At 39.5% G+C, this 280019-nt stretch overlaps 1 protein-coding gene across 1 annotated transcript; it reads left to right on the forward strand.

Annotated features, from left to right (window-relative positions):
• The first annotated feature begins 15081 nt into the window (after positions 1-15081).
• LOC128659855 (oocyte zinc finger protein XlCOF6) lies at positions 15082-168365 on the forward strand. Its single transcript, XM_053713429.1, has 4 exons — positions 15082-15190; positions 28609-29976; positions 130156-130162; positions 167063-168365. Exons 1-4 carry the CDS (start codon positions 15172-15174, stop codon positions 167814-167816), a joined length of 2148 nt encoding a protein of 715 aa, XP_053569404.1. The 5' UTR covers positions 15082-15171; the 3' UTR covers positions 167817-168365.
• The last annotated feature ends 111654 nt before the right edge of the window (positions 168366-280019 follow it).

The following is a 280019-nucleotide window of genomic DNA, read 5'->3' on the forward strand; positions in this document are numbered from 1 at the left end:
AGGGTTTACAATGGCAGCCTGCGGTGTGTATTGCTACTGTTTCTAGTGTGGCGGCATACTGGTTTGATGCATTGTCTGATTCCATTCAGACAGACACTCCCCTTGAAGAGATCCAGGACAGGATAAAGGCTCTTAAATTGGCCAATTCTTTTATTTCTGATGCTTCCCTTCAGGTTATCAAATTGGGAGCTAAGATTTCTAGTTTTGCAATTCTGGCTCGCAGAGCCTTATGGTTGAAATCTTGGTCTACAGATGTGTCATCTAAGTCTAAGCTTTTGCACCAAACAATTCACTAACAGCACCTTTTTTCCTTCTGTTTCTTGTTGCCAGTGGAACAGAGGAGACTGCTTTCCTATCCAATATCCAAATCTTGAAAGAATCCACAGCACCAAATTTTATAAACCAAACTTAGGAGTTTATTGTAGTGGGTACAAACAAATGCAACGTTTTGGGAGCAATACCCTTAATCATGCATAGAGTTCACAGGTGTGCACTCACTTATATTTTTTATAGGTTTTGCACATTAGAATGATTTAATAATAAGGGGATGGTAACTATAGAAATAAAGCAATTTGTTTGTAATAGAATGGACTATTGTATGATGTCAGCCAGGTGGCACTATACTATTAGGAACTGTTATAAGTGTGTGAAGGGTTAAATATTTCCCTGTAAAGGTTCAGTGCACACCTGTGAACTCTATGCATGATTAGCCCCTTAATGACCACAGCACTTTTCCATTTTCTGTCCGTTTGGGACCAAGGCTATTTTAACATTTTTGCGGTGTTTATGTTTAGCTGTAATTTTCCTCTTACTCATTTACTGTACCCACACATTATATACTGTTTTTCTCGCCATTAAATGGACTTTCAAAATCTACCATTATTTTCATCATATCTTATAATTTGCTATAAAAAAATACAAAATATGATGAAAAAATGGAAAAACACACACTTTTTCTAACTTTGACCCCCAAAATCTCTTACACATCTACAACCACCAAAAAACACCCATGCTACATAGTTTCTAAATTTTGTCCTGAGTTTAGAAATACGCAATGTTTACATGTTCTTTGCTTTTTTTGCAAGTTATAGGGCAATAAATACAAGTAGCACTTTGCTATTTCCAAACCACTTTTTTTCAAAATTAGCGCTAGTTACATTGGAACACTGATATCTGTCAGGAATCCCTGAATATACCTTGACATGTATATATTTTTTTTTTTTTTTAGAAGACATCCCAAAGTATTGATCTAGACCCATTTTGGCATATTTCATGCCACCATTTCACCGCCAAATGCGATCAAATAATAAAAATGTTAACTTTTTCACAAATTTTTTCACAAACTTTAGGTTTCTCACTGAAATTATTTACAAACAACTTATGCAATTATGGCATAAATGGTTGTAAATGCTTCTCTGGGATCCCCTTTGTTCAGAAATAGCAAACATATATGGCTTTGGCTTTGCTTTTTGGTAATTCGAAGGCTGCTAAATGCCACTGCGCACCACACGTGTATTATGCCCAGCAGTGAATGGGTTAATTAGGGAGCTTGTAGGGTTAATTTTAGCTTTAATGTAGTGTAGTAGACAACCCAAAGTATTGATCTAGGCCCATTTTGGTATATTTCATGCCACCATTTCACCTCCAAAAGCGATCAAATAAAAAATGTTTTTTCACTTTTTCACAAACTTTAGGTTTCTCACTAAAATTAAAATTAGGCCGCTAAATGGGTTAATTAGGGAGCATGTAGGGAGCTTCTAGGGTTAATTTTAGCTGTAGTGTAGTAGACAACCCCAAGTATTGATCTAGGCCCATTTCATGCCACCTTTGCACCGCCAAATGCGATCAAATTAAAAAAATAACGTTACATTTTTCACAATTTTAGGTTTGTCACTGAAATTATTTACAAATAGCTTGTGCAATTATGGCACAAATGGTTGTAAATGCTTCTCCGGGATCCCCTTTCTTCAGAAATAGCAGACATGTATGGCTTTGCTGTTGCTTTTTGGTAATTAGAAGGCCGCTAAATGCCACTGCGCACCACACGTGTATTATGCCCAGCAGTGAAGGGGTTAATTAGGGAGCTTGTAGGGTTAATTTTAGCTTTAATGTAGTGTAGTAGACAACCCAAAGTATTGATCTAGGCCCATTTTGGTATATTTCATGCCCCCATTTCACCGCCAAAAGCGTTCAAATAAAAAAAATTGTTCACTTTTTCACAAACTTTAGGTTTCTCACTAAAATTATTTACAAACAGCTTGTGCAATTGTGGCACAAATGGTTGTAAATGCTTCTCTAGGATCCCCTTTGTTCAGAAATAGCAAACATATATGGCTTTGGCGTTGCTTTTTGGTAATTAGAAGGAATGCTGCTGCGCATCACACGTGTATTATGGCTAGCAGTGAAGGGGTTAAGTAGGTAGTTTGTAGGGAGCTTGAAGGGTTAATTTTAGCTTTAGTGTAGAGATCAGCCTCCCACCTGACACATCACACCCCTGATCCCTCCCAACAGCTCCCTTCCCTCCCCCACCCCACAAATGTCCCAGCCATCTTAAGTACTGGCAGAAAGTCTGCCAGTACTAAAATAAAAGGTATCTTTGAATATTTTTTATTTTTTTTAGCATCTCTCCCTGCTCCCTCCCCATGCACGCCCCCGATCCCGCCTCCCTCCGCATCACAAGGGCCATCGATGGCCGCCACCCGCCATCGATGTCTGGTGCAGAGAGGGCCACAGAGTGGCTCTCTCTGCATCGGATGGCTAAAAATGGTTATTGCAGGATGCCTCGATATTGAGGCATCACTGCAATAACCGGAAAGCAGCTGGAAGCTAGCTGGATCGTTTCCAGATCGAGGACGTGCAGGGTACGTCCTCAGGCATTAACTGTCTTTTTTTTTTTTTGAGGACGTACCCTGCATGTCCTCGGTCGTTAAGGGAATTGCTCCCAAAACGTTGTATTTGTTTCTACCCACTACAATAAACTCCTAAGTTTGGTTTATAAAATTTTGGTGCTGTGGATTCTTTCAAGATTTGGATATTGGAGAGGAAAGCAGTCTCCTCTGTTCCACTGACAACAAGAAACACAAGAAAAGGTGCGGATAATGAATTGTTTGGTGCTGTTTGCATTTTTTGGACTGCATCACATACCTGCACCTATACCTGTTGAAACTTAACAATAATGGATAAATTGCCAAAAACGGATGGTACAATAACTTTTACCTATACTGAGATGGATGCTGCAAGAATAACCACGTTAATAAGAGGGTCAAGAGAATTTCTTAAGGAAGCCCCTGTGGAGAGAAACACAAATGAATATGAAAAGCTAAGTAGGAGAAATATGACATGGGAACTCCATGCAATAACATTAGCAGAATATTTTCATGTGAAACGTATCCCAAGGGGTCTTCGGATGAATACTAAACCCACACTATTGAAGGATCACACAGAATATTGCAATAAATTTGAGGCCATATTAAATAAGTGTTCCTATGGTCTTATGGTACTCACAGTTGACATGCTGCAACAGGAGGTAGAAAAACAAGTATTAATTGACCAGGGTAAAGAGGAGTTAAAGGGACCGTTTACACCAGAATTGTTATTGTTTTAAAAGATAAATAATCCCTTTATTACCCATTCCCCAGTTTTGCATAACCAGCACAGTTATATTAATATACTTTTTACCTCCGTGATTACCTTGTATCTAAGCCTCTGCAAACTGCCCCTTTATTTCAGTTCTTTAGACAGACTTGCAGGCTAGCCAATCAGTGCCTGCTCCCAGATAACTTCACCTGCACGAGCACAGTGTTATCTATATGAAATACGTGAACTAACACCCTCTAGTGGTGAAAAAATGCATTCTGAAAAGAGGTGGCCTTCAAGGTCTAAGAAATTAGCATATGAACCTCCTAGGTTAAGCTTTCAACTAAGAATACCAAGAGAACAAAGCAAAATTGATGATAAAAGTAAATTGGAAAACTGTTTAAAATTACATGCCCTATCTGAATCATGAAAGTTTATTTTGGCCTAGATTGTGCCCTTTAAGACAAATCTTACCCGTTGAAGATTTTGAAAAGAAGATCAAAGAGGCAGATGATAAGATTGCTGCCCTAAAAAAGGAAATCCAGGATCGCAAAAGATCAAAGTTTCTTAGAGATGAACTGGATTATCAGCAAGGCAAGGTCTATAGATGGCGCTCTGAAGGCTCGGATTGGACACAGAGACCAGCTGGTTTCAGGGTTTGGAGGTATGGTTGCGGACGTGGACGTCATACACAGGTGACAAGGGAAGGAGCAAACAGCTCAGATTCCTCCAGTGGCCACAAGCACCGAAAAGGATGCGGTACGCCACAAACAACCATCGAAAGAGGCCAACGGGAAGAAAACGTTCAACAGCAAGTAAAAAATATCATTAATGTGTTTAATATACCATTGACTGAGAGTGAAAACACACTTTTAAATAAGGGATTGACTTTTTGCCCCATTAAGGACATTGATCTGTTTGAGCTGGATAAGGATATGCTTAGATTCTTTAGAACCTTAAAATTGAAAGCTTTCTTTGCACATAAAGATTTAGTAAATGTGACACACAATGTTTCTGCAAAGTCTGTTAAAGGGAAATTGAATTTAAAGGCAACTGGTTTGCATAAAAAAACACCTTTGTTCCCCCTGCCAGCAACAGCAGTGTTGAAACCTTCACAAAATTGGTTAAATTTGATTTGGATAAGTTAAAGGAAAAAGTGAAACATCAGTCCAAGAAATATAAGCCAAATTTGTCTAGGGATCAACGTACTGCTATTAGGGGTTTAAAATATAAAGAGGTTACCATCAGAAGGGCCGACAAGGGGGGTGCCACTGTACTATTGGAGAATGATCTTTATGTAGCAGAGATTTAGAGTCGGTTAAAACCATACCACCATATATAGAATCTTGAATGGAAATCCGGTATTTAAACTATAAAATGAGATCAGGAGTATTTTGGATAAGGCATTGTTAAGAAATACTATTGATAAATCTCTTTCTGATTATCTATTTATAGAATGGCCAAAGACCCCCATCTTTTATACGGTACCGAAAGTACATAAAAGATTATATAGACCCCCAGGACGCCCTATTGTGGCTGGGGTCAAATCTATGTTTACTAACATTGCCACATATTTAGATAAATTGCTGCAACCAGAAGTCCTGAAGTTAACATCCTATATTAAAGATACCAGTGACTTTTTGGGTAAACTCAAAGATCTCCCTATGCAAAATACTAAATATATTCTATTTACTCTAGATGTGTGTAGTTTGTACACAGTCATCAACCACGAAAATGGAATAGGATCTAGCATGTGTGCTTTGAAAAGCACTGGTATATATTGTGAACCTCAACTACAGTTTATAGAGGAATTGATGAGAATTGTGCTATATCATAATTATTTTCTTTTTGCAGATGACTGGTATGAACAGATAAAGGGAACAGCAATGGGCTCCAATGTCGTCCCATCATATGCCAACCTATTCATAGGACAAATTGAAGAGAAGGTTGTATATGAAAATGTACTATTTAAACTTTATGGAGCAGTCTGGTGGCGCTTCATAGATGATGTGTTTGGCGTGTGGTGGGGTGACATTGGTACCCTTCTCTCCTTTTGTTGAACAGCTTAACAATGCAGTTAATGAAGTGAAATTTACTGTTTCCTTCAGTGAGGAAAGTATTGCATTTTTAGATACTGTAATATACAGAAATTCAAAGGGTTTGTTAAATGTAGATATTCATAGGAAACCAACTGACAGAAACACATTATTAGCGTATGATAGTTATCACACTGATCGACTATAGAATTCTCTTCCACGCAGCCAGATGCTGAGAGTTAAAAGAATAGTAACTGATAATTCTTTAGCGGAACAGAGGTTGATAGAAATGGCTATGAAGTTTGAGAATAGAGGATATCCAGGCTCTATGTGGAATGAAGAGAGAAGAAGGGTTCTAGAAGAAGTACCTCATAAAAATAGATAAGAAAAACAGTCACAGAGCATAGTTTGTGTCACTCAACATAACCCCTACAGTAAGGATATCTCTAGGATCATATACAAACATTGGAACATTCTTAGGGATTGTAATCCTGACATCATAGCCTTTAAAGATCTCCATATGATGGCCTACAGGAGGGTACCTAATTTAAAGGATATGTTAGTAAAGAGTGATGTGGGCTCTAGGAAAGTACTGAGTCAAACCTATATAACATCTAAAAACACAGGCACTTTCCCTTGTTTGGGATGTGCCAGCTGCAATGCATTAATTAAAGGTAAATATTTTCTGCATCCTTTAACAGGTAGAAAGTTTAGGATTAGGGAACATTACACGTGTGACTCATCCTATGTCATCTACCTAATAAAATGTCCCTGTTCAAGAATTTACTTGGGGGAGATGACCAGAAAGGTGAGAGATAGGATGAGTCCGCCCAGGTCTAATATTCATTGTGGAGATCGAAATGCCCCAGTATCCAGTCACTTTTTAGAAGCTGGGAACAGCATAAGCCAACTTAGGTGGCAAATCATTGATTTTAGTGGCCTCTGTCCAGTATAGGTATTTTATATTTTTTTATAAGTTTTGTACATTAGAATGATTTAATAATAAGGGGATGGTATAGAAATAAAGCAATTTGTTTGTAATAGAATGTACTATTGTATGATGTCAGCCAGGTGGCGCTATACTATTAGGAACTGTTCTAAGTTTGTGAAGGGTTAAGTATTTCCCTATAAAGGTTCATTGCACATCTGTGAACTCTATGCATGATTAAGGGAATTGCTCCCGAAATGTTGCATTTGTTTGTACCCACTACAATAAACTCCAAAGTTTGGTTTATAAAATTTGGTGCTGTGAATTCTTTCAAGATTAAGTCTAAGCTTTTGGTTATTCCTTACAAGGGTAAGACCTTGTTTGCTCCAGCCTTGGCTGAGATTATTTCTGACATTACAGGAGGAAAAGGACATTTCCTCACTCAGGATTAGAGAAATAAGCAGAAGGGACATCAGAGTAATTTTCATTTCTTTTGAAACTTCAAGGGTAAACCTTCCTCTCCCACTACAAGACAGGAACAGTCCAAGCCTTCCTGGAGACACAACCAATCTTGGAATAAGGGGAAGCAATCCAAGAAGCCTGCTAATGATTTAAAGTCAGCATGAAGGGTCTGCCCCTGAACCGGGAATGGATCTTGTGGGGGCAGACTTTCCTTTTCCGCTCAGGCTTGGGTTTGGGATGTTTAGGATCCTTGGGTGATAGACATCATGTCCCAGGGATACAAACTAGAATTCAAGACCTTTCCCCCCTGGGGCAGATTTCTTCTCTCAAGATTATCTGTCGACCAGATAAAGAGAGAGGAGTTCTTAAGTTGTGTTCTGGATCTATCCAAAATGGGGGTGATAGTTCCTGTTCCAGTACAGGAGCAGGGTCTGGGATTTTACTCCAATCTGTGGTTCCTAAGAAAAAGGGAACCTTCAGACCAATCTTGGATCTCAAAAGTCTAAACAAATTCCTCAGAGTACCGTCCTTCAAAGTGGAATTTATTTGTTCCATTCTTCCTTTTGTTCAAGAGGGTCAATTTTTTTTTATTTTTTTTTCAAAATATTTTATTGAGACAAACAAGAGAAAATAAAGTAGTACAACTCCACATGAGTATGTGCACAAAAATTACAAACATAGGAAGGTAAACAATCAGTCTTAGACAGTGGTGCAATAATTTGTTCTTACACTTAACACATACATAGTTCTTCATTTGCTGAGAAGTATAGAGGTGGAGTTTCTCGGGTATAAATATAAGGTCTCATTTTACTGGTATGAGGAAAATTATGAGTATGAATTGAGATAACTATATCTCTGTTTTGTGGAGAGTTAAGCCAAGAGGGCCATTCTCTGTAAACTATAGTGAATACAGAGTGATAATATAGTAATATAGTACAACTTTGGAGTATTCAAAAGATCTGTGTCAATGAAGAGATATAATTAATAAGAGTAATGTGAGAGAAGGGCAAGATTTCAGCGGACAAGAGCCGCTTGGGTAAAGAAGAATGGGTAAAGAACCCAGTATAAAGGGGGAAATGGGGGGGGAGGCGGAGCTATAATAAATTGGACTAAATGAGATGTAGGTGGTGAAAACAGGGAGATTTGAGTCTAGTGAGTACTCTGGGTATCTGCTTGGGATATAAGGGGCTGGGAGCTTGCTAATATTCTTTCACCTCAAATATGGTGGTTTTTGCTGAGGCTTATAGGTAAGGAACAGTGTAGATATTCAGCAATAACCAGGCCTCTAGGCATATATTATAAAAGCAAACTTTAGTTAAGGACAATATTCATGTGTTGTGCAGTCAATATATCTAAATGAGACAGAGTAAGGATAAGTTAAACAAGTTTGACTCCTGAAGCCTAACATAGTATGTGACGAGCCCGTCTATGTAAAATGGCCCATAAGAATATATTTTAGTTTTAGTCAAAAACAACTGACCAATTCAAAAAAAGACAAAGCAGACAGGAAGATAACATAAGAAACTAATGATTGCTAGACCCTAGAGGCTTATGTAAAACATAAAAATAAATCTTCTAAATGAACATGAGTAACCTGCAACTATTATCTGGGCATCCATCAAATAGACTTCATAAATATAATAGTTTCATATCTTATGACATGACTTAACAGTTCCCACTATGAGTTTGAGGCGTTAGGTCTCCCTTCTGAATTATCTTACTTGCAGTTTCAAGTCCTGTAGCACGCTTACTAAAGGAAGGAGGATCAAGGCATATTAGAGGAAAATTGTCAGCAAACAGGCCTGTACCCAGTAAGCTCTATATATGTGGGTACAAACTTTCAACCTACGCCCGTTCTGGATGAGGCAGGGCAGCATATAACTAAAACATAAAGTTGGTTCCTTAATTCCCCCAGGTTATACTTATACACTGACAGGAAGGTGGGGAGTTCCTGGGTAAGCCCGTGCTCTGAACCGTACTCTGACTTTTATTGCAATGGGTCCCCTTTGAGTAACTTCTCTGAGTCTTGTCTGGAGGATGCCCGAGGGGAAGCAATATATGTCCCAGTATTAGCAGCTTTCGAGAATAACTCAGTCATAGGGCGGTAGCCAGAGAATGTCCCGGAGTTCAGAGACTCATCATGAAGTGACATACTCACTATCTCTGAGTCGTGATGTGTAGCAGGTATTTCTCTATCCCCCACATAGCTCTTTTTATTCCGGTCTAAGAGAACTTCAATGCTTCTCTGCTGTGGAATCGCCCGGGCTTGCGGCATGAATTGGGCCAGATCTATGAGTGCCGAAAGCTCTGTTGGAGATCAATGTAGTGTACGTTAGGTCTATGCTGCAGCGGTTCCTCCTTCCTGACGACCAAAGCCATGTTTCTTCCGTAGCTCTCCTCTCAGACCCCAGCGCGGGAAGAAGGGGGGGGTTCAGCAGCCCTGAGCTGCAAAGGATTCACTAGATAAGGCAAGTGCGCTTGGATTAAGAGTAGGGAGGGTCTGGTTGCAGGTCCAGCCCCCCCCCCCCCCCCCTGTTGAATTGTGTGACTGCGGCTTGCGGTATGATAGTGATGCGAATTCCTCCGTCTCAGAGTAAAAAAAGTTTATAGCCTAAAATGGCGGCTTCTTTCTTCTATGGTTCAGGGCTGCTTCATACCAGAGCCTTATATCTGAGCGTCCTCTCTAAAATCTTCACCAAGTAAGCTGGTTCAAGGGCCACTTGGCCGGGTATGTGTATGGGAGTAAAAACCAAGTATTTGTTTGAGGCATAATGGTAATTAACCGCTTAAAATAGCGTTAGTTTGAGGAGCTCTGCATGAAAGCGTCTGTTCTGCTTGGCGGTCGGCTCCGCCCCCCCAAGAGGGTCAATTTATGACAACAGTAGATTTAATGGATGCGTACCTTCATGTTCCCATCCACAGGGATCATCACAAGTTTCTAAGATTTGCCTTTGTGTACAAACACTTCCAGTTTGTGGCTCTTCCTTTCGGAATTGTTACAGCTCCCAGAATTTTTTCAGAGGTTCTGGGATCTCCGGTTACAGGGTATTGCAGTGGCGCCTTATCTGGATGACATTCTGGTTCAGACCCAGTCTTTTCAACTAGCAAACTCCCACACGTAGATGCTTTTATCCTTCCTGCGCTCTCACGGTTGGAAGGTGAATCTGGAAAAGAGTTCCTTAATTCCATCTACAAGAGTAGTCTTCTTGGGAACCATAATAGATTCCGTTCTGATGAAAATATTTCTGACATAGGTCAGAAAATCCAAGATTTTCAATTCTTGTCTTTCTCTTCAGTCCTCTCCTCAGCCATCAGTGGCTCAATATATGGAGGTAATTGGTCTGATCGTTGCCGCCATGGATATTATTCCTTTTGCTGGTTTCCATCTCAGACCTCTGCAGTTATGCATGCTCAGACAGTGGAACAGGGATTATGCGGATCTGTCTCTGTGAATTCATTTGGATCAGATGACAAGAGATTCTCTTCCTTGGTGGTTGTCATCTCTCCCAGGGAAACTGTTTTTGCAGACCTACCTGGGTGATAGTGACTACGGACGCCAGTCTGATAGGTTGGGGAGCAGTCTGAGGCCTTCTAAGGGCTATGGGGATATGGACTCGGGAAGAATCTGTTCTCCCCATAAACATTCTAGAGCTAAGAGCATCTTCAATGCTCTTCTGGCCTGGCCTCAGTTAGCTTCTGCCCGGTTTATCAGATTTCAGTCAGACAACATAACCTTAGTGGCTTACATCAACCATCAGGGTGGAACTCTGCGTTCTTTGGCCATGAAAGAGGTGTCCAAGATTATTCAGTGGGCGGAGACCACCAACTGTTGTGTATCTGCGATCCACATTCCAGGAGTGGACAATTGGGAAGCTGATTTTCTGAGCAGACAGACCTTTCACCTGGGGGAATGGGAATTACATCCGGATGTGTTCTCCAACTTCATTCTCAAATAGGGACAGCCAGATCTAGATCTCATGGCATCTCATCAGAATGCCAAACTCCCAAGGTATGGGTCAAGGTCCAGGGACCCTCAGGCGGTTATGATAGATGCTCTGGCAGTTCCTTGTAATTTCAGTCTTGCATACCCATTTCCTCCGTTCACTCTCCTTTGCTCAGATCAAGCAAGAGAGGGCGTAGCTGATTCTCATTGCTCCGGCGTGGCCTCGCAGAATTTGTTATGCAGACCTAGTGGAGATGTCCTCTCTCCCTCCTTGGAAACTTCCTCTAATAAGGGACTTTCTACTTCAAGGGCCCTTCCTTCATCCAAATCTAGTTTCTCTGAAGCTGACTGCTTGGAGATTGAACGCTTAATTTTATCTAAGCGTGGTTTTTCGGATTTGGTCATTGAGACTATGATTCAGTCTCGCAAGCCTGTTACCAGGAAAATTTACCATAAGATTTGGCGAAAATATCTGTATTGGTGTGAATCCAAATGCTACTCTTGGAGTAGAGTTCAGATTCCTAGGATTTTATCTTTTCTCCAAGAAGGTTTGGAGAAGGGTCTATCGGCAAGTTCCTGGAAAGGTCAAATTTCTGCCTTGTCTATTTTGTTACATAAACATCTGGCAGAGGTACCAGATGTTTAATCGTTCTGTTAGGCCTTGGTCAGAATCAGGCCTGTGTTCAAACCTGTTACTCCTCCCTGGAGTCTTAATCTTGTTCTTAAGGTTCTTCAGCAGGCTCCATTTGAGCCTATGCATTCCTTAGATATTAAGTTGTTATCTTGGAAGGTTTTGTTTCTTGTTGCTATTTCTTCTGCTCGTAGAGTCTCAGAGCTCTCAACTTTACAACATGAGTCTCCATATCTTATTTTTCATTCGGATAAGGTTGTTTTACGTACTAAATTAGGTTTTCTTCCTAAAGTGGTTTCACATCAGAACATTAATCAGGAGATTGTTGTTCCTTTATGTCCTAATCCTTCTTCTCATAAGGAACGTCTTCTGCACAACCTAGACGTGGTTCGTGCTCAAAAATTCTATTTTCAGGCGACTAAGGATTTTCGTCAGTCTTCTGCTCTGTTTGTAGTTTTCTCTAGCAAACGTAAGGGGCAGAAAGCTACATCTACTTCTTTCTTTGTGGCTGAAGGGTATAATTCGCTTTGCCTATGAAACTGCTGGACAGCAGTCTCCTGAGAAGGTTACGGCTCATTCTACAAGGGCATTCAAAAATGAAGCTTCTGTCGAACAGATGTGCAAGGCTGCAACCTCTCTACACACTTTTTAAAAATTCTATAAATTTGATACTTTTGCCTTGGCTGAGGCTTCCTTTGGGAGAAAAGTTCTTCAAGCAGTGGTGCCTTTCTTGTCCCTCCCTTATCATCTGTGTCCTCTAGCTTGGGTATTGATTCCCAATAGTAATTAGATGATCCGTGGACTCACCATGTCATTAGAAAGAAATCAAAATTTATGCTTACCTGATAAATTTATTTATTTCTTGACACAATGAGTCCACGGCCCGCCCTGGTTTTGATGACAGGGAAGTTTAAAACTTCAGGCACCTCTGCACCTTGTTGCTTCCTTTCTCTTCTTTACTTTGGTCAAATGACCGGGGTTGGAGGGAAGGGAGGTGATATTTAACAGCTTTGCTGTGGTGCTCTTTGCCGCCTCCTGCTGGGCAGGAGTGATATTCCCAATAGTAATTAGATGATCCGTGGACTCACCGTGTCAAGAAAGAAATAAGTTTATCAGGTAAGCATAAATTTTGTTTCCCCTTTAGGTTTATTTTTTTATATAAAATAGCTGTTTGCTGTTTAAAATTTATTTCCATTATCAAATTTCACAGTGTTTTTAAAAGACACATTATGAGGCATTAGCTTCTACTTGTTATGTGCAAGAGTTTATATTATGTACAAATATGAGTCTGTTATTGGCTGATCTCTGTCACAAGATACAGGTGCAGAACAAAATGTCATAAATAAATCTACTGCTCTTTAGAAATTCATAGTATGTTTTATTGCATTGTATTGTAACTATGCATCTGTTGATTTTGTTATTCTATACTTAATGATCCCTTTAAATGGGCTGAGCTTGATGAGAGATCATATCTCATTATGTTATCAATCGATCTAAACACAACGGCTTCCCTTTCTTATCGCTGTCCTAGATAACAATTAAAAATGAGCATTTTAGTGCCTGTCTCTCCCAAACCCCCCTTTCAGTGGGATTTATTTATATAGTATTCCTGCGTATTGATCTGTATTGTTATCATGATTTCTGTGTGGTTTTTGGTACACATTTTGGGCTATATTACAAGTGAGATGCAAATGCTTGTGCTAGTGTTATCGTGATCATTTACACCTACTTACCATTGAGCTTGTATTACAAATACGATTGCGCTATTTACGCTTCAATCTTTACCGCAATCTCAGAGCTGTGATTTACTGTTTTCTTAACAAAAAAGTTGTACAAAGCGCTTCAAAAATACATTACAAAGTACAATTACACTCATATTAACAAATAACTAATGATTATTTGTATTGCACACAAAAGTTATTAAGGAGCAAAGATAGGAGGACTTGGGTGTTAGAAAGAAAAAAAAAAGCCACAAAAGGACTTCTGTACAAACATATACATACAGTGGGTATTGAAAAGAATCACACCCCATGAAAATATTTCAGGCTGCACAAAATGTGATTAAAGACAGACAGTTTTTGTTTATCCAGTTGTAATTACTCAGTGCAACTTATAACATCCAAGTGAAAGATAAAACACCAACATATCAGGCAAAAATTAAGACAATTCAAGAACAGAATCACTGAGTTGGAAAAAGGATCACTCCCTTGTGTCAGTGGGTTTTTTTTAACCACATTTGTTTAATTACAGTCTTTAGTCTGTTGGAATTTGTCTCTACTAACTTTACACATCTAGACTGTGCAATATTTGCCCTCTCTTCTTTGCAGAACTGCTCCAGTTCCGTTACATTTAATGGTGACCGTTTGTGGACTGCAGTTTTCAAGTCATGCCACAGATATCCAATGGGGTTTAAGTCTGGGCTCTGACTAGGTCATGCAAGGACATTCACCTTTTTCTCCTTCAACCATGTTGGTGTTTATATCTTTCACTTGGATGTTATAAGTTGCACTGAGTAATTACAACTGGATAAACAAAAACTGTCTGTCTTTCAGGCTGCAAAGCAACAAAATGTAATTCATTTCAAGGGGTGATTATTTTTAGTACCCACTGTATAGACATAAATATAAGTGCATTAGATCCCTTTGCCATTATGTAGATGAAAGCAGGATAAAACATATGTATGCAATATTCATGTTTAATAAAGGTTTTAACTATGTATTTTCATTTGCTAACACGAATATGCTACATTGTTTGCACGATGGGTGTTAGGTTTTTTTTCTCTATTGACTTCTACGGGAAATGCAAAAATGGGATTACGTTTATGCAATAGTCGGGTGTTATGATTTTTTTCCCACTTTTTTATTCTCCATTAACTTCTATGGGGGAATACATGCATGCGATAATTTTTGCGCTAGTCTGGTTAATGCTTGCGCAAAATAAAACATTTTTAACTTGTAATACGAGCTCAACTCGACAAGCACAAAAAGATTAACTATAGCGAATTTTCACGATTGCAAAAATGCATTTTACAGCGCCACTTGTAATCCAGCCCTTTTTAGTGAATACAAATGTCTGACAGTGAAGATTAGTAGGAAGTACAATTCCAATACTGTAGTATTCAATTTAACTTACACTTAAACAACTCTTATTCAACATTTCTTTTTCAGCAATATTGTTGTGTAAGTGCAGCTCTTTCTTATAAATTATATTAAAAATGATTATAATATATTTGTAAAGCTGTAGTATGTCCCACTTATAAGTAGATTGTCTACTCCTGAGCTTATATTTTAAAGTTTTGGAAAGATAAATATTTAATGTGCAACTGTAACACCCACAGAGCTAACTGTACTAAATGCTTGTGCTGAATCAATAGCACATATGTAATAACCTAAACAGCTGATCTGTATCACATGATTTGTTATGCGTGCCTTTAATTATACCATACATACAGTTAATCAGAACCATTATTTATTATTATCTGTCTAAACCATTTAATATACTTTTTACAGACACTGAGAGATATCAGGTATTGATGCAACTGGAGTGAATAAGGGAACCTTCTTCCTGAGCACAGACATTGGAGCCGGTTATCAGCATGAACTCATATGTGTTAGGTGAGTAAAATAGATATTATGCTGACTTTAATTACTGGGAAAATAGAATAGATCACTCATTAAACAAATATAAACTATTATATTTATATCGGCATCTTTAAGAACATTTGTGTCAACACCAGCTCTCAGATCACCTGCAACTCCATCTTCCTCTGCCCTGACCCAGCTCATGGAACTCCCATAACTACACTTAAGCCTACCTTGTTCCTATTTGTGAGACATCCACAGCTCCCCCAGTGAGCGTTCCCCACCCCAGAACCGCCACTGATTTGTGTGTTTAATTCAACATTGAGTATTATTAAAACTAATACATTTTTTGGCTGATTCTATAAATAAAACAACTGCAACCTCAAGCTAAGAAGCATCATAAGATCACTGCTCCTTAGCCTCCTTAGCCTTTCAAAATATCTCTCACTAATTATTACTTTGTGATGATTAAGACATCATATTTTCCCCCAACTGGTTGAGCATAAGCCAGGCAGGGCTGTATGTGCAGTTGCTTGTGCAATGTTAAATGGGAATGTAGGATGCCACCTCTCTTGCCCAGAATACAGGTGTACTTATTCCCTGGCTGAGAACATTATCCACATGTACATTTTTTAATGGAGACCTATACCTTGTTTTTATCAGTAATCCGTGTTTTATTTTATTATGATGAAGAAATATTTACATTATTTGTCTTTTGTTGTTGATTTACATGTTACTCAATTAAAAAATTAACACAAAATAGTAGACATTTTATGGAGTGTAAATAAATAGGATTTCTTTCATGTAATTGGCAAGAGTCCATGAGCTAGTGACGTATGGGATATACAATCCGACCAGGAAGGGCAAAGTTTCCCAAACCTCAAAATGCCTATAAATACACCCCCCACCATACCCACAATTCAGTTTTACAAACTTTGCCTCCTATGGAGGTGGTGAAGTAAGTTTGTGCTAAGATTTCTACGTTGATATGCGCTTCTCAGCTTTTTTGAAGCCTGGTTCCTCTCAGAGTGCAGTGAATGACAGAGGGATGTGAAGGGAGTATTACCTATTGAATACAATGGTCATCCTAACGGGGATCTATTTCATAGGTTCTCTGTTATCGGTCGTAGAGATTCATCTCTTACCTCCCTTTTCAGATCGACAATATACTCTTATATACCATTACCTCTGCTGATTGCTGATTCTCGTTTCAGTACTGGTCTGGCTATCTACTTTATGTAGATGAGTGTCTTTTGGTAAGTATGTTTCCTTTATTTAAGACACTCTCAGCTATGGTTTGGCACTTTATATTTAAAGTTCTAAATATATGTTTGTACTTATATTTGCCATGATTCAGGTTTATCAGTATATTTCCTTTTTGCAGACTGTCCGTTTCATATTTGGGAAATGCATATAAAAAAAAATAAAAAATTCTTACCTGAATTTTTCAAATTGACTCTCTTTTCTAAATTGCGGGCTGTTAGGCTTGCGGGAGTGCAAAATGCTATAATTTATTGCGTCATTCTTGGCGCAAGACTTTTTTTTGCGCGAGAATTAAGTTTGTTGACGTAATTTCGTCATTTCCAGTGACTTTGTTGGCGCCAAGTTTTTTCACGTAGTTGCGTCATCTATGACGCTCGTGTTTGTTGCATACATTTTTGGCGCCAAAAAATATTTTGTCAGTTGTGGGCGTCATACTTGGCGCCAAACTTTTGACATTATTTAAGACTTCATTTCTTTTTGCTTCTGGTTTTCAGAGGCTTATTTTGTTTTGCATTTCTTTCCCATTCCTGAAACTGTCATGTAAGGAAATTGATAATTTTGCTTTATATGTTATTTTTTCTCTTACATATTGCAAGATGTCTCAAACTGACTCTGTCTCAGAATCTACTATTGGAATCGTGCTGCTTGATGTCGGTTCTACCAAAGCTAAGTGCATTTGTTGTAAACTTGTGGTAATTGTTCCTCCGGCTGTAGTTTGTGATAGTTGTCATGACAAACTTTTACATGCAGACAATATTTCCATTAGTAGTAGTCCATTAACTGTTGCTGGTCCTTCAACATCTAATGTTCAGGTTATTCCTGTTAATGTGAGAGAATTTGTTTGTAATTCCATTCGGAAGGCTTTATCTGTCATATCGCCTTCTAATAAACGTAAAAGGTCTTTTAAAACTTCTCATAAAATTGATGAATTTTTAAATGACCGACAACATTCTGATTTATCTATCTCTGATGAGGATCTATCTGGTTCAGAAGATTCTGCCTCAGATATTGACACTGACAAATCTTCATATTTGTTTAAAATGGAGTATATTCGTTCCTTATTAAAAGAGGTGTTGATTGCATTAGATATGGAGGAGACTAATCCTCTTGATATTAAAACTAGTAAACGTTTAAATTCGGTTTTTAAACCTCATGTAGTTATTCCTGAGGTTTTTCCAGTTCCTGATTCTATCTCAGATGTGATTTCTAGGGAATGGAATAGACTGGGTACTTCTTTTACTACTCCTTCAAGGTTTAAGAAACTGTATCCTTCGCTGACTGATAGATTGGAGTTTTGGAAAAAGATTCCCAAAGTTGATGGGGCCATCTCTACTCTTGCAAAGCGTACTACTATTCCTACGGCAGATAGTACTTCTTTTAAAGATCCTTTTAGATCTTTAAAAAACTTCAATCTTATCTAAGGAAGGCTTATTTATGTTCAGGTCATCTTCTTAGGCCTGCTATTTCTTTGGCTGATGTTGCAGCTGCTTCAACTTTTTGGTTGGAAACCTTAGCGCAACAAAGTACCAGATCATAATGTGTATAGCATTGTTAAGTTAATTCAACATGCTAATAATTTCATTTGTGATGCCATTTTTGATATCATTAGAATTGATGTTAGATATATGTCTTTAGCTATATTAGCTAGAAGAGCTTTATGGCTTAAATCTTGGAATGCTGATATGACTTCTAAATCAACGTTGCTATCTCTCTCTTTCCAAGGTAATAAATTATTTGGTTCTCAGTTGGATTCAATTATTTCAACTGTCACTGGGGGTGAAGGGAGCTTTTTTGCAGAAACCTGATCCTTCCCCTAAGGGAACGGTTTCCAGTTGGAAGCCTTCTTCAGTCTGGAATAAATCCAAGCCATTTAAAAGATCTAAATCAGCCCCCAAGTCCGCATGAAGGTGTGCAGCGCTCATTCCAGCTCAGCTAGTAGGGGGCAGACTAAGATTTTTCAAGGATGTTTGGATCAATTCAGTCCAAAATCATTGGATTCAGAACATTGTCTCTCAGGGGTACAGAATACGTTTCAAAGTAAGACCGCCTGTGAGAAGTTTCTTTCTCTCACGCATTCCAGTGAACCCAGAAAAAGCTCAGGCTTTCCTGAAGTGTGTTTCAGACCTGGAGTTATCTGGGGTAATTGTGCCAGTTCCTTTTCAGGAACGGGTCTGGGGTTTTATTCTAATCTGTTCATTGTCCCAAAGAAGGAGAATTCTTTCAGACCTGTTCTGGATCTAAAATTTTTGAATAGTTATGTAAGAATACCAACATTCAAAATGGTGACTATAAGGACTATTCTGCCTTTTGTTCAGCAAGGGCATTATATGTCCACAATAGACTTACAGGATGCATATCTTCATATTCCGATTCATCCAGATCACTATCAGTTCCTGAGATTCTATTTTCTAGACAAGCATTACTAATTTGTTGCTCTTCCTTTTGGCCTAACGACAGCTCCAAGGATCTTTTCAAAGGTTCTCGGTGCCCTTCTCTCTGTAATCAGAGAGTGGGGTATTGCGGTGTTTCCTTATTTGGACGATATCTTGGTACTTGCTCAGTCTTTACGTTCTGCAGAATCTCACACGAATCAACTAGTGCTGTTTCTTCAAAGACATGGTTGGAGGATCAATTTACCAAAAAGTTCTTTGATTCCTCAGACAAGGGTAACCTTTTTAGGTTTCCCAATAGATTCAGAATCCATGACTTTGTCTCTAACAGACAAGAGACGTCTGAAATTGGCTGCAGCTTGTCGGAACCTTCAGTTTCAATCATTCCAGTAGCTATGTGCATGGAGGTTTTAGGTCTCATGACTGCAGCATCGGACGCGATCCCCTTTGCTCGTTTTCACATGAGACCTCTTCAGCTTTGTATGCTGAACCAATGGTGCAGGGATTATACAAATATCACAATTAATATCCTTAAATCCCAATGTTCGACTATCTCTGACTTGGTGGTTAGATCACCATCGTTTAGTTCAAGGGGCCTCTTTTGTTTTTCCAACCTGGACTGTGATCACAACAGATGTGAGTCTTTCAGGTTGGGGAGCTGTCTGGGGATCTCTGACAGCACAGGGGGTTTGGAAATCTCAAGAGGCGAGATTACCAATCAATATTTTGGAACTCTATGCGATTCTCAGAGCTCTTCAGTTTTGTCCTCTACTGAAGAGAGAACCGTTTATTAGTTTTCAGACAGACAATGTCACAACCATGGCGTATGTCAATCATCTGGGTGGGACTCACAGTCCTCAAGCTATGAAAGAAGTATCTCAGATACTTGCTTGGGCGGAATCCAGCTCCTGTCTAATTTCTGCGGTCCATATCCCAGGTATAGACAATTGGGAAGCGAATTATCTCAGTCGTCAGACTTTACATCCGGGAGAGTGGTCTCTTCACCCAGATGTGTTTTTTTCAGATTGTTCAGATGTGGGGGCTTCCAGAAATAGATCTGATGGCTTCTCATCTAAACAGGAAACTTCCCAGGTATCTGTCCAGGGATCCTCAGGTGGATGCGTTGACACTTCCTTGGAATTATCAACCTGCTTATATTTTTCCACCTCTAGTTCTTCTTCCAAGAGTGATTTCCAAAATCATAATGGAGCGTTCGTTTGTACTGCTGGTGGCTCCAGCATGGCCACACAGGTTTTGGTATGCGGATCTTGTTTGGATGTCCAGTTGCCAACCATGGCCACTTCCGTTAAGACCAGACCTTCTATCTCAAGGCCTGTTTTTCCATCAGGATCTCAAATCCTTAAATTTGAAGGTATGGAGATTGAATGCTTAGTTCTTAGTCATAGAGGTTTCTCTGACTCAGTGATTAATACTATGTTGCAGGCTCGTAAATCTGTGTCAAGAAAGATTTATTACCGAGTTTGGAAGACTTACATTTCATGGTGCTCTTCTCATAAATTCTCTTGGCATTCTTTTAGAATTCCTAGAATTTTACAGTTTCTTCAGGATGGTTTAGATAAGTGTTTGTCTGCAAGTTCCTTGAAAGGACAAATCTCTGCTCTTTCTGTTCTTTTCCACAGAAAATTGCTAAACTTCCTGATATTCATTGTTTTGTACAGGCTTTGGTTCGTATCAAGCCTGTCATTAAATCAATCTCTCCTCCTTGGAGTCTTAATTTGGTTTTGAAAGCTTTACAGTGTCCTCCGTTTGAACCTATGTGTTACGGTTGCCTCCAGGCTGGCTGGAAGTTGGACCGTAGAAAAGGATGCTCCTAGCGCTCACCAAAGGAGCAGCAGCACCGTGGACACTATAACTACTGCGTAGCCACCATCAGTAATGCAGACTATATGAACCACCGCTGCTGGGCTGGTATCTCGCCGTCTGCTCTGCGCCCTGGACCTACGACCAGGCTCCAGTAGGCAAACCTCTTCCTTCTGTAGCAATCCCTGTAGCTAAGGGAGTATGAAGAGCATAGCAATCCCTGTAGTTATTATAAGCTGTATCCTACAAACATGAGTCAAAGCTTCAAGTTAGAGGGTCAACATAGGTCTGATGTGCTGGAGCACACAGCCTGCTTTTATTCAGGTTACATGCAAACAGGACACTCTCAGGGGGAGGCATAAAATCCCCCATCACACATTTGATATTAGATAGAGAGACACTCCCTTTGACAGGCCACAACATTTACTTCAGCAGATAACATTACACACAATAAAACAATGCAGTCCACCTTATCAATACTAGTCTGATTAGACAATGGGAAAGTTGATCACTAAACCTAATTAGAGCTAATCCCAGCAGACTTGTATTTAGAATAGGTTTCTTGAAGCTGAACAAAATTTAACTCTTAATGGCACACAATGAAACTGAACCAAGTGGGAGAAAGCCAGGGACAAGTCATTTCACAGGTCTGGGGACATAGTCTTAAAGGGGCATTGTTCATCAAAGTCACAATATGTCCCCAGATGGTTCTTAAAGGGCCACACACACCCAACAAAAGTCAATATGTCCTCAGGGGCACAATCTTCCAGGGGCCATAGTCATGTGGAAGGAGGCTGGCAAATAGGCTTCTCCAAAATCCAGGGAAGCAGGGCAATTTTTCATTTAAAGGGCCAGTTACAAACAGCAGTTTGTAACATATCTCCCCTTTTGGAGGGAGACTAACCAGGCACCTGACCTTCTGCCGGTCAGTGCCCAAGTTAGTCTCGCAACCCACCCACAAATAATCGCTAGCAGCAAAGTAGCCCCCCCACAATACGTAGTACTGGCCTGTAAGTTCCAGGTTGCAGGATGAAAGTGCAGCATCCTCGGCCTTCCTGGCGCAGCTGGGCAAATAGCTGATGGTACTTGGGGGGCAGAGGCCAGCCGCACTCTGCCCTGGTGCCAGCACTTCTGCTGGGGTGAGGGGTTTGCAGGTCAGTTCTGTAACAAGGACAAGGTCTGTAGGGCAGAGGCCAGCAGCGCTCTGTCCTGATGCCAGCTCTTCTGCTGGGGGAATTGGGGCATAGTCCTGCCCGGTGGCAAAGGGAACGTGGGGGTCAGTGGGGGCCAACATCTCCACTGTTAACCCTGGGCCCAAGTTAGGAGTTAGCTGGGGAGGGGGAGATTGGCTTACCTCCTCCTCCTGATACTCCGGCGGCCGTTGGGAAGGGAGGTCGATGCTCTCCGCTTCCTGTGGAACATGCTGCGGCTGGGGAGAGAGACCGGTTGTCTCCTCTCCCTGGAAGGCACACTCCGGCTGGGGAGGGAGGTCGATGCTCTCCCCTCCCTGTAGCTGGGTCTGTCGCTGGGGATCTGGGCCGCCTGCCCAGCATCCCTGTAGGGCCGGTAGAGAGACTGCGGTCCCATCTCCACCTGCCTGCTGGGGGTCCTCCCAGGACCAGTCTATGAGGCCTGCTGCCTCTGGTATCTCTGGTTGGGGTTGGGGAAGGAGACCGGTTGTCTCTTCCCTCTGCACAGTATACTGCCGCTGGGGAGGGAGGTCGCTGCTCTCCTCTCCCTGTGGAACATGCTGCGGCTGGGGAGAGAGACCAGGTGTCCATACCCTCAAACTCCACAGTTGGCGCTCAAAGGCTCGTGCCGCTTTGTTCTCCGTATCCAATTCCCGGATGATGCGACTGACTACCTCCTGCGCAGGGTCTGGACCATATCGGACTAGCCGCCTCTTTACCTCTGGAACGAAATCCGCGCCCTCATAGCGACGGATCCGGTTGAGGTGCTCTTCACATGGTTCTGACCAGTATCTTGTCAGCTCCATGCTGCTGTAGGTAGGGACGCTGCGCAGTGGCTAGCGTTGCCCTCAATTACTCTCCTACGATACCAGTGCTGTTGTGGTGCTGCTCCTTGCGCTAGGACGCCAATCCCACCACTGCCGCCAAATGTTACGGTTGCCTCCAGGCTGGCTGGAAGTTGGACCGTAGAAAAGGATGCTCCTAGCGCTCACCAAAGGAGCAGCAGCACCGTGGACACTATAACTACTGCGTAGCCACCATCAGTAATGCAGACTATATGAACCACCGCTGCTGGGCTGGTATCTCGCCGTCTGCTCTGCGCCCTGGACCTACGACCAGGCTCCAGTAGGCAAACCTCTTCCTTCTGTAGCAATCCCTGTAGCTAAGGGAGTATGAAGAGCATAGCAATCCCTGTAGTTATTATAAGCTGTATCCTACAAACATGAGTCAAAGCTTCAAGTTAGAGGGTCAACATAGGTCTGATGTGCTGGAGCACACAGCCTGCTTTTATTCAGGTTACATGCAAACAGGACACTCTCAGGGGGAGGCATAAAATCCCCCATCACACATTTGATATTAGATAGAGAGACACTCCCTTTGACAGGCCACAACATTTACTTCAGCAGATAACATTACACACAATAAAACAATGCAGTCCACCTTATCAATACTAGTCTGATTAGACAATGGGAAAGTTGATCACTAAACCTAATTAGAGCTAATCCCAGCAGACTTGTATTTAGAATAGGTTTCTTGAAGCTGAACAAAATTTAACTCTTAATGGCACACAATGAAACTGAACCAAGTGGGAGAAAGCCAGGGACAAGTCATTTCACAGGTCTGGGGACATAGTCTTAAAGGGGCATTGTTCATCAAAGTCACAATATGTCCCCAGATGGTTCTTAAAGGGCCACACACACCCAACAAAAGTCAATATGTCCTCAGGGGCACAATCTTCCAGGGGCCATAGTCATGTGGAAGGAGGCTGGCAAATAGGCTTCTCCAAAATCCAGGGAAGCAGGGCAATTTTTCATTTAAAGGGCCAGTTACAAACAGCAGTTTGTAACACTATGCATTCTCTGGACATTAAATTACTTTCTTGGAAAGTATTGTTCCTTTTGGCCATCTCTTCTGCTAGAAGAGTTTCTGAATTATCTGCTCTTTCTTGTGAGTCTCCTTTTCTCATTTTTCATCAGGATAAGGCGTTTTGCGGACTTCGTTTAAATTTGTACCTAAAGTTGTGAACTCCAACAACATTAGTAGAGAAATTGTTGTCCTAATCCTAAGAATTCTCAGGAGAGATCTTTACATTCTTTGGATGTGGTAAGAGCTTTGAAATATTATATGGAAGCTACTAAAGATTTCAGGAAGACTTCTAGTCTATTTGCAAGAGCACAGTAATATTCCCCAGGGTTCACAGTCACTGTAACTCAAAGTGATGGCTATGTAAGTACTCCAAAATAAGAACCTGAAGTATATATGTTATGTGTGTTATCCCCATGGAGAGCACAAGTCCATTATCTCAGCGCTGGTGGAGCTAATTCACATTCAATCGATATGAGAAGAAAAGACAGAGGGTATAAGCCTCTACACTCACCCCACTGATAGTCAGCTTCACTTGTAAGTTTCACTCTAGACGTGATGACAGCTTCCAGGTCACAGGTTTCGTCATCCCGGTGAACCGCAACTCCTGTGCGGAATTATACACTAGACGTGCCTTCCTCTAAGCGCCACCCAAGTCTTCTGGGCGTCTGACGTCATCATCGGAACATGCCGAGAGGGGGTGTGTGGGGCTTATCCAATCAGATCGCTCCGGCGCCGGTCGAATCTTCAGCTCTCACAAGGGGGAACACTGAACGGCAGGTAAAAAACCAATAGGAGTAGAGGCTCTGTGGGCTCTTGAGAGTAAACGGACTCCTTGTAGTCCGTAAATATAAGCAAAAGAAAGAGATTCAAGAGATCCAATTGTAGAAGAATCAAATGGCTTTATTAAAGGATAAAATCCTAAGGTATACCAGCACGGTAACAGAGAGACAGCTGGCCCTACTAGTTTCGGCGTTGTGCCGTAATCTAAGACCTGCTGTGTATTTACAAGTGGGTGTTTAAAAGTAACTCTCTACACAATCATTGGCTACAGGGGGGTTAGAAAATACCACTCCCCCTTAACCCTTGCCTGGGTGGAAAAGCATGGAGGGAATTATCAACATAGATGTAAACAAATGTAATATAATACATAAGTTAAAATACATACATTGATAAGAGTAAAATTAATTAGAAAAGGGGGGGGGGGGGGAAAAGTTTTAACATTAATAATCAACAGCTAGAGCTGCATGTCATATAAGAAAATAACAATAGTTTTGTTACCAGAAATGGATTAAATATATACAGATATGTACAATAGTTGAATAAATCAATAGCGAGCAAAATAAACAAATTGAAAATTTTTGAAGTATACAGTTGATGTATATACAATCCATTCAGCAAGACAAGAAAACATTATAGCATAGACAACTACAGAGCCTGGTTATGCTAGAAGACCAATACAAAAGGTGCAGTCTAGTGAAAGAAATTCCTCAAATGTAGTGGTACATCATGGGGTACTAGAGATAAACCATTGAAGTTATAAACATAAGAGAGACAAAAATAAGACTTCTCAAATATGAATATCTAGGTACCCACATATTTACCAATACAGGAACAATCAAAATACAATGCATAAACAATATATATTTAATCAAAGCTAATAACCAAAAAAGCCCTAACAGTATGAATATGGAGACATGAGATTGGACCTAAACCAACATAATGTAATGTGGTATTTATCTTGATTATAAAAAATTAGGGATTGGGTTTGTCAAAAAATGTGTGAATGCCTTAAATATTCTGAATGTTGTTTACCAGTGTAGATGTTGACTATACAATAGATGAAAAAGCAATAATGCTATATTCAGCACCAGTGATTGATCAGATCAAATTCCGAATTGAAGCCATTAGGGACCTGAGTGCGGAGTCTGAAAATCCAGAATGCTTCCTGGCGTGCTAAAATAGCATCTTTGTCCCCACCTCTAGATGGTCTCCTAATGGCCTCAATTGCCCGCCACTTGAAAGATCTGACATCTCCATGATGAATTTCAATAAAATGTCTGGCTAGTTCTGAACATGTCTTTTCGTTCCTAATATAGCCCAAGTGTTCCCGTACTCTGGTACGGATGTCTCGAGACGTCATGCCCACATACTGTAGTTTGTGACAAACACATTCAATAACATAAACTACATAATTAGTTGAGCATTTTATGCAACCCTTTGTTTCATACGTATAGTTGGTAACACAAGAGTAGAAATTTCTACCTTCTGTGATGAAATCACAGGCCTTGCATCTTGAGACCCCACACTTATAGGTCCCATTTACAGAGAGCCAAGTGGTGGGCCTAGTTTTCTGTGGTATTTGACTTGGAGATAGGATGTTTCCTAATGTGACATTTCTGGAGTAAACACATTTGAATCCTCTCTCCACTACTGTTTTTAGTTGTTTGTCCCCATATAACATGGGAAAGTATTTCTTGAGAATTCTACAGATCTCGTAGAATTCCGTTGAATACTTAGTGATAAAGAGTGTACAATTTTCAGTTTTGTGATCAGACTTTGTAAGTATGCTTTTCTGAAGGACATCACCTCTTTTAGTTTTGGTTACTTCATCCAAGACGTTATCAACCAAAAATTGGTTGTACCCTCTTTCAAGTAACCTATTTTTTATCTCTTGGCTCTCCTTTTTGTAATCGGATTCCCTATTGCAGATCCTTTTAGCCCTAAGTAGCTGCCCTTTAGTGATACCCTTAAAAACATGTTTAGGGTGGGCGCTTTTGTGATGTAAAAGGGTATTTCCTGCAATGGTTTTTCGATACAAATTGGATATGATAGTGCCAGTGTCAGTGTCTCCCCTTAGGTTAACATGCAGAAAGTGAATTTCTGATTTCTGCCATTCATGGGTGAATTTCACTCCATTGTCACTTATGTTCAGGAATTCTGTGAACTCCTCAGCCGATTTCCCATCAGAGGACCAAATAATAATCAAATTGTCAATGAAACGTTTATACAATCGTATATGGTGGATGAAGGGGTTTCTATCTGCATAGACAAAGTTGGTCTCTAGCCATCCCATAAATATGTTAGCATATGACGGGGCAAATTTTTTTATAATCAAGATAAATACCACATTACATTATGTTGGTTTAGGTCCAATCTCATGTCTCCATATTCATACTGTTAGGGCTTTTTTGGTTATTAGCTTTGATTAAATATATATTGCTTATGCATTGTATTTTGATTGTTCCTGTATTGGTAAATATGTGGGTACCTAGATATTCATATTTGAGAAGTCTTATTTTTGTCTCTCTTATGTTTATAACTTCAATGGTTTATCTCTAGTACCCCATGATGTACCACTACATTTGAGGAATTTCTTTCACTAGACTGCACCTTTTGTATTGGTCTTCTAGCATAACCAGGCTCTGTAGTTGTCTATGTTATAATGTTTTCTTGTCTTGCTGAATGAATTGTATATACATCAACTGTATACTTCAAAAATTTTCAATTTGTTTATTTTGCTCGCTATTGATTTATTCAACTATTGTACATATTTGTATATATTTAATCCATTTCTGGTAACAAAACTATTGTTATTTTCTTATATGACATGCAGCTCTAGCTGTTGATTATTAATGTTAAAACTTTTCTCCCCCCCCCTTTTCTAATTAATTTGACTCTTATCAATGTATGTATTTTAACTTATGTATTATATTACATTTGTTTACATCTATGTTGATAATTCCCTCCATGCTTTTCCACCCAGGCAAGGGTTAAGGGGGAGTGGTATTTTCTAACCCCCCTGTAGCCAATGATTGTGTAGAGAGTTACTTTTAAACACCCACTTGTAAATACATAGCAGGTCTTAGATTACGGCACACCGCCAAAACTAGTAGGGCCAGCTGTCTCTCTGTTACCGTGCTGGTATACCTTAGGATTTTATCCTTTAATAAAGCCATTTGATTCTTCTACAATTGGATCTCTTGAATCTCTTTCTTTTGCTTCTAGTCTATTTGTTATCTTTTCTGGTTCTAGGAAAGGTCAGAAGGCTTCTGACATTTCTTTGGCATCTTGGTTAAAGCTTTTGATTCATCATGCTTATTTGGTGTCGGGTAAATCCCTACCTCAGAGGATTATGGCTCATTCTACTAGGTCAGTTTCCACTTCCTGGGCTTTTAAGAATTAAGCTTCTGTTGATCAGATTTGCAAAGCAGCAACTTGGTCTTCTTTGCATACTTTTACTAAATTCTACCATTTTGATGTTTTCTCTTCTTCAGAAGCAGTTTTTGGTAGAAAAGTACTTCAAGCAGCTGTTTCAGTTTGATTCTTCTGCTTATAATTTCAGTTTTTTTCATTATAAAGATTACAATTTTTGATTTGGGTTGTGGATTAATTTTTCAGCGGAATTGGCTGTCTTTATTTTTATCCCTCCCTCTCTAGTGACTCTTGCGTGGAGTTCCACATCTTGGGTATTTGCTGTCCCAAACGTCACTAGCTCATGGACTCTTTCCAATTACATGAAAGAAAACATAATTTATGTAAGAATTTACCTGATAAATCCATTTCTTTCATATTGGCAAGAGTCCATGAGACCCACCCTTTTTATGGTGGTTATGATTTTTTGTATAAAGCCCAATTATTCCAATTCCTTGTTGATGCTTTTTGCTCCTTTCTTATCACTCCACTTCTTGGCTATTCGTTCAACTGAATTGGGGGGGGGTGTATTTATAGGCATTTTTAAGTTTGGGAAACTTTGCCCCTCCTGGTAGGATTATATATCCCATACGTCATTAGCTGATGGACTCTTGCCAATATGAAAGACATTAATTTATCAGGTAAATTCTTACATAAATTATGTTTTTTGAAAAAGATGATTCCATTATGAAAAATAAACTTTTATTTTCTTCCTTTTCTTTTTCTGTAGACAATCACTTGAATAGTTCATATCCATCCATCACTACAGGAAGCATCAGAATGATACCACAAACTCCAAATGTCTTAGACACTAATGACTATTCACAGACATTGGGGAACTCACAGCAAATATTTGTTGAATTGGCAGGAACTGGGCAGCAATCATTATGTACAAAGAATAATTTAGTCATCAAACAAGAGGAAAACATTTATGCCTTATCTAGTGAAATTATTATCCCAGAGGACAAACCACCCACATTTACTGAGAACTCAAAACATGTTAAAGAAGGTACAAGTCTACAGTCTAGCCAAATGATTCATACAAATAAGAAACCATTCATATGTACAAAATGTGACAAAAGCTTCACATTTAATTTGCATCTCCTTGAACATCACAAAGTTCACACAGTTGTGAAATCTCACACGTGTGCAGAATGTGGGAGATGTTTCACTTCCAAGGGAAACCTCACATATCATGAAAGGACCCACACAGGGGAGAAACCATTCATATGTACTGAGTGTGGGAAAGGTTTTAAAAAAAACGATGAGCTGAAAACTCATGAAAGGACTCACACAGGAGAAAAACCTTTCCCATGTACAAAATGTGGAAGCAAATTTACACATAAGAGTAATCTGAAAATTCATGAAAGGATTCACATAGGAGAAAAGCCTTTCACATGTACAGAGTGTGGAAAATGTTTTACACGAATAAGTGGTCTGAAAAGTCATGAAAGGATTCACACAGGGGAAAAATCTTTCACGTGTACAGAGTGTGGAAAATGTTTTACACACATAAATAGCCTGACAACTCATGAAAGAATTCACACAGGACAAAAACCTTTCACATGTACAACATGTGGAAACAAATTTACACATAAGAGTAATCTGAAAACTCATGAAAGGATTCACATAGGAGAAAAGCCTTTCACATGTACAGAGTGTGGAAAATGTTTTACACGAATAAGTAGTCTGAAAATTCATGAAAGGACTCACACAGGAGAAAAGCTGTATACATGTACAGAGTGTGGAAAATGTTTTGCACAAATAGATAATCTGAAAACTCATGAAAGGAGTCACACAGGAGAAAAGCCTTTCACATGTACAGAATGTGGAAAAAGTTATACACAAATAACTAGTCTGAAAACTCATGAAAGGAGTCACACAGGACAAAAGCCTTTCACATGTACAGAGTGTGGAACAAGTTTTACACAAAGAAATAGTCTGAAAGTTCATGAAAGGAGTCACACAGGAGAAAAGCCTTTCACATGTACAGAGTGTGGAAAAAGTTTTACACAAATACATAGTCTGAAAACTCATGAAATGAGTCATACAGGAGAAAAGCCTTTCACATGTACAGAGTGTGGAAAAAGTTTTAGACATAAATGTCATCTGAAAACTCATGAAATGATTCACATAGGAGAAAAACCTTTCACAATGTTTAGAAAGTGAAAAAAATGTAGCCCGTTCCAGTCAGGTATCACAAAACACCAAATATGTAGTTACAAAATTAACTTTATATGCACTGTGTGGAAACCTTTTAAAAAATTATCCTAAAGAGGACAAACTCTCTAAATTAAAGAGTAAAAAATGGATGATATTGTCAATAATACTTTCTAAATCCCAGTTACAAAATCTCCAGATTGGAAGTGCTCTCCTGTTACCATTTGTTCCTCTATATATGTGCACCTCAGTTTCTCTCATATCAATGGGATAGAATCCAAACACCACACAGGAATATACAAATCTGTCCTCATACTGACCAGTTTACACAACCATTCACCACCAAAGCACCTCCAGTGTTGTTTATTAATATTCCAGTGTTAGGAGCTGTACGTTTGATTTACATAGGGAGGAAATAATTACATTTACAGAATAAAGGAGTCTTTATATGAATAGAGTGTTAGAAATATATATAAACAAGAACATCAGTCTCAAATAATTGACATCTGGGATATATAGTTAGTGTGAGCATCATATGGATAAACCTTTTCTTATAGCAATATATGCTTAGCATTGTACATTTTATATACCAGAGGAATTACTGATGGGAAACTGATTTAATGAGACTCAATGGGCTAGATTACAAGTGTATTGTTTAATTTGCCCATTTGTGGGTGCGCTATAAATAACCAGCCATTACAAGTGGCTGATTATTGCTAACGTGAGCTTGTGGTAGTAGTTAGTGCTTATAAAATTAACCAGAGATGAGATCTCTGGTTAATTTTATAAATATCCACCAAAAGCCCCTAAATGTAAGTGTAGTTTTCTTTAAAAAACAAAAAAAAGTCACTTAACAGTTTTTGGGGGGCTAAAATGTTGTTAGAAAAGACTGCACTCAAAAGTGTCTTTACATTGCGGTCTATGGGAACTGTGTGTTCCCTGTAAATATACATGTATATGCTTATATACATATATATGTATGGTTTTTATATGTGTATATACACCTATTAACAAATATATGTGTATATAAGCATATACAGTTGTTGTGCTCAGAAGTTTACATACCCTGGCAGAATTTATGATTTCTTGGCCATTTTTCAGAGAATCTGAATGATAACACAAAAACATTTTTTCATTCATGTACTTGGCAAGAGTCCATGAGCTAGTGAAGTATGGGATATACATTCCTACCAGGAGGGGCAAAGTTTCCCAAACCTCAAAATGCCTATAAATACACCCCCCACCACACCCACAATTCAGTTTTACAAACTTTGCCTCCTATGGAGGTGGTGAAGTAAGTTTGTGCTAGATTTCTATGTTGATATGCGCTTCTCAGCTTTTTTGAAGCCCGGTTCCTCTCAGAGTGCAGTGAATGACAATGATGTTAAGGGAGTATTACCTATTGAATACAATGGTCATCCTAACAGGGATCTATTTCATAGGTTCTCTGTTATCGGTCGTAGAGATTCATCTCCTACCTCCCTTTTCAGATCGACGATATACTCTTATATACCATTACCTCTATTGATTCTCATTTCAGTGCTGGTTTAGCTATCTACTTTATGTAGATGAGTGTCTTTTGGTAAGTATGTTTTCTTTTATTTAAGACACTCTCAGCTATGGATTGGCACTTTATATGTAAAGTTCTAAATATATGTTTGTACTTATATTTGCCATGATTCAGGATAATCAGTATATTTCCTTCTTGCAGACTGTCAGTTTCATTTTGGGAAATGCATATAAAAAAAAAAATTCTTACCTGAAATTTTCAATTGACTCTCTTTTCTAAATTGCGGGCTGTTAGGCTTGCAGGAGCGCAAAATGCTCTAATTTATTGCGTCATTCTTGGCGCAAGACTTTTTTGGCGTGAGAATTACGTTTGTTGACATAATTTCATCATTTCCGGCATCTTAGTTGGCACCGAGAGTTTTCATGTAGTTGCATCATCTATGACGCTCGTGTTTGTTGCAGACGTTCTTGGCGCCAAAAAATATTTTGTCAGTTGTGGGCGTCCTACTTGGCGCCAGATTTTTGACATTATTTAAGTCTCTATTTCATTTTTCTTCTGGTTTCCAGAGGCTTATTTTGTTTGCATTTTTTCCCATTCCTGAAACTGTCATATAAGGAAATTGATAATTTTGCTTTATATGTTATTTTTTCTATTACATATTGCAAGATGTCTCAATCTGGCCCTGTCTTAGAATCTACTATTGGAATCCTGCTGCCTGATGTCGGTTCTACCAAAGCTAAGTGCATTTTTTTGTAAACTTGTGGTAACTGTTCCTCCGGCTGTAGTTTGTGTTAGTTGTCATGATAAACTTTCAAATGCAGACAATATTTCCATTAGTAGTAATCCATTACCTGTTGTTGTTCCTTCAACATCTAATGCTCAGGATATTCCTGTTAATGTGAGAGAATTTGTTTCTAATTCCATTCAGAAGGCTTTGTCTGTCATACCAGCTTCTAATAAACGTAAAAGGTCTTTTAAAACTTCTCATAAAATTGATGAATTTTTAAATGACAGACAGCATTCTGATTTATCTATCTCTGATGAGGATCTATCTGGAGGATCTATCTGGTTCAGAAGATTCTGCCTCAGATATTGACACTGACAAATCTTCATACTTATTTAAATGGAGTATATTTGTTCCTTATTAAAAGAGGTGTTGATTGCATTAGATATGGAGGAGACTAGTCCTCTTGATATTAAAACCAGTAAATGTTTAAATTCAGTTTTTAAACCTCATGTAGTTATTCCAGAGGTTATTCCAGTTCCTGATGCTATTTCAGATGTAATTTCTAGGGAATGGAATAGACTGGGTACTTCTTTTACTCCTCCTTCAAGGTTTAAGAAACTGTATTCTTTGCCGACTGATAGATTGGAGTTTTGGGAAAAGATCCCCAAAGTTGGTGGGGCCATCTCTACTCTTGCTAAACGTACTACTATTCCTACGGCAGATAGTACTTCTTTTAAAGATCCTTTAGATAGGAAACTTGAATCTTATCTAAGGAAGGCTTATTTATGTTCAGGTCATCTTCTTAGGCCTGCTATTTCTTTGGCTGATGTTGCTGCTGCTTCAACTTTTTGGTTGGAAACTTTAGCACAACAAGTACCAGATCATAATGTGCATAGCGTTGTTAAGCTAATTCAACATGCTAATAATTTCATTTGTTATGCCATTTTTGATATCATTAGAATTGATGTCAGATATATGTCTTTAGCTATATTATCTAGAAGAGCTTTATGGCTTAAATCTTGGAATGCTGATATGACTTCTAAATCAACGTTGCTATCTCTCTCTTTCCAAGGTAATAAATTATTTGGTTCTCAGTTGGATTCTATTATTTCAACTGTCACTGGGGGGGAGGGAGCTTTTTTGCCTCAGGATAAAAAATCTAAGGGTAAATTTAAGGCTGCTTACCGTCTTCGTTCCTTTCGTCAAAATAAGGAACAGAAACCTGACCCTTCCCCTAAGGGAACGGTTTCCAATTGGAAGCCTTCTCCAGTCTGGAATAAATCCAAGCCATTTAAAAGATCTAAATCAGCCCCCAAGTCCGCATGAAGGTGCGGCCCTCATTCCAGCGCAGCTGGTAGGGGGCAGACTACGATTTTACAAGGATGTTTGGATCAAGTAAATCCAAAATCATTGGATTCAGAACATTGTTTCTCAAGGGTACAGAATAGGTTTCAAAGTTAGACCGCCTGTGTGAAGTTTCTTAAACTCACGCATTCCAGTGAACCCATTAAAGGCTCAGGCTTTCCTAAAGTGTGTTTCAGACCTGGAGTTATGTGGGGTAATTGTGCCAGTTCCTTTTCAGGAACGGGGTCTGGGGTTTTATTCAAATCTGTTCATTGTTCCAAAGAAGGAGAATTCTTTCAGACCAGTTCTGGATCTAAAAATTTTGAATAGTTATGTAAGAATACCTACATTCAAAATGGTGACTATAAGGACTATTCTGCCTTTTGTTCAGCAAGGGCATTATATGTCCACAATAGACTTACAGGATGCATATCTTCATATTCCGTTTCATCCAGATCACTATCAGTTCCTGAGATTCTCTTTTCTAGACAAGCATTACCAGTTTGTTGCTCTTCCTTTTGGCCTAGCGACAGCTCCAAGGATCTTTTCAAAGGTTCTCTGTGCCCTACTCTCTGTTATCAGAGAGCGGGGTATTGCGGTGTTTCCTTATTTGGACGATATCTTGGTACTTGCTCAGTCTTTACATTCTGCAGAATCTCACACGAATCAACTAGTGCTGTTTCTTCAAAGACATGGTTGGAGGATCAATTTACCAAAAAGTTCTTTGATTCCTCAGACAAGGGTAACCTTTTTAGGTTTCCAAATAGATTCAGTATCCATGACTTTGTCTCTAACAGACAAGAGACGTCTGAAATTGGTTGCAGCTTGTCAAAACCTTCAGTCTCAATCATTCCCTTCAGTAGCTATGTGCATGGAGGTTTTAGGTCTCATGACTGCAGCATCGGACGTGATCCCCTTTGCTCGTTTTCACATGAGACCTCTTCAGCTTTGTATGCTAAACCAATGGTGCAGAGATTATACAAATATATCACAATTAATATCCTTAAATCCCAATGTTCGACTATCTCTGACTTGGTGGTTAGATCACCATCGTTTAGTTCAAGGGGCCTCTTTTGTTCATCCAGCCTGGACTGTGATCACAACAGATGTGAGTCTTTCAGGTTGGGGAGCTGTCTGGAGATCTCTGACAGCGCAGGGGGTTTGGAAATCTCAAGAGGCGAGATTACCAATCAATATTTTGGAACTCCGTGCAATTCTCAGAGCTCTTCAGTTTTTGCCTCTTCTGAAGAGAGAACCATTTATTTGTTTTCAGACAGACAATGTCACAATTGTGTTGTGTATGTCAATCATCTGGGTGGGACTCACAGTCCTCAAGCTATGAAAGAAGTATCTCGGATAATTGCATGGGCGGAATCCAGCTCCTGTCTAATTTCTGTGATCCAGAACCCAGGTATAGACAATTGGGAAGCGGATTATCTCAGTCGCTAGACTTTACATCCGGTAGAGTGGTCTCTTCACCCAGATGTGTTTTTCAGATTGTTCAGATGTGGGGACTTCCAGAATTAGATCAGATGGCTTCTCATCTAAACAGGAAACTTCCCAGGTATCTGTCTAGGTCCAGGGATCCTCAGGCGGAAGCAGTGGATGCGTTGACGCTTCCTTGGAGTTATCAACCTGCTTATATCTTTCCGCCTCTAGTTCTTCTTCCAAGAGGGATTTCCAAAATCATAATGGAGCATTCGTTTGTACTGCTGGTGGCTCCAGCATGGCCACACAGGTTTTGGTATGCGGATCTTGTTTGGATGTCCAGTTGCCAACTTTAGCCACTTCCGTTAAGACCAGACCTTCTATCTCAAGGCCTGTTTTTCCATTAGGATCTCAAATCATTAAATTTGAAGGTATGGAGAATGAACGCTTAGTGCTTAGTCATAGAGGTTTCTCTGACTCAGTGATTAATATGGTTGTTGTGACCGGGAAATGCATAGTGTATTAGGTTTTAATAAACTTAATTGTTATATTTTAACCTTGCTGTCATCACGCTTGTTCCATTTTAATTGTTTTTACTTATTGGCCGATTTTCCACATACATTCGCTAAGTGTTTGTGAGCTGTATATTTCCAACAGTGGGATTTCCAAAACAGTTCGGCTCATATCTGATTCCAGTACGTATTTGGGATTTTGAAGCAAATCTTCTGGCTCTTCATTCGTGAGGATAAGCTCGCTGGACAGCTTTGAATGGTTCAGTCTGCACCTGTGGCACTTCTCAAGTGCTTTCAATCTAGTAAGTGATTCTGTATCGTCCGTGGGGGTCTTTTTCATGTACGATCTCACACTATTGTGGCGCCTCCTTTTTTTCTTCCCTCTATCTGCGATTAATACTATGTTGCAGGCTCGTAAATCTGTGTCTAGAAAGATTTATTACCGAGTTTGGAAGACTTACATTTCATGGTGTTCTTCTCATAAATTCTCTTGGCATTCTTTTAGAATTCCTAGAATTTTACAGTTTCTTCAGGATGGTTTAGATAAGGGTTTGTCTGCAAGTTCCTTGAAAGGACAAATCTCTGCTCTTTCTGTTCTGTTCCACAGAAAAATTGCTAATCTTCCTGATATTCATTGTTTTGTACAGGCTTTGGTTTGTATCAAGCCTGTCATTAAATCAATCTCTCCTCCTTGGAGTCTTAATTTGGGTTTAAGGGCTTTACAGGCTCCTCCGTTTGAGCCTATGCGTTCTCTGGACATTAAATTACTTTCTTGGAAAGTCCTGTTCCTTTTGGCCATCTCTTCTGCTAGAAGAGTTTCTGAATTATCTGCTCTTTCTTGTCAGTCTCCTTTTCTGATTTTTCATCAGGATAAGGCGGTTTTGCGGACTTCGTTTAAATTTGTACCAAAAGTTGTGAATTCCAACAACATTAGTAGAGAAATTGTTGTCCCTTCATTGTGTCCTAATCCTAAGAATTCTCTGGAGAGATCTTTACATTCTTTGGATGTGGTAAGAGCTTTGAAGCTACTAAAGATTTCAGGAAGACTTCTAGTCTATTTTTTATCTTTTCTAGTTCTGGGAAAGGTCAGAAGGCTTCTGCCATTTCTTTGGCATCTTGGTTAAAGCTTTTGATTCATCATGCTTATTTGGAGTCGGGTAAATCCCTGCCTCAGAGGATTACGGCTCATTCTACTAGGTCAGTTTCCACTTCCTTGGCTTTTAAGAATGAAGCTTCTGTTGATCAGATTTGCAAAGCAGCAACTTGGTCTTCTTTGCATACTTTTACTAAATTCTACCATTTTGATGTTTTCTCTTCTTCAGAAGCAGTTTTTGGTAGAAAAGTACTTCAGGCAGCTGTTTCAGTTTGATTCTTCTGCTTATAAGTTCAGATTTTTTCATTATAAAGATTAATACTTTTTATCTGGGTTGTGGATTAATTTTTCAGCGGAATTGGCTGTCTTTATTTTTATCCCTCCCTCTCTAGTGACTCTTGCGTGGAGTTCCACATCTTGGGTATTTGCTATCCCATACGTCACTAGCTCATGGACTCTTGCCAATTACATGAAAGAAAACATAATTTATGTAAGAATTTACCTGATAAATTCATTTCTTTCATATTGGCAAGAGTCCATGAGGCCCACCCTTTTTGTGGTGGTTATGATTTTTTGTATAAATCCCAATTATTCCAATTCATTGTTGATGCTTTCGCTCCTTTCTTATCACCCCACTTCTTGGCTATTTGTTAAACTGAATTGTGGGTGTGGTGGGGGGTGTATTTATAGGCATTTTGAGGTTTGGGAAACTTTGCTCCTCCTGGTAGGAATGTATATCCCATATGTCACTAGCTCATGGACTCTTGCCAATATGAAAGAAATGAATTTATCAGGTAAATTCTTACATAAATTATGTTTTCTTTCATATTGGCAAGAGTCCATGAGACCCACCCTTTTTATGGTGGTTATGATCAGTGTTCCCTCTAAGAACAGTTTTGTGTGCAGCCCAGCAGTGAAACAGTTAACAGGAGAACCATACATTGCCATCTGCATTGTGCAGTGTTTGCTAATTGCAGGGTGTGGTTACCTAATTAACTGTTTCACTGCTGGGTCACACACAAAACTGGCCTTAGAGGGAACACTGGTTATGTTTCTTTTTGTATAAAGCACAATTATTCCAATTCCTTGTTGATGCTTTCGCTCCTTTCTTATCACCCCACTTCTTGGCTATTCGTTAAACTGAATTGTGGGTGTATTTATAGGCATTTTGAGGTTTGGGAAACTTTGCCCCTCCTGGTAGGAATGTATATCCCATACGCCACTAGCTCATGGACTCTTGCCAATATGAAAGAAATGAATTTATCAGGTAAATTCTTACATAAATTATGTTTTTCACTTATGGTTAGTGTTTGGCTGAAGCCATTTATTATCAATCAACTGTGTTTACTTTTTTTAAATCATCATGACAACAGAAACTACCCAAATGACCCTGATCAAAAGTTTACATACCCCAGTTCTTAATAACGTGTATTGCCCCCTTTAACATCAATGACAGCTTGAAGTCTTTTGTGGTATTTGTGGATGAGGCTCTTTATCTTCTCAGATGGTAAAGCTGCCCATTCTTCCTGGCAAAAAGCCTCCAGTTCCTGTAAATTCTTGGGCTGTCTTGCATGAACTGCACGTTTGAGATCTCCTCAGAGTGTCTCAATGATATTGAGGTTAGGAGACTGAGATGGCCACACCAGAACCTTCACTTTATTCTGCTGTAGCCAATGACAGGTTGACTTGGCTTTGTGTTTAGGATCATTGTCATGTTGGAATGTCCAAGTATGTCCCATGCAAATGTTCCTCCAGTATTTTTTGATAACATACTGCATTCATCTTGCCAGCAATTCTGACAAAATTTCCTGTGCCTTTTGTAGCTCACACATACCCAAAACATCAGCGATCCACCTCCGTGTTTCACAGTAGGAATGGTGTACCTTTCATCATAGGCCTTGTTGACTCCTCTCCAAATGTAGCATTTATGGTTGTGGCCAAAAAGCTCAATTTTGGTCTCATCACTCCAAATGACTTTGTGCCAGAAGGTTGGATGCTTGTCTCTATGCTGTTTGGCGTATTGTAAGTGGGATACTTTGTGGCATTTGCGTAGAAATGGCTTTCTTCTGGTGACTAGACCATGCAGCCCATCTTTCTTCAAGTGTTTCCTTATTGTGCATCTTGAAACGGCTACACCACATGTTTTCAGAGAGTCCTGTATTTCACCTGAAGTTATTTGTGGGTTTTTCTTTGCATCCTGAACAATTTTCCTGGCAGTTGTGGCTGAAATTTTAGTTTGTCTACCTGGTCGTGGTTTGGCTTCAACAGAATCCCTCATTTTCCACTTCTTGATTAGAGTTTGAACATTGCTGATTGGCATTCTCAATTCCTTGGATATCTTTTTATATCCCTTTCCTGTTTTATGCAGTTCAACTACCTTTTCCTGCAGATCCTTTGACAATTCTTTTGCTTTCCCCATGACTCAGAATCCAGAAACATCAGTGCAGCACTGGATGAAAGATGCAAGGGTTTTCAGGAGTCCAGAAACTCATTGACCTTTTATACACAAACAATAATTACAAGCAAACAGATCACAGGTGAGGATGGTTACCTTTAATAGCCATTCAAACCCCTTTGTGTCAAATTGTGTGCATGTTATCAGGCCAAAATCACCAGGGTATGTAAACTTTTTATCAGGGTCATTTGGGTAGTTTCTGTTGTCATTATGATTTAAAAAGAGTAAACACAGTTGACTGATAATAAATGGCTTCATCCAAACACTAACCATGAGTGAAATAAAAGTTTTTGTGTTATGATTCATATTCTCTGAAAAATGGCCAATAAATCATAAATTCTGCCAGGGTATGTAAACTTATGAGCACAACTGTACATATATATTTATATTTGCTTCCATCGCTGCGCGACTTACCCCCTGTGCTGGGCTAGTTTGAGGCTGTGTCTCACGCCATGAGAATTAAGTTCCAATTGGAGCATATTGAAGCACACTCTCGTGAGTGCAATGCTTTGTGCAATACGAATGTGAGGTCGTGTTCGCATTGCACCTCCCCTGTAATACCAGCGCACATTTGAATGCACTGGTATTACAAATAGGAGCACAAATATTGCTTAAACTAACGTGATATTTTGCACTCCATTTATAATGAGGCCCAAAATCAGTAACCGGTACATATGTGATCATAATCAGTTTAATTCAAATGGCTACTATAACCTACATGTATACTGGGTATGTAATATGTGTGTCATGTGATCATAATCAGTTTAATTCAAATGGCTACTATAACCTACATGTATACTGGGTATGTAATATGTGTGTCATGTGATCATAATCAGTTTAATGTAAATGGCTACTATAAGCTACATGTATACTGGGTATGTAATATGTATGTCATGTGATCATAATCAGTTTAATTTAAATGGCTACTATAACCTACATGTATACTGGGTATGTAATATGTATGTCATGTGATCATAATCGGTTTAATTTAAATGGCTACTATAACCTACATGTATACTGGGTATGTAATATGTGTGTCATGTTCTGTAACTTGATATTATGTCTGTTAGATGTTTTCATGTTAGTTAGAAGTCACAAGAACTGATAATAGCACATACTGTATATATAAAGGGAACATTATATGTCTGATAAATCCCTTTGTATCAAGAGCACAAGTGTTAGGTATATTTATACCATTGTGTGCATATATCATGTAATGCTGCTGTTTACTATATAATGATATACAATGTTTTTTCATGCAAATAAAAAGTGATTGTAATCCAGACCAGTATTTTGTGTTTTTTGTCTAATTAAAAACCCAATATCACAGAATAATTAGGAAAACAACATCAGACAGAAGCCAAATCTGACAGTGAAAGTTAAACGCTGATAATTCAGATAGAGCAGCAATTTTACGCAACTTTCTAATTTATTTCTATTATCTAATTTGCGTTGATCTTTCGGTATCCTTTGGTAAAGAGTAAACCTAAGCGGCCGATATGAGCTTTGTAACTATGTATGGGGGAGGGAAGAGAGGGAGGAGGGAAGAGAGCTGTTTGGGAGGGATCAGGGGGTGTGATGTTTCAGGTGGGAGGCTGATCTCTACACTAAAGCTAAAATTAACCCTGCAAGCTCCCTACAAGCTACCTAATTAACCCCTTCACTGCTGGGCAACAGTGTGGTGTGCAGTGGCATTTAGCTGCCTTCTAATTGCCAAAAAGCAATGCCAAAGCCATATGTCTATTTCTGAACAAAGGGGATCCCAGAGAAGCATTTACAACCATTTGTGCTATAATTGCACAAGTTGTTTGTAAATAATTTCAGTGAGAAACCTAAAATTGTGAAAAATTTAACTTTTTTTTTTATTTAATCGCATTTGGCGGTGAAATGGTGGCATGAAATATACCAAAATGGGCCTAGATCAATACTTTGGGTTGTCTACTACACTAAAGCTAAAATTAACCATACAAGCTCCCTAATTAACCCTTTCACTGCTGGGCATAATACACGTGTGGTGCGCAGCGACGTTTAGCGGCCTTCTAATTACCAAAAAGCAATGCCAAAGCCATATGTCTGCTATTTCTGAACAAAGGGGATCCCAGAGAAGCATTTACATCCATTTGTGCCATAATTGCACAAGCTGTTTGTAAATAATTTCAGTGAGAACCCTAAAGTTTGTGAAAAAAAATTTGAAAAAGTGAACGATTTTTTTTATTTGATCACATTTGGCAGTGAAATGGTGGCATGAAATGGGCCTAGATCAATAATTTGGGTTGTCTTCTAAAAAAATATATATACATGTCAAGGGATATTCAGGGATTCCTGACAGATATCAGTAAAAAAAATGGTTTGGTAATAGCAAAGTGCTACTTGTACTTATTGCCCTATAACTTGCAAAAAAAGCAAAGAACATGTAAACATTGGGTATTTCGAAACTCAGGATAAATTTTAGAAACTATTTAGCATGGGTGTTTTTGGTGGTTGTAGATGTGTAACAGATTTTGGGGGTCAAAGTTAGAAAAAGTGTGTTGTTTTTTTTCTCCATTTTTTCCTCATATTTTATAAAAAAAAAATTATAGTTAATTATAAGATATGATGAAAATAATGGTATCTTTAGAAAGTCCATTTAATGGCGAGAAAAACGGTATATAATATGTGTGGGTACAGTAAATGAGTAAGAGGAAAATTACAGCTAAACACAAACACTGCAGAAATGTAAAAATAGCCTTGGTCCCAAACAATCAGAAAATGGAAAAGTGCTGTGGTCCTTAAGGGGTTAACCCCCAACCTTCACCAACCCAGATTATTAATCACCAGCAAGACTTTATACACAGTCATTTTCTGTTACTTAAATCATACTTTAAGGGATAGGAAATTACACTTTCATGATTCAGATAGAATTTGTCATTTTATGACACGTTTATTTTAACTTCTGTAATCAAATTTACTTTGTTCTCTTGGTGTCCTTTGCTGGAAAGAATATGTACATGTTCTTAGCAGCATCAATACACTACAAGAAGCTAGCTAGCTGTTGATTGGTGGCTACACACATGTGCCTTTTGTCATCAGTTCACCAGATGTGCCCAGCTGGCTCAGAGTAGTGCACTGCTGCTTTAGAGCGGATTTAAAGGGACACTGAACCCAAATTTTTTCTTTCGTGATTCAGATAGAGCATGCAATTTTAAGCAACTTTCTAATTTACTTCTATTATCAATTTTTCTTCATTCTCTTGCTATCTTTATTTGAAAAAAGGGTATCTAGGCTAAGGAGCCAGACAATTTTTAGTTCAGACAATGGACAGCACTTGTTTATTGGTGGGTGAATTTATCAACCAATCAGCAAGAACAACCAGGTTGTTAACCAAGAATGGGCCGAATTCTAAACTTACAATTTTGCTTTTCAAATAAAAATACCAAGAGAATGAAGGAAATTTGATAATAGGAGTAAATTAGAAAGTGGCTTAAAATTGCATGATCTTTCTGATTCACAAAAGATAAAATGTGGGTTCAGTGTCCCTTTAAAGTATCAGTTTAATCCATTTGCAGGAGTTAAACACATAGGGCCAGATCCCGAGTGGAGCACAAACGTGATAATAGTTTTATTACGGGTGTTTGCGCTCATCTGCGTTACCACTGGTATTACGAATTTAAAGTAAACATGATTGCTTGAGCACAATGGCGATTTATGCTAAAATGATTACCACAACATCAGAGCTCTGGATAACTGTTATGCAAAAATAAAGAGTTGCACAAAATACATCAGAAATACATTACAAAGTACAGTTACACTCATAATAACACAATCTAATAAATATACCTTACACAGTACAGTTACACTTATAATAACACTGTCTAATAAATATACATTACACAGTACAGTTACACTTATAATAACACTATCTAATAAATAGTTCAAAAATACCAGGCAAGTCTTCTCTGAAAAAGGAACACAGCAACCCCAGATGATCGTTTAGGCCTTCATTGGGACTCGTCAGTAAATTGTAGCCATATTACTCTAAGCACACTGAGCAATTTATAAACTGACAATGTTAAGGAAAAATGCAAAGGGCTTGATAACACTGTGGAAACAAACACTGATGACCCTCTGCTTGGAGCATTTAAAGCTGTCTATACCCCCAAGGCGAATCTCTCACCTTAGTTGGTGAGAGATCTGACATGGAGGTATGTTGCAGCTTAGAAGCTTCAAGCAGGGGGTTATTATCTGTTTGTTTCCCATGTTGTAATCAGGCACTTTGCATTTCCATTACAATTATTACAGTTTAGATTGACCCACAGGGCACATTCAGTTATCCTTTCAGGCTTTGCCATAGGAGGATCTTTGTTACAGAGGTCTGTCTGGAGCCTGTTGAGTACATAACTGTCTGCATCCCAGTACATATGTATCTGGTGGTACCTGCAAAATATAAAAATATATTTTTTTTTATTAGCAACTGTTAGTAATGTGCCCTTAGTGGACAGCTAATCCCCTCTTCCCTCACTCTCTTGATCACAATACTAGCATTAGTAATGTTTTCTAATCGCTTCCTCCGGGTAAAAAATGTCACTTTTATATGGGAATTAAATATGGTGGGGGAGGGGCAATGGAGGTGGGAGGAGCACAGTATGAGGGGGGACAGAAGAGGTAGATAGGTGGACAAAGAGGGGGTGGGAGGCCCTTCCACACTTTTGGCCGGTGGCCCTGGTTGGTCTCAGTCTGCCCCTGCTTCTCAGTAAGGAGTGAAGCTACCTCAACCACAAAGGAATGCTAACCTGAAAATTCTGAAACATCTGAGGAGGAATTACAACAAGACAAACATCAAGAATTAGGGACCAGACCGAAAACCTACAGTGGAGATAATGTAAAGCCATCCCATAAGAGCAAGAAAAATGATACAGTATCACAGTTGTCAAAAAAGTGGAGGAAACCACAAGTCGCCAAAAAGATGTCAACTAAATACGGACAATAATTAATTTATCTTCTCATTCTCTTACTCAGGATGAACATCAGGTCCTCAGTAAGGGTTTGGGTTTTGCTCCTTCCACTGACTTTGAACAATTTCACACAATCACTGATGTGAATTGCTTTGTAAGAAAGATTGTGCTGAAGCGACACTATACCATTATCCAAGAGTTGGAAAATAAGAATAATAAAAATAAGAATGAAGACATAAATGCTCCAACTACATCAGTAGCACACACTTTTGAAAAATCCTCCTATAGAAGTGACTCGGTTCACAGATTCTCCTATACATAATAATAGCGAGTTCACAATTGAAGATTTCCAGACTGCTAATGTTTTGGAAACTCTGGGAGCCAAGTCAACTAGAGAAACCGAAAACGCACTTACACATAAAAAATATAACACCACACTTAAACAAAAGAGTACTTTCTACCCTATTCAATCGAGAAATCAATATATTGATTTATTTCAAGAAAAAACACATAGGGATTTGATAAGTCTCCATGATTCCCTTAAAGGGCAACCAACCAATAAAAAGAAGAATCAGAATCTGACTAAAAATCAGAAATTCGCTTTAGGAAATCTTCAAAGAAATGATAACATAACCATTACTCCTTCAGATAAAGGTGGTTCTATAGTTACTTCAGAATGATAGTCTTGCTTATTCTGAATATTTAAACAAATTAATGATACTAACACCTATTCTAAACTGAGAGGTGACCCGTCTATAACATATCAAAGATATTTGAGCAAATTGTTAGATTGGGGTCTCCATTTGGGTATCCTAGATAATAAATTGTGTGAATACCTCTACAATCCTACACCTATCACTGCCTTTTTTAGGATAGTCTTCAAGGTCCACAAGGACCCGGTCTCTCCCCCAGGTAGACCAATTGTGTCAGGTGTGGGCTCACTGGGAGAGAGACTGGGTGAATGGGTAGACAATCTCCTTCAGCCATATGTGTAGTCACTCCCAGGTTATCTTAAAGACACAACGCATATACTACAAATGCTCAAAGATAAACGTTGGAGTGATGGTAACATGTGGTTAACAGTGAACGTATTGTCCCTATACTCATGTATTCCACATGAGTTAGGGCTGAAAGCTGTAGAATATCACCTATTACTCAAAAGTACATTATTTACCAGAATTGATTGACTTTGTGTTAGAGGCACTAAGGTTTCTTTTAACACATAACTTTTTCCTATTTAATTTGGAATTTTTTCTTCAAACATGTGGCACGGCAATGGAGGGAGAAATTTGCCCCCTCATATGCTAATTTGTTTCTAGGATGGTTTGAGGCAACATATACTTTTGGTCAGGAGAATATATATAGCAGGCACATTGACTTCTATGCCAGATACATTGATGACCTTCTATTTGTCTGACGGGGGTCAAATGTTCTTGCAGAGGAATTTGTTGGCTTTCTTAATAGGAATGACTTGAATTTAAAATTTACTTTCCAGTTAGAAAAACTACAGGTAAACTACTTGGATATAACTCTAAGGGCAGATAATGGAAAAATCAGCATAGAATTATATAGGAAAGACATAGCGGGTAATACGATTCTAAGGGCAGATTCCTGCCTTCCATATCATACTAAAAAAGGAATACCAAAGGGTCAGTTGTTCAGAATAAGAAGGATATGCACCACTGACCAGGACTACTATTTGCACTCACTTAAGCTAGTAAATAGACTTACACAACAAGGCTATGACAAGAAAACCCTAATGTCCCTTAGAGCATAAGTATAAAAATTTAAAAGAAATTACTTATTACAAAAAAGTCCAAATAATAAAAGGAAAAAAACTACATTGGACAAACCAATTATACTAAAACACAAAGAAAATACTATGGTTTTTGTCTTCCAATATAGTAATCAATTCAACAAAATAAGAAATATTGCAAATAAAAAATTCTTAGACTAGATGACAAACTCAAGGAATGCCTTGATCAAGGTATCAAATTTGTATCCATAAAAGCCCCAACAATAGGAAATAAAGTAACACAATATGTTTATAAAAATAAACGAACATCAAAGGAAACATGGCTAGCGAAAAAAGTTTTTTTTTTTAAGTGTGCCAATACTGTTTAGCGGGAGATTCTTTTACTTCCACGACTACAGGCAAATGTTATGACATAAATTACAGGCTAGATTATTGTTCCCGATACACCATCTTTTGATTACATGTCAAATTTGTAAACAACAGTATACAGCGTGTACCAATCGATTCTTAAAAGATAGAATTCGTGAACATCTCACTTTCCTTGAACGAGATCTACTGAAAACTCCAATAGCAAAACACTACTCTAAACATGGGGATGTAATCAATAACAAAAAGGCATTTAAATTTCAAGCAATTGATTTTGTACCACAAAACAATAGAGGAGGTCACAGATGTAGGAACCTTTTAGATAGAGATGTAAACATCCTGCACTGTAACATTCACCACCAATGAACCATGTACCTAATATTCTCTTAGAAAGTAATTCACCTAATTTTTGTTTTTGCATTTGAGGATTTAGTCCAATTTATCCTATAACTTTTGCTTTGATTTATCCTAAAAAAGAAAATGTATGCTTACCTGATAAATTTATTTCTTTTTTGACATGAGTCCACGGATCATCTTAATTACTAATGGGATATTCACCTCCTGGTCAGCAGGAGGAGGCAAAGAGCACCGAAGTTAGGAAGAGAAAGGAAAAGACAAGGTGCAGAGGTGTCCGAAGTTTACAATAACCCAAAACCTGTCTATAAGAACAGGGTGGGCCGTGGACTCATTGGGGGGTAGTTATCAAGCCGTCAACCTCAAATACGCTGGAATTCCGCAGCGTATTTGTGGCGAGGCTGATTCGCCTTAGTTATCAAAGGCTCGAGACCGGCAAAAGTAGAATTTTGTGACGTAAACTTCGATCCGCCGGACTCAGTCCGACACAGATCGATGCTTACGTCACTCCAGATGTTCCGCACACAAGTGCGGCACAATCTCACTACTTTTTCTAGTTATCAAATGACTAGCAGATACGCTCGGCACTTTTACGGCCCAGCGTACCTGGTTTTCAAACCGCCACCCCTGAAGGCGGCGGATCCCATAGGAATCAATGGGAGTCTGACCATAGTGAAAGTACAAGTTCTCTGCTGACAGACATCCCATTGATTTCTATGGGAGCTGTCTGCACCTAACACCCTAACATGTACCCCGAGTCTAAACACCACTAATCTGCCCCCCCTACACCGCCACAACTAAATAAAGTTATTACCCTCTAAACCGCCGCTCCCGGAGCCCACCACAAGCTACTCTATACATATTAACCCCTAAACCGCCACTCCCGGAGCCCACCGCAACTATAATAAATGTATTAACCCCTAAACCGCCGCTCCCTGAACCCGCCGCAACCTATATTAAATGTATTAACCCCTATCCTGCCCCCCTACACCGTCACCACCTATAATAAATTTATTAACCCCTAATCTGCCCCCCTACACCATCGCCACCTATAATAAATTTATTAACCCCTAATCTGCCCCCCCTACACCGTCGCCACCTATAATAAAATTATTAACCCCTAAACCTAAGTCTAACACTAACCCTAACGCCCCCCTAACTTAAATATTAATTAAATAAATCTAAATAATATTTTTATTATTAACTAAATTAATCCTATTTAAAACTAAATACTTACCTTTAAAATAAACCCTAATATAGCTACAATATAAATAATAATTATATTCTAGCTATTTTAGGATTTATTTTTATTTTACAGGCAACTTTCAATTTATTTTAACTAGGTACAATAGCTATTAAATAGTTATTAACTATTTAATAGTTACCTAGCTAAAATAAACTGAAATTTACCTGTAAAATAAATCCTAACCTAAATTACAATTACACCTAACACTACACTATCATTAAATAAATTATTCCTATTTAAAACTAAATACTTACCTGTAAAAGAAACCCTAATATAGCTACAATATAAATAATAATTATATTGTAGCTATCTTAGGATTTATATTTATTTTACAGGTAACTTTGTATTTATTTTAGCTAGGTAGAATAGTTATTAAATAGTTATTAACTATTTAATAACTACCTAGCTAAAAGAAATACAAAATTACCTGTAAAATAAATCCTAACCTAAGTTACAATTAAACCTAATACTACACTATCATTAAATTAATTAAATAAACTACCTACAAATAACTACAATTAAATACAATTACATAAACTAACTAAAGTACAAAAAATAAAAAAAGCTAAGTTACAAAAAATAAAGAAATAAGTTACAAACATTTTAAAAATATTACAACAATTTTAAGCTACTTACACCTAATCTAAGCCCCCTAATAAAATAACAAACCCCCCCAAAATAAAAAAATGCCCTACCCTATTTTAAATTAAATAAAGTTCAAAGCTCTTGTACCGTACCAGCCCTTAAAAGGGCCATTTGTGGGGGCATGCCCCAAAAAGTTCAGCTCTTTTGCCTGTAAAAGAAAAATACAACCCCCCAAGATTAAAACCCACCACCCACATACCCCTAATCTAACCCAAACCCCCCTTACAAAAACCTAACACTAATCCCCTGATGATCATCCTACCTTGAGTCGTCTTCACTCAGCCGAGCAGCAATGGAACCGAAGTGGACATCCGGAGCAGAAGAAGTTAATCCTCCAAGCGGTGCTGAAGAAATCTTCCATCCGATTAAGTCATCATCCAGGCGGCGCTGAAGAAGTCTTCGATCCGGGCGATGTCATCTTCCAAGAGGCGCTGAAGAGGTCTTCTATCCGGGCGATATCATCTTCCAAGCCGGGTCTTGAATCTTCCTCCCGCCGACGCGGAACCTCCTTCTTCACCGACGGACTACGACGAATGAAGGCTCCTTTAAGGGACGTCATCCAAGATGGCGTCCCCTCAATTCCGATTGGCTGATAGGATTCTATCAGCCAATCGGAATTAAGGTAGGAAAAATCTGATTGGCTGATGGAATCAGCCAATCAGATTGAGCTCGCATTCTATTGGCTGATCGGAACAGCCAATAGAATGCGAGCTCAATCTGATTGGCTGATTCCATCAGCCAATCAGATTTTTCCTATCTTAATTCCGATTGGCTGATAGAATCCTATCAGCCAATCGGAATTGAGGGGACGCCATCTTGGATGACGTCCCTTAAAGGAGCCTTCATTCGTCGTAGTCCGTCGGTGAAGAAGGAGGTTCCGCGTTGGCGGGAGGAAGATTCAAGACCCGGCTTGGAAGATGACATCGCCCGGATAGAAGACCTCTTCAGCGCCTCTTTGAAGATGACATCGGCCGGATCGAAGACTTCTTCAGCGCCGCCTGGATGATGACTTCATCGGATGGAAGATTTCTTCAGCGCCGCTTGGAGGATTAACTTCTTCCGCTCCGGATGTCCACTTCGGTTCCATCGCTGCTCGGCTGAGTGAAGACGACTCAAGGTAGGATGATCTTCAGGGGATTAGTGTTAGGTTTTTGTAAGGGGGGTTTGGGTTAGATTAGGGGTATGTGGGTGGTGGGTTTTAATGTTGGGGGGGGGTTGTATTTTTCTTTTACAGGCAAAAGAGCTGAACTTTTTGGGGCATGCCCCCACAAATGGCCCTTTTAAGGGCTGGTAAGGTACAAGAGCTTTGAACTTTATTTAATTTAGAATAGGGTAGGGCATTTTTTTTTATTTTGGGGGGGTTTGTTATTTTATTAGGGGGCTTAGATTAGGTGTAAGTAGCTTAAAATTGTTGTAATATTTTTAAAATGTTTGTAACTTATTTTTTTATTTTTTTTAACTTAGCTTTTATTATTTTTTGTACTTTAGTTAGTTTATGTAATTGTATTTAATTGTATTTATTTGTAGGTAGTTTATTTAATTAATTTAATGATAGTGTAGTATTAGGTTTAATTGTAACTTAGGTTAGGATTTATTTTACAGGTAATTTTGTATTTCTTTTAGCTAGGTAGTTATTAAATAGTTAATAACTATTTAATAACTATTCTACCTAGCTAAAATAAATACAAAGTTACCTGTAAAATAAATATAAATCCTAAGATAGCTACAATATAATTATTATTTATATTGTAGCTATATTAGGGTTTATTTTACAGGTAAGTATTTAGTTTTAAATAGGAATAATTTATTAAAGTATAGTGTAGTGTTAGGTGTAATTGTAACTTAGGTTAGGATTTATTTTACAGGTAAATTTCAGTTTATTTTAGCTAGGTAAGCTATTAAATAGTTAATAACTATTTAATAGCTATTGTACCTAGTTAAAATAAATTGAAAGTTGCCTGTAAAATAAAAATAAATCCTAAGATAGCTAGAATATAATTATTATTTATATTGTAGCTATATTAGGGTTTATTTTAAAGGTAAGTATTTAGTTTTAAATAGGATTCATTTAGTTAATAATAGAAATATTATTTAGATTTATTTAATTAATATTTAAGTTAGGGGGGCGTTAGGGTTAGGGTTAGACTTAGGCTTAGGGGTTAATAATTTTATTACAGTGGCGGCGGTGTAGTGGGGGGCAGGATAGGGGTTAATAAATTTATTATAGGTGACGACGGTGTAGGGGGGGCAGGATAGGGGTTAATAGGTTTAATATAGGTTGTGGCGGGTTCAGGGAGCGGCGGTTTAGGGGTTAAGCTATTTAGTTGCGGCGAGGTGCGGGATCAGCAGGATAGGGGTTAATAACTTTATTATAGAGGGCGACGGTGTAGGGGGGGCAGGATAGGGGTTACTAGGTATAATGTAGGTGGCAGCGGTGTCCGGGAGCGGCGGTTTAGGGGTTAATACATTTATCAGAGTTGCGGCAGGGTCTAGGAGCGGCAGTTTAGGGGTTAATACATTTATAAGACTTGCGGCAGGGTCTAGGAGTGGCGGTTTAGGGGTTAGTAACTTTATTGAGTTGCAGGAGGCTCCGGGGGCGCCGGTATAGGGATAGAACAGTGTAGTTTAGTGTGGGTGCTTAGTGACAGGCTAGCAATAAAGCTGGGAAAAAGCCGAAGAGCAGCGAGATCGGATGAGTGATAACTCTCACAGTCCGCTGCTCATCGCCCGCGGCTTTTTGACAGCTTTATTTGATAACTTAAGCGAACGTATTCAAGGTCCGCGGCGGCGAAGGTAGGCAAGCTTAGGCGGGCGTATTGGGCCGGCGAAGGCAGAAAAGTAGACGGCTTGATAACTACCCCCCATTGTGTCAAAAAAGAAATACATTTATCAGGTAAGCATAAATTTTCTTTTCTTTTTTAAGACCTGATGAGTCCACGGATCATTTTAATTACTAATGGGATTCAATACTCAAACTAGAGTACACAGATGATACGGGAGGGACAAGACAGGAAACCTAAATGGAAGGCACCATTGCATGAAGAACCTTTCTCCCAAAAACAGCCTCAACCGAGGCAAAAGTGTCAAATTTGTAAAACTTTGAAAAAGTGTGAAGAAAGGACCAAGTTGCAGCCTTGCAAATCTGTTCCACAGAAGCCTCATTTTTGAATGCCCATGAGGAAGTAGCAGCCCTTGTGGAATGAGCCGTAACTATCTCAGGAGGCTGCTGTCTTGCAGTCTCATATGCAAAAATGTATGATGCTCTTCAGCCAAAAAGAAAGAGAAGTAGCCGTAGCTTTCTGTCCCTTGTGTTTTCCTGAGAAAAGCACAAACAAAGAAGAAGACTGACAAAAGTTCTTAGTCGCCTGCAGGTAAAACTTTAAAGCATGGACCACATCCAAATTGTGCAAAAGTCTTTCCTTCTTAGAAGGATTAGGAAACAAGGAAGGCACAACAATCTCCTGATTAATGTTCCAATCAGAAACAACCTTAGGAAGAAATCCTAATTTGGTACGCAAAACTACCTTATCTGCATGGAAAATAAGATAAGGAGACTCATACTGTAATGCTGAGAGTTCTGACACTCTCCGAGCAGAAGAAATAGCCACCAGAAATAAAACCTTCCAAGATAAAAACTTAATATCTAAGGAATGCATAGGCTCAAACGGAGCCCCTTGAAGAACATTGAGAACTAAATTAAGACTCCATGGAGGAGTAACTGATTTGAACACAGGCCTGATTCTGACCAAGGCCTGACAAAAAGACTGTACATCTGGGACATCCGCCAGACGTTTGTGTAACAAGATAGACAAAGCCGAGATTTGACCCTTTAGGGAACTCGTCGATAGACCTTTCTCCAAACCTTCCTGGAGAAAAGACAAAATCCTAGAAATCCTAACTCTACTCCATGAGTAACCCTTGGATTCACACCAATAACGATATTTACACAAAATCTTATGGTAAATCCTTCTAGTTACAGGTTTACGAGCCTGAATCATAATCTCTATAACCGAATCAGAAAACCCCCGCTTGGATAAAATTAAGCGTTCAATCTCCAAGCAGTCAGCTTCAGAGAAACTAGATTTGGGTGAAGGAAGGCCCTTGAACCAGAAGGCCTTTCCTCATCGGAAGTCTCCAAGGTTATAGAGGTGTCATCTCCACCAGATCTGCATACCAAATCCTGTGAGGCCAGGCTGGTGCTATGATGATCACTGAGGCCCTTTCCTGTTTGACTCGAGCAATTACTCGAGGAAGAAGAACGAACGAAGCAAACATGTATGCTAGATTGAAATTCCAAGGGGCCACCAGAGCATCTATCAGTTCCACCTGGGGATCCCTGGATCTCGACCCATGTCTCGGGAACTTGGCATTCTGCCACAATGCCATAAGATCTAACTCCGGCTGACCCCACTTGAGTATCAGGCTGGAGTACACTTCCGGATGAAGTTGTCAGGTTAGGTAATGTCCAGAAGAAGAGCCAAATGCTAGGGCGAACTAAAATAACACCCTTGCACTCTGAGTTTAATCCAGGACGTGACCCCACGACAACTACTAAAAAACAAGGTACTCACGCTATGGAGCAGTGTTGGTCTGGGTCCTCTGGAAAGAGTAAAGTAAATCTTGATTGCTGCAGGTTAAACTTCAGAATAGGGTACCATAAATAAACGGTTAATAAGGAAAGATTAGGCAACTTGAAATCAGGCAATTTGAGGGTTAAACTCAGCGTGGTAAATGAAGCAGAGTTTGGCAATTTGTAATCTGGCAGTTTGAGGGTTAAGCAATAGAGTAGTCGTGACTCGTAAATGCATAGTTTAGCAACTAGTAATCAGGCAGTTTGAGGGTTAAGCAGAAGAGTAGTCGTATATGCAGTTTGGCAACTTGTAATCAGGCAGTTTGAGGGTTAAGCAGTAGAGTAGTCGTTTATGCAGAGTTTGGCAACTTGTAATCAGGCAGTTTGAGGGTTAAGCAGTAAAGTAGTCGTTTATGCAGAGTTTGGCAACTAGTAATCAGGCAGTTTGAGGGTTAAGCAGAAGAGTAGTCGTATATGCAGAGTTTGGCAACTTTTAATCGTGCAATTTGAGGGTTAAGCAGTAGAGTAGTCGTTCAGGCAAAGGTTCAGGAACAGAGGACACATTCAAAGTATGAGTACTCACGACAGCCACAGGAGTACAAAAAACAATCAGGCACCGGAGGATAGAGAGACCGGAATAAGAAGCCGATCCTGACGTCAGCAGAGGGGGGTGGCTCAGAGAAAGGAAGATGTTGCCAGGCACGCAGGAAGAGCCGCCGGAGCCTCCCGCAGTGAGCGTGACAGTGCCCCCTCCTCAAGGACCCCTCCGGGGGACCCGACCAGGCTTGGCAGGATACTTAATATGAAATGACTTGACAAGAGCAGGAGCATGTAATAATAAAATAAAGAGGAGCGCTTGAATAGAGCAGGAGCATGCACATGAGAGGCAGGTTCCCACGAGCGTTCCGTGATAGGATAACCTTTCCAATGGACCAGGTAATACAACTGATTGCCCCATAGCTTGGAATCCAGAATCTGGCTGACCTCGAACTCTGCAGTACCCTCTACAGAAAGCGGAGGAGGAGGTTTAATCTTGATGGAGTACCGGTTGTAGATGACTGGCTTGAGAAGAGACACATGAAATACAGGATGGATCTTGAGGGACTTAGGTAAAGCCAGACGATAAGCTGAAGAACAAGGTTTGGAAACAATTCGAAAAGGTCCAATGTATTTAGGACCCAATTTTGTACAGGGCTGTTTTAGACAAATGAATCTGGTAGATAACCATACTCTGTCTCCGGTACGAAGTCTTACACCTTCTGCAATCAGCAATTTTTTTGTGCTTTATAGAAGAAGAGAGTAGATTCTGACAAATACGTTGCCAATGGTTACTGAGATTCTTTACAATACGATCTGCTCCAGGAACTTCAGAAGAACTAATAATCATAGGAAAAGTCCTAGGTTCAAAGCCATAAGCTGCCGTAAAGGGTGAGGTCTGTAAGGAGGAATTAAAGCATGAGTTATGAGCTAATTCCGCCAAAGGCAATAACTGTGACCAGTTGGAATGATGATGGTTTACATAATGTCTGAGAAAAGATTCCAAGGACTGGTTTACACGCTCAGTATGTCCGTTGGACTGAGGATGATGTGCAGTAGAAAGAGATAAGTTGATTCCAAAGTGCTTACAAAAATACCTCCAGAATTTCGAAACAAATTGTACACCACGAACAGACACAATGTCAGAAGGAAACCCATGTACATGCGAAATATGAAGGATGAAAAGATCAGAAAGTCTTTGGGCAGAAGGCAATCCAGGAAGGGGAATGAAATGAGCAGACTTGGAGAATCAGTCTACCACTACCCAAATGGTTGTATTTCCAGCAGAAACAGGAAAATCCGTAATAAAGTCCATGGATATGTGGGACCAAGGGTAATGAGGAACAGGAAGAGGGTGTAACAATCCAAAGGGTTGATGAGTGTTACGGTTACCCTTAGTCTCGCTGAGAGATGGACCGCTTAGTAGCCTGGATTCCTATTGCTGAAGAGGGGAGAAGCTGCTTTCCATAGTATTCTATATGAGTCTCGCAAATGTAGAATAATCCCCCTTAGCTGTAGTACAGCTAGGATACCCTTCTGCCCACAAAAACGAGTCAACGCTGCGATTGAGGGTCAACCAAGAACTCAGGACTGGGATGCCCAGCCTGCTTTTTATTGAGGTTACATGCACACAGGGCACTCCCAGGGGGGGAAGCTTAAAATCCCCCATCACACATTTAGATAGAGAGACAACGCCCTTTGACAGGCCACAATAGGATTACAGTACTTCAGCAGATAACAAGTTACACACAAGAAAACAATGCAGTCCATCTTATCAATTAGCAGTCTGATTCCGGAGGTGATTAGACAATGGGAATGTTTATCACTAAAATTAATTAGAGCTGATGCCAGCAAACTTGTATTTAGAAAATAGTTTCTAAAAGCTGAACAAAGTTAACTCTTTATGAAATGATACTTGTTACGGTTTTCTTGGAGCCCTTCTTAGGCGTTGGCTTGGCTGATTCAGGCATTGCTGCTGGGAAATAAGCTCTTCACAACAAAATAACTAATGCTTCTGTAACAGTGCTCCCTTTCTGTGGAACACTCTGGCAGACACGGTCTGACCCCTTTTCGGGGCAGACTAAGGCTGTCCAGACCGCTGGTTATGCGGGGCTGAGGTTGGTTTGTCTGGACAACCCGTCGGCGTTGCCATTCTGTTTCCCAGGTCTGTAAGTAATGATGAAATTGAAGGGTTGCAACGATAAACTCCAACGTAATAGCCTGCCGTTATCTCCAGAGACCCGGTTCAGCCACACCAACATGTTATGGTCGGTGACCAGAGTGAACTCCTGCCCATATAAAAAGGGAGTCAATTTCTTTAATGCCCACACCAAAGCCAAACACTCCTTTTCGACCGCTGCATAGCTGACTTCGTGGGGCAGGAGCTTCCGGCTGATGTAGGCAACTGGATGCTCCCCTCCATCTTCGCCTACTTGGCAGAGGACGGCTCCCAGCCCGAACATGGAAGCATCTGTATGGACGATAAAACGTTTGTTAAGGGCTGGGGCCGCCAAGACAGGAGCGTTAATTAGAGCATTTTTGAGAGCCTGGAAAGCCGTTTCAGAGTGGGGAGACCACAGGACCTGTCGAGGTAAGTTCTTCTTGGTCAAGTCAGTCAGGGGTTTGGCAAGTGTGCTGTAGTCTGGTACAAACCGTCTATAGTACCCTGCCGTGCCCAGGAAGGCTAGGACCTGAGTCTTAGTGATGGGGGTGGGCCAATTGGCGACAGCTTCTATCTTGGCCGGCTCTGGTCGCTGCTTTCCACACCCCACCCGGTGACCCAGGTACTGTACCTCGGCCATCCCAAAGTGGCATTTTTCTGGCTTCAGAGTCAGGCCAGCAGCCCGGATCTGATCCAGAACCATTCCTACGTGAGCTAAGTGGTCCTCCCAGGACTCACTGTGGATCGCTATGTCGTCCAGGTAGGCGCAAGCAAAACTCTGGAAGCCATCCAGGAGCCTATCCACCAAGTGCTGGAATGTAGCTGGGGCATTCTTCATCCCAAACGGCATTACCCTAAACTGATATAAGCCGAATGGGGTGACGAATGCTGACTTGGGGATAGCCTCCGGGGCCAGGGGAATCTGCCAGTAACCTTTGCAGAGGTCAATAGTGGTCAGGTAATTTCCTCTGGCTATACGATCGAGTAGCTCATCTACCCTGGGCATAGGGTAAGCGTCCGTTGCGGTCTTTTCATTGAGCCTCCGATAGTCTACGCAGAACCGGGTGGTCCCATCTTTCTTGGGCACCAAGACAACGCTGGAGGCCCAGGGACTATCGGAGGGCTCAATTACCCTGAGTTGGAGCATCTCATCGCTCTCCTTCTTCATTCCTGTCCTAACTGCTTCGGGGATTCTGTACGGAGCCTGGCGCAAGGGAGCTTGTCCCAGAGTATCTACCTGGTGGGTGGTTAAAGTAGTGTACCCTGGCTTCGGGGAGAAGGTGAGGTGTTTGGACTGTAGGAGTTGGTTGAGCTGCTCCCTTTCAGTGGGGCTAAGTCAGTCTCCTATCTGAACCTGAGCCACTATACCTGTGGGGAGACTCTTTTCTAATAGGTCTGGAATGGGTAGACTGTCGGGGTCTTCCTGAGGGGAACAACATACGGCCGTCACGTTCTCTGGTCGCTCAAAATATTCCTTGAGCATGTTTGCATGAAATGTCTTTCTAAGATTGTTGTCGTGGCAGCTAGCTATCACATAAGTGGTGTCTCCTCTTTTCTCTACGATCTGGTAGGGGCCCTGCCAGGACGCCTGCAATTTGTCTGTCTTCACCGGCTTAAGTACTAACACCTTTTGTCCTATGGTGAAGATTCTCTTTCGGGCCCCCCGATCGTACCATACTTTCTGTCTTCTCTGGGCCGACTGGAGATTAGCCTGCACGGATTTGGCTAATTGCTCCATTCGGTCCCTGAGTTCCAGCACGTATGGCACAATGGGGACACCGTCAGTCTCCATCTCTCCCTCCCAGTGCTCCCGGATCAGGTTTAGGGGTCCCCGTACCTTTCTTCCGTAGAGCAACCCGAAGGGAGAGAACTCTGTCGTTTCCTGGGGCACCTCGCGATAAGCAAATAGGAGGTGTGGCAGGAAGTGTTCCCAGTCTCGGTATTCCTGAGTGAACGTCTTGAGCATTTGCTTGAGGGTCCCATTGAACCTCTTACACAGCCCGTTCGTCTGGGGTGGTATGGGGAGCTCAGGAGGGACTTAATTTTGCAAACCTGCCAGAGTTGTTGGGTCAATTCAGCCGTAAATTGGGTGCCTCGGTCGGATAGGATTTCTTTTGGAAATCCTACCCGGGAGAACACCTGTACTAGTGCATTCGCTACCGTATCCGCTTGTATGTTGGATAGGGCGACAGCCTCTGGGTACCTGGTAGCGTAGTCCACTACGGTAAGAATGTAGAGCTTACCGGAGGGACTAGGGGTAGCCAGTGGTCCCACTAGGTCAATAGCAACCCAGCTGAAGGGTTCCTCTACAATGGGCATATTTACTAGATGGGCTTTAGGGTGATCACCTCGCCTTCCTACTCGTTGACACACATCGCAGGTGTTAAAGTAAGTTCTAACGTCAGCGTGTACCCCTGGCCAAAAGAACGTGTGAGTAATGCGGTGTAGGGTACGGGTTACGGCTAGGTGGCCTGCTAAGGGGATGTCGTGGCCTATCTTGAGGATTTCTTGATGGTATTTGTGGGGCACTACCAGCTGTCGCCTATGCTGTCCCCTTTTCTCTGTCCAGCAGTATAGTTTCCCTTTTTCCCATAAGAATGTTTCGTTATCTGCCCCGCCCCCTCCGGTCTCTGCTCGTTCCCGGTACTTTTGTAAGGTCGGGTCAGTCTTAGACTCTGTCTCGAAAGCATCTGGGGTGTCCCAGGGTATGGGGCCTAACATGTCAGGCAAGGTCGGGGTAGGTCTTACCTGTGTCTCCCGCACTGGTGAGAGCTCTCGCTCCGTCCGGGCTTGGGCCCGTGTAGTCACTGGGCCCGCCTCGTTGTTGCATACTGGAGCATAGGCAGAAGTCATGGGGCCCAAATCGTTGTAGTAGTACTTCGGCAGGTAAATTATCCATTATGCCCACGTTCACAGCCCCCTTTCCCGCTCCCCAATCAAGATGCACTTTAGCTGTTGGAATTTTGTACACATCCCCCCCGCCACTCTAACGGCCACAGTCTGTCCGGATCGCTTGTGCTCCGGCACCAAATGACTCTGTACCAGCGTGATAGTAGCCCCTGTGTCTCTCAATCCCTCGGTAGATCGCCCCTCGAGCCATACCTTCTGCCGATGGTGCTGGCGGTTATCTGAGGCAGCATATACAGGGTCCGCCTCGTGAAGCGGCCCCAAATATTCCTCCATAGGGTCCTCTTGGTTAACACAGAGGGCCCGGGCCGGACGATATGACCCAGAGGGGTAATTGTAATTCCTGGGTGTCTGGTGCATATTAAGGGGGCAGCTAGCCATGAAATGCCCTGGTTGCTTGCATCGGTGGCAAGTCGGTCTGGGACGCTCAGAGCTTTTATTGGGTGGTCCTGAGTGTCGGGCGGGCCCTGCGGGCACCGGGGCTCGGAATTCAGCACGAGGGGGTGCACGGTAAACCTCTCTGGGTTCGACCCGTGCTGGAGCTCGGTAGTTCATGGGTTCGTGAAGACGGGAGTCATAATGTTCATCGGCCAATTTGGCTGCTTCTTCTAAGGTAGAAGGCCGCCTGTCTCGCAGCCATTCCTTCCCTTGCTGTTCCATGCCATTATAAAAATGTTCTAAGAGAAACAATTGTAAAATTTCCTCACCAGTCACCGCTTTACTTCCGCTCATCCAGTGATTTGCCGCTCTCCGCATTCGGTGCGCCCATTCCATATGGGTATCGTTAGGCTTCTTTTTCGTGCCCCGAAACTGTCGGCGATATGTGTCCGGAGTTACCGCGTACCGTCGGAACAGTGTCTCCTTAACTAGCTCATACTGTGTCACTTCCTCAGCACCCAGAGTACGAAAGGCATCCAGGGCTCGCCCGGATAGTTTCCCAGACAATATCGTGGGCCACTCTCTGTTGGGAATCTGGTGCAGGGCACATTGCCTTTCGAAGTCCGCCAAATATTCATCAATCCCTGTCTCGCTCTCTAGGAAGGGTCGAAATGCCGCATAGGGTATCTTGGGCCTCCCAGCATTTTCGACAGGGATAATTACCTGCGGGGCTTCAGCATTGCGGTGTGCATTCGCTAGGTTGAGTTCGTGGGCTCGAGTCTTTCGTATATCCTCGTCCGCTTCCGCCATCAACTGCTGTACCAATTCCATGGAGGGGTTCGGTCCGTACAGTGAGAGCCTCTCCCGAACAATCCTGTTTTTTTCGTCACTAATCGTGGTCGGTGTTTCCGCCATTGTGAAGCTCTGATCCAGTTCGGTCAATTCTGCGATCAGCTCTCTCCTCGGCCGGTTGCTGGCGTACCCCCCTCTGCTTTCAAGTAATCCTTTAGGGTTGTACGCTTCAATTTTTCGTAAGCGCTCTCCATCCGTTCTGTACCTCTCCTAGGAAATCCAGGAAAATCCCACCGCTGCCGCCAAATGTTACGGTTACCCTTAGTCTCGCTGAGAGATGGACCGCTTAGTAGCCTGGATTCCTATTGCTGAAGAGGGGAGAAGCTGCTTTCCATAGTATTCTATATGAGTCTCGCAAATGTAGAATAATCCCCCTTAGCTGTAGTACAGCTAGGATACCCTTCTGCCCACAAAAACGAGTCAACGCTGCGATTGAGGGTCAACCAAGAACTCAGGACTGGGATGCCCAGCCTGCTTTTTATTGAGGTTACATGCACACAGGGCACTCCCAGGGGGGGGAAGCATAAAATCCCCCATCACACATTTAGATAGAGAGACAACGCCCTTTGACATTCCACAATAGGATTACAGTACTTCAGCAGATAACAAGTTACACACAAGAAAACAATGCAGTCCATCTTATCAATTAGCAGTCTGACTCCAGAGGTGATTAGACAATGGGAATATTTATCACTAAACTTAATTAGAGCTGATGCCAGCAAACTTGTATTTAGAAAATAGTTTCTAAAAGCTGAACAAAGTTAACTCTTTATGAAATGATACTTGTTACGGTTTTCTTGGAGCCCTTCTTAGGCGCTGGCTTGGCTGGTTCAGGCATTGCTGCTGGGAAATAAGCTCTTCACAACAGAATAACTAATGCTTCTGTAACAATGAGTAGACTGTTTATTCAATGCACAAGAGCTACAAGCGGCGATGTACTCCTTAACATCCCTCCTCATGGTGGACCACCAAACATGCTGTTTAAGTCTCCACAGAGTATTGGTTACTCCAGGATGACCTGAAGAAATGTTATCATGAGCCCAATGTAAGAGCCTTAGACATAATCCACTGGGTACATACAGGATTCCAGGAGGAAGTTTGTAAGAAGACGGTACCCGGTTTTGAGCAGACCTTAAAGCCTGTACTGGAAAAGAGGATACTTGAGCCAAAACTCTGACTGGACGTAGTATGGGTTCAGCTTCCATCGGAGAAGACTCTGTGGACTGAAATTGCCTGGATAATGCATCAGCCTTGGAGTTCTTCGAACCAGGAACATAGGAAATTACAAAATTAAACCTGGAAAACCTGGAGGGTTAAGCAGTAGAGTAGTCATTTATGCAGAGTTTGGCAACTTGTAATCAGGCAGTTTGAGGATTAAGAAGTAGAGTAGTTGTTTATGCAGAGTTTGGCAACTTGTAATCAGGCAGTTTGAGGGTTAAGCAGTAGAGTAGAGTAGTCATTTATGCAGAGTTTGGCAACTTGTAATCAGGCAGTTTGAGGGTTAAGCAGAAGAGTAGTCGTTTATGCAGAGTTTTGCAACTTGTAATCAGGCAGTTTGAGCATTAAGCAGTAGAGTAGTCGTTTATGCAGAGTTTGGCAACTTGTAATCAGGCAGTTTGAGGGTTAAGCAGTATAGTAGTCGTTTATGCAGAGTTTGGCAACTTGTAATCAGGCAGTTTGAGGGTTAAGCAGTAGAGTAGTCGTTTATGCAGAGTTTGGCAACTAGTAATCAGGCAGTTTGAGGGTTAAGCAGAAGAGTAGTCGTATATGCAGAGTTTGGCAACTTTTAATCGTGCAGTTTGAGGGTTAAGCAGTAGAGTAGTCGTTCAGGCAAAGGTTCAGGAACAGAGGACACATTCAAAGTATGAGTACTCACGACAGCCACAGGAGTACAAAAAACAATCAGGCACCGGAGGATAGAGAGACCGGAATAAGAAGCCGATCCTGACGTCAGCAGAGGGGGGTGGCTCAGAGAAAGGAAGATGTTGCCAGGCAATTAGACACGCAGGAAGAGCCGCCGGAGCCTCCCGCAGTGAGCGTGACAGTGCCCCCTCCTCAAGGACCCCTCCGGGGGACCCGACCAGGCTTGGCAGGATACTTAATATGAAATGACTTGACAAGAGCAGGAGCATGTAATAATAAAATAAAGAGGAGCGCTTGAATAGAGCAGGAGCATGCACATGAGAGGCAGGTTCCCACGAGCGTTCCGTGATAGGATAACCTTTCCAATGGACCAGGTAATACAACTGATTGCCCCATAGCTTGGAATCCAGAATCTGGCTGACCTCGAACTCTGCAGTACCCTCTACAGAAAGCGGAGGAGGAGGTTTAATCTTGATGGAGTACCGGTTGTAGATGACTGGCTTGAGAAGAGACACATGAAATACAGGATGGATCTTGAGGGACTTAGGTAAAGCCAGACGATAAGCTGAAGAACAAGGTTTGGAAACAATTCGAAAAGGTCCAATGTATTTAGGACCCAATTTTGTACAGGGCTGTTTTAGACAAATGAATCTGGTAGATAACCATACTCTGTCTCCGGTACGAAGTCTTACACCTTCTGCAATCAGCAATTTTTTTGTGCTTTATAGAAGAAGAGAGTAGATTCTGACAAATACGTTGCCAATGGTTACTGAGATTCTTTACAATACGATCTGCTCCAGGAACTTCAGAAGAACTAATAATCATAGGAAAAGTCCTAGGTTCAAAGCCATAAGCTGCCGTAAAGGGTGAGGTCTGTAAGGAGGAATTAAAGCATGAGTTATGAGCTAATTCCGCCAAAGGCAATAACTGTGACCAGTTGGAATGATGATGGTTTACATAATGTCTGAGAAAAGATTCCAAGGACTGGTTTACACGCTCAGTATGTCCGTTGGACTGAGGATGATGTGCAGTAGAAAGAGATAAGTTGATTCCAAAGTGCTTACAAAAATACCTCCAGAATTTCGAAACAAATTGTACACCACGAACAGACACAATGTCAGAAGGAAACCCATGTACATGCGAAATATGAAGGATGAAAAGATCAGAAAGTCTTTGGGCAGAAGGCAATCCAGGAAGGGGAATGAAATGAGCAGACTTGGAGAATCAGTCTACCACTACCCAAATGGTTGTATTTCCAGCAGAAACAGGAAAATCCGTAATAAAGTCCATGGATATGTGGGACCAAGGGTAATGAGGAACAGGAAGAGGGTGTAACAATCCAAAGGGTTGATGAGTGTTACGGTTACCCTTAGTCTCGCTGAGAGATGGACCGCTTAGTAGCCTGGATTCCTATTGCTGAAGAGGGGAGAAGTTGCTTTCCATAGTATTCTATATGAGTCTCGCAAATGTAGAATAATCCCCCTTAGCTGTAGTACAGCTAGGATACCCTTCTGCCCACAAAAACGAGTCAACGCTGCGATTGAGGGTCAACCAAGAACTCAGGACTGGGATGCCCAGCCTGCTTTTTATTGAGGTTACATGCACACAGGGCACTCCCAGGGGGGGAAGCTTAAAATCCCCCATCACACATTTAGATAGAGAGACAACGCCCTTTGACAGGCCACAATAGGATTACAGTACTTCAGCAGATAACAAGTTACACACAAGAAAACAATGCAGTCCATCTTATCAATTAGCAGTCTGACTCCGGAGGTGATTAGACAATGGGAATGTTTATCACTAAAATTAATTAGAGCTGATGCCAGCAAACTTGTATTTAGAAAATAGTTTCTAAAAGCTGAACAAAGTTAACTCTTTATGAAATGATACTTGTTACGGTTTTCTTGGAGCCCTTCTTAGGCGTTGGCTTGGCTGATTCAGGCATTGCTGCTGGGAAATAAGCTCTTCACAACAAAATAACTAATGCTTCTGTAACAGTGCTCCCTTTCTGTGGAACACTCTGGCAGACACGGTCTGACCCCTTTTCGGGGCAGACTAAGGCTGTCCAGACCGCTGGTTATGCGGGGCTGAGGTTGGTTTGTCTGGACAACCCGTCGGCGTTGCCATTCTGTTTCCCAGGTCTGTAAGTAATGATGAAATTGAAGGGTTGCAACGATAAACTCCAACGTAATAGCCTGCCGTTATCTCCAGAGACCCGGTTCAGCCACACCAACGGGTTATGGTCGGTGACCAGAGTGAACTCCTGCCCATATAAATAGGGAGTCAATTTCTTTAATGCCCACACCAAAGCCAAACACTCCTTTTCGACCGCTGCATAGCTGACTTCGTGGGGCAGGAGCTTCCGGCTGATGTAGGCAACTGGATGCTCCCCTCCATCTTCGCCTACTTGGCAGAGGACGGCTCCCAGCCCGAACATGGAAGCATCTGTATGGACGATAAAACGTTTGTTAAGGGCTGGGGCCGCCAAGACAGGAGCGTTAATTAGAGCATTTTTGAGAGCCTGGAAAGCCGTTTCAGAGTGGGGAGACCACAGGACCTGTCGAGGTAAGTTCTTCTTGGTCAAGTCAGTCAGGGGTTTGGCAAGTGTGCTGTAGTCTGGTACAAACCGTCTATAGTACCCTGCCGTGCCCAGGAAGGCTAGGACCTGAGTCTTAGTGATGGGGGTGGGCCAATTGGCGACAGCTTCTATCTTGGCCGGCTCTGGTCGCTGCTTTCCACACCCCACCCGGTGACCCAGGTACTGTACCTCGGCCATCCCAAAGTGGCATTTTTCTGGCTTCAGAGTCAGGCCAGCAGCCCGGATCTGATCCAGAACCATTCCTACGTGAGCTAAGTGGTCCTCCCAGGACTCACTGTGGATCGCTATGTCGTCCAGGTAGGCGCAAGCAAAACTCTGGAAGCCATCCAGGAGCCTATCCACCAAGTGCTGGAATGTAGCTGGGGCATTCTTCATCCCAAACGGCATTACCCTAAACTGATATAAGCCGAATGGGGTGACGAATGCTGACTTGGGGATAGCCTCCGGGGCCAGGGGAATCTGCCAGTAACCTTTGCAGAGGTCAATAGTGGTCAGGTAATTTCCTCTGGCTATACGATCGAGTAGCTCATCTACCCTGGGCATAGGGTAAGCGTCCGTTGCGGTCTTTTCATTGAGCCTCCGATAGTCTACGCAGAACCGGGTGGTCCCATCTTTCTTGGGCACCAAGACAACGCTGGAGGCCCAGGGACTATCAGAGGGCTCAATTACCCTGAGTTGGAGCATCTCATCGCTCTCCTTCTTCATTCCTGTCCTAACTGCTTCGGGGATTCTGTACGGAGCCTGGCGCAAGGGAGCTTGTCCCAGAGTATCTACCTGGTGGGTGGTTAAAGTAGTGTACCCTGGCTTCGGGGAGAAGGTGAGGTGTTTGGACTGTAGGAGTTGGTTGAGCTGCTCCCTTTCAGTGGGGCTAAGTCGGTCTCCTATCTGAACCTGAGCCACTATACCTGTGGGGAGACTCTTTTCTAATAGGTCTGGAATGGGTAGACTGTCGGGGTCTTCCTGAGGGGAACAACATACGGCCGTCACGTTCTCTGGTCGCTCAAAATATTCCTTGAGCATGTTTGCATGAAATGTCTTTCTAAGATTGTTGTCGTGGCAGCTAGCTATCACATAAGTGGTGTCTCCTCTTTTCTCTACGATCTGGTAGGGGCCCTGCCAGGACGCCTGCAATTTGTCTGTCTTCACCGGCTTAAGTACTAACACCTTTTGTCCTATGGTGAAGATTCTCTTTCGGGCCCCCCGATCGTACCATACTTTCTGTCTTCTCTGGGCCGACTGGAGATTAGCCTGCACGGATTTGGCTAATTGCTCCATTCGGTCCTTGAGTTCCAGCACGTATGGCACAATGGGGACACCGTCAGTCTCCATCTCTCCCTCCCAGTGCTCCCGGATCAGGTTTAGGGGTCCCCGTACCTTTCTTCCGTAGAGCAACTCGAAGGGAGAGAACCCTGTCGTTTCCTGGGGCACCTCCCGATAAGCAAATAGGAGGTGTGGCAGGAAGTGTTCCCAGTCTCGGTATTCCTGAGTGAACGTCTTGAGCATTTGCTTGAGGGTCCCATTGAACCTCTTACACAGCCCGTTCGTCTGGGGGTGGTATGGGGAGCTCAGGAGGGACTTAATTTTGCAAACCTGCCAGAGTTGTTGGGTCAATTCAGCCGTAAATTGGGTGCCTCGGTCGGATAGGATTTCTTTTGGAAATCCTACCCGGGAGAACACCTGTACTAGTGCATTCGCTACCGTATCCGCTTGTATGTTGGATAGGGCGACAGCCTCTGGGTACCTGGTAGCGTAGTCCACTACGGTAAGAATGTAGAGCTTACCGGAGGGACTAGGGGTAGCCAGTGGTCCCACTAGGTCAATAGCAACCCAGCTGAAGGGTTCCTCTACAATGGGCATATTTACTAGATGGGCTTTAGGGTGATCACCTCGCCTTCCTACTCGTTGACACACATCGCAGGTGTTACAGTAAGTTCTAACGTCAGCGTGTACCCCTGGCCAAAAGAACGTGTGAGTAATGCGGTGTAGGGTACGGGTTACGGCTAGGTGGCCTGCTAAGGGGATGTCGTGGCCTATCTTGAGGATTTCTTGATGGTATTTGTGGGGCACTACCAGCTGTCGCCTATGCTGTCCCCTTTTCTCTGTCCAGCAGTATAGTTTCCCTTTTTCCCATAAGAATGTTTCGTTATCTGCCCCGCCCCCTCCGGTCTCTGCTCGTTCCCGGTACTTTTGTAAGGTCGGGTCAGTCTTAGACTCTGTCTCGAAAGCATCTGGGGTGTCCCAGGGTATGGGGCCTAACATGTCAGGCAAGGTCGGGGTAGGTCTTACCTGTGTCTCCCGCACTGGTGAGAGCTCTCGCTCCGTCCGGGCTTGGGCCCGTGTAGTCACTGGGCCCGCCTCGTTGTTGCATACTGGAGCATAGGCAGAAGTCATGGGGCCCAAATCGTTGTAGTAGTACTTCGGCAGGTAAATTATCCATTATGCCCACGTTCACAGCCCCCTTTCCCGCTCCCCAATCAAGATGCACTTTAGCTGTTGGAATTTTGTACACATCCCCCCCGCCACTCTAACGGCCACAGTCTGTCCGGATCGCTTGTGCTCCGGCACCAAATGACTCTGTACCAGCGTGATAGTAGCCCCTGTGTCTCTCAATCCCTCGGTAGATCGCCCCTCGAGCCATACCTTCTGCCGATGGTGCTGGCGGTTATCTGAGGCAGCATATACAGGGTCCGCCTCGTGAAGCGGCCCCAAATATTCCTCCATAGGGTCCTCTTGGTTAACACAGAGGGCCCGGGCCGGACGATATGACCCAGAGGGGTAATTGTAATTCCTGGGTGTCTGGTGCATATTAAGGGGGCAGCTAGCCATGAAATGCCCTGGTTGCTTGCATCGGTGGCAAGTCGGTCTGGGACGCTCAGAGCTTTTATTGGGTGGTCCTGAGTGTCGGGCGGGCCCTGCGGGCACCGGGGCTCGGAATTCAGCACGAGGGGGTGCACGGTAAACCTCTCTGGGTTCGACCCGTGCTGGAGCTCGGTAGTTCATGGGTTCGTGAAGACGGGAGTCATAATGTTCATCGGCCAATTTGGCTGCTTCTTCTAAGGTAGAAGGCCGCCTGTCTCGCAGCCATTCCTTCCCTTGCTGTTCCATGCCATTATAAAAATGTTCTAAGAGAAACAATTGTAAAATTTCCTCACCAGTCACCGCTTTACTTCCGCTCATCCAGTGATTTGCCGCTCTCCGCATTCGGTGCGCCCATTCCATATGGGTATCGTTAGGCTTCTTTTTCGTGCCCCGAAACTGTCGGCGATATGTGTCCGGAGTTACCGCGTACCGTCGGAACAGTGTCTCCTTAACTAGCTCATACTGTGTCACTTCCTCAGCACCCAGAGTACGAAAGGCATCCAGGGCTCGCCCGGATAGTTTCCCAGACAATATCGTGGGCCACTCTCTGTTGGGAATCTGGTGCAGGGCACATTGCCTTTCGAAGTCCGCCAAATATTCATCAATCCCTGTCTCGCTCTCTAGGAAGGGTCGAAATGCCGCATAGGGTATCTTGGGCCTCCCAGCATTTTCGACAGGGATAATTACCTGCGGGGCTTCAGCATTGCAGTGTGCATTCGCTAGGTTGAGTTCGTGGGCTCGAGTCTTTCGTATATCCTCGTCCGCTTCCGCCATCAACTGCTGTACCAATTCCATGGAGGGGTTCGGTCCGTACAGTGAGAGCCTCTCCCGAACAATCCTGTTTTTTTCATCACTAATCGTGGTCGGTGTTTCCGCCATTGTGAAGCTCTGATCCAGTTCGGTCAATTCTGCGATCAGCTCTCTCCTCGGCCGGTTGCTGGCGTACCCCCCTCTGCTTTCAAGTAATCCTTTAGGGTTGTACGCTTCAATTTTTCGTAAGCGCTCTCCATCCGTTCTGTACCTCTCCTAGGAAATCCAGGAAAATCCCACCGCTGCCGCCAAATGTTACGGTTACCCTTAGTCTCGCTGAGAGATGGACCGCTTAGTAGCCTGGATTCCTATTGCTGAAGAGGGGAGAAGCTGCTTTCCATAGTATTCTATATGAGTCTCGCAAATGTAGAATAATCCCCCTTAGCTGTAGTACAGCTAGGATACCCTTCTGCCCACAAAAACGAGTCAACGCTGCGATTCAGGGTCAACCAAGAACTCAGGACTGGGATGCCCAGCCTGCTTTTTATTGAGGTTACATGCACACAGGGCACTCCCAGGGGGGGAAGCATAAAATCCCCCATCACACATTTAGATAGAGAGACAATGCCCTTTGACATTCCACAATAGGATTACAGTACTTCAGCAGATAACAAGTTACACACAAGAAAACAATGCAGTCCATCTTATCAATTAGCAGTCTGACTCCAGAGGTGATTAGACAATGGGAATATTTATCACTAAACTTAATTAGAGCTGATGCCAGCAAACTTGTATTTAGAAAATAGTTTCTAAAAGCTGAACAAAGTTAACTCTTTATGAAATGATACTTGTTACGGTTTTCTTGGAGCCCTTCTTAGGCGCTGGCTTGGCTGGTTCAGGCATTGCTGCTGGGAAATAAGCTCTTCACAACAGAATAACTAATGCTTCTGTAACAATGAGTAGACTGTTTATTCAATGCACAAGAGCTACAAGCGGCGATGTACTCCTTAACATCCCTCCTCATGGTGGACCACCAAACATGCTGTTTAAGTCTCCACAGAGTATTGGTTACTCCAGGATGACCTGAAGAAATGTTATCATGAGCCCAATGTAAGAGCCTTAGACATAATCCACTGGGTACATACAGGATTCCAGGAGGAAGTTTGTAAGAAGACGGTACCCGGTTTTGAGCAGACCATAAAGCCTGTACTGGAAAAGAGGATACTTGAGCCAAAACTCTGACTGGACGTAGTATGGGTTCAGCTTCCATCGGAGAAGACTCTGTGGACTGAAATTGCCTGGATAATGCATCAGCCTTGGAGTTCTTCGAACCAGGAACATAGGAAATTACAAAATTAAACCTGGAAAACCTGGAGGGTTAAGCAGTAGAGTAGTCATTTATGCAGAGTTTGGCAACTTGTAATCAGGCAGTTTGAGGATTAAGAAGTAGAGTAGTTGTTTATGCAGAGTTTGGCAACTTGTAATCAGGCAGTTTGAGGGTTAAGCAGTAGAGTAGAGTAGTCATTTATGCAGAGTTTGGCAACTTGTAATCAGGCAGTTTGAGGGTTAAGCAGAAGAGTAGTCGTTTATGCAGAGTTTTGCAACTTGTAATCAGGCAGTTTGAGCATTAAGCAGTAGAGTAGTCGTTTATGCAGAGTTTGGCAACTTGTAATCAGGCAGTTTGAGGGTTAAGCAGTATAGTAGTCGTTTATGCAGAGTTTGGCAACTTGTAATCAGGCAGTTTGAGGGTTAAGCAGTAGAGTAGTCGTTTATGCAGAGTTTGGCAACTAGTAATCAGGCAGTTTGAGGGTTAAGCAGAAGAGTAGTCGTATATGCAGAGTTTGGCAACTTTTAATCGTGCAGGAACAGAGGACAAATTCAAAGTATGAGTACTCACGACAGCCACAGGAATACAACAAACAATCAGGTACCGGAGGATAGAGAGACCGGAATAAGAAGCCGGTCCTGACGTCAGCAGAGGGGGACGGCTCAGAGAGAGGAAGACGTTGCCAGGTAACCAGACACGCAGGAAGAGCCGCCGGAGCCTCCGTCGGCGAGCATGACAGAAGTTCCCACTCCCCCGGATGAAAGGTCTGCATGCTCAGAAAATCCGCCTCCCAGTTGTCCACCCCTGGGATATGGATCGCCGACAGACAGTAAGCCTCCGTCCACTGAATTATTTTGGAAACCTCTGTCATCGCCAAGGAACTCCTTGTTCCTCCCTGATGATTGATGCCTCCGCCCACTGAATTATTTTGGAAACCTCTGTCATCACCAAGGAACTCCTTGTTCCTCCCTGATGATTGATGTAGGCCACTGACGTTATGTTGTCCGACTGGAACCTGATAAACTCAACCGAGGCTAACTGGGGCCAGGCCAGAAGAGCATTGTAGATTGCTCTTAGTTCCAGAATGTTAGAGAGCCCCAGACTGCCTTTAGAGAGCCCCAGACTGCTCCCCACCCTAGAAGGCTGGCATCTGTTGTCACAATCACCCAAGATGGCCTGCGAAAGCATGTTCCTTGGGAGAGATGATCCAGATACAACCACCATTGTAGAGAGTCCCTTGTCTCCTGCTCCAGAAGAAGCCAAGGGGACAAGTCCAAATAATCTCCATTCCATTGTCTCAGCATGTTCAACTGCAGAGCTCTGAGATGGAAGCGAGCAAACAGGATAATGTCCATTGCTGCCACCATCAGTCCGATTAACTCCATGCACTGAGCCACTGATGGACGAGGAGTGGACTGAAGGGCTAGACAAGTATCGATAATCTTTGATTTCCTGACTTCTGTCAGAAAAGTATTCATGGACAGAGAGTCTATTATGGTTCTTAGTAAAGTCACCCTTGTGTTTGGAACTAAGGAACTCTTTTCTAAATTCACCTTCCAGCTGTGGGATCTTAGGAAGGACAACACCAAGTCTGTGTGGGATCGTGCTAGCTGAAAGGATGGCGCTTGAACTAGAATGTCGTCCAGATAAGGCGCCACTGCAATGCCTTTTGATCGAAGAACCACCAACAGAGATCCCAGCACCTTTGTGAAGATTCTGGGGGCTGTGGCAAGACCGAAAGGAAGAGCCACAAACTGGTACTGTTTTTCTAGAAAGGCAAACCTTTAAGAACTTGTGATGATCCCTGTGAATGGGAACATGTAGATACGCGTCCTTTAAATCCACTGTTGTCATAAATTGACCCTCTTGGATCAATGGAAGAATGGAATGAATAGTTTCCATCTTAAAAGACGGTACCCTGAGGAACCTGTTTAGACTCTTGAGGTCTAGAATCTGTCTGAAGGTTCCTTATTTTTGGAAACCATGAATAGATTGGAATAAAACCCCAGTCCCTGTTCCTGAATTGGAATGGGTACAATCACTCCCAAAGCGGAGAGGTCTCCTACACAGTGTAAGAACGCCTCTCTCTTTATCAGGTCTGCAGATAATCTTGAAATTAGGAATCTGCCTCTGGGAGGAAAAACCTTGAACTCCAGTTTGTATCCCTGAGACACTATTTCTATTGCACAGGGATCCTGGACATCCTGAACCCAGGCTTGAACGAAGAAGGAAAGTCTGCCCCCTACCTGATCCGGTCCCGGATCGGGGGCATGCCCTTTTTGCTGTCTTGGAATCACTAACCGGCTTCTTGGACTGTTTTCCTTTGTTCCAAGACTGGTTGGGTCTCCATGTAGGTTTGGACTGTTCCTGCTTGGAGGAGGAAGAGTTTCCTTTGAAATTTCGAAAGGAATGAAAATTGCTTTGTTGTCCTTTTTGTTTATTTCTCTTGTCTTGTGGAAGAAGATGACCCTTACCTCCCATGATATCAGAGATAAATTCCTTCAGAATTGGTCTGAACAAAGCCTTCCCTTTGTAAGGAATGGCTAGAAGTTTAGACTTAGATGACAATCCGCAGACCAAGGCTTTAACCATAAGGCTCTGTGGGCCAAGACAGAGAAACTCGATATCTTCACTCCCAATTTGATAACTTGAAGGGAAGCGTCTGAAATAAGGGCATTTGCTAGCTTAAGAGCCTTTATCCTATCTTGGATCTCATTCAAAGAAGTCTCAGTCCTGAGGGCCTCAGACAGTGCATCAAACCAATATGCCGTCGCACTAGTGACGGTGACGATGCACACAGCCAGTTGAAACTGCAGATCCTGGTGTATATAAATCTTCTTTAGTAACCCCTCTAACTTCTTGTCCATTGGGTCCTTGAAAGCACAACTATCCTCTATGGGAATAGTAGTTCTTTTAGCAAGGGTAGAAACAGCTCCTTCTACTTTAGGAACAGTTTGCCAAGCCTCCTTAACAGAGTTGGCTATTGGAAACATTTACTTAAAAATAGGAGAGGGGGAAAAAGGGATGCCCGGTCTATCCCACTCCTTTGCAATAATCTCAGTAGCTCTCTTAGGGACTGGAAATACATCTCTATAGGAAGGAACCTCAAAATATCTGTCCAGTTTACTAGACTTCTGAGGGACAACCATCACTGTGGAGTCACTATCATCCAAGGTAATCAAAACCTCCCTGAGTAACAGATGAAGGTGAGAACAGAAAGGCAAGCATCTGAGCACTCGAGGGGCACAATAATATTAAAAAATATCTTTATTTAGGCAAAAGTTAAAAGTGCATCATAATGCAAGGAGACAAGGAGAGCAATTCTGACGCATTTCGCGTTTTTACTTTCTCTCTCTTTTTGAAGGTGTGGGCTGTGGGTTGCGGGAGCAGTCTCCATATGTGCCTTAATTCAGGGCCCTGATTGGTTGGGTGTTCTTTTAACTTACAGCAAGCACCTTGAGCATTCATTCCTATGAATAAGCGCCACTAGAGGGCGCAAATCGCGTCAGGATTGCTATCCTTGTCTCCTTGCATTATGATGCACTTTTAACTTTTGCCTAAATAAAGATATTTTTTAATATTATCCTGCCCCTCAAGTGCTCAGATACTTGCCTTTCTGTTCTTCATGGTGGTGGTTTTTTTCCTACTGCTTTTTCTGAAGCACCACACTGCTTGGTAATCAGTTGCTATCCAACTCTGTGTGGAGTCTGTACTCGTTTTTCTCTTTGACCGGTCTCTCCGTCTCCTGTCGCGGTTGCTGCTGATGACGTCACATGCCGGAACCCTCTCTCCCTTGCCAGCACGGAACGGATAACGCTGCAGCCACAAACTTCATTCCTGGAATTAACAGGGTAACGTTACTGCATACAACGGACTGTAAATATCATCCTAGTGTTCTTCGTGAATCAAGATTAAGGTACAGTGAAATTCACTTTTGGGTCATGCATTGCAATAAATAATCTTAATCACACGCTGTCAAATCTTGTAAAGGAAGCTATAACACTGATTTCATTGCCAGCAGTAACAAGTGGCTTAGAGTTTCTTAATGATTTACATACTTGATTAAAGTCTCATAACCATTACCAGCAGTGTCTTCTTTTAGGAGGGTGCTTTACAAATCCCTATAAATATTTGGATCTATCAGGATATATTTACTTAATTTTTTAGGTGTTTTATACATCTTTACACCTATTCAAATATGCAAGACAAACCATCTTGCTCAACAGGCTCCTACTTTGATTTGGAAAATAGAAGGGCTTATTTCAATACCATTTTCAATAACCAAGATATTGGAACTGAACTGCATCTAGATATAAAATCAAAGTTTACTACCCACGAAAAACTATTATCAACAGATTTGAGACTAATGTGGGATATTGTAACTTTTGATCATTATCTTGAATCCAATAGAATACCCAGAGGTTTACGCTTGCGCAAATTCCCTACTTACCAGCTGGAAGATCAGGATCTCATAGAAGAGTGGAATGACACTTTAACTAACTGTGCTAATTCTCTTATTAAAATTCTGATAAAGGATAAGCAGAGAAGAAGAGACAAACTTCAAAAAGACAAGATTTCACTTAAAAGCCATAAGGATAATGAAGCATATACTACCCTAAAGACAGGATAGATCCCCCTCCATGCCATACAATTGTTTTAAGCCTGGCCCAAATGGGTTTTTGGCACAGAAATTGATGCCAATCCTGGCATAGGTGACATAATTCTCCTTTTTGAATAAGTAACAAATATTTTCAAAGGGTTAATAACTATTGGGTTACTGATTTCACTATAAATATATACAGGGTAGACCCCCCTCCATGACATGCAATTGTTTTTAAAATATATAAAAATATAATTAGTGCGCCAACGGTCTAGATGTTGCTAACACTATAAATGTGATTATAAAGTGTATATAGAAAAAACAATCAGATAGTGATGGTTGCAATAATGTAACTAAATAAAATTAAATAAAATTAAATAAAGTGATTCCTAGGTCAAAACTCAAATGACCTAGAATGCTAGTGAGTTAATGTGATCTAAACAATATACTCCTTATCATAAAAGGGGTACTAACATTAAAATGCAAAGCAAAGGTCATTAATAGACACAATGATATAGTGTTATCGTCCCAAAAACAAAGTTCTTATAATTAAAATGTGGTGGGTGTATTATCCAAATCACAGGAGGCAAGCACTTCTTCAAACGATCCCTGTTGGTGGCCCAGGGGTGGATGCTAGATAGAAAAGGAGATAAAAGAAGGCGCCAACATAGTGCGATTACCAATGAGATGGGACACGCAGTGCAAGTAAAATCATATACTCACAGGATAACGGACACTTGAAAAGTGTCACAAGTGCAACCTGGACCCTCAGAGTCGTCCAGCTAACTCCCACTCCACTGTGGTAGTAAGAAATCGCTCGTCACTGCCAATCGAGGTAGCTACGCTGGTGGTCTCAGCTACGCTGGTGGTCTTGGCTGCAGTCAGTGTTACAAAGGGACTGACTAAAGATCCACTCGATTCAGAATGTAACAGTTCTAATCCGTATTTTCCAAAGAGGAGTTAGACAGCAAGGCAAATTAGAAATTAGTGATAAGATGGCAAAATCAGATTTTACCAATGGTAGAAAAGAAAGTTCGTGGCTACAATCTTAAAATGTATAAGACTTTAATGGCACAACGTTTCTCGGTCTGTACGTGACCGTTTCCTCAGGTGCAAAAGTGTATAATAAAACACATAAAAACCACGAACTTATAACAATCAGTACGGCGTCCTCAAATGCACACCGCGCATGTATGTAGGTGTGTCTAGATACTGGGAGTTACAATTGCGACAACTAACCAATAAGATGCTTGAACTGATACACACCTTAATGGTTGCGTAAGTAGTGTATTATTCACCACTTCGGTACTGGTAGTAAACCGCACCTTTTTATTTGAAAACAATAATATAGTAATTTGTAATATAATCATTAGCCGTGATAGGCTTGTAATCGCTAGAATTATGATATGTAGTGGAAAAAATTATTAAATAGCAAATAACTACCAGATCAGGCACACCTACTAACACTGCACACATTGATTCTGTTTCAAGCCTATATATAGCCGATAGCTGATAAAATGCTATATTAACATATATACATGAATCAAGTGTTAAAATATCACACAAAATCTTAAAATATAAAATATAAAATCCCCAATAATGGGTATATCTAAATCCTCACATAAAAATATATATTTATACATATTGCTAAAAATCGCCATAGAGTTACTATTAACAGAGGATATAATGTCCTAAAAATAAATAAAAACAAATTACTCCTCTAGGAGGGATACAGATAGATCCAACATACTAATATATAAAAATTCTGTACCGGTGCGTCTCTGTAGGGGACTCAATTTTAAGATGCTAAAATTGGTGTATGGCTATTCCAGAAATGTATATATAACCAAATAGTGTGTGCTACATATCCACTGCAATGTGTCAGTAGATACAACTAAACTAATTTATAAGGGTTAATTGACAGATGTGTTTTACTAGCTCCAATATCAGTGCATAATATATCTCTTGCAAAAATATGTGTAGTTGGAAGAGACCCAATACTGTAAAGCAGGTGGTACAAAAAAATATACAGGTTTATGTGGAGTGAACATTAATCCTGGCTATAACTAGCTTTGCGAGTAGAATGGGATTGAGATACTCAATTGTACTGAGAGAGGATAGTGGATTTGTTGCTTTCTCATTAGAGAGTATTTGAAACTATGTTACTATGCCTCTAGTTGGAGGATACACCTCCTATCATTCTAGTATAAGGCCTGCATAATAGAGTGAATACAGTCTTCATTGTTCTGACACGGGGATAAAATCGCGCAGATACAAGGGACATAAACTTCTATATTTATATTAATATTTCTAATTTTAAACAAGTCTAGTTTTGTGGTGGATCAGGAAGGGAGGCCTAGATAAGGGTTATATTGTGGGATATCAGGAGCCTATATGTGGACTATATACAGGTGGACTATATAAGGATAATTCAGTTAAAAGCAGCAATGTCAATATTTGCATTTAAGCCAGCCGGGGACAGAGTGCGCATCTTCCAGATCCAAAAAGTCTCCCTTTGTCTTAGATGCAAATATCTGTTCCTGCCCCATTTGGGGTACACTTGTTCTAAAGGGAATATACTAAATGTATTAGATGTATTAGTGTGACATAAGTTGGCATGTCTAGGGACACTATGATTGGCAATGTTTTTACTAATGTTTTTCTTTTCTACCATTGGTAAAATCTGATTTTGCCATCTTATCACTAATTTCTAATTTGCCTTGCTGTCTAACTCCTCTTTGGAAAATACGGATTAGAACTGTTACATCCTGAATCGAGTGGATCTTTAGTCAGTCCCTTTGTAACACTGACTGCAGCCAAGACCACCAGCGTAGCTGAGACCACCAGCGTAGCTACCTCGATTGGCAATTGTTTTTAGCCTGGCCCAATGGTGTTTTGGGAACAGAAATTGATGCCAACCCCCGGCATAGGTGCTCTAATTCTCATTTTTTAATAAGTAACTGATATTTTCAAATGGTTAATGACAATTGGGCCACTTATTTCACTACGAATATTTACAGGGTAGATCTCCCTCCATGACATGCAATTGTTTTTAGCCTGGCCCAATGGTGTTTTGGGCACAGAAATTGATGCCAACACTGGCATAGGTGCTCTAATTCTCATTTTTGAGAAATTAACAGATATTTTCAAAGGGTTAATGACCATTGGCCCACTTATTTCACTATGAATATATACAGGGTATATCCCCCACCATGACATGCAATTGTTTTTAGCCTGGCCCAATGGTTTTTTGGGCACAGAAATTGATGCCAACCCCGGCATAGGTGCTCTAATTCTCATTTATGAATAAGTAACAGATATTTTCAAAGGGTTAATAACCATTGGGCCACTGATTTCACTATGAATATATACAGGGTAGATCCCCCTCCATGCCATGCAATTGTTTTCAGCCTGGCCCAGTGGTGTTTTGGGCACAAAAATTGATGCCAACCCTGGCATAGGTGACATAATTCTCATTTTTGAATAAGTAACAGATATTTTCAAAGGGTTAATAACCATTGGGCCACTGATTTCACTATGAATATATACAGGGTAGATCCCCCTCCATGACATGCAATTGTTTTTAGCCTGGCCCAATGGTGTTTTGGGCACAGAATTTGATGCCAACACTGGCATTGGTGCTGTAATTACCAGTTTTTAATAAGTAACATATATTTTCAAAGGGTTAATAACCTTTGGGCCACTTATTTCACTATGAATATATACAGGGTAGATCCCCCTCCATGACATGCAATTGTTTTTAGCCTGGCCCAATGGTGTTTTGGGCACAGAAATTGATGCCAACACTGGCATAGGTGCTGTACTTCTCATTTTTGAATAAGTAACAGATACTTTCAAAGGGTTAATGACAATTGGGCCACTGATTTCACTATGAATATATACAGGGTAGATCGCCCTCCATGCCATGCAATTGTTTTTGGCCTGGCCCAATGGTGTTTTGGATTTTGAATTACAGCACCAATGAAGGTGTTGGCATCAATTTCAGTGCCCAAAACACCACTGGGCGAGGATAAAAACAATTGCATGGCATGGAGGGGGGTCTACCCTGTATATATTTATAGTTAATTTAATGGCCCAATTGTTATTAACCCTTTGAAAATATGTTACTTATTCAAAAATGAGAATTATGTCACCTATGCCAGGGTTGGCATCAGTTTCTGTGCCCAAAACACCATTGGGCCAGGCCAAAAACAACTGCATGTGATGGAGGGGTATATACCCTGTAGATATTCATAGTGAAATCAGTGGCCCAATAGTCATTAACCCTTTGAAAATATCTGTTACTTATTCAAAAATGAGAATTAGAGCACCTATGCCAGAGTTGGCATCCATTTCTGTGCCCAAAACACCATTGAGCCAGGCTAAAAACAATTGCATGGCATGGAAGGGGATCTACCCTGTAAATATTCATAGTGAAATCAGTGGCCCAATAGTCATTAACCCTTTGAAAATATCTGTTACTTATTCAAAAATGAGAATTATGTCACCTATGCCGGGGTTGGCATCAATTTCTGTGCCCAAAACACCATTGAGCCAGGCTAAAAACAATTGCATGTCATGGAGGGGGATCTACCCTGTCTATATTCATAGTGAAATCAGTGGCCCAATGGTTATTAACCATTTGAAAATATGTTACCTATTCAAAAACGAGAATTAGAGCACCTATGCCGGGGTTGGCATCAGTTTCTGTGCCCAAAACACCATTGGGCCATGCTAAAAACAATTGAATGTTATGGAGGGGATCTACCCTGTATATATTCATAGGGAAATCAGTGGCCCAATGGTTATTAGCCCTTTGAAAATATCTGTTACTTATTCAATAATGGTAATTACAGCACCAATGCCAAGATTGGTGGTATGTCACCTATGCCAGGGTTGGCATCAATTTATGTGCCCAAAACACCATTGGGCCAGGCTAAAAACAATTGCATGGCATGGAGGGGAATCTACCCATTATATATTCATAGTGAAATCAATGGCCCAATTGTTATTAACCCTTTGAAAATATCTGTTACTTAATCAAAAATGAGAATTAGAGCACCTATGCCAGGGTTGGCATCAATTTATGTGCCCAAAACACCATTGGGCCAGGGTAAAAACAATTGCATGTCATGGAGGGAGATCTACCCTGTATATATTCATAGTGAAATAAGTGGCCCAATGGTCATTAACCCTTTGAAAATATCAGTTACTTATTCAAAAATAAGAATTAGAGCACCTATGCCAGTGTTAGCATCAATTTCTGTGCCCAAAACATAATTGGGCCAGGCTAAAAACAATTGCATGTCATGGAGGGGGATCTACTTTGTATATATTCATAGTGAAATCAGTGGCCCAATGATCATTAACCCTTTGAAAATATCAGTTTCTTATTCAAAAATGAGAATTAGAGCACCTATGCCGGGGTTGGCATCAGTTTCTGTGCCCAAAACACCATTGGGCCATGCTAAAAACAATTGAATGTTATGGGTGGGATCTACCCTGTATATATTCATAGGGAAATCAGTGGCCCAATGGTTATTAACCCTTTGAAAATATCTGTTACTTATTCAATAATGGTAATTACAGCACCAATGCCAAGATTGGTGGTATAAACATGATTAAGAACCTGGTATAGGTTCGAAACGTCGTTGTTATAATGGACCCTGTAAGAAACTAATAAAGGTCTTTTAAAAATCTACTGGAGGCTGGAAAATTACCTTTTTGAAATTGATATTGGGGTTTGGCTAACCCTTTCCTGTGCCCCTGTTTGAAAAGGAGCTGTCTCTCATCACTTATTTATATTAAGATTGGTGGTATGTCACCTATGCCAGGGTTGGCATCAATTTATGTGCCCAAAACACCATTGGGCCAGGCTAAAAACAATTGCATGGCATGGAGGGGAATCTACCCTGTATATATTCATAGTGAAATCTATGGCCCAATTGTTATTAACCCTTTGAAAATATCTGTTACTTAATCAAAAATGAGAATTAGAGCACCTATGCCAGGGTTGGCATCAAGTTATGTGCCCAAAACACCATTGTGCCAGGCTAAAAACAATTGCATGTCATGGAGAAGGGATTTACCCTGTATATATTCATAGTGATATAAGTGGCCCAATGGTCATTTACCCTTTGAAAATATCAGTTACTTATTCAAAAATTAGAATTATAGCACCTCTGCCAGTGTTGGCATCAATTTCTGTACCCAAAACACAATTGGGCCAGCCTAAAAACAATTGCATGTCATTGAGCGAGATCTACCCTGTATACATTTCTCTCATGTAATTAGCAAGAGTCCATGAGCTAGTGACGTATGAGATATACATTCCTACCAGGAGGGGCAGTGGCGTCACTAGGGTTGGTGTCACCCGGGGCGGTATCTCATGGTGTCACCCCCCCAACCAATCCCTCCCGCCCACCACCACCGCACACTTAATTTTTTTTTTAATGTTACTCCTAAATCTTAACTCCCATATAACACTGAATGTAATAGCAATAGTAGTGACATACACCTTCAAATAATACATGAAAAAAATTAATTAGAAAGATAAATGTTTTTTCAAAATGTAAACTTTACTGAAATAAATTAAATAACACAAAATAAAACAGGAACAAATACACTCCCATGCCATGTGTAACTGTAACATTAAACTTTACTGAAATAAATTAAATAACACAAAAATAAAACAGGAACAAATACACTCCAATTTGTAACATTAAACTTTTCTGAAATAAATTAAATAACACAAAAATAAAACAGGAACAAATACACTCCCATTTGTAACAATAAACTTTTCTGAAATAAATTAAATAACATAAATAAAACAGGAACAAATACACAAGTGTTTAGTGAACAGCTCAACTAAATCAGAACTTTGCTTTCCTGGCCTTCAAAGCTGCGAAATTGTTAATCACTTCATGGAAATCAATGTCTTTCGCTAAATCACTTTCAATGGATAATATCGAAAGATCAGAAAGCCTTGACTGTCCCATTGTAGATCGCAGATAATTCTTAATAAGTTTAAGCTTTGAAAAGCTCCTCTCACATGAAGCCACAGACACACAGATTGTCAGAAATAATTTTAGGCTCAGTGACAGGGTTGGAAGAGATTCTATGAGGTCCCATTTAGCTATAAATGTCAAAATTTCTAATGTTGCCCAGTCTTTGACTTCTTCCAGATCAATCTGTGCTGCTTTCAGGTGCCTTCTCAGCCTTGGTATTTCAAGGAAAAGCTCACTCTCAGATACCTCATCATAGAAATTGGACAGTTTTGGAATGGACACCTTTAATTCTTCTTCAGTGGCAGATATGAGACTCTTAGCTTGAACTGCCTCAAACATGCCTGCTACTTCCATGATGGCTCTTGATCTGTTTTGGATTTCAGAATGAAAGCGATCAATGCACTCAAGCATCCCCCTCTTATTTTCTTCTTGCAGACTGAGTCCAGCATCTCTTGCGTGCTCCCTTGGCATCCTCTTCTTGAACCTGGTTCTTCTCTCTACTGCAATTCCATATTCCTCAGATTTTAAAAGAGCCTGTTCAATTGCATGTTCCATTAGGCGAATACGTTCCTCGTACAGAAAAAGTCTTAGCGTCTCTAGCTTTGTCACCACTTTGTCGAGACTTAAGCCCTTAGTCTGCAGGTACTGCTGTGCATCATTAACTTCCTGAAGTACATCAGACCAGAAGTACAGGTAGCACAGAAAAGTGAAATCAGAGAGAGCATTCAAAAGAACTTGTGCTGCTCCTCTTGTCTCCAAATTTTCATCTGGATCACAAAGATCTCCAATCGCCTCTACAAACTTATCAAATTTTTCTTTTACTGGCTTAACTGCAGCATGATGAGCACTCCAGCGTGTTGTTGATAGCCTTTTCACTGACATTCCAGTATGGTCAATTAATACATCCCATCGATGGGTGGAAACAGAAAAGAAAGAAAACATTGTCTGAAGAGTTCCAAAAAATGTCACACATGATGCATTTTCAGCAAAAGAGTGCTGCCCGCACAAGTTAAGTGAATGGTCCACACATCCATTAAAAATAGCTTTTTTGTTCTTTTCCTTAAGAATTGACTGTACACCTCCATGTTTTCCAGCCATAGTGGCAGCATTATCATAGCCCTGAGTGCGGCACATCATTATGTCCAATCCATCACTTTCCATTTTTTTGAGAATTTCAGAACTGAGGTCAGCAGCTTTTTCCCCCTTTAAAAGGAAAAATCCTAGAAATACTTCTTTTACTTCAACTTTCCTATTGCTGATTTTTACATATCTGATCACTTCTGACATCTGGTCAGTATGGGATGTCAGGTGTGCTGTCAAACATGATCCCAAAGTACTTTGCAGACTTTATCTCCATGGCAAGCTTCTCCTTCACATGATTTGCCAGGACACTTATAAACTCATTCTGAGTTTTTGGTGCAAGATATGAAACCGATACTTTAAGTTTACATGTGCTCCGCTTTAATCTAATTAGGTGCTCTTTCAGTACTGAATCATATTTTGAAAGCATCTCAACCATCTCAAGAAAGTTCCCTTTATTGAATGAAGATTCATCTTCCTTGTGGCCACGGAATGCCAGATTCTGTTTGGCAAGAAACAATGTGATGTCAAGCAATCTGTGCAAGATGTCCCTCCACTTTTTCTTCTCAATTTCCATCAAGGCAATATTTTCAGCATCAATGGTTTTGTGCATTTTCAGTCCTGCTGCCAAAGTTTTCCAATTTTCAAGGCAACGTAGGTGATCTTCAGATGTCTCGTGGTTATGTACTTTCGGGTTCAGTTTCCACCACTTCTGAAACCCAGTCACAAATTTCGATATGGTATCTGTAGCACTAATGGCAAACAGTCGGCAGCAAAAACAGTATAAATTCTCACTGACAGGTGAGTAAACCATCCAAGATCGCAGAATTTTCTCGCCATTAGGCATCATCTTGTAAAACCACTCTTTTGAAAGTTGGCGCACAGCTCCCTTTATTTCAGCTTTTGCATCTGGCCTTTTCACAACACTGAAAGGACCATCTTTATTCTGAAAAGAAGCACTTCCCTTTTTGATGATTTCAACCCGAAAATGGTCTGGAACTGGTATCTCCCAGAAAGAAACATCACTTAAAATTTGCAAATCTTTCTCCTTAATGGCAATCATCTCTTTTACAGTATCATGGCTATGGCTAGAGTCACTTTCAGCACTCTCTTCTGCTTCAGATTCTGCCATTTCTGCTCCTTGCTCTTCTACTTCAGATTCTGCCATTTCCACTTCTTGCTCTTCTGCAGAATGGATGCTAATTTGAATACAAAGAGAGAAGCGCTCTACCAGGAACGAACAACAGCTCAGTGGCTTGTTCTATGGCGATTTACCACCCGGAAGCAGCCTCTTTTAGACCAGTGTGCTTTTCACAGAAGAAAACTTTCCTGAAGTATATCAGTTTGATCCCGCCAAGTAAGGTCAGTCCAGCCCCGAAATACCAGGCAATTCTCCTCTGAACAAGGAACATGACAACCCCAGACGATCGTTTCGGCCTCCTATGGGCCTCGTCAGTGAGGTGCAGCCACATTCCTCTAAGCACACTGGGCAAGGAGTCCACGTCTGGTTTCCCCCATCACCCATAGGGAGACTTCCCCAGGGTCATAATAATTTGAATACAAAGAGAGAAGCGCTCTACCAGGAACGAACAACAGCTCAGTGGCTTGTTCTATGGCGATTTACCACCCGGAAGCAGCCTCTCGTCTGGGGTTGTCATGTTCCTTGTTCAGAGGAGAATTGCCTGGTATTTCGGGGCTGGACTGACCTTACTTGGCAGGATCAGACTGATATACTTCAGGAAACTTTTCTTCTGTGAAAAGCACACTGGTCTAAAAGAGGCTGCTTCCGGGTGGTAAATCGCCATAGAACAAGCCACTGAGCTGTTGTTCGTTCCTGGTAGAGCGCTTCTCTCTTTGTATGCAAATTATTATGACCCTGGGGAAGTCTCCCTATGGGTGATGGGGGAAACCAGACGTGGACTCCTTGCCCAGTGCTTAGAGGAATGTGGCTGCACCTCACTGACGAGGCCCATAGGAGGCCGAAACGATCGTCTGGGGTTGTCATGTTCCTTGTTCAGAGGAGAATTGCCTGGTATTTCGGGGCTGGACTGACCTTACTTGGCAGGATCAGACTGATATACTTCAGGAAACTTTTCTTCTGTGAAAAGCACACTGGTCTAAAAGAGGCTGCTTCCGGGTGGTAAATCGCCATAGAACAAGCCACTGAGCTGTTGTTCGTTCCTGGTAGAGCGCTTCTCTCTTTGTATGCAAATTATTATGACCCTGGGGAAGTCTCCCTATGGGTGATGGGGGAAACCAGACGTGGACTCCTTGCCCAGTGTGCTTAGAGGAATGTGGCTGCACCTCACTGACGAGGCCCATAGGAGGCCGAAACGATCGTCTGGGGTTGTCATGTTCCTTGTTCAGAGGAGAATTGCCTGGTATTTCGGGGCTGGACTGACCTTACTTGGCAGGATCAGACTGATATACTTCAGGAAACTTTTCTTCTGTGAAAAGCACACTGGTCTAAAAGAGGCTGCTTCCGGGTGGTAAATCGCCATAGAACAAGCCACTGAGCTGTTGTTCGTTCCTGGTAGAGCGCTTCTCTCTTTGTATGCAGAATGGATGCTAGCAATGGCATCCGAAGAATCAGCTATATCAATCGGAGACTGACAAGCAGTGTCTTTAGATGAACCCTGGCCATCATCTGGTCTTTTAACATACTGAAGCATGGATCCAGCAAGTGTTTTGATTGATTTAGTTCTTGCCTCTTTTGCTTTTCTTTGCTGGCATCCACTTGGCCTCTTTGATTTATGCACTCCATGTGGCATGATAGAATATTCCTGCAATAATAATGACATTTATCCTATTAAAGCAAACAAAATGGCTTTTTCATTGATGTTCTACAATCTTTTTAAATGTCAACTGCTTTGTGCACCAAGCCAAAGGTGAATCAAGGTGGGCTCTCAAGGCTTCAGGATAGTCTTGAGAAGTCCAAATCACTCATTGGCCTATTATTTTTTGGTATCTATCCTTCCTTTGTTGAAAGAGCAACAAAGCACTACTGAGAGCTGGAGGGATATGTGCAGCCACCAATCATCAGCTAGCTCCCAATAGTGCATTGCTGCTATTAAGCCTATCTAGGTATACTAGCGAGTAGCGATTCAATAGAAAATATGAAGACAACAAAGCAAATGACATAATAGAAGCACATGGCAAAGTTTTTTAAATTTATATACTTTATCTGAACCTTAAAAGAAAAAAAAATGGGTTTCATACTTTCATATCTCTGTCAGGGTTTGGATATAAGGACATGGTATATATGTTTTCCTAGGAATTCACCAAAACTTGGAGTCTAAACAAATGCAATAGTGATATCATGTTTACACCTATATAGACCACTGGTTAATAAAACATATCCTCAGTGCTCAGGCCTCCCTTACAGGCCAGATTTTTAGGATTACCTTGGGTGAGAGCATGTAAAATAATTGTAATCAGCTTATTATTTCACCTGTGCTCTAGTTCAGATATCCTGAAAATCTGGCTTGTTAGGGTGGCATGAGGACACGTTTGAAACCAGTACTATAGACCCATAATTATGATAATGAGCCCAATGGCCACATATAAAAGGAACATCAGTTTGTTTGTTTTTTAAACTTTATTTATAATCCAGATTCATCACATTATGGAAATCACAATATACAATGTAGCAAAATTTAACATATGTGTGATACAAAGAGGGAATTTGACAACCCCCCTCCCCCCAAAAGAGAGGGAGAGAGCCTACCCCTGAAGTTAATCTCCACACTGAGACATGAATCGGGTTCTTTTTCATTTTCTATCAAACATCAAACAACTAACACAAACCAAAAAAAAAAAAAAAGGAAACCAAAAAAAAAAAAAACAATAAGTACAAGGCCTAAACAATTCTATCAAATCCTTCCACTCTGGGGGGGGGGGGGAGACCCCCTGGCACCTTTGTCAAAGGAAGAAATAGTCTACTGCAGAGCAGGATGTGTGTGGTCAGATTGACAGGGGGGGGGGGGCAGAGAAGGAGAGGGGCACCACCCCCCCTGCAAGTTTTCCTCTAGTATAAACGTTGAGTTACGAAAGGGATAGAGTATTTTATGTCTTGCTTGTGGAGAGATATACAGTAAATATGGTTCCCATTTGTGGACATAAGATTTGATTCTCTTGTCAAGGTCTCCCTGTACGTCAGCCTGCTCCAACAGAGCCTGAGAGTGCACCGCCCCTATCAGTTTTTTGAAGGGTGGGGCCCTATCTTTTGCCCAGTATTGCATGATTAGTTTCCAAGAAAGTAAAATCATAGAGTGTAGAAATCTCTGATGCGGAGGAGTAACCCCCAAATCAGTCAGGAAAATTATATTGGAGGGAGTTAAAGCTATGTCTTCCTGCAATACTCTCTGAAGCCAAAACCTGATTTTACCCCACAGTCTCTTTAGTTTGGGACAGTCCCATATCATATGAATGAGGTCAGGTGATGCAATGGAGCATTTATTACATTTGTCTACTGCCTGAGGGACCCACCTAAGTCTTAATTTGGGGAGAATATATGCATGATGAATTAGTTTAGTATGTGCTTCTCTTGAATAAGCTGAGAGAGTGGCTGCCCTAACTCTCTGAAAGCTAGCTGCAATCTCCTGTGTGGTAATCGTTATGTCTCTGGTCTCCTGCCATTTGTTATGTATTGTTTGTAGGACAGACTGCTCCAAATGATTTGTAATTTCGTTATATATGCGAGTTATGGAGTGTGATCCCTGTTTTGTTATGCGGATTAATCTATCTATGCTAGAATTTGTGTTTGTGAGCTGGCTATCTGAAATGAGAGCCCTAACAAAGTGCCTACACTGAAAATACGCAAACATGGTGTCAGAAGGGACAGTATAGGTTTCTCTTAGCTCTTGAAAGGGGAGAACCTGAAGCGTGCTAGGATTGATGACATGCGCGATAGAGGTTAGGCCAGAGGCCTTCCATCTCTGAAAGGCTCGAGTGGTGAAACCGGGTATAAACCTAGGGTTTCCCTGTATAGGTAGGTATCTGGTCACTTTATGGTCTATGTTACAGAAACGACATAGCTTGTGCTACGCCCTCAGCGGGTCTCTAAACAGTATATTCTGAGAAATGTGACGGGGCAAAGCAGGCAAGGTAGAGTGCGGGAGATAAGCCAGGTTCAACGGTGCTACACAGTCCGACTCCACAGCGTGGCTAAAATATTCAGATCCAGTCAACCAACCAAGAACTAGTTTAGTTAGCATTGCCCAATTGTACCACTGAATGTGTGGGAACCGAAGGCCCCCCACCTCCAGTGGCATAGAAAGTTTGGTTATATTGATCCTGTGCTTCCCTTGATTCCACACAAAAGAGGCAAAAGTAGAAGAGATAACCTGTATGTCCCTGTTGTGAAGCAACAAAGGGAGCATTTGTAAAGGGTACAAGATTTGTGGCAGAATTACCATTTTCAGTAAATGAATTCTACCCTGGAGGGAGAGGGGGAGACCCCTCCACCCCCGGATGAGTTCCTGTGCACTGAGTATAGCTTTTGGAACATTGAGATGGTAAATACGTTTGGGGTCCACATGCAAGTGAATCCCAAGGTACTTAAAGGACCCATCTGTGACTTTAAGACTCGTATTACCCAGGGTAGTACCCTTCAGGTTTTGGAGCCAGGTTACCTCTGATTTGTCCTCGTTTATCTTATATCCTGTAAAGGTACCAAACTTTGACAGTAATTCTAGTATTTGAGGGACATTAAGATCAGGATCACTAATGTATAGTAAAAGCGAACAGCGATATATGTAGACACTGTGCATGGAGTCTGAGGCCAGCGCAATATTGGCGTATGTAGCATGCCAGTGGCTCAATGGCCAAGTCGAATAGGAGTGGGGACATTGGGCAACCTTGCCTCGTGCCCCTTTCTAGCCTAAATGAGGGGGAAAGACCACCATTAATAATGATGGATGCAGAGGGCGTATTATATAGTCTGCGTATAACATCTAAGAAGTGGCCTGTGATGCCAAATTTCATTAGAGTAGTGTACAGATGATCCCATTCCACCCTGTCGAATGCCTTCTCAGCGTCAACAGAGAGGAAGCAAGCATCTAGCAGTGGGGCATCAGTCTGGTTATTGTGGGCCTGATGGTAGTGCGCAATGACTGCAAGTGCTTTGCATAAATTGATGACTGATGATCGGTGCCTAACAAACCCCGTCTGGTCTGGGTGAACTAATGAAGGTAGAACTTCTGCCAGCCGATTTGCAAGGATTTTGGTCATCAACTTATAATCTCCATTTAATAGAGAAATCGGCCTATAAGACGATGGCAGAGTAGGATCCCTATCTGGCTTGGGAATGACACATATATTAGCATCAGTGAATCTAGAGTCCGGTATAGCTTTCCCCGCTAAATAGTCGGAAAAGAGCTTCACCAAAGTAGGTGCTATCTCAGTACACAAGATTTTGTAATACTCTGCGGGGAGACCATCAGGCCCCACCGCTTTTCCTAGTTTGATGCTTTTTATGGTGTTCACAATTTCCTGTGTTTGTATAGGGGCATTAAGCGTATCCAGCTGCTCTTGTGTCAAGGTGGGGATATTGACATTGCGCCAGAACGATTGCTTGTTATAATCTGATATATCTTGCTTAGTATATTACTTAGTGTAGTATGACACAAATTCTTTCATTATTTTAGGGGTGTCACTGCAAAGACCATTATCTGTAGTGATTGTTGGGATATTGGACCTAGGGGTAACCACTTTAACCATGTTTGCCATTATTTTCCCCGCCTTGTTCCCATACCTGTAGAACCTACCCTGCCTATGTAATGTATGTATATTATCCACCATTTGTATATGAGTGTCTCTCTCTTGTTTTAAGTTATAATAGTGTTGCCTAGATTGGTTTGTTGGATGCTGCAAATATGTGTTATATGCTTCTGAGAGGTTTCTTAACATCTGGTCTGTGAGTCTTTTAGTCTGTTTCTTGTGGTGCGAAGTATAGGCTGTAATTCTCCCCCTTAGCACAGCCTTTGAGGCGTGCCAAAAGAGATCTGGGTTATCAAGGTGTTGGGCGTTATCTGCGTTGTAATCTATCCAGTATGAGAGTAAATGTTGGCGAAAGTCTACGTTATTATAAAGTTAAGAAGGGAACCTCCATGTTTTGCGTAGGTCCTCAGGGGGAGTAAAATCGAGCACCAGTGTAATGGGGGCATGATCTGATATCGTGATGAGATGTATCCTACTTGAAGGTATGATAGGGGTGAGGCCAGGAGATGTGAGGAAATAATCGATCCTGGACAGGGTGTGGTGTGATTTAGACACGCAGGTATAGTCTCTAGCTTCCGGGTTACGCATTCTCCATAGATCAACTAGTCCTAGTCCTCCCTTGAGACGTAAAATAATTTTGGTTTCACTTTTCTGTCTTTGAGAGCTTAGTTTCAAAGTATAGGAGTGTGAGGGCTCTAAAAATCTATCCAGTGGGGATAGTTGGGCCATGTTAAAGTCCCCTCCCATGAGAATTTGAAAGGCATTACGTTTGGTCAAGTGTGTTTGTATCTGGGACCAGAAGTGGGGAGAAAGATTATTAGGCCCGTAAACATTGCATAGTACATAGGTTTTTGAAGATATATGTAAGTTGGTGATGATGTACCTACCCTGAACATCTATATATGTATCTGTAAACGTTATTGATAACCCCTTCCTGACCAGGATCGCCACCCCTCTCTTCCTGCCTGTCGTTGGCGTATTTATAACTTGTCCCACCCATCTAACCTTCAGCTTGTCATGTTCTTCCTGTGTCAAATGAGTCTCCTGTAACAATGCAATGTCTGTGTGGATTGAGTTGAGGTAGTGGAGTATCTTGCTCCTTTTAGCTGGGAATGTGATTCCTCCAACATTCCAGGAGACTATGTTATAACGCTGCGCCATCATCTAAATTGGATATGGAATGTTCCACCAGGCATTGCCAATACAAGGCTCCTCCTCGGGAGCAGGCGGGCTATTAAGCTAAGGTATAAGTAATATGAAGTGTAGGGGAAAGTGTGATGTGGGGACAGTGCACTGTCAGTGTGTACCAGGGAGTTGTACTCACAGTTAGGCCAGAAGGTATAGAGCCGACCAGTCACACCACAAGGATTCCATGTGTCAAAGATTACTTGGTGTGGGGGCCCCCCAGAGTGGAGGTACATCTGTTGCTGAGGGTAAAGACACACAGGCATTAATACATCACATAATACAGGTTTTAAGGACGCATCAACCACACACAATAAACACCTTACATCCCTACTCATGTATATCTCACTAGCTTGAAAGAAGGGACGAGGTCCCTGCCTTATTATAGTTGTACCTTGGCAGCACGCGAGGCGGTTAACAAAACTATTCTTAACATTTGCATAGACACCTATATGAGTTAACGTAATAACAGAGAAACTTTCAGGCAAATATAGTCTATAAACATGGCATGAGCTGTTTTCCATAGCCACTTCTCAGGGGTTGCTAATGGGAAGTGGAGGTCTATTCTGCCAGGAGGGTTATGTCTGAAAAAAAGAGCCATAGTGAACTAATATCAAGGTCTTACAGACTATGGTATCTAAAGGGCCATGTGTACAGGGACCTCTGGGCATTAAAATACAGCAGGGAGCACAGCATGGGAGTTTTACCATAGCGAGCAGTAAAGGAATGACAGGCCCTCTTATCAGGTTTTTGGCATATTGCGAAGCCCTCACACACCGGTTACCAAATGAATGTGAGTCTAAACAAGGGAAGGGGAGTTCACCAGCTATGTTGGAAGAGGGGGGTTCCACTGGTGGCTCAATTCTAAGGCTTGGAAGGAGGAGAGACGCCTCTCCTCCCCTATTGTGGGTAGAGGGCATTAGTGTCGAACACAGGAAACAAAAAGCATGAATCATCAACTTCATGTATGCATGTAAAACATAACTTTTAACACAAAATAGAAAAACACTAAGAAACCAAACCATTAACTTTCCAACGTCCATAACTTTGGCCTTCCTGGGCAGAAAGGCAGGAGAGTACATAGGCTCCCATAGCGCAGTCACTAGGAGCAGCTGCCTCTCACATGTGGACTGTCCAGGCAGTCCAGAAGTTCCGAAATCACTCCCAGAAGCTTTCCCCACCAAGGGAGATGTTGCAGCAACCCAGCCTTCCATTATACAATAGAAGGCTTGGAGAAAATTGAAAAAGGGGAATCTTCTGTGTTCAGCGTACATCCTGTTGACCATCCTTGTCGAGATACTCTTGCAGGTCCTTGGGGGTATTGAAAAACTTGGGGCCAGCAGGCGTTTGCAGCCTCAATTTAGCAGGATACAGCAGGGAAGCCTGCCTCCCCTCCTTGTGGAGACGGGAGCACAGTGGAGCAAATTCCTTCCTGAGTTTGGTGACCTCTGCAGAAAAGTCCTGGAAAATCAATATTTTCTTTCCCTCAAAGATCAAATCTCCCGAGTGAGCCCTATACGCTCGTAGTAAAGCGAGTTACTCTTGGTAGTTGAGGCATTTATAAATTACTTGGCGTGGGCGGGAATTTAAAGTCTCCAGGCCTCTATCTGGGCCTATGCGATGGGCTCGCTCTATGTCTAGAGGCAAGTGATCCGGATTCATTTTCAGCAGCTTGGGGATTGTTAAAGCGGTAAATTCAAGCAAATCTTTATTCGTTACTGTTTCTGGAACGCCAACCACTCGGATATTATTTCTCCAGCTCCGATTTTCAAGATCATCCACCTTGTCTTGCAATATTTGGTTTTGTCGGAGTAGTTGCCTTACTGAAGTGGAGGTTGAATTTTGCCTATCCTCTACATCTGAAACCCGCTGTTCTACCTGGGAAATCCTAGTAGAGAATTGCCTTATTTCACTAGTCAGTGTATCCACCCCAGCTTGGAGGGACTCCATCTTCGGTAGAAAGAATGACTTGAGTTCCTGAAGGAGAGCAGAGGAGTCTGATGTAATTACGTGTGAGGATTTAGGAGAGGGTGGAGATTCAGTATGTGATTCTGTAGCAGGCCTCTTCTTATCTGACTGCTTGTGTCTGGATGTCATCCTGTCCACCAGTGGGTTTGATATAGGTTTGAAGTATTGATCTAGCTTCATGCAAAACTTGCACTAAATTGCTTGCAGTATAAGGAAAGATTTCTTGTTATGAGTGTGAAAGCCCTGTAGATGGCAGTATCAGCCTCTGAATCAGCAATGGAAAAGGAACAAACCACCACCTAGTGATCTAAACATCTATATACATACTGTATAAAGATATGTATATAAAAAGAGAGATTGCAGCTGGGTAAAGAGTGAGTCTCTACATCAGAATAAGGCCAAAGCCCTAGTGCAGACAAATTATATGGACCCACAGTAAATGCTGTGACACTCAGCCCCAATAATTGTAAAGTGCTTCTTCTGTAATGAGCTGTGCAGTCAGGGTGTATCAATTGGACCCAATGACCCTGCAGTCAGTGTAAGTCATTATCGGTGTATACCAGGCAAGTTCAGCTGCAGGTGTCAGAGTTAAATAGTCCCATGTATAGCCTCATACCTTGCTTTCTTTCCCCTTTATGTTTGTGGTTTTTTTCCAAGCTGCGTGTGTGTGAAAAAGAAAAGTACACTTGGTAATGCAGCCAAACGGCTTGTACTTACTCCCTCTCTTATTCAGCTGCGGCGGGGAAATCTCTGCATCAGCCAGGAGACAGCCGATACCAGTGCGGGTGTAGCGTGGGCCTCAGTCCAAGATGGCGCCCGCGACTTGCGCTCTGTTGCGCACTTCTGTCCCTTCCAGGGGCAAGGGCGATAATCGGCCCTTCACACTATGGGACCAGTTGGGGCTACTATCCAGATGCTAGCCCAACAAGGATGGTGTGTGTGGGAAGTCGAGACCGGCAGCAATTTTATGCATTAATGGAGCGTATTCTGCAGAGCTCTTTCACTGTGCTGCCGGTCTGGCCGGTCTGTAGCTCCGCCCACCGGAAGTCCCAAGGAACATCAGTTTTATTGCATTCCAGAGAAGCAGGGTTTCACCACTTGGATAAGCACAAGATAAATTGAACAGAAAACATACGAGCATAACAAGAAAGCTGGAGAAACTAACAGAAAACTCTTGCTTGTATGCAACTCAATTGATCACTGGCTGATAAGGACAACTCCCAAAATTCCACAAGCATAAATAAAGCATTAAAAGTTGCTTTATTTACCACAAGAACATTCATTACCAAAATACATTCTCATATTCTTTTAAGATGCATTTAGAAAAAAAAACAACACACACTATTCAGAACATGCTGTGATCTTATCCAAGATGTCATCACAGAAAATGCAGCATGTCTGCAGAAAGAACTTGACACATGCAGGAACTAGTGCTGTTACTTTGCTGTGCTGTTTAGGAACACCTAAAAGACTGGTGTCAGTGGTGTAGTAGATTTCTCTTTAAATCACAGATGGTATTGTGTATGTATACAGATCATGTACAAGCAATCACTCAAGCACTGCAGTCAGGTCTGACTGTAATATAATAATATTGCAGGCATCTACTTCTCATACAATACAAGTAAGTGACAGCTGTGTGAAGCTAGCTAGGTTGGTAATGTGAGCAATACAGGCCTGTAATAATTTTGCACTTAGCCTCACTAAATATTTGATGACATTTTAAGAATGTTCCGACTGAGTGCAGTAATATATTACAGGCCTGTATTGCTTACATTATTTATTTCAAGTTAAAAAAACAAAAATTCACTAGTCACATATGCTGCATTTACTATGCATGTATGCCTAAGTTTGCAGCACAAAAAAGACTGCAGCACAAAAGGCCACAAAAAGTCTGAAAGTTTATATTTTGTGAATGACTGCTTGTACAGTATTTAATGATAGCCTCACTAAATATTTTAGGAAATGTTAATGTACCTGGATATCATTAACGACTGTAGAAGCATTCACAAAATATAAACTATCATTCTGACTTTTTGTGGCTTTTTTTTGTACCAGTTATAGTCAGAAAAGGAAAGAAATATAAAATACAGGTTATTAATAAGGAAAAATAATGGGGGGAACGGAAAAGAAAGAAAACAGTGATACAGGGATTAAAAAAAACAAATAATATTTTAATACTCTAAACAGAATAAAAAAGCAGATGGTAAGAATGTCATTCTGAAATCTATATTTCAAATCTCAGTGCAATGATATCCATGGTGGTAGTCTAATACATAGAACCAAACAGATTAAGATGTGAAAAATGTATGTGTTGCACTTGCAATACATGATTATATAGCCGCTGCCCTCTAATAAACCATTTCCAAATCATACACATTTTAAATGGTATGTTAGCTTCTACACTACAGACTACAGCCAAATCAAATGACAAATAAAGCCCAAGCAATTAGCAAACACCAGAAACAACACCATAATGCTTTTTGAGCATTTTGTATATTCCAGCCAGGCATTTTTGCAATACAGATTCCAGCCTTACAGCATTTGTCTGATCTCTACTAAGACTGTACATGGCGGCAGGCATGCATGATGCATAGTAATATAATATAATAATATTACTTTATGCATGTCTTACTAGGGACAAATACTGTAAGGCAATATTTATATGGAGCATAAAGCAGTAAAGCTAGCTGAGGGCAGTGGGAATGATTAGGGCCCTCTCACCCTGATCCTACTGCCCTCACATTAAATCTATTTACCCCTTTAGAAGTGAAATCTATTATCCATAAAAGAAAAACTGATAAGATGGAACTTACGTTCATTTAAAGGGACAGTATACTGTCAAATTGTTTTCCCTTAAAGGGACATTAAAACCAAAACATTTCTTTCATAATTCAGACAGAGAATAGAATTTTAAACAACATTCCAATTTACTTCCATTATCTAATTTGCATCATTCTTTAGTTATCCTTTGTTAAAGAAATAGCAATGAACACGGGTAAGCCAATCACATGAGGCATCTATGTGCAGCCACCAATCAGATGCTACTGAGAATATCTAGATTATATTATCTCTGCTATATCCCACTGGGAGTGAAGTTTCTTCTACTTGCCGTGTTTACAAAGCTTATCTAGTATAGCTTGGACCACAAACTTTCAGCATAGGTAGGGATACCACATGCTAAATCAACTATTTCAAATGCAAATATAAGGGTAAAGGAGCTACTTGTAAACAAATTAATACACTCCAGCAGGTAAAGTGGATCATTGGGAACAAATTAAAGGGGAGAACATTTTTGAGTAAACTGTCCCTTTAATCATCCATCTGTATTTTGTAATTAATTGCATTTACAAACATTAAGAACAGCAAATAAATAATTAGTTTAGTATTAACACCAGAGGTCTTTGATGCTATAAATCTTACTTTTATTTATTTGAATATGATAATAAGCGCACAAAACATAAATACATTTATAGGACCTTATTAATGGGAGAAGGGGCTGGAAATCACTATTTAATTACATGCTACAAATCTACAGCTTAGTTGAAAGTAGAATTGCACAGATTAATCATTATCTGCCATTCGACCATCAGCATCAGGCAGATATTCCAGTTATTTGTCCCTGGAACTTGGAAGTAATTTTACATCTTAACATTATTTTCCAGCATTTCCTTAATGGAAATAAGGGAGATTTATAAGACCTCCTGGACATGAATATCTGTGTTCCTGCCAATGCGTAGTGATCATCATCCTGATGCAATCACTGAACTGTGCAAATGCTAACTCCTCCTGACCTTTGGCAATGGCACGTGGCACCAGCAAATTATCTAGGGCATTACTAGGGACCGGGGTGTGTGTGCTATATGCAGTTGCACCCATTCGCTGGCTACTGTACTGGAATGGACTTGTAAGTTTCACAAAAAGCACAAACTGAACCAAGCACCAAGTGGTCAGCACAATAATAAACCTACATGATGATCCAAGCATATGCTGAGGGCTAAGCAAAAAGCCATTATATAGCAAAAACCAAGCCCATTGCAGTTTTGCAGGGTTCCAAAGGGAAATACTTAGCTGGGGAACAAATAATTCATATTTCATTTAATTTAGAATTGCTGGAGAACTGGCAATGTATGAAATTGTCTTAAAAATCACTTTTTGTTTTTCAAAATAATTGGTATTTACAATTTCCTGTCAGCATTGAATTGCACTATAAGATGTCTGAATAGTTGGTTCTATGGGAATCTTCAGGTTAGTGGGAATGAAAGGACTTGGGTTTTAACATCAGTGATCTTCATTTATCATCATGTATGTCTGATTTATGTCCACTGTCTGAAAGTTTCAACTATTTAAAAAGAATGCCTTAAAGCTTATTTGACTTTTAATGAGTATAATATTAATTCCTGACAGTGATCATCATCTTCTCTTCTATTTCTATTTCTAATCTGTCTCTGATCTGAGATCAGGTGAGGGTGGGGAGGTGGTCTGGTGGTCTACACGGTAAGATACACTGAGTAATCAGTATGTAAGACAAAAAGTCACAATCGATTGAATCAATTACAATAATTAATTACAACAATGTGTATTCATTTTCTTTTGGGCAAGCCTTTAAAATGTAAATATTACTATGATCACATTGCTTGACAGTTTCAGTAAGGCTGGCCCTTTAAATAATTGTTATCAAATCAATAATCCTTCTTGGAGGTTGCATTGCACTTCCAGAGGATTTTTAAAATCCTCTAGAAGTGCAATGCAACCTAATGACAGAAACACAATTCAGTGCCTCTGGGGAGAGAGATTTCTTTTTTACTGACTGGTTAAATGCCTTTCCCAGGAAGGATTATTGATAACAAAACAATTATTTGATAAGATTAAAGGGCCAGCCTTACCCTTACTTACTGAAACTTTCAAGCAATGTGATCATAGTAATATTTACATTTTAAAGGCTTGCCCAAAAGAAAATGATAATGAATACACAAATCACAATCACATTGTTGTAAGCAATAAAGCAATTGTAATTGATTCAATGAATTTCAATCGATTGTGACTTTTTGGCTTACTACTGATTACTAGTACTAGTACTCAGTGTATCATACCGTGTAGACCACCAGACCACCTCCCCACCCTCACCTGATCTCAGATCAGACAGATTACTAAAGAAATAGAAGATCAAGATGATGATCACTGTCAGCCAGTCTGTCACACACCGACATGGACATCCGACACCCCCGCACACAGCACTGAGATCATGAATGATGACACACACTGACAGTGACAGACAGTGACTTACCCTAGTTAATTCACGTTCACTTGGCACTTGGCGCTTGCTGCCCTGCCAGCCTGCCTGCTGCCTACAGTTGTGTCGCACGTCGTCCCGCTCTCGGCCGCTCCCGCTCTCTCTATAGTGACGTTGTCTTCCTCCTGAGTCCTGCGCATGCGCAGTCACTAGTGTTGTGACTATTTGCTCCTCCCCCGACTTAGCCTGCGCCCTGTTCATCTCCGGTCACGTTCCTACTGGGTGGTGCTGCATGTGAGTCACTGTGACTGTGTGTCAGCCAGACATTGCTGAGGAACGTGACCGTCTGTCTGTGGCTGCATGTCCTGCCCCTGCTGCTCCGACTAGAGTGATGATTGATTCTACTGAGTGAGTCTAGTCTATAATGGAGTTGGAGGGGAGTAGATTGATCACAGTCACTGACGTCACGGTTACATAAGTTGGGTCACTCACGGACGGACGGAGTCGGACCCCCCCCCATGTACTATATTACATTAATTAAAGTTAAGTAATACAACAACGCCACACAATCACTTACTATTCAGAAATAAAAAGTTAAACATAACATTTACAAATACAAATCAAATACTATTTACTAACACAGCTGCTGGTGGTGGTGTCACCCCCTTTATGGTGTCACCCGGGTGCGGGCCGCCCCCCCCTAGTGACGCCACTGAGGAGGGGCAAAGTTTTCCAAACCTTAAAATGCCTATAAATACACCCCTCACCACACCCACAATTCAGTTTTACAAACTTTGCCTCCCATGGAGGTGGTGAAGTAAGTTTGTGCTAGATTCTACATTGATATGCGCTTCGCAGCAGGCTGAAGCCCGGTTTTCCTCTCAGAGTGCAGTGAATGTCAGAGGGATGTGAAGAGAGTATTGCCTATTTGAATACCATGGTCTTCCTCTAGGGGATCTATTTCATAGGTTCTCTGTTATCGGTCATAGAGATTTCTTCTCCTTCCTCCCTTTTCAGATCGACAATATACTCTTATATACCATTACCTCTACTGATTCTCGTTTCAGTACTGGTTTGGCTATCTACTATATGTAGATGAGTGTTCTGGGGTAAGTAAGTCTTATTTTTTGTGACACTCTAAGCTATGGTTGGGCACTTTATATGTAAAGTTCTAAATATATGTGTTTAAACTTATATTTGCCATGATTCAGGATAATCAGTATTCCTTAATTCAGACTGTCAGTTTCATTATTTGAGATAATGCATATGAATAAATATTTTTTTCTTACTTTGAAAATTTTCAATTGACTTTTTTCCCTGCGGGCTGTTAGGCTCACGGGGGCAGAAAATGCTTTAATTTATTGCGTCATTCTTGGCGCGAACTTTTTTGGCGCAAAATTTTGTCATTTCCGGCGCCGTAGTTGATGCCGGAAGTTTGTTCGTAGTTACGTCATTTTTTGACGCATGTGTGTTCAGACGGTTTTTTGCGCCAAAAAATGTTGGCGTCGTTTTTGGCGTCAGAGGATGTGGCGTCATACTTGGCGCCAAAAAATATGGGCGTTGTACTTGGCGCCAATAATGTGGGTGTCATACTTGGCGCCAAAAATGTGGGCATCATACTTGTTCCACTTTTTCTCACATTATTTAAGTCTCACTTTTTTGTTGCTTCTGGTTGCTAGAGGCTTGTTTGTTTTGCATTTTTTTCCCATTCCTGAAACTGTCATTTAAGGAATTTGATAATTTTGCTTTATATGTTGTTTTTTTCTATTACATATTGCAAGATTTTACATACACTGTTCCTGGATCAGAACATGCTGAGGGATTCCTGTTGACTGAGATCAGTCCTACCAAAGCTAAGTTCATTTATTTTAAATGTTATGAATGTTTATCTTTAGCTATGGTTTGTAATAAGTTATCATGATAAACTTTTACATGCAGAATCCATTAGTATTTATGCTTTATATATTGCTATTCTTTTTACATCTTATGTACAAGATATACTTAGAAATTTATAAGAATTTTTTTCTGATTCTATTTTAAAGGCTTTGTCTGACATCCCGCCTTCTAATACATTTTTAGGTTTTTTTCAAACTTCTTTTTTAGTTGATGAAGTTTCAAATGACCAACAACATAATGAATTATCCTTCTCTGATGGTGTTTTTTTCTCATTCAGAATTTTTCTTCATCAGATATTGACACTAACAAATCTACTTTTTTATTTTTTAATAGAGTACATTTGTTCTTTGTTCAAAAGGTGTTGATTATTTTGGATATTGAAGTAACTAGTTCTTTGGATTTTAAAGACTAGCTAACATTTAAATTCTGCTTATTTATCTTCTGTGATTTCTTCAGAGGTTTTTTCCAGTTCCTGATACTAGGGAATGGAATAGGCTTAGAATTTTCTTTTAGTCATTCTTTAAGGTTTTTAAATTGTATTCTTTGACGGCAGTTAGTTTTGAGGAAAGATTCCCCAAGTTAATGGGGCTATCTCTACTCCTACTAAATATACTATTATTCTTATAGCAAATAGTATTTATTTTTTTCCTTCAGATGGTTGTATCTTATTGGAAAATTATTTTCAGGTACTTTTATTAGACCTGTAATTTATTTGGCTGATGTTGCAATTGCTTCATCTTTCTGGTTAAGATCAAGTATCGGATTATGATTTGTTTAGCATTGTTAAAAGGACAAACTCTACTACTCATTTGAAGTACAGACTAAGTGCTATTGCCTTGTCTTGCTATCTTGCATTTGTTGATTGCGCAAGTCCAGTGTGTTGACTGGTCCTTTAACTTGATTAACATGCTAATAATTTCATTTGTGTTGTCATTTTATTAAATATTTTCGCAAATGAGGTTTAATCTATGTCTTTAGCTATTTTAGCTAGAAGAACTTTGTGATTTTAATCTTGGAATGCTAATTTGATTTCTAAAATCCATATTTCTTTTTTTCCAAGATAATCAATTATTTGGTTCAGAATTGGATTCAATTCTTTAACTGTTACTCTGGGCTCCAAGATTGAGTTCTAAGACTAAAACTTTAAGCTTATATTAGTTTTCTGTTCTTACTAAGGAACGGAATCCTGAATTCTTCCCCAAGTAACATGTTTATATTTGGAAGTTTTTTTTCTTCATTCATTTAAGCCTTTTAAAAGTTCAAAGTCAGCTCCCCAAATTTGCATGTAGGTGCAGTTCTTATTCCAGCTTGGCTGGTAAGGGGCAGGTTAAGACTTTTTTGAAATTTGTTTGGTTCTATTCGGTCCAAACTTCTTAGACTTTGGGTACAGAATAGGATTCAGAGTAAAACCGTCTGTGAGAAGTCTTTTTTTCTCTATCATATTCCAGCTATTCCAGTAAGACTAACACTTTTCTGAAGTGTGTTTCAGACCTATATGTTTTGGGTACTGGTGAAGTGCGGCTGGTCACCCATTGGGGCTCAAGCGCTGCTCAGACCTGGAGTTTTCTGGGGTATTTATTCCAGTTTCATTTTAGGAACTGGGTTTTGGGGTTTTATTCAAGACTATTCATTGTTCCAAAGATAGAAAATCTTTTTGAGTTGTTATATAAGTGTACCATCTTTTAGAATGGTATTTATATGGTCTATTCTGACTTTTTGGTCAGTGATGGCATTATTTGTTTACAATAGATACAATAGATGCATATCTTCATTTTCTGTTTTCATTCAGATTATTTTTTATTTTCTGAGATTCTCTTTTTTGACAAGCATTACCAATTTGTTGCTTTTCCTTCTGGTCTAGCAACAGCTCTAAGAATCTTTTCAAGGTTCTCAGTGTTCCTTATTTGTATGGTATCGTGGTACTGGCTCAGTCTTTTCGTTCTGCGGAATCTCATACGATTCAACTTTGTTGTTTCTTCAAGACATGGTTAGAGGATCTTTTTATCAAAAGCTCCTTGATTCCTCACACAAGGGTCACCTTTTTTAGGTTTCCAGATAGATTGTGTCAATGTTTTTGTCTCTAACAGACAAGTGACAATTTTATTGGGTTCCGTCTGTCGGAACCTTCAGTCTATATTATTTCCTTTAGTTGCTATATATGCATGGAAGTTTTAGGTTTCATGGCTGCAGCATTGGATTCGATTCCCTTTGCACATTTCATAGGAAACCTTTCCAGTTTTTTATGCTGAATAATGGTGCAGGGATTCTAGGATCTCACTTTTTATATCTTTGAATCCTAATGTTTAACTATCTTTGATTCGGTGGTTAAGATCACCATCATTTAGTTCTACAGGTCTCTTCGGTTCTTTCAACCTGGACTATGATCTCTACAGATGCGAGTCTTTTAGGTTGGGAGGCTGTCTGAGGATCTCTGTCAGCACAAGGGGTTTGGAAATCTCAGGAGGCGAGATTACCATTTGGAACTCCGTGCATTCTCAGAGTTCTTCAGTTGTTTTCTTTTTGAAGAAGAGACGTTTATTGTTTTTTCAGACAGACAATGTCACAACTGTGGCGTATGTCAATCATCAGGGTGGGACTATCAGTCCTTAGGCTGTGACAGAAGTATCTCGGATATTTGCTTGGGCTAAATCCAGCTCCTATCTAATTTCTGTGGTCTTTTTCCCAGGTATAGACAATTGGGAAGCGGATTGTCTCTGTTAATCAAGCTTTACATCCGGGAGAATGGTCTCTTTACCCAGATATGTTTTTCAATTTTTCAGATGTGAGGGCTTCCAGAAATAGATCTGATGGCATCTTATCTAAACAAGGAACTTCCCAGGGGCCTATTCAGGTCCGGGGATCCTCAGGTGGAAGTAGTGTATGCATTGACACTTCCTTGGAATTATCAATCTGCCTATATTTTTTCATCTCTGGTTCTTCTTTTAAGAGTGATTTTCAAAGTCATCAGAGAGCAATCTTTGGTGTGGCTGGTGGCTCCAGCATGGCCACACAGGTTTTGGTATATGGTTCTTGTTCGGATGTCCAGTTGCCAATCTTGGGCCTAGATTTGGAGTTTGGCGGTAAAAGGGCTGTTAACGCTCCGCGGGCTTTTTTCTGGCCGCACCATAAATTTAACTCTGGTATCGAGAGTTAAAACAAATGCTGCGTTAGGCTCCAAAAAAGGAGCGTAGAGCATTTTTACCGCAAATGCAACTCTCGATACCAGAGTTGCTTACGGACGCGGCCGGCCTCAAAAACGTGCTCGTGCACGATTCTCCCATAGGAAACAATGGGACTGTTTGAGCTGAAAAAAAACCTAACACCTGCAAAAAAGCAGCGTTCAGCTCCTAACGCAGCCCCATTGTTTCCTATGGGAAAACACTTCCTACGTCTGCACCTAACACTCTAACATGTACCCCGAGTCTAAACACCCCTACCCTTACACTTATTAACCCCTAATCTGCCGCCCCCGCTATCGCTGACCCCTGCATTACACTTTTAACCCCTAATCTGCCGCTCCATAAAACGCCGCAACCTACGTTATCCCTATGTACCCCTAATCTGCTGCCCTAACATCGCCGACCCCTATGTTAAATTTATTAACCCCTAATCTGCCCCCCACAACGTCGCCGACACCTACCTACACTTATTAACCCCTAATCTGCCGAGCGGACCTGAGCGCTACTATAATAAAGTTATTAACCCCTAATCCGCCTCACTAACCCTATCATAAATAGTATTAACCCCTAATCTGCCCTCCCTAACATCGCCGACACCTACCTTCAATTATTAACCCCTAAACTTCCGATCGGAGCTCACCGCTATTCTAATAAATGTATTAACCCCTAAAGCCAAGTCTAACCCTAACACTAACACCCCCCTAACTTAAATATAATTTACATCTAACGAAATAAATTAACTCTTATTAAATAAATTATTCCTATTTAAAGCTAAATACTTACCTGTAAAATAAACCCTAATATAGCTACAATATAAATTATAATTATATTATAGCTATTTTAGGATTAATATTTATTTTACAGGCAACTTTGTATTTATTTTAACCAGGTACAATAGCTATTAAATAGTTAAGAACTATTTAATAGTTACCTAGTTAAAATAATAACAAATTTACCTGTAAAATAAATCCTAACCTAAGATATAATTAAACCTAACACTACCCTATCAATAAAATAATTAAATAAACTACCTACAATTAACCTAACACTACACTATCAATAAATTAATTAAACACAATTGCTACAAATAAATACAATTAAATAAACTAGCTAAAGTACAAAAAATAAAAAAGAACTAAGTTACAGAAAATAAAAAAATATTTACAAACATAAGAAAAATATTACAACAATTTTAAACTAATTACACCTACTCTAAGCCCCCTAATAAAATAACAAAGCCCCCCAAAATAAAAAATTCCCTACCCTATTCTAAATTAAAAAAGTTACAAGCTCTTTTACCTTACCAGCCCTGAACAGGGCCCTTTGCGAGGCATGCCCCAAGAAGTTCAGCTCTTTTGCCTGTAAAAAAAAACATACAATACCCCCCCCCCAACATTACAACCCACCACCCACATACCCCTAATCTAACCCAAACCCCCCTTAAATAAACCTAACACTAATCCCCTGAAGATCTTCCTACCTTGTCTTCACCATCCAGGTATCACCGATCCGTCCTGGCTCCAAGATCTTCATCCAACCCAAGCGGGGGTTGGCGATCCATAATCCGGTGCTGAAGAGGTCCAGAAGAGGCTCCAAAGTCTTCCTCCTATCCGGCAAGAAGAGGACATCCGGACCGGCAAACATCTTCTCCAAGCGGCATCTTCGATCTTCTTCCATCCGGTGCGGAGCGGGTCCATCTTGAAGCAGGCGACGCGGATCCATCCTCTTCTTCCGATGTCTCCCGACTAATGACGGATCGAAGATGCCGCTTGGAGAAGATGCCGCTTGGAGAAGATGTTTGCCGGTCCGGATGTCCTCTTCTTGCCGGATAGGAGGAAGACTTTGGAGCCTCTTCTGGACCTCTTCAGCACCGGATTATGGATCGCCAACCCCCGCTTGGGTTGGATGAAGATCTTGGAGCCAGGACGGATCGGTGATACCTGGATGGTGAAGACAAGGTAGGAAGATCTTCAGGGGATTAGTGTTAGGTTTATTTAAGGGGGGTTTGGGTTAGATTAGGGGTATGTGGGTGGTGGGTTGTAATGTTGGGGGGGGGTATTGTATGTTTTTTTTTACAGGCAAAAGAGCTGAACTTCTTGGGGCATGCCCCGCAAAGGGCCCTGTTCAGGGCTGGTAAGGTAAAAGAGCTTGTAACTTTTTTAATTTAGAATAGGGTAGGGAATTTTTTATTTTGGGGGGCTTTGTTATTTTATTAGGGGGCTTAGAGTAGGTGTAATTAGTTTAAAATTGTTGTAATATTTTTCTTATGTTTGTAAATATTTTTTTATTTTCTGTAACTTAGTTCTTTTTTATTTTTTGTACTTTAGCTAGTTTATTTAATTGTATTTATTTGTAGCAATTGTGTTTAATTAATTTATTGATAGTGTAGTGTTAGGTTAATTGTAGGTAATTGTAGGTAGTTTATTTAATTATTTTATTGATAGGGTAGTGTTAGGTTTAATTATATCTTAGGTTAGGATTTATTTTACAGGTAAATTTGTTATTATTTTAACTAGGTAACTATTAAATAGTTCTTAACTATTTAATAGCTATTGTACCTGGTTAAAATAAATACAAAGTTGCCTGTAAAATAAATATTAATCCTAAAATAGCTATAATATAATTATAATTTATATTGTAGCTATATTAGGGTTTATTTTACAGGTAAGTATTTAGCTTTAAATAGGATTAATTTATTTAATAAGAGTTAATTTATTTTGTTAGATGTAAATTATATTTAAGTTAGGGGGGTGTTAGTGTTAGGGTTAGACTTAGCTTTAGGGGTTAATACATTTATTAGAATAGCGGTGAGCTCCGATCGGAAGTTTAGGGGTTAATAATTGAAGGTAGGTGTCGGCGATGTTAGGGAGGGCAGATTAGGGGTTAATACTATTTATGATAGGGTTAGTGAGGCGGATTAGGGGTTAATAACTTTATTATAGTAGCGCTCAGGTCCGCTCGGCAGATTAGGGGTTAATAAGTGTAGGCAGGTGTCGGCGACGTTGAGGGGGGCAGATTAGGGGTTAATAAATATAATATAGGGGTCGGCGGTGTTAGGGGTAGCAGATTAGGGGTACATAGGGATAACGTAGGTGGCGGCGCTTTGCGGTCGGAAGATTAGGGGTTAATTATTTTAAGTAGCTGGCGGCGATGTTGTGGGGGGCAGATTAGGGGTTAATAAATGTAATACAGGGGTCGGCGGGGTTAGGGGCAGCAGATTAGGGGTACATAAGTATAACGTAGGTGGCGGTCGGCAGATTAGGGGTTAAAAATTTTAATCGAGTGGCGGCGATGTGGGGGGAGCTCGGTTTAGGGGTACATAGGTAGTTTATGGGTGTTAGTGTACTTTAGGGTACAGTAGTTAAGAGCTTTATGAACCGGCGTTAGCCAGAAAGCTCTTAACTCCTGCTATTTTCAGGCGGCTGGAATTTTGTCGTTAGAGCTCTAACGCTCACTTCAGAAACGACTCTAAATACCGGCGTTAGAAAGATCCCATTGAAAAGATAGGCTACGCAAATGGCGTAGGGGGATCTGCGGTATGGAAAAGTCGCGGCTGTAAAGTGAGCGTTAGACCCTTTAATCACTGACTCCAAATACCAGCGGGCGGCCAAAACCAGCGTTAGGAGCCTCTAACGCTGGTTTTGACGGCTACCGCCGAACTCCAAATCTAGGCCTTGGTTACTTCCATTAAGGCCAGACCTTATATCTTAACATTCGTTTTTTTCATCAGGAATTCAAATTATTAATTTGATGGTATGAAAATTTAACGCTTAGTACTTAGTCATAGAAGTTTCTCTGACTCAGTAATTAATAATATGTTGCAGGCTCTTAAATCTGTGTCTAGTAGGATTTATTATCGAGTTTGGAAAATTTACATCTCATGATGCTCTTCTTATGAATTCTCTTGGCATTCTTTTAGAATTCCTAGGATTTTTTAGTTTCTTTATAAGGTTTTTGTCTGCAAGTTCCTTGAAAGGACAAATATCTGCTTTTCCTGTGCTGTTTCACAGTAAGAATTGCTAAATCTTTCTGATATTCATTGTTTTGTTCAGGCTTTGGTTCGTATCAAGCCTGTCATTAAGCAAATTTCTCCTCTTTGGAGACTTAATTTGATTCTGAAGGCTTTACAGGCTCTTCTGTTTGAGCATATGCTTTCTTTGGACATTAATTACTTTCATGGAAAGTATTGTTCTTTTTAGACATCTCTTCAGCTAGAACAGTTTTTGAATTATCTGTTCTTTCTTGTGAATCTCCTTGTTCTGATTTTTCATCAGGATAAGGTGGTTTTTGCTGTCCTCATTTCAATTTTCACCTAAAGTTGTGAATTCTAACAACATTAGTGGATGAATTATTGTCTTTTCATTGTGTCCTAATCCTAAGAATTCTTTGGTAAGATTCTTACATTCTTTGGATGTGGTAAGAGTTTTGAAATATTATGTTGAAGTTATTCAGATTTCAGACAGACTTCTAGTCGGTTTGTTATCTTTTCTGGTTTTAGGAAGGTCAGAAGGCTTCTGCCATTTCTTTGACATCTTGGTTAAAGCTTTTGATTCATCATGCTTATTTGGAGTCGGGTTAATCCCCGTCTCAGAGGATTACGGCTCATTCTACTAGGTCAGTTTCTACTTCCTGGGCTTTTTAAGAATGAAGCTTCTGTTGATCAGATTTGCAAAGCAATTACTTTGTCTTCTTTGCATTCTTTTACTAAATTCTACCATTTTGATGTTTTCTCTTCTTTAGAAGCAGTTTTGGTAGAATGGTACTTCAGGCAGCTGTTTCAGTTTGATTCTTCTGCTTATAATTTCAGTTTTTTTCATTATAAAGATTGAAACTTTTGATTTGGGTAGTGGATTAATTTTTCAGCAGAATTGGCTGTCTTTATTTTATCCCTCCCTCTCTAGTGACTCTTGCGTGGAAGTTCCACATCTTGGGTATCTGCTATCCCACACGTCACTAGCTCATGGACTCTTGCTAATTACATGAAAGAAAACATAATTTATGTAAGAACTTACCTGATACATTCATTTCTTTCATATTAGCAAGAGTCCATGAGGCCCACCCTTTTTTGTGGTGGTTATGATTTTTTTGTATAAAGCACAATTCTTCCAATTCCTTATTTTGATGCTTTCGCTCCTTTCTTATCACCCCACTGCTTGGCTATTCGTTAAACTGAATTGTGGGTGTGGTGAGGGGTGTGTTTATAGGCATTTTAAGGTTTGGGAAACTTTGCCCCTCCTGGTAGGAATGTATATCCCATACGTCACTAGCTCATGGACTCTTGCTAATATGAAAGAAATGAATTTATCAGGTAAGTTCTTACATAAATTATGTTTTCTTATTAAAAAATGAGAATTATGTCACCTATGCCAAGGTTGGCATCAATTTCTGTGCCCAAAACACCATTGAGCCAGGCTAAAAACAATTGCATGTCATAGAGGGGGATCTACCCTGTATATATTCATAGTGAAATCAGTGGCCCAATGGTTATTAACCCTTTGAAAATATCTGTTACTTATTCAAAAATGAGAAGTACAGCACCTATGCCAGGGTTGGCATCAATTTCTGCGCCCAAAAACTCCATTGGGCTGGCTAAAAACAATTGCATGGCATGGAAGGGGATCTACCCTGTAAATATTCATAATGAAATCAGTGGCCCAATAGTCATTAACCCTTTGAAAATATCTGTTACTTATTCAAAATAGTAATATTTGTATTGGTGCCTACGTATGCCCTTTTTTCCCAGTTTGTATATCCAATTGTTGTATAAAGGGATTCCACCTCTGTGTAACTACATTATATGAATCATATTATTATTTAAATAAAACCTATATTTTTATTTTAAAGTCAATTTAAAGCAGTCTGACAAAAAAATGAATAAGAAACCAACTTCCATGAATAAGAAACAGAATTTCACGAATAAGAAACAGCTTGAATAAGAGACCAACTTCCTTGTCGTGTGAAAGTGCTAATATATATTGTGTAGCTTTATGTATATAGTGTAGCTTTATGTATATAGTGTAGCTTTATGTATATAGTGTAGCTGTAATGTATATAGTGTAGCTTTATGTATATTGTGTAGCTTTATGTATATAGTGTATCTGTAATGTATATAGTGTAGCTTTATGTATATAGTGTAGCTGTAATGTATATAGTGTAGCTGTAATGTATATAGTGTAGCTTTATGTATATAGTGTATCTGTAATGTATATAGTGTAGCTTTATGTATATAGTGTAGCTTTATGTATATAGTGTAGCTGTAATGTATATAGTGTAGCTTTATGTATATAGTGTAGCTGTAATGTATATAGTGAAGCTGTAATGTATATAGTGTAGTTTTATGTATATAGTGTAGCTTTATGTATATAGTGTAGCTTTATGTATATAGTGTATCTGTAATGTTTATAGTGTAGCTTCATGTATATAGTGTAGCTGTAATGTATTTCTTTCATGTAATTAGCAAGAGTCCATGAGCTAGTGACGTATGGGATATACATTCCTACCAGGAGGGGCAAAGTTTCCCAAACCTTAAAATGCCTATAAATACACCCCTCACCACACCCACAATTCAGTTTTACAAACTTTGCCTCCGATGGAGGTGGTGAAGTAAGTTTGTGCTAGATTCTACGTTGATATGCGCTCCGCAGAAAGTTGGAGCCCGGTTTTCCTCTCAGCGTGCAGTGAATGTCAGAGGGATGTGAGGAGAGTATTGCCTATTTGAATGCAGTGATCTCCTTCTACGGGGTCTATTTCATAGGTTCTCTGTTATCGGTCGTAGAGATTCATCTCTTACCTCCCTTTTCAGATCGACGATATACTCTTATATATACCATTACCTCTGCTGATTCTCGTTTCAGTACTGGTTTGACTTTCTACAAACATGTAGATGAGTGTCCTGGGGTAAGTAAATCTTATTTTCTGTGACACTCTAAGCTATGGTTGGGCACTTTGTTTATAAAGTTCTAAATATATGTATTCAAACATTTATTTGCCTTGACTCCTTATTTTTCAGACAGTCAGTTTCATATTTGGGATAATGCATTTGAATTAATCATTTTTTTCTTACCTTCAAAAATTTGACTCTTTTTTCCCTGTGGGCTGTTAGGCTCGCGGGGGCTGAAAATGCTTCATTTTATTGCGTCATTCTTGGCGCAGACTTTTTTGGCGCAAAAATTCTTTTCCGTTTCCGGCGTCATACGTGTCGCCGGAAGTTGCGTCATTTTTTGACGTTATTTTGCGCCAAAAATGTCGGCGTTCCGGATGTGGCGTCATTTTTGGCACCAAAAGCATTTTAGGCGCCAAATAATGTGGGCGTCTGATTTGGCGCTAAAAAATATGGGCGTCGCTTTTGTCTCCACATTATTTTAGTCTCATTTTTCATTGCTTCTGGTTGCTAGAAGCTTGTTCTTTGGCATTTTTTCCCATTCCTGAAACTGTCATTTAAGGAATTTGATCAATTTTGCTTTATATGTTGTTTTTTTGTCTTACATATTGCAAGATGTCTCACGTTGCATCTGAGTCAGAAGATACTACAGGAAAATCGCTGTCTAGTGCTGGAGCTACCAAGCTAAGTGTATCTGCTATAATTTTTGGTATCTGTTTCTCCAGCTGTTGTTTGTATTGCATGTCATGACAAACTTATTAATGCAGATAAAATTTCCTTTAGTACTGTTACATTACCTGTTGCTGTTCCGTCAACATCTAATTTTCAGAGTGTTCCTGATAAACATAAGAGATTTTATTTTTTAAATCCATTAAGAAGGCTATGTCTGTAATTTCTCCTTCTAGTTTACATAAAAGTCTTTTAAAACTTCTCTTTTTTCAGATGAATTTTTAAATGAACATCATCATTCTGATACTGATAAATCTTTGTATTTGTTCAAGATGGAATTTATTCGTTCTTTATTTAAAGAAGTATTAATTGCATTAGAAATAGAGGATTCTGGTCCTCTTGATACTAAATCTAAACGTTTAAATAAGGTTTTTAAATCTCCTGTAGTTATTCCAGAAGTATTTAATCTCCCTGATGCTATTTCTGAAGTAATTTCCAGGGAATGGAATAATTTGGGTAATTCTTTACTCCTTCTAAACGTTTAAGCAATTATATCCTGTGCCATCTGACAGATTAGAGTTTTTTTGGGACAAAATCCCTAAGGTTATGGGGCTGTCTCTACTCCTGCTAAATGTACTACTGTTCCTACGGCAGATAGTACTTTATTTAAGGAAAATTGAATCCTTTCTAAGAAAAGCTTACTTATGTTCAGGTAATCTTCTTAGACCTGCTATATTTTTAGCGGATGTTGCTGCAGCTTCAACTTTTTGGTTAGAAGCTTTAGCGCAACAAGTAACAGATCATAATTTTATAGCATTATTATTATTCTATAAACATACTAATAATTTTATTGGTGATACCATCTTTTGATATCATTAGAGTTGATGTCAGGTATATGTCTCTAGCTATTTTAGCTAGAAAAGCTTTATGGATTAAACTTGGAATGCTGATATGTCTTCTAAGTCAACTTTGCTTTCCCTTTCTTTCCAGGGTATTAAATTATTATCTCAATTGTTTCTGGTAGGAAGGGAACTTTTTTACCAAAGGATAAAAAATCTAAGGTAAATTTAGGTCTAATAATCTTTTTCGTTCCTTTCCTCACAACAAGGAACAAAAGCCTGATCCTTCATCCTCAGGAGCGGTATCAGTTTGGAAACTATTTCCAGTTTGGAATATATCCAAGCCTTATAGAAATCTATAGCCAGCTCCTAAGTACCCATGAAGGTGCGGCCCTTATTCCAGCTCAGCTGGTATGGGGCAGATTACGTTTTCTTCAAAGAAATTTGGATCAATTCCGTTCTCAATCTCTGGTTTCAGAACATTGTTTCAGAAAGGTACAGAATTGGCTTCAAGTTAAGGCCTCCTGCTAAGAGATTTTTTTCTTTCCCGTGTCCCAGTTAACACAGCAAAGGCTCAGCATTTCGGAAATGTGTTTCAGATCTAGAGTTGGTTGGAGTAATTATGCCAGTTCCAGTTCTGGAACAGGGGCTGGGGTTTTATTTTATCTCTTCATTGTACCAAAGAAGGTCAATTCCTTCAGACCAGTTCCGGATCTATCAATATTGAATCGTTATGTAAGGATACCAACATTCAAGATGGTTACTGTAGGACTATCCTGCTTTTTGTTTAGCAAGGGCATTATATGTCTACAATAGATTTACAGGATGTGTATCTGCATATTCCGATTCATCCAGATCACTTTTAGTGTCTGAGATTCTCTTTTTAGACAAGCATTACCAGTTTTTTGGCTCTACCGTTTGGCCTAGCCTCAGTTCCAAGAATTTTTTTCAAAGGTTCTCGGTGCCCTTCTTTCTGTAATCAGAGAACAGGGTTTTGGTATTTCCTTATTTGGACGATATCTTGGTATTTGCTCAGTCTTCTCATTTTCGAAGAATCTCATACAAATCGACTTGTGTTGTTTCTTCAAGTTCATGGTTGGAGGTTCAATTTACCAATCAGTTCATTGATTCCTCAGACAAGGGTAACCTTTTTAGGTTTCTAGATAGATTCAGTGTCTATGACTCTGTCCTTGTCAGACAAGAGAAGTTTAAAATTGATATCAGCTTGTCAAAACCTTCAGTCACAATCATTCCCTTTGGTAGCCTTATGCATGGAAATTTTAGGTCTTAGGACTGCCGCATCAGATGCGATCTCATTTGCTCGTTTTCACATGCGACCTCTTCAGCTCTGTATGCTGAACCAATGGTGCAGGGATTACTCAAAGATATCTCAATTAATATCTTTAAACCGATTATACGACACTCTCTGACATGGTGGACAGATCACCATCGTTTAGTTCAGGGGGCTTCTTGTTCTTCTGACCTGGACTATAATCTCAACAGATGCAAGTCTTACAGGTTGGGGAGCTGTGTGGGGGTATCTGACGGCACAAGGGGTTTGGGAATCTCAGGAGGTGAGATTTCCGATCAATATTTTGGAACTCCGTGCAATTTTCAGAGCTTTTCAGTCTTAGCCTCTTCTGAAGAGAGAGTTGTTCATTTGTTTTCAGATAGACAATGTCACAACTGTGGCATACATCAATCATCAAGGAGGGACTCACAGTCCTCTGGTTATGAAAGAAGTATCTCGAATTTTGGTTTGGGCGGAATCCAGCTCCTGTCTAATCTCTGCGGTTCATATCCCAGGTATGGACAATTGGAAAGCGGATTATCTCAGTCGCCAAACGTTGCACCTGGGCGAATGGTCTCTTCACCCAGAGGTATTTCCTCAGATTGTTCAAATGTGGGAACTCCCAGAAATAGATCTGATGGCTTCTCATCTAAACAAGAAACTTCCCTGGTATCTGTCCGGATCCCGGGATCCTCGGGCGGAGGCAGTGGATGCATTATTTCTTCCTTACAAGTGTCATCCTGCCTATATCTTTCCGCCTCTAGTTCTTCTTCCAAGGGTATTCTCCAATATTCTAAAGGAATGCTCGTTTGTCCTGCTGGTAGCTCCAGCATGGCCTCACAGGTTTTGGTATGCGGATCTTGTCCGGATGGCCTCTTGCCAGCTGTGGACTCTTCCGTTAAGACCAGTCTTTCTGTCTCAAAACCTTAATTTTAAGGTATGGAGTTTGAACGCTTGATTCTTGGTCAAAGAGGTTTCTCTGACTCTGTGATTGATACTATGTGACAGGCTCGTAAATTTGTATCTAGAGAGATATATTATAGAGTCTGGAAGACTTATATTTCTTAGTGTCTTTCTCATCTTTTTTCTTGGCATTCTTTTTGAATACCGAGAATTTTACAGTTTCTTCAGGATGGTTTAGATAAAGGTTTGTCCGCAAGTTCCTTGAAAGACAAATCTCTGCTCTTTCTGTTCTTTTTCACAGAAGGTTTGCTAATCTTCCTGATATTTATTGTTTTGTACAACCTTTGGTTCGTATAAAACCTGTCTTTAAGTCAATTTCTCCTCCTTGGAGTTTGAATTTGGTTCTGGGGGCTCTTCAAGCTCCTCCTTTTGAACCCATGCATTCTTTGGTCGTTATATTACTTTCTTGGAAAGTTTTGTTTCTTTTGGCCATCTCTTCTGCCAGAAGAGTCTCTGAATTATCTACTCTTTTTTGTGAGTCTCCTTTTCTGATTTTGCATCAGGATAAGGCGGTGCTGCGAACTTCTTTTGAATTTTTTACCTAAGGTTGTGAATTCTAACAACATTAGTAGAGAAATTGTGGTTCCTTCATTTTGTCCTGATCCTATGAATTCTAAGGAGAAATCATTGCATTCTTTGGATGCTGTTAGAGCTTTGTAATATTATGTTGAAGCTACTAAGTCTTTCCGAAAGACTTCTAGTCTATTTGTCATCTTTTCCGGTTCTAGAAAAGGCCAGAAAGCTTCTGCCATTTCTTTGGCATCTTGGTTGAAATCTTTATTTCATTATGCCTGTGTTGAGTCGGGTAACACTCCGCCTCAAAGGATTACAGCTCATTCTACTAGGTCAGTTTCTACTTCCTGGGCGTTTAGGAATGAAGCTTCGGTTGATCAGATTTGCAAAGCAGCAACTTGGTCCTCTTTGCATTATTTTACTAAATTCTACCATTTTGATGTGTTTTCTTCTTTTGAAGCAGTTTTTGGTAGAAACGTACTTCAGGCAGTGTTTTCAGTTTGAATCTTCTGCTTATGTTTTTTCATTAAAATTTTATTCTGGGTGTGGATTATTTTCAGCAGGAATTGGCTGTCTTTATTTTATCCCTCCCTCTCTAGTGACTCTTGCGTGGAAAGATCCACATCTTGGGTAATCATTATCCCATACGTCACTAGCTCATGGACTCTTGCTAATTACATGAAAGAAAACATAATTTATGTAAGAACTTACCTGATAAATTCATTTCTTTCATATTAGCAAGAGTCCATGAGGCCCGCCCTTTTTTGTGGTGGTTTTGATTTTTTTGTATAAAGCACAATTATTCCAATTCCTTATTTTATATGCTTTCGCACTTTTTTCTTATCACCCCACTTCTTGGCTATTCGTTAAACTGAATTGTGGGTGTGATGAGGGGTGTATTTATAGGCATTTTAAGGTTTGGGAAACTTTGCCCCTCCTGGTAGGAATGTATATCCCATACGTCACTAGCTCATGGACTCTTGCTAATATGAAAGAAATGAATTTATCAGGTAAGTTCTTACATAAATTATGTTATTGTGTACCTTTATGTATATAGTGCAGCTTTATGTATATAGTGTAGCTGTAATGTATATAGTGTAGCTTTATGTATATAGTGTAGCTTTATGTATATAGTGTAGATTTATGTATATAGTGTAGCTTTATGTATATAGTGTAGCTGTAATGTATATAGTGTAGCTTTATGTATATAGTGTAGCTGTAATGTATATTGTGTAGCTTTATGTATATTGTGTAGCTTTATGTATATAGTGTAGCTGTAATGTATATTGTGTAGCTTTATGTATATAGTGTAGCTTTATGTATATAGTGTAGCTGTAATGTATATAGTGTAGCTGTAATGTATATTGTGTAGCTTTATGTATATTGTGTAGCTTTATGTATATAGTGTAGCTTTATGTATATAGTGTAGCTGTAATGTATATTGTGTAGCTTTATGTATATAGTGTAGCTGTAATGTATATAGTGTAGCTTTATGTATATAGTGTAGCTGTAATGTATATAGTGTAGCTGTAATGTATATAATGTAGCTGTAATGTATATTGTGTAGCTTTATGTATACAGTGTAGCTTTATGTATATAGTGTAGCTTTATGTATATAGTGTAGCTGTAATGTATATAGTGTAGCTTTATGTATATAGTGTAGCTTTAGGTATATTGTTTAGCTGTAATGTATATTGTGTAGCTTTATGTATATTGTGTAGCTTTATGTATATAGTGTAGCTTTATGTATATAGTGTAGCTGTAATGTATATTGTGTAGCTTTATGTATATAGTGTAGATGTATGTATATAGTGTAGCTTTATGTATATAGTGTAGCTGTAATGTATATAGTGTAGCTTTATGTATATAGTGTAGCTTTATGTATATAGTGTAGCTGTAATGTATATAGTGTAGCTGTAATGTATATAGTGCAGCTTTATGTATATAGTGTAGCTTTATGTATATAGTGTAGCTTTATGTATATAGTGTATCTGTAATGTATATAGTGTAGCTGTAATGTATATAGTGCAGCTTTATGTATATTGTGTAGCTTTATGTATATAGTGTAGCTGTAATGTATATAGTGTAACTTTATGTATATAGTGTAGCTTTATGTATATAGTGTAGCTGTAATGTATATTGTGTAGCTTTATGTATATTGTGTAGCTGTAATGTATATAGTGTAGCTTTATGTATATAGTGTAGCTGTAATGTATATTGTGTAGCTTTATGTATATAGTGTAGCTGTAATGTATATTGTATAGCTTTATGTATATAGTGTAGCTTTATGTATATAGTGTAGCTGTAATGTATATTGTGTAGCTTTATGTATATAGTGTAGCTGTAATGTATATTGTGTAGCTTTATGTATATAGTGTAGCTGTAATGTATATAGTGCAGCTGTAATGTATATAGTGCAGCTTTATGTATATAGTGCAGCTTTATGTATATAGTGTAGCTGTAATGTATATAGTGTAGCTGTAATGTATATAGTGTAGCTTTATGTATATAGTGTATCTGTAATGTATATAGTGTAGCTTTATGTATATAGTGTAGCTGTAATGTATATATTGTAGCTTTATGTATATAGTGTAGCTGTAATGTATATAGTTTTAGCTGTAATGTATATAGTGTAGTTTTATGTATATAGTGTAGCTTTATGTATATAGTGTAGCTTTATGTATATAGTGTATCTGTAATGTTTATAGTGTAGCTTTATGTATATAGTGTAGCTGTAATGTATATTGTGTAGCTTTATGTATATAGTGTAACTTTATGTATATAGTGTAGCTGTAATGTATATAGTGTAGCTTTATGTATATAGTGTAGATTTATGTATATAGTGTATCTGTAATGTATATAGTGTAGCTTTATGTATATAGTATAGCTGTAATGTATATAGTGTAGCTTTATGTATATAGTGCAGCTTTATGTATATAGTGTAGCTTTATGTATATAGTGTAGCTGTAATGTATATAGTGTAGCTTTATGTATATAGTGTAGCTTTATGTATATAGTGTAGGTGTAATGTATATTGTGTAGCTTTATGTATATTGTGTAGCTTTATGTATATAGTGTAGCTGTAATGTATATTGTGTAGCTTTATGTATATAGTGTAGCTTTATGTATATAGTGTAGCTGTAATGTATATTGTGTAGCTGTAATGTATATAGTGTAGCTGTAATGTATATAGTGTAGCTGTAATGTATATAGTGTAGCTGTAATGTATATAGTGTAGCTTTATGTATATAGTGTAGCTTTACGTATATTGTTTAGCTGTAATGTATATTGTGTAGCTTTATGTATATTGTGTAGCTTTATGTATATAGTGTAGCTTTATGTATATAGTGTAGCTGTAATGTATATTGTGTAGCTTTATGTATATAGTGTAGATTTATGTATATAGTGTAGCTGTAATGTATATAGTGTAGCTTTATGTATATAGTGTAGATTTATGTATATAGTGTAGCTTTATGTATTTAGTGTAGCTGTAATGTATATAGTGTAGCTGTAATGTATATAGTGCAGCTTTATGTATATAGTGTAGCTTTATGTATATAGTGTATCTGTAATGTATATAGTGTAGCTGTAATGTATATAGTGCAGCTTTATGTATATTGTGTAGCTTTATGTATATAGTGTAGCTGTAATGTATATAGTGTAACTTTATGTATATAGTGTAGCTTTATGTATATAGTGTAGCTCAGTAGCTGTAATGTATATTGTGTAGCTTTGTGTATATTGTGTAGCTGTAATGTATATAGTGTAGCTTTATGTATATAGTGTAGCTGTAATGTATATTGTGTAGCTTTATGTATATAGTGTAGCTGTAATGTATATTGTGTAGCTTTATGTATATAGTGTAGCTTTATGTATATAGTGTAGCTTTATGTATATAGTGTAGCTGTAATGTATATTGTGTAGCTTTATGTATATAGTGTAGCTGTAATGTATATTGTGTAGCTTTATGTATATAGTGTAGCTGTAATGTATATAGTGTAGCTTTATGTATATAGTGCAGCTTTATGTATATAGTGTAGCTTTATGTATATAGTGTAGCTGTAATGTATATAGTGTAGCTTTATGTATATTGTGTAGCTTTATGTATATAGTGTAGCTGTAATGTATATAGTGCAGCTTTATGTATATTGTGTAGCTTTATGTATATAGTGTAGCTTTATGTATATAGTGTAGCTGTAATGTATATAGTGTAACTTTATGTATATAGTGTAGCTGTAATGTATATTGTGTAGCTTTATGTATATAGTGTAGCTTTATGTATATAGTGTAGCTGTAATGTATATTGTGTAGCTTTATGTATATAGTGTAGCTGTAATGTATATTGTGTAGCTTTATGTATATAGTGTAGCTGTAATGTATATAGTGCAGCTGTAATGTATATAGTGCAGCTTTATGTATATAGTGCAGCTTTATGTATATAGTGTAGCTGTAATGTATATAGTGTAGCTGTAATGTATATAGTGTAGCTTTATGTATATAGTGTATCTGTAATGTATATAGTGTAGCTTTATGTATATAGTGTAGCTGTAATGTATATATTGTAGCTTTATGTATATAGTGTAGCTGTAATGTATATAGTTTTAGCTGTAATGTATATAGTGTAGTTTTATGTATATAGTGTAGCTTTATGTATATAGTGTAGCTTTATGTATATAGTGTATCTGTAATGTTTATAGTGTAGCTTTATGTATATAGTGTAGCTTTATGTATATAGTGTAGCTGTAATGTATATTGTGTAGCTTTATGTATATAGTGTAACTTTATGTATATAGTGTAGCTGTAATGTATATAGTGTAGCTTTATGTATATAGTGTAGCTTTATGTATATAGTGTAGATTTATGTATATAGTGTATCTGTAATGTATATAGTGTAGCTTTATGTATATAGTATAGCTGTAATGTATATAGTGTAGCTTTATGTATATAGTGCAGCTTTATGTATATAGTGTAGCTTTATGTATATAGTGTAGCTTTATGTATATAGTGTAGCTGTAATGTATATAGTGTAGCTTTATGTATATAGTGTAGCTTTATGTATATTGTGTAGCTTTATGTATATTGTGTAGCTTTATGTATATTGTGTAGCTTTATGTATATAGTGTAGCTGTAATGTATATTGTGTAGCTTTATGTATATAGTGTAGCTTTATGTATATAGTGTAGCTGTAATGTATATTGTGTAGCTTTATGTATATAGTGTAGCTGTAATGTATATAGTGTAGCTGTAATGTATATAATGTAGCTGTAATGTATATTGTGTAGCTTTATGTATACAGTGTAGCTTTATGTATATAGTGTAGCTGTAATGTATATAGTGTAGCTTTACATATATTGTTTAGCTGTAATGTATATTGTGTAGCTTTATGTATATTGTGTAGCTTTATGTATATAGTGTAGCTTTATGTATATAGTGTAGCTGTAATGTATATTGTGTAGCTTTATGTATATAGTGTAGATTTATGTATATAGTGTAGCTGTAATGTATATAGTGTAGCTTTATGTATATAGTGTAGCTTTATGTATATAGTGTAGCTTTATGTATATAGTGTAGCTGTAATGTATATAGTGTAGCTGTAATGTATATAGTGCAGCTTTATGTATATAGTGTAGCTTTATGTATATAGTGTATCTGTAATGTATATAGTGTAGCTGTAATGTATATAGTGCAGCTTTATGTATATTGTGTAGCTTTATGTATATAGTGTAGCTGTAATTTATATAGTGTAACTTTATGTATATAGTGTAGCTTTATGTATATAGTGTAGCTCAGTAGCTGTAATGTATATTGTGTAGCTTTGTGTATATTGTGTAGCTGTAATGTATATAGTGTAGCTTTATGTATATAGTGTAGCTGTAATGTATATTGTGTAGCTTTATGTATATAGTGTAGCTGTAATGTATATTGTGTAGCTTTATGTATATAGTGTAGCTTTATGTATATAGTGTAGCTGTAATGTATATTGTGTAGCTTTATGTATATAGTGTAGCTGTAATGTATATTGTGTAGCTTTATGTATATAGTGTAGCTGTAATGTATATAGTGTAGCTTTATGTATATAGTGCAGCTGTAATGTATATAGTGCAGCTTTATGTATATAGTGTAGCTTTATGTATATAGTGTAGCTGTAATGTATATAGTGTAGCTGTAATGTATATAGTGTAGCTTTATGTATATTGTGTAGCTTTATGTATATAGTGTAGCTGTAATGTATATAGTGCAGCTTTATGTATATTGTGTAGCTTTATGTATATAGTGTAGCTGTAATGTATATAGTGCAGCTTTATGTATATTGTGTAGCTTTATGTATATAGTGTAGCTTTATGTATATAGTGTATCTGTAATGTATATTGTGTAGCTTTATGTATATAGTGTAGCTTTATGTATATAGTGTAGCTGTAATTTATATAGTGTAACTTTATGTATATAGTGTAGCTGTAATGTATATTGTGTAGCTTTATGTATATAGTGTAGCTGTAATGTATATAGTGTGGCTTTATGTATATAGTGTAGCTGTAATGTATATAGTGTAGCTGTAATGTATATAATGTAGCTGTAATGTATATTGTGTAGCTTTATGTATACAGTGTAGCTTTATGTATATAGTGTAGCTGTAATGTATATAGTGTAGCTTTATGTATATAGTGTAGCTTTACGTATATTGTTTAGCTGTAATGTATATTGTGTAGCTTTATGTATATTGTGTAGCTTTATGTATATAGTGTAGCTTTATGTATATAGTGTAGCTGTAATGTATATTGTGTAGCTTTATGTATATAGTGTAGATTTATGTATATAGTGTAGCTCTATGTATATAGTGTAGCTGTAATGTATATAGTGCAGCTTTATGTATATAGTGTAGCTTTATGTATATAGTGTAGCTTTATGTATATAGTGTATCTGTAATGTATATAGTGTAGCTGTAATGTATATAGTGCAGCTTTATGTATATTGTGTAGCTTTATGTATATAGTGTAGCTGTAATGTATATAGTGTAACTTTATGTATATAGTGTAGCTTTATGTATATAGTGTAGCTTTATGTATATTGTGTAGCTGTAATGTATATAGTGTAGCTTTATGTATATAGTGTAGCTTTATGTATATAGTGTAGCTTTAATGTATATTGTGTAGCTTTATGTATATAGTGTAGCTGTAATGTATATAGTGTAGCTTTATGTATATAGTGTAGCTGTAATGTATATAGTGTAGCTGTAATGTATATAGTGTAGCTTTATGTATATTGTGTAGCTTTATGTATATAGTGTAGCTGTAATGTATATAGTGCAGCTTTATGTATATTGTGTAGCTTTATGTATATAGTGTAGCTGTAATGTATATAGTGCAGCTTTATGTATATTGTGTAGCTTTATGTATATAGTGTAGCTTTATGTATATAGTGTATCTGTAATGTATATTGTGTAGCTTTATGTATATAGTGTAGCTTTATGTATATAGTGTAGCTGTAATGTATATAGTGTAACTTTATGTATATAGTGTAGCTGTAATGTATATTGTGTAGCTTTATGTATATAGTGTAGCTGTAATGTATATAGTGTGGCTTTATGTATATAGTGTAGCTGTAATGTATATAGTGTAGCTGTAATGTATATTGTGTAGCTTTATGTATACAGTGTAGCTTTATGTATATAGTGTAGCTGTAATGTATATTGTGTAGCTTTATGTATATAGTGTAGCTTTATGTATATAGTGTAGCTGTAATGTATATTGTGTAGCTTTATGTATATAGTGTAGATTTATGTATATAGTGTAGCTCTATGTATATAGTGTAGCTGTAATGTATATAGTGCAGCTTTATGTATATAGTGCAGCTTTATGTATATAGTGTAGCTTTATGTATATAGTGTATCTGTAATGTATATAGTGTAGCTGTAATGTATATAGTGCAGCTTTATGTATATTGTGTAGCTTTATGTATATAGTGTAGCTGTAATGTATATAGTGTAACTTTATGTATATAGTGTAGCTTTATGTATATAGTGTAGCTTTATGTATATTGTGTAGCTGTAATGTATATAGTGTAGCTTTATGTATATAGTGTAGCTTTATGTATATAGTGTAGCTTTAATGTATATTGTGTAGCTTTATGTATATAGTGTAGCTGTAATGTATATAGTGTAGCTTTATGTATATAGTGTAGCTGTAATGTATATTGTGTAGCTTTATGTATATAGTGTAGCTGTAATGTATATTGTGTAGCTTTATGTATATAGTGTAGCTGTAATGTATATAGTGTAGCTTTATGTATATAGTGCAGCTGTAATGTATATAGTGCAGCTTTATGTATATAGTGCAGCTTTATGTATATAATGTAGCTTTATGTATATAGTGTAGCTGTAATGTATATAGTGTAGCTGTAATGTATATAGTGTATCTGTAATGTATATAGTGTAGCTTTATGTATATAGTGTAGCTGTAATGTATATAGTGTAGCTTTATGTATATAGTGTAGCTGTAATGTATATAGTGTAGCTGTAATGTATATAATGTAGCTGTAATGTATATTGTGTAGCTTTATGTATACAGTGTAGCTTTATGTATATAGTGTAGCTGTAATGTATATAGTGTAGCTTTATGTATATAGTGTAGCTTTACGTATATTGTTTAGCTGTAATGTATATTGTGTATCTTTATGTATATAGTGTAGCTTTATGTATATAGTGTAGCTGTAATGTATATTGTGTAGCTTTATGTATATAGTGTAGATTTATGTATATAGTGTAGCTCTATGTATATAGTGTAGCTGTAATGTATATAGTGCAGCTTTATGTATATAGTGCAGCTTTATGTATATAGTGTAGCTTTATGTATATAGTGTATCTGTAATGTATATAGTGTAGCTGTAATGTATATAGTGCAGCTTTATGTATATTGTGTAGCTTTATGTATATAGTGTAGCTGTAATGTATATAGTGTAACTTTATGTATATAGTGTAGCTTTATGTATATAGTGTAGCTTTATGTATATAGTGTAGCTGTAATGTATATAGTGTAGCTTTATGTATATAGTGTAGCTTTATGTATATAGTGTAGCTTTAATGTATATTGTGTAGCTTTATGTATATAGTGTAGCTGTAATGTATATAGTGTAGCTGTAATGTATATTGTGTAGCTTTATGTATATAGTGTAGCTGTAATGTATATTGTGTAGCTTTATGTATATAGTGTAGCTGTAATGTATATAGTGTAGCTTTATGTATATAGTGCAGCTGTAATGTATATAGTGCAGCTTTATGTATATAGTGCAGCTTTATGTATATAATGTAGCTTTATGTATATAGTGTAGCTGTAATGTATATAGTGTAGCTGTAATGTATATAGTGTATCTGTAATGTATATAGTGTAGCTTTATGTATATAGTGTAGCTGTAATGTATATAGTGTAGCTTTATGTATATAGTGTAGCTGTAATGTATATAGCGTAGCTGTAATGTTTATAGCGTAGCTTTATGTATATAGTGTAGCTTTATGTATATAGTGTAGCTGTAATGTATATTGTGTAGCTTTATGTATATAGTGTAACTTTATGTATATAGTGTAGCTGTAATGTATATAGTGTAGCTTTATGTATATAGTGTAGATTTATGTATATAGTGTATCTGTAATGTATATAGTGTAGCTTTATGTATATAGTATAGCTGTAATGTATATAGTGTAGCTTTATGTATATAGTGCAGCTTTATGTATATAGTGTAGCTTTATGTATATAGTGTAGCTTTATGTATATAGTGTAGCTGTAATGTATATAGTGTAGCTTTATGTATATAGTGTAGCTTTATGTATATAGTGTAGCTGTAATGTATATTGTGTAGCTTTATGTATATTGTGTAGCTTTATGTATATAGTGTAGCTGTAATGTATATTGTGTAGCTTTATGTATATAGTGTAGCTGTAATGTATATTGTGTAGCTTTATGTATATAGTGTAGCTGTAATGTATATAGTGTAGCTTTATGTATATAGTGTAGCTGTAATGTATATAGTGTAGCTGTAATGTATATAATGTAGCTGTAATGTATATTGTGTAGCTTTATGTATACAGTGTAGCTTTATGTATATAGTGTAGCTTTATGTATATAGTGTAGCTGTAATGTATATAGTGTAGCTTTATGTATATAGTGTAGCTTTACGTATATTGTTTAGCTGTAATGTATATTGTGTAGCTTTATGTATATTGTGTAGCTTTATGTATATAGTGTAGCTTTATGTATATAGTGTAGCTGTAATGTATATTGTGTAGCTTTATGTATATAGTGTAGCTTTATGTATATAGTGTAGCTTTATGTATATAGTGTATCTGTAATGTATATAGTGTAGCTGTAATGTATATAGTGCAGCTTTATGTATATTGTGTAGCTTTATGTATATAGTGTAGCTGTAATGTATATAGTGTAGCTTTATGTATATAGTGTAGCTTTATGTATATAGTGTAGCTGTAATGTATATTGTGTAGCTTTGTGTATATTGTGTAGCTGTAATGTATATAGTGTAGCTTTATGTATATAGTGTAGCTGTAATGTATATTGTGTAGCTTCATGTATATAGTGTAGCTGTAATGTATATTGTGTAGCTTTATGTATATAGTGTAGCTGTAATGTATATAGTGTAGCTTTATGTATATAGTGCAGCTGTAATGTATATAGTGCAGCTTTATGTATATAGTGTAGCTTTATGTATATAGTGTAGCTGTAATGTATATAGTGTAGCTGTAATGTATATAGTTTAGCTTTATGTATATTGTGTAGCTTTATGTATATAGTGTAGCTGTAATGTATATAGTGTAGCTGTAATGTATATAGTGCAGCTTTATGTATATTGTGTAGCTTTATGTATATAGTGTAGCTGTAATGTATATAGTGCAGCTTTATGTATATTGTGTAGCTTTATGTATATAGTGTAGCTTTATGTATATAGTGTATCTGTAATGTATATTGTGTAGCTTTATGTATATAGTGTAGCTTTATGTATATAGTGTAACTTTATGTATATAGTGTAGCTGTAATGTATATTGTGTAGCTTTATGTATATAGTGTAGCTGTAATGTATATAGTGTGGCTTTATGTATATAGTGTAGCTGTAATGTATATAGTGTAGCTGTAATGTATATAATGTAGCTGTAATGTATATTGTGTAGCTTTATGTATACAGTGTAGCTTTATGTATATAGTGTAGCTGTAATGTATATAGTGTACCTTTATGTATATAGTGTAGCTTTACGTATATTGTTTAGCTGTAATGTATATTGTGTAGCTTTATGTATATTGTGTAGCTTTATGTATATAGTGTAGCTGTAATGTATATAGTGTAGATTTATGTATATAGTGTAGCTTTATGTATATAGTGTAGCTGTAATGTATATAGTGCAGCTTTATGTATATAGTGTAGCTTTATGTATATAGTGTATCTGTAATGTATATAGTGTAGCTGTAATGTATATAGTGCAGCTTTATGTATATTGTGTAGCTTTATGTATATAGTGTAGCTGTAATGTATATAGTGTAACTTTATGTATATAGTGTAGCTTTATGTATATAGTGTAGCTTTATGTATATTGTGTAGCTTTATGTATATAGTGTAGCTTTATGTATATAGTGTAGCTTTATGTATATAGTGTAGCTTTAATGTATATTGTGTAGCTTTATGTATATAGTGTAGCTGTAATGTATATTGTGTAGCTTTATGTATATAGTGTAGCTTTATGTATATAGTGTAGCTGTAATGTATATTGTGTAGCTTTATGTATATAGTGTAGCTGTAATGTATATTGTGTAGCTTTATGTATATAGTGTAGCTGTAATGTATATAGTGTAGCTTTATGTATATAGTGTAGCTTTATGTATATTGTGTAGCTTTATGTATATAGTGTAGCTTTATGTATATAGTGTATCTGTAATGTATATAGTGTAGCTGTAATGTATATAGTGTAGCTTTATGTATATTGTGTAGCTTTATGTATATAGTGTAGCTGTAATGTATATAGTGTAGCTGTAATGTATATAGTGCAGCTTTATGTATATTGTGTAGCTTTATGTATATAGTGTAGCTTTATGTATATAGTGTATCTGTAATGTATATTGTGTAGCTTTATGTATATAGTGTAGCTTTATGTATATAGTGTAGCTGTAATGTATATAGTGTAACTTTATGTATATAGTGTAGCTGTAATGTATATTGTGTAGCTTTATGTATATAGTGTAGCTGTAATGTATATAGTGCAGCTTTATGTATATTGTGTAGCTTTATGTATATAGTGTAGCTTTATGTATATAGTGTATCTGTAATGTATATTGTGTAGCTTTATGTATATAGTGTAGCTTTATGTATATAGTGTAACTTTATGTATATAGTGTAGCTGTAATGTATATTGTGTAGCTGTAATGTATATAGTGTAGCTGTAATGTATATAGTGTGGCTTTATGTATATAGTGTAGCTGTAATGTATATAGTGTAGCTGTAATGTATATAATGTAGCTGTAATGTATATTGTGTAGCTTTATGTATACAGTGTAGCTTTATGTATATAGTGTAGCTGTAATGTATATAGTGTACCTTTATGTATATAGTGTAGCTTTACGTATATTGTTTAGCTGTAATGTATATTGTGTAGCTTTATGTATATTGTGTAGCTTTATGTATATAGTGTAGCTTTATGTATATAGTGTAGATTTATGTATATAGTGTAGCTTTATGTATATAGTGTAGCTGTAATGTATATAGTGCAGCTTTATGTATATAGTGTAGCTTTATGTATATAGTGTATCTGTAATGTATATAGTGTAGCTGTAATGTATATAGTGCAGCTTTATGTATATTGTGTAGCTTTATGTATATAGTGTAGCTGTAATGTATATAGTGTAACTTTATGTATATAGTGTAGCTTTATGTATATAGTGTAGCTTTATGTATATTGTGTAGCTTTATGTATATAGTGTAGCTTTATGTATATAGTGTAGCTTTAATGTATATTGTGTAGCTTTATGTATATAGTGTAGCTGTAATGTATATTGTGTAGCTTTATGTATATAGTGTAGCTTTATGTATATAGTGTAGCTGTAATGTATATTGTGTAGCTTTATGTATATAGTGTAGCTGTAATGTATATTGTGTAGCTTTATGTATATAGTGTAGCTGTAATGTATATTGTGTAGCTTTATGTATATTGTGTAGCTTTATGTATATTGTGTAGCTTTATGTATATAGTGTATCTGTAATGTATATAGTGTAGCTGTAATGTATATAGTGTAGCTTTATGTATATTGTGTAGCTTTATGTATATAGTGTAGCTGTAATGTATATAGTGTAGCTGTAATGTATATAGTGCAGCTTTATGTATATTGTGTAGCTTTATGTATATAGTGTAGCTTTATGTATATAGTGTATCTGTAATGTATATTGTGTAGCTTTATGTATATAGTGTAGCTTTATGTATATAGTGTAGCTGTAATGTATATAGTGTAACTTTATGTATATAGTGTAGCTGTAATGTATATTGTGTAGCTTTATGTATATAGTGTAGCTGTAATGTATATAGTGTAGCTGTAATGTATATAGTGCAGCTTTATGTATATAGTGTAGCTGTAATGTATATAGTGTAACTTTATGTATATATTGTAGCTGTAATGTGTATATATATAGTGTAGCTTTATGTATATAGTGTAGCTGTAATGTATATATATAGTGTAACTTTATGTATATAGTGTAGCTGTAATGTATATAGTGCAGCTTTATGTATATAGTGTAGCTTTATGTATATAGTGTAGCTGTAATGCACCAGTAGAGGATATGACAGTGACAATGTGCTCAGTGCTAGTGAAAGTGCTAATATATATTGTGTAGCTTTATGTAGGCTTACCAGAAGTCCCACTTTTACTGGGATTGTCCCGGTTTGGAGGGGCTGTCCCAGTGTCCCACCCAGTTGTTCATTCTGTCCCAGTAGGGTTGCCACCTCCAGGTTTCAAATCATGTTTCCGGGCTTCAGACCATCTGAAACCCAGACACATTATTCAAAATGACTGGACTGTGGCTCTCCAGCATAGTTGGATGCTGGTACTTTGTTACATACAGCCCTGCTTAACTTAACGTTCGTGTCCTTCAAAGTTTACATTTAGTAATACAGGCTGAGCGAGCAGCATAGGTTTTTTTAATTTTGTAGTACTACTTGGTTTATTTTTCTAAGAATTTAACACCCCCCCCCCCCCCGACCCCTGGTGACATTGCCGGTAATACACCTTTAGGGGAATCATATGGGTATGACTAGGAAGTGCAGGCAGGCAGGATTTTTGGCCTGGATCTTGCTTTACTTCATGCAGGATAGCATTTTGGCTATAATCTTCCTGCATTATGGTATAGAGTAGCCTCTTAAACAGCTTTAGCAGGTACGTGTTTCTTTTTTACTTTCATATGTTGTATTTATGCCTTATCAGTATTTGGCTTTGTTCCTTAATTAGACACATACAACACATATTACACTGCAGATATTAAATTGTGAAAGTGATAATTATGAAAGTGATAATTATGCTTGATGTTTGGCATTATTTAGAATCTGAGATTTAGATTAATGATTTATTTGCTATGACAACGTAATGGTGCCTTTTTCACTAGGGGGTGGTGTTATGGTCTATTTAAACTGTGTGATTCACTTGTTTAACTGAGGAAGGGTAGAGTATCCACAAAACATTACACACATAAAAGCTACTACTTTAAAAGGGCCGGTAATTGCCACGCCCCCTTGACCACGCTCCTGACCACACCCCCACTGGCACCGCACCAGGTGGTCCCAGTTTCACCTCTAAAAATTATGGTAAGCCTAGCTTTATGTATATAGTGTAGCTGTAATGCACCAGTAGAGGATATGACAGTGACAATGTGATCAGTGCTAGTGAAAGTGCTAATATATATTGTGTAGCTTTATGTATATAGTGTAGGTGTAATGTACTAGTAGAGGATATGACAGTGACAATGTGCTCAGTGCTAGTGAAAGTGCTAATATATATAGTGTAGCTTTATGTATATAGTGTAGCTGTAATGCACTAGTAGAGGATATGACAGTGACAATGTGCTCAGTTACTAGTCATTTATTTTATGAATTTGCAGCTTTTAAATAATGTTAAAAAGCATCCTATTTGTCAATGAAATGTTTGCATATTTTCTTTTGTCTGATTGGCTGCTGCTTAACATGTGATTTCTCTGCATGTATTATGGGAGATGTAGTTCAGTATTGAACTACTGCTCTTTGTTCCCCTCCCATTTACTTCCTGTGCAGCAGTTACTGGGTGAGTGAGTCAGGCTGTGTGTATTGTGTGATAAAACGTTTTAGTCACTTTCTAGTCTTCTTAAAAAGTTTATAATTGTTATAAATGTTATTTTATTGTATGTTATTTACCTGCTTGTGCCAGGCAATGGGCTGGTAAGTGCTGTTCAACTCTTTGTGTTAGTGAAGGGTTAATACAAAGTGCAGCTCTTCTCAGTGCTAGTGAAAGGGCTAATATATATTGTGTAGCTTTATGTATATAGTGTAGCTGTAATGCACCAGTAGAGGATATGACAGTGACAATGGGCTCAGTTACTAATTTTATTTGCAGCATTTAAACAATGTTAAAAAGCAACCGATTGTCTTTGATATGGTTGCAGATTTTATTTTGTCTGATTGGCTGCTGCTTAACATGTGACTTATCTGCATGTATTCTGGGAGATGTAGTTCAGAATTGAACTGACCTTTGTTCCCCTCCCATTTACTTCCTGTGCAGCCGTAGCTGGGTGAGTGAGTCAGGCTGTGTGTATTGTGTGATAAAACGTTTTAGTCACTTTCTAGTCTTCTTAAAAAGTTTACAATTGTTATAAATGTTGTTATTTTATTGTATGTTATTTACCTGCTTATGCCAGGCAATGGGATAGTAAGTGCTGTTTCTCTTTGTGCTAGTGAAGGGTTAATACATACTGTGCTGCTCTCTATGGTAGGAAAGGGTTAATACACACTGTGCTGCTCTCTGTACTAGTGAAGGGTTAATACACACTGTGCTGCTCTCTGTGCTAGTGAAGGGTTAATACACACTGTGCTGCTCTCTGTCCTAGTGAAGGGTTAATACACACTGTGCTGCTCTCTGTGCTAGTGAAGGGTTAATACACACTGTGCTGCTCTCTGTCCTAGTGAAGGGTTAATACACACTGTGCTGCTCTCTGTGCTAGTGAAGGGTTAATACACACCGTGCTGCTCTCTGTGCCAGTAATGGGTTAATACACACTGTGCTGCTCTCTGGGCTAGTGAAGGGTTAATACACACTGTGCTGCTCTCTGGGCTAGTGAAGGGTTAATACTGTGTGCTCTGTGTGCTAGTGAAGGGTTAATACACAATGTGCTGCTCTGTGTGCTAGTGAAGGGTTAATACACACTGTGCTGCTCTCTGTGCCAGTAATGGGTTAATACACACTGTGCTGCTCTCTGGGCTAGTGAAGGGTTAATACACACTGTGCTGCTCTCTGGGCTAGTGAAGGGTTAATACACACTGTGCTGCTCTCTGTGCTAGTGAAGGGTTAATACACACTGTGCTGCTCTCTGTGCTAGTGAAGGGTTAATACACACTGTGCTGCTCTCTGTGCTAGTGAAGGGTTAATACACACTGTGCTGTTCTCTGTGCTAGTGAAGGGTTAATACCCACTGTGCTGCTCTCTGTGCTAGTGAAGGGTTAATACACACTGTGCTGCTCTCTGTGCTAGTGAAGGGTTAATACACACTGTGCTGCTCTGTGTGCTAGTGAAGGGGTTAATACACATGTAGGTATATTATATCTTTATGAGGTATATGCATAACGTGAATATGATTATAATTGAATCCTATTCAAGTAGGGGAGTGTAGGTATATATATATACATATAACTGATATAGAATGTATATACAATATGTGTAACAAAGGTCTACATCCAATGGAAGGGTGTGATTGACACAGGTAGATAAAACTAACAACAAAGAAACAAGGTCTTTACATATGCAAAGTACTTCACCCTTTCCAAGAAAGTCAGTTTGTCCAAAGAAAGATCTCAGAATATAAGCAGGACAGCTGAGAGGGATAAGGGCAGTTGGGATGGAAGGTTGGTAGGTATACACACACTGACACTCTACACACACACATGCAACCGCACAGTCATTCTACATAGGAAGAAAGGGTTTTGGTAAGTGCACACACACAGACACCCACCCTGTAATAACTGTTAGATAGGATACATTGTGTGTTTGGGAGTATGACTGAAAACCTCTTTATGTAACCTTTCTGTAATTTGGGCAGATTCTAATTAAAGTTCTCTCTCTGGTAAAGAACTGAGTGTCTGAAAATCATTTAGCCTAGAATTACTATGAGTACAGTATAGTGGCTATATTTCTGTAGAACTACACATACAATATTTACCTGGGATTGTTGGTAAAGTGAATAGTGTACAAGTGTGTAGTGAGGTGACACTAGGGGTTATTCTAAGTATTACACAGCACAGAGGATATTATCCAGAGCATATCCAAAGTGGATTTATTGAATGCAATCCTGGTGGATTTAAGGTATAATTGTGCAACACACTGTGCTGCTCTCTGTGGTAGGAAAGGGTTAATACACACCGTGCTGCTCTGTGCTAGTGAAGGGTTAATACACACTGTGCTGCTCTCTGTGGTAGGAAAGGGTTAATACACACCGTGCTACTCTATGTACTAGTGAAGGGTTAATACACACTGTGCAGCTCTCTGTGCCAGTGAATGGTTAATACACACTGTGCTGCTCTCTGTGCTAGTGAAGGGTTAATACACACCGTGCTGCTCTCTGTGCTAGTGAAGGGTTAATACACACTGTGCTGCTCTGTGTGCTAGTGAAGGGTTAATACACATTGTGCTAGTGAAGGGTTAATACACACTGTGCTACTCTATGTACTAGTGAAGGGTTAATACACACTGTGCAGCTCTCTGTGCTAGTGAAGGGTTAATACATACTGTGCTGCGCTCTGTGCCAGTGAAGGGTTAAGACAGTCTAGTCAAAATTTAAACTTTCATTATTCAGATAGGACTTGTAAGTTTAATCAACTTTCCAATTTACTTTAATCATCAAATTTGCTTTTTTCTCTTTCTTTTCAACACAGAGACTAAAAAGTACATATGGGTTCAGGCACAGGGGTTATTTAAGATTTAGCACAAAACAATGCTAAATGCAAGACAATAGATAATAAACAGTCACAGTCATGTGATCAGGGGGCTGGCAGAAGGTTCCTAGATATAAGGTAATCACAGAGGTAAAAAGTATATTAATATAACTGTGTTGGTTATGCAAAACTGGGGAATGGGTACTAAAGGCATTATCTATCTTTTAAAACAATAAAATGTCTGTGGTAGACTGTCCCTTTAATACACACTGTGCAGCTCTCTGTGCCAGTGACTGGTAATACACACTGTGCTGCTCTCTGTGCTGGTGAAGGGATAATACACACTGTGCTGCTATCTGTGCTAGTGAAGGGTTAATACACACTGTGCTGCTCTCTGTACTAGTGAAGGGTTAATACACACTGTGCTGCTCTCTGTGCTAGTGAAGGGTTAATACACACTGTGCTGCTCTCTGTGCTAGTGAAGGGATAATACACACTGTGCTGCTATGTGTGCTAGTGAAGGGTTAATACACACTGTGCTGCTCTCTGTGCTGGTGAAGGGATAATACACACTGTGCTGCTCTCTGTGCTAGTGAAGGGTTAATATATCCTGTTCTGTTCTCAGTGCTAGTGAAGGGTTAATACACACTGTGCTGCTATTTGTGCTAGTGAAGGGTTAATACACACTGTGCTGCTCTCTGTGCTAGTGAAGGGATAATACACACTGTGCTGCTCTCTGTGCTGGTGAAGGGATAATACACACTGTGCTGCTCTCTGTGCTGGTGAAGGGATAATACACACTGTGCTGCTCTCTGTGCTAGTGAAGGGTTAATACACTGTGCTGCTCTCTGTGCCAGTGAAGAGGTTAATACACACTGTGCTGCTCTCTGTGCTGGTGAAGGTTTAATACACACTGTGCTGCTCTCTGTGCCGGTGAAGGGTTAATACACACTGTGCTGCTCTCTGTGCTAGTGAAGGGTTAATACACACTGTGCTGCTCTCTGTGCCAGTGAAGGTTTAATACACACTGTGCTGCTCTCTGTGCCGGTGAAGGGTTAATACACACTGTGCTGCTCTCTGTGCTAGTGAAGGGTTAATACACACTGTGCTGCTCTCTGTGCTAGTGAAGGGTTAATACACACTGTGCTGCTCTCTGTGCTAGTGAAGGGTTAATACACACTGTGCTGCTCTCTGTGCTAGTGAAGGGTTAATGCACACTGTGCTGCTCTCTGTGCTAGTGAAGGGTTAATGCACACTGTAAGGCTCTCTGTTCCAGTGAAGGGTTAATACACACTGTGCTGCTCTCTGTGCTAGTGAAGGGTTAATACACACTGTGCTGCTCTCTGTGCTAGTGAAGGGTTAATGCACACTGTAAGGCTCTCTGTTCCAGTGAAGGGTTAATACACATTGTGCTGCTGTCTGTGCCAGTGAAGGGTTAATACACACAGTGTGGCTCTGTTCCAGTGAAGGGTTAATACACACTGTGCCACCAAAGCACACATTATCAGCCCTGCTTTATCTAGGGGCACACAATAACTAGTGCCCAGTAACTAGCACAGAGGGGTGCACAGTAACTAATAACCCCACATAGTTTGCCTTATTTGTAGGAGCCTTGTTACTGAGTAGACAAAGGGTTGTTATGTTAGTTTGTTAGCAACACTTGTATTGTTTTACATGAAATTATCACCCCTGATCAGACTGACTAGGGGCAGATATGTAGCAGGATCAGTTTTAGTTGAAATAATCTTTATTGTCAGAAAGGAAGATGAGACATATCTAATACATCATGCTCCTAGTTCAGATAAACCTATATTTATATTCATTGTTACAGTCTCAGGACCTCTTATCATGTTCGATAAAGTTTTATAATTCCATATATCTGTCTCAAACAACATGAAAAAGAGTTGGAGGATGAAACAACTTCTCTCATCAATTTGTATATCCATCTGGCTTTCCCAATGTATCTCCATCATTACTGAAATCTCTGATAGTCCATAGAGTCCTAGGAAAAGCTCCCACCCTGTTTATTTTCCTGAAGTAGGAACGAAATTATCTATAGTCTTCTTTCCCCTCCCTTTTCTAATGTGTTTTCCTTTTATTTTAATAATTATAAACATTAAACATAAACTTTTGTAACTGTAAAACAATAAACTCATAACTATATAACCTTTCCCGTCGAACAGAGAGAGAACCATCAAATTGTATAAGATGTATATAAGTTCCCCATAAAAGACTTAGTGGCAATAAGTTTAGGAGAGATCCCCTATCGTGTTATAACTCTTGAAAGACTTAAATCTCCCTTATCTCTCTTCTATCTATGTTCATGATCCAGTGGACCCAAATCTTTTGGAAATGTGTCGTGTTATCCTGCAACCAAGAGGCAGATTCTGACTTAGCATATATATATATTATCTAACCTGTTAATCACTTCTGACCATGTTGGTGAACCTGTTCTCCAGTGTTTGGCTATACTTATCCTTGTGGTTGTACAAAGTATATTTATGAATATATTGGTAGCTAAGTTTAAGGATTCATCTGAGACATGCAAGAGGGCCTGCGCTTTGTTGGCATCATAGATTTATCTAATAGGATACTTATCAATTTAGATAGTTTGTTTTATCTCCCCACATTCCCACCACATATGTATATAATTTCCAATTTCTGCACAGCCTCTTTAACAGAGTCTACTTTTCTGCAATGTATAATGTGCAGTTCTTATGGGTTTAAGATACCACCTGTAAGATGTTTTAATAGAATTTTCGATAAGGTTTGCGCATATCAGCCCCTTGCTAATCTTAGAAAGTATTTGTGTCCATCTGTCATCATCATATGTTTCACCTAAGTCTCTTTCCCAGTTCTCATGAAGCGTCAATTTGGAGCCTTTTTTTACATCTTGTATTGCCAAGTACAGTTGTAATATTAGTTTTTTATTTCTACCTGGGGTTGCAATAATGCGTTCTGTTATAGTGTATGGGTTTAATGGTTTGTTTTGTCTGTATTTGTATATTGCGGTGGATATCTGAAGATATAGGAACCAATGTAAGGTGTCCGGCTGAAGTTTATCTTTCAGTTGGGTGTATGTGAGTATTTTACCTTTATCTAAAAAGTCTGCGACTCTGAAGAGGCCCTTATTTTCCCACTTACTTATTAGTGTTTGAAATTCTGCAGGAAGTATAGCACTCAATGGTATTATCTTAGTACCCTTGGGTATGAGGCCTAGAGAAGATGTGAGGTATTTCCACATATGTTTGGACTCTTCTGTCACCTTGAGTTTGTATAGTGTTTTGTTTGTAGTGTTTGAGGTGTTCCAAACAATCGTTGCTGAATCATTCACCCCAGCTAAGTCTGCCTCTAGTTATTTCTCGACAGTTTTTGCTTATCAGCGCAATTTGTGATAACCTAGCTGCCTGATAGTAGTCTAAAAAATTAGGCACCCCCACTCCCCCTAGGAGTTTGTGTTGTTTTAATAGTTGGGAGGCTATTCTAGCTGTTTTGGATCCTCGTAGGAACCTAATTAGGTCCATCTGGAGATCTGCTAGCTCTCTTTGTGGTACTTTGATTGGTAATGCTCTGAAGAGATATAATATTCTCGGTAGAATGTTCATCTTTATAATAGATAATCTGCCATACCAGGAGAAACACCCCCTCCTCCATCTACCCAAATCCCTTGTTATGGTCTTAAAGATCTCAGTATAGTTTGCCTTATAGAGTCCCTCTAGTGTGTTTGTTATGTTAACTCCCAAGTATTTGATAGAATTTTTAGCCCACTTAAAGTCAAAATTCGCTTCTATCAACTTACAAGTATGTAGTGGTAGTATCAGTGGTATAGCCTCACACTTATCTGAGTTTATTTTGAAACCTGAGATTTTTGAAAATTCATCAATGACTTGATATAGATGAGGGAGTGATCTTAAAGGTCTCGTCAATGTAAGCAAAATGTCATCCGCAAATAAGGTGAGTTTATATTCTTCTTTGTTAATTTTTACTCCGGTAATGTCTTTTGCTCCCCTGATGTAGGTCGCTAAAGGTTCTATAGTTAGTGGAAATAATAGAGAAGATAGCGGGCAACCCTGACGTGTCCCATTTAATATTTTAATTGGCCTAGATTGATGGCCCGTTGCTCTAATAGTTGCTGCTGGGTCTGAATACAGGTATTTAATAGCCGTCATGAATTGTCCTTTGAAACTCATGAATGTTAGTGTCTCAAACATATATTCCCAGTCGACCCTATCAAACGCCTTCTCTGCGTCCAGAGATAGGAGCAGAGAAGTCATTTTTGTCCCCAGCAAGTATTCCACCAGAGACACCGTTCGTCTCACATTATCTGGGGCTTCCATTTCTTTTATGACTCCTACCTGGTCGGGATGTATCAATGAGGGTAGATACAATTTGAGTCTATTTTTTGGAATTCCTTCCTGGTTTGGGTATAACCACTATTTTGGCCTGCATTATGTCCTGTGGTATACGGGTACCCTGTGATGTCATTGCAGAATTTGTGCAAGTGGGGGACCAGATATTTTTTAAATACTTTATAATATTCACCTGAGAACCCATCAGGACCCGCCGCCTTGCCTATTTTAAGATCTTTTATTGCTAGGGCGGTTTTGTTTATTGTTATTTCTGTGTTTAGGGCTTCCATGTCTGTAGCATTAAGTTTCAGGAGTTTAGCCTTTTGCCGAAAATGGTGTCTAAGTGTTTTCGTCTGAGTAGTATGTTGAACTTTTTTTCTGTCATCAAGAGATTCATAATATTGTGCAAAGCAGTCCGTAATGTCTTGAGGGTGAGATGTTAGCGTCCCGTCTGCTTTTTGTAGTTGTTGTATAGTTAGATTTTTTGTCCTTTCCCTTAGTTTGTGAGCTAGAAATCTGTCTGGCTTATTAGCATATATAAAGTAATGTGCCTTCAACTTATGCATAGCTCTGAGGGAGTTCTCATTTAAAATCTTAGCTAGTGTTTGTCGCTAATGTGTTAGTTTATTAAAAATATCTGAGGTTAGTGTGCTTCTATGTTGGATTTCAAGCGTTTCTATTTCCTGTTGAAGTATCTCTATGTGAGCCTTATTTTTTTTTGTGTATAGAGCTTTTTCCTTTATCAATAAACCTCTTATGAATGGTTTGTGAGCAGCCCATGTGATCGTTGGAGTGGTTTCTGGGGTTGTGTTTATCTTCCAGTATTCTGTCAAGTTATGCATAATTTTGTCATACATATTTTTTTTTTTCGATAAATTTGGATCATAAGTCCATGACCTTTGTCTGTCCACATTGACTAGTCCCTCTAATTTGTATCTGGATAATAGAATGGTCCGACCAGACACATGCATGAATTGTGGAACTGTGTAAACTGGGGAGTAGAATCTGACTAATAAATATATAATATAATTTGGTATAAATTTTCTGTGCTGGGGAGTAGTAAGTATGGTCATCGTCTGCCCATATAACGTTACCCAGGTATCTATCACTTTATGAGTTTCTTTTTTTTTTTTTTTTTTAAAGTTTTTATTGAGCTTTTTTTAACATACAATAGTGAGAAAAAAGAAAAATACGCCAGGAGAAATCATACAGGATCAGAAGTCAAAACAGGTTTTCATAAATATCAAGATGTAAAAAGACTAGGACGTTGCCTTGATGAGTCATTAGCCTCAGAGATGTCAAAGAAGTTCATCTTATCAAGTCCTTTGCAGACTTCTCCTGCCATGTTTGTACAGCTCATTTTAAATTTTTTAGAATTAACAACAACTTGTTCTTAAATTATAATAGAAAAGAGCAATATGGATCCACCTCCTGGTCTCTGGCCCCTGAAGTGGTCCGTCAAGTTGTCACTTTGTAAGTGTTCAAAGTGTTTCTGTCAAAGTCTTGTACATAGTATAGGGAGAGAGTTAAGAAACGTTGTCCTAGAGCATGAGGAGAGGGGGAGGATGGTTGTCATACAGAAAGAGGAAGAAAGAGGAAGAAGAAAGATGGAGGGGGGAAGGAAGGGGAGAGAGAAGGGGAAAAAAAAGGGGAGGGGGGGTGTCCCTGTGCATTTTCAATGGGGGAGGGGGTTTCAGTGTTTAATTTGGTGTCTAAGTCGCAGGATTCCAAAGTTCCACCAATGCCTCATATGTTTCCATATTTCCGTTTTTCATGTATTGGTATCTTTCTATCTGTAAGAGAGAAGAGACCTGGCCCTTCCAAATGGCTAGTGTTGGGACTTTACAGGATTTCCATCTTTGAGTTTTTTAGGTTTGTTTCGAATTTTGGGCATATCTAGGAAAATAATGATACCGGGGTCCATTTGCAATTGGATATCAAGTTTGGTGTTTATCTCATGGATGACATCCGACCAGAAGGTATCAAGTTCTTTGCAAGACCACCAAATGTGGAGCAAGTCCGCCCTTTCCCCGCATTATGAGTTTCTAAGATATTCTTAATATTTTTAGAGATGGAATTATGTCTGGTTTGTTTATTAGTGAGTTTGTGGGGCGTATCTGCTTTGTGCGTTTTCAAATTAATATTAAAGTCTCCGACTAAAATGATTTTTGATTGTGACCATTGTGTCAGTAGATGTGACAAGTGGTGAAAAAAGTTGTGCTGTTGTTCATTGGGTGCGTATATATTGCAAAGTGTAAGCGAGGTGTCTTGCATACGTCCTCTCACTATAAGATACCTGCCCTCTTTATCTGTCAGCACCTCTTCTTTGATATGTATCTTTGATCATGTATAAGTATTGACACTCCTCTATTTTTTTTTGTCAGTCGTGGAGTGGTATTGTTGCGTGAAATATCTACTCCAATATTTGGGTATTTGATTATTTGTAAAGTGGGTTTCTTGCAAGAATATAATATCAGCATTTAAGTTGTGATACTGTGTAATTGCTGTTTTTCTTTTATTATCCATATTTAACCCTCTTACATTATGTGAGATTATTCTTATTTTGGGATTCATGAGTCGGTTCCCCTGCCCTTCTCTACCTGTAGCTGACCAATATCTCCATTTGCAATGTTGTGAAATCCTCTGCTCTCCTGTATAACTTTTCCTGATGGAGAAACTTTCGTCTCACCTGCTCGACGGTACATAAAATAAATTGAAATAAACAAAAAACAAACAACAATAAACATTTGTATCTTATAACATTGTTTTTCCCTGTAGCATATTTGCATAGTTCTAACCATAATGTTGGGATAGTAGTTTCTCAATATATAGAGTTACTAACAACTTAAATTTATTGAAAGTGGGAATTATATATATGGTCTAAAGAGCGGGTTGTATTGGCATATGGCAAAGATATTGCCCAAATCTTATGTGAATATTGGACTTAATCTGCTTACCCTCCATCACAAGTAAACAATGACTATATATAACATACATTTTACATCTTTATGTCCATCAATATATCCCAAGCAAAGTTAGTTTTGTAGATTGACATTTATATACTCATCTGTATCCAGTATCCTCTGCCAAAATGATGAGGGACACATGTAGGGTATAGTCCAAGAGATCAGGGAGTAGCGCTTTTCTAAAGATGTGCCAAAAGAAGGCAAAGAAAAAATCCTAGCCTTGGTCACGGTCTATTCCATGATTCCGGGTCTCTGTTTCTTCTTTGGAACTTTAGACCACTTCTCTGTTTGAGAGATGCTTTGTTGTTGTCCGCGTGGTCTTCTTCTGGTGTCTGGCTGACTTTCCCGCATTTCTGGACATTCTAATTTGAGAAGTTGGCAGGCCTCTGAGATATCTTCTTTGACTTTCACCGTGTTTGTTTTACCATCCTGAAATATATGAAGGGCGAAGGGAAATCTCCATCGATATGCTATTTTATTCTTCCGTAGCAATTGTGTTAGGGGATGTAGTGCTGAGGGTTTCTGTAAAGTTCTGAGACATAAGTCTTGGTAGAATTGTATTACAGATCCTTTGAATTTAAAAGTCGGATTCTTCCTAGCGGCTGCCATTATCTCCTCCTTTTCTTGAAAGTGGGATAATTTAGATATTATATCTCTTGGAGGTTCCCCCTCCTTTGGTTTTGCTCTAAGAGCTCTATGAGCTCTTTCCAATTGAAATTCAGATGTCCCTGTGATGGCTTGAAATAGATGTTTTAAATACTCATTTAGTTCTGTTGCAGTTATTGATTCTGGAACACCCTTTAGGCGTATGTTGCACCTCCTGCTTCTATTTTCTAAGTCTTCCATCTTTTCAAGAATATCTTCTATATCCTGTTGTTGATCTGTCAATTGATGTGTAATGTTAGTGATATCTTCTTCTATGGATTCATCCTTTTCTTCTAGTGTTTCCACTCTTGTTCCAAGCTCCAATATATCTTGTTTAATTTCTATAAAAACTGTTTGTTATTGTATCTTGAAATTAATCCATTTTTTCCCACATCTTATTAAAGTTTGCATTGATATCTTTTTTGGAGACTAGGTTCCTTAAGTCCCCTTTAGTAGCAGGAATGTCACCATCATGTTGCTGAGGTTCCAATTCTTTAAAACCGCTCTCTGTTAGAGAGGTTACCATGGCTATATCATGTTTTATAACTCTTCAGGTTACTTGTCGTTATGTTGTTGATGCTGAGATGATTTTTCTGTCTCCATTTCTAAGTAGCTCCTTTTTCTTGTTTCCCTGCAGCTTGTAAGATCTTTTTCCAGCTTAAATTCCTTTATCTGCAGTTTTGTGATTACATATTTGGTTGCTGTATGCTATTGTAAAGGGTATTTAATGTCCTATAACAGACCTGCAAGCTTTTGAGAGTTCTAAACCCACTTTCTCTTGAAACTACAGTAGGAGCTCACACTTTACATGTCCGCCACCATGCTCATCCAGGCTCCGTCCCCCATCAGGGTTAGTTTTAAAGGGACATTAAACCTAATATATTTATTTCATTATTCAGTGTTACACTAGATACAGAACTGCACAATGTCACTTATAGTATTATGTATGGGGACTGAGGCTATGACAGAAATATCTTGGTGTAACATTACACTATAGTGGTTGGGCTGTGTGTGGTCTGACATTGTGCAGTTCTGTATCTAGTACTAAAGACACCAGTACAGGCATTGCATTTTATTTTCTATTGATGTGCAAGGTGTTTGCACTTGGCGCTACCAGTGTGTGAATTCTGACGTTTGCATTAATTACTGGCAATATTCTAAAGCTCCCCCCATGGTGTCTGGCTCATGCCATTTGTATAGCTGCAAGTACTGTGTGTTACGTGACACGGCTGCTTTGTAGGGAGGAACCGTATGGCACAGTAATTGTAAGGGGGGATTATGCAGTGAAAGTCAAGTTAGAAGTCGAGGGAGAATTCAGAGGAGCTTGCACTTGGGGCTGTGAGACTAAACTCTTAAATACAATGCGCAAAAGTCATACACGAGCTTGCTCAACACGGAGCAGTTACTTTCAACAGAGCATTCATTTAGGATGACGTCCGGGAATGGAGGGATCTGGCGGCCATTTCAAATCGGACGGAGGATGAAAAGTGATTTTGAACAAAAACCATATATGCATTAAATATGGGCTACAGGGGGGTTACATTAAAATGAACTACTGTATACAAGAACAAGGAGTATTGGCACTGTGAATGTGCTTAATAGGAAAAAGGGATATAGTAATCCCTGGTGCTAACCCTTAACAATCAATTGAAAAGTAGGAATTGGGGGAAGTTGGACAAGAAGGGGTTAATTAGCACTCATTCCATTAAATTTTGTATGGGTTGTTGAAACATATTCAACTAATCGTTGAAGTGATAGATTAACTAAAACTTATTATTTTATTAAACCACTATTAAAATGTAATTAATATTACAACTGGGAAAAATCCCCATATACCTCTTTGTTAACCACACACACATAAACAAATTACCATCTGCAATATACCGAGAAAATGAGCATAGCTACAGCCACCTCCCTGTAATCCTGGCCAGTAACTGGATACTCTGGCTTCAGGTGACAGGGATGGCCTTATTACCACGTTCTAATCTCTTGCAGACACACTCCTTATTGTGCGGATTATCGATATAAGAGTTAAAATCAAAAACACATTCACACTAGCATACTAAACACACAAACGCGTTTCGGCCGAGTAGCGGCCTTTCTCAATGTGTATAATCAACTGACAAGACGAGTGTTACACTGAGGATTCCTTAAATACCCTATGTGTGGATATCTTAACCAATCACGTCGCGTATTGTGTACACGCCCATCCATTGGCGAATCACAAGCGACTTTATGTAAACGGAGTCAGTAATGACACTCGGTTATTCGATTGGCTGTGAGTAAACCACTGTTGCCCAATCTACGATCATTAACTGTTGTTTGTTTATGTTTGTGCGATCGCTATATTCACGCTGGTATTTGCCTCCATCAGTTCAAAATGACTCATATTCTTAATACCAAATTCTACGTGCACCTACAATTGACATTTATTCAGCACAATTACACACAGCAGGAAGATTATAGCAGTTGGTAAACTGAATTACATATAAATGCTATCCTTTCTATCACTCTGTTTGTGCAGTATCGCTGAATTGTGTTTAATAGAGGTAATCCAAACAATCACATCAAAGAACTTGCATATCACGAGAGTTTACTGATGCCTATAAATAAATTATGAATATTTGTACGTTTAGTTACCCACTGGGATAATATTGAAGAGAATTCACTCTTCTAGGTTGCAACATTATGTGTGCCGAGTAATCCCATCCTATATTATAAAAGACAAGAGTTTGTCTGAAGCCGTCAGAGAGAGAGAGAGAGAAAAAAAAAAAAAAAAAAAATATTCATAACAAGGCCCGTGTTAACGGGCTTTAGGACTAGTTTATGTTATAAACGATTGATAGTTAAAATCAATTCATCTGTGATCATTTTATTATTTTTAGATATACAACTCTATATGAGTCCAATATTAACGCTTTCCTCCATACTTATAGTTAGCGATTGTGTGGTATCAATGTCTGTAAGAGTATTGTTTCTGCTTCTCCTGATTGAATATAGCATAACACATACCTGCAATGTTCTTTAGTATTTACGTTCATTTTTACTATGGTTGTAAGGAACCCATAGAATAAGGGTTATGAACAATTATTGCCGTGAAAATATATCTCAGTCTGAATATATAGTGTCATCACTAGTAGTGTTAGGGAGAATAAAGACATTGCGTGTCAGCAATCCCACTCATGAAAGAATTTATAAGCGTAATAAAGTATGCATAAAATCTTCACAGTGAAGGTGTTTACATTGAACCTAAACGACATAAATAGTGACATCATATTATTCATGTGTACTGCAGGTTACAGTGTTATAACATTAGATACTCTCTTAATATAGAGTCATATATTGTATGTATTATGGATACACCTAATAGAACTTCTGGGTGCACGTTATAAAAATGGTACTAATTCAACCATTATGAGATGTATCTTTATGTTATTATTCATGAAGTTGAAGAATTGAAAAAATGAAACATTGTTACAGGAATGCCCAAAAATTATTATTCTCATTCATGCCATTCGGCATTACAGTATTTAAATTAAATATCCATTTTGCTTCTTTCTTTAATAAAATTTGTTCCATGTCCCCGCCCCGGTGTCAAAAAGTGTCAAAAGCACTGAGATAAGGGGGCAGTCTGCAGAAGCTTGGATTCAAGGTAATCGCAGAGGTAAAAAGTATATTAATATTACTGTGTTGGTTATGCAAAACTGGGGAATGGGTAATAAAGGGATTATCTATCTTTTTAAGCAATACAAAATTCTGCAGTAGACTGTCCCTTTAAAGGGCCATTATACACTCATTTTTTCTTTGCATAAATGTTTTGTAGATGATCTATTTATATAGCCCATACAGTTTTTTGTTTTTTTTAAATGTATAGTTTTTCTTATTTTTAAATAACATTGCTCTGATTTTCAGACTCCTAACCAAGCCCCACAGTTTTATTTGAATACCGTCAGCTACCTTCTCCAGCTTGCTCCTGTTTGTGTAAAGGGTCTTTTCATATGCAAAAGAAGGGGGAGGGGGGGAGTGTCTTATTTCCCACTTGCAGTGGGCTTTCCAGCTACCTTTTCAACCGAGCTAAACTGAGAGTTTCTAAGTAAGTTTTTAAAAAGTTTTATACTGGATTTTTATATCAGTATCTGTGCATTTTATTCTTTATAGTAGTGTCTATTACATGCAGTTATATGAAAATGAGTGTATACTGTCCCTTTAAGCACAGATTTAAGTGCTATTTCTATATGGTTCCAACAGATCATACTTTGGCCGTGTTTTCATTGAGGTGGTAAAGTTTGGAAACTGCTGGTATCATAAAAATTCTCCATAGACTTTAATGGCGATAAATGTTTTTATCACTTAGTTTTCACAATTTACCTCCTCAGTGGGATTTAGGTCTTTGTGTTTTACAGCTGACAAAGCCCTTTATGGCAATAACATTAGTTGTATAAATGTATATAATGCACCATCATTTATATCAGGGAGACATAGAGGAATAAAATATCCACACACACATTTTAAAACTATAAAAAATAAAACTTGTTGATTTGGCCTATTGAATCCACTACCTGTACTTAAAATTGAATACTTAAATATTGGACATTGAAAAGCTATGTAAACAAGGGCCAACAGAAGACATTACACTCCTAGGGCTCCATTACATATATAGCGTCGCCCGCAAAATTTTACGCGATTTTGGTATTACATATACGGCGTAGCATACAAGTTACACACGTATATTTAAAGGGACACTGTACCCAAAATTTTTCTTTCGTGATTCAGATTGAGCATGACATTTTAAGCAACTTTCTAATTTACTCCTATCATCAAATTTTCTTCATTCTCTTGGTATCTTTATTTGAAATGCAAGAATGTAAGTTTAGATGCCGGCCCATTTTTGGTGAACAGCCTGGGTTGTCCTTGCTGATTGGTGGATAACTTCATCCACCAATACAAAAGTGCTGTCCAGAGTACTGAAACCAAAAAAAAGCTTAGATGCCTTCTTTTTCAAATAATGATAGCAAGAGAACGAAGAAAAATTTATAATAGGAGTAAATTAGAAAGTTGCTTAAAATTGCATGTTCTTTCTGAATTACAAAAGAAAAAATTTGGGTACAGTGTCCCTTTAACCCTTCGGACGTAATTTTTATCCCCGTAGACTAACATAGAACAGCCGCACAATTTGGTATCCAATATACAGCGTAAGGACTTTGCAGAATTAGTCGATGTACAGGATAGCTTTTGTAGGGGTCAGGTGGGTAGAGGGCCCTGCCGAGAGTTTCACTGTTGTAGTCGGCTCTTATGAAGCGATCTGTAAACAGCTGGGCCCATAGGCTTACATTCTAAGGGGTTCAAGGGGAAAGCAGTGGAGTTAGGAAAGGTTAGTGTTGGTTGTATGCATCCCTGAATAGTAGAGTTTTTAGGGAGTGCTTGAAGCTGTTAAAACCAGGGGAGAGTCTTATGGAGCGAGGCAGGGAATTCCACAAGATGAGGGCCAGTCTGGAGAAGTCCTGTAAACGGGAATATGAGGAAGTAACAAGAGAGGAGGAGATCCTGAGCTGATCGAAGGGGACGGGAGGGAGAGTATCTAGAGACAAGTTCTGAGATGTAGGGGGGAGCAGTGCAGTTTAGAGCTTTATATGTCAGAGTGAGGATTTTATGTTTAATCCTAGAGGCAAGAGGAAGCCAGTGAAGGGATTGGCAGAGAGGTGCAGCAGATAAAGAGCGATGAGTAAGGAAGATGAGCCTGGCAGAGGCATTCATAATGGATTGTAAAGGAGCTATGCGGCAGCTAGGTAGACCAGAGAGGACGGAGTTGCAGTAGTCGAGGCGGGATGCCTTCTTTTTCAAATAAAGATAGCAAGAGAATGAAGAAACATTGATAATAGGAGTAAATTAGAAAGTTGCTTAAAGGGACACTCAATCAAAATTAAACTTTCATTATTCAGATAGAGCATGCTATTTTAAACTACTTTCCAATTTACTTCCATTAACTAAATGTGCACAGTCTATTTATATTTAAACTTTTTAAGTCACCAGCTCCTACTGAGCATGTGCAAGAATAAGTGTGTATGCATTTGTGAATGGCTGATGGCTGTCACATGGTACGTGTATGCATTTGTGAATGGCTGATGGCTGTCACATGGTACGTGTATGCATTTGTGATTGGCTGATGGCTGTCACATGGTACAGGGGGAGTGGAAATAGACATAACTTTTAAAATTGTCAGAAAAAAAATTACTTATTTGGAGTTCAGACTAAGTGCTATTGCATTGTCTTGTTATCTTGCATTTGTTGATTATGCAAATCTACAGTGTTGACTTTAAAATATCTGAATCATAAAAGAAAAAAATTGGGTTCAGTGTCCCTTTAAGGTTTATTTGTGTATTTGAAATAGCTGATTTTGTTGTTTGAAGCCACAACATAATCAAATGGATTGAGCTTGTAGGTAGAATCAGATCTCATCACTTTAGCACATTGTGTACACATACATGTATTTATCTTATATCTGTAGGTATAATCAGATCTCATTACTTTATCACATTGTGTACATATACCTGATTCTTTATCTTATATATGTAGATATAATCAGATCTCGTTACTTTATCACATTGTGTACATATACCTGCTTCTTTATCTTATATCTGTAGGTATAATCAGATCTCATTACTTTATCACATTGTGTACATATACATGTGTCTTTATCTTATATCTGTAGGTATAATCAGATCTCATTACTTTATCACATTGTGTACACATACATGTATTTATCTTATATCTGTAGGTATAATCAGATCTCATTACTGTATCACATTGTGTACATATACCTGCTTCTTTATCTTATATCTGTAGGTATAATCAGATCTCATCACTTTAGCACATTGTGGACACATACTTGCTTATTTACTTTAAATTTGTTCTCAAAACAATCAACAATACTTGGAGGAGAGAACAATGGTAAATCATAATTGTATTACGTTCATCTCTTTAGAACCCACTGAAGTGTAATTTATTCTAATGTTAACACAGCTTGGCATTGATGCCAAAATATATAAAGGGGCAGTCAAGTCCAAAGAAAACCTTCTTATTTCAAATGGGGCATGTTATTTCAAACTACTTTCAGATTTAATTCTAACACTTGCTTCGTTCTCTTGGTATTCTTAGTTGAAAGCTAAACCTAGGATGGCTCATATGATAATTTCTAAGACCTTCTTGAAGGATGCCTCTTTGCAATTGTGACAAACCAATCACAGACACCACAACCTCTCACCTGCAGCCTTAAAACACCTGATAATGCCCACCCTATCAGTAACATCCCTACTATATATACCCATGTGTCAATTTTATATTGGATGTGAGATTCATTGATTTACATCTTAGAAGTGAATATTACTATATGTACCCTTCATAAACAACTATTGTGGATGTGAGTTATAGTACAAGAATATGTCATAAACATGATATTACCTTTTTTATTGCCATTTCTACACAGGTCATATTATATGTTTTAACAATATTAGTGTAATAAAACACACCTCACATGGATGTGGATGACAATTATATGGTAAATAACAGAGGACAAGATTTATGGTGAACTATAAGGATATTTATTTATTTTTTGGCTTCTTGGATGAGGGAGCTGAGGTGACTGTAGTGGATTTCCTTGTTCTCCTGGTTTGAGAAGATTCTGCTGGTGTGCTGGCAACAGATGATAGGCTGGAGGCAGTGTCCTGCTGGTGTGTAAAGTGCTCAACCAACACACCCAAGAGTTGATTTTGTTCTCTCTATCTATTGGCCATTTGCATCTGCATATCAGACATAATTTGCATAATTTGTGACTGGTTATGAACACTTGCACTTAAAGATGCTGCAATGTCCCTCTGTAGCTCTATGCTACGTTGTTGTCTACTCTCTTGGCTCCTGATGAACCTTTCATTGTTCCTGAAGAACCTCTCTTGGCCTCTTTGTATGTTCTCAGTGCTTGTTATGAGCCTCCTCTGGAGTGCAATGTATTCCTCACCCAGGGGTGAATACAATGCATACACAGGCTCTTGAGCAGCAGGGCTTCTAGGTGCTTGTGGGGCAGGGTCACCTGCATCTGCTGTTGCTTGAGGTGCAGGGTCAGCTTCAACTGCTGGTTCATGTGGGGCAGGGCCAACTTCAACTGCTGGTTCATGTGGGGCAGGGTCACCTGTATCTGATGGTGCAGCTGTAGAATCTGCTATATTTCCATCTGCTGATGGTGGAGCTCGTCCAATTGCTGAGGATGGTGGAGCACGTCCAATTGCTGAGGATGGTGGGGCTCTCATGGTTGGTTGATAGTCCCACTGATGACGAGTGTGTGACCTCAGCCTGTACAATTGGAACTTCCTGTGACATGAGATTGTGTTGTGGGGGGGGGGGCGGTAAATACATCGACCCTTTGTGGCTGTCTTGGCTCCCCCTTAAAGCCAAAGGGAGGATATTCCTCTGGCCAGGAATCTTGCCAGGGGTCATATGGCAATGGTGGTGGCATCACTCCTGGGTCCTCAACTGAAGCCATCCAACCATGCTCATGCCTGGGAGCATACTGTTTGTGCAGTTGCCTGAAGACTGGTGGTGGTGGGGGCATGGATGTTTGTATCCTTGTGACAGGAGGTTCTGTGAAGGAGTCAAAGGATGAGATGGATTAGTAAAGTCAGATATATGTCCACGTGGGCATACAATATATATTGATACATGCTAGGGCCTATACTGATTCTCATGTCAAACTCTATAACATGTGTCCTGTGTTATTCTGAGACATGTTAGTATTGCACTATTCCACCTCATATCATGAATTGCATTGTTTTAAGTAGCATTAATGTCAAATATAATTGGAGATGTTTTTGTTAGTAGGCCAAATACCATGCTCCTCATTAAGTACATGAATGTGTGATAAAAAAAAACAGATGTATATAGAGATATACAGTAAAGCGCTAAAAATACACCCCAAGATATATAGCAATGATCACAATAATCACCATAAGTACTAAACGTATATGCAATAAAAAACGTATAAAACAAATGTTCACATGTACAAGCACAGGTATCTGATTAATGGATCCAATCAGAACCCAGTACTTACAAGGCCAGAGTTCCAAAGGTAAAAGTTCAAACAATGTTTAAAGTGCACTAGGCTGATAACTGCCAAAAAAGTCGCGCTGCTCCTCTGAAGTGAACTTCCAAAGCTCCCACGTAGCTATGAAAAAGAGAAAAGAAGAGGAGCGCCGACTCAAATGTAAAGTATAACAATTTATTGGAACAAACACGTAAGATTAAAAGCACTCACAAGATAGATATATGTACAGTTCGCATCAAGGCCGACTGCCAAAGGAATCCCCCTGATGTCCGCTCCGGATCGCTCCGATATAAGGTAGTGAGATAACGGGATGTCCAGGCTTCGAGCTGTATTGACAGTCCTTCCGAACCCGCTCTGCAGTCGCAGGAAGGTGACATCTTTAGGGCGTTCAGCGCTAATTCTCGACTGCTGGCAGTGGGATATATGCTACGGATCCCTCTTGGGGACAAAAAGGTAGCAAACTTGTATAAATGAATGTGTGATATTAAAGGATGTTATATCTCAAATACATATAATACTGGTGTGTGGGATGTTGCTCACCAGCATGATGTGCTGTGGTTGCAGCCCTTGAGTCACAAGCCCCTGGAAGTCCATGGACTGCTGTGATAATCAGGGACCTGCATATTATCCTGACAGGTGTTATACTCAATATCCAGGGATGGACCACTGCCTGTTCCCCACTGGTGCATAGCTTCCTGCCCCATCTTTTCTTTGACCCACCTCTTGCAGTCATTCCACCGCTTTTTCAGGCCATCAACAGTCCTCCGCTTTGGGGCCACACTGTTAACGGCTTTCTTTACTGCCAACCATGCCATTTTTCTATTTTTGGCAATGCCTTTGCCCTTCTCCTGCCCGAAGAGGTCACTGTAATTGACCATGATGGCCTGGATAAAGGCAACATTTTCATCAAATGAGAAGTTGGGACATCTCAGCCTCTCATCCTCCATGGACACTTGGCTTCCTTCCTGTGATGTCCCTAGTGTGGGTTCCTCCCTATCCTCCCCCTTTCTGTCCACATGTGCACCCTCTGTCCCTCTCCTAGATGTGCCTGCTCTCTGGGGCTCTCAGGCATCTCCCCTCCCATCATCCCTTCTAGCTCTCCCTCTCCCCACTCCACTTACTCCCTGACGGGGATCCCACTGCTCCTCCTGTCCTCTACAATACTCCTCTCCCTGCCACTCCTCTCCCCTCCTCCCTACCTCTCCCTGCCATCCTCACACTAACTCACACTACACACACTCACACTCCCAGTTCAATCACAGCCAAACACTCAGCCTATCACACTGTAAAAATAAAATGTGTGAGGTGTTAGAAAAAAAAGTGTGGTGTATTTTGTATATGTATGTATGCAAAATATGTGTGTAATATTTAAAAATATGTGTAAGTGTACAAGCTTAATCAAACAACAATGCAACCTAACTAACTCCTCTGTTTGCACCTCTCTACGCTGACTAATCCTCCACTCCAGTGTAGTGTGTTGTAGCTCACCGAACAATCCAAACACACTGAAGAAAATGGCGGCTGCACATGGGTTTATATATGAATTTTTTTATAGCGTAATTAGGTGTCACATTTTTATTTTGAAATCTGTCAATTTTTACAAGTGTTAGCCTAATTTGCATGAAACTACTCTTTATTTACACTTTCCGTGGATAAAAAATACTGGCGTAATTTACTTGCGACGACCAAAATGTGTATTTGCACACATTTCAGAAGATCTCCAGTTTGACCTATTTACCCCAGTTTAGCATCTAACGGCGCAGTATATGTAATACCCCGATGTGTGAGGTGAAATTATGGGCGTGCGGTTTCCCACGCTTGCGCCGAAACCTGTGCCATATATGTAATCCCGCCCCTAGAGGTTAGTAGGACTAATCTGTACTAAATGTTGATTATAAATTGTTCTCTCTAAATATTGGGCTTTGGTTTACAGACAGAGATAAGATAAGGAATTATTTCTGTGTGTAGAATGTGATACAATAAATGGGTATGATCTCTCTAAAGTTCAGCCCATTTTAATTAGTTGTGGTTTCAAAGAGATACAACACTAAACCTAAATGAACAGTTTCACATACGTTTTATACTCTGCAGCTTCTATAACAAGTTACTGGAATCAGATTGAGGGGAAACCAATTTAACAGTACACTGTCCCTTTAATGAGAAGAAAAAATCAAACAAATATAAAATACCTTTACCAAAAATCACCTTATATAGAATATACATAATAAAATCTATTTTACACTCACCCAGCTGTGTGACTAACGCTGCTGATTGGGTTACAGGCAGTTTCCGATTTGGACCAGCAGTTCTCTGTGGCTCCCAAGTCATACTTTACCTGTGGGTTTAATCCTTTTGCAAGTATTAAACCCATAGATTTGCAGGGTGTATAGTGATAATGCTACATGATCATGTCACTTTGTCACTATAATGCCCTGATATAAGAGTGTAACTATAGATATATACACCCTGGCACACTCAGCTCTCTGGGCTACTGAACTAATAGAATAATCTAGTTTAGCAGATCTCTTGCTAATAATGTATGTTCAAATCAGCCAATAGGGTGATAGCTACTGTAATTATATTGGCTGATTTGAACAGCCAATCGGATTTCAGTAGCTCTCATCCTATTGGCTGATTTTAATGTGAAGACTCAAATCCGCCAATAGGAATCCAAGGGACGCCATTTTTAATTGCGTACCTTGAATTCCTATTCAGTGTACGGCGGAGATCGTATGAAGAGGATCCTCCACACTCCATGGCTCCGCGGTCACCGGTCTTCAGCTCCGCGGTTATCGGTCTTAAGCTCCACCCTCCGCTTCCGCACCAGCTGGTTCCTGGAAGAAGAAAGAAGAGGTTGCCGCTTGGAAGAAGACCACCACCTGGAACAGGACCTTCTCTGCCGGACTTCAGGACAGGTGATTACCACCTGGGGCTTAGACTTGGGGTTTCTTAAGGGATTTTTTGGGGGGGCTTCTTTTATTTAGATTAGGGATGGGTTATTCTTAAAGAGCTGGTAATCTAAATGCCTTTTTAAGGGCAGTAAAAGAGCTAAATGCCCTTTTAAGGGCAATGCCCATACAAATGCCATTTTCAGGGCAATGGGTAGTTTAGGTTTTTTAGTGTTAGGTGCTTTCATTTTGGGGGTTTGGTGGGTGGGGGTGTTTAACTGTTAGGGGTGACTTAGACTTTTTTTGTGTAAAAGAGCTGTTATACTTAGGGCATTGCCCTGCAAAAATCCCTTTTAAGGGCTATTGGTAGTTTAGCATTAGATTAGGGGGTGTTTTTATTTTGGGGGGCTTTTTTATTTTCATAGGAATTAGGTATAATTTTTTAAAATTTGATAATTCTCTTTTTTATTTTCTGTAATCTTAGATTGTATTATTTTCTGTAATTGTAGTTTAAACGGACAGTCTACACCAGAATTTTATTTTGACTAGACTGTCCCTTTAATTTTAATTAGTATTTTATATTTGGAGAAACTGTATATTATATCAGACTTTAAGTTTTACTTGTAACAGAAGCGAGAAACCGCCATTTTCTTTTGCACTCTTTTGCATTCCTCAGCTTAAAAGCAAATACATGCAGTTATATTAATCGTCTATAACAAGGACAGTGACACACAGCACAGGGAAGTAAAGCCCCCCACAATCTGTCCCTTAACAGTAGAAGAGGCTTCCCCGACCCTATCGGTAAAGCTTAAAGCGATACTGACAAGGAGAAGTTTGGGGGAGAAATTTAAAGGGACATATAACTAGTATCAACTAACGATAAGATAAATCAAGTTTGTCTAAAGCTGCCAGAGATTCTCAGTGCTGTGAGGCAGTTTGCACTATAAGATGATATACTGAGCAAATGGGTCGGCAGCAATTAGATTACATATCAGGAGGGGAAACCATAGCATGCACAAGCAAACAAACCACATGATTTAAAGCATCATTAGAGAGAATATACTTCAACGACATAAGCAACTCTTCACTCACTTTATCATGCAGAACAAGTTGCAAACAGTCAAAGACTGCCTCTCGCGGTCCCAATCGAGACAGAAAACAATTGAAGCCTCGTTAACTCCCTTGGTGCATAGCTCACCTCAGACTTCAGAAGAGAACTAGAGGAGAAGCTTGATGATGTGGCAGAAGAAATACCTAACATACACAACATTATAAGAGACCAAGAATTCCAAATACAGAGATTCGAGGACCTTGAAAATTGGTCCAGGCGATCCAATATTCGCATACGAAACTTAGCAGAAAGCTATACCAACCTCCCTGAAACACTGCTGAAACTATTCCATCAACTACTACCAGATGTGGATAATACAATGTTCCCGATGGACAGAGCACATAGGGCACTATCAAGACCACCACAGCCCTCTCTTGCTAGGGATGTTATAGTAAATAATGACAACAAGTCCTGGAAGACAAAATACGAGAGGCGCTCTTGGTGTAGTGAGTTCTAGATAAACATGATATACAAATCAATATCAGAAAGGTACTCACAAGGAATGTTGCACAACCAGTGCAATAATAAGCGAGCCAAAGCTTCAGAGCCATTCGGCTGACTCCCCCAGGGCAAACTTGCTAGTACCGGAACAAAACTCCTGATGACCTCACCACTCCCGGTTCAAATTCTCCGATCAGGGCGCTAATGGTAATGCTCACAAGAGTGTGGCGCTTATTAAAAGTAACCTAATCAGGCGGGTTTCCCAAAGGTGTTCTGATATAATAAGTCCAAGAGCAAGGTGAAAATATAACAATACTTTATTTAAACAAATTAAAATTGTTGCTTAGCAATGAGTTTCTCGGCTCAGTAGGCCGTTTCATCAGGCTATATAGTAACAAATATAACCTTGCTCTATTTATATCCCCAATATCCAATCAAATGTTAAGATGTTTACACACCCACATGTTACACGTGGGCGTTAGTTGGAGAAACGGATAATTCTAATAACCAATCAAATACCAGGAGATTTACACACCCACACAAATTTCACATCAGCGTTACCCGGAGAGGCAGGCAAATCTCTAAGTATGATCGTTACGATAACTCTGTTGATATACTGTACTTTACAATTATTGCAAGAAGTTAGAAAATCTAATACTCACACATATATAAAAAATGGTTATAAAAACAGTGGTGGATAGATAATACAATATAAATGACAATATAAATAAAAATTGATATTGAAATATCGCTGTAAGAATATATTAACAATTCAATCATATAGTAAAAATATCTTACATTTAGTCTTAATAAATAAATATGATCCCTCTACCAGATAAATAAAAACCCATTATATAGGGATGAAAAATGACATAAAATCAAGTGTTATACAATCACTTGTTAATAACCTTTTGGCATATATGTCAGGTAATATGCGTGTTGAAGGGGATTACTGGTGTGTGTATGAAACATATAAAATATCTCATAGGAACTAAACAATATATAAATAAATAATAATAATAGTAGTAATGGAAATTGTATGTGGCCATCTAAAAAGACCCGTATTGTAAACGTCCCTTAAGAGACTATACAGTTAATATATATAATAAATAAATAAATAACAGTGTATATCGTGATAGTGAATATCTAATGTGAATAATAACAAATCTATCTAATAAAGATACAAGGTGCTTTATTAAACCTCTAAATATCTATCGTGTTGATAAGAACAACAATATCTAATGAATACCTATTCTCAAATATTGAATAAAACGTGTATTGATGAGACACACCCATAGTGCATTACTTCTATATATCAATATGTACAATGTTTAATAGAACTATAAATATGTGAAAGACAGGGTATGTGTGATGTGAAAAATATGATTAAATGATGTAAAGTGTGTAAAAGTGCTGATAAGTGCATAAATTATAATAATGAGTAGTTAGTGAAATTTAGTAGTGTTAAATACACAATATCATAAGTGTAAATTTCCTAATGAAGTGAACTAAATACATAATACTAATAAATCATATGTGTAGGGCTGCAACTAACGATTATTTTCATAATCGATTAATCGGCCGATTATTTTTTCGATTAATCGACTAATTGGATAAAAAGAGAATCAATAATAGTTTTCTATGTTTTAAATAAAATCCACATAATGAGTGTTACAAATATAAACTTCAGACTAAAACTTTACATTAACACAACTGTTTCTTCAATTTTTAAGCAGCAGAGCACAGTTTTATAATTAAACAAAACAAAACCACAAACTGTTTGAAAAGAGGTAGAACTAGAAAGAGTTAGACTATCACTGTTAATAACATTCGGTTATTCACTCTTTCAGAAACTTTGCATTGAAATGAAAAAATCTCAACATGTCCACATGCTTCTGACTAAGGCTGGTTCTCTGTTTGCAGCTATATTTCCTGCAGTAGAGAAAAGAGTGTTGAGGTGTATAAGTAGGGGTTTGCCAATTTCACCAAAGTGGGATATTTATCTTTGTTAGCTCTTCACCAATGCTAAGTGTTTTCTACCTTGGCAAGGGGCCTCTCAATAAAGTAACCCTTGACTTCATTCTAACATAAAAATAGCTTGAATATCTATATGCAATGGAAAATAACCAGCTATAAGGTTAGGGGAAATATCTAGTCCGCTCTAACAATAACGAATATATACTTATAAAGGTTGAATCTGGTACATATTATCACAATTTATTAAAAATATAAAAAAAACAATCAAAAGCGCTAAGGACTGTATATCAATAACAGGACAAAGCCTTACACATTTATTTATACAGTACATATAATCAGCAATAGCAAGCAATATGCTAATAATTGTGCAAACAGATAATAGTGCACATCAATTTAAATAACACATCAATCTAGGGGCAAGGTGTAAACAACAAGCTTGGCACTATATCATGAAAAGCATAGTTCCAAATCACCAGATTTAATATAAACAATCCAAATGATGACTATTATATCTGGGTTGCACATAAGCCAGGGGTAGTTGTAAATGTATACTGTCCTGAAAAAGTGAAAAGTATACATCTGTAGATGTCCTTTAGGCCAGGGCTCGACAAACCCAGGAGCCTGGGAGCCACTGGCTCCTAGAATTTTACCCCTGGCTCCTAACTTTTTGGGTTATTCTCCAAAATATGCCTGGCTCCTAAATATTCTTACTGGCTCCTAATTTTTGAACATATTCGTCAAGCACTGCTTTAGACTAAGGACATAAAACACAATACCATATGCAGGAGTTCATTGGAGTGAAGCAGCTGGTGTTGTGCACAGACCAACTAATTGCAAACCAACTAATCGATTATGAGATTTGTTGACAACTATTTTCATAATCGATTATTATCGATTATGACGATTAGTTGTTGCAGCTCTACATATGTGTGTATGTGTGTATATATATATATATATATATATATATATATATATATATATATATATATATATATGTATATATGTATGTGTGTGTGTGTATATATATATATATATATATATATATATATATATATATATATATATATATATATATATATACATACTATATCTTCATACAACAGGTTTGTAAGAGTATGTTAACCCCATATGATGGAAAATGGCTAAAAATTGATATATTTACACATGATAATATAATATAATTAATCTAAAATAAATGGATAACTATATAAAAATAATAATAGAACCATCAGAAATAGAACTATATAAGACTCAGAATTAGACATCAAGTTTTGCAAATTTATATATGGATTGGTTTGAACAACAATATATTTATCAATCCAACTTTGGGGCGAACCTGGTGTTCTATGGCAGATTTATTGATGAATAAATCTGTGAAACAGAATAATAAAACGAGATTAGAAAAACTCAGGGCAGAAATCAAACGGCTAAAGGCGAGCGAGATAGGCAACACACAAAAGAAAACATCTCAACTACTAAAGCAAAAAACAAAGAATTAGATGATATACTCAGGAATGAAGCCACAAGGTCCATTAAGCTTTTAGACACACACTATTTCATACACTCCAACAAACCAGATAGAATGCTTGCTAATAAACTGAAGGAGGTAACTAGAGCCACTACAATCCCCCAAATACAAACTACCACTGGTGCCACGTCAAACGAATTGAGATATCCAACACCTTTGCAGATTACTATTAAACCTAATATTACTTACCAACACAATCTAAGGAACTGGCGGCAGGGGACACCCTAGATAAATTTCTAGATTATAGTACGCTGCCCTCCCTCACTGACTAAGACAGAAGTACTTTAAACTCACCCATAACCCTCTCAGAGGTATTGACAGTCATTAAGGATTTAAAAAACAATAAAGCACCAGGACCTGATGGATACAGGCATATTTTACAAAACATTTAAAAATATTCTAGCACCACTGCTAGTTTCCATATTTAATGCCATAATAAAGGGTAGTGAGATTCCCAGTGAAATGCTCCTGGCTAGAATCTCTGTGATCCCCAAACCCGGGAAGAACAAACAATACTGCAAGAACTATAGACCCATCTCCCTAATAAATCACAACATCAAACTATTTACGAAAATTTTAGCTAATAGACTGAATGGGCCATTGACTCACTTAATTCACACTGATCAAGTCAGATTTATCAAGGCAATGGAAGCCCCAGATAATGTTCGTAAAGTCATAGACAATAAATTACGCTTCGATCAATAGAGTGCCTTCTCTGCTCCTATCAATGGAAGCAGAGAAGGCATTTGATAGAGTAAACTGGAACTATATGCATGCTCTATTGGAAAAGGCAGGAATTAGCGGAGAGTTCCATACAGCGATTTTGTCTTTATACTCCACCCCTGCGGCATACATAAGACTGGCGGGATATCAGTCTAGGACTATTGCAATTCGCAATGGAACCAGACAGGGGTGCCCACTGTCACCATTGCTTTTTGTCCTTTGTATTGAACCCCTTGCGATCAAAATAAGAGACTGTATAGATATAACAGGGATATTGATAGAGTCCAATCAATACAAGATGGCTCTATTAACGGACGACGTGATACTGACTTTGACAAAGCCCCCTACTGTCACTGCCCCCTTATACTCCACATTACAGCTATTTAGTGCCTTATCAGGCTATAAAATTGACGATAAGTATGAGGCAATAGGCATTCACATACCAAACACCAACAAAAAATTACTTGAGATCAACTTCTCTTTTAAATGGGCAAATAAGCACATTAAGTATCTAGGAATAAACATTACAGCAGACGTCCATTATCTATATTGATATAATTGCAAACCCCTAATGACTCAGATAACTTATGACTAAATGGTCCAAATACAAAATCTCACTTCTGGCACGAATTGTAGAGACTAAAATGACACATGCCTAGATTGCTCTTTCTTCTTAGATCGCTGCCCATCTCAGTTCCACTCACAGACCTTAATAATCTACAAAGGGACATCCAGACCTTCATTTGAAATAATAAAAGAGCAGGGATCAACAAACAAATATTAACTTGACATAGATCAGGGGGCGGGTTGGGCCTACCACACCTTGTCTCATATTATAATGCTTGTACTGCAATGTTGTTATTATATATTTATTGTAGGTAATCCTAAGTATTTATCAACATTCAGTTAATAAAAAGATATAAACAGGTATATACAACTGATATATATAAACTTGTTGTCTAATGTGAACTTCTTATCTATATATATAAAAACTAATAAAACATTTGTATAATTAGACAGAAATTTAATAACTTGTTAAAAGCATACATAAAATAAAAAGGGACGTCTCCCTTATAACATCGATTTCATCAGAGAAAACAATTGAATAACTGTAGTATATATTTCCGCTATTTGATAATCAGGTACCTGTTATATAGTGTAACAAATGATAGTGTCCAGAAATTGGATTAAAGAAACTTAAAGATCCAAACGAGATGACCTCCCCGCTATTGTGGCGGGTGTGTGTTACCGGTCCGTTAGTGAGAGACTGGTATTTAAAAATATGTCATGTGACTTTTCCTACGTCACACTTGTGATCGTAGCTGTTTCAATATAGTTGTAATGTAACCAGTGATCCTTGATATTCTGTCAAGTGCTTATTATGTTGCAATTTTTTTAAACTTTAATCTGTATGTGTATCAGAAGGTGTATTCCCCTATTCCGTGTGTAATTAGGGAGTCTTGGGGGAGATTGCAACTTACGCTGGTCTCTTGGCACACCTGATTTCTCTTTTAGTGTGGTCTTTGCGGTCACATTCAGTGACTTGGATGTTAAACTTTGCGGTCACGTGCAGTGACTATAATGCAATCCTCGCAGTGTGGACTTGGCGGTCACTTGTAGTGGTGGGAATTGAACTCGTGACCTTTAGGGTAAGAGAGGGAGATCTTAACCATTAGGCTATGTTTTTATTTTGATTGCTGTTATAATTGCCAAGAAAGGAAAGAAAACTACTACAAGACTTCCTTTGCTGATTACCTCCTGCAACATTGCAGCTGGACGTTGTTACAACCTGCATTTGTTTCTAATCAGCTCTACTAAGTTGCACAGAGAGATTGCCAAGTTTTACTTTGATCTCCAATGATACAGATCATTCTGTTAGTCACTACTAGTGACCGCAAAGATTTCCTCTAAGTCACCACTGTTAGTGACCGCAAAGACCACTTTTAAGTCACAATCTGTGACCGCAAAGATACAGCCGCAAGTTAATACATGCAAGTCACAATCTGTGACTGCAAAGACCTTGCTGTATAACATCACTGATGTCCGCTAAAGATTCTACTCCTAGTCACCACTTGTGACCGCAAAGACCCCACCACTAGTCACCTCCGTGACCGCAAAGACCTCATTACAGTCACTACAAGTGACCGCCAAGTCCACTAAGCTAACACAGAAAGTGAGATACACATAGCCTAATGGTTAAGATCTCCCTCTCTTACCCTAAAGGTCACGAGTTCAATTCCCACCACTACAAGTGACCGCCAAGTCCACACTGCGAGGATTGCATTATAGTCACTGCACGTGACCGCAAAGTTTAACATCCAAGTCACTGAATGTGACCGCAAAGACCACACTAAAAGAGAAATCAGGTGTGCCAAGAGACCAGCGTAAGTTGCAATCTCCCCCAAGACTCCCTAATTACACACGGAATAGGGGAATACACCTTCTGATACACATACAGATTAAAGTTTTAAAAAAATTGCAACATAATAAGCACTTGACAGAATATCAAGGATCACTGGTTACATTACAACTATATTGAAACAGCTACGATCACAAGTGTGACGTAGGAAAAGTCACATGACATATTTTTAAATACCAGTCTCTCACTAACGGACCGGTAACACACACCCGCCACAATAGCGGGGAGGTCATCTTGTTTGGATCTTTAAGTTTCTTTAATCCAATTTCTGGACACTATCATTTGTTACACTATATAACAGGTACCTGATTATCAAATAGCGGAAATATATACTACAGTTATTCAATTGTTTTCTCTGATGAAATCGATGTTATAAGGGAGACGTCCCTTTTTATTTTATGTATGCTTTTAACAAGTTATTAAATTTCTGTCTAATTATACAAATGTTTTATTAGTTTTTATATATATATAGATAAGAAGTTCACATTAGACAACAAGTTTATATATATCAGTTGTATATACCTGTTTATATCTTTTTATTAACTGAATGTTGATAAATACTTAGGATTACCTACAATAAATATATAATAACAACATTGCAGTACATACATTAAACATTTATCCAATCACAAAATACTATATATTCAAATTATAGAATTTAACTAAATACTCTACCCGTGCTAATCTAGCGCTGGACTACATTCACTACATATCAACCACTGTTTTCTTAGAGGGGAATACATTAGTCTAGCAGGGTCAATTCTCCAGCGCCTCATCTTTCTCACTACCAGTTTAATCTCATATTATAATGCTGCCAGAAAGACCCAAACTGCCCTGTGGCATAATAGATCGGGCGACATCCAATGGATACAATTAGAAGCTGACATAATGGGAATAGATTATATAGCCAAACTACTGTGGACGGCTAAGATAAATAGACTTCAGAAGGGGAGAAGTTACAAAGCTATTGCACACACCTTGTTCATGTGGGATAGAACCACCAAACTTTTTCCATTACTAAATACTAACTCGTCAGTCACCCCACTGATAGATCTAAACTCTTCCTTAGGTAAATTAGTACAAGGTAAATGGATAAACAGAAGCTTGTACAGGATAGCTGATACTCATTGTTAATGGTAAGTTCTTCACAATACAGCATTACAATGAATTAGACCCAACCAATAGCAACACCTGGTTTCATTATTTCCAATTGAGATGTAGAGTAGCAGAGGTGCATGGGAAAGCTCTCACACATAGCTTTACATCTTTTGAAATTCTCTGTCTGTCAAAACAAAGACCAAAGAGATCAATAGCCAAACTGTATCCCATATTTAATAAGTCAGACTCCATCACTAAAACAGCATTTATGCACAAATGGCAAAAAGAACTAGGTAAAGAATGGCCAGCCCGGGTATGGGTTGAAACATTACGAAGAGGGACCTCATTCACTATTAGTTCCCCACTACAGGAAAATTACATAAAGTCTGCGTTTAGATGGTATCTAAACCCCCACAGATTAATCAAGACGGGAGGAAAGGATAATAATCTTTGCTTTAGAGGTTGCGGGGAGGAGGGGACATATTTACATACATGGTGGCACTGTAGTAAAATACAACCCTTCTGGAAAGCCACAGCTAATTTATTAGGCAACATTTTTGACAGAGAGATAGAATTACTCCTTGAGCACGCACTACTGCACTTTCCAGTTACAGGACTTACCTCTAACTAAAATAAGCTGATACCTATACTTTGCACAGCTACCAGAATGTGCCTCGCCAAATACTGGAATACAGAACCCCCAGGATTCTTCCTCATAGAGCGGAAAATAGAGCACTTCTATAAGATGTCTAGTCTAGCAGCTGACCTACTAGCGACTAAGGACCAATTCCACATCATATGGGAGTCATGGATTATGCACACAGAAGCTAGAGGTAGACGCACTTAGGTGAAAGAGAGAGAGAACTCACACTAACGGGTAATGTACTTAGCAATGTACGACTACACTTTAGCTGGTTATGAACAAATATCCAGAGAAATGTCATTTACATTTGCTGATTTTTACTTGTTGCCGGTCTTAAATGCTGTGACAAGTTTTAAACTGCAGTCTGTTGGAAACGGTTTGATTTACTATGTGAAATATTATTGTACTGAGAGAAAAATGTAAACTGCAAAATGTATGTTATACCGTATGACAATAAAAGCAATTTCAGCAAAAAAATAACAAGAAAACCCCAAATGTTTCTCATCATTTAAATAGAACATATAATTTTCCAACTGACTTCTATTATGATATTTGCTTCATTCTCTAGATATTCTTTATTGAAGCAGTTGCAATGCACTACTGGGAGCTAGCTGAGCACATAAGGTGAGCCAATGACAAGAGGCTTGTATGTGCCACTAATCCGCAGCTAGCGCACCATAGTGCATTATAGGCTTTGTCACAAAGGTCCCCAAGGGAATAAAGCAGATTTGATAATAGAAGGAAATTAGAAAGATGTTTATATTTGAATCTTAAACGTTTTAAATTTTGACTTTGCTGTCCCTTTAATTTGTTTCTAATGACTTGTTTTACCGGTGTATAAAATAGTATAAAGTGTATGGGAAATTTCAGCTTTAGCTTTATTTTTATATAAAATAACTGTTTGCTGTTTGTAATTTATTTTCATTATTAAATTGTACACAGCCTTTTAAATGACCTGAGGCTCCGGCTCCTACTTAGCATATGCAGGAGATCACATTATATAAAAATATGAGTCTGTTATTGGCTGATAGCTGTCACATGGTACAGGTGCAGAACTACATTTATCAGAAAGCAATCTATTGCTCTTTTAAATTCATAGTAAGTTTTATTGCATTGTATTTTTTTTTTATTTTTTTTTAAATACATTTTTATTGAGGTTTAATACATACAATAATCATTAGGCAATACTTTGCATGACATGTAAATGCAGGAAAAAGAAATCATATAAATGGCACAAAAGACAGGAAAAAGCATTAACTAGCACAGAATCTTGATTTACAGTCAAGGCTAGAAAGGAATATAAATGTCATTTAGGAATGCAATGAAACAAACCAATGAAAACATTCTCAACCTCATGTTTTCTGTTATAGGGAGCTCCCCTTAGGATATAATAGCAAATGAAATATAACGTTTACCCCCAATGGATTATAGAGGCCACTCTTGGACCCCCAACACTATTAATGTGGCACAAAGGGGGATAATGGGGAGGAAAGAAAAATAAAAAATAAAAAAAGATACTGGGCCACTCTTGGACCCAAAGTGTGTATTAGAATAGTGATGAACCAACATTTAAACATAGTGGATTGCTAAAACAAGTACCAGTTGCTATCAGGCCATAAGTAAGCTAGGTACTTATTGTTTCACAAGTAATTCTTATGACTAGATCGATATTATCGTCTAGTGGAAAGACATATTACCCAGGCAGTACGGCATACTCACAGTGAGTGCTATTATAAAACTAGTCACACAAATTTTACCCAAAAGGAGGGGAATTCTTAGCTGACCCCTATTGGGGGGCGCTCTATAATATAAGAAAGAGAGCTATAGATTAGAGTGTCTTTTGCCTTTTAAGGGTACATTTGCAGCAAATATCCTAGCTGTAACTGTTGAAATGTACTAGTGGAAAATATAGTGAGCTAAATTTAGGTAATAAATAGGTGAACATGCTAGTAGCTAAATATAGACCTGAACATAAAAGCAAGCATTAGTAATAGACATTCAAAATTCTACTAAAAGGCCACCTTATCTGTGTCAGATATATTGAGCATACATTAAGCAGAACATAGGTGATAAATGTTCATGCAGTGTCTGAAAAGTTCTCGCATCTTAAAGCGTCGTTAGTCACAGTCCACTCATGAGAGCGAGTCCCAGTGCTGGATAGGGCAACCAAGGTAGCATAGATTTGGGTCACCCAGAGCAAAAGTCTAATATGAAGTGGGACTTAGTTATCTAGAGCTGACACATCATCCCTCAGGTTCATATACAAGCAGACCCAAGCCCCACACAATGAAAACAGAGGTGTACCTTTTCCTTTCCCCGTGTGCGCCCCGTGACAGAGTATGGACGCTACTGCATGGGATCATGTCCAAATGCCCCCAGGATCAAAAGTCCAGCAGGGGAAAGAAATGTGTATACTGGGCAATGGCTGGCAGAAAGTTCCCTGAGATTTACCCCATCTTGGCGGTCTGACCCTCAGTCTCGCTGTTTCCATAGACATGCGGCAATGTGCCGTGGGGGCTTTCACCAATGCGGCCCAAACTTCCAGATTAGTGTAGGTCGGCTGAGTCTCAAATTGCTTCAGTGCCTCCGTCGACACTTTACATCCGTGATACCCATGGCGCACCTCACTGATGTCCTCCACGCCGCAGGAGAGGTGAGTCATGTCCGAATACAGGGTTACAATTTTTACTTCCCCAATGACAGTGACTGTTCCTGCCTTAGCTGTCTGTCGCTGTCTGGAGGTTTGCGGTTGCATCTCGGTCACTACCGGGATGTCAGGTGGGTCTTTTATTGCTGCTGGGGGGGTTTTAATAGGAAGGCTTAGAAGTGGTATTGCCTTCTCCAGGGCTTGAACTTGAGATACCTGGTCTGTAGCGCTATGGCCAGGCCCCTGATAATCGGCGGCGTCTTCCACTTGCCCTGCAGGAGCTACTGATATGGTACGACAGTGAGCACTGCCAACCTGTCTGGCCAACACACGGAGGCTTTCACATTCAGTTGCCCAGGCCCGCTGTATCCTCATATGGTGGTTCTGTAGAAGCTTTGTCACGGCTGAAAGGATTATTTCGGCATCAGTCGCCATCTTTAGCCGGTATGCGCTGAACAAGGAGGCTCTAAGATTTCCTGCTAGTTAGCCTCAATAACAGTGATGGTACTATATAGTCATAAGGAATGTTGGTATTACAGGGAGAAAAAAAGAAAGTCAGTGTCTTTGCACTGCATACCCGGCGTACAAGATACCGGGGGGGGGGGGGTGTTGAGAGCCTTTACTGAGGTAACTGCCTTAGGCCCCAACGCTCCAGATCGGTTTCCAAGGGTTATAATACCAAGAGTTTAGGATCACCCAGCTCAGGATGGACTGCAGATTATTAATATCTAGGTGCAAAAGTTAGAAGATCTTCCTGGCCACTGATAAAAGGCAGATTATCCGTGAATCCCTTGGAGCAACCGATATTGCTACCATTCAAGGTGCTGCCCAGAGACACGCCCCTGCATTGTATTTTTATTATGCATCTGTTGTTTTTGTAATTCTATATTTTATGGTCCATCTAAAATAGACTGAATTTGCCAAAAGAACATCTCATTATACTATCACTCTATGTAAACAAAAAAATCTTTCTTTTCTTAACTCTATCCAAGATAACAATTGAAATGAACATTTTCGTGCCTATCTCTCCCACACCTCTTTGCAGTTTGATTTAAAACAACTCAGTATTAACCAAGAGAAGTTAAAGGACTGGGGGTGGAGCACATGACAAAATGTCTGACAGTGAGAATTAGTAGGAAGTACAATACCAATACTACAGTATCCAATTTAACTTATATTTAAACAAATTATATTTAACATTTCTTTCAGGAGAAAATATTGTTTCATATAAATTATAAAAACAAATATTATTATAATATTTATAATATATCTTTGTTTTTATATTATTATAATATATTTGTAAAGTTATGATATGGCCCCACTTGTTGTATAGATCTGGGAAGATTCATATTTAAGGAGCAATTATAACACCCACAGTGTTAACTGTACTAAATGCTTGTGGTAAATCAACATCACATATGTAAAAACCTAATCAGCTGATCTGTATCACATGAATTGTTATGTGTGTCTTTAATTATACCATACGTACAGTTAATCAGAACCATTATTTATTATTATCTGTCTAAACCATTTAATATACTTTTTACAGACACGGCCAGAGCACTGAGCGATATCAGGTATTGATTTAACTGGAGTGAATAAGGGAACCTTCTTCCTGAGCACAGACATTGGAGCCTGTTATCAGCATGAACTCATATGTGTTAGGTGAGTAAAATAGATTTTATGCTGACTTTAATTACTGGGAAAATAGAATAGATCACTCATTAAACAAATATAAACTATTATATTTATATCTGCATCTTTAGGAACATTTGCGTCTGACGTTATAAAGAAGGAGCAAACTCCATTGGGCTGAGGAGGAGGGTAAAAAATACTATTGCCCCTCTGTCCTTTTAGACAGATCATGTCCAACAACTGCCTATCCTCACCCCCTGACCTGGTTCATTACTTAGAACACCGCCAACTCCATCTTCCCCTGCCCTGACCTCGCTCATGGAACACCCAGAACTACACTTATGCCTACCTTTTTCTCATTTGTGGAACACCCACAACTCTCCCACTGTTCCCCATCCCAGAACCACCACTGATTTGTGTGCTTAACTTTACAGTGAGTATTATTAAACTAATAAAGTTTTTGGCTGTTTATATAAATAGAAACACAGCCGAAAGCTAAAGATTATCATAAGGTCACTGCTTCTTACCCTCTCAAAACATCTCACACTGATGATTAGTCTGTGATGATTAAGACATGGGCAGTATTGTATTTGCAGTTGCTTGTGCAATGTTAAATGAGGATGGTGGATGCCATCTCTCTTGCCCAGAATACAGATCTACTTGTTCCCTGGCTGAGAACATTATACACACGCACCTTGTTTAATGCGGCCCTATAACTTCTTTAAATCAGTCATTTAATTTACTATGATGTAGTAATGTTTACATTCTAGTCATCCTTTTTTAATTTGTGATTTACAGGTAAATAAATTTAAAAATACAAAACGGAAGACATTTTTTGAGTATAAAAAAATGTTTTTTAATTGAGATGAATTATATTATAAAGAATAAACATTCTTATTTTTCTTAATTCCATTTCTTTTTATGTAGACAAACACATGAATAGTTCATATCCATCCTTCACTATAGGAAGCATCAGAATGATACCGCAAACTCCAAAAGTCTTAGACACTGACTATTCACAAACATTGGGGATATCACAGCAGATATTTAAAGAAGATGGCGAATTGGCAGGAACTGTGAAGCAATCATTATGTACAGAGAGTAATTTAGTCATCAAACAAGAGGACAACATTTATGAGTTATCTAGTGAAATGATTATCCCAGAGGATAAACCACACACATTTACTGAGTTTTCAAAACATATTAAAGAAGGGAGAAGTCTACAGTCTAGCCAAATGATTCCTACAAAGGAGAAACCTTTCAAATCTACAAAGTCTCCTCTACTAGAACACTACAAAATTCACACAGGTAAGAAACCACACACATGTACTGAGTCCGGCAAATGTTTTACACAAATGGATCATCTGAAAACTCATAAAAAGATTCACACAGGAGAAAAGCCTTTCACATGTGCAGAGTGTGGAAAATGTTTTACAGAAAAAAGTAGTCTGAAAACTCATGAAAGGATTCACACAGGGGAAAAGCCTTTCACATGTACAGAGTGTGGGAAAAGTTTTACAGAAAAGAGAAATCTGAAAACTCATGAAAGGATTCACACAGGAGAAAAGCCTTTCACATGTACAGAGTGTGGAAAATGTTTTACACATATAAACTGTCTGAAAACTCATGAAAGGATTCACACAGGAGAAAAGCCTTTCACATGTACAGAGTGTGGAAAAAGTTTTGCACATATAAATGGTCTGAAAACTCATGAAAGGAGTCACACAGGAGAAAAGCCTTTCACATGTACAGAGTGTGGAAAATGTTTTACAGAAAAGAGTAAACTGAAAATTCATGAAAGGATTCACACAGGAGAAAAACCTTTCACATGTACAGAGTGTGGAAAATGTTTTACAGAAAAGGGTTATCTGAAAATTCATGAAAGGATTCACACAGGAGAAAAGCCTTTCACATGTACAGAGTGTGGAAAATGTTTTACAGAAAAGGCTAATCTGAAAACTCATGAAAAGATTCACACAGGAGAAAAGCCTTTCACATGTACAGAGTGTGGAAAATGTTTTACACAAATAAATGAACTGAAAACTCATGAAAGGATTCACACAGGAGAAAAGCCTTTCACATGTACAGAGTGTGGAAAAAGTTTTGCACAAAAGAGTAATCTGAAAAACCATGAAAGGAGTCACACAGGAGAAAAGCCGTTCACATGTACAGTGTGTGGAAAAAGTTTTACACAAATGTATAGTCTGAAAACTCATGAAATGATTCACAAGGGAAGAAACTTTTCACATGTTTATAAAGGGGAAAAAATGTTTTCCATTTAAATGGGAGGTGAGTCCATGGCTTTATTCATTACTAGTGGGAATTATGTGCCATTATTAATTAATTTTAACAACCACTGTGACCAATGCCACTATCTACAGACTACGTGCTGTATTGTTGCTAGTAGTCAGGCATATTAATACTGTATTACATAAGGTAGGAGCATTTAATTGTAATGCGCTAGCTGGTATTGGAATGTGAGGCACTACGTCTGCTGTGTGAGAATCCGTCTCATTAATAATGACTTTTAACAAACACTATAAACAATGCCACTGTCTAAAAATAAAGCGCTACGTTGCCACTAATAATTAGCCTTATCAACATTATATTGCATATGGTATAGGCATTAAGTAATTGCTAAATGCCTGGTATCATAGTACACGGCACTACATAGATTATTTAGGAGTGAGTTTCGCTAGTACAGAATTTTGGTAAACTGTATGCACAGTGCCTCTGTCTCAGGATTGAGCGCTACATTGCCATTAATAATCAGCCTTTATATTTGATAAGGTATGAGCGTAAAATTATCATTAATTAACAGATATCATAATTCGGACACTGCAAGTTAAAAATTAAACTAATGGGAGAGAGACGGTTAAGTCTCAACTCCCCCCCTAACATGTTTCGCAAAAAACTGCTTTTTCAAAAGTGGGGCGCCCGCCTTTGTTTCTGAGATTATATAGGCTAAGCTGAACCAATGTGTCACAGGAAAGGAGCTCCCCCATTGGTTGAGGAGTGTTCTTATAGTTAATAGGCTGGCCGAGGGGTGTGTTACACTCGGAGGGTAAAGTATACAACAGTTGCTAAGTTACAAACAAAATAGCAGTCTTTTTATATGCGTGTTCCCGGATAGTGATACATAAAGTAATTCCCAGACTGGGATCATAATGTCAAATGCTAGGCAGGTATTGATAACTAAGTGTCCAATTTGGCAAGGTTGACTGGAAGACCATATGGGTGACTGTGTATATTTCGGTACCAACAATCTAATTTATGGTACTCTATTGATACACTGGCCGTATAGAAACATATTAGAGTTATCTGAACCATATAATAAAAATACATGAAAGAGCTGCATTCTAAGGGCTGCTAGATACGCTCTTTAATTAGGAAGATGCTACCAATCAGTGTCATAACGTATAACAAAGTGTAAGGTGGTTAAAAATAGTGTTATCACAAATTAACATGATTGTGCCAAACTAGTGATCCTGCATTATACGGGATCATGTGGGTAATGTGAATAGAAAAACTCTGTGATGGCAGTATGACAGGAAACACACAGAGAGTGACAGGTTGACATACAATAATAGGATGAATACCTAAATATATCTCTGTATGATGGAAATGGTGATTAAAGAGAGACACTGATATCTACAGTGAAATGTGCATCTGTGTGCAAGCGGTATAAATTGGCCGGCTGGGTAAATACGTGAAGGAGATAGTGGCATCTCCAAAGGAAATATTAATAACCTGGGTTCGGACTGTTCTAATTATTCCAAGGTTATAAAAAGCAGTAGTAATTATTCTGCTCATTGAGTCCCTTGGGCTGGACCCACCTTGGAACCTTGGAATAATTAGAACAGTCTGAACCCAGGTTATTAATATTTCCTTTGGAGATGCCACTATCTCCTGTCTCCCACACTTTTCACTTCCCTTACCCTTATGTGTTCCTTTCCCCAGGAGCCTCTCTCTCCCCTTTTTTTGAGACAAGGCTATTTATTAATTTTTGCACCTATTGACGATCACTTAGTCCCCCGTATTTTCACTTATTTACCCAGCCGGCCAATTTATACTGCTTGCACATACACAGATGCACAATTCACTGTAGATATCAGTGTCTCTCTTTAATCACCATTTCCATCATACAGAGCTATATTTAGGTATTCATCCTATTATTGTATGTCAACCTGTCACTCTCTGTGTTTCCTGGCATACTGCCATCACAGATTTTCTCTATTCACATTACCCACACGATCCCGTATAATGCAGGATCACTAGTTTGGCACAATCATGTTAATTTGTGATAACACTATTTTTAACCACCTTACACTTTTTTATACGTTATGACAGTGATTGGTAGCATCTTCCTAATTAAAGAGCGTATCTAGCAGCCCTTAGAATGCAGCTCTATCATGTATTTTTATTATATGGTTCAGATAACTCTAATATGTTTCTATATGGCCAGTGTATCAATAGAGTACCATAAATTAGATTGTTGGTACCGAAATATACACAGTCACCCATATGGTCTTCAGTCAACCTTGCCAAATTGGACACTTAGTCACCAATACCTGCCTAGCATTTGACATTATCATCCAAGTCTGGGAATTACTTTATGTAGCACTATCCGGGAACACAAAACTGATATTTTGTTTGTAACTTAGCAACTGTTGCTATTCCCATTGTATACATTACCCTCCGAGTAAAACACACCCCTCGGCCAGCCTATTAACTATCAGGACCCTCCTCAACCAATGGAGGAGCTCCTTTCCTGTGACACATTGGTTCAGCTTAGCCTATATAATCTCATAAACAAGGCGGGGGCTCCACCTTTGAAAAAGCAGTTCTTTGCAAAACATGTTAGGGGGGAGTTGAGACTTAACCGTCTCTCTCCCATTAGTTTAATTTTTAACTTGCAGTGTCCGAATTCTGATATCTGTTAATTAATGATAATTTTACACACGTACCTTATCAAATATAGCAGTGTCCTGGCTGATTATTAGTGGCCACTGAACTTGCTTTCCACATTTGCCTATCCCTCTAACCCCTCTAGATTACTAGTGTACATTTGTACCATTTACCAGGTGAAACCTAGTGAGGTAGGGTCCTACCTAGTGTATGATTCTATATAATCCCAGTGATACAGCACATACTATGCAGACTACAGCCAATATTGACACCTTTTTTTAGCATATATTCCAGATACCAAGAGTGACACGACACTGTGTTTTTATTATTCGATCTTTTATTTTACTTTTGGCACCAATAAAAGTTAAGTTTTAATTCCGTCTCGTTATTTCTCCTTTTCTGGAAGCAAGGATAAGATAAGTTATTCGGGTTTAGATTACCCGTTAATGTTGTTGAGTGCTTTTCAGTTACACACTTTCCAGTAATCCACTGTTTTTTTCTGTAGTACGTTACAAAAGATGTTTCAACACACAGGGTTTGTTTTTCAACTGGCAGCGGCGGTCGCTGGAGCTGCGTCATATTGGTGCAATGCCTTATTTGATATGATTGAGGGTGAACCCTCTTTCATGGAAGTGCAGGAAAAGATTAAGGCCCTGAAGGTGGCCAGTTCTTTCATTTGTGACGCTAAATATGCAGATTATCCGCCTGAATGCTAAAGTATCTGGTTTCTCGGTTCTAGGACGCAGAGCTATGTGGCTAAAATCCTGGTCGGCGGACATGACCTCTAAAACGAGGCTCCTGTAATAACCCTTTAAGGGCAAGATTCTGTTAGGTCCAGGTCCTCAGGATAAGAAAGCGAAACCTAAGGGTTCCACTTTTCGTCCCTTTCGTGGGGATAAGGCGCAGCACCAACAGCCAGCCCCAAAAGCGGACTAACCCACCCTAGGGCACCTGGAAGCTTGCTCAAGCTTGGAGCAAGTCTAAGCAGAACAAGAAGCCTGCCGAGACTAAGTCCGCATTAAGGGGCAGCCCCCAACCGCTCTATTGACCGAGTGGGGGGCAGATTGTCTCTATTCTTAGACGCCTGGTTGCAGGATGTTCAGGACCCCCCTGGGTTCTGGAGGTAGTCATCCAGGGTTACAGGATAGGGTTCAAGTCCTCTCCACCCAGGGGCAGATTCCTTCTGTCAAATCTATCCTCAAGGCCGGAGAAAAGAGAGGCCTTTCTGGATTGTGTGCAGGATCTCTCCACTCTAGGTGTTATCTTAACAGTACCCCATGCAGAAAGGGGTCTCGGGTACTACTCAAATTTGTTTGTGGTTCCAAAGGAGGGCACGATCCACCCGATTCTGGACCTCAAATGTTTAAACAAGTTCCTGTCCGTCCCATCATTCAAAATGGAAACAATCAGATCCATTCTGCCCCTAGTTCAAGAGGGGCAGCTAATAACCACTATAAACTTGAAGGATGCCTACCCTTCATGTTCCGATTCACAGGGACCATTTCAGGTTTCTCAGATTTGCCTTTCTGGATCAGCATTTCCATTTTGTGGCTCTTCCCTTCAGTCTGGCGACTGCCCCGAGAGTTTTCACAAAGGTCTTGGAGGCCCTCCTAGCTGTTGCCAGATCTTGGGGGAATCGCGATGACACCCTACCTGGATGATATCCTTGTCCAAGCGCCGTCATCCCATCTGACAGAGATTCATACCAGGATCCTGCTGCAGTTTCTTCAATCTCACGGTTGGAAGATCAATGTTGAGAAGAGTTCCCTGGTTCCCAGTACCAGGGTGGAGTTTTTGGGTACGATCATAGACTCTGTGTCCATGAAGATCTTTCTCACGGACAAGCAACACACAAAGATGGCATCTACCTGTCCTGCCCTTCAGTCTACAGTGAGACCATCTGTTACTCAGTGCATGGAAGTGATTGGGCTCATGGTTTCCAGCATGGACATCATTATGTTCGCCAGGTTTCATCTCAGACCTTTTCAATTGTGCATGTTGAGGCAGTGGAATGGCGATCATTCCGATCTATCACAGCTGATAGCAATGGATGCGCCGACTCAGATTTCCCTCTCTTGGTGGATCTGCCCGGATCACCTGTCCATGGGGACATCCTTCCTGAGACCGTCCTGGGAGATTCTGACCACGGACGCGAGTATGGTGGGATGGGGAGCTGTTTGTGGTGCCAGGATGGCACAGGGGAAGTGGTCTTGGCTGGAGTCTCTTCTTCCAATAAATATCTTGGTGCTTCGAGTGATCAACAATGCTCTATAGGCATGGCCCCATCTGGGTGATTTCAACTTCATCAGGTTCCTGATGGACAACATTACCTTGGTGGCTTGCATCAACCACTAGGGGGGTACAAAGAGCTCCCTGGCAATGAGGGAGGTTTTTCGGATACTTGAGTGGGCGGAGTCCCACAGCTGTTCGCTCTCAGCAATCCACATCCTGGGTGTGGACAATTGGGAAGCGAATTTTCTCAGCAGGCAAGCCTTTAATCCGGGGGAATAGTCTCTTCACCCCGAAGTGTTTGCAGAGATCTGTCTCAGATGGGGGACGCCGGAGATCGATCTCATGGTGTCAAGGCAAGCTTCCCCGATACGGATTGAGGTTGAGGGACCCCCAGGTGGAGCTAATAAACACATTAGCGGTGCCCTGGGGGTTCGGACTAGTGTACATATTTCCTCTATTACCGCTTCTTCCTTGTCTAGTGGCTCGTATAAAGCAGGAGAGAACGTCATCCATTCTGATTGCTCCTTTGTGACCGAGGAGGACGTGGTTTGCGGATCTGGTGGGGATGTCATCCTCTCTGCCGTGAAGGTTACCCTGTTGCAGGCATCTGCTGGAACAGGGTCCTTTTCAACATCAAAATCTCGATCCTCTGAGGCTGACAGCGTGGAGATTGAACGCTTAGTCTTGGCCAAAAGAGTTTTTTCTGAGAGTGTGATTGACACTTTATTTCATGCAAGGAAGCCAGTCACTCGACGCATCTACCATAAGGTGTGGAGGACTTACTTATCCTGGAGTGAGAGACATGGATACCCTTGGCACAAGGTGAAGTTTTCCAGGATTTTGTCCTTCCTCTAAGATGGGTTGGATAAGGGTCTGGCCGCTAGTTCCCTAAAGGGACAGTTTTCGGCTTTATCAGTTCTGTTTCATAGGAGACTCGCTGAGCTCCCTGACATTCAATCTTTTGTTCAGGATCTTTCTCGAATCAGGCCTGTCTTTAAGCAATCTGCTTCCCCTTGGAGCTTAAACTTGGTACTTAAGGTTCTGCAGAAGGTTCCGTTTGAGCCTATGCATTCTCTTGACATAAAGATTCTGTCTTGGAAGGTTCTTTTCCTGTTGGCTATTGCATCGGCACGCAGAGTATCTGAGCTGGCGGCCTTGCAGCATGAGCCTCCTTATCTGGTGTTTCATTCGGATAAGGCTGTTCTTCGCACGGGCTTGGGGTTTCTCCCCAAGGTGGTGTCTAACCGTCACATCAATCAGGAAATAGTTGTTCCTTCGTTGTGTCCTAACCCCTCTTCTCCGAAGGAGAGGTTGCTTCATAATCTGGATGTGGTTCGGGCCCTGGAATTCTATCTTCAGGCTACAAAGGATTTCAGACAATCTAAATCTCTTTTTGTTGTGTATTCAGGGAAGCGCAGGGGTCAGAGGGCTTCTGCTACATCTTTGTCTTTTTGAGGATTACGGCTCATTCCACTAGAGCAGTAGCTTCATCTTGGGCTTTCAAAAATGAGGCTTCTGTGGAGCAGATTTGCAAGGCGGCTACCTGGTCCTCCTTGCATACTTTCACAAAGTTTTACAAATTTGACGTTTTTGCTTCTGCGGCAGCTGTTCTTGGGAGAAAGGTTCTACAGGCTGTGGTGTCCTCAGACTAAGGGTCTGCCTTTTACACTCCCGGTTTCATTCAGTGTCCTCTAGAGCTTGGGTATATGTTCCCACTAGTAATGAATGAAGCTGTGAACTCTCCTCCCCTTTAAATGGAAAACATAAATTATGCTTACCTGATAATTTTATTTCCATTGAGGGGAGGAGACTCCACATCTCCAGCCCGTATCTCCGATGGGCGGACCTACATTTATCTTCTTCTTCTGGCACCATTTATACCCTGATGCTTCTCCTACTGTCCCTTGTTCCCTTGGCAGAATGACTGTGGGATGAGGGGGGTGGGGGAGGTATTTAAGCCTTTGGCTGGGGTGTATTTGCCTCCTCCTGGTGGCCAGGTTCTTAATTCCCACTAGTAATGAATGAAGCCGTGGACTCTCCTCCCCTCAATGACAATAAAATTATCAGGTAAGCATAATTTATGTTTTTATTGAAATCAGGTATCAAAAAACACCAAATATTTACACACAAACTTTATATACACTGTGTGCAAACCTTTATCCTAAAGAGGACAAACTCTCTAAATAGAAGCATCATAAAGGATCCTATTGTAAATAACACTTTCTAAATCCCAGTTATAAAAGCCCCAGATTGGAAGTGCTCTCCTGCTGTCCTTTGTTCTTCTATATATGTGCAACTCAGTTTCTCTCATATAAATGTGATAGAATCCAAACACCACACAGGAATATACAACTCTGTCCTCATACTGACCAGTTTACACAACCATTCACCACCAAAGCACCACCAGTGTTGTTTATTAATATGCCAGTGTTAGGAGTAGTACGTTTGATTTACATAGGGGATAAAATAATTACATTTACAGAATAAAGGAGTCTTTATATGAATAGAGTGTTAGAGAATTATATAAACAAGAACATCAGTCTCAAATGAATGACATCTGGGAGATATATTTATTGTGCACAAAATGTGGATAAACCTTTTCTTATAGCAATAGTTGCTTAGCATTGTACATGTTATATACCAGAGGAATTACTGAGGGGAAACTGATTTTATTTCATGAGACACAATATCAGTAACCAATACATACGTGATCATAATCAGTTTAATTTAAATGGCTACTATAACCTACATGTATACTGGGTATGTAATATGTGTGTCATGTGATCATAATCAGTTTAATTTAAATGGCTACTATAACCTACATGTATACTGGGTATGTAATATGTGTGTCATGTGATCATAATCAGTTTAATTTAAATAACTACTATAACCTACATGTATACTGGGTATGTAATATGTGTGTCATGTAATCATAATCAGTTTAATTTAAATGGCTACTATAACCTACATGTATACTGGGTATGTAATATGTGTGTCATGTTCTGTAACTTGATATTATGTCTGTTAGATGTTTTCATGTTAGTTAGAAGCCACAAGAACTGATAATAGCACATACTGTATATATAAAGGGAACATTATATGTCTGATAAATCCCTTTGTATCAAGAGCACAAGTGTTAGGTATATTTATACCATTGTGTGCATATATCATGTAATGCTGCTGTTTACTATGTAATGATATACAATGTTTTTTCATACAAATAAAAAGTGATTGTAATCCAGACCAGTATTTTGTGTTTTTTGTATAATTAAAAACCCAATATCACAAAATAATTAGGAAAACATCATCAAAGACAGAAGCCAAATCTGACAGTGAAAGTTAAACGCTGATAATTCATATAGAGCAGCAATTTTACCCAACTTTCCAATTTACTTCTATTATCTAATGTGCTTTGTTCTTTTGGTATCCTTTGTTATAGAGTAAACCTAAGAGGCTGATATTATATGAGCTTAGGGGCGTGCACGTGTATTTAGCACTCTGTGCAGCAGTGTTTGTAACTATGTATAACAATGCTATAAATGTTCTTGCAAACTCTGCTGTCTGAAGATACGTGCACGCTCCTGAGTTCACCTAGGATTACTCTTTAACAAAGGATACTAAGAGAACTAAGCACAAATTATAATGTAAGTAAACTGGAAAGTTGTTTGAAATGTCATGTTCTATCCAATCCATTTAAGTTTAATTTTGACTTTACTGTCCCTTTAACAGTACATAAAACAATATCAAATTAACCCCCGACAGACACCAACCCAGATTATTAATCACCAGCTAGACTTTATACACAGACATTTTCTGTTACTTAATAACACTTTCATGATTCAGATATAATGTGTCTTTTTATGACACTTAATTTCACTTCTGTAATCAAACTTATGTACTACTGAGAGCTGACTGATAGCTACACACGTTTCTTGTCATTGGCTCACCATATATGCTCAGCTAGCTCCCAGTAGTACATTGCTGCTCTATAGCTGATTTTGCAGAAGTTAAAGGGACAGTCTACACCTTGGTCATCTTAAAGTCTTACCTTAGATTAAGCTGCAAATAGAAATAAATTTAGCTTAGCACCCAGGTGGGAAAGTGCTTAGAACTCAAAGGGTTAAAAGACCTTTATTTCTCTTACTTGGTGTATTCAGTCCACGGATTCATCCTTACTTGTTGGATATTCTCAATCCCTACAGGAAGTGGCAAAGGGAGCACACAGCAAAGCTGTCCATATAGCTCCCCTCAGGCTCCGCCCCCCCAGTCATTCTCTTTGCCGCTCTAACAAGTAGCATCTCCACGGAAGGGTAAAGAGTATGTGGTGTTAGATTTGTAGTTTTTATTTCTTCAATCAAGAGTTTGTTATTTTAAAATAGTGCCGGTTTGTACTATTTACTCTGAGGCAGAAAGTGATGAAGATTTCTGCTGAGAGGAAAAAGATTTTAGCATGTTGTAACTAAAATCCATTGCTGTTCCCACACAGGACTGTTGAGTACAGGAGAACTTCAGTTGGGGGGAACAGTTTGCAGGCTTATACTGCTTAAGGTATGTTCAGTCATTTTTTCTAACAAGACCTGGTAGTGCTAGAAGACTGACAGATATCCCATGAGGGAAGGTAAGCCATTTTCTGAGACACAGTATAGAATGATGGCTTCAGTTAAGGCCTTTAATACTGACAGACACTGTGATGGGCTAAATTGATTACTTTATTAAGGTAATCTTATATTTATTAAGCGTTTTTAAACGTTGAAAACACTTTTTGGGGACTTTTTTACGCCTGGCATTTTATAATACAGCTAATCTGACTCAGAAAGGCCCCATAACTCTGGAGTAAGGAAGGAGGGGGCCTCATTTTCGTGCCTCAATTGCGCAGTTGATTTGCAACACAGCTCCACGCAGCTTCATGTGCAGAGCCTTTAGAGTACAGGAGGACTTCAGGGAGGCTTAATTTACACCTGCAAATAACCCTAAAGGAAGGTAAAGCCACAGCAAAGACTGTGGCATAGTACTGTAGTGGGTTAAACCGGGTATTTACTTCATTTTGCTCCGGTTTGGGCATTAAGGGGTTAAACGATTTGAAAACTTGTGTGCAATTTCAAGGCATTAGGATCATGTGGTGAAAATTTCATTAAGATCGGATGTTTTTTGATGATTTTGCAAAAAAGTGTGTGCCTTTTTATTATTTAAAGAGACAGTAAAGTTTTTTCAAAAAGTATTTTTTTCAATATTTTAGTGTTGTCTGAGTCTGTCAAACATGTCTGAGCCTTCAGATAGACCTTGTTCTTTATGTTCAAAAGCCATGGCAGTACCCCCATTGCATTTATGTTTAAAGTGTGCAAAAACATCTAAGCATTTTAAAGATCATCCAGGGACAATTAAAAATGCTGCCCAAGATGATTCCTTAACGGAGGGTAATGAGGATAGTCCTTCTTCCTCCCCCCATGTGTCTACATCAGTTACGCCCGCGCAAGCGATGCCTAGTACCTCTAGCGCATTGGCCCCTATTACTTTACAGCAATTAGCAGCAGTAATGGATAATTCCTTTGCAGCATTTTTATCCAAACTGCCAGTTTTTTCAAGAAAGCGCGATAGCTCAGTTTTAAATACAGAGGATGAGCAATCTGAAGCTTTGGATAATTTATCTGTAGTACCCTCACAAAACTCAGAGGTAGCAGTGAGGGAAGGGCTATCTGAGGGAGAAATTTCTGACACAGGAAAAGTTTCTCAGCAGGCAGATTCAGATTCCTTAGCATTTAAATTTAAGCTGGAACACCTCCGCGTCCTGCTTAAGGAGGTTTTAGCTACGCTGGATGATTGTGACCCCATGGTGGTCCCTGAAATTGTGTAAAATGGACAGATATTTAGAGGTCCCTGTATACACTGAGGCATTTCTGATCCCAAAGAGGGTGGTGGATATTGTGACTAGGGAGTGGGAGAGACCAGGTGTACCCTTTGTTCCCCCACCTATCTTTAAGAAAAATGTTCCCCATAAACGACCCTAGGCGGGACGCGTGGCAGACAGCCCCTAAGGTAGAAGGGGCTGTTTCAACACTGGCTAAGCGTACAACTATACCAATAGAGGACAGTTGTGCTTTCAAAGATCCTATGGATAAAAAATTGGAAGGATTGCTGAAGAAAATTTTTGTTCAGCAAGGTTTTCTGCTTCAACCAATTGCCTGTATTATCCCGGTAACTACTGCAGCGGCTTTTTGGTTCGAGGCCCTGGAGGAGTCGCTCCAGAGGGAGACTTCATACAATGAGGTCATGGATAGAATTCACGCTTTAAAGCTGGCTAATTCTTTTATCACTGATGCCGCTTTCCAAATTAGCTAAACTAGCGGCGAAAAACTCAGGTTTTGCCATCATGGCGCGACGAGCGCTTTGGCTCAAATCGTGGTCGGCGGATGTGTCGTCCAAAACAAAACTGTTAAATATTCCCTTCAAGGGGAAAACCCTTTTCGGCCCAGAGCTGAAAGAAATTATTTCAGATATCACTGGAGGCAAGGGCCATGCCTTTCCACAAGATAGGCCGTTTAAGGCCAAAAACAAGGCTAATTTTCGCTCCTTTCGCAACTTCAGGAGCGGACCTGCTGCAACCTCTGCTGCCGCAGAGCAAGATAACGCTTCCCAGCCCAAGGCAACCTGGAAACCCTTGCAGGGCTGGAATAAGGGTAAACAGGCCAAGAAGCCTGCTCCTGCTACCAAGACAGCATGAAGAGGAAGCCCCCGATCCGGGATCGGATCTGGTAGGGGGCAGACTTTCTCTCTTTGCTCAGGCTTGGGAAAGAGATGTTCCGGATCCCTGGGCATTAGAAATAGTTGCTCAGGGGTATCTTCTAGAATTCATGGACTCTCCCCCAAGGGGAAGGTTCCACATTTCTCGTTTTGTCTTCAGACCAAACAAAGAAACAGGCGTTCTTACGCTGTGTAGAAGACCTACTAAAAATGGGAGTGATACACCCAGTAACAATTGCAGAACAAGGACTGGGCTTTTACTCAAACCTGTTCGTAGTTCCCAAAAAGGAAGGAACTTTCAGGCCAATCCTGGATCTAAAAATTCTAAACAAATTCCTCAGAGTTCCGTCTTTCAAGATGGAAACCATTCAGACAATCTTGCCGATGATTCAGGAAGGTCAATATATGACTACCGTGATTCTAAAGGATGCGTACCTACTTATACCTATCCACAAAGATCACCATCAGTTCCTAAGGTTCGCCTTTCTGGACAAACATTACCAGTTCGTGGCCCTTCCTTTCGGGTTGGCCACCGCTCCCAGAATTTTCACAAAGGTGCTAGGGTCCCTTCTAGCGGTACTAAGACCGCGGGGCATTGCAGTAGCACCTTAACTAGACGACATATTAATACAGGCGTCGTCCTTTCACAGAGCCAAGGCTCATACGGACATCGTTCTGGCCTTTCTAAGGTCTCATGGGTGGAAGGTGAATGTAGAAAAGAGTTCTTTGTCCCCACTCACAAGGGTTCCCTTTCTGGGAACATTAATAGACTCAGTAGAAATTAAAATCTTTCTGACAGAGGTCAGAAAGTCAAAACTGTTGAATACTTGCTGAGTTCTTCATTCCATTCCTCGGCCTTCCGTGGCTCAGTGCATGGAAGTAATTGGTTTAATGGTTGCGGCAATGGACATAGTCCCTTTCGCCCGAATCCATCTCAGACCACTGCAACTGTGCATGCTCAAACAGTGGAATGGAGATTACGCAGATTTATCTCCTCAAATTCAAATGGACCAAAAAACCAGAGACTCTCTTCTCTGGTGGTTGTCTCAAGATCACCTGTCTCAAGGAATGAGTTTCCGCAGACCGGAGTGGATCATTGTCACAACCGATGCCAGTCTGGTAGGCTGGGTGCGGTCTGGAACTCCCTGAAGGCTCAGGGATTATGGTCTCGGGAAGAATCTCTTCTCCCGATAAACATTTTGGAGCTGAGAGCGATATTCAACATGCTCCAGGCGTGGCCTCAACTAGCAGAGGCCAAATTCATCAGATTTCAGTCGGACAACATCACGACTGTAGCGTACATCAATCATCAAGATTATCAAATGGGCGGAGGATCACTCCTGCCATCTATCTGCAATTCACATCCCAGGAGTAGACAACTGGGAGGCGGATTTTCTAAGTCGTCAGACTTTCCATCCGGGGGAGTGGGAACTCCACCCGGAGGTTTTTGCTCAGCTAACTCAGCTTTGTGGCATTCCAGAGTTGGATCTGATGGCGTCCCGTCAGAACACGAAACTTCCCTTTTACGGATCCAGATCCAGGGATCCCAAGGCTGCATTGATAGATGCATTAATAGCGCCTTGGTCATTCAGTCTAGCTTATGTCTTTCCACCGTAGCCTCTTCTCCCTCGGCTAATAGCCAGACTCAAACAGGAGAAGGCTTCGGTAATTCTGATAGCGCCTGCGTGGCCACGCAGGACTTGGTATGCAGACCTAGTGGGCATGTCATCGGTCCCACCATGGAAACTGCCATCTCGACAGGATCTTCTAATCCAAGGTCCTTTCAAGCATCCAAATCTAGTTTCTCTGCAACTGACTGCTTGGAGATTGAACGCTTAATCCTAGCTAAGCGGGGGTTCTCTGAATCAGTTATAGATACTCTGATACAGGCCAGAAAGCCTGTCACCAGGAAAATTTACCATAAGATATGCCGGAAATATCTTTGTTGGTGTGAATCCAAGGGTTACTGGTGGAGTAAAGTTAGGATTCCAAGGATATTGTCTTTTCTCCAAGAAGGTTTGGAGAAAGGTCTGTCAGCTAGTTCCTTAAAGGGACAGATATCTGCTCTGTCTATCATGTTACACAAGCGTCTGGCAGCTGTACCAGATGTTCAGGCGTTTGCACAGGCCTTAGTTAGAATCAAGCCTGCCTACAGACCTGTGGCTCCTCCATGGAGTCTAAATTTAGTTCTTTCATTTCTTTAAGGGGTTCCGTTTGAACCTTTGTGTGACAGACCCTTCTGTCAGGACTGAAGGAGTTAATTGTGTTTAGCTAAGAAACTAATTTCTAAAGACAGAGTTGCTGGCTCCAGCTATAATCTAATTAGTGCTAAGCATTCTATTGTTTGATCACCTCCAGAGAGAAAACGCCTAAGTGATAAGAAGGGCCAAGAGTGTCTTGTGGTTGAAGTGTTTAAGTAATATAATTCTATTGTATCATGTCAAAGGGCTTGTTCCCTCCATGTAATGTACAACAGCCTTTCAACCCCCATCTGCGGGGGGGGGGGGGGGTCAGACCTGCATAAATACTAGGCACAGCCTTTTAATAAATGTCATTCTGTTTTAAACCTGAAAACTGGCTGGGTTGTGAATTGCTGATTCCCTATGCAGGACATTGTTCATCTGATATTAACCTTGGTACACTGTTGGTACCGAAATAATTGGTGGCAAGCGATGGAATGAACCTTATCGCCCAGAAGAGCAACTACACAAGCCAGTAACCTCAGGAAGAGGGGGATTATTACAATACTGACTAAGATGGAAAGAGTACCAGGGACAGAAGGAACCAATGGGCCCAGCATATCAGACAGAACCCCTGAAGAAGCAAGCTTTGATCGGGCGGTTAAAATAAGACTGGCATATTATGGCCCCAACCCATCTGCGGAAATTATCGACCGGGTCATAGCAGCTGTGAAGGCCAACCTACTTCGCCAAAGCAGCGCTGCAGCAGCCCAAGTCACAGCAACCCCAGTGGAAAAGAGAAAAGTACATTTTGCAGCTTTTAAAAACTTCCTGGAAACAGAAGGAGAGATTGATGGGTTCCTTGCGGATTTTGAGAGGCAATGTGCACTACACAAGGTAACCGCAGAGGACTGGGTCACGATATTATCCGGAAAATTATCCGGCCGGGCCAGTGAGGCTTTTCGGGCCATTCCAGATGAGGAGGTTGGGGATTATAATACTGTGAAAGAGGCTCTGCTCTCCAGGTATGCGGTTACACCGGAGGCATACCGGAGGCGGTTCAGAGACACTGTTAAATTAGCTGGTGATTCCTACGTTGAGTGGGCATGTAAGGTGCACCGCACAGCAGCTCACTGGATAGCGGGGTGCCAAGCCGTATCTGGGGAAGAGGTGCTGCAGCTATTCCTGTTGGAACATTGCTTTGACAAGTTATCAGCAGGAGTTAGAGAGTGGGTTCGGGACCGTAAACCCTCCACCCTGCATGAAGCTGCTCGCCTGGCAGATGAGTATATGGATGCCCGCAAACTGGACACTGCTACCACTAAGCCCCCTGCTAGAGTGGAGTACAGACCCCCAGTCACCCCAGCAGCTGCCAGTTACCAACCCCCGGCGCACCGCTATACCACACGGCCTCCGGCCACGAACTACCCTCAGAGAGCCCGGTTCAATTCACGGGGCTACTCACAGCCTATTTGGTGCTTTGGATGTAAGCAACTAGGGCACAAAAGACCAGAGTGTCCCCTAAATGCAGCGAACCAAGCACAGTCCTGGAGAAGACCCGCCGGCGGAATCCCACGTAACTCTCAGCCTGCGGCCCGCTACGTAGAGGCGCAAGAATGCTGGAGCATCCTACATGAGGCAGACCTTGTGCAAGCTGCCCACCGGAATAACTGGCAACTGGTTAAAGTGAATGGGAAGAAGGTCAGTGGTCTACGGGATACTGGTGCTACTATGACCCTGCTTCAAAAGAACTTGGTGTCTGAGAAACAGTACACTGGAGACACTGTGGCTGTGAGGGTAGCAGGGGGCGATGTGTTCAGCCTACCTGTTGCCAGGGTACATTTGGATTGGGGAGTGGGCGCTAGACCTGTGAATGTGGGGGTCAAGAAGGACTTACCTGCTGATGTTCTTCTTGGAAATGACTTGGCTCCCCTTGTTTCTGCCTATGCTCTCATGGGTCCCGCTGATGTTAACCCTGTGACTACCCGCGCTCAGATCCGTGCAGCAGAGACTGACCCCCCTGCTGCTAAGCCCCAGGACGCTGAGCTCAGTAAATCTCTATCCGCTATTGATATGTGGAGGTCCCGTTACAATGCGCTGATGAAGGAGAAGAGGAGCGCAGAGGAAAAAGCACGTTTAGAACGTGAATCTCTGCTAGACAAGCTGCACCGACAGACTGCAGAAAACACCAGCTTGAGAGTGGGACATGAAACATTAAAGACAAACTTAGCGACACTTGAGGAGAAGCTGATGCTGGCTCATAGTGAGGTGCAGCAACTCAAGGGCACCCTATGTCAGTATGAAGGGATTGTGGATACCTATAAAGAGCAGGTACAGAAAACTCGTAAAGAAGCTGATGGGATTTTGAAGGACTGTTTAGCCCTAGTCTGGGCACTGAGGAAGTTGAACCCTTCTTTGTATGGACAGGAATTCTCTCTCATAACGGGAATACAGATGGATTGTCCCAGCAAACTGACATGCCTACCACCTCCTAGTCCGGTCATCCCCAGGTTGACCCGCCAAAGGGTCAAGCCGGGTCTGCCGGAGTGTTCCACAAGGGGGGAGATATGTGACAGACCCTTCTGTCAGGACTGAAGGAGTTAATTGTGTTTAGCTAAGAAACTAATTTCTAAAGACAGAGTTGCTGGCTCCAGCTATAATCTAATTAGTGCTAAGCATTCTATTGTTTGATCACCTCCAGAGAGAAAACGCCTAAGTGATAAGAAGGGCCAAGAGTGTCTTGTGGTTGAAGTGTTTAAGTAATATAATTCTATTGTATCATGTCAAAGGGCTTGTTCCCTCCATGTAATGTACAACAGCCTTTCAACCCCCATCTGGGGGGGGGGGTCAGACCTGCATAAATACTAGGCACAGCCTTTTAATAAATGTCATTCTGTTTTAAACCTGAAAACTGGCTGGGTTGTGAATTGCTGATTCCCTATGCAGGACATTGTTCATCTGATATTAACCTTGGTACACTGTTGGTACCGTAACACTTTGCATTCCATAGATATCAAGTTATTATCTTGGAAAGTTTTGGTTTTAGTAGCTATTTCTTCTGCTCGAAGAGTTTCAGAATTATCTGCTTTACAGTGTGATTCACCCTGGTGTTCCATGCAGATAAGTTTGTTTTGCGTACTAAACCTGGTTTCCTTCCAAAGGTGGTTTCTAATAAGAATATTAACCAGGAAATCATTGTTCCTTCTCTGTGCCCTAATCCAGTTTCTAAGACGGAACGACTGTTGCACAATCTTGATGTGGTTCGTGCTTTAAAGTTCTATTTAAAAGCAACTAAAGATTTCAGACAAACATCATCCTTGTTTGTTGTGTATTCTGGTAAGAGGAGAGGTCAGAAAGTGACTGCTACCTCTTTTTCATTCTGGCTGAAAAGCATCATCCGATTGGCTTATGAGACTGCTGGTAAGCAGCCTCCTGAATGAATTACAGCTCATTCCACCAGAGCTGGGGCTTCCACATGGGCTTTCAAGAATGAGGCTTCTGTTGAACAGATTTGTAAGGCAGCGACTTGGTCTTCACTGCATACATTCGCCAAATTTTACAAATTCGATACTTTTGCTTCTTCGGAGGCTATTTTTGGGAGAAAGGTTTTGCAAGCAGTGGTGCCTTCCGTTTAGGTTACCTGACTTGTTCCCTTCCGTGTCCTATTGCTTTGGTATTGGTATCCCACAAGTAAGGATGAATCCGTGGACTGAATACACCAAGTAAGAGAAAACAGAATTTATGCTTACCTGATAAATTACTTTCTCTTACAGGTGTATTCAGTCCATGGCCCGCCCTGATATTTAAGTCAGGTTCAAATTTAATTTTCAATAACTACAGTCACCACTGCACCCTATGGTTCTCCTTTTTCTCCTAACCGTCGGTCGAATGACTGGGGGGGCGGAGCCTGAGGGGAGCTATATGGACAGCTTTGCTGTGTGCTCTCTTTGCCACTTCCTGTAGGGATTGAGAATATCCCACAAGTAAGGATGAATCCGTGGACTGAATACACCTGTAAGAGAAAGTAATTTATCAGGTAAGCATAAATTCTGTTTTTCATGGGTTGAGTCCAAAAGACAAGAGGACAACGTTTGAAGCCTGCAATAGGCTCCTAGTCAGGTAACGTATTCTGCGCTAGCGGTAACCTGAATAGCGTTAAAAACCTAACTTTAAGTTTTCAGGTGCACGTTCATGTATTCCCCCATATAGATCAATGGAGAAAAAAAACTAACACCCACTCTGTCACGAAATCACCATGACATATTCTCATTAGTGCAAACCCAACATGAAAATATGAATATTTCATATTCCAATGTTCTTTAACATATTTTGTAATATGTGCATACCCAATCACATAGTGTAATAGTCACAAACATGATTGTATAATGTAATATGCACAGAAATAATCACATACTGTAATTTCTCCAACATTGGTGTGTCCGGTCCACGGTTTCATCCTTACTTGTGGGATATTCTCCTCCCCTACAGGGAATGGCAAGGAGAGCACACAGCAAGAGCTGTCCATATAGCTCCCCCTCTGGCTCCGCCCCCAGTCATTCTCCTTGCCGCTCTGAACAAGTAGCATCTCCACGGGGATGGTGAGGAGTTTGTGGTGTTAGTTGTAGTTTTTTATTTCTTCTATCAAGAGTTTGTTATTTTGAAATAGTACTGGTATGTACTATTTACTCTGAAACAGAAAGAGATGAAGAGTTCTGTTTAAAAGAGGAGTATGATTTTAGCAGCAGTAACTAAAATCAGTTGCTGTTCCCACGCAGGACTGTTGAGCTGAGAGAACTTCAGTTGGGGGGAACAGTTTGCAGACTTTTCTGCTCAAGGTATGACTAGCCATTTTTCTAACAAGACTGTGTAATGCTGAAAGGCTGTCATTTTCCCTCATGGGGATCGGTGAGCCATTTTCTTAGACTCAGAAAGAATAAAGGGCTTATTATGGGCTATTAACTGGTGGACACTCTTAAGGGCTAAATCGATTGTTTATTTAAGTTTTTTTTTTTTTTTTTTTTTTAAAGTTTGAAGTAGTTTTCACACTTTTATTGTTTGGGGAACGTTTTTATCGCCAGGCACTAGTTAAGACACCTTCCCAGTCAGGAAGGGCCTTTCACTGTAGTAGGCAGAGCCTCATTTTCGCGCCATTATTGCGCAGTTTCTTTTGAGTGCAGTGCATGCAGCTGCATGTGTGAGGGTCTGGTATCCACTGAAAACGTTCCTAGAAGGCTTGAATTGGTATCGTATACCCCCCTGGGATAGGTGAAGTCGCAACAAAGGCTGTGGCTGGGACTGTAGTGGGGTTAAAATTGCAAACGGCTCCGGTTTCCACATTTTAAGGGTTAACAGCTTGAAAATTGGGGTGCAATACTTTGAATGCATTAAGACACTGTGGTGAAAATTTGGTAAAGATTGGATAATTCCTTCATAGTTTTTCACATATTCAGTAATAAAGTGTGCCCTGTTTAACATTTAAAGAGACAGTAACGGTTTTGTTTTAAAACGTTTTTTTGTGCTTTATTAACCAGTTTAAGCCTGTTTAACATGTCTGTACCTTCAGATAGATCATGTTCTGTATGTATGGAAGCCAATGTGGTTCCCCCTTCAAATATATGTGATAATTGTGCCATGGCGTCCAAACACAGTAAGGACAGTACTGTCACAAATAGTAAGGTTGCCCAGGATGATTCCTCAGATGAAGGAAGTAGGGATAGTTCTACATCATCTCCTTCTTTGTCTATACCAGTTATGCCCGCGCAGGCGACCCCTAGTACTTCTAACGCGCCAATGCTTGTTACTATGCAACAATTGACGGCAGTAATGGATAACTCCATAGCTAATATTTTATCCAAAATGCCAGCATTTCAGAGAAAGCGCGATTGCTCAGTTTTAAACACTGTAGAGCAGGAGGGCGCTGGTGATAATTTTTCTGTCATACCCTCACACCAGTCTGAAGTGGCAGTGAGGGAGGGTTTGTCAGATGGAGAAATTTCTGATACAGGAAGAATTTCTCAGCAGGCAGAACCTGATGTTGTGACATTTAAATTTAAATTAGAGCATCTCCGCGCATTACTTAAGGAGGTGCTATCTACTCTGGATGATTGTGACAATCTGGTCATCCCAGAAAAATTGTGCAAGATGGACAAGTTCCTAGAGGTCCCGGTGCACCCTGATGCCTTTCCGATACCTAAAAGGGTGGCGGACATAGTGAATAAGGAGTGGGAGAAGCCAGGCATACCTTTTGTCCCTCCTCCTATATTTAAGAAATTGTTCCCTATGTTCGACCCCAGGAAGGACACATGGAAAACAGTCCCTAAGGTCGAAGGGGCGGTTTCTACACTAGCCAAACGCACGACCATTCCCATTGAGGACAATTGTGCTTTCAAAGATCCTATGGATAAAAAATTGGAGGGTTTGCTTAAAAAGATTTTTGTACAGCAAGGTTACCTCCTTCAACCTATTTTGTGCATTATTCCTGTCACTACAGCGGCGTGGTTCTGGTTCGAGGAACTGGAAAAGTCGCTCAGTAGGGAGACTCCGTATGAGGAGGTCATGGACAGAATTCACGCACTTAAGTTAGCTAATTCCTTTATTTTAGACGCCGCTTTGCAGTTAGCGAGACTAGCGGCGAAAAATTCAGGGTTTGCAATTGTGGCATGCAGAGCGCTCTGGCTAAAGTCTTGGTCGGCGGATGTATCTTCCAAGACAAAATTGCTTAATATCCCTTTCAAAGGTAAGACCCTTTTTGGGCCAGAATTGAAAGAAATTATTTCAGACATCACTGGGGGAAAGGGCCATACCCTCCCACAAGATAGGCCTTTCAAGGCTAAGAATAAGTCCAATTTTCGTTCCTTTCGCAATTTCAGGAACGGACCGGCTTCCAACTCTGCGGCCTCTAGACAAGAGGGTACCGCTTCCCAGACTAAACCAGCTTGGAAACCAATGCAAGGCTGGAACAAGGGTAAACAGGCCAAGAAGCCTGCTGCTGCTACCAAAACAGCATGAAGGGGTAGCCCCCGATCCGGGATCGGATCTAGTAGGGGGCAGACTCTCTCTCTTTGCTCAGGCTTGGGCAAGAGATGTTCAGGATCCCTGGGAACTAGAAATAGTCTCTCAGGGTTATCTTCTAGAATTCAAGGAACTACCCCCAAGGGGAAGGTTCCACATGTCTCACTTATCTTCAAACCAAATAAAGAGACAGGCATTCTTACATTGTGTAGAAGACCTGTTAAAGATGGGAGTGATACACCCAGTTCCAACTGTGGAACAAGGTCAGGGGTTTTACTCAAATCTGTTTGTAGTTCCCAAAAAAGAGGGAACTTTCAGTCCAATTCTGGATTTAAAAATGCTAAACAAATTTCTCAGAGTTCCATCGTTCAGAATGGAAACCATTCGAACAATTTTGCCTACAATCCAGGAGGGTCAATATATGACTACCGTGGATTTAAAGGATGCGTATCTACATATTCCTATCCACAAAGATCATCATCAGTTCCTAAGGTTCGCCTTTCTGGACAAACATTATCAGTTCGTGGCTCTCCCATTCGGACTAGCCACTGCTCCTAGAATTTTCACAAAGGTGCTGGGGTCCCTTCTAGCGGTTCTAAGACCAAGGGGCATTGCAGTGGCACCTTATCTGGACGACATTCTAATTCAAGCGTCGTCTCTTTCCAAGGCAAAGGCTCATACAGACATTGTTCTAGCCTTTCTCAGATCTCACGGGTGGAAGGTGAACGTAGAAAAGAGTTCCCTGTCTCTGTCGACAAGAGTTCCCTTTTTGGGAACAATAATAGATTCTTTAGAAATGAAGATCTTCTTGACAGAGGTCAGAAAGTCAAAGCTTCTAAACGCTTGTCAAGTTCTTCTCTCTATTCTGCAGCCTTCCATAGCTCAGTGCATGGAAGTAGTAGGGTTGATGGTTGCAGCAATGGACATAGTTCCTTTTGCTCGAATTCATCTAAGACCATTACAACTGTGCATGCTCAAGCAGTGGAATGGGGACTATACAGACTTGTCTCCAAAGATTCTAACAGACCAGAGTGGGTCATTGTCACGACCGACGCCAGTCTATTAGGCTGGGGCGCGGTCTGGGATTCCCTGAAAGCTTAGGGTTTATGGTCTCGGGAAGAGTCTCTTCTCCCGATTAACATCCTGGAACTGAGAGCGATATTCAATGCTCTCCGGGCTTGGCCTCAACTAGCGAAGGCCGGATTCATAAGATTCCAGTCAGACAACATGACGACTGTAGCTTACATCAACCATCAGGGGGGAACAAGGAGTTCCTTGGTGATGAGAGAGGTATCCAAAATCATCAAATGGGCGGAGGATCACTCCTGCCACCTATCTGCAATCCACATCCCAGGAGTAGACAACTGGGAGGCGGATTATCTGAATCGTCAGACTTTCCATCCGGGGGAGTGGGAACTCCACCCGGAGGTGTTTGCCCAGTTGACTCAATTATGGGGCATTCCAGTCATGGATCTGATGGCGTCCCGTCAGAACTTCAAGGTTCCTTGCTACGGGTCCAGATCCAGGGATCCCAAGGCGACTCTAGTGGATGCATTAGTGGCGCCTTGGTCGTTCAACCTAGCTTATGCGTTTCCACCGTTCCCTCTCCTTCCCAGGCTTGTAGCCAGGATCAAACAGGAGAAGGCCTCTGTGATTCTGATAGCTCCTGCGTGGCCGCGCAGGACTTGGTATGCAGACCTGGTGAATATGTCATCGGCTCCACCATGGAAGCTACCTTTGAGACAGGATCTTCTAGTACAAGGTCCATTCGAACATCCAAATCTACTTTCTCGGCAGCTGACTGCTTGGAAATTGAACGTTTGATTTTATCCAAGCGTGAGTTTTCAGATTTAGTGATAGATACTCTGGTCCAAGCCAGAAAACCTGTGACTAGAAAGATTTACCATAAAATATGGAAAAGATATATCTGTTGGTGTGAATCCAAGGGATTCTCCTGGAGTAAGATTAAAATTCCTAAGATCCTCTCCTTTCTCCAAGAAGGTTTGGATAAGGGATTGTCAGCGAGTTCTCTAAAAGGACAGATTTCTGCTTTATCTGTCTTGTTACACAAACGACTGGCAGCTGTGCCAGATGTACAAGCTTTTGTACAGGCTTTGGTCAGAATCAAGCCTGTTTACAGACCCTTGACTCCTCCTTGGAGTCTAAATTTAGTTCTTTCAGTTCTTCAAGGGGTTCCGTTTGAACCCTTACATTCCATAGATATCATGTTACTATCTTGGAAAGTTCTGTTTTTGGTTGCTATTTCTTCTGCAAGAAGAGTTTCGGAATTATCTTCTTTGCAGTGTCATACACCCTATCTGGTGTTCCATTCAGATAAGGTCGTTTTGCGTACTAAGCCTGGTTTTCTTCCGAAGGTTGTTTCCAACAGGAATATTAACCAGGAAATAGTTGTTCCTTCTCTGTGTCCGAATCCAGTTTCAAAGAAGGAACGTTTGTTACACAATTTAGATGTAGTTCGTGCTTTAAAGTTCTATTTAGAAGCAACTAAGGATTTTAGACAAACCTCATCTTTGTTTGTCGTTTACTCTGGTAAGAGGAGAGGACAAAAAGCTACGGCTACCTCTCTTTCTGGCTGAAAAGCATTATCCGATTGGCTTATGAGACTGCCGGACGGCAGCCTCCTGAACGAGTCACAGCTCACTCCACTAGAGCTGTGGCTTCCACATGGGCTTTCAAGATCGAGGCTTCTGTTGATCAGATATGTAAGGCAGCGACTTGGCCTTCTTTGCACACTTTTGCCAAATTTTACAAATTCGATACTTTTGCTTCTTCGGAGGCTGTTTTTGGGAGAAAGGTTTTGCAAGCCGTGGTGCCTTCCGTTTAGGTAACCTGATTTGCTCCCTCCCTTCATCCGTGTCCTAAAGCTTTGGTATTGGTTCCCACAAGTAAGGATGAAACCGTGGACCGGACACACCAATGTTGGAGAAAACAGAATTTATGCTTACCTGATAAATTACTTTCTCCAACGGTGTGTCCGGTCCACGGCCTGCCCTGGTTTTTTAATCAGGTTTAAAAAATTTCTCTTTTTCTTTATACACTACAGTCACCACGGCACCCTATAGTTTCTCCTTTTTCTCCTATCCGTCGGTCGAATGACTGGGGGGCGGAGCCAGAGGGGGAGCTATATGGACAGCTCTTGCTGTGTGCTCTCCTTGCCATTCCCTGTAGGGGAGGAGAATATCCCACAAGTAAGGATGAAACCGTGGACCGGACACACCGTTGGAGAAAGTAATTTATCAGGTAAGTATAAATTCTGTTTTCCGCATATATATATAAAGCAGGTATCAGCCGCACCTCACAAGGATGAAGGGAAATCAAAAATAGTAAAAAATAATATTTATTTTAAACATGAAAAAAATACAGAAGAGCCATAAAAATATTAGAACAATTCTGTGGTCTGGTGGAAAAGAGTGCCAAACATGTTTTGGGCCTATCCCGCACCCTTGTTCACTGGCATACACACAGACTCCAACCAGACCACTATTTAAAATGAGACACCTGATTCAATTACATTTTAAAGATACATATCTATACAGGCCCGGACTGACCATAGTGCATACCGGGCAAATGCCTGGTGGGCCGCTAGTTACCTTAGCCCCACCCACAACGACTGCTGTCACTCACAGGTGTAGTGAGCCAAGCACACAGTGATGTGGTGTGGTGATAGCCGGTGTGGCTGCACGATACACATGATGCAAGTGATGTCATGTGGCATGTGGAACTCAGGCCCGCCTTTTGTGCATAACATTATGACCACTGCCCAGCCCATGATCCACTGAGTGGATAATTTGGAGCCGTAGTAGCAGGTGCAGCTTCACCAGGTCTGTGAGATGCACTGTCACACATCACGTGATCAGCTTGAGAAAACCCACGTGCCTCGCACTGTACAGATTCATTCAGAGATGCTCAGGAAGATTACACTGTGATTGCCTATAGCTGCAGTAGTGAGAAGTAAAAATACGGCATGTGGGTGCACTACTGTAGTGTGTGGCCAGCTGGCTGCGGTGTGGCTTATTTCAAATTCTCACAGTGTGCCGTGATGCTGCATGCCGTGTCAGTCAGAAGGAGAAGGTAGGACTAGGAGGACTCTGTTTTAGTTAGGAGCAGTCTGTAGTGAGACCTTGCAGTTACTGGCTAAATAGAGCATTTATGAAGCAAGTATTATATATATATATTGTTGTGAATATTATCCTTATTATTATTTCAGTAGTGTACCCACAAAGTGTATTATGTGTTTAGACACAATAAATATTATAGAACCTCTATATCATTCTGATAATGTAACTCAATATATATATAATAGCAGTTACCAACTTGCAGGAGCAATGTGTGCAGTTTAATAACACTCTGAATTATATCATTTGCAAAGGATAATAGATATAAAACCTCAATCCTTTTAGTTCTGATTTGTCTATTAAACTGAGACCAGATCAATAAACAAACTTAGTTTATTGAAAGAATTATTAGAAATAATAAGCAATATTTGAATAAAGCAAATCAATAAGCATACATCATTACAATGATTTAATGATTATCAGGTTAGAACTAGTGAAAACAATCACTAAATTATTTTATTTGCAGTAGCTTGCGTGTATAATAGAGAAACAGAAATGTTTGTTATTTAAATTCTCAGTATAGCTGTCAATAATCAGGTAAACTAATAATACTGGCAAACCATAAGAAAATGATATTATTACCAGATTCCTGACTGACCCAGTATTTTTTTGTCGACAGATAAGACCAGGTTAACAGGAAATATCTAACAAAATATTTGTGACTATAAAGGGCAAACCAGGATTGATTAACTCACCTGATTCAAAAATAAAACTTTGAATATAAATGTAAAGATCATAAATCATATTAACAAAACTGGTTCATATAGGTTTGTTTCATACTTGTGGGATCCTTCAGTGTAAATAGACCCTCTTAAGTTACCCCTGGACCCTCTCTCGCCATTATCCTGACTTGTGTATCTGGTCAGCTTAGCCTCCCATCTCCTCTGGATAGGGTGTGGCCATCATGCATGCTCGGTGTGGCCCATTGTGCCGTCTGCTTGTGTCCCCTTTCCCCTCTTGTGGGTGAGTGTGTATTATCGAAAACTCTTAACTCCACCGCCACTGATAAGGTAAGGTTCACATAAATAAGTGGCTAACACTAATTACAGATTAATTAACATTTCTCTTGTAAGGTGTATAAAGTCCACGGGTTCATCCATTACTTGTGGGATATTCTCCTTCCCAACAGGAAGTTGCAAGAGGACACCCACTGCAGAGCTGTCTATATAGCTCCTCCCCTAACTGCCACCCCCAGTCATTCTCTTGCAACTCTCGACAAGAAAGGAAGTATCAAGAGATATGTGGTGACTTAGTGTAGTTTTACCTTCAATCAAGAGTTTGTTATTTTTAACGGTACCGGCGTTATACTGTTTTTCTCTCAGGCAGAAATTAGAAGAAGAATTCTGCCTGGAGATTTGATGATCTTAGCGGTTTGTAACTAAGGTCCATTGCTGTTCCCACACATAACTGATGAATATGGGAAAACTTCAGTTGGGGGAACGGCCTGCAGATTACCTGCTTTGAGGTATGTTCAGTATTTTTATTTCTAGAGAGAGGAATAAGTTCTAGAAAATGCTTGACAGAGCCTTGTGTATTTGAGGTAAGCCTGATGCAGTGATTTAACAGCGACTGGGATCATGATTACAAAACAGGGTAATACTCATGTTAATATTCATATTGCTTAGTGACAAAACGTTTACATGATTTCATAAATAGGACGTTTTTTCTCTGAGGGAGATAAGTCTTTATTTGGGGCCTAGTTTCCACATGGCTAGTCAGATACTCCCAGGAGTATTTTCTTAAGGCCCCTCTGACATCCAGTACATGGTGGGAGGGGCCTATTTTAGCACTCTAACTGTGCAGTTTTAATACAGACTGAGACATCCAGCTTCCCTAGAAGAGTCCTCTGGCATCTGAGGACCATTTCAAAGGGGTTATTTCTGCACAAAATCGTATTTAAGGGCAGGTAGGAGCCTCAGCAGAGCTGTGGCATGGTGCTCAATTGATTTTTAAAGTTTTTTAACATTTTTCAATCCGGTTTGGGGCCTAAGGGGTTAATCATCCATTTGCAAGTGGGTGGAATGTTGCTTTAGTCCCTTACACATACTGTAAAAATTTCAAAGATTTTACTGTATTTTTTCACTGTTTTGCAGTTTAAGTGCTAGTTTTTTCTCTAAAAGGCGCAGTAACGTTTTTGTTTAATTGCTGTTTCACCTTTATTAAAGTGTTTTAAAAGCTTGCTTGTCTCATTACTAGTCTGTTAAACATGTCTGACATAGAGGAAAAGTCCTTGTTCAATATGTTTGGAAGCCATTGTGGAACCCCCTCTTTGAATGTGTACCAAATGTACTGAAATTTCTATAAACTATAAAGACCATATTATGGCACTTAAAGATTTATCTCCAGGGGATTCTCTGACTAAAAAGAGGGAGATTATGCCATCTAACTCTCCCCATGTGTCAGAACCTATAACTCAAGTGACGCCAAGTACATCTAGCGCGTCTAATTCTTTTACCTTACAGGACATGGCGGCAGTTATGAATGCTACCCTCATAGAGGTATTCTCCAAACTGCCAGGGCTACAAGGAAAGCGAGACAGCTCTGGGGCTAGAATTAATACAGAGCTTTCTGACGCTTTATTGCCTGTGTCCGATATACCCTCACAATGCTCAGAAGCCGAGGCAGGTGAGCTTCTATCTGTGGGTGACATTTCAGACTCAGGGAAGGCGTTACTGTGAGATGACAGCGTTTATATTTAAGTTTGAACACCTCCGCTTATTGCTTAGGGAGGTTTTAGCGACTCTGGATGACTGTGACCCGATTGTGGTTCCAGAGAAATTGTGTAAAATGGACAAATACTTTGCAGTAGCTGTTTACACCGATGTTTTTCCAGTCCCTAAGAGGTTTTCGGAAATTATTACTAAGGAATGGGATAGACCAGGTGTGTCGTTCTCTCCCCCTCCTGCTTTTAAAAAGATGTTTCCCATAGATGCCACCATACGGGACTCGTGGCAGACAGTTCCTAAGGTGGAGGGAGCAGTCTCCACCCTAGCTAAGGTAACAACTATCCCCGTCGAGGACAGTTGTGCTTTCCTAGATCCTATGGATAAAAAATTGGAGGGTCTCCTTAAGAAAATTTTTATACATCAAGGTTTTATTCTCCAGCCTCTTGCATGCATTGCACCAGTTACTGCTGCAGCGGCTTTTTGGTTTTAGTCTCTTGAGGAGGCTCTACAGGTGGAGACCCCGTTAGACGATATTCTAGACAGGATTAAAGCTCTTAAGTTAGCTAACTCCTTTATTTCTGACGCCATTTTTCATTTCGGCAAGAATTCAGGTTTTGCCATTTTGGCGCATAGGGCGCTATGGCTTAAGTCCTGGTCAGCAGACGTTACTTCAAAGTCTAAGCTTCTTAACATCCCCTTCAAGGGACAGACCCTATTCGGGCCCGGTCTGAAGGAGATCATTTCTGATATTACTGGAGGAAAAGGTCACGCCCTTCCTCAGGATAGGTCCAATAAGTTAAGGACCAAACAGAATAATTTTCGTTCCTTTCGAAACTTCAAGAGTGGCGCAGCTTCAGTTTCCTCTAATGCAAAACAAGAGGGAAATTTCACCCAGTCCAAACCAGTCTGGAGACCTAACCAGGCTTGGAATAAGGGGAAGCAGGCCAAGAAACCTGCAGCTGCCTCTAAGACAGCATGAAGGAGTAGCCCCCGATCCGGGACCTGATCTAGTGGGGGGCAGACTCTCTCTCTTCGCCCAGGCTTGGGCAAGAGACGTCCAGGATCCCTGGGCATTAGAGATTGTTTCCCAGGGATATCTTCTGGACTTCAAAGCTTCATCTCCAAAGGGGAGATTTCATCTCTCACAATTATCTGTAAACCAGATAAAGAGAGAGGCATTCTTACGTTGTGTTCAAGACCTGCTGGTTATGGGAGTGATCCACCCAGTTCCAAGAGAGGAACAGGAGCAGGGCTTCTATTCAAATCTGTTTATAGTTCCCAAAAAAGAGGGAACTTTCAGACCAATCTTGGCTCTCAAGATCCTAAACAAATTTCTCAGGGAACCATCCTCCCTTTGATCCAGGAGGGTCAATCAGTTCCTCAGGTTCGCCTTCTTAGACAGGCATTACCAGTTTGTGGCTCTTTCCTTCTGGTTAGCCACGGCACCAAGAATCTTTAAAAAGGTTCTAGGGTCCCTACTGGTGGTTCTAAGGCCACGGGGCATAGCGGTGGCTCCTTACCTAGACGATATTCTGATACAGGCGTCAACTTTTCAAATCGCCAAGTCCCATACGGACATTGTTCTGGCTTTTCTGAGGTCTCACGGGTGGAAGGTGAACGAAGAAAAGAGTTCTCTCTCCCCTCTCACAAGAGTTTCCTTCCTAGGAACACTGATAGATTCAGTAGAAAGGAAAATTTTTCTGACAGAGGTCAGGTTATCAAAGCTTCAAACTTCCTGCTGTGCTCTTCATTCCACTTCTCGGCCGTCAGTGGCTCAGTGTATGGAAGTAATCGGCCTAATGGTAGTGGCAATGGACATAGTTCAGTTTGCCCGCCTACATCTCAGACCACTGCAACTTTGCATGCTCAATCAGTGGAATGGGGATTACACAGATTTGTCCCCTCTGCTAAATCTGGATCAAGAGACCAGGGATTCTTTTCTCTGGTGGTTCTCTTGGGTCCATCTGTCCAGGGGAATGAGTTTCCGCAGGCCAGAGTGGATATATTGTCACAACAGATGCCAGCCTTCTGGGCTGGGGCGCAGTCTGGAACTCCCTGAAGGCTCAGGGTTCGTGGACTCAGGAGGAAGCCCTCCTTCCGATAAACATTCTGGAACTGAGAGCGATATTCAATGCTCTTCAGGCTTGGCCTCAACTAGCTGCGGTCAGGTTCATCAGATTTCAGTCGGACAATATCACGACTGTAGCCTATATCAACCATCAGGGGGGGACAAGAAGCCCCCTGGCAATGTTGGAGGTTTCAAAGATAATTCTATGGGCAGAGGTTCACTCTTGCCATCTCTCAGCTATCCATATCCCAGGAGTAGAGAACTGGGAGGCGGATTTTCTAAGTCGGCAGACTTTTCATCCAGGGGAGTGGGAGCTCCATCCGGATGTATTTGCCCAGCTGATTCAACTATCCAGGGGGTCAAGGGATCCCCAGGCAGCACTGATAGATGCTCTAGCAGTGCCCTGGTCATTCAGCCTGGCTTATGTGTTCCCACCATTTCCTCTCCTCCCTCGTCTGATTGCCAAGATCAAGCAGGAGAGAGCTTCAGTGATTTTGATAGCACCTGCATGGCCACGCAGGACTTGGTATGCAGATCTGGTGGACATGTCATCCCTTCCACCATGGACTCTGCCGCTGAGGCAGGACCTTCTACTCCAAGGTCCATTCAAACATCCAAATCTAATTTCTCTGTGGCTGACTGCTTGGAGATTGAACGCTTGATTTTATCAAAACATGGTGCTGTCTATTCTTCTGTACAAGCGTCTGGCAGATGTTCCAGATGTTCAGGCATTTTGTCAGGCTTTAAATAGAATCAAGCCTGTGTTTAAACCTGTTGCTCCTCCATGGAGTTTAAATTTAGTTCTTAAAGTTCTTCAAGGGGTTCCGTTTGAACCTCTGCATTCCATAGATATCAAGCTTTTATCTTGGAAGGTTTTTGGTAGCGATCTCTTTGGCTCGAAGAGTTTCAGAGTTATCTGCCTTACAGTGTGTTACAAACTGCTATTTGTAACTGGCCCTTTAAATGAAAAGTTGCCCTGCTTCCCTGGATTTTGGAGAAGCCTATTTGCCAGCCTCCTTCCTCATGACTATGGCCCCTGGAAGATTGTGCCCCTGAGAACATATTAACTTTTATTGGGTGTGTATGGCCCTTTAAGAACCGTCTGGGGACATATTGTGACTTTGGTGAACAATGCCCCTTTAAGACTATGCCCCCCAGACCTGTAAAATAACTTGTCCCTGGCTTTCTCCCACTTGGTTCAGTAAATAGGGCTTACTGAACCAAGTACCACACAGGCAGAGTGTTCCACAGAAAGGGAGCACTATTACAAAAGCATTAGTTTTCATTGTGTGCCATTAAGAGTTAATTTTGTTCAGCTCTAAATACAAGTTTGCTGGGATCAGCTCTAATTAAGTTTAGTGATAAACATTCCCATTGTCTAATCAGACTGCTAGTGATAAGATGTTCTGCATTGTTTTCTTGTTATCTGCTGAAGTAATGTAATTCTACTATGGCCTGTCAAAGGGCGTTGTCTCTATCTAAATGTATCAAATGTGTGATTGGGGATTTTATGCCTCCCCCTGAGAGTGTCTTTTTTTTGCATGTAACCTCAATAAAAAGCAGGCTGTGTGTTCCAGCACATCATACCTTTTCTGACCCTCTAACTTGCAGCTTTGACTCATGTTTGTAGGGGACAGCTATAATCACTACAGGGATTGCTATGCTCTTTATAATCCCTTAGCTACTGAGCTCTTGTAAGAGCTTTTGTTCCTGATCCTGCTTCGCTCTAAAGAAGGAAGAGGTTCACCTACTGGAGCCTGGTCGTAGGTCCAGGGCGCAGAGCAGACGGCGAGATACCAGCCCAGCAGCGGTGGTTCGTAGAGTCTGCATTACTTATGGTGGCTACGCAGTAGTCTATAGTGTCTACGGTGCTGCTGCTCCTTTGGTGAGCGCTAGGAGCATCCTTTTCTACGGTCCAACTTCCAGCCAGCCTGGAGGCAACCGTAACTTTTGGCGGCAGCGGTGGGATGGTGTCCTAGCGCAAGGAGCAGCACCCCAACAGCACTGGTATCGTAGGAGAGTTATTGAGGGCAACGCTAGCCACTGCGCAGCGTCCCTACCTACAGCAGCATGGAGCTGACAAGATACTGGTCAGAACCCTGTGAAGAGCACCTCAACCGGATCCGTCGCTATGAGGGCGTGGATTTCGTTCCAGAGGTAAAGAGGCGGCTAGTCCGATATGGTCCAGACCCTGCGCAGGAGGTAGTCAGTCGCATCATCCGGGAATTGGATACTGAGAACGAAGCGGCACGAGCCTTTGAGCGCCAACTGTGGAGTTTGAGGGTATGGACACCTGGTCTCCAGCCACCAAATGAGTTACAGGGAGAGGAGAGCAGCGACCTCCCTCCCCAGCGGCAGTATACCGTGCAGAGGGAAGAGACAACCGGTCTCCTTCCCCAAACAGAGATACCAGAGGTAGCAGGCCTCATAGACTGGTCCTGGGAGGACCCCCAGCAGGCAGGTGGAGATGGGACCACAGTCTCTCTACCGGCCCTACAGGGATGCTGGGCAGGCGGCCCAGATCCCCAGCGACAGACCCAGCTACAGGGAGGGGAGAGCATCGACCTCCCTCCCCAGCCGGAGTGTGCCTTCCAGGGAGAGGAGACAACCGGTCTCTCTCCCCAGCCGCAGCATGTTCCACAGGGAGCGGAGAGCATCGACCTCCCTTCCCAACGGCCACCGGAGTATCAGGAGGAGGAGGTAAGCCAATCTCCCCCTCCCCAGCTAACTCCTAACTTGGGCCCAGGGTTAACAGTGGAGATGTTAACCCCCACTGACCCCCACGTTCCCTTTGCCACTGGGCAGGACTATGCCCCAATTCCCCCAGCAGAAGAGCTGGCACCAGGACAGAGCGCTGCTGGCCTCTGCCCTACAGACCCCCTTGTTACAGGACTGGCCTGCAAACCCCTCACCCCAGCAGAAGCGCTGGCACCAGGGCAGAGTGCCACTGGCCTCTGCCCCCCAAGTACCATCAGCTATTTGCCCAGCTGCGCCAGGAAGGCCGAGGATGCTACACTTTCATCCTACAACCTGGAACCTACAGGCCAGTACTACTTATTGTGGGGGGGCTACTTTGCTGCTAATGTTTATTTGTGGGTGGGTTGCGAGACTAACTTAGGCACTGACCGACAGAAGGTCAGGTGCCTGGTTAGTCTCCCTCCAAAAGGGGAGATATGTTACAAACTGCTATTTGTAACTGGCCCTTTAAATGAAAAGTTGCCCTGCTTCCCTGGATTTTGGAGAAGCCTATTTGCCAGCCTCCTTCCTCATGACTATGGCCCCTGGAAGATTGTGCCCCTGAGAACATATTAACTTTTATTGGGTGTGTATGGCCCTTTAAGAACCGTCTGGGGACATATTGTGACTTTGGTGAACAATGCCCCTTTAAGACTATGCCCCCCAGACCTGTAAAATAACTTGTCCCTGGCTTTCTCTCACTTGGTTCAGTAAATAGGGCTTACTGAACCAAGTACCACACAGGCAGAGTGTTCCACAGAAAGGGAGCACTATTACAAAAGCATTAGTTTTCATTGTGTGCCATTAAGAGTTAATTTTGTTCAGCTCTAAATACAAGTTTGCTGGGATCAGCTCTAATTAAGTTTAGTGATAAACATTCCCATTGTCTAATCAGACTGCTAGTGATAAGATGTTCTGCATTGTTTTCTTGTTATCTGCTGAAGTAATGTAATTCTACTATGGCCTGTCAAAGGGCGTTGTCTCTCTCTCTATCTAAATGTATCAAATGTGTGATTGGGGATTTTATGCCTCCCCCTGAGAGTGTCTTTTTTTTTTGCATGTAACCTCAATAAAAAGCAGGCTGTGTGTTCCAGCACATCATACCTTTTCTGACCCTCTAACTTGCAGCTTTGACTCATGTTTGTAGGGGACAGCTATAATCACTACAGGGATTGCTATGCTCTTTATACTCCCTTAGCTACTGAGCTCTTGTAAGAGCTTTTGTTCCTGATCCTGCTTCGCTCTAAAGAAGGAAGAGGTTCACCTACTGGAGCCTGGTCGTAGGTCCAGTGCGCAGAGCAGACGGCGAGATACCAGCCCAGCAGCGGTGGTTCGTAGAGTCTGCATTACTTATGGTGGCTACGCAGTAGTCTATAGTGTCTACGGTGCTGCTGCTCCTTTGGTGAGCGCTAGGAGCATCCTTTTCTACGGTCCAACTTCCAGCCAGCCTGGAGGCAACCGTAACTCAGTGTGATTCTCCTTATCTGATATTCCATACAGATAAGGTAGTAATGCGTACCAAACCTGGATTTCTTCCTAAGGTGGTATCTAATAAGAATATCAATCAGGAGATTGTAGTTCCGTCACTGAATCCTAATCCTTCTTCAAAGAAGGAAAATCTCTTACACAATCTTGACGTGGTTCGTGCTTTAAAGTTTTATTTACAAGCTACTATGGCTTTTCGTCAAACATCTGCATTGTTTGTTGTCTACTCTGGACAGAGGAGAGGCCAAAAGGCTTCGGCATCTTCTCTTTCTGTTTGGCTGAGAAGTATAATCCGTTTAGTTTATGAGACTGCTGGCCAGCAGCCTCCTGAAAGAATTACAGCTCATTCCACTAGAGCGCTAGCTTCCACATGGGCTTTTAAAAATGAGGCCTCTGTTGAACAGATTTGTAAGGCGGCGACTTGGTCTTCGCTTCATACTTTTTCTAAATTATACAAATTTGATAATTTTGCTTCCTCGGAGGCTATTTTTGGGAGAAAGGTCTTGCAGGCAGTGGTGCCTTCCGTTTAAGTTCCTGCCTTGTCCCTCCCTTCATCCGTGTCCTAAAGCTGAGAAGTATAATCCGTTTAGCTTATGAGACTGCTGGCCAGCAGCCTCCTGAAAGAATTACAGCTCATTCCACTAGAGCGGTAGCTTCCACATGGGCTTTTAAAAATGAGGCCTCTGTTGAACAGATTTGTAAGGCGGCGACTTGGTCTTCGCTTCATACTTTTTCTAAATTATACAAATTTGATAATTTTGCTTCCTCGGAGGCTATTTTTGGGAGAAAGGTCTTGCAGGCAGTGGTGCCTTCCGTTTAAGTTCCTGCCTTGTCCCTCCCTTCATCCGTGTCCTAAAGCTTTGGTATTGGTATCCCACAAGTAATGGATGAACCCGTGGACTGGATACACCTTACAAGAGAATTCTTACCTGATAAATTTCTTTCTTTTGTGGTGTATCCAGTCCACGGCCCGCCCTGTCAATTTAAGGCAGGTGTTTTTAATTTTTAAACTACAGTCACCACTGCACCCTATAGTTTCTCCTTTTTCTTGCTTGTCTTCGGTCGAATGACTGGGGGTGGCAGTTAGGGGAGGAGCTATATAGACAGCTCTGCTGTGGGTGTCCTCTTGCAACTTCCTGTTGGGAAGGAGAATATCCCATAAGTAATGGATGAACCCGTGGACTGGATACACCACAAGAGAAAGAAATTTATCAGGTAAGCATACATTTTGTTTTTTGTTAATGAGCTAAGATTTAGCAGTCAGAATATTTTTCCCACGGAAGATGGCACTCGTCACTAAGCTATAACAGACAACTATGTATTTTGTAAATATATTCTTACAAACAAGTCAGTATCTCCATTTGACCATTAACCAAGTTTGAACCCCACTAATGTTTATAGATAAAGAGACTTACTGGAACCATGTATGAAAAACATGGGGATATTTATACCAATAATATAATGATACGAATCGTGCAGCTATGTTGAGGACTTTGAATATGATATTAACTAAACATGGATTATTTTGATAAAGTACAAAAACTTCACAGTAAGCAATTATATACTGAGAAGCAACACTAGCTAAAAGCTACATAATAATACTGATAAATAATATATATGTGTATGTGTACCTGAATCTATACACATGATAAATTTTACCCCTATATTATATAGCACAGACACATGTGATTAATATGCAATATCAAAATGGTGAATTTTCCCAGACAATTATCCTGACAATATATATATATATATATATATATATATATACACAGATGTGCTATTATATGCTTTGTTCTCTAGAGATATCCAACCTTATTAGAGCTTACAAATATGCATTTCAATTCTATTTACTATTTGTTTTTTTTTTTTCTGTTTTGTTTTGTTCTTTTGGTATTTTTGTTTTTTGGGTGTGTCGACCATAAACATTCAGTCGTGGCTCTAATCTAAATCTGAATCTCTTATTTTTCACAGCTTCCTTATATATATTTAATCTCTCTTCTGCTCACAAATAATTCCATTCCACCTGTCTAATCTCACAGTGGCTAATATTGCTGGCTGCTTTACTGATATGGCAATGCCACCTAATGTCTGTAGACCAAGACTGACTATTCACCCATAAAACTATACACATCCTGCACATTAATGAAAATGTATGAAATTTCTATAACAATGTTATTTAGGTAACTGAACTTTGTACTACTGAAAAGTGAGCCATGTTCTCATTATAAAATGGTACAAAGAAATTGTGTCTATGAATATGAAACTCATTGAAATCAAAGGGTCTCAAGGTTATTCCACAAAATAAATAGTTGTATACAGTAAGTGCTGTTGTATTATGTACATTATACTTGTGAAGTGAATGAAAGCTAATTGACTGGATGAGCAATATTTCTGTAGCCATCTAAATGCTGATGTGACCCACACTTGAGTAGAATAGAACTTCCCAGGCACAGATGACCTCTAGAGTAGATTTGTTTTAGATGTAATTGGTGTTTATGATAGAACCTATAGCAAATGATTGACTGGATGAGCAATATTTCTATAGCCATCTAAATGCTGATGTGACCCACACTTGAGTAGTATAGAACTTCCCAGGCACAGATGACCTCTAGAGTAGATTTGTTTTAGATGTAATTGGTGTTTATGATAGAACCTATAGCAAATGATTTATATTCCCTGATAAGAGCTTATTCGTAACTTTATATATAGAGATTATTTCTCTTATAACCTACACTTAACTGGAGACCTCCTTATAAATAAACTCCTAGTAATTCACCAGTGATACAATCTTTTAATATGTACTAACTATGGATTAACAATGACATCCTAGGTTGGAACCTATGATCATCATTGTTACTGATAGTGAATTGACCTAAACATATTTGTAACACATCAACACTGCTATTCCCTTGTGTTTTAAGCTGTTCTTTTTGTGTGTATGTGAAACATCATATTTTAAATAATTCCTAAAAATAAAATAAAGACAAATATACCTGTAAAATAAAACCTTACCTAAGTTACAATTACACCTAACACTACCACTATAATTAATTTAAATAAATTAAATACAATTAATTACAAATAAATAAAACTATCTAAAGTACGAAAACAAACACTAAATTACAGAAAATAATAAAATAATTACAAGATTTTTTAAACTAATTACACCTAATCTAATCCTCCTAACAAAATAGAAAAGCCCCCCAAAATAAAAAAGCCCTACCCTACTCTAAATTACAAATAGCCCTTAAAAGGGCCTTTTGCAGGGCATTGCCCCAAAGAATCATCTCTTTTACCTGGAAAAAAAATTACAACCCCCCCAACATTAAAACTCACCACCCACACACCCAACTCTACTCTAAAACCCACCCAATCCCAACTTAATAAAACCTAACACTAACCCCCTGAAGATCACCTTACCGGGAGACGTCTTGACCCAACCGGGCAAAAGTGGTCCTCCAGACGGGCAGAAGTTTTCATCCAACTGAGCAGAAGGGGTCCTCCAGACGGGCAGAAGTCTTCATCCAGACGGCATCTTCTATCTTCATCCATCCGGCGCGGAGCGGGTCCATCTTCAAGACATCCGACGCGGAACATCCTCTTCAAACGATGTCTTCTTCGGAATGAATATGTCTTTAAATGACGTCATCCAAGATGGTGTCCCTTAGATTCCGATTGGCTGATAGAATTCTATAAGCCAATCGGAATTAAGGTAGAAAAAATCCTATTGACTGATGAAATCAGCCAATAGGATTGAACTGGCATTCTATTGGCTGATTGGAACAGCTAATAGAATGACAGCTCAATCCTATTGGCTGATTGGATCAGCCAATAGGATTGAACTTCAATCCTATTGGCTGATTTCATCAGCCAATAGGATTTTTTCTACCTTAATTCCGATTGGCTGATTGGGAGAATTTTATCAGCCAATCGGAATCTATGGGACGCCATCTTGGATGACGTCATTTAAAGACATTCATTCCAAAGAAGACGTCGTTTGAAGAGGATACTCCACGTCGGATGTCTTGAAGATGGACCTGCTCCGCGCCGGATGGATGAAGATAGAAGATGCCGTCTGGATGAAGACTTCTGCCCGTCTGAAGGACCACTTCTGCCCGGTTGGGTGAGACGTCTCCCAGTAAGGTGATCTTCAGGGGGTTAGTCTTAGGTTTTTTTTTATAAGGGGGGATTCGGTGGGTTTTAGAGTAGGGTTGGGTGTGTGGGTGGTGGGTTTTAATGTTGGGGGGATTGTAATTTTTTTCCAGGTAAAAGAGCTGATTCTTTGGGGCAATGCCCCGCAAAAGGCCCTTTTAAGGGCTATTTGTAATTTAGAGTAGGGTAGGGCTTTTTTTTATTTTGGGGGGCTTTTTTATTTTGTTAGGGGGATTAGATTAGGTGTTATTAGTTTAAAAAATCTTGTAATCATTTTATTATTTTCTGTAATTTAGTGGGTTTTTTCATACTTTAGATAGTTTTATTTATTTGTAATTAATTGTATTTAATTTATTTAATTTATTTAATTATAGTGGTAGTGTTAGGTGTAATTGTAACTTAGGTTAGGTTTTATTTTACAGGTATATTTGTCTTTATTTTAACTAGGAAGTTATTAAATAGTTACTAACTATTTAATAACTATTCTACCTAGTTAAAATAAATACAAAGTTGCCTGTAAAATAAAAATAAACCCTAAACTAGCTACAATGTAACTATTAGTTATATTGTAGCTATTTTAGGGTTTATTTTACAGGTAAGTAATTAGTTTTAAATAGGAATAATTTACGCCTAGATTTAGAGTTCTGCGTTAGCCGTCAAAACCAGCGTTAGGGGGTCCTAACGCTGTTTTTTACCGCCCGCTGGTATTTAGAGTCAGTCAGGAAAGGCTCTAACGCTCACTTTCCAGCCGCGACTTTTCCATACCGCAGATCCCCCTTCACCAATTGCGTATTCTATCTTTTTCAATGGGATCTTTCTAACACCGGTATTTAGAGTCTTGGCTGAAGTGAGCGTTAGAAATCTAACGACAAGACTCCAGCCGCAGAGAAAAGCCAGGAGTTAAGAGCTTTCTAGGCTAACGCCGGTTCATAAAGCTCTTAACTACTGTGCTCTAAAGTACACTAACACCCATAAACTACCTATGTACCCCTAAACCGAGGCCCCCCACATCGCCGCCACTCTATTAAATTTTTTTAACCCCTAATCTGCCGACTGCACACCGCCGCAACCTACATTATCCTAATGTACTCCTAATCTGCTGCCCCTAACACCGCCGACACCTACATATTTATTAACCCCTAATCTGCCCCCCCCAACGTTGCCGCTACCTTACCTACAATTATTAACCCCTAATCTGCCGACCGGACCTCACCGCTACTATAATAAATGTATTAACCCAAAAAGCTAAATCTAACCCTAACACCCCCCTAAGTTAAATATAATTTTTATCTAACGAAATAAAATAAATCTTATTAAATAAATTAATCCTATTTAAAGCTAAATACTTGCCTGTAAAATAAACCCTAATATAGGATTCTCTCAGCCAATCGGAATTAAGGTAGGAATAATCTGATTGGCTGATGGAATCAGCCAATCAGATTCAAGTTCAATCCGATTGGCTGATCCAATCAGCCAAGCAGATTGAGCTCGCATTCTATTGGCTGTTCCGATCAGCCAATAGAATGCAAGCTCAATCTGATTGGCTGATCCAATCAGCCAATCGGATTGAACTTGAATCTGATTGGCTGATTCAATCAGCCAATCAGAATTTTCCTACCTTAATTCCGATTGGCTGATAGAATCCTATCAGCCAATCGGAATTCGAGGGACGCCATCTTGGATGACGTCCCTTAAAGGAACCTTCATTCGTCGGGAGTTCATCGTGGAGGAAGGATGTTCCACGTCGGCGGGATGAAGATGGAGCCGGAAGAAAGAAGATTGAAGATGCCGCTTGATAGAAGACTTCAGCCGGATGATGGACCTCTTCAGCCCCCACTTGGATGAAGACTTCAGCCGGATGATGGACCTCTTCGGCCCCCGCTTGGATGAAGACTTCAGCCGGATGATGGACCTCTTCAGCCCCCGCTTGGATGAAGACATCGCCCGGATTGGATGAAGAATTTGGCTCGGCTGAGTGAAGACGACTCAAGGTAGGAAGATCTTCAGGGGGTAGTGTTACGTTTATTTAAGGGGGTTTGGGTTAGAGTAGGGGTATGTGGGTGGTGGGTTGTAATGTTGGGGGGTATTGTATGCTTTTTTTTACAGGCAAAAGAGCAGAATCCTTTGTGGCATGCCCCGTAAAAGGCCCTTTTAAGAGCTGGTAAGGTAAAAGAGCTTTATAATTTTTATTTTAGAATAGGGTAGGACATTTTTTTATTTTGGGGGGCTTTGTTATTTTATTAGGGGGCTTAGAGTAGGTGTAATTAGCTTAAAATTGTTGTAATATTTTTATAATGTTTGTAAATTATTTTTTTATTTTTTGTAACTTAGTTCTTTTTTTATTTTTTGTACTTTAGTTAGTGTATTTATTTGTATTTATTTGTAGGTATTTGTATTTAATTTATTTAATGATAGTGTAGTGTTAGGTTTAATTGTAACTTAGGTTAGGATTTATTTTACTTGTAATTTTGTAATTATTTTAACTAGGTAGCTATTAAATAGTTATTAACTATTTAATAGCTATTGTACCTGGTTAAAATAAATACAAAGTTGCCTGTAAAATAAATATTAATCCTAAAATAGCTACAATTAAGATTTATTTTATTTCGTTAGATAAAAATTATATTTAACTTAGGGGGGTGTTAGGGTTAGGGTTAGACTTAGTGTTAGGGGTTAATACATTTATTACAGTAGTGGTGAGGTCCGGTCGGCAGATTAGGGGTTAATAATTGTAGATAGGTAGCGGCGACGTTGGGGGGGGCAGATTAGGGTGTAATAAATATAATATAGGGGTCGACGGGTGTTAGGGGCAGGAGATTAGGGGTTCATAGGGATAACGTATGTTGAGGCGGTGTACGGAGCGGCAGATTAGGGGTTAAAAATAATATGCAGGCGTCAGCGATAGCGGGGGCGGCAGATTAGGGTAAGGTTAGGGGTGTTTAGACTCGGGGTACATGTTAGGGTGTTAGGTGCAGACATAGGAAGTGTTTCCCCATAGGAAACAATGGGGCTGCGTTAGGAGCTGAACGCTGCTTTTTTGCAGGTGCTAGGTTTTTTTTCAGCTCAAACGGCCCCATTGTTTCCTGTGGGGGAGTCATGCACGAGCACGTTTTTGAAGCTGGCCTCGTCCATAAGCACCGCTGGTATTGAGAGTTGCAGTGGCGGTAAATTATGCTCTACGCTCCCTTTTTGTAGCCTAACGCAGCCCTTCTGTGAACTCTAAATACCAGCGGTATTTAAAAGGTGTGGGGTGGAAAAATACACGCGTAGCTAACGCACCCCTTTGGCCGCAGAACTCTAAATCTAGCCGTTAGTTAATTGTAGTAATTTTATTTAGATTTATTTAAATTATATTTAAGTTATGGGGGGTTAGGGTTAGACTTAGGTTTATGGGTTAATAACTAGTAACTTTAATATAGTTGCGCCGACGTTGGGGGTGGCAGATTAGGGGTTAATAAATGTAGATAGGTTGCGGCGATGTCAAGGACGTCAGATTAGGGGTTAATAATATTTAACTAATGTTTGCGAGGCGGGAGTGCAGCAGTTTAGGGGTTAATATATTTATTATAGTAGTGGCGATGTCCGGTTCGGCAGATTAGGGGTTAAAAAGTTTATTATAGTGTTTGCAGGAGGGCCTCGGTTTAGGGGTTAATAGGTAGTTTATGGGTGTTAGTTTACTTTTTAGCACTTTAGTTAAGTTTTATACTACGGCTTTGTAGTGTAAAACTCTTAACTACTGACTTTTAAATGCGGTATCAGTCTTGACAGGAGAGGGCCTACCGCTCACTTTTTGGAAGACTCATAATACTGGCGTTATGCAAGTCCCATTGAAAATATAGTATACGCAATTGACGTAAGTGGATTTGCAGTATTTTTTGAGTCTGGCCAAAAAAGTGAGCGGTGCCCCTGTTCCTTCAAGACTCGTAATACCAGTGGGCGTTAAAAAGCAGCGTTGGGACAGGCCAACGCTGCTTTTTAAGCCTAACGCAAAACTCGTAAACTAGCCGATTGTTTTTGAAATATTGTAGTACTATAGAGCTAGTACCTTGGATATTTTAACATCATTGCCTTAACGATAAAAAAACAAAACAAAAGCAACATAGTATAAAAAGATATGCACAACGGGGGCATGTCCGTGCAGCGTTCCTGGTTGGACGCATTTTCTGTAGGCTCCAACAGAATCTTTGATAATCCGACGATTATCAAACTATAACAGCAAAATCAAGAACAACATAATAGACAGATACACAGATCTGACACTTGCGGTTGGAATTCACAATTATTTGCTGTTTATATGACATTGGTGACTCAGATCGGAGAAAGGCCAAAGGCGGCGGCCTAGTAGTTGGTATCCACCCCCCCCCCCCCGGGAAGAGCCGGGTTATCGGTGCTGTCGGCTTAGTTTGACTTACTGAACCTCTTCAACGATCACTATTACCCGATACCACAGAACACGCAGACAAAATATTAAAGACTCAGCAATCGCAGATAGTGCGTGGAAGCTCAACCCCCAATACTCTTATAATGATCGGCATAGGGGAAATGGAGATGCAGCACCACCTAACATCCACTTTTACAAAACTAGAGAGACTCTAATGCACCATATGACTACTTAATAAACAAGATGTACTCGAACAGCGCACTAACCACTCCATGGAGCGACTCCTCTGATGCTGGTAGCTATGGCGCCAACTTTCCGGCTCATACGCCAGTAGACATTGAATCTTACAGAAGATCTAAGAGCCAGCAGATAGTTATACCCTGCTATGATACACCACAAAAGCAAACGGATCTGACATTGGACCTAGACTGCAATCTCACCAATGAAACAGATCTGGATCTTAAGCGCCTCAACTCCGGAGGTCACTACTCTGAATCAGATGCTCCACATATGCAGAAATCCGCTAGACCACCATACGGACCCCTGTCAACACGCAGTAGCCAAAATGGGACTGCGTCCCTCAGAGGGATAGACAAGAATTGCCAGACTGCAGGACTGATCACCGCGCCGAAGCCTATTAAATCAGGAAGGACCCCCCAACAACAGGACACCAGGCGCCACAACAGCGTTCACAAGTACAGAAGTAAGATGAACGATCTTCGCACAAGCTTGCGGCATGTGGCCTCAAACAAACCTTCAGAGGCATTCAAAAGTCCCCCTGACCAACATACTTCACACGGAGAAAATACAATTGGAGAGATTGGATGGTGGATATATTCTGCAACGTCAGATGGGAACAGCTCCAATATGAGCAGCTATGGACATATCCCAAAGAAGGGAGAGGGGTAACTTGTAGAAGCCCCTTTTGAACAGTGAATTTCTACAGAATTCGCAAAAGTTTACTGTCAGATAGCATTCTACAATCCGGAACTTTACCCCATATGTTAAATAGTTTAAAGCCCGCTTCTACGCTCTTAAAAGGTAAAATTGGAATTCTGCTCCTTGTTCTCCATTAGTTATAGTTTTACACCAAACATTAAAATGGTTAATTTTGTTCCTTGTTCTCTATTAGTTATAGTTTTATACCGGACATTAAAATGGTTTACAGTTCTAGAAATAGATTCAAAATTGAAATCATAGCGAGAGGTGGCTGAATGTGTTGTCAATGATATTGCCTCTTGCTGAGTGTATTTACTGCCACAAGTAGCGAAACCCCAGATAATATTATGTCTCAATGTTCTACACCTTTTATGCATGTTTACCCGGTTATAACAAAAGTTAAAATCACATCTGGTTAAGATATAACGCTTGCCGACAACACAACCCATCATACTGGCAAAGATAAAGTGTCCTGTTAACAAGATAGAGCCCCTAGCTAAATGATTTATACAGGGATTCCTGTGAGCATGAAGCCAAAGATGTCGCTCAGGTTTTTATACATCTACATTCCTGACCGTGCGGCTTACGGCCAGAGCCGCAAAATGTAAGAACAGCTTAGGTACTAAACATTTACGTCAATCTTTAGCTGGGTTCAGACAATAAGCCCCTGTCATTCCCTAAGCCCCTCAAGTCAAGGTCTGCACTACAAACCGTGCTGTAATGTTATCCCCTAATAGTTTTAACAACAAGGATTCTTCATTCATAATTCCTGCTATTTGCTTTATCATATTCTAGCAAAGTTATCACTTTTTTTGTTATTGATGTAAAATGTTCCAGGGGTATATCAGTTTCACACTCTCTCATCGTTAAGAAGTCATTGAGATGGGTGGTTAGCTTGGGTGGCTCCCATTGGTCCTCAGTAACAAAGCATATGAACCCATAAACACAATGGAAAAAAAGATATGCACTGCAGTCTCAGCCCCCCCAACCCCTCTCCACATATATTACTGCAATGATTTACTGCGCTATTTATATCCCCCTATCTTATATGAGCCCCACATTACTTATTATTGTTCTATAAATGGCCCAAGAGAGGTCAGCATCACAGCCAGAGGGAACATGAAAAAAATACACTGATTAAAAGAGTGTATACCACGTTCTGTTTTTTTTTTTTTTTTTTTTTAGTATGTACAATGAACCATATTGATGATATTCTATAATGCAACTCCTTTGATGTATGTACGTTCAATGAAAGATGTGTATGCCTAAATAATATAAATAAAGCTCTTTTAAAACTTAAAAAAAAAAAAAAAAAAAGATATGCACAACAATATTACATGTATATTCAAACATTAAGTTTTTAGGCGATATCAGATGTTTAACATTTCTACAATTCTTTTCGTAATGCTGTGTAAATTAGTCAAAGTCTCAAGAGGTTTGATGATCACCACTAGTCTATAAGTGAATAATGAGAAACTGTTGGAATTATATAGTATAACTGTAAGGAAGTAAAGAGTATATATAAAGGCACTGCTGTCATTGGTACCTCTCAACAAAAGTAGAGAGATATCAAAGTCATTAATGAAATTTTTCAGAAAACCTTGAGTCTGGTAAAGTCTATAAACAGCAATATTATTAGTAAACTGTATTATTATAACATTAACCCTTTTAGAAGCTACGTGTAAGCCTTTGTTGGAGAATAACAATATGAGAGAACTCTAGTTAAATTAAAGAGTTCTATATGCACATTATGGTTACACACATATTTGAACAACAAGTTCTTGAGCTCTATTTGGATTAGCTATTTGGATTAGCCAATCGGATTGAACTTGATTCTGATTGGCTGATTCCATCAGCCAATCAGAATATTCCTACCTTAATTCCGATTGGCTGATAGAATCCTATCAGCCAATCGGAATTCGAGGGACGCCATCTTGGATGACGTCCCTTAAAGGAACCGTCATTCGGCTAGTAGGCGTCGGGAGAAGAGGATGTTCCGCGTCGGAGGTCTGCAAGATGGATCCGAAAGAAAGAAGATTGAAGATGCCGTTGATAGAAGACTTCATCCGGATCATGGACCTCTTCAGTTCCCGCTTGGATGAAGACTTCATCCGGATCATGGACCTCTTCAGCTCCCGCTTGGATGAAGACTTCAGCCGGATCATGGACCTCTTCAGCCCCCCGCTTGGGCTTGGGTCAGGACATCGGAGGAGCTCTTCAGGACGGATCGGTGAACCTGGTATGGTGAAGATAAGGTAGGAAGATCTTCAGGGGCTTAGTGTTAGGTTTATTTAAGGGGGGTTTGGGTTAGATTAGGGGTATGTGGGTGGTGGGTTGTAATGTTGGGGGGGTATTGTATGTTTTTTTTTTTTACAGGCAAAAGAGCTGAATTCTTTGGGGCATGCCCCGCAAAGGGCCCTGTTCAGGGCTGGTAAGGTAAAAGAGCTTTGAACTGTAGTAATTTAGAATAGGGTAGGGCATTTTTTATTTTGGGGGTCTTTGTTATTTTATTAGGGGGCTTAGAGTAGGTGTAATTAGTTTAAAATTGTTGTAATATTTTTCTTATGTTTGTAAATATTTTTTTATTTTTTGTAACTTAGTTCTTTTTTATTTTTTGTACTTTAGTTAGTTTATTTCATTGTAGTTATTTGTAGGAATTGTATTTAATTTCTTTATTGATAGTGTAGTGTTAGGTTTAATTGTAGGTAATTGTAGGTATTTTATTTAATTAATTTAATGATAGTATAGTGTTAGGTTTAATTGTAACTTAGGTTAGGATTTATTTTACAGGTAATTTTGTAATTATTTTAACTAGGTAGCTATTAAATAGTTCTTAACTATTTAATAGCTATTGTACCTGGTTAAAATAATTACAAAGTTGCCTGTCAAATAAATATTAATCCTAAAATAGCTATAATATAATTATAATTTATATTGTAGCTATATTAGGATTTATTTTACAGGTAAGTATTTAGCTTTAAATAGGAATAATTTATTTAATAAGAGATAATTAATTTCGTTAGATTAAAATTATATTTAATTTAGGGGGGTGTTAGTGTTAGGGTTAGACTTAGCTTTAGGGGTTAATACATTTATTAGAATAGCGGTGAGCTCCAGTCGGCAGATTAGGGGTTAATAATTGAAGTTAGGTGTCGGCGATGTTAGGGAGGGCAGATTAGGGGTTAATACTATTTATTATAGGGTTAGTGAGGCGGATTAGGGGTTAATAACTTTATTATAGTAGCGCTCAGGTCCGGTCGGCAGATTAGGGGTTAATAAGTGTAGGCAGGTGGAGGCGACGTTGTGGGGGGCAGATTAGGGGTTAATAAATATAATATAGGGGTCGGCGATGTTAGGGCAGCAGATTAGGGGTACATAGGGATAATGTAAGTAGCGGCGGTTTACGGAGCGGCAGATTAGGGGTTAATAATAATATGCAGGGGTCAGCGATAGCGGGGGCGGCAGATTAGGGGTTAATAAGTGTAAGGCTAGGGGTGTTTAGACTCGGGGTACATGTTAGGGTGTTAGGTGCAGACGTAGGAAGTGTTTCTGCATAGCAAACAATGGGGCTGCGTTAGGAGCTGAACGCGGCTTTTTTGCAGGTGTTAGGTTTTTTTTTCAGCTCAAACAGCTCCACGAGCACGTTTTTGAGGCTGGCCGCTTGCGTAAGCAACTCTGGTATCGAGAGTTGAAGCTGCGTTAAAAATGCTCTACGCTCCTTTTTTGGAGCCTAACGCAGCCTTTATGTGGACTCTCAATACCAGAGTTATTTTTATGGTGCGGCCAGAAAAAAGCCGGCGTTAGATTTTCGGGTCGTTACCGACAAAACTCCAAATCTAGCCGATAGTGATTTATACAGACACCACACCACAGGGCACAAGCAGAGTATTTTGCTTTTAATTTTCTCAAGTTGTATGCAAATCTGCTGCAGAAATGTCACATGTAAAAGCATAATTCAAATGTGTGCATATGTATCTGTGTGTTTGTATATGTCTGTGTGTGTGTATCTATGTATGTATGTGTGTATCTATGTATGTATGTGTGTATGTGTATATGTGTGTGTATGTGTATATGTGTATGTATGTGTGTGTGTATCTATGTATGTGTGTGTATATCTATGTATGTATGTGTGTGTGTATCTATGTATGTATGTGTGTGTGTATCTATGTATCTATGTGTATATGTGTATGTATGTGTGTGTGTATCTATGTATGTTTGTGTGTGTGTGTATCTATGTATGTGTGTGTGTGTGTGTATCTATGTATGTATGTGTGTGTGTGTATCTATGTATGTGTGCGTATGTATCTATGTGTGTGTTTGTATATGTCTATGTGTGTGTATCTATGTGTGTGTTTGTATATGTCTATGTGTGTGTATCTATGTGTATATGTGTGTGTTTGTATATGTGTGTGTATCTATGTGTGTATGTGTATGTGTGTGTGTGCACTGTCTGTGTGTATGTGTGTGCACTGTCTGTCTGTGTGTGTGTATATATGTCAGTGTGTGTGTGTATATATGTCTGAGCGCACTGTGTGTGTGTGTGTGTGTGTATGTATATATATATATATATATATATATATATATATATATATATATATATATATATATATATATATATATATATATATATATATTATGGCTTTCACAGATTATTGGGCTGGTGGGCTGGTCTTCTAAAATTTTTCCAGGGCTGCTTTTAATTCCCAGTCCGGCCCTGCCTTTATAGTTGAAGCACTACCAGAGCACCATTTCTAGAGGCACAATCCATACCGCATTTTGAGACCAGTAGTTATGGGTTTAGCGAAAAATGTTTCTCAAACATCATAACTAAAGTGCTACAAAGTACACTAACACCCATAAACTACCTATTAACCCTTAAACCGCCACCCTTCCACATCGCAAACACTATAATAAACCTATTAACCCCTAATCTGCTGCCCACCCGCATTGCAACTATTCAATAAAGTTATTAACCCCTAATCTGCCGCCCACCCACATCGCCAACACTATTTAAATATATTAACCCCTATTCCGCCGCTCCCCGCCACTGCCGCCACTATAATAAAATTATTTCATATACCGCCGCTCCCCAACAACGCCGCAACTAAATAAAGTTATTAACCCCTAAACCTCCGGCCTCCCACATCTCCGCCACTATATAAACCTATTAACCCCTAAACCGCTGGCCCCCCACATCGCAAAACATTAAATCAAACTATTAACCCCTAAACCTAACACCCCTTAACTTTAAATTAAAATTACAATATAACTATCTTAAAATAAATAACAACTTACCTGTGAAATAAAAAAAACTAAGTTTAAACTATATATTAACCTAACATAACTATTATACTAAAATTAATCAAACTATCAATTATAAAAAAAAATTACACATGTAAAAAAAACTAACACTATGAATTTTTTTTAAAAGTCTTCAATTACAAAAAATAAAAAACATTAAATTACGAAAAATAAAAACACTAAGCTTACAAAAAATAACTAAATTATCAAAAATAAAAACCGTTACACCTAATCTAATAGCCCTATCAAAATAAAAAAGCCCCCCCCCCCCCCCAAATAATAAAATCTAGCCTACAATAAACTACCAATGCTCTTAAAAGGGCCTTTTGTAAGGCATTGCCCTGAAGAAAGCTCTTTTACCTAGCAAAAAATACAAAGACCCCTCAACAGTATAACCCACCACCCAACCAACCCCCCAAATAAAAAAACCTAATTCTAACAAAAACCTAAGCTACCCATTGCCCTCTCTTTTACATTGTCCTGAAAAGAGCATTCAGCTCTTTTACCTAAAAATATACTAACACTAAACCTTGAAGATCCACTCAGTTTCTGGACATCCATCCTCATCCAGCCAAGTCTTCATCCCAGCGGCGCGGAGCAGATCCATCCTTGAAGACATCCGGCGCGGAGCGTCCTCTTCATACGGTCACCACCGTACACTGGATCTTTAATGCAAGGGTGCCTTTTCAAAATGGAGTCACTTGCATTCCTATTGGCTGATTTAATTCTTGAAATTCAACTCAGCCAATAGGATGAGAGCTACTGAAATCCTATTGGCTGATCAAAAAAGCCAATAGGATGAGAGCTAATGAAATTCTATTGGCTATTCAAATCAGCCAAAAGGATTTCAGTAGCTCTCATCCTATTGGATGGGTCTATATATTTGCCAGGTAAAAGAGCTGATTTTTTCAGGGCAATGCCCTACAAAAGACCCTTTTAAGGGCTATTGGTAGTTTATTGTAGGATAGAGTTTTTATTTTGGGGGGGCTTTTTTATTTTGATAGGGCTATTAGATTAGGTGTAATGATTTTTATTTCTTTCATGTAATTAGCAAGAGTCCATGAGCTAGTGACGTATGGGATATACATTCCTACCAGGAGGGGCAAAGTTTCCCAAACCTTAAAATGCCTATAAATACACCCCTCACCACACCCACAATTCAGTTTTACAAACTTTGCCTCCCATGGAGGTGGTGAAGTAAGTTTGTGCTAGATTCTACGTTGATATGCGCTTCGCAGCAGGCTGTAGCCCGGTTTTCCTCTCAGAGTGCAGTGAATGTCAGAGGGATGTGAAGAGAGTATTGCCTATTTGAATACAATGGTCTTCTTCTACGGGATCTATTTCATAGGTTCTCTGTTATCGGTCGTAGAGATTCATCTCTTACCTCCCTTTTCAGATCGACGATATACTCTTATATACCATTACCTCTACTGATTCTTGTTTCAGTACTGGTTTAGCTATCTTCTATATGTAGATGAGTGTCCTGGGGTAAGTAAGTCTTATTTTTTGTGACACTCTAAGCTATGGTTGGGCACTTTATATGTAAAGTTCTAAATATATGTCTTTAAACTTATATTTGCCATGATTCAGGATAATCAGTATTCCTTAAATTCAGACTGTCAGTTTCATTATTTGGGATAATGCATATGAATAAATATTTTTTCTTACCTTGAAAAATTTCAATTGACTATTTTTCCCTGCGGGCTGTTAGGCTCGCGGGGGCAGAAAATGCCTCATTTTATTGCGTCATTTTTGGTGCAAACTTTTTTTTGCGCAAAATTTTGTCATTTCCGGCGCCGTAGTTGACGCCGGAAGTTGTATTCAGTTAACGTCATTTTTTTGACGCATGTGTATTCAGACGATTTTTTTGCGCCAAAAAATGTGGGCATCGGTTTCGGCGTCAGAGGATGTGGTGTCATACTTGGCGCCAAAAAATATGGGCGTTGTACTTAGCGCCAATAATTTGGGCGTCTTTTTTCTCACATTATTTAAGTCTCATTTTTTCATTGCTTCTGGTTTCTAGAAGCTTGTTATTTTGCTTTTTTCCCATTCCTGAAACTGTCATTTAAGGAATTTGATAATTTTGCTTTATATGTTGTTTTTTTCATTACATATTGCAAGATTTCTCGCACACTGTTCCTGTTTCAAAACATACTGAGGGATTCCTGTTGACTGAGTTCAGTCCTACCAAAGCTAAGTTCATTTATTTTAAATGTTATGAATGTTTATCTTTAGCTTTGGTTTGTTATAAGTTATCATGATAAACTTTTAAATGCAGAATCCATTAGTATTTATGCTTTATGCTATTCTTTTTACATCTTATGTACAAGATATACTTAGTAGATTTATAAGAATATTTTTCTGATTCTATTTTAAAGGCTTTGTCTGACATCGCGCCTTCTAATAAAATTTTTAGGTCTTTTTCAAACTTCTTTTTTAATTGTTGAAGTTTCAAATGACCAACAACATACTGATTTATCCTTCTCTGATGATGTTTTTTCTCATTCAGAATTTTCTTCATCAGATATTGACACTAACAAATCTACTTTTTATTTTTTATTAAAGTACATTTGTTCTTTGTTGAAAAGGTGTTGATCATTTTGGATATTGAGATAACTAGTTCTTTTTCAAGACTAGCTAACATTTTATTTCTGCTTATTTATTCTTCTGTGTTTTCAGAGGTTTTTTTCCAGTTCCTCATACTAGGGAATGGAATAGGCTGAGAATTTTCTTTTATTCCTTCTTCAAAGGTTTTAAATTATATTCTTTGCCGGCAGTTAAATTCAATTTTGAGGGTTCTCCAAATTATTGGGGCTATCGCTACTCCTGCTAAATATGCTATTGTTTCTATAGCAAAATAGTATTTATTTTCCTTTAGATGGTTGTATCTTATTTAAGGAAAATTATTTATTTTCAGGTACTTTTCTTGGACCTGTGATTAATTTGGATGATGTTGCAATTGCTTCATTTTTCTGTTTACTTTAAGATGATTATGATTTGTTTAGCATTGTTAAAGGGACAAAATCTACTACTCATTTGAGGTTCAGACTAGGTGCTGTTGCATTTGTCTTGTTGTCTTGCATTTGTTGATTATGCAAGTCCAGTGTATTGACTGGTCCTTTAACTGGATTATCATGCTAATAATTTTATTTGTGTCTTCATTTTATTGAATATTTTCGCAAATGAGGTTTAATCTATGTCTTTAGCTGTTTTAGCTAGAAGAATTTTGTGATTTCTAAAAATCCATATTTATTTTTTTCTAAGATAATCAATTATTTGGTTCATAATTGGATTCAATTCTTAACGGTTACTCTGGGCTTCAAGATTGAGTTCTAAGACTAAAACTTTAAGCTTATATTAGTTTGGTTGTTCTTATTAAGGAATTAAATCCTAAATTCTTTCCCAAGTAACATGTTTTTAATTGGAAGTTTTTTTAGTTCAAAATCAGCTCCCTATTTTGCATGTATGTGCCGTATTCCAGCTTGGCTGGTAAGGGGCAGGTTAAGACTTTTTTGAAATTTGTTTGGTTCTATTCGGTCCAAATTTCTTTGATTTTGGGTACAGAATAAAAATTCAGAGTAAAACCGTCTGTGAGAAGTCTTTTTTTCTCTATTATATTCCAGCTATTCCAGTAAGGCTAACACTTTCCTTAAGTGTGTTTCAGTCCTATATATTTTGGGTAATGTTGAAGCGCTGCTGATCACCCGTTGGGGCTCAAGCGCTGCTCAGACCTGGAATCTTCTGGGGTATTTATTCCAGTTCCATTTTTAGGAACTGGGTTTTGGGGTTTTATTCAAAACTATTCATTGTTCAAAAGATAGAAAATCTTTTTGTTATATAAATGTACCATCTTTTAGATTGGTATTTATATTGTCTATTCTGCCTTTTTTTGGTCAGTGATAGCATTATTTGTTTTCATTAGATACAATAGATGCATATCTTCATTTTCTGTTTTCATTCAGATTATTTTCTGAGGCTGCAGAATCTCATATGATTCAACTTTGTTTTTTCAGGACATGATTAGAGGATCTTTTTATCAAAAGCTCCTGATTCCTCACACAAGGGTCACCTTTTTTTTAGGTTTCCAGATAGTTTGTGTCACTGTCTTTGTCTCTAACAGACAAGTGATAATTTTATTGGGTTCCGTCTGTCGGAATAATCTGCTATATATGCATGGAACTTTTAGGTCTTATGTCTGCAGCATTGGATTCAATTCCCTTTGCTCATTTTCATAGAAAACCTTTTCAGTTTTTTATGCTGAATAATGGTGCAGGGATTCTAGGATTTCACTTTTTAAATCTTCGAATCCTAATGTTTAACTATCTTTGATTTGGTGGTTAAGATCACCATCATTTTGTTCTACAGGTCTCTTCAGTTCTTTCAACCTGGACCATGATCTCTACAGATGCAAGTCTTTTAGGTTGGGAGGCTGTCTGAGGATGTCTGTCAGCACAAAGGGTTTGGAAATCTCAGGAGGCGAGATTACCATTTGATATTTTGGAACTCCATGCATTCTCAGAGTTCTTCAGTTGGTTTCTTTTTGAAGAAGAGACGTTTATTGTTTTTTTCAGACAATGTCACAACTGTGGTGTATGTCAATCATCAGGGTGGGGCTATCAGTCCTTAGGTTGTGACAGAAGTATCTCAGATATTTGCTTGGGCTAAATCCAGCTCCTTTCTAAATTCTGTGGTCTTTTTCCCAGGTATAGACATTTGGGAAGCGGATTATCTCTGTTAATCAAGCTTTACATCCGGGAGAATGGTCTCTTTACCCAGATATGTTTAGAACTTCCCAGGGGCCTATTCAGGTCCGGGGATCCTCAAGCGGAAGTAGTGTATGCATTGACACTTCTTTGGAATTATCATTCCGTCTATATCCTTCCGCCTCTAGTTCTTCTTCCAAGTGATTTCCAAAATTCTAATGGAGCGTTTGTTTGTACTGCTGGTGACTCCAGCATGGCCTCACAGGTTTTGGTATGCGGATCTCATTCGGATGGCCAGTTGCCAACCTTGGACACTTCCGTTAAGTCCAAACAGAAAAAGAAATATTGCCAGGCACCTTGTATAGTTAAAAGTAGTAAACTTTATTAAGTCAAATTAAAACATAGTGAGAGAGGGGATAAGACATCCCTGAAGTTAAGCAGACTAACATGTTTCGGCACAAAACGCCGTAATCATAGTCCCTAAAAACTTTTAAAACAAAACGCCTTTTCAACCAAATGCTTTTATTTCATTGGTGAATTGCTAATTAGAATTTAAAGGCATACAGGGGTTGGAGCATTAGTAAATGACTAACTAACTAAAGATGCATGGATACGCTGCCTGTGCATAAATCTACATATTTACAAATACACCTGTCTGGTTAAACACACAGTACATTCACCGTCTTTTTATGCAGTTTAAACACTTAGTGAGCAATCAATTCGTATTTATATTAATAATCACAGGGTTTACATAGGTCTGTTTGTACTACCTCCACAAGAAAACCAACCATTAAAGGGATTGATGTGCAGCCCCCAAAATTTGTGAAAGGGTACCCATAAATCTGAAATGCTAGAAGCGAGTTGTACACACCAAAACACACCATTTGAGGGAGATGGTGTTTGATTACCACATTTAATTTGGGAAAGGGTATATATATATCCAAAATATAAATGTAAATCATCCATCTTAAATGGTTGGTTCTAAGTAGTATGGTTATAGTGTGGAGTAAAATAAAATAAAAGACACCTCATATGGGGCTAAATCTGGTAACCACTAGACATATATCAACAAGGGCCAAACATTGATTTGTATCCAATGTATTTGATATATATGTATATATGATAGTATCCATATACAGAAAAATTATTTGTCCCTACAATTACCAAATAGCTAGACAGATCACTAACTAGCCTAATAGCAAATGTATTAAGAATAAAGTAAAAGGGCTTCTCTATCCTAATGTTCCTAAGATACCTAGACCTCATGTGTAAATATGAGTGTATGTATATAATATATTATAAATATATTATAAAACAATAAAGGTGGATAGGGACTAATTCCAATGATTAATAAAATCATATTCGGAATTTAGGCCCAAAGGTTTTTTGGTTTGTAGTCTGAAAATCCAATACATTTCTTGTCTGGATAGGATCTTAAACAGGTTCCCCCCTCTCTTTTGAGGTAGGACCTTTTCCACAATCGTCCATTTCAACGAGCGACAATCTTGGTCATGTCGCTGGACGAAATGGGACACCAAAGGTGTGTTGCTTTTACCCACCCGTATGGTCGACAGATGTTCCCTAATCCTGGATCTGACATCCCTGGTGGTCAATCCTATGTATTGAAGTCCACATGTTGAGCACCAGAGTAAATATATACAATTAGTCGATCTGCAATTAAGACAAGAGGTAATTTCAAAATTTTCCCCGGTTACCACCGAAGAAATGCTGTTACCCACTTGAACATGTTCACAGGCCTTACACTGTGAATAGCCACACCTGTAGGTACCTCTATGTCTGAGCCAAGAGGAGGATGATCCCCCTGTTGAGTCAGGCTTCCTAAGCATAGATGGCGAGACTGAATTACCAATAGTTTTATTTCTCCTATAGGAGAACCTACAGCCTTTCCTAGCTGTCACGGCCAGAGCATCATCCGCCACCAACAGGTGGAAATGATTTTTCACTATTTCACAGATTTCCCCATATTGGGCTGAGTAGTCCGTGACGAAGGTCAATTTATTTTCTGGATCTTCCCTATAAGGTTGCTTAGCCTTTAAAAGTTGTTCTCTAGAAAGGGAATTAACTTCATACCTAGCCTTTTTAATGATCTTTTTATTGTACCCTCTTTGCAGTAACCGTTGTTCTAATTCGTCTGCATGTCTCATGTAGCTGAGGGGTAGAGTGCAATTGCGTTTCAATCGCACAAACTGTCCCTTAGCTACCGAATAGGGCATTTGTTTCGGATGACAGCTCTTAGCATGTAGGAGACTGTTACCTGATATAGGTTTCCTGTAGACTTCAGAGGTGACCATACCTGTTGGCCATCCCTTCAATTCCAAATCAAGATAATGCACTATGTTCTTATTGAACTCAAATGTGAACCGTAGGTTCACATCGTTTGTTCTCAGATAGTCCACAAAGCATTCTGCTTGTTCTTTCTCACCCTGCCAGACAAACAGCAGGTCGTCTATGTAGCGTAGGTATAGCAGGATTGCAGGTCTGAAGGGGTTTCCATCTGCATAGATGCTGGACCGCTCCCACCAACCCATGAACAAGTTAGCATAGGTTGGCGCAAACTTGGCACCCATGGCGGTCCCGCATCTCTGCAAATAGAACTCCCCCTCAAACTGAAAATAGTTGTGTGATAGTAAAAAATGTGTCACCTCTAATACAAAGTTTCTAAATGGTTCACTGTGTGTTGTCCCATTCTCTAGAAAATAAGCAACTGCTTTCAACCCCCAAGCATGGGGTATAGAGGAGTATAATGAGACAACATCCACAGTGAGCCATCCACAGTCCGAGGACCATCTCAAGCCTTCAACCTTATTCAGCACTTGTTTGGAATCCCTAGTATAACTAGGGAGAGATTTGACAAGGGGTTGAAGCACCCCATCCAACCACTCAGAAAGGTGCTCCAGCATAGAACCTATCCCATTTACTATAGGTCTGCCCTGTACATTCAACAGAGTCTTATGCACCTTCGGTAGATGGTGAAAGAGTGGGATAACCGGGTGTTCCACATAAAGATATTTGGATGTTTCTAAATCAATAAGCCCATCCTCCACTGCTCCATCCAGAAGGTGCATAAGCTCTCGTTGAAACCTATTGGTAGGGTTCTGTCTGAGGTGTTCGTAGCTATCTGTATCTTGCAGTTGTCTCAAAGCCTCCTTAATGTAATCATCCCTGTCCATTAAGACCACTGAACCTCCCTTATCAGCTTGCTTAATCACCAGACTGGGGTTCTGTTCCAGTGATTTAAGCGCTGAACGTTCATTTCTAGTTAAGTTATTACCACCTGTTGTCCGTGTCAATGAGAGCTGTCTTAGATCATTTTCCACTCGTTTGTAAAAGGTTTCAATGATGTTACCTCTGCTCTGGATTGGGTAGAAAGTGGAGGGGTTACGATACCTTTTAACAGTATCCTTACTGTTAGTGCCAATCATTGAAGTGGACCCCTCCACTTCTAACTCCCCCAGAGCTATCAGGTCGCATGTCTCCATAAACCCCAGGTCATTGGGCCAGGGATTGTTGTTCTCATTGCCAGGTGTTGTGGATATATGGTCTTGGTTAGTGTCTCCAAAGTGCTTATGCAGTGTGATATTGCGTACGAATTTGTTCAAATCAAGCATAGTTTTAAAAAAGTTAAAATTCACTGTGGGTACAAAACCAAGGCCATATGACAAAACTTTCTTTTCTTCCTTAGTTAGTTCATAACTGGACAGGTTTAGGACGGTACATATTTGGACGGGGCACGAGTCTGCCTCTGTGGGTATCTCCCTTGCTGAGGTATCTGTGTGCTCGTGCCCCCCCCATCTCTCGGATGTTGACCTACCCGAAAAACCTGTTCCAGTTGCAACAATTCCTCATCCCTGACCTGTCCACCAGTGGCACCCTGGTGAGTGGAATGGTAACTACTAGTCCCTTGCTGAATGGAAGGATGTTGATGGCTATCAGTACCAAAATGTGTTGAGACATAATTATGGCTACCGCCACGTTGTTGTATAGAGGGGTAGTGGTGATCAAATTGATCAGCAGTGGTTGCTTGATATCTATTATACTGGTTCTGTCTGTCTCTGGTGTAGCCTGCATAGTGTGAGGCTCTATTTCTACCAAAACCTGGCCTATTGCCTCTTCCTCTTGGAGGAAGATTATAGCCCCCTCTCCTATTGTAGTTGGTGTTCATTTCTACTAAATCTTGGGGAAAACTCCCCTCATTATCTGACTGGGAGCTCTCTCCTCCTGAATCAGCCTCACTTTCAGAAAAAGAAACCACTTTGTTGCCTCTACCCCTACGTCTTCTGCCCCTCCCACGTCTTCCTACTCTAGACTGATTCTGAGACCTCCTAGTCTGTGTCCTCTTGCTTTTGTTCCATATATAAACCTTATTATTGTCATAATCAGCCCTATCCCGAATGAATTTGGTGTGTTTAATAGCCACTAATTCATTTTTGATCTCTATCAGAGTGTGTTGTAAAACATTGTCAAACTTAGGATAATCCACATCTTTACAAAACTTATTTAAAAGTAATTGAACATCATCAATTTCAGACCTAATAATGACCAAAAGATTTGTTTTAAAGGTAATCAAGAGTTTCATCAACCTCACAGAACAGTCACTGAGTATATTGTTCCACATCTCTATGAATTCCTGATCTTCTGTCTCAAATGTGGGAAATTTATTCATTCTGAGACCTCTTGGTATCATGTTCTGTGCTAAGTATTTTTCCAAAGTCCAAATGTCCCATTTGAGCTTTTTCTCTTTGGTCAATAAATATTCCATATCATCAAACAACATGGGTAAATTGTAATTATTCCGATCCTGTGAAAAAACATGCTCCAACTCTCTGTTGTCCCCATCTCTCTCTTCCACTTTCTTAAGTGAAAAGTATGAGACTACAGCAGTCTCTTCCTGTGTATGCTGCATAGTGACAATAATAGATTTAGGCTAGCGGTCAGCCACAAACCACTAATAATATTGAAAACAAATAGGGGGGGAGAACCTAACCTATATTGTCACTAATACACATATATATAGTATAAATGCCAAATAGTGATGCTTAATATATCTTGCAGGGGCATGTGTCCATTGTATAAATGCTTCAGTCAATCATATAGTTAAATAACTTTGCAGCACCCCGCAATCCTGGAGTGTAATATGCAGACCAATGTACTAAATTACAAGTTAGGTACAGTTTACCAGAAAATGTAGGTACAGCAATCCTGAGCAAGTATCCCTCATAGACGGGACCCTCTCGCTCATAGACAACCCTAATACCCGGTACTTAGGTAACAGATGCAAAAAAATATATATATATATAGTATTTCAGGGGCAAGTATATAGAACACGAACAGTCTCAGAATATTCAGAGCCAATTTCACTCACCAGCTGCCGTCTTACACCGGGAAACAACCCGTCCACTAACCACGGAAGTGAGAATTATCTCCGGCAGCCTGGGAGTATTTCATGTGCGCTTCACCGGGTCCCAACCCGTCCACCATTAGCGGAGCGAACGCTGTCTGTGTTCCAGCCCTGGGTGTGTCCCACCGCTCCTCCCCGATTGGTCTTTGTGGGGAGTCGAGCCTCTGACGTAGTACGGTAGAGTCGAAGGAACAAGATCCGCAATCAGATATGAAAATCCTGTAGATCTGTGGTAAACTGTACCGGGTATAGGGGAACTTGTGTGTCCGTATAGCGGGATGCTATACCATTGATCCGCTTGATTCTTTAGTCTTTTTAGTCTTTGGTCCGCATCTCCAGCCGGCAAAAGCAGCCAGGTGCCTGGTAGTGGCAAAAGAGAAGTCTTTTTGGACTCCCCACAAGGACCAATCGGGGAGGAGCGGTGGAACACAGACAGCGTTCGCTCCGCTAATGGTGGACGGGTTGGGACCCGGTGAAGCGCACATGAAATACTCCCAGGCTGCCGGAGATAATTCTCACTTCCGTGGTTAGTGGACGGGTTGTTTCCCGGTGTAAGACGGCAGCTGGTGAGTGAAATTGGCTCTGAATATTCTGAGACTGTTCGTGTTCTATATACTTGCCCCTGAAATACTATATATATTTGTTTTCACTTCCGTTAAGACCAGACCTTCTTTCTCAAGGCCCATTTTTCCATCAGGATCTCAAATCATTAAATTTGAAGGTATGGAGATTGAACGCTTGATTCTTAGTCATAGAGGTTTCTCTGACTCATTGATTAATACTATGTTTCAGGCTCGTAAATCTGTCTCTAGAAAGATTTATTATCGAGTTTGGAAGACTTTCATTTCTTGGTGTTCTTCTCATAAAATCTCTTGGCATTCTTTTAGATTTCCTAGAATTTTACAATTTCTTCAGGATGGTTTGGATAAGGTTTTGTCTGCAAGTTCTTTGAAAGATTGCTAATCATCTTGATATTCATTGTTTTGTACAGGCTTTGGTTCGTATCAAGCTTGCCATTAAGTCAATCTCTCCTCCTTGGAGTCTCAATTTGGTGCTGGGGGCTTTTCAGGCTCCTCCGTTTGAACCTATGCATTTTCTGGACATTAAATTACTTTCTTGGAAAGTATTGTTCCTTTTGGCTATCTCTTCTGCTAGAAGTATTGTTCCTTTTGGCTATCTCTTCTGCTAGAAGAGTTTCTGAGTTATCTGCTCTTTCTTGTGAATCTCCTTTTCTGATTTTTCATCAGGATACGGCAGTGTTACTTCTTGATATTCATCATTTTGTTCAGGCTTTGGTTCATATCAAACCTGTTATTAAGCCAATTTCTCCTCCTTGGAGTCTTAATTTGGTTCTGAAGGCTTTACAGGCTCTTCTATTTGAGCCTATGGTTGTTCTAGACATTAATTACTTTCATGGAAAGTATTGTTCTTTTTAGACATCTCTTCAGCTAGAACAGTTTTTGAATTATCTGTTCTTTCTTGTGAATTTCCTTTTTCTGATTTTTTTCATCAGGATAAGGTGGTTTTTGCTGTCCTCATTTCAATTCTTACCTAAAGTTGTAAATTCTAACAACATTAGGGACAAATTATTGTCTTTTCCTAAGACTTCTTTGGTAAGATTCTTACATTCTTTGGATATGGTAAGAGTTTTGAAATCCTATGTTGAAGCTATTCAGATTTCAGACATATTTCTAGTCTATTTGTTATCTTTTCTGGTTTTAGGAAGGTCAAAAGGTTTCTGCCATTTCTTTGGCATCTTTTTTTTTTTTTTTTTATAAATTTGTTTTTATTATCCAACATTGAGTGCAGAAAATACAGCAGGATACGCCACGCAGGGCTTGATTTCAAAAGATAAAAAACAAATCTCTAGGGGGGGCGGAGCCGACCGCTGAAGTGACATGACATGAACATTCAGAGCTCCTGCTGTTTTTGACTATTAAAAAGGCATAACAGAGCTTTTAAGACTACCTAACTATTTTATTTAGGTATAAGTTTTCAAGGATTATACTGTGCTTTAGTGAAATGACTTTTAATCTAGTTTGAGAGAGGTATTTACTTCTAGGGCCTTGATAATGTCATGAGGCAGCTAACTCCGGACGCCATTACTACGGGTGCAGCAGATAACGATTCAGAAGTCTGAGCCTTTGTGAGACTGGCACTCGACCCTGGTGCATAACATTGTGAACGATTGCAAGGGGAACACTCCCTGAATACCGACAGTATGGCACATGTGTCGTATAAGACCCTTCAGGCACTTTTGTCTGCACAACTCGCCCAGGTTGAGGAAGTGGTGAACGCAGTAATAGGCTCCCACATGCGTGGGATACCGGTGTACAAAACAACTGCGCTACAAGGATTCAGGAGACAGAGGCTCCCCATCCAGAGGTCCAGCAAGGGGGTTGTATCTGACCCCAAAAATCGGGAGATCATTAAGAAGAAAGTACCTTCATTTACTTTGGCCCGCAGTGGGTTGTCTGTAAAGGTACAGGCAGGCCGAGACAACAAAGCGGCATATCAAGACCACGCAGCAGTACAACTGATCACCCAGGCGCCTGTGAACAAGCCTGAGGCAGCAGACTGTGTCATGGGCTATACACGGAAGCCGGAGGCTACTCGACAGTCGTCTTTGGAACTGAGAGTGCACACAAAGAGGGAAGCAACCGGCATGAGACAAGAACTGTTACCTCTGGAACTGGTAAGGCTGCGCCCCGTAGTTTTTTCTGCCTGGTGCCCTAATAGTAGGACTGGAGTAGGGTGAAAGTACTAACCCTTCGTAAACTCAGGCTGTCTCCAGAACGGACTCATGGCTTCTCACTGGACATAACTGTAGGCTTAAGCCTTGAACTTTTGATTACGATTGCACCCTTCATAACAAAGTACTAGTCCGTTGTAAAAATTGAATACCTCCCAAATGGACTTATTGTTTCTTACTGGATATAGCTGCAGGTTTGGCCTTAAACTTGTGGGTATGATTGCATTTTTTAGAACTCTTGGGACAGGTGTATATGACGATCGCAGGTCTGAACTTTCACTTTTCAAGTACAAGGACTTATTTGTCTTAGCCATAGTCCATTCACTGATAGTTTGAGATCTTTACTACATGCTGTATTACCTGATAATGAGCTTGTGCTGTCTTGCAGACCTTACTAGCATACTGTAATTGTAAATATACTTATACTTATATGGTTTATGGATGTTGGGGAATACAGATAGTCTTTAGATAGGTGTTACCTATTTAACTATTGTAAGCACAAAAGTTATACATTAATGTTCATAATTATTTGTCCTGTTGCTGGCTCACTGTATCATAAGCTGCTTTAGGAATTTCTTTTTAGCTTTCAAGATTCCATAGTTTACTGTGGAAATGATGCCAAGTTGCTGGTATATAGTGAGTTAGCATAAGAATTATTGAACCTGGCCAGAAATGGCTATCTGGAATCTCCTATTTTTGTTTTCTATTTATACAAATCCACTGTTATGTTAGTTTTTGCCTTTATGAATGCTGAGTCACCTAGTCTCTTATGTCATAAAATTGGTGGGGCTGTTGATTCTACCTAAACTTCCTGTTGGGATATTTATTACACATCTCTTTCCTTAGGTGTTAGGAGACTAGATTAGGGGATGTGCATATTCTTTCCCATCCTTTCACATTGTCTGCTAATGAAATGTCATTGTTAGTACCAAGGGTCCTAGATTATGAGAACTAAACCTTCCATTATATTATCTGGGCCACTCAGCTGTCTTACTGCATGGAACTCCATTGAGACTAATACAAAGTCGCTAGAAGGGGGGTTTGATATTTATGTAGTGGGATCTTAATATTAATTTAGCTCGTTGTTTTGCTGCTTTTACGCTGGTTACTGATGGCTCATGTGATGCTGGTTGCAGACGCCATGTCTTTTCACCTCTCCTGTGGGTTAGTGGGGAGCCCCAGGATGTCTTTATGTGGGTCCGGGTCGGGGAGGCTGCAACAGTTATCTTGTTACCGTATTGGGCGTGGGTTAGTACTGATAAACCCTTGTTATGTATCCGTCCGGTCTGGGGGTTTGAGGGGGGCCCCTAGCAGGGACAATCATATGTTATTATTACACTTTGATGTATCATTATCATGTCACTATGATCCAAGACAATTTTCACATAGCTTGTGTTTCTCCTTCTGGACCAGTGGCCAGGGTCCTGAGGGAGTTCACACTAAGGTAGTCTAACCCATATATCTGTTCACATACGCACAATTAGATTAGGTCTTCATTACACAGTGTGAGGTAGCGATCCTGAAGAATTTGATTCCCATTAACATGGGAACCATGGAGGAGGCCCAAGTTTTAGCAACCCATAATAGTCTAAGGCTCAGTTTATTATAAAAGAGGTTATAGGCTCAACCACTACCCTTGCAACGTGCCAAACTCAGTCATTTTCATTTTTATGTTATTTGAATCAGATATCCCGTACCAGCCCACCTCCCCGCCCCTCCCCTTTATTTGTAGAACCCATTCCAGGGTTCAAAATAGGCGAACTATTTTCGCCACAAATTTTCCCATCCCAAAGCAGTATTAGTTTCCCCAATGACTAGTCTTAACTTGTTCATTAACCAAGCAGGGAAATATGACTACATATTTTGTATATCTACACACTCCAGGGAAATTATCTGCTCTTGTTTGGACCCTTGGGGACTCATCTATTGATTTATCTCATTTAATGTTTTTGTTTCATGCTTCATGGGTCCTACAGGCTTTATACATAGTGCCTTTTTCAGTTTGTGTATTATTTCGGACCTGCGTGTCCGAATTCCTTGTTTGTATCTTTTGGAACAGGGGGCCTGCGTGCCCCCAATTGTCACTTTTGTTTTTTCAAATCAAATAAAAAATGTTAAAAAAAAAAAAACAAATCTCTACATATAATAAACAATACAGTGATACGTGAAACATATCCTTTGTTGATATACAGATCCAACCTGTATTCAATGGAGGTATTTTATACAATTCTTTTACTACAAGACAAGACACGCAAGAAAGGAAGGAAAAAAAAAAAAAGAAGAAGAAAAAGAAAAAGAGAAAAAAAGAGAAGAAAAAAAAAAACAGATTCTATGCCACTCTCCCCGTCCCCCCTCAATCCTTATTCAAAATTTCTGCTATTAATCATGTTACTCAAATGCCTATACCTATCCGTTAGGAGTAGTTGCTGGAAAAATGTTGAATCATGTAGGTGGAGTAAGACCTGTTTTTTAATGTCTTCAGACAAATCTGCTATCATCATCTCCCATTTTGCCAAAAATAATCTAATTTGATTATCCTTTAATATTGTAGGATCTTTACTGTCTACTATTAGTTGCATAACCATATTTCCTGTAAAGGTGGTGAAGCTTGGCGCGTTTTTCCCTTTCCAGTTACATAAAATCAACTGTCTAGCAACTAAAATAGCAGTATTTATTAGATGTTTGTTAGTCCTATCTTTATCAGACACTAGGAAAAAGATGTCATTTATCTTGAACTTGATGCTGGATGTTAAAAACCTATTGATCCAAAATTCAACTTTACACCAATATTGTTTTATCTTGGGACATTTATAGAAGACATGTACTAAGTCTGCCTTCTCAGCGTCACATCTTAGACACCTGCCAGTTTCTTGCCTTTTCCATCTAGAGATCCACCAAGGGGTCAGATAAGCTCTATTTAATAATTTTATATGTGATTCTCTAAACGATATTACTTGTGTATACTCCAATATAAGAGAAAAGCTTCATTTGAACCTTTCATAGGTTAAATTTCCCAGATCCTTATTCCATTTAGTATATAAACCATCTATTTTCCCCTGAGCCACTATAGCGTTTAATTTTGGTATAAAAAGGCGATAGAATATTTCCCTAATTGGTAAAGCTTAATACACGATTCGAGCGATTCTGATATAGAAGCCTTTGGATCCAGCAGTTTATTAGAGTCAATAAAATGACGTACTTGCAGATATGCGAAAAAGTGTGTTCTTTTAAGATTGAATTCCATTACTAGGGAGTTAAAAGTCTTGACAGTTTTAGATTCTTGGTCTATTAACTGGTAAACTCTATTTAATCCTTCCTCATTCCATTCCTTAAAAGCTTGCGTTTCCATCCCACTGATAAAATGGGGATTACCCTGGATTGGCAGGTATTTGGACATTCTCGAACCTGGAGCTAATATCTGACAGATTTTCTTCCATGCCATTGTGACATTATGTATTGTGAACTGAAAGCTTGTTCTGTCAATTTGTTTTGTCACCGGAAAGTGAAGTAGCGCCGTTAGGGATAGTGGAGAGATTGCTCTCTCCTTATTTCTATAATTGGTGAGATATTCGTTACCCGCTAACCAGTCTAGGGCGTTTTTTGCTAGACCTACCCAGTTGTAGAATTTCAAATTTGGGAAAGCTAATCCTCCATCTAATCTCGTATGAGACACATTTTTCAGAGCTATTCGTGGTTTTCCCTTCTTCCATAAGAATTGGAGACATTGTGTATTGAACCGCCGCAGGTCTTTTGCTGGGATGAAGGCAGGGATATTTTGCATCAAGAAAATAATTTTCGGGAACAGCATCATTTTAACAATTGTCACTTTAGCAGACAGAGATAGGGGTAGTTTAGTCCAATTTTTAAGCAACTCGAAACATTTCTGCCAGAGCGAGTCATAGTTCAATTTGTACCAGTCTGCTGGATTTTTAGATAGAGTTATTCCTAGATACCGTATATTAGAGGATACCTGTTTAAATGGGTTTTGTACTAAGCTATTTTTTCTCTTGATGACCCATAGAATTTCCGATTTATCTACGTTTATTTTATAACCCGAAAAACTGCTGAAATCCTTAATGATCTCTAGTAAACAGGGTATATTTTTTTTGTGTTACTTATATAAAATAAAATATCATCTGCATACATTGACATAATGATCTTTTTACTACCTAGCATGGTTCCCTCTAACTTTTCTCTGCATAGTATTGCTAATGGCTCTAGAGATAGATTAAACAGGAGTGGGGATAGTGGGCAACCCTGTCTAGTTCCTTTCTGTAGGTTAAGGCTAGGAGATCTTAGCCCATTCATCTTAATATAGGAAACTGGATTTCGATATATTAATTTAATATAATTGGCAAGGTTGCCCACTATCCCAAACTTCCCCAGAGTGTTAAATAGATGGTTCCACAAGATGGAGTCGAATGCCTTGTCGGCGTCGACCGTCAATAGAGCAAAGTCAACCTGTTTAAACCTCTTATCTTTCTGCTTATGGAGCATCGATTCAATGAGAAACATTGCAGTCCTAATATTTTTCTGTATCGTTCTCTTTGGCATAAACCCACTCTGATCCGGATGGATTAAATCTCCAAGAACTCTTTTTAACCTGTCTGCTAAGACACTGGCTATTATCTTATAATCTGCATTGAGCAGGGAAATAGGTCGGTAGGAATCTATAGCTTCTCTATCCTTATCTTTCTTATGGATTAGAGTGATGTTGGCCTCAGTAAAATAATTTGAGGGTGACAGATTCTTAAAGAAATAGGTGTTATAAAGGCGTACTAATACTTGGCTAACCTCTTCTTGTAGAATTTTATAAAATTCCATAGGGATCAAGTCTGGGCCCGGCGCCTTACCGCAGGCTGTAGTTTTTATGACTTGTATTATTTCTTGTACTGTTATTTCCTTATTTAAGTTCTCTAACTGTTCCGGACTGATTTTCGGTGTCTCGATTTTATTCCAAAATGTAGTCATTTTTCCTGCGTCTAATTCACCCCTAGTATAAAGTGTCTCATAAAAAGAGTGGAATTTAGCTATAATGTCTTTTGGTGAAGTGTACCTATTACCATTCAACTCAATAGCGCCGATATAATTATTTTTCCTTTTACTTTTAACTATTTTGGCTAAGAATTTAGCCGTCTCTGGCGTGAATTTACTAAATTTAACTCTACTATTAATGTCTCTCTGGAAGATCTGCTGATTTAGAAAGATTTCCCGCTCTGTCTTTGCCTCTTGATATTTTTGCCAATTTACCCTTGATGAATTCTCTAGATATTTTGTGTATCTGTTTTTTAACTGATTTGAGTGCTGATCCTCTCTTAGCCTTAAATTCTTTTTTCTTGCACACATATATGCCTTAATTTGTCCTCTTAGAAACGCCTTAGCTGTTTCCCAAAAGATTTCAATCTTTGATAGATAACTACTGTTATGAAATGCAAATTCTTTCCATTTAGAAAGTAACCAATTCCTGAATTTAAAATTAGCTAAGAGAAAAGAGGGGAAGAGAAAGCTCACCTTATTCTCTGGGGGGAGACTCAATTGACCTATTGAGACAGATGTAACAGCGTGATCAGAGACAATAATATTAGCGATTTCTGATGAGATCTCAGCACCCAGAAGTGATTCACTTACAAGAATCATATCTATCCTGGAGAAGCTTTTATACGTCTTAGATTCACAAGTAAAAGTTCTCTCATCTGGATGCTGGGTCCTCCATATATCCCTCAATTTTAGACTCTTTATAAAACTGTCAAGACTCTTTGCCTCCCTAGAGTACCTAACACATCTTGAGTACTTTAACCTATCTAGTAATGGGTTAAAAACTCTATTAAAATCGCCTCCTAATATAATCTGGGTATCTATATATTCTATAAGCTTAGTATACAGGTTTTCCCAAAAAATCGGACAATATTCGTTTGGCGCATATATTGAACAAACTGTTGTATTAAGACCCTGTACGTTCACTCTTAATATTAAATACCTCCCCTCTTTATCCACGAACTTTGATATAATTTTATAGTCTAGATTTTTATTGAAAAGACAGGCCACCCCCCTTTTCCTACCAATTGCTGGAGCAGCTATAACCTCTCCAATCCACCCCATCTTTAATTTCCCTGCTTCATTCTCGTTAAGATGGGTCTCTTGAATTAAAGCTATATCGGGGAGAAAACTTTTTAAGTGATGAATGATTTTCTTTCTTTTAGCTGGGGAGGAAATGCCACCCACATTCCAGGAACTTATATTTAACGCTTGAACCATCTAATTCCCTCTAATCCTGCCATAACCCTGTACCACTCCAGGGCAACACGCTCCTATCCACCATGCAATAGGTTGGGGGAACGAAGAAGGGAGAGGAGAGAGGGTGGGGGCATAGAGAGAAGAAAAAAAAACAAAAAAAAACAGATCATACAAAAAACTCACAAAGACAAATACAGGAGATAGCCTATACAATATAGACCTCTCCTTACAGCCTGGTATCTCATTATTATATGTCATAGGAAAGTCACCTTGTGTAGCACTTACAGAAGCACAATTCTAACAAAAATAAGGATAGAGACGTTATATTTTTTCCCTTTGTGAAGTGACCTTTTTGATAAATTGTTTAGCCTCTTCTGGATTATCAATAAATAATGTCTCATTATTGAATACAATTTTCAATTTAGCAGGATAAATCAAATTGGTTTTAATGCCAAGATCAATCAATTGGGAACATAGCGGGGAGATTTCTCTCCTTTTAGTAGTTGTTTCTGCGGAAAAGTCCTGGAAAATCAGGATTTTTTTGTTATTAAATTCAAACGGATATTGTTTCCGATAAAGCATTAAAATTTTTGATTTATCTTGAAAATCAAGAAATTTTGCTATTATGGGTCTGTGAACATTCAGAGTGCCATCCTTTGACCTTACAGGGCCCAGTCTATGTACTCTCTCGATTTTAATCGGGAGTGAATCTATTGGATATCCTAAAGCTCTAGGTAACTGCATTGATATTAGATCCATTATATCTACAGCTCCTTCTACATCATTGAAACCTATGAATCTTAGATTGTTTCTCCTGGCCCTGTCTTCCAGGGCCTCAACTCGAGATTGGAGGGTGTGTATCAGTTTACCTTGAGAGTCTATGGAGGTCTGTTGACTAAATTGCCGATCATCTATGTCTGAAATTCTAGATTCCATCTCGGTCAACCTATGTGAAAATTGCTTTATTTCATTAGACATGACCATAATTTCTCTTTTCAAGTTTTCAAATTGAGGCAGGAATATATCAGACATTTGTTTGACCAAGCTTTCTGTGTCAATAGACTGGCTCATGGTAAGTATTTTCTCAGTTTGATCTATGTCTGTCAAACCAATACTATTTCTAGGTTTCCGCTCCTTATTTGGCTTAGGGGGCATTATGTCGTTAATTTTTTTTTAACCAGTCACAAATCTATCCATCTAACTATACAATTAGAAGGTGGCAGCAATCCACGTGTGGAAAAAGATATGAGAGAGAAGTGAATATGTTAAATAAAAGTGTTATTATATGTGCAGGGCTGTGAGATCAGTGTGAAAGAAGCGCCCCAAGTGTAGTTTGCTACATGTGAAAACTAATTGTGTTTAGATAATCTCAAATAGTGTGGCTATTCCCTTGAGAGATGTGGGAAGTAATGTATTACAAAAAAAAAAAAAAAAAAACCCTGTGTCAAATACAAATTTACCTATGATATGCGGGCTGCTGCCTCTCTTATTCTTAGACTGACTTCTGAGGGCTAGACCATCACTGCTGCCTCCCTAATTAAATTTCAATAATTTATATGACAGATAGTTGTAGAGTAGTCACCTGACGGTTGCTGCTACTTACTTGATTACATGTCCAAATTTACTTTCAAAATAAATCTATTCCTAAATAACGATAGTGTCTCCCCTAACTCGCAAGTTGTCAAATACACCCTACTGCCCTACTTACAGTCACCTACAGTGTGTACAAATCTTTATGCCCGTTCAGGCCCTTTTTCTTTTCTTTTTCCCCTTTCCCCCTTCCTCTTTCTCTTTTCTTTAAACCTTTTTCCTGAGGGAAGTATTTTTATCTACAAAACATCAACACAATTGCATAGCCCTGTGCTGCTCCCCCTAGCAAGTTATCAAGACAACCCTGATCCTTATTGATTAAATTGTGTAACTCCAATATAACATCCTAATTTGTTTCATTTTTTCAAAACAGAAAAGCAAAAATCGCACAAAAAAAAGTTTCAGTTTCAGGCTAGCTGAGAAACAAAAGACACCAAAATATACTTATACATTTATAAACACAATGATTGTTACAAGAGACCCGCAGCTTTTTCTGCTTAGTGAACAATCTTTATACACCGTGCTATCTTCTGCGATATTGCCAGTCCTTAATTACTCTCAAAAAGGCACTTAATTAGGCATCATAGTCTTACAATCCATCTAGGGTCCCAGCATACCCTTGCTTAAGTCTTTTCTTTTCTTTAATAACAATATTTATATACACTTGACACAAAGATAATCTTAGACAAAGAGACCTCTAAGGTGTAACACTTTTGCCGTTAGCCCCCAATGTAGACAAACTTTTGCTGAAAAAACCCTTGAGTAAATGTTCCTTAGGAGCTATATGGTATTTGCTTAGGCCTGGGCTGTACTGCCAACTTCAAAAGATAACCACCAGCCTTATGATTGCTTTGTGTCATATATTGTTACTGTTGCAAAAGTCAGCAAGTCTCCTTTAACAGCTGCTGGGACGCTTGCCTTTAATTGTATATCAAGACTGCACATTCCCTGCTTGTCACATAAGAGTCTTTATCTACTTCAACCAGCCTTAGCACAAAATGTTAATACTTATCTTTGGGCTTGCTTGATTCTGGAAGGCCCCCACACTTTTTTTTTTTGGCTCTCTTGCAAACTTTTTACCTCCTCTGGGCCAAGCAGAGAGTGTAATTGCACCGGATTCTTCTTAGTTCCCTTTCTCCTTTTCTTTTTTCTTTCTTTTCTTTCTTTATTAGCCACTGCGTCAGCCGATCTTAGTTTTGCTGGGTTACTGCAACATGACAATCCTTAGACAGATCCTCCTAACCCCGAGTGTAGCGCGTAAGAGTAGCGGTATTACCCACTCCTCTCCCGCGGTCGCCCCGGGGGTCCTGGGAGGTTTTTCCTCTTTGCCACCAGCTCACCTCTTTGGCTTTCTTTCAGCCCAACTCCGCGGCTGCTGCTGTCAAGCACCCGGTGCCAAACGTTTAGATGCTGCCCTTCAAAACTCTGCAGCTTTTCCTAATGGCCCCCTTGCTCTTTCGTTTTGTGCGAACAGGCTGTGGCTCCAGCGACTGAGCCTGGTACGCTCTGCTTGCAGATCCGGACTTGGCTGACGGCTCCTTCTGTAGTCGTCGGCGTGCTCCGGGGCCTTGGTACTAGCCCCAAGGAGATCAAGTTAAGCGGGTAGTGGAGCTGCAGAGGTAGCGGTTACCCTAGACGCTACTTTCGCGCTCCAGCTCTGTCTCCTCCCACTTCCGGATTCCAGTCAGGTTTCTTTGGCATCTTGGTTAAACTTTTGATTCATCATGCTTATTTGGAGTCGGGTTGATTCCCGCCTTAGAGGATTACGGCTCATTCTACTAGGTCAGTTTCTACTTCCTGGGCTTTTTAAGAATGAAGCTTTTGTTTATCAGATGTGCAAAGCAATGACTTGGTCTTCTTTGCATACTTTTGCTAAATTCTACCATTTTGATGTTTTCTCTTCTTTAGAAGCAGTTTTGGTAGAATGGTACTTCAGGCAGCTGTTTCAGGTTGATTCTTCTGCTTATAATTTCAGTTTTTTCATTATAAAATTGAAACTTTTTGATTTGGGTAGTGGATTAATTTTTTTCAGCGGAATTGGCTGTCTTTATTTTATCCCTCCCTCTCTAGTGACTCTTGCGTGGAAGTTCCACATCTTGGGTATTTGCTATCCCATACGTCACTAGCTCATGGACTCTTGCTAATTACATGAAAGAAAACATAATTTATGTAAGAACTTACCTGATAAATTCATTTCTTTCATATTAGCAAGAGTCCATGAGACCCACCCTTTTTGTGGTGGTTATGATTTTTTTATATAAAGCACAATTATTCCAATTCCTTATTTTTGATGCTTTCGCTCCTTTCTTATCACCCCACTTCTTGGCTATTCGTTAAACTGAATTGTGGGTGTGGTGAGGGGTGTATTTATAGGCATTTTAAGGTTTGAGAAACTTTGCCTGGTAGGAATGTATATCCCATACGTCACTAGCTCATGGACTCTTGCTAATATGAAAGAAATGAATTTATCAGGTAAGTTCTTACATAAATTATGTTTTTTGATAATTTCGTTTGTTATTTTTCGTAATTTAGTATTTTTTGTTTTTTGTAATTTTAGACTTAAATTATTTTAGTAGTGTTATTTTTTTAATTTGTAATTTAGTTGTTTTAATTGGTAGTTATTTTAATTTTAGTATAATAGTTTAGTATAATAGTTATGTTAGGTTAATTTATAGTTTAAACTTAGGTTTTTTTAATTTCACAGGTAAGTTTTTATTTATTTTAAGATAGGATTATTGTAATTTTAATATAAAGTTAGGGGGTTGTTAGGTTTAGGGGTTAATAGTTTAATTTAGTTTTTTTGTAATGTGCGGGGGCTTGCGGTTTAGGGGTTAATAGGGTTATTTAGTGGCGGTGATGTGGGAGACCAGAGGTTTGGGGGTTAATACATTTATTATAGTGGCGGCAATGTCGGGGAGCAGCGGAATAGGGGTTACATATTTTATTATAGAGGCGGCAATGTTGGGGTGCGGCAGAATAGGGGTTATTAACTTTATTATAGTGGCAGCGATGTCAGGGAGCGGCGGAAAAGGGGTTAATAGCTTTTATTAGTGGCCGCGATGTCAGGGGCAGCAGATTAGGGGTGTTTAAACTAGGGGTTTATGTTAGAGTATTAGGTTTAAACATAGCTTTTTTTCCCTACAGACATCAATGGGGTTGCGTTACAGCAATCGCCATTTCGCATTTCAGGTGTTAGGTTTTTTTCTAACACTCTCTCCCCATTGATGTCTATCGGGAAAACATGCAGGAGCATGTCAAAGCAGCCCTTGGATTTTGTGCAGAATGGAGCTAAACGCAACCATATCGCACACACAAGGAGGCTTTTCAGAAACTCGTAAATGCAGCGCTATGGTGGGTGAAATAACGCTACTTTTGTTGCATTCATTTCGCACATCCTCTATAACGCAAGACTCGTAATCTAGGTGTATGTGAGGTAAATTGTCTTCTAGGGCAGGTGTGATATTTAAAGTGATATTTTGCAAAGTATTATGTGAAGTAATTTTGTGTGTACTTCTAATATGATGTTCTTTAGATGTACTGCCACTTCATATATTTTACCTTTTCTGAACAAGTAACTGGTATTTTGAAATGGTCATAGGCGTTGCTTTAAGGGGGCAAGGGGGGGTGGTGGCAATTGACACCCCTAGATTATTTCTTGCCCCCTCAGAGTGCCCCCTCTCCACTACATGCGACAACTCAAGGGAGAAACTGCAGCATCTTTGGGAGCAGCGTTCAGGCAGGTAAAGAGCACTGCTGGAGCTTTCATTAAGGCAGGCCCCAGGAAGAAAGCGCAAACTCAGCCAGTGCTTGGACAGCACCAGAAACATGTGGTGATTTAAAAAAATTATAATTACTTTGTGAAAACTTGTTTCACCACCCCCCACTGGCTTCCCCACCCCAATGCTTCTACATTTCATCCCCAGTCACGTTCTGTAGCTCATAGCACAAGGAACGTGACCGGGGAGTAAGAGAGAGGAGGAGGCGGAGCATGAGCAGAGCAGCAACTGCAAGAAGATGAAGATGATGCGTCCATGGATGTCATGTGGGTGCCCGCTAGAAGAGAAGAAGAAGAGGGGGAAAGTTCAGACCGGGAGACAGAGAGGAGGAGGAGACGAGTTGGAAGCAGGGGGAGGTCGTTGCAAGGAGCTAGTGGCACAGTCAGACAGCATGCATCGGCACCCGGGGTCAGCCAGACAGCACGCCAGTCAACGCATGCTGTTGCCACCACCAGAATGCCGTCATCGCAGATCTCAGCAGTGTGGCATTTTTTTTGTGTGTCTGCCTCTGACAACAGCGATGCCATTTGCAACCTGTGCCAAAAGAAACTGAGTAGTGGGAAGTCCAACACCCACCTAGGTACAACTGCTTTGCGAAGGCACATGGTCTCACATCACAAACGCCGATGGGATGAACACATGAGTAGAAGCAGCACACAAACTCAAAGCTGCCATCCTCCTCCTGGTCCAGCATCTTCAGCCACGTCAACCACTGCTGTACTCCTTGCCCCCTCTCAACCATCCGCCACTCAGTCTCTCTTACGTAGCAGTTCCTGGTCATCTTCCCACAGTCAGGTCTGAGTGTAAGAAGCTAATTTCCCAAAGTCACCCCCTTGCCCGGCGTCTGAAAGCTAGCTTGTCTGAACTCTTAGCCCGCCAGCTTTTACCATACAAGCTGGTGGAGTCTGAGGCGTTCAAAAAATTTGTATCTATTGGGACACCGCAGTGGAAGGTACCTGGCCAAAATTTATTTTCACAAAAGGCAATCCCCAACCTGTACTCGATTGTGCGAAAGGAAGTAATGGCATGTCTGGCACACAGCGTTGGGGCAAGGGTCCATCTGACCACTGATAGCTGGTCTACAAAGCATTGTCAGGGCAGGTATATCACCTACACTGCGCATTGGGTAAACCTGCTGATGGCTGACAAGCATGGAATGCGTGGCTCTGCAGAGGAGTTGGTGACACCGTCACGACTTGCAGGCAGGCCTGCTGCTACCTCCTCTACTCCTCCTACTCCATCCTCTTCCATAACCTCTTCCTCGGCTGAGTCCTCTTCTGATGCTGCATCTTGCTCCACATCAACGGCACCCCCCCCAGCTCCCCAGGTACTATTCAACATCCCGGATACGGCAGTGTCACGCCGTCTTGGGGTTGACTTGCCTGAAAGCAGAGAGTCACACCGCACCAGCACTCCTGTCCGCCCTGAACGCACAGGTGGATCAGTAGCTGACTCCGCACCAACTGGAGATTGGCAAAGTTGTTTCTGACAATGGAAGTAATTTGGTGGCGGCATTGAAATTGGGCAAGTTGACACATGTGCCGTGGATGGCACATGTGTGTAATCTGATTGTACAACGCTTTGTGCATAAGTACCCAGGCTTACAGGACATCCTGAAGCAGGCCAGGAAGGTGCGTGGCCATTTCAGGCGTTCCTACACGGCCATGGCGCACTTGTCAGATATCCAGCGGCGAAACAACCTGCCAGTGAGGCGCTTGATTTGCGACAGCCTGACACGTTGGAATTCAACACTCCTAATGTTCGACCACCTGCTCCAACAAGAAAAAGCTGTTAACGAGTATTTGTATGACCGGGGTGCTAGGACAGCCTTTGGGGAGCTGGGGATTTTTTTGCCACATTACTGGACGCTCATGCGCAATGTCTGTAGGCTCATGCGTCCTTTTGAGGAGGTGACAAACCTAGTCAGTCGCACCGAAGGCACCATCAGCGACATCATACCATTTGTTTTCTTCCTGGAGCGTGCCCTGCGAAGAGTGCTAGATCAGGCCGTAGATGAGCATGAAGAAGAAGAGTTGTGGTCTCCATCACCACCAGAAACAGACTTATCAGCATCGCTTGCTGGACCAGCGGCAACGCAGGAAGAGGATTGTGAGGAAGAGGAGTCAGAGGAGGAATGTGGCTTTGAGGAAGGAGGAGGAAGACCAAGCACAACAGGCATCCCAGAGTGCTCATTGTTGTCACCTATCTGGTACCCGTGGTGTTGTACATGGCTGGGGGGAAGAAGATACCTTCAGTGACATCAGTGAGGACGAGGAACGGGACATGAGTAGCTCGGCATCCAACCTTGTGCAAATGGGGTCTTTAATGCTGTCGTGCCTGTTGAGGGACACTCGTATAAAAAAGCTGAAGGAGAACGAACTGTACTGGGTGTCCACGCTACTAGACCCCCGGTATAAGCATAAAGTGACTGAAATGTTACCAAATTCCCTCAAGTCGGAAAGGATGGAGCAGTTCAAAAATAAATTTAAAAGTATGCTTTACACAGCGTATAAGGGTGATCTCACAGCACAACGGGAATCTAACAGGGGAAGAGATGAAAGTAATACTCCTCCTCCCACGACCACGGCGGCAAGGACAGGACGCTTTCCAGACGTGTTGTTGATAGAGGACATGTGGACCTTTTTAACTCCTATGCATAGCCACAGCCCTTCGGGATCCAGCCTCAGAGAAAGACTCAACTGACAGGTAGCAGACTACCTCGCATTAACTGTGGATCTCGACACTCTGAGGAGCGATGGACCCCTTGACTAATGGGTGTGCATGCTTGATCTGTGGCCTGAGCTATCCCAATTTCCAGTCGAACTTCTGGCCTGCCCCACTTCAAGTGTCCTGTCAGAAAGGACCTTCAGTGCAGCAGGAGGTATTGTCACTGAGAAGAGAAGTTGCCTAGGTCAAAAAAGTTTTGATTATCTCACCTTTATTAAAATGAATGAGGGATGGATCCTGAAGGGACTGACATTGGGTGATACATACGAGTAAAAAAGGCCTGATGAGATGAGCTGCCTTAGGCTAAAAATGGTCCACATGCTGCTGTATTTTATCTTCGAATGCCGGATGACTTGCGTGACTTATCCGCCAACAACTAGGGTTCAAGCCGCAATGTTTTAGGGCACTTTCTAACTGTCAAACAAACATCAATTTTTCTGGCCGCTGCTACATCAGCGGCTGCAACAATACCTAATTTTTCAGGCATTTGTACAATTGTACATGCCTATTTTTTCTGGCCTCTGGTGCTGCACTGTGGCTTCAAAACCCTAACCAAAAAAAAAGGCACATACCGGGGATTAAACTGCTAAGAATAGTACTACTTAACACACCACTCATATCTGGTGGCACAGTAGATTGCACGAGCAGTGCCCCAAATTTGAAGTAGGAGGACCGACCAAGCATCTTTTTCCATCTCCCGGTTCCTAAAAATTATCTCCAGGTTCCTAAAAACCATGCCATACCTGTACTCGATTGTGCAAAAGGAACTCATGGCATATGGGGTCTTTCATGCTGTCGTGCCTGTTGAGGGTCGGGGACCCTCGTATAAAAAGGCTGAAGGAGAACGGCCTGTACTGGGTGTCCAAGCATCTTTTTCCATCTCCCGGTTCCTAAAAATTATCTCCAGGTACCTAAACTCGATGCCATACCTGTACTCGATTGTGCAAAAGGAAGTCATGGCATATGGGGTCTTTCATGCTGTCGTGCCTGTTGAGGGTCGGGGACCCTCTTATAAAAAGGCTGAAGGAGAACGACCTGTACTGGGTGTCCAAGCATCTTTTTCCATCTCCCGGTTCCTAAAAATTATCTCCGGGTTCCTAAAATCGATGCCATACCTGTACTCAATTCTGCAAAAGGAAGTCATGGCATATGGGGTCTTTCATGCTGTTGTGCATGCTGAGGGTCGGGGACCCTCGTATAAAAAGGCTGAAGGAGAACGACCTGTACTGGGTGTCCAAGCATCTTTTTCCATCTCCCGGTTCCTAAAAAATATCTCCGGGTTCCTAAAATCGATGCCATACCTGTACTCGATTGTGCAAAAGGAAGTCATGGCATATGGGGTCTTTCATGCTGTCGTGCCTGTTGCAGGTCGGGGACCCTCTTACTAAAAGGCTGAAGGAGAACGACCTGTACTGGGTGTCCAAGCATCTTTTTCCATCTCCCGGTTCCTAAAAATTATCTCCGGGTTCCTAAAATCGATGCCATACCTGTACTCGATTCTGCAAAAGGAAGTCATGGCATATGGGGTCTTTCATGCTGTCGTGCCTGTTGAGGGTCGGGGACCCTCGTATAAAAAGGCTGAAGGAGAACAACCTGTACTGGGTGTCCAAGCATCTTTTTCCATCTCCCGGTTCCTAAAAAATATCTCCAGGTTCCTAAAATCGATGCCATACCTGTACTCGATTGTGCAAAAGGAAGTGATGGCATATGGGGTCTTTCATGCTGTCATGCATGTTGAGGGTCGGGGACCCTCGTATAAAAAGGCTGAAGGAGAACGACCTGTACTGGGTGTCCAAGCATCTTTTTCCATCTCCCGGTTCCATAAAGCCATGCCATATACACGTCCCCTGATAGGGGACACCGCAGTGGAAGGTACCCGGCCACAATTTCTTTGCACAAAAGGCAATCCCGGATCCCAACCTGTACTTGATTGTGCAAAAGGAAGTAACCTTACCATGGGTCCCAACCGCACGTCTTTGTAATTCTCTGTCTGGGAAATTATATATCTATCAAATCTATCTATTTATCTATCAAATCTATCTAACTATCAATCGTATCTATCAAATGTATATTGCATCTATTGATCTATGTAATTCGTATCTATCAAATGTATATTGCATCTATTGATCTATGTAATTCGTATCTATCAAATGTATATTGCATCTATTGATCTATGTAATTCGTATCTATCAAATGTATATTGCATCTATTGATCTATGTAATTCGTATCTATCAAATGTATATTGCATCTTTTGATCTATGTAATTCATATCTATCAAATGTATATTGCATCTTTTGATCTATGTAATTCGTATCTATCAAATGTATATTGCATCTATTGATCTATGTAATTCATATCTATCAAATGTATATTGCATCTATTGATCTATGTAATTCGTATCTATCAAATGTATATTGCATCTATTGATCTATGTAATAAGTATCTATCAAATGTATATTGCATCTTATGATCTATGTAATTCGTATCTATCAAATGTATATTGCATCTATTGATCTATGTAATTCGTATCTATCAAATGTATATTGCATCTATTGATCTATGTAATTCGTATCTATCAAATGTATATTGCATCTATTGATCTATGTAATTCGTATCTATCAAATGTATATTGCATCTTTTGATCTATGTAATTCGTATCTATCAAATGTATATTGCATCTTTTGATCTATGTAATTTGTATCTATCAAATGTATATTGCATCTATTGATCTATGTAATTCGTATCTATCATATGTATATTGCATCTATTGATCTATGTAATTTGTATCTATCCAATGTATATTGCATCTATTGATCTATGTAATCTATGTATCTATCTATCTATCAAATCTATCTATCTCGTGGCCGGACTGTTTTGTGACAGCCACTTGTGTTTCGGCCAAATTTGAAGTAGGAGGACCGACCAAGCATCTTTTTCCATCTCCCGGTTCCTAAAATCCATGCCATATACACCTCCCCCCCATAGGGGGAGTAACAGGTATTAAACTGCTAAGAATAGTACTACTTAACACACAACTCATATCTGGTGGCACAATAGATTGCACGCGCAGTGCCACAAATTTGAAGCAGGAGTACCGAGCAAGCATCTTTTTCCATCTCCCGGTTCCTTAAATCCATGCCATATACACGTCCCCTGGTGGCGCAACTGCCTCTGGGAACCTTACCATGGGTCCCAAACCGCATGTCTTATTGTAATTCTCTGTCAGGGAAATTATATATCTATCAAATCTATCTATTTATCTATCGAATCGATCTTACTATCAATCGTATCTATCAAATATATATTGCATCTATTGATCTATGTAATTTGTATCTATCAAATGTATATTGCATCTATTGATCTATGTAATTCGTATCTCTCCAATGTATATTGCATCTTTTGATCTATGTAATTCGTATCTATCAAATGTATATTGCATCTATTGATCTATGATTGTGGCCGGACTGTTTGGTGACAGCCACTTGTGTTTTGGCCAAATTTGAAGTAGGAGGACCGACCAAGCATCTTTTTCCATCTCCCGGTTCCTAAAATCCATGCCATATACACCTCCTCCCATAGGGGGAGTAACAGGTATTAAACTGCTAAGAATAGTACTACTTAACACACCACTCATATCTGGCGGCACAATAGATTGCACACACAGTGCCACAAATTTGAAGCAGGAGGACAGAGCAAGCATCTTTTTCCCACTCCCGGTTCCGAAAATCCATGCCATATACACATCCCCTGGCGGGACAACTGCCTCTGGGACCATGGGTCCCAGACCGCATGTCTTATTGTAATTCTCTGTCAGGGAAATTATATATCTATCAAATCTATCTATCTATCGAGTCGATCTAACTGTCAATCGTATCTATCAAATATATATTGCATTTATTGATCTATGTAATTCGTATCTATCAAATGTATATTGCATCTATTGATCTATGTAATTCATATCTATCAAATGTATATTGCATCTATTGATCTATGTAATTCATATCTATCAAATGTATATTGCATCTTTTGATCTATGTAATTCGTCTCTATCAAATGTATATTGCATCTATTGATCTATGTAATTCGTATCCATCAAATGTATATTGCATCTATTGATCTATGTAATTCGTATCCATCAAATGTATATTGCATCTATTGATCTATGTAATTCGTATCTATCAAATGTATATTGCATCTATTGATCTATGTAATTCGTATCTATCAAATGTATATTGCATCTATTGATCTATGTAATTTGTATCTATCATATGTATATTACATCTATTGATCTATGTAATCTATGTATCTATCTATCTATCTATCTCGTGGTTGTGCAAATGGACTGTTTTCGGTTGTTTGTGGTGCGTTACACGGGGAGTCTGGTCTGTCACTGTGAAGCGGGCGTAACCCTTACACTACCTGATCGATACAACATCATACCTGATGTTTTAAAGCACTTTATTCCAAACAATTTAGGAATGTTAGGTGATTTATGCCCTTTATGGCTTAAAAACAGACTCTGCATCAACTATGTAATTTTCCATGGGAGTTTTGCCATGGATCCCCCTCCGGCATGCCGCAGTCCAGGTGTTAGTCCCCTTGAAGCAACTTTTCCATCACTATTGTGGCCAGAAAGAGTCTCTGTGGGTTTTAAAGTTCGCCTGCCTATTGAAGTCAATGGCGGTTCGCCCGGTTCGCCGGTTTGCGAACAGTAGCGGAAGTTCGAGTCCGCCGTTCGTGAACCGAAATTGGTCTGGAGGCTGTTGTGCATGTCTGATCAGGGTCTGTATTGTCTGGGGGTCTGGGGGAACACAGGATAGTCATGATTGTACTCATCTATTGCAGCAGCTAGGACTGCTTCCTTTGACTGCAAAAGTAGAATGACTCACACGGAAAAGTATCAAGGAGCCAGGGTCAGGGCAAGGTTAGGGTCATGTGACTGATGACTAATTTCAGTATATGAAATTACAAGTTTCACTCGATATCAGTTTCAGTATTTAGAATATGGATTTCACTATATAAAATATGGATTTCAGTTCACTATATAGAATATGCATTTCATTATGTGACATGGATTTCAGTACATGATATATGGATTTTATTATATTAAATATGCTTTTCACTATATAGCATATGAATTTCATTATATGACATATATATCAGTATATGACATGGATTTCAATATATAAAATATTGATTTCAGTATGTGATATATGCATTTCAGTATATAGCATATGAATTTCAGTATATTACATATGGATTTCATTATATAGCATATACATTTCAGTATATGACATATGTATTTCAGTATACAGCATATGGTTTTCAGTATATGGTATGTGGATTTCATTATATAGGGTATAAATTTCAGTATATGACATTGATTTTAGTATATGCTATGAAATTCAGTATATAACATATCGATTTCACTATATGGCATATGGGTTTCATTCTGTGATATATTGATTTCAGTATATGATATATTCATTTCAGTATATAATGTATGGATTTCAGTATATAGGTTATCAATTTCATTATATGATACATGGATTTCAGTATATGACATATGGATTTCACTATATAGAATATGCATTTCATTATATGATACACATTTCTCACTATATGATGTAACCGATTCTGCAACGAAAGCGAAGTATAAGCAAAGCTGAATTATGTCCCTAACGGCACCTCATAGATTTCATTATATAGGATATACATTTCAGTTTATGACATTGATTTCAGTATATGCTATGAAATTCAGTATATAACATATCGATTTCACTATATAGCATATGGGTTTCATTCTGTGATATATTGATTTCAGTATATGATATATTCATTTCAGTATATAATATATGGATTTCAGTTTATAGTATATCAATTTCATTATATGATACATGGATTTAAGTATATGACATATGGATTTCACTATATAGAATATGCATTTCATTATATGATAAACATTTCTCACTATATGATGTAACCAATTCTGTGATGAAAGCTAAGCTGAATTATGTCCCTAACGGCCCCTCATAGGTTTGAGCTTGTGTTTGATTTGCTGCCTAAGATAAGGTGACCAGATTTTTTAGATGAAATCTGGGGACATTTTTTTTTTTTTTTATTGGCAAATGGTAAAAAACTATTTTATTAGCATATTTTCCTCAAATTATATATGCAGTGTATTTGTTATGGGTTTATTAAGTGATTGTATGATTTTATATATATATATATATATATATATATATATATATATATATATATATATATATATATATATATATATATATATATATATATATTATGTTATTTCTCACATTTTCTCACACACAAGCATACATTTACACACAAGCACATACACACACAAGCATACATATACACACAAGCATACACACAAGCATACATATACACACATGCACACATACAAGCATACATTTACATACATGCACACATACAAGCATACATATACACACAAGCACACACACAAGCATACATATACACACATGCACACATACAAGCATACATTTACACACAAGCACACACACAAGCATACATATACACACATACACACACACAAGCATACATATACACACAAGCACACACACAGGCATACATATACACACATGCACACATACAAGCATACATTTACACACAAGCACACACACAAGCATACATATACACACATCCACACATACAAGCATACATATACACACAAGCATACATTTACACACAAGCACACACACAAGCATACATATACACACATCCACACATACAAGCATACATATACACACAAGCATACATTTACACACAAGCACATACACACACACAAGCATACATATATACACATACACAAGCATACATTTACGCACAAGCACACATATACACACATGTACACACACAAGCATACATATACACACAAGCATACATTTACACACAAGCACATACACACACAAGCATACATTTACACACAAGGACATACACACACAAGCATACATATACACACAGAAGCATACATTTACACACAAGCATACATATACACACATGCACACACACAAGCATACATTTACACACAAGCAAACATATACACACATGTACACACACAAGCATACATATACACACAAGCATACATATACACACATGCACACATACAAGCATACATATACACACAAACATACATTTACACACAAGCACATACACACACACACAAGCATACATATACACACAGAAGCATACATTTACACACAAGCATACATATACACACATGCACACACACAAGCATACATTTACACACAAGCAAACATATACACACATATACACACACAAGCATACATATACACACAAGCATACATATACACACATGCACACATACAAGCATGCATATACACACAAACATACATTTACACACAAGCACATACACACACACACAAGCATACATATACACACAGAAGCATACATTTACACACAAGCATACATATACACACATGCACACACACAAGCATACATTTACACACAAGCAAACATATACACACATGTACACACACAAGCATACATATACACACAAGCATACATTTACACACAAGCACATACATATGCAAAACAGAATGAGAAGCAGTCTGCCAGGAACGAACAGCAGCATCAATAGCTTGTTCTATGGCCCGGTTACCACCTGGTAGTAGCTACTTTCTGCCCAATTGTGCTTTTCACAGAGGAAAACTTTCCTGTAGTATATCAGTCTGATCCCGCCGACATGGTCAGTCCAGCCCCGAAATACCAGGCAATTCTCCTCTGAACAAGGAACATGACAACCCCAGACGATCGTTTCGGCCTCCTTTGGGCCTCGTCAGTGAGGTGCAGCCATATCCCTCTAAGCACATTGGGCAAGGAGTCCACGTCTGGTTTCCCCCATCACCCTTAGGGAGACTATCCCCAGGGTCATATTTACATATGCAAAACAGAATGAGAAGCAGTCTGCCAGGAACGAACAACACAAGCACATACACACACAAGCATACATATACACACATGCACACATACAAGCATACATATACACACAAGCATACATTTACACACAAGCACACACACAAGCATACATATACACACAAGCATACATTTACACACAAGCACATACACAAGCATACATATACACACAAGCACATACACAAGCATACATATACACACATGCACATACACAAGCATACATATTCACACAAGCATACATATACACACAAGCACATACACACACAAGCATACATTTACACACAAGCATACATTTACACACAAGCACATACACACACTAGCATACATATACACGCATACATATATACACATACACTAGCATACATATACACACAAGCATACATTTACACACAAGCACACACACAAGCATACATTTACACACAAGCACATACACACACACAAGCATACATTTACACACAAGCACATACACACACACAAGCATACATTTACACACAAGCACATACACAAGCATACGTATACACACATACACAAGCATACATATACACACATACACAAGCATACATATACACACATACACAAGCATACATATATACACATACACAAGCATACATATATACACAAGCATACATATATACACATACACAAGCATACATATACACACATACACAGGCATACATATACACACAAGCATACATATACACACATACACAAGCATACATATATACACATACACAAGCATACGTATACACACATACACAAGCATACATATACACACATACACAAGCATACATATACACACATACACAAGCATACATACACAAGCATACATATATACACATACACAAGCATACATATATACACATACACAAGCATACATATACACACACAAGCATACATATACACATACACAAGCATACATATACACACACACAAGCATACATATACACATACACAAGCATACATATACACACATACACAAGCATACATATACACACATACACAAGCATACATATACATATACACACATACACAAGCATACATATATACACATACACAAGCATACATATACACACATACACAAGCATACATATACACATACACACACAAGCATACATATACACACATACACAAGCATACATATACACACATACACAAGCATACATATATACACACATACACAAGCATACATATATACACATACACAAGCATACATATACACACACACAAGCAAACATATACACACATGTACACACACAAGCATACATATACACGCAAGCATACATTTACACACAAGCACATACACACACAACCATACATATACACACATGCACACATACAAGCATACATATACACACAAGCACACACACAAGCATACATATACACACAAGCATACATATACACACAATCATACATTTACACACAAGCACATACACAAGCATACATATACACACGAGCACATACACAAGCATACATATACACACATGCACATACACAAGCATACATATACACACAAGCATACATATACACACAAGCACATACACACACAAGCATACATTTACACACAAGCATACATTTACACACAAGCACATACACACACTAGCATACATATACACGCATACATATATACACATACACTAGCATACATATACACACAAGCATACATTTACACACAAGCACATACACACACAAGCATACATTTACACACAAGCACATACACACACACAAGCATACATTTACACACAAGCACATACACACACACAAGCATACATTTACACACAAGCACATACACAAGCATACGTATACACACATACACAAGCATACGTATACACACATACACAAGCATACATATACACACATACACAAGCATACATATACACACATACACAAGCATACATATACACAAGCATACATATATACACATACACAAGCATACATATATACACATACACAAGCATACATATATACACATACACAAGCATACATATACACACATACACAAGCATACATATACACACATACACAAGCATACATATACACACATACACAAGCATACATATACACACATACACAAGCATACATACACAAGCATACATATATACACATACACAAGCATACATATATACACATACACAAGCATACATATATACACATACACAAGCATACATATACACACACACAAGCATACATATACACACACACAAGCATACATATACACATACACAAGCATACATATACACACATACACAAGCATACATATACACACATACACAAGCATACATATACACACATACACAAGCATACATATATACACACATACACAAGCATACATATACACACATACACAAGCATACATATATACACAAGCATACATAAACACACATACACAAGCATACATAAACACACATACACAAGCATACATACACACATACACAAGCATACATATACACACATACACAAGCATACATATACACACATACACAAGCATACATATACACACATACACAAGCATACATATACACACATACACAAGCATACATATACAAACATACACAAGCATACATATATACACATACACAAGCATACATATATACACATACACAAGCATACATATACACAAGCATACATATACACACATACACAAGCATACATATACACACATACACAAGCATACATATATACACACACACAAGCATACATATATACACACACACAAGCATACATATATACACACACACAAGCATACATATACACACATACACAAGCATACATATACACACATACACAAGCATACATATACACACATACACAATCTCTTCCCTCCTGACATGCGCGCTGCCTGTCATACGCTGGGACAAATCAACGTCATCAGGATGATCACTTCCTCCCTGCAGTTCAACAGGAGCCGAGGACTTTTCCCGGGGACATAAATTTTCCTGGGACATAAATTCTCCGGGGACAGTCTCCTAATATCGGGGACATCTGGTCACCCTAGCCTAAGAGTATTAAAAGATATGACTTTATTTAGAATTTTTTTATATGACTTTGGTCTTATGATTTTTTTTAAGCCCCGTCCCTGCTCCTTCCCACCACATAAAAAAAAAAAATTGCAGCTCTTTCTTAATGAAGGGGTTATACACTGTGCAGATTTCTGTGCTAGCAAATGGGTTAATACAAAGTGCAGCTCTTCTCAGTGCTAGTGAACGTGTTAATATATATTGTGTAGCTTTATGTATATTGTGTAGCTTTATGTATATAGTGTAGCTGTAATGTATATAGTGTAACTGTAATGCATATTGTGTAGCTTTATGTATATAGTGTAGCTTTATGTATATAGTGTAGCTTTATATATATTGTGTAGCTTTATATATATTGTGTAGCTTTATATATATTGTGTAGCTTTATGTATATAGTGTAGCTTTATGTATATAGTGTAGCTGTAATGTATATAGTGTAGCTTTATGTATATAGTGTAGCTGTAATGTATATTGTGTAGCTTTATGTATATAGTGTAGCTGTAATGTATATTGTGTAGCTGTAATGTATATAGTGTAGCTGTAATGTATATTGTGTAGCTGTAATGTATATAGTGTAGCTTTATGTATACAGTGTAGCTTTATGTATATTGTGTAGCTGTAATCTATATAGTGTAGCTGTAATGTATATAGTGTAGCTGTAATGTATATAGTGTAGCTGTAATGTATATTGTGTAGCTGTAATGTATATAGTGTAGCTGTAATGTATATAGTGTAGCTTTATGTATATAGTGTAGCTGTAATGTATATTGTGTAGCTGTAATGTATATAGTGTAGCTGTAATGTATATAGTGTAGCTTTATGTATATAGTGTAGCTTTATGTATATAGTGTAGCTGTATGTATATAGTGTAGCTGTAATCTATATAGTGTAGCTTTATGTATATAGTGTAGCTTTATGTATATAGTGTAGCTGTAATGTATATAGGGTAGCTTTATGTATATAGTGTAGCTGTAATGTATATAGTGTAGCTGTAATCTATATAGTATAGCTTTATGTATATAGTGTAGCTTTATGTATATAGTGTAGCTGTAATGTATATTGTGTAGCTGTAATGTATATAGTGTAGCTGTAATGTATATAGTGTAGCTTTATGTATATAGTGTAGCTTTATGTATATAGTGTAGCTGTATGTATATAGTGTAGCTGTAATCTATATAGTGTAGCTTTATGTATATAGTGTAGCTTTATGTATATAGTGTAGCTGTAATGTATATAGGGTAGCTTTATGTATATAGTGTAGCTGTAATCTATATAGTGTAGCTTTATGTATATAGTGTAGCTGTAATGTATATAGTGTAGCTTTATGTATATAGTGTAGCTGTAATCTATATAGTGTAGCTTTATGTATATAGTGTAGCTTTATGTATATAGTGTAGCTTTATGTATATAGTGTAGCTTTATGTATATAGTGTAGCTGTAATGTATATAGTGTAGCTTTATGTATATAGTGTAGCTTTATGTATATAGTGTAGCTGTAATGTATATAGTGTAGCTTTATGTATATAGTGTAGCTTTATGTATATAGTGTAGCTGTAATGTATATAGTGTAGCTTTATGTATATAGTGTAGCTGTAATGTATATAGTGTAGCTGTAATCTATATAGTGTAGCTTTATGTATATAGTGTAGCTTTATGTATATAGTGTAGCTGTAATGTATATAGTGTAGCTTTATGTATATAGTGTAGCTGTAATGTATATAGTGTAGCTTTATGTATATAGTGTAGCTGTAATCTATATAGTGTAGCTTTATGTATATAGTACTGTAACTTTATGTATATAGTGTAGCTTTATGTATATTGTGTAGCTTTTTTTTTTTTTTTTTTCTCCAAACATTTCAGAGTTTATTAAACAGATATATACTCAAATAATAATAGAACATTTTAATTTGAATAGTTATAAGGTCACACAGGTAAAAAAGTTCTTTGAGAAATGGCAGGAAGTCATCCGAAATATGACAATCGGGACACAGATTCAACTGATCCTCATTTTCCGTAAATCTATTTTCAACAAAATATTTTAAATGGCAGGTTCCCAGAGGTATGGACTGGAAATTAAGATGGTACGTTTCTCCCTGCTTATTCCATGGAACTCGATTTCAGTAAATAAAGAGATTTTACAGAGATGATAAATTCTCTTAAATATATGAATGACATTGGCAAAAGTTTTTCTTTGCTTCTTTTTATTATGTTATGTTTAATCTGTTATTTAAAACATTATATGTTAATTCTAGTTTAGGTTCCACCTAGACTTACATTGTTAAAGATTAAAAAAAACTTTCAATACATTTATCCAACCCTGAAAATCTGGCAACTACATATTTATTAAGTATATCTTGTTCCTTGTCTAACTATTCTTTTTGTCCAGATTGAGTGTTTACATCAATATCAGTAAAATCTGTTCTCTGCCTTATTTAGACTGGTTTGTGTTGTTCCAAATCCAGTACTGTCTTGACTCATAGGTTCAGAGGACACATCTCCCATTGTCCATGTATATTTTTCATTCTTTTTAACAAAATCATGAGATGAAGTACTCTTGCTATGCTTTCCTAAATTTTTTGCCGTTTGAACACTGGCACTCAAAGTACCATAATAAGGATTGAATTGAGTATATTCGTCTTGGGTAATTATAATTTCCGTATTAGTTGATGTGTCTGATTTTGTAATGTTACGTTGGTGTCCACATGCATGGCAGATGTCAATACGTGGTCTAGTTGAGTACCATAATAAGGATTGAATTGAGTATATTCGTCTTGGGTAATTATAATTTCCGTATTAGTTGATGTGTCTGATTTTGTGATGTTATGTTGGTGTCCACATGCATGGCAGATGTCAATACGTGGTCTAGTTGAGTACCATAATAAGGATTGAATTGAGTATATTCGTCTTGGGTAATTATAATTTCCGTATTAGTTGATGTGTCTGATTTTGTAATGTTACGTTGGTGTCCACATGCATGGCAGATGTCAATACGTGGTCTAGTTGTAAATTAATTAAAAAGGTATTAATAGAGGATGAAGTAGAAGCTTTGGGTACAACTTCAGATACATCTGTATGTTGTGAGGAACTGGGTAATATAGTTCCAGAATTTGAGATAGATATAAAGCAAAATCTTATCCTCCAGCACTGGTGATAGGAGTGCCAGCTTGAAGAGCTCCTGCCAAAGCTCCAGATATGTAATTCAAATGAAAAAAGTTCAAGCAGCACCTTCAATTGTACAAATTATTCCAATTTTATTGTACCAAGGCACACAAAATCATGACGTTTCGGGCTCAAATACCCTTAATCATATAACTTAAACATACTAAACACCTCTCTTAAATACCCTCTACCACAGGTGTTGCTAATTATAACATTCAATGTCAGAGAATTTTAACTCTTAAGTGTAAATGCCACCTAGTGGTCAGTATAAAGAATAACAGATAATATACTTTTAAAAAAGTCTAACCATGCTACATACATGTATTGATGCATACAAGAATACTTTTTACAACATTTTTTTACAGAAAAACAATTTCTTTCAAAATAACAATTGTTTTACAGAAAAACCTCTTATGGAGTAGTTACAGATCCGGAAGAAAGGGTTTCTTTTTTCTAATAATCACATTTGGAAAAGTAGAATCTTAGCAAATCTACAGAAAAATCTAGAGAAAAATATTTAGATCCATTTCACGGTTCATACCCTTTGGGAACTATATCCGGAACCCCATTGACTGCCATTGAGGGAAAAGTTCTTAATAAGGGACTCTCCTTTTGTCCAAGCAGCAATTGTGATTTCTTTAATTTGGAGCAGGACTTACATAGACTGTTTAGGAACATTAAGTTGAAATCTTTTTTTGCCAACAATGAATTTTGTGGAAATGCTAAGATGTATGCAGATTTAAGTATTCGTAAATTTGGTCTAAAGAACAAGAGCAGCTTTGTCCCTAACAACTATAACCACTGTATTGATACATACATAGAATTGGTCAAAAAAGATATTAATAGGCTTAAAGATGATATGTTTTGTGGTAAAGGTACTGTCTATAAGAATCACAATAGGATTGCTAATGTTGACAATCTTGGTAAAACTGAAAGGGAGGCCCTGAAATTATTGAAAAATAATAGAAATGTTATTTATAAACAGGCAGACAAGGGCGGTGCCTTAGTGGTACTGGATAAAGGATATTATGTGAACGAAATTAAAATGCAATTGAGTGACACAAGTGTATATAAATTATTAAATTTCAATCCAACATTGATAATACAAAAAGAAATAGGATTTTGTCTAGACAAAGCTTTGCAAAATGGTATAATTGATGAAGAGACTAGGAAATTTCTTTTTATTGAAAATGGGATAATACCTGTTTTTTACACCTTACCCAAGGTGCATAAGCATATTGAAAGACCACCTGGGAGGCCAATTGTGGCTAGCACAGAATCTATCTTTTCGAATATTTCTATCTATCTAGACAAAGTTTTAAGGGGTTATGTTGAACAGTCAACCTCATACATAAAGGATACTGGCGATTTCCTTGATAAAATTAAGACCATAGAAACACCAGAAAGATGCATTCTCTATAGCCTTGATGTAGTTAGTTTATACACCTCAATTGAGCACGAAAGTGGGATTGGTGCAATTAAGAATATATTGATTACTAGTGGTGTATACACTGACTTACAACAATATTTTTTATTGAATTTATTGACCATAATCCTATACTGTAACTATTTTTTGTTTGAGGACAACTACTATATGCAGGTGAAAGGTACAGCGATGGGATCCAATGTCGCCCCTACCTATGCAAACTTGTTTATGTCTGCATTTGAAGAAAAATTTGTTTATCAAAATGAGATGTTCCATCGGTATGGCGCCACCTGGTGGCGCTATATAGATGACATCTTTGGTGTCTGGTGGGGTGACATTGGATCCCTTCTTAAATTTGTGGATGATCTTAATAGTGCCACTAGACATATTAAGTTTACCCTCACCTGGGATGAACAATCCTTACATTTTCTTGACACTTTGGTTTATAAAGAAGGTGGAATGTTAAAATCAGATATATATAAGAAAAGTACAGACAAGAATAGTTTGTTGCACTTTACAAGTGCTCATCCACCGGCTTTGATTAGATCTCTACCTAGAAGCCAAATGACAAGAGTCAAGAGGATAGTGTCTGACAAAGAACTTGCTACTAAAAGGCTTAGAGAAATGGGTCAGAAATTTAGTAATAGGGGTTATCCAACGGACCTATTACATGAGGAAGTGAAAAGGGCTAGTGAAGACACATGCACCAATACCATTAAGGAACAGGATAAGAAGGATAGAATTATTTTTGTATCAGAATATAGTAAACAAAGCTCAAAGATAAAAAGGATTATTAATAAGTATTGGTTTATGTTGAGAGAATGCCATCCAAGTGTGCAATCATTTTCTAATAGTCCAATGTCTGCTTACAGGAAAAGCTCCAGCATTAAAGATAAGTTGGTGAGGGCTGATATAGGTAGTAAAAAATTGAAGCAGAGTTATATTACCGAAAAAAATTTGGGTTACCCTTGTTTAGGCTGTGCAAATTGTAACAACATGGTAAAAGGTTCTACCTTTGTACATCCACACACAGGCAAAGTATATAAAATTAATGCTTTTCTTACATGCAACTCCTGTTATGTGATTTATCTTATCAAATGCCCGTGTGGGTGGATTTACATTGGCGAGACTACCCAGAGAGTAAGGGATAGGATTATCCAACATAAATCAAATATAAGATGTAAAGATCTAAATGCCCCAGTCTCTAGTCATTTTCTATCAAAAGGTCATTCAATTGCTCAATTAAAGTTCCAAATAATTGATCATGTTCCCATCCCTCGTAGAGGTGGAAATAGAGAATTAATTTTAAAGAAAAGAGAATCTATGTGGATCTATAGGTTAGATTGTATGTTCCCAAAGGGTATGAACCGTGAAATGGATCTAAATATTTTTCTCTAGATTTTTCTGTAGATTTGCTTAGATTCTACTTTTCCAAATGTGATTATTAGAAAAAAGAAACCCTTTCTTCCGGATCTGTAACTACTCCATAAGAGGTTTTTCTGTAAAACAATTGTTATTTTGAAAGAAATTGTTTTTCTGTAAAAAATTTTGTAAAAAGTATTCTTGTATGCTTCAATACATGTATGTAGCATGGTTAGACTTTTTTTTTAAAGTATATTATCTGTTATTCTTTATACTGACCACTAGGTGGCATTTACACTTAAGAGTTAAAATTCTCTGACATTGAATGTTATAATTAGCAACACCTGTGGTAGAGGGTATTTAAGAGAGGTGTTTAGTATGTTTAAGTTATATGATTAAGGGTATTTGAGCCCGAAACGTCATGATTTTGTGTGCCTTGGTACAATAAAATTGGAATAATTTGTACAATTGGAGGTGCTGCTTGAACTTTTTTCATTTGAATTATAGTTCCAGAATTTGACATTATTGATGGAAATATTGTAGGTACTGCACTTGCCATTAATTTTCTATTAGTAGCATTCATGATGAAAATGTACTGAACACATACGGTAAAGGGTAGTCTTGTTTGTGTCAAAAATCAGTTGTACCATTTGTTCGAGTTCATCATATTTATATTGATTGGTTTGTTTCAACCAAATTCTTATTTTTTCATGTGTTTTTGGAAACACATGAAGTGAAACGTTAGGATTCGATCTTCCTCTTCTGGTAGACGTGGTGCAACCAATTACTATGCAGTCAGGCATATTACTATTATATCAAAAACTTAATAATCCAAAGATTAGATGTTAGTCAACTTCTTAAATTTATATCATACAATACAGTAATATTGTGGAACATCGCGGGCCTCCCACATAGTAATTCCAGATTGAGAAATATAACGCCGCAGACTAAACCAGTGGTCTGAGCCAACCTTGGGTGCATAAATGCAGATACAGGCATAAAACTGCAAAATGCCCTGGTGCCATAAATCACTGTCTAAACAGGATCATCCTCAGAAGCCTTTCTTGGGGAGAGTTGGTGCCTGAAGTTACCTCACATATACATGGTCCCCTCACCAGTACTGTATACACAGATATGTATTATTATATGGAGATTCCTCTGCCTCGTCCACACACAGCCCCATCCCTATAAATTATATATACATGTATGCTATAGAGATGATACTCCTTGCACACACACTACAGTACCTTTATATAGACATATTTTGACAAGCGGGCTTATAGTTACCTAAATAATATTGTGTAGCTTTATGTATATAGTGTAGCTTTATGTATATTGTGCAGCTGTAATGTATATAGTGTAGCTGTAATGTATATAGTGTAGCTTTATGTATATAGTGTAGCTTTATGTATATTGTGCAGCTGTAATGTATATAGTGTAGCTGTAATGTATATAGTGTAGCTTTATGTATATAGTGTAGCTGTAATGTATATAGTGTAGCTGTAATGTATATAGTGTAGCTTTATGTATATTGTGCAGCTGTAATGTATATAGTGTAGCTGTAATGTATATAGTGTAGCTTTATGTATATAGTGTAGCTGTAATGTATATAGTGTAGCTTTATGTATATAGTGTAGCTGTAATGTATATAGTGTAGCTTTATGTATATAGTGTAGCTGTAATGTATATAGTGTGTAGCTTTATGTATATAGTGTAGCTTTATGTATATAGTGTAGCTTTATGTATTTTGTGTAGCTGTAATGTATATAGTGTAGCTGTAATGTATGTTGTGTAGCTGTAATGTATATAGTGTAGCTTTATGTATATAGTGTAGCTGTAATGTATATAGTGCAGCTTTATGTATAAAGTGTAGCTGTAATGTATATAGTGTAGCTTTATGTATATAGTGTATCTGTAATGTATATAGTGTAGCTTTATGTATATAGTGTAGCTTTATGTATATCGTGTAGCTGTAATGTATAAAGTGTAGCTGTAATGTATATAGTGTAGCTGTAATGTATATAGTGTAGCTTTATGTATATAGTGTATCTGTAATGTATATAGTGTAGCTTTATGTATATAGTGTAGCTTTATGTATATAGTGTAGCTGTAATGTATATAGTGTAGCTTTATGTATATAGTGTAGCTTTATGTATATAGTGTATCTGTAATGTATATAGTGTAGCTTTATGTATATAGTGTACCTTTATGTATTTTGTGTAGCTGTAATGTATATAGTGTAGCTGTAATGTATATTGTGTAGCTGTAATGTATATAGTGTAGCTTTATGTAAATAGTGTAGCTTTATGTATATAGTGTAGCTGTAATGTATATAGTGTAGCTGTAATGTATATAGTGTAGCTTTATGTATATAGTGTAACTTTATGTATATAGTGTAGCTTTATGTATATAGTGTATCTGTAATGTATATAGTTTAGCTTTATGTATATAGTGTAGCTTTATGTATATAGTGTATCTGTAATGTATATAGTGTAGCTTTATGTAAATATAGTGTAGCTGTAATGTATACAGTGTAGCTTTATGTATATATTGTGTAGCTGTAATGTATATAGTGTAGCTTTATGTATATAGTGTATCTGTAATGTATATTGTGTAGCTTTATGTATATAGTGTAGCTGTAATGTATATAGTGTAGCTTTATGTATATAGTGTAGCTGTAATGTATATAGTGTATCTGTAATGTATATTGTGTAGCTTTATGTATATAGTGTAGCTGTAATGTATATATAGTGTAGCTGTAATGTATATAGTGTAGCTTTATGTATATAGTGTAGCTGTAATGTATATAGTGTATCTGTAATGTATATTGTGTAGCTTTATGTATATAGTGTAGATGTAATGTATATAGTGTAGCTTTATGTATATAGTGTATCCGTAATGTATATTGTGTAGCTTTATGTATATAGTGTAGCTGTAATGTATACAGTATACCTTTATGTATATATTGTGTAGCTGTAATGTATATATAGTGTAGCTGTAATGTATATATAGTGTAGCTGTAATGTATATAGTGTAGCTGTAATGTATATAGTGTAGCTTTATGTATATAATGTGGCTGTAATGTATATAATGTGGCTTTATGTATATAGTGTAGCTTTATGTATATAGTGTAGCTGTAATGTATATAGTGTAGCTTTATGTATATAGTGTAGCTGTATGTATATAGTGTAGCTTTATGTATATAGTGTAGCTGTAATGTATATAGTGTAGCTTTATGTATATAGTGTAGCTTTATGTATATAGTGTAGCTTTATGTATATAGTGTAGCTTTATGTATATAGTGTAGCTTTATGTATATAGTGTAGCTTTAATGTATATAGTGTAGCTGTAATGTATATAGTGTAGCTGTAATGTATATAGTGTAGCTTTATGTATATAGTGTAGCTTTATGTATATAGTGTGGCTGTAATGTATATTGTGTAGCTTTATGTATATAGTGTAGCTGTAATGTATATAGTGTAGCTGTAATGTATATAGTGTAGCTTTATGTATATAGTGTAGCTTTATGTATATAGTGTAGCTGTAATGCACTAGTAGAGGATATGACAGTGACAATGTGCTCAGTTACTAATTTTACTTATTTGCAGCATTTAAAATGTTACAAAGCATCCAATTTGTCTTTGAAATGTTTGCATATCTTATTTTGTTTGATTGGTTGCTGCTTAACATGTGACTTCTCTGCATGTATTCTGGGAGATGTAGTTCAGTATTGAACTGCTCTTTGTTCCCCTCCCATTTACTTCCTGTGCAGCAGTTACTGGCTGAGTGAGTCAGGCTGTGTGTATTGTGTGATAAAACGTTTTAGTCACTTTCTGGTCTTCTTAAAAAGTTTATAATTGTTATAAATGTTTTTTTTATTGTATGTTATTTACCTGCTTGTGCCAGGCAATTGGATAGCAAGTGCTGTTTCTCTGTGCTAGTGAAGGGTTAATACACACTGTGCTGCTCTCTGTGCTAGGGAAGGGTTAATACACACTGTGCTGCTCTCTGTGCTAGTGAAGGGTTAATACACACTGTGCTGCTCTCTGTGCTACTGAAGGGTTAATACACACTGTGCTGCTCTCTGTGCTAGTGAAGGGTTAATACTCACTGTGCTGCTCTCTGTGCTAGTGAAGGGTTAATACACACTGTGCTGCTCTGTGTGGTAGTGAAGGGTTAATACACACTGTGCTGCTCTCTGTGTCAGTGAAGGGGTTAATACAAACTGTGCTGCTCTCTGTGCTAGTGAAGGGTTAATACACACTGTGCTGCTCTCTCTGTCAGTGAAGGGGTTAATACAAACTGTGCTGCTCTCTGTGCTAGTGAAGGGTTAATACACACTGTGCTGCTCTCTGTGTCAGTGAAGAGGTTAATACAAACTGCTGCTCTCTGTGCTAGTGAAGGATTAATACAGACTGTGCTGCTCTGTGCTAGTGAAGAGGTTAATACACACAGTGCTGCTCTCTGTGCTATTGAAGGGTTAATACACACTGTGCTGCTCTCTGAGCTAGTGAAGGGTTAATACACACTGTGCTGCTCTCTGTGCTAGTGAAGGGTTAATACACACTGTGCTGCTCTCTGTGCTAGTGAAGGGTTAATACACACTGTGCTGCTCTCTGTGTGCTAGTGAAGGGTTAATACACACTGTGCTGCTCTCTGTGCTAGTGAAGGGTTAATACACACTGTGCTGCTCTCTGTGCCAGTGAAGGGGTTAATACAAACTGTGCTGCTCTCTGTGCTAGTGAAGGATTAATACACACTGTGCTGCTCTCTGAGCTAGTGAAGGGTTAATACACACTGTGCTAGTGAAGGGTTAATACACACTGTGCTGCTCTCTGTGCTAGTGAAGGGTTAATACACACTGTGCTGCTCTCTGTGCTAGTGAAGGGGTTAATACACACTGTGCTGCTCTCTGTGCTAGTGAAGGGTTAATACACACTGTGCTGCTCTCTGTGCTAGTGAAGGGTTAATACACACCGTGCTGCTCTCTGTGCTAGTGAAGGGTTAATACACACTGTGCTTCTCTCTGTGCTAGTGAAGGGTTAATACACACTGTGCTGCTCTCTGTGCCAGTGAAGGGTTAATACACACTGTGCTGCTCTGTGTGCTTGTGAAGGGGTTAATACACACTGTGCTGCTCTCTGTGCTAGTGAAGGGTTAATACACATTGTGCTACTCTCTGTGCTAGTGAAGGGTTAATACACACTGTGCTGCTCTCTGTGCTAGTGAAGGGTTAATACACACTGTGCTGCTCTCTGCTAGTGAAGGGTTAATACACACTGTGCTGCTCTCTGCTAGTGAAGGGTTAATACACACTGTGCTGCTCTCTGTGCTAGTGAATGGGTTAATACACACTGTGCTGCTCTCTGCTAGTGAAGGGTTAATACACACTGTGCTGCTCTCTGTGCTAGTGAAGAGTTAATAACACTGTGCTGCTCTCTGTGCTAGTGAAGGGTTAATACACACGGTGCTGCTCTCTGCTAGTGAAGGGTTAATACACACTGTGCTGCTCTCTGCTAGTGAAGGGTTAATACACACTGTGCTGCTCTTTGTGCTAGTGAAGGGTTAATACACACTGTGCTGCTCTCTGCTAGTGAAGGGTTAATACACACTGTGCTGCTCTTTGTGCTAGTGAAGGGTTAATACACACTGTGCTGCTCTCTGCTAGTGAAGGGTTAATACACACTGTGCTGCTCTCTGCTAGTGAAGGGTTAATACACACTGTGCTGCTCTCTGCTAGTGAAGGGTTAATACACACTGTGCTGCTGTCTGTGCTAGTGAAGAGTTAATAACACTGTGCTGCTCTCTGTGCTAGTGAAGGGTTAATACACACTGTGCTGCTCTCTGCTAGTGAAGGGTTAATACACACTGTGCTGCTCTCTGCTAGTGAAGGGTTAATACACACTGTGCTGCTCTTTGTGCTAGTGAAGGGTTAATACACACTGTGCTGCTCTCTGTGCTAGTGAAGGGTTAATACACACTGTGCTGCTCTCTGTGCTAGTGAAGAGTTAATACACACTGTGCTGCTCTCTGTGCTAGTGAAGGGTTAATACACACTGTGCTGCTCTTTGTGCTAGTGAAGAGTTAATACACACTGTGCTGCTCTTTGTGCTAGTGAAGGGTTAATACACACTGTGCTGCTCTTTGTGCTAGTGAAGGGTTAATACACACTGTGCTGCTCTTTGTGCTAGTGAAGGGTTAATACACACTGTGCTGCTCTGTGTGCTAGTGAAGGGTTAATACACACTGTGCTGCTCTCTGTGCTAATGAAGGGTTAATACACACTGTGCTGCTCTCTGCTAGTGAAGGGTTAATACACACTGTGCTGCTCTCTGTGCTAATGAAGGGTTAATACACACTGTGCTGCTCTCTGCTAGTGAAGGGTTAATACACACTGTGCTGCTCTCTGCTAGTGAAGGGTTAATACACACTGTGCTGCTCTTTGTGCTAGTGAAGGGTTAATACACACTGTGCTGCTCTCTGCTAGTGAAGGGTTAATACACACTGTGCTGCTCTTTGTGCTAGTGAAGGGTTAATACACACTGTGCTGCTCTCTGCTAGTGAAGGGTTAATACACACTGTGCTGCTCTCTGCTAGTGAAGGGTTAATACACACTGTGCTGCTGTCTGTGCTAGTGAAGAGTTAATAACACTGTGCTGCTCTCTGTGCTAGTGAAGGGTTAATACACACTGTGCTGCTCTCTGCTAGTGAAGGGTTAATACACACTGTGCTGCTCTCTGCTAGTGAAGGGTTAATACACACTGTGCTGCTCTTTGTGCTAGTGAAGGGTTAATACACACTGTGCTGCTCTCTGTGCTAGTGAAGGGTTAATACACACTGTGCTGCTCTCTGTGCTAGTGAAGAGTTAATACACACTGTGCTGCTCTCTGTGCTAGTGAAGGGTTAATACACACTGTGCTGCTCTTTGTGCTAGTGAAGAGTTAATACACACTGTGCTGCTCTTTGTGCTAGTGAAGGGTTAATACACACTGTGCTGCTCTTTGTGCTAGTGAAGGGTTAATACACACTGTGCTGCTCTTTGTGCTAGTGAAGGGTTAATACACACTGTGCTGCTCTGTGTGCTAGTGAAGGGTTAATACACACTGTGCTGCTCTCTGTGCTAATGAAGGGTTAATACACACTGTGCTGCTCTCTGCTAGTGAAGGGTTAATACACACTGTGCTGCTCTCTGTGCTAATGAAGGGTTAATACACACTGTGCTGCTCTCTGCTAGTGAAGGGTTAATACACACTGTGAAAAAATGTTAAAGTGAAATTAGAGGCGCCCTCATATACTGGCTATTATTAAATTGCCAGTGTTAATGTGCTATGTGCTACAATAAAGTGATGATCGTAGAACTTGTCACTAATTGTTTTGATATATATCAATGCAATGAGTAATGTAACAAGCAAAATAACAACCTACATATATATATATAAATTGTTAGACTCGAAAGATAATATTGTAATAAAGTATACTACAATGAATTAACTATCTCTTTATCGGTAAAACAAAAGATAGTCCACACTCTAAGAGGTATTTTGAAAATCTCCAGGCAGCAGACTCATTCCAGATAGGTGTTGGCAATCACAGGTTCTGTTCAAAAAGAGAAAAGAGAAGAGGCGCCAAATGGTGTGTATCGTTTAAAATTCAGCAGGCCAAGCCCCCAAATAAAAACTACTTACAAAATTTCCAGCACTTGAGAAGTGCCACAAATGCCTTCTGAACTGTTAGCAGCCGTCCAGCTAGCTGAATTGTACCAGTACTGCTTCAATAATGTGCTGTGTGAGACAAAAAACACAAAAGTGCCACAATAGTGTGTATCAGTGTGATCACTGGCAAAAGCGCAAAAATTGAAATGTACTCACAGGATATAGGGCACTTGAGAAGTGCCACAAAGACCTCCTGGACACTTGTCAGCTGTCCAGCTCACTGCTTTCACCGGTATCCTCTGGGTTCAATTGTTCAGGTAGCAAAAGGCTCCAAAGTAGCACCTTAGGATATACCTGCAACTCAGTGTGCTAATCAGTGCATATATGGCTGGAAATATTAAATGCCAAAAAATGCTGTGCTACTTGTATAATAAAAAGATGTTTATTAAAAACAATGTTACACTACGCGTTTCCCGGTTTCTAAGACCGCTTCCTCAGGTGTAAATTCAAATACAAAGTAGCAAAGTTTTATAGCCCTTTGTCGGCGTCTATCCCGACCCAGGGCGCATGCGTGAGCAACTTAAAGTTCATTAGCCAATCCGTGCCTTTGCAAAATCATCTGTGGTGTGATAGGTTACCACTCAGGGGCTTGGCCCGTGACGTTACCAACTATCGCATGTGTATAGTGATTGATATCAGCTCCCGATGTGCATCAATGAAGGCCGACCTTGTAAATAAACACATCGTAAGTGTCTATGATTACGTAATAGTGTCTACATATTGCCTAAATTTGTTTATAAATCGCCCCAATTTTTTCAGTATTTTTCGAGTATGCTCAGATTGGACTAAAGAAAGTTGATCATGCATTTACAAATCATAAATACAATAACGAATAAATGCATTACTCTATAATGCATATATCTAGACATCTAAATACATTTGCTCAATAAATGCCATTATATTTTAACATACTTTTTCATTTAATTAAACTAGAACACAAATGCTTCATGTTCTAATTCTGCAGTAATATCCAAATCTCAGTATCTATATCGTTCGTCTAATCCTTACATAATTAGAATCTTCAAATAAAACATCTAAAAATAATAAGATCAAAACTAAAATGTTGATGTCCTAAAGTAAATAACCTAAAGTAAAAAAACAGTGATGTCGATAAGTTGTAATCTATAAATCATATTGCCCGAGCTCATGATAAATATCATGATGCTAGACAATATAATAAGTATATAATGATGAATATATTCAATATATATTGAATCTGGTTTAGCTATAGATGTTATTGTCAATAAAAATTGCCTCATCAACAAATCTAATTTGATTCTAAATTTTAAATTTTATATGTCCTAAAAATCAATTGAATATGCTGGACAATATGTTAAGTATATATGAACATGTTCAAAATATATTGAATCTAGTATGACTGATGATGTTTTTGTCAATGTAAACAGCCTCATCAACAAATCTAATGTAATTCTATATTTATATGTCCTAAACCTCAATTAAAAGCGGCCATGTCTATATTCTCATTTAAGCCATATGGTTGGAGAGTCTTAAGTTTCCAGATCCAAAATGTCTCTCTCTGTCTAAGGTGGATCAGCCTATTTCTACCCCATTTAGGAGCAATGTGTTCTAAAGGAAAAATGTTAAATATGTCTGTTTGTCCATCATGACAGTTTATACTATGTCTTGGGACACTATGATTTACAACCCCATTTTTTATGTTTCTATTGTGTTCCCCCCACCTTTTCTTTAGGGGTCTTGAGGACCTGCCAATATATTGAATTCCACATTGGCACTCAAGGAGATATACCACATAACTAGAATCGCAAGTGAATCTAGAGGTTATCTCAAATTCTTCCTTTGTGGAAAAATATTTAAATTTTAACCTATTCCCTGATGTGTATTTGCAAAGGCCACAATTAGGACGATTACATTTGAAAAAAACCCTTTTACCAATTGGCCAGTTGTCCTTAATAATTTTTGTATTTCCCCCTTTGATATATTTGTTCATTACCACCTTACTCGGAGCTAATTTATTTTTTAGAGTTGGAGCTCTCTTAAAAGTGCATATGGGGACCTCCTCCAAAATATTTTTAAGGATACAATCATTGCGTAAAATGTACCAATGTTTGCGTAGAATGTGTTTAATTTTATTGTGGTTACTGTTAAATTTGGTAATAAATCTTAAATTATTAAGTTTAGACTTTGCATTGCCGGATTCTTTTTCTCCAATATTATTATTATTTTCAGTGCCTTCATGTTTCTTTTTAAAAATGAAAAACTCATCTCTATCTTTGATCCTGGCTTTTCTATAGCCTTCTTCTACCAGGTCTCTGGGGTAACCTTTTTCTAGAAATCTTGACCTTAGGATCTCTGCCTGATCATCAAAAGTGTTTAAAGATGTACAATTTCTACGAATCCTCGAAAATTGGTTGTATGGTATATTGTTTACCCAGGCTTTATAATGATTGCTTTTATAATTTAAATAGCTGTTTGTGTCAACTGATTTTAAAAAAAGTTTTGGTGGTCACTCGTCCACTCACATCCCAGCTTAAGACTAAATCCAGAAATTCTATGGTATTTCTATTTATATTAGATGTTAATTTTAGGCCCATATTATTGTTATTTAAAGATGAAATTAATTCCTGTGCAGATTCTTCTGTACCATTCCATATTAGTAACAGGTCATCAATAAAACGGCCATAGTACACCAGGCTTGCCCCCAAAGGAGACTTATATATATATTGCTCCTCAAATATCCCCATAAACAAATTTGCAAAACTGGGGGCAAACCTGGTGCCCATGGCCATTCCCTTGATTTGTAGAAAAAACCTTTCCTGATATACAAAATAATTGTGTTTTAACACAAAAGATATAGCCTCCAATAAAAACTGCCTTTGATTGGAAGGTAGAAATTGATCCCTTTTTAAAAAATCATCTATTGCTTCCAAGCCCAGATCGTGACATATATTTGAATATAGGGAGGATACATCACATGTACACCAAATTAGATCACGCCCTGCTCTTTCAATTTTAGAGATCTTGGATATAAGATCTGGGGTATCTTTAATGTAGGATTCTAGGCCCATAACCGTTTTTTTAAGATAGGTGTCTACATATTCTGATAAATTGCAAGTTAGATTTCCAATACCAGAAATAATGGGTCTCCCTGGTGGACACTTTGGGTCTTTGTGTATTTTCGGGAGGTGGTAATAATAGGCCAAATTAGGGGATGTAGGTACCAGATAATCTCTCTCTTTTTTATTTAGAATCCCTTCTGAAAAGCCTTTATCTATTAGTTTGGTGAGTTTAGCCATATATGTCAGCGTGGGGTTAAAAGTCAATTCCCTGTAATAACATGGATCTAACAGGATTTTATTAGCTTCTGCAATATAATCTGGCATATCTTGTAGAACTATCCCTCCCCCCTTGTCCGCCTGTCTGATGACTAGATCTTTGTTTTTGGCCAGGTTGGAAAGGGCTTTGTGTTCAAACGCATTCAAATTATGATTGCTGATTTTATAGTTCATTGTTCCAAAATCTTCTAGTACTAAATTTTGAAAGAGAGTGATATTAGGACATGTAGTGGGGGGATTATAATTGGATCTGGGTGCGAGGTTAGAGTGTATGTAATCATCAAATAGTGAATCACATCATTCTTCAGGATCACAATATACAATTTCTCTAGTAGGTCGTTCGGGCATGTCATTTGTGATGATGGGAATCTGATTTGTTGACTTTAATTTTTTTGTCACAAAAATACCTTTGTAAATTTAACTTTCTAACAAACCTATTCAGGTCAACAAATAACTCAAACATGTTGTGTTTATTGGAAGGACAAAATGAAAGTCCTCTACTCAAAACACAGATTTCTTCATTAGTTAATGTATGACTGGATAAATTGAAGATACCTTCTTTCATTTTCGCAAGGTTTTGTTTTTTGGTTGATTTGGCTCTACCTCTGCAGCCACGCTTGCGTAGCTTCTCTTTCTTGGGGTTGATACTGGAATGTATTCTTCCCTTATGGGCGTTCTGTCTAATTGTTTCAGGTGCATAGGTAACCTTCTCTGGTTCGACTGGAAAAAATTCTGTCGTTTGTGCATCTGAAAAACCTGAGAGTTTCCAGGTTCAAAAAAATCTTCTCCATTATCAGATCTATGATTATATGTTTGGTGAAATCTATTTTGTTCCTCATAGTTTCTAGAATCCTTCATGGGATTGCCATTATTAGACTCTCTATATTCCTGGTGAACACTAGGGGATTCAGTTCTCCTTCTATAATTGTTGTAATGAAAATTCCCCATATGACTTTCTGATCCCTTCCTTTTCTCAGTGTATTCTCTTTTATAACCATTATCTAGTTGGTGACTTTTTTGCCAATTGTTACCATTATTGAAGTTGTAATTCCCTTTAAAGTTTATATTTTTCTTTTTATCTTTAGGTTTTTTATAATAGTGTACCTTTTCCCAATTGGGGGAATTGACCGCTGTCTGGTCTCTTTGATTTATCAGTATGGGATTGCTCTCTGTATTGGGCACTATTGTTTCATCTATGTTGTCTATTTGTTGGGTGCAAGCCTGGTGTACTATGGCCGTTTTATTGATGACCTGTTACTAATATGGAATGGTACAGAAGAATCTGCACAGGAATTCATTTAATCTTTAAATAACAATAATATGGGCCTAAAATTAACATCTAATATAAATAGAAATACCATAGAATTTCTGGATTTAGTCTTAAGCTGGGATGTGAGTGGACGAGTGACCACCAAAACTTTTTTTAAATCAGTTGACACAAACAGCTATTTAAATTATAAAAGCAATCATTATAAAGCCTGGGTAAACAATATACCATACAACCAATTTTCGAGGATTCGTAGAAATTGTACATCTTTAAACACTTTTGATGATCAGGCAGAGATCCTAAGGTCAAGATTTCTAGAAAAAGGTTACCCCAGAGACCTGGTAGAAGAAGGCTATAGAAAAGCCAGGATCAAAGATAGAGATGAGTTTTTCATTTTTAAAAAGAAACATGAAGGCACTGAAAATAATAATAATATTGGAGAAAAAGAATCCGGCAATGCAAAGTCTAAACTTAATAATTTAAGATTTATTACCAAATTTAACAGTAACCACAATAAAATTAAACACATTCTACGCAAACATTGGTACATTTTACGCAATGATTGTATCCTTAAAAATATTTTGGAGGAGGTCCCCATATGCACTTTTAAGAGAGCTCCAACTCTAAAAAATAAATTAGCTCTGAGTAAGGTGGTAATGAACAAATATATCAAAGGGGGAAATACAAAAATTATTAAGGACAACTGGCCAATTGGTAAAAGGGTTTTTTTCAAATGTAATCGTCCTAATTGTGGCCTTTGCAAATACACATCAGGGAATAGATTAAAATTTCAATCTTTTTCCACAAAGGAAGAATTTGAGATAACCTCTAGATTCACTTGCGATTCTAGTTATGTGGTATATCTCCTTGAGTGCCAATGTGGAATTCAATATATTGGCAGGTCCTCAAGACCCCTAAAGAAAAGGTGGGGGGAACACAATAGAAACATAAAAAATGGGGTTGTAAATCATAGTGTCCCAAGACATAGTATAAACTGTCATGATGGACAAACAGACATATTTAACATTTTTCCTTTAGAACACATTGCTCCTAAATGGGGTAGAAATAGGCTGATCCACCTTAGACAGAGAGAGACATTTTGGATCTGGAAACTTAAGACTCTCCAACCATATGGCTTAAATGAGAATATAGACATGGCCGCTTTTAATTGAGGTTTAGGACATATAAATATAGAATTACATTAGATTTGTTGATGAGGCTGTTTACATTGACAAAAACATCATCAGTCATATTAGATTCAATATATTTTGAACATGTTCATATATACTTAACATATTGTCCAGCATATTCAATTGATTTTTAGGACATATAAAATTTAAAATTTAGAATCAAATTAGATTTGTTGATGAGGCAATTTTCATTGACAAAAACATCTATAGCTAAACCAGATTCAATATATATTGAATATATTCATCATTATATACTTATTATATTGTCTAGCATCATGATATTTATCATGAGCTCGGGCAATATGATTTATAGATTACAACTTATCGACATCACTGTTTTTTTACTTTAGGTTATTTACTTTAGGACATCAACATTTTATTTTTGATCTTATTATTTTTAGATGTTTTATTTGAAGATTCTAATTATGTAAGGATTAGACGAACGATATAGATACTGAGATTTGGATACTACTGCAGAATTAGAACATGAAGCATTTGTGTTCTAGTTTAATTAAATGAAAAAGTATGTTAAAATATAATGGCATTTATTGAGCAAATGTATTTAGATGTCTAGATATATGCATTATAGAGTAATGCATTTATTCGTTATTGTATTTATGATTTGTAAATGCATGATCAACTTTCTTTAGTCCAATCTGAGCATACTCGAAAAATACTGAAAAAATTGGGGCGATTTATAAACAAATTTAGGCAATATGTAGACACTATTACGTAATCATAGACACTTACGATGTGTTTATTTACAAGGTCGGCCTTCATTGATGCACATCGGGAGCTGATATCAATCACTATACACATGCGATAGTTGGTAACGTCACGGGCCAAGCCCCTGAGTGGTAACCTATCACACCACAGATGATTTTGCAAAGGCACGGATTGGCTAATGAACTTTAAGTTGCTCACGCATGCGCCCTGGGTCGGGATAGACGCCGACAAAGGGCTATAAAACTTTGCTACTTTGTATTTGAATTTACACCTGAGGAAGCGGTCTTAGAAACCGGGAAACGCGTAGTGTAACATTGTTTTTAATAAACATCTTTTTATTATACAAGTAGCACAGCATTTTTTGGCATTTAATATTTCCAGCCATATATGCACTGATTAGCACACTGAGTTGCAGGTATATCCTAAGGTGCTACTTTGGAGCCTTTTGCGACCTGAACAATTGAACCCAGAGGATACCGGTGAAAGCAGTGAGCTGGACAGCTGATAAGTGTCCAGGAGGTCTTTGTGGCACTTCTCAAGTGCCCTATATCCTGTGAGTACATTTCAATTTTTGCGCTTTTGACAGTGATCACACTGATACACACTATTGTGGCACTTTTGTGTTTTTTGTCTCACACAGCACAATATTGAAGCAGTACTGGTACAATTCAGCTAGCTGGACGGCTGCTAACAGTTCAGAAGGCATTTGTGGCACTTCTCAAGTGCTGGAAATTTTGTAAGTAGTTTTTATTTGGGGGCTTGGCCTGCTGAATTTTAAACGATACACACCATTTGGCGCCTCTTCTCTTTTCTCTTTTTAATACACACTGTGCTGCTCTCTGAGCTAGTGAAGGGTTAATACACACTGTGCTGCTCTCTGTGCTAGTGAAGGGTTAATACACACTGTGCAGCTTTCTGTGCCAGTGAAGGATTAATACACACTGTGCTGCTCTATGTGCTAGTGAAGGGTTAATACACACTGTGCAGCTCTCTGTGCTAGTGAAGGGGTTAATACACACTGTGCAGCTCTCTGTGCTAGTGAAGGGGTTAATACACACTGTGCTCCTCTCTGTGCTAGTGAAGGGTTAATACACACTGTGCTGCTCTCTGTGCTAGTGAAGGGTTAATACACACAGTGCTGCTCTCTGTGCTAGTGAAGGGTTAATAAACACAGTGCTGCTCTCTGTGCTAGTGAAGGGTTAATATACACTGTGCTGCTCTCTGTGCTAGTGAAGGGTTAATACACACTGTGCTACTCTCTGTGCCAGTGAAGGGTTAATACACACTGTGCTGCTCTCTGTGCTAGTGAAGGGTTAATACACACTGTGCTACTCTCTGTGCTAGTGAAGGGTTAATACACACTGTGCTGCTCTCTGTGCTAGTGAAGGGTTAATACACACTGTGCTGCTCACTGTGCTAGTGAAGGGGTTAATGTACAATGTGCTCTCTGTGCTAGTGAAGGGGTTAATACACACTGTGCTGCTCTGGCTACTAATGAAGGAGTTAATACATATTGTGCTGCTCTCTTTGCTAGGGAATGGGTTAATACACACTGTGGTGCTCTCTGTGGTAGGGAAGGGTTAATATACTCTGTGCTGCTTTCTGTGCTAATGAAGGGTTAATACACACTGTTCTGCTTTCGGTGCTAGTGAAGGATTAATACTCTGTGCTGCTCTCTTTGCTAGTGAATGGTTAATGTGGCTCTCTGTTCCAGTGAAGGGTTAATACACACTGTGCCCCCAAATCACACATTATCAGCCCTGCTTTATCTAGGGGCACACAGTAACTAGTGCAGAGGGGTGCACAGTAATTAGTGCAGAGGGGTGCACAGTAACTAGCACAGAGGGGTGCACAGTAACTAGCACAGAGGGGTGTACAGTAACTAGCACAGAGGGGTGCACAGTAACTAGCACAGAGGGGTGCACAGTAACTAGCACAGAGGGGTGCACAGTAACTAGCACAGAGGGGTGTACAGTAACTAGCACAGAGGGGTGTACAGTAACTAGCACAGAGGGGTGTACAGTAACTAGCACAGAGGGGTGTACAGTAACTAGCACAGAGGGGTGCACAGTAACTAGCACAGAGGGGTGCACAGTAACTAGCACAGAGGGGTGCACAGTAACTAGCACAGAGGGGTGCACAGTAACTAGCACAGAGGGGTGCACAGTAACTAGCACAGAGGGGTGCACAGTAACTAGCACAGAGGGGTGCACAGTAACTAGCACAGAGGGGTGCACAGTAACTAGCACAGAGGGGTGTACAGTAACTAGCACAGAGGGGTGTACAGTAACTGGAGGGTTAAAGGGACAGTCAACACAAAAATGACTATTACTTATTTAGATAAGTTAATTAATGATCTTTACATCAAACTCTAGCCCAATTTTCATCTAAAAAAACTTTGGCAGAAAATACACTTACTAGATCTCATGTAGCGGTTTTGAAATGGCCACCTGACTCCTCCTTCTCTGACGTCTCCCAAAAGCTTGAACTTCAGCACTAGTGTTCAGGATTCTCTGGAGTCTCGTCCCTGCGTGCTCCTTTCACTCAGTTCAGTGAGACACCCCCCTCACACACTATCTCCTCTCACTTCCTTTCAGTTCTGTCTGCACAAACACACCCACACGCTTACAAGCAGCAGAAGTATGATGGAGAGGCAGGCAATGGTTGTCTTTATATAATTTTTACTCAAATATACGCTCAAACCAAAAGTAAAGATATGAATGGACAAAAATCGTTACTGTATGTGAACTATTGAAAATATGTTCTGACATTTGCATTGTAACGCAACGTAACAGTGACTCCCTCTCCGGTTATTAGTTTGTTACCAGAGCTACTGTATTCATATTACAGTATCACCTCAGTCACTTGTCAGTTGTAAACAGAACATGTTGCTCAGCGTTGTTATAGTGGTGCGCAGCCTGTGACTCTGGTTTGTCCTTGCCAGATGCCGGTAAGTACACAGAGCTGTCACTGAAATACTGAGATATAATAAATAGGGTGTTCGGACTTATTGTGTATTATTTGCATAATGCGGCTGGTATTAATTTAACATATTAATAAATAAGGGGTTCCTTACCAGCCGCATTTTTGTCTGTCAAACAGTATTTCTCTAATAGTGGAAGTTAGGGTGATGCCCCTTGTTTTTTTACAGCTACATCTACAGCTAGCAGCCTTAGCAATCTGTTTAGCTAGCAGCCTTGGTTGTTCACAGAGCGCATTATGCAAATAATACACATTAAGTCCGAACACCCTATTTATTATATCTCAGTATTTCAGTGACAGCTCTGTGTACTTACCGGCATCGAGCAAGGACAAACCAGAGTCGCAGGCTGCGCACCACTTAGCGATCTGTTTAGCTAGCAGCCTTGGTTGTTCACAGAGCGTGTGGATTCCCTTCCGTTGCCTCCGCCCCGTTTACCCTTGTTACTCCTCGTAGAAGCGGCTTTTAAAATCCTTCAGCAAAATTACCATAATTCTAAATATTCCAGTGAAGGATTTTAAAAGCCGCTCTATATGTAAAACACAGACAAACATACTTTGTGGGTGACAGAGTTTACAAACTTGCATAGCAGCAGGTGCAAGCGATTTTTGGGTGAATTTATCAAACAGACTATTTTTTGTTTTTTACCAGCTAAGAAGTTGTGTGTCCTCATCAGTCTGTCCTTATCCCGTGACAACTAGTGTCCCCAAACTAAAGTCCAGGCAAGACACCTTGTGAGCTGCTTACCTGCCTGCCCTGTTCCTTGAGCCATGCCTGGCTGCCTAATGGTCCAGCTTAGCCCATAACCCAACCACCAGACTTGACCAGCCTCCTGCACTCTCTTCCCGGTTGGGTGTCCTGTTTCCCCCCCGCTGGTTTTTAAGATCTAAGAGCAACCATCCAAAACTAAACGGTTTAGATAACAACAAAAGCCACAGAAAAAACTCTGCTCTACTGGGCTGGAAGTTTTGATAAAGGGAACTGGGGAGGTGAAGGGAGATCTGGTGCAGAAAGCTACTGGTTTTAGTGTTGCATTCTTATGTGCAATTCACTTACACACCAGGGTGAATAATTCTAAGATCTAAATACACAAGAATATTCTGCTTCTCAAACCACCTAAAGCTTTTTATTGATTATGGGTCGGGTTATGGGCTAAGCTGGACCATTAGGCAGCCAGGCATGGCTCAAGGAACAGGGCAGGCAGGTAAGCAGCTCGCAAGGTGTCTTGCCTGGACTTTAGTTTGGGGACACTAGTTGTCACGGGATAAGGACAGACTGACGAGGACACACAACTTCTTAGCTGGTAAAAACAAAAATAGTCGGTTTGATAAATTCACCCAAAAATCGCTTGCACCTGCTGCTATGCAAGTTTGTAAACTCTGTCACCCACAAAGTATGTTTGTCTGTGTTTTACATATAGAGCGGCTTTTAAAATCCTTCACTGGAATATTTAGAATTATGGTAATTTTGCTGAAGGATTTTAAAAACCGCTTCTACGAGGAGTAACAAGGGTAAACAGGGGCGGAGGCAACGGAAGGGAATCCACACGCTCTGTGAACAACCAAGGCTGCTAGCTAAACAGATCGCTAAGTGGTGCGCAGCCTGCGACTCTGGTTTGTCCTTGCTCGATGCCGGTAAGTACACAGAGCTGTCACTGAAATACTGAGATATAATAAATAGGGTGTTCGGACTTAATGTGTATTATTTGCATAATGCGCTCTGTGAACAACCAAGGCTGCTAGCTAAACAGATTGCTAAGGCTGCTAGCTGTAGATGTAGCTGTAAAAAAACAAGGGGCATCACCCTAACTTCCACTATTAGAGAAATACTGTTTGACAGACAAAAATGCGGCTGGTAAGGAACCCCTTATTTATTAATATGTTAAATTAATACCAGCCGCATTATGCAAATAATACACAATAAGTCCGAACACCCTATTTATTATATCTCAGTATTTCAGTGACAGCTCTGTGTACTTACCGGCATCTGGCAAGGACAAACCAGAGTCACAGGCTGCGCACCACTATAACAACGCTGAGCAACATGTTCTGTTTACAACTGACAAGTGACTGAGGTGATACTGTAATATGAATACAGTAGCTCTGGTAACAAACTAATAACCGGAGAGGGAGTCACTGTTACGTTGCGTTACAATGCAAATGTCAGAACATATTTTCAATAGTTCACATACAGTAACGATTTTTGTCCATTCATATCTTTACT

This window comes from Bombina bombina, chromosome 5 (assembly GCF_027579735.1).
Source record: "Bombina bombina isolate aBomBom1 chromosome 5, aBomBom1.pri, whole genome shotgun sequence".
Classification (NCBI taxonomy): Eukaryota; Metazoa; Chordata; class Amphibia; order Anura; family Bombinatoridae; genus Bombina; species Bombina bombina.